The sequence below is a fragment of the Thamnophis elegans genome, chromosome 7 (genome assembly GCF_009769535.1).
Source record: "Thamnophis elegans isolate rThaEle1 chromosome 7, rThaEle1.pri, whole genome shotgun sequence".
In the NCBI taxonomy this organism is placed as follows: domain Eukaryota; kingdom Metazoa; phylum Chordata; class Lepidosauria; order Squamata; family Colubridae; genus Thamnophis; species Thamnophis elegans.
This window is the reverse complement of record NC_045547.1, coordinates 74191127-74479484: the sequence shown is the minus strand read 5'-3', so window position 1 is coordinate 74479484 and position 288358 is coordinate 74191127. Positions and strand designations below refer to the sequence as shown.

The 288358-nt window shown below is 43.8% G+C and overlaps 3 protein-coding genes across 5 annotated transcripts in view; 1 reads left to right on the top strand and 2 right to left on the bottom strand.

The window, feature by feature from the left end:
• LRP6 (LDL receptor related protein 6) overlaps positions 1-69980 on the top strand; it is an 83851-nt gene extending 13871 nt beyond the window's left edge. The window contains exons 3-23 of one of the 2 annotated variants that reach the window (XM_032220791.1): positions 1235-1432; positions 19508-19704; positions 21520-21651; positions 26665-27061; positions 28600-28771; positions 40358-40574; positions 41363-41652; positions 43868-44094; positions 44820-45004; positions 49502-49828; positions 50526-50728; positions 53989-54200; positions 56059-56252; positions 59864-60073; positions 61374-61499; positions 62996-63232; positions 64171-64281; positions 66658-66888; positions 67388-67524; positions 68257-68354; positions 69316-69980. In XM_032220791.1, the coding sequence (XP_032076682.1) occupies positions 1235-1432; positions 19508-19704; positions 21520-21651; positions 26665-27061; positions 28600-28771; positions 40358-40574; positions 41363-41652; positions 43868-44094; positions 44820-45004; positions 49502-49828; positions 50526-50728; positions 53989-54200; positions 56059-56252; positions 59864-60073; positions 61374-61499; positions 62996-63232; positions 64171-64281; positions 66658-66888; positions 67388-67524; positions 68257-68354; positions 69316-69607 (4393 nt within the window). In that variant the 3' untranslated portion in view covers positions 69608-69980. Of the gene's footprint in view, positions 1-1234; positions 1433-19507; positions 19705-21519; positions 21652-26664; positions 27062-28599; positions 28772-40357; positions 40575-41362; positions 41653-43867; positions 44095-44819; positions 45005-49501; positions 49829-50525; positions 50729-53988; positions 54201-56058; positions 56253-59863; positions 60074-61373; positions 61500-62995; positions 63233-64170; positions 64282-66657; positions 66904-67387; positions 67525-68256; positions 68355-69315 lie in introns of both variants that reach the window. The other variant, XM_032220789.1, reaches the window with a different exon arrangement.
• A 12400-nt stretch (positions 69981-82380) lies between these two features.
• BCL2L14 (BCL2 like 14) lies at positions 82381-105634 on the bottom strand. 2 transcript variants are annotated; one of them, XM_032220492.1, is made up of 6 exons: positions 105607-105634; positions 96230-96702; positions 94163-94330; positions 88496-88566; positions 86149-86424; positions 82381-83223 (listed from the first exon to the last, which is right to left on the bottom strand). In XM_032220492.1, the coding sequence occupies exons 2-6, from the start codon at positions 96699-96701 to the stop codon at positions 83182-83184; spliced, it is 1029 nt and encodes a 342-aa protein (XP_032076383.1). In that variant the 5' UTR covers position 96702; positions 105607-105634; the 3' UTR covers positions 82381-83181. The 2 variants fall into 2 exon arrangements, with proteins under 2 accessions (XP_032076383.1, XP_032076382.1); XM_032220491.1 differs by lacking the exon at positions 105607-105634 and adding an exon at positions 103615-103809.
• A 40232-nt stretch (positions 105635-145866) lies between these two features.
• Positions 145867-286585, bottom strand: ETV6 (ETS variant transcription factor 6). Its single transcript, XM_032222084.1, has 8 exons — positions 286010-286585; positions 229475-229604; positions 181280-181444; positions 177230-177367; positions 170718-171260; positions 153523-153665; positions 148622-148722; positions 145867-146685 (listed from the first exon to the last, which is right to left on the bottom strand). The coding sequence occupies exons 1-8, from the start codon at positions 286040-286042 to the stop codon at positions 146580-146582; spliced, it is 1359 nt and encodes a 452-aa protein (XP_032077975.1). The 5' UTR covers positions 286043-286585; the 3' UTR covers positions 145867-146579.
• Positions 286586-288358: the final 1773 nt, after the last annotated feature.

Sequence of the window (288358 nt, the reverse complement as noted above, 5' to 3'; positions counted from 1 at the left end):
CTAGACTAGCCATGCCCAGTTCCTGCATCCGTTCATTGTATGTTTTAGCCTCCAGTCCCCTAATCATCTTGGTTGCTCTTCTCCACACACTTTCTAGAGTCTCAATATCTTTTTTTTATAGTGTGGTGACCAAAACTGGGTGCAGTAGTGGTATTAGTATCTCACTTGATCTTGATTGTATCCCTCTGTTAATGCAATTTAGGATTGCATTGGCTTTTTTGGCTGCTGTTGCACACTGTTGGCTCATATGTAATTGATTTGGTGGTCCACTAAGGCTTCAAGATCCCTCCCATAGTTACTGTTATTACTGTTTCTGTTCCCAAAGTGCTTTTTTTTTTGCATGACAGGTAATTCCAGTCTTTTGCGAAACCAAGTCTAGAATTAGTGCTACATTTAGCAGCCTCTGTGAACAATGCCATCGGCAGGACTTCCAAATCGTTTCTTCACAAGAGAATTTGTCTTTAGAGTTCCTTTTTTTCAAGCATTGCTTCTTTTGACCATGATTGAAGGCTGATCCTTCTGCCTTCCTGGGTATGGGTTTTGTTTGTTGGAAGGGGAACTTCCCCCACCCTTGTTTTTCTGAGGATATCAGAGATAATTAAAACAAAAGCAAAAAACAGCCCTACCCAAGAGAGATATAATCCCAAATGATGTCAGAAATTTACAGGGAATCCTCGGCTTATGGACATAATTGAGATCAGAATTTCCATTGCCAAGCGAGTTGGGGGTTAAGTGGGCTACACCGAATTTTCTTTTTGTTATGGTTGTTAAGAAAACCACTGCTGTTTTTAAGTGAATCATGCAATCGTTAAGCAAGTCTAGCTTCTCCCGTTGATTTTGCTTGTTGGGACAAGTTGGGAAGGTTTGCAAATAGCGATCACATGACCTTGGGACTCTGCAATTCATAAATAACATGCCATTTGCCAAGTATCCAAATTTTGATCATCCAACTGTGGAGATGCTGCAATGGTCATAAGTGCAATGACAGGTCATAAGTCACTTTTTCCAGTGCTGTTGTAATTCTGGATGGTCACTAAACGAATGGTTGTAAGTCTAGGACCTCACAGACTAGCCCCATTATCCAACTCAGATCAAGAACAGAGATAACAAGCAATGTAGTTAATTGATATTTTGCTTCTTTTGGAAGATGCTTATAGTGTATTGGGGGGGGGGGGAGGAAGGAGTGCACTTAACCTATTTCTCCCAATTTATTTTTTTGTTTTTTAATTCTCAGGTTCATGTACTGGACGGACTGGGGAGAAATGCCAAAGATAGAACGGGCTGGGATGGATGGTTCAAGCCGTTCAGTTATCATCAATGCAGATATTTATTGGCCAAATGGATTAACCTTGGATTATGAAGAACAGAAGCTGTACTGGGCAGATGCCAAACTGAACTTCATTCACAGATCAAATCTGGACGGGACACATAGGTATGAATTAAGATGTTAAAGGAAACCTGGGTTTTTAATCTTAGACAAATGGAAAAGGCAGCCCTCGACTTGCATTGTGGTAATTGAGCCTTGAATTATAATCTTAAAGCCGGGATGGGCAACCATAACTTCTTTACTGCCTGTGGACTTCAACTCCCAGCATTCCTGAGCCAGCTGGAATTTGGGAAGACCCAAATGTGGTCTTAGGTTGTGGCCTTTGGAACTTCAGAATCGGGTTCTAAATACCTTTTTGGGGCTCCATCGTAGGTTTGAATAGTTGCTAAGCAACAGATTGTTAGACGAGGACTGTCTGTAATACAAGCCAACCATTGCCCATGATTTCTCTGCTTTTGTTTTATTTTGTTAAATTTCAGATATCTTGATTTAGAAGCATATTGTGTTTTTATCTACAGAAAAGTGAGGAGAGCTAATTTTCTAAGAATTTCCAAAGGAAATTTCTTAAATTTGTTTGATTCAAATAAAATCAAATGAGAATGAAATTATTCTCTCAAGAGTCCTCACTATTAGAATTACTGGCAAGGTGTGTATTCTTATGTTTTTGGAAGGATGGTTTTATTTTGCAAAATGTTTCTGTGCACAGATAAATGAGAAGAGAGATGTCATTTTATGCCCATTGATTGGCTTGGATTTTAGTATTGGGATATTCCTGCTTTTGAGAATGGCTTTTAACAAGAAAAGCTGGCATTTAAAAGAAGAATGACTGATTAATGCTTACTTTTAATTTTGTTTGTTTTTGTTTATTTTGCATGCTGTGTGGATTTCTTTCAACTGGGAGTAAATTATGATAGTGAATATTAAGTGTGGGAAAATTATGCAGCTATTCAAAACTACTTGAAATATTTATGAAGTCATTTGTTTAAAGTGCACTGAAATATAGAAACATTTACAAGTATGGCATATCTTTGAATGGTATAATTTTCAGTCATTTAGTAGTCTGAATCTATAGCAGAAAGGAAAAAGAAACGTTTGGCTTAACAAATGGTCCCTATCAATACAGGTAGTCCTCGATTTACAACAGTTCATTTAATGACCGTTCGGAACTACAATGTTATTGAAGAAAGTGACTTATGACCATTTTTCACACTTATGATCACTGTAACATCCCCACGGTCACAAGAATTACATTTGCATGCTTGACAGCTGACTCATATTTATGACGGTCCTGAGTCATGTGATCCCCTTTTCTGACAAGCAAAGTCAATGGGGAAGCCAGATTCATTTAACAACCATATTACTAATTTAACAACTGCAGTGATTCACTTAACAAATGTGGCAAGAAAAGTCGTAAAGGGGGGCAAAACACACTTAATAAATTTCTCACTTTGGAACATAAATTTTGGGCTCAATTGTGACTGTAACTTTAGGACTACCTGTATTGTCCCTCCCCTTCCCTGAGTAAGGATTACTCACAATATGGTCTTCTAATTGAATCTGACCACATGTAGAATACACAATAAAACTGCACCATTACAAATTGCAGCTAGGGTAGTTTTTTCTCATAGTTATGAAATCCCTGTCTTTGGCTCCTCTGTGGTTTTGTTCAGTTGGTTTCTGTTATCTCAAGCGGTCATAAGAAGGAGCCGGCATGCCGGTTAGCTCTCTGGCTAATTCTTGCTTCCCCCTTAAGAGCGTTCTCCTTTGAGTAGGAGAAGGAGGGGGGAGGGGCGAGAAGACCCTGAGAAGTAGGCTGGCCTCTTAGCAAAAGCTGTTTTTTTTGTGGCTAAGTTCTGAGGGCGGGGCTATGCAATTGCCCTGCAGAGCCATTTGGAAAGAAGGGGGAGGAGGGGCCCCACGTGGCCCAAGCCGGCAGCCTGGAAAACACAGATTGGGGGGGAATAATCAGCCTGGCTGCTAAAGGCTGCAGCTCCTAGGGGGAGACAGAAGAACCTCCAATCAGGTTAGAGATTACCCCCCTCCCCCAAGGCCTTCCAAGGGTGGGGGTGACTAGGCAAAGAGCAAATGCAATGCAATACAATACTATGCAATACAATAGCAGAGGGGGAAGGGACCTTGCAGGTCTTCTAGGCCAACCCCCCTGCCTGGGCAGGAGACCCTATACCTTTTCAGACAAGTAGCTATCCAACAGCTGCTTAAAAAGCTTCCATTGTTGGGGCATTCACAACGTCTGGAGGCAGGTTGTTCCACTGATTAATTGTTCTAACTGTCAGGAAATTCCTCCTCAGTTCTAAGTTGCTTCTCTCCTTGATTAGTTTCCACCCATTGCTTCTAGTTCTGCACTCAGGTGCCTTGGAGGATAATCAGGCTGCCTCTTCCCTGTGGCAACCCCTGAGATATTGGAACACTGCTATCACGTCTCCCCTAGTCCTTCCTTTCAATAAACTAGACCTACCCAATTCCTGCAACCGTTCTTCATAGGCTTTAGCCTCCAGTCCCCTGATATCCTCTGTTGCTCTTCTCTGCACTCTCCCTAGAGCCTCCACATCCCTTCTACATCATGGTGACCAAACTGAATGCAGAATTCCAATTGTGGCCTTTCCAAGGCCTTATAAAGTGGGAGGAACACTTCACGGGAGCTTGATTCTATTCCTCTGTTTATGCAGCCAAAAACTGTGTTGGGTTTTCTGGCAGCTGTTGCACACTGCTGGCTCATATTAAAGGGTTGTCCACTAAGACTCCAAGATCCCCTTCACAGTTACTACTATGGAGCAAGGTATTCTGTACCTGTGCACTTCACCTTCGTTGCCTAAAGGTAGAACCTTACTTCATTGAATCTCATTTTCCTAGGCAGTGCCCAATATTCAAGGGTATCAAGATCCTTCTGTATCTTTAGCCTGTATTCTGAAGTGTTGGCTATTCCTGCCAGCTTGGGGTCATCTGCAAACCTGATGAGTCCACCACCACCACCACCGATCAGCATTTAACAAACAGAGAGCTAACCGGCATACCGGCTCCTTCTTATGACCGCTTGAGATAACAGCAGTTCTTAAAGAAACAGTACTACTATCATGGCATATATTTTGCTAACCCAACTGTTAGCTTACACACCTAACACCCTCATTCAAATCACTGATGAAGATGTTGAAGAGTACTGGGCTCAACACAGAGCCTTGGGGCACTCACTGCATTCTTCCCTCCATGAAGAGGCAGTTCCATTGAGGAGTACAGGTGTGTGTGGTTGGTCAACCAGTTACCAAGCCATCTGGTGGGACTATGTCTAACCCACATTCTTCTACTTTATCTAGTAGTAGGTTATGGTCTACCTTATCAGGACTTGCTGAAGACCAAGTTAACTATATCAATGGCATTCCTATGGTCCACTAGGGTTGTCACCGTATCTAAGAAGGCAATATGGCTAGTCTGGTCTGATCTGTTTTTGACAAACCCATGTTGGCTTTGGGCTCTTGAGCTGTTTTTCTCTCTTTCTGAAAGGGGGGAATCACATCAGCAATTCTATAGTGGTTCTCCGGTACTCCAGGATCTCTGATAGATATAGTTTCAGTTGTTTGGAGATCTCGTCCGCCAGTTCCTTCAGATCCCTGGGGTGTAACCCACCTGGTCCTGGGAATTGGACTTTGCCTAAGATAGACAGGCTACCATTTCTTCCCTATCTCATCTTGGGTCCCTATCTGAATTTGGGGCGCTGTTCTTGATAGGTTGGATTGTTTATCCCTTCGGGTAAAGACAGATGCCAAGCACGAGTTAAATAGTTCTGCTTTACCCCTGCTGCTTGTCAGCTTCGGGCCACTTTCTCCCAGCAAGGGACCAATCGTTTCCTTAATCTTTCTTGGTTTTATCAGGCGGGATTTTATTTTATTTTATTATTATTATTGTTGTGGTGGTTCTTATTATTATTATTATTATTATTTTACCTTTGTGGCAGGCCTTTATTGTGAGCTTAGCTTCCCTCACTTCATCTTTACACGCACTCTAGTGGCCGCCCATTAAACTCCGTCTGTGTTTACATTCAGAATATCTCTGCGCTAATCCTAGCCATAGAATCATAGCACCCTTATGGCCGGGGGAAAAAGGGTCAGACAGGCTGGTCCCCATGCCAGAACCCACCACAAACTCAGAATGGGATGTCCGACTATGAGAGATCGCAGAAGCACCTCAGATAGCCTATGAATTTAGACAACATTCGCTGAGGGCAGAACATATAGCAGGGGTGGGAAACATCTGAGCCGACTGGCTCAGCCGGACCAAGGGGACAATTTGGAGCGGAAGCTGCAGCCAACAATCTTCAAGGAGCTGGCGGAGTGCTTCGTACGCCCGGAGGTCGACTTATTCGCCACGCCCCTCAACACTCAGCTCCCGAGGTTCTTCTCCAGGTACCAGACATGCGGGGGGGGCAGAAGGGGCAGACGACCTACGAAGCCCCTGGCCCAGGGGTTGTCGGTATGCCTTCCTCCCTTACCCCTGATCCCCAGGTTCATATGGGAAACCCTTCGGGAGGGGGCGGAAGGAGTTCTGTTGGCGCCTCACTGGCCCCGGAGGCTGTGGTTGCAGATCTCCAGTCGCTTTCAGTGGAGAGGCCATGGAGAATCCCCCAGGAGGGGATATCCCTTAACCAGGGGTCGCTGGAGCACCCAGGCCTTCAATGGCTCCAGCTGACTGCTTAGCTCTTGAGCGGAGCATCCTGGAGAAAGACCTCTTCCCCCCAGGGTGATGCAGACTATCCAGACTGCCCGCACACCCTCCACAGAGCGTATCTATGGCTCCATGTGGCGGGCCTCTGCCTCATGGTGTAATTCCCTGGAGCACAATCCTAGCCAGGCCTCAGTGCCTCAGATTCTGGACCTCCTCCAGGCAGGCCGGGACAGAGGGTTAGCTTCTAACACAATTAGGAGACAGATTTCAGCCATCTCGCCAGTTCTCCTGCGTGGCAGGGACCAGAGCTTGACTCACCATCCTATGGTTAGGCAATTCCTCAAGGGGGCTTCCAACCCCAAACCGCACACAGCGTTCAGGTACCATTCCTGGGACTTACACAGGGTAGGGGACGCTCCAATAGGTGCTCCATTTGAGCCTTTACGAACAGTTTCCCTTAAGTTCCTGATTCTCACGGTGGCCTTTCTGGTGGCCATCTCTTCCGCCAGGCAGATATACGAACTGCAAGCTCTGTCCACCAGGGAGGATCTCTGCTTCTTCCACCAAGACAGAGTGGGGTTACGTCCTTCATCCCCAGGGTGGGCCCTTGCTTCCACCAAACCCAGGAACTGATTTGCCCAACTTCTGTCCAGACTCTTCCCACCCGTTGGGAAAGAAGTGGCACTCTCTGGGCATAAGGAGGGCTCTGAGGATTACCTCAGGAGAACCAGGCTAAACGAAATCCGAAGCTCTGTTTGTCTCCTTCCAAATAGGGGCCTGGGTATCAAGATGACTTCCACCACAATAGGCAGGTGGTTGCGAACCTGCGTTGTCACTGCATACCAATCCCAGGGCTTACAGACACCAATCATATCACAGCTCACTCCACGCGGAGCGCAGCCACGTCCAGGGCCTGGGAATAGGAATAGGAATAAGTTTATTTATAGGCCGCCCTTTTCCCTGAGGGGACTCAGGGCGGCTAACAACTTATAGGGAGGGGATACAAACAGTGACATATAACATAACACATAATTAAAAAATAAACAACATTCATTCAACATTCGGGTGGGGGCGGATCAAATCTTTACCCCCAGGCCTGGCGGGATAGCCAGCTCTTGAGGGCTATGCGGAAGGTCTGAAGGGTGGTGAGGGTACAAATCTCCACGGGGAGATCGTTCCAGAGGGTCGGAGCTGCCACTGAAAAGGCTCTCCTCCGCGTAGTGGCCAGCCGGCACTGGCTGGCAGATGGCACTCGGAGGAGGCCTAATCTATGAGATCTAATCGGTCTCGAGGAGGTAATCGGCAGGAGGCGGTCTCTCAAGTACCCAGATCCACTACCATGAAGGGCTTTATAGGTGGTAAGAAGCACCTTGAAGCGCACACGGAGATCAACAGGTAGCCAGCGCAGCTCGCGGAGGATAGGTGTTATGTGGGTGAACCGAGGTGCACCCACAATCACTCGCGCGGCCGCGTTCTGGACTAGCTGAAGTCGCCGGATGCTCTTCAAGGGCAGCCCCATGTAGAGCACGTTGCAGTATTCCAGCCTAAAGGTCACGAGGGCGCGAGTGACTGTTGTGAGGGCCTCCCGATTCAGGTAGGGGCGCACCAGGCGAACCTGGGCGAATGCCCCCCTGGTCACAGCCGACAGATGGTGTTCAAAGGTCAGCTGTGGGTCCAGGAGGACTCCCAAGTTGCGAACCCTGTCTGAGGGGTGTAAAATTTGGCCCCCCAGCCTGAGTGGTGGAACGCTAACCAAATTATTGGGAGGGAAACACAACAGCCACTCGGTCTTTTCCGGGTTGAGTACAAGCTTGTTAGCCCGCATCCAGTCTCTAACGGCCTCAAGACCCCGGCTCATCACGTCCGCAGACAGCCCTGGCAGGAATCTGCAGAGCAGCCACGTGGGCTTTCCCCTCTCCCTTTGCTAGGAACTATACTCTTTTGCCTCAGCAGAAGCCTCTTTGGATGCAGGGTGTTGCAGGTGGTTCACAGGGCGGGGCCCACGCCTCAACTGGCATGAGCGGGGGACATGGGGCCTCATGGGTCTCCCTTCCTAGGGACATGCAGGCTTTGGTATGTCCCATTCTGGATACTCCTCCCCCCTCACTATGGAGAAAGAGCGTTGGTACTTACCTGATACGCCTCTTCTCATAGTGGGGGGAGGAGTATCCAGTCCCTCCCTGTCTATGTTTGTACAACTAAGTTTTATGTTCATTGTTTTATGAAGTTATATAAATATTGATGTTGAAGACGATAAAAGCTAAGAACTGAATTAAGAGTCTGGAGTGAATGGTGCAACAAGTCGGATGGAGCTCTTCGTCAAATATGGGAGGTCCTGCTGGCCAGGGGGCGTTGCCCAAAGAGCTTATCTGACTCATCCAATCATGAGAGGACAAGGTCAACCCATTCTGGATACTCCTCCCCCCACTATGAGAAGAGGCGTATCAGGTAAGTACCAACGCCCTTTTGGCTCATCTGTGGTTTTGTTCAGTTGGTTTGTGTCACTGATCTTTTTTTATTTTTAATTGTCTGTTGGAGTCACCCAAATATACTTACTGGATTCACTGTGGTTATTTATGTTTGTTGATTTTTTCCCCCCAAGTGAGCTCCTAAGAACCACTGGATAAATGTGGCCTGGTTTTTCGGAACAACAATTTAAAAAAAAATTCTTTGAGGTCACTCTGGGCAATAGCCCAATGGCTTGAGTATCTAAATTCAGTGCCAGGAAAAGTACTTTTTTCCTCTACAACTAAATATACTATATATTATATAGTTTTCAGTCCTTTTTAGGACCTGACTATATTAAAAACATGTCAAAGACTTAATGTAAAAGACCGTACTTAATGTAAAGACTGAATGTAAAGAATTATATGTGAATTATATTAAGAGGTAATTATTTATTGAAGTGTCTACATGAAGACTTTTGTGCATTTTTACAACTGTGTGAATGAAAAGGTATAATCTGGATGGAAAATATAATTCCGGATCCCTCAAATGGGATTTGCCTTGGAGACTTTTGGTTCCTCTGGTCTAATTTTCAGTCTATCTAGATAAGAAGCCAAGCTCCATAATTTTACACAATAGTTCGCCATCAGATCAGATTATCTTGACCAAGAATTTTTGGGTTTGGATGCTGCAAGACAACTATTATAGAAGTCGTATTGGCAACTTTTTAGCTAATAATGATATCAAAATCCTGGCACTGGGCTACTATTTGGACTGCGATAAAATGTAGATGCATCTTGTCTGGTATTACCATTTCCATTCTTGCATTGGGATTTTGAATGTCTCAGGTTCGTGGTGGCAAAGTTTGCCTCTGCAGATTATGCAGCTGCTTCTGTTCTTACTCTAGAGGAATTGTGTGAAGTTGTGACAAGGTAGTTTTTCCCAGACACCCAAGTACACACATCGGAAATATCATGCGTGTTCTGTTCCAAAATGCTGATGTGATGGCTAGGGCCCTGTTTGTTTTTTTCTGTACAATGGTGGTGAGTTCAGAAGCATGGAATCCATTTCGATCTACCATTGTAATAAGTTAACATTGTTTGCTTTATATTAAGTGCTTCTATATATTAAGTAATGGTTGATTATGTGCCATGAAGTCATTGTCAATGCTTAGCTACCATGTAGATTTTCTCCGTGGTTACCTAAGTGGTCTTTCAACTTTTCCAACTGCATCCCCATCCCCATCCACTGAACTGAACTCTAACTGAATCCTAGCCATCTTCGTGCTGGTTGTCCTCTTCTTCTCAATCATTCCATGTTTCCCAGCTTTAAAGCCTTTTCCAGAGAACATAAAGTTTCCACAATAGGGTGATTTGAACCTATCATTTATGCCTCAGGAGAGAGCTTTGGGCTGATTTGTTCTAGCATTGTTTGTTTCCTTGGCTGTCCGTGATATTCTTGGGATTGTCTTCCAACATCAAAGTTCAGAGTCTTCAATATTCTTCCTCTTCTGCTTCTTTAAAGTCCAATGCTCACTCCTGTAGATTGTGAGAGAGAATATCATGGCTTGCATTGTTCTGGTTTTTGTAGGTAGATACAAGGTAGTCTTCGACTTACGATCACAATTGAGCCCCAAAGTTCTGCTAAGTAATACATTGGTTAAGTGGGTTGTTGCCCCATTACACGACTTTTCTTGGCACAGTTGGTAAGTGAATCATTGCAGTTGATAATTTAGTGATATAGTTGTTAAGTGAACCTGGCTTCCCCATTGATTTTGCTTGTCAGAAGGTAGCCAAAGGGGATCGCATGTTTCCTTGGGACACAGCAACAACGGTCATAAGTATGAACCAAATGCCAAGCATCTGAATGTTGATCACATGACCATGGGGATACTACAAAGGTTGTAAGTGTGAAAAAGGGTCGTTAAGTCACTTTTTTCAGTGCCGTTGTAACCTGGATTGGTCACTAAATGAACTGTTGTAAGTCGAGGTCCACCTGTACACATCTCAGCAATTGAATATTTCTTCCAAAGCCTTCATGGCTGCCCTATGAAGTGCTCAATCTCCAGCATGTTTCTTGACTGCTTTTTCCTTCACTGTTGATGGTTGAGCCTAAAGAGGCTGTCTGCCACTTCAATATCACTATTGCCGATTCTAAGGCTGGTTTATCTAGTTGGATTCTCACATTCTATTGTCTCTCTACCAAACAGTAAAACACTATACGTCTCAAGTTTGGTCGGAAATAAATATTCTAATGCAATCCGTGCTTTTTCTGAATTAATAGCCATATCAAAAGTACAGATTAGTTATAATTAATGATTGTAATTGCCAGGGTTATAAAGAACCAGGATGATTCATTCTATAAATGGATAGTTACATGTTTAATTCAAAGAAGTTCCTGGGAGTTAACGGGAGAATGCGGAAAAACAGTGGAGTAAATTCAGTTAAGTCATAGGAAAAGGAAGAATTCTGATTTTAGAATCTTATTTCATCTTTTTTTTTTCAGCTAAGCCCTTGATCAGTTGGCAGATACCTGGTAAAGAGTGGCTTATGCACTTCAGTAAGATACTCTGGAATTATTTCTTAGATCCCAGTCCAAATCTCTTTCAAATATTGGATTTTTGCCTGGTTAATGTATGAGATTAAGGGCTTTATTACAAGCCTTTCAGACAGTAAAACACTCATACAGGAAATACTGTCTCCAGAAATAGTCATTTTTTTCATTAGTGAAGCAAAACAGTAGTTTAAACTTTCCTGACTAATGGAAGAATCTGTTTAAGACAATCTCTTTCTTAAGTGTAGTGGTGACCTGGATCCAGTCAACCAATGGTTAGTGCATCTTCTGGACATCCCTTCCAAGTTGCATATCTGAACAAATGAAGATGCTTGGAAGAAATACATTTCAGTATAGCCTCAAAATGTAGGAAAAATTAAAAACGCAGTAACGTGACTCTTGAGTTATGTTGCCAAGAAGGGGTTAATCATGCTAAGCCTTATGCAACTTTTATGAATCTGGTGATGGCATTTGACTCAACAGATAGAAATAGGCTGTAGCAAAAGTTCTACCATCCTTGTTTTTCATCCTGATTTTTCTCAACGTCATTTTATGTATAGATATTTCCCCCTTCACTTGACTCTGATTATTTTGTATTCACCAATGGTGCCCCCTTTGTTAGGGACAAAGGAAGAAACGACCTCTTCATCGTTTTAAAACAAAATCATGTTGGCACAAGATGATGGGGTTCCTAAACTGTCCCCAGACACAAACTGTTTAAGCTCTGAAGTTTCACCAAACTTGGAATAATGTCCACAAAGAACATGTTAACCAAAGTCATCCTTGTAATATGATTCTGCCTGTATGCAGTTCCAGCTTCCTTGGTCTTGTATTCTAAGTCAGCTGCGCTTTCCCAAGATTGTTTTTCAGAGTGGTTGCCTCATACATAGCATGTTAATTTGGTTTTAAACAAGTCATGCCTCAATTGGCCAAGTTGGTGGAAAAGTTGGGCCTCATTGGTAAAGAAAAAAAATTGTTACACTAGCTTAATCTGAGCCACCACCTGAGCCTCCAAGTGCAAAGCTGGATCCAAAAGTCCTGTGAACGTTACAATTTTAAAACTTTGATTTTAAATTATTTTTTATAATTTAATGGTAATTTTATACATTTTAATATGATGATTAGAGACAGGAAATGAAAACAAACTTGATTCCAAAGTACTACTACTAATTCATCCAAAAGAGACTGAAATCTGTTTCCAAAGGACACTTGATCTCTGATCAGGATCAGTTCTATCTTACCTGTGCCAAGTCTCAATTTTTGTTGGGAAACACCAACAGGGCGGGGGGGGGGGGAGAGTTCTCAAATGCAGAATTAGCCTTGAGTTCTTCCCCAGCTACAAGAGATCCAGAACTGACCCTCATTAAATTCCACAGAGCCTTATATATCTGTTCCCAAGTTGAAGCTGGCCATCTGGGGACCTTCCTATATAATAGGCAGAATATAATAAAGCGGCAAATTTGAATTCTTCATATGTGGGTCTCATTGCTTGTGCCTGACAATTTTTGAACCTAACCTATTGCTGACCAAACATGAACCAAAGAAAGAAATGCCAACTGCATCTTGATTCCCTATAGGTGAACTTGTCTCATAGACTTTATGTGCACATGAAATAACATGAGATATAAGATCTTGTTCTCACAACGGCATCTCCCCCATTATTGGGCAGTAGAAAAGGACCCCTCCATCAGACCCGTGAGGATCACTAGTTTACAAGAACTGAATACCTGAGATCCTTCTTTGTCATTCCCTGAAACCAACCTTTGAGGAAATAGCCAGAACCATTAGAAAACCATTTCCCATGAACCGGAGGAGGCGTGGTTTCCCATGCTACCTGCATCCCATGAATGGGGCTTTGCTTGTTTGCGCGGCCCGGTTTCTGGCATGCTGTGGACCAATGCTGGTCCATGGACTGGGGGTTGGAGATCCTGGATTAAGGTATTCCTGATTTTCTAAGTCACAGGTCACCAGATAGTTTGGTGCCAAGTTCTTCCAAGAGCAGGGGTGTCAAACTCAATTCCATTGAGGGCCACATCACGGTTGTGTTTGACCTCAGGAGGCTGGAGTGGGCATGGCCAGGGTGGGGGTGGTCAGTTGTGTTGGGGGCGCATATGGTGCCCCAAGTGTTTTGATAGCAAAAATGGACTCCCAAACTCTGTTTTTGGCTGTGATGGCCTCCTGCAACCAATGTTCCCTCTAATTTTTTTTCAGTGTGAGCAGAAAAGTATAGTGTTTGAGCAGCACATTTTTATGCCTGAGCATCTGAATTTTTTCACAGATGTCACCTAAGACAACAACGAAATCAGTATTATTTGAAACTCAAAGTTATGTTTATTCAAGGTACCCGCTTAATTAAAAGTGTTATATAATATCAATATCACTTAACAACGCTCCTGCTTAGCAACCAAAATGTTGGCTCAGAAAGTCTGGCATTTGAAGCACGCAAGTCTTAAAGCTGTTGTTACAAGATCCTTGTACCCCTAATCCTTTTAGAAAAAAAACCCAGGGGTCTTCAAACCTAACAGCTTTAAGACTTTTGGACTTCAACTCCCAGAATTCCTCCTCCAGTCATGTTGCAGCAATGTCATCTGCGTGGATCTGCTCCATCTTTGGTTTTTTCACTGGGGGCATGGCTGTCACTGAAGATGCCGACGAGCCCCTGCCACCATCAGAATAACTGCTGCCGCCTCCTCCTCCTCCTCCAACAGCACCACCACATTTGCTGCCTGGCGTTGTGGCTGAGGTGAAGCCGCCAAAGCTCCCACTGACACCCCTGCCCATGGCAGCAGCAGCGGTGCCTTCCCCTCCCTGTGGAGCACCCTGCTGCCTCCTCCTCCTCCTCCACCATGCTTCTGAGAAGGCATGAGGCCTTTTTTTCCTGCTCCCGCCCCCTCCGCCGCCATCCTACTGGCTCCCGCAGCCTCAAAAGCACAGCGGAGGAGGAGGGGGAGGGATAACACGGGGCCCAGCTCAGGTGCTCCGTGTGGAGGGGGAGGCACCACTGCCACGGGCGGGGGTGCCAGCAGGAGCTTTGGCGGCTTCACCTCAGCCTCAGTGTCGGGTGGCAAATCTGGCAGTGCTGTTGGAGGAGGAGGAGGAGGCGGCAGCAGAGATTTTGGTGGCAGCGGGGGCTTTGGGGGTTCACTTCAGCTGCAGCGCCGGGCGCAAATGGCTAGGATTGGCCGCCCACAAAGGACCTCCCCGGGCTTGCTTTGCTGAACACGGGGCGACTGACACTAGTTTGAGAGGCCGCGGCCGGTGCAAACTACCATCAGTCGCTCCGTGCTCATCAGAACAAATCTAGCCAGTTCTAGCCGCCTGCAAAGGACTTCCCCACGTTTTCTTTGCTGAACACGGGGCGACTGACGGTAATGAGCGGCGCAGCCGGCGCCTAGGAGGACCTAGGAGATTGGCTGTGCTGCGTAAGCTCCTGCCGCCGTCCCCACGCCCGTGTTAATCCTAGATTTTCTGAGGCCCCTCAGCTTCCGGAGCCTGTGACAGAAATCACTGCGCAGCAGTTAGAAACCGCTGTGCGGTGTTTTCTTGCCACGTACACGGCCGCGCAGCCGCAAACCTTAGAGGGAACAGTGCCTGCAACCCTTTGCCAGTGTAAATGGAGCTGAGGGGGGTCACCTACAGCCTTCCCGAGCTCTGTTTTCACCGGCAGAGGCACCGTGGACTGATCCTTCACTGTTTACAGGGCAACCCTGTGGGCCAGATCTAAACACCTTGTGGGTCAGTTCCTGCCCACGGGTCTTGAGTTTGACACCCTTGTCCTAGAGAAATTAATGCAGTTCAGTTAACAATGAATGAATCAGTGTCTTCTTTCAGAATGTTGTTTTTGAGTTCCCAGTCTAGCTAATAATCTTAAAATCCTCAGAGGGATTCTTTCTGGGTAAGGCAGACCAGGAAGTCAACAGCACAGGAGGACTAAAACTATTTCATTTGGCTATAGTGAGAGAATTTTGCAAGTCTCATGCACCTCCTCCAGTTAATTTGGAAGGCATTTCCTGAGCCACTTTTTAATACTATCTTGAGTCTCTGGACTTTAAAAAAAATGCTCTTGCTCCTTTAGGTAACAGTTCCTGCATATTTGTGACAATGTCTCTTCAGGTCTGGATCCAAGTTCTGTGCGATGACTAAGCAGGGTGCTACTTAACTAGGGCCATCTAGATATGGCCACACACTAAGTGTGATATAAACACTGATGCACAAATTGCAGAATTTTAAGGAACAGCTTGAGGAGGAAGGAAAAGAGACTTGAGAGGACCAAGAAACAAAGGAAGAAAAGACTTCTTTGTTCCTGAAACATTATTTGCAAATAAATCCCAGCCCTTTTATTAGCTTTGTAATTCCAGAATGCAGGCTACCATATTTTGCTTTACAACTCAGTTCTTGCATAGGATACAAAAGGTTGGGCAGTTGTGACCGATTTTGTGAGGTCTCCCCTGAAATGCTTGCATTTACGTGTTTCAGCAAAATAGTCTTCTATTTTAATGGTTCTTTTCATTTCCTGGCTTTGTGGAAAATTGTACAATGACTTAAAAGTTCAGGCTGTATGCATGAATGCATGGATTTATTTAACTTAATTTATTCAACCCCCAAGGCCTGGGAGAGCAGCCAGGTCTTTAAAGCTTTCTAGAATGGCAAGAGGGCGGTAACCACATGGGGGAACCTCGTTCCAGAGGGCAGGAAACATGACAGAGAAGACGTGTTTCTAGGCTCCCAAGAGGAGACATTGCTTTACTGAAGGGATCTGGAGTGACCCAATGCTGTTGGATCAAACAGGCTTGGCTGAAGCCTCATGAGATAGAATGGTCTCTCAAGTCACCAGGCCACAGGCAATCTAGAACTCCATAGGTCATTAATAGCATCTTGAATTGCATTGAGAAACATATTAAAAACCAGTTCAACTTAGGAAGCAGAGATAGTTACATGGGCATACCAAGGCGCACCAATTTCTGCCCACACCACTTCATTTCGGACCAGTTGCTCAGTGGTCTTAAAGTGAAACCCCATACAGACCACATTGCAATAGTCAAGTCTTGAAGCAACATAGGGCCTGATGGCTCCTGATCTAGGAAGGAATGCAACTGATACACCAGGCAAAGTTTGCAAAGGTTTTCCTGGCAGCTGCAACCTGCTCATTAGTTGTAAATCCAGCAGTACATCCAAATCAAGCAGCATTCTTGAATGGGGGAACTGTGCCCTGATGGGGTAACTCTTCCCACCGTCTGGCATTCAGTCCTGAGATTGTCTTAGCCCTCTATCCTTCCAAGGTCGGTAAAATGAGGACCCAGATTGTTGGGGGCAATTTGCTGACATTTGTCAACTGCCCAGAGTGTGTTGTTAAATCTTAAGTATTGTTGCTATTGCTATTCCATCCAAGGCTAAAGATGGAACACCCTGGGTTCTGGATGGCTGTAAATCCATAGCTACTACAATAGGATTGAATCAGTGATAGTTCTTCCCCATAGATCCATGATGGCGAACCTATGGCACACGTGCCACAGGTGGCACGCAGAGCCATATTTGCTGATGTGGCAGCCCTCAGCTCCAGCGCGCATGCGTGCCCCGGTCAGCTGATTTTTGGCCTTCTGTAGGGCTGGGGGAGGCCATTTTCGCCCTCTCCAGCTTCAGGAAAGCCTCTGTAGCCTAGGGAGAGCAAAAACTCACCCCATGTTGGGGGGGGGGGCGATCATGCGCACACAATTTTGGCATGCCTTTAGAAAAAGGTTAGCCATCACTTCCATAGATAATTTGTACAATAGCCAGACATTAAAATGGGACCTACTTATTTATTTGCTGCAATGGAGCCATAATTCAACAGAAATGATATGCAGTAATCTAATTTCCCATAAGAAAAGAGAAGTATCAGAATAGTGACTGAAAAAGAAGTCATGAACTTAGGACACGGGATTTGCTTTGTCAAAGTTTTCTTTTTCTCGGGGAGAACAAGTGCATTTTTCAAATAGTTGTTTGACAATACTGAATTCCAGAAGGACTGAAATGCAGGGCTTATGTTTGCCTGCTAAAGAAGAGGAATCAATTAATCCTCATTTCACCTTGCAGGAACAACCCTAATGAATAGTTAACGTATTCCTGGTGGAAATTAAATTCACTTTATAGTCTCTGGAGAAACATTCTTCCTAATGTGATGAGTGTTTTTGCATTCTCTGTACTGTATGTTGGAGGACAGAATAAAATTTTAGGAGCGGCTCACCATTTACTGGCAAACTCTTTCTGAATATTTGCACTCAGTTATTTCTGATTAGAACAAATTAGTGTTTGAGAGGAGAAAAATTAAAACTTATATTTAGAGATACAACAACAGTAGGGATTTATATTTTTTAAAATAACATTTTTTAAAAAGTTCAATAGAATGTAATGCTAAACAAAATTTAAATAAAGAAGTTTTAAAAGTATTCTGTATTCCTAACTCATAGAGCATTTAAGATTAATAACTGGTTATTTCAGTTACGTTTAGCATTAGTCCATGTTTTTCTATTAATATTAAAACTGAAGGCTAAAACATATGAAGAACGGTTGCAGGAACTGGGTATGTCTAGGTTAATGAAAAGAAGGACTCGGGGTGACATGATAGCAGTGTTCCAATTTCTCAGGGGTTGCCACAAAGAAGGCTATTCTCCAAAGCACCAGAGGGCAGGACAAGAAGCAATGGATGGAAACTAATCAATGAGAGAAGCAACTTAGAACTAAGGACAAATTTCCTGACAGTTAGAACAATTAATCACTGAAACAACTTGACTCCAGAAGTTGTGAATGCCTCCAACACTGGAAGTTTTTAAGAAGATGTTGGATAACCATTTGTCTGAAATAGTATAAGGTTTCCGGCCTGAGCAGAAGACCTCAAGGTCCCTTATGTTTATTCCATTCCACTCCATTCCACAGCTGGCTTATAAATACAAGACTGTAGCAAGTTCTTAGCATTAAAATGTGTCTGAAATACCATCATTTCAGGCACATTGTTGCACAGACTTAAATTCAGAACTCAGCAAGGTTTATTTGCAAATAAGCATCCGTACAATTTGTGCAGTTACTAAAATGGAAGGGAAAAAGAGTTTGACTGGGTGAAATCTTAAATATTTCTTGAAATCTAATTCAATGATCTCCATCAGAATCTCATTCCTAAACGCTGATAATCATTTTCCCTTTTAAAACACAGTGTTACACCCAGCATGATTTCTTTCCAGGACAATTGAATATGCCTGTTCTAATGGCCATCATCTTTTCTGTATATCCAAATAGTCCTCGGCTTACAATCATTGGTTTAGCAATTTTTTGAAATTATAGTGGCACTGAAAAAAGTGACTTGTGACTGGTTGTCACTTACAATCATTGCAGCAAAGCCATAGTTATGTGATCAAAATTCGGGCACTTGGCAACTGGGCATGTATTTATGATGGTTGCAGCATCCTGAGGTCACATGATCACAATTTGCAATCTTTGAACACCCTGAATGGGAGAAACTGGACTCGTGTAATGATGGCCTGATTCATTTAACACAACTGCATTTATTCATTTAACAACCAGGGCAAAAAAAAATGATAAAAGTGGGTGCAACTCACTTAACAACCTCCTTTCTTAGTGATGGAAATTCTGGATGTTAAGTTGAGGACAACATTATCTAATGCAAACAGTTTGCTGAACGGAGCTTGCTTTTGAGTGGTCTAGAAGTCTGTTTTTTGAACCCATTCTGGGAAATCCTCCTGTGGCGGACACAGTGTGCTTGTGAGAATTAATTTATATTGTGGTGGGAAAAAAGCTTGTCGTCCTGATTAGGTTCTGCAGTCTCATGACATTGCAAGCCAACAGATGCCCTCTCTGGTCCCGTTAAAGAATTACTGTGTCTACTTGATCTGTACAAATTATATTAAACACATTTTTTAAGACTTAAATGGTGAAATGTTTCATCAGGCTCATGAATTAAATCTTTTAATTAACTCTTTTAATTCTGTGGTGGCGCAGTGGCTAGAATGCAATAGTGCAGGCTACTTCTGCTGCCTGCTGGCTGCCTGCAATTTGGCAGTTCGAATCTCAGCAGGCTCACGGTTGACTTAACCTTCCATCCTTCCGAGGTTGGTAAAATGAGGACCCAGATTGTTGGGAGCAATAAGATGTCTCTGTAAACTGCTTAGAGAGGACTGTAAAAGCACTTTGAAGTGGTATATTCAGTAAGTCTAAGTGCTATTGCTAATATTCTGAAAATAATGTTAAGACTTAAATGGTGAAATGTTCCCTCAGACTCATGAATTAACTCTTTCAGTTCATTCCGGGGCTAATATTCTACTTGAAAATTAATTAAAAGGAAGGCAATCAGGCTTCTCAGCTGTTTCAAGGAGAAAAGATACAGGTTGCAAATTTCACACTTCTATCTTGATTTCAAGAGGGTGGGCAGGGAAGGTTCGAGAAGGATGTAAAATGCTGGCCTTCTCTACATTCAGGGAGATAATTTATGCCGCAATCCATTTTTTATTTTATTTCCAGGCAAGCTGTGATTAAAGGATCCCTGCCACATCCATTTGCTCTGACGTTATTTGGTGACACGCTGTATTGGACAGATTGGACGACTCGCTCCATCCTGGCCTGCAACAAATACACTGGACAGAACCTGCGTGAAATACATTCCAACATCTTTTCTCCCATGGATATCCACGTCTTCAGCCAACAGCGGCAGCCCAGTGGTGAGTTCCTCTTGCTGCTCCCAGAATGCCCAATGTAGAAATTCTCATTTGTTTTGTGGGTTTTTCAGACTGTCATATGTACAGTTTATACAGTGTAGGTACCTAACTGCTGTGCTTACTTTTGGGGGGGGGGGGAGAGGGAATTAGGCAATATTTTTGTGGTTGAAGAAGGTGAATAGTAAACAGAAGAAATTGAAGACTTAAAAAGAACAAAGGAAACAGCTAAATTTAATGTATGTTAAGTGTAGTTAATTTTATTTGTCAGACAGAAAGATCAAATGCCTTGGTCTTTAGTATATTTATTTTTAAATTTTTAAATTTGATCTTTAAATTACAGGAAAAAATGCCCAAATTCAGTCATTTTTGCTATCCTATTTTGACTAGAGTTTGTCACAGCCACAGATTGGTCTATGGATGTCTTTTCCTCTATTATTGGATAAAGATAGGTGTAGAGGAAAAATAAAATTCAGAAATGCTGCATATATCTTCCCAGTCTCTGTTGAACAAGAGCTTAGTTAGAATACTTGCAAAATCTGATGGTCAAGGAATGCAGAAAGATGACTTAGCTATAGTCACTTTTAAAATGATGCATTGAACGGTTTAAATATTGTGTACAGTCAGTACTTGACTTACATTTGGTTTTTTAGTGACCGTTCTAAGTTACAACATAACTGAATAAAGTGACTTGCAGTGGATCCTTGCAGTTATGACTGTTGCAGTATTCTCATAGTCACACAATCAAAATTCAGGCGCTTGGCAACCGGCATGTATTTATGATTGTTGCAGTGTCTCGGGTCACATGATCACCATTTGCCACTTTATTTATTTGTTTGTTTAATTTGTTTGCTGCTCGTCTCCTAGCGAACGACTGGCAGATTATGATAAATCAGTGGGTGAAGCCAGATTTGCTTAATGGTGTTATTCACCCAACAGCTGCAACAATTTACTTAACAATTATAGCAACCACAAAAAAAGAAAAGAAAGAAAGAAAGGTTATAAAATTAGGCACGATTTCCTTAACCACGTTGCTTAGCGAAATAAATTCTTGTCCCAATTTTGATCATTAGGATTATTTGAAAAATGGGTATAGACCAACCACATAAAGAAATATGACCATCTTAAGTTTCTCCCTACTTATTGGAAGATTTGAACATTCCAGAAAAAAAAATTAAAAGTTTACCTGTTCACAAATGCACAAGAGACTCTCTCTTCCCAAGTGGCACTGTTGACTATTGAATCCTTCCTGAAGGAAACTTTTCTGTTCATTTTGAAGGCATCTTCTCTCTTAGTTGGTCTCCAAGAATAGAGGTGGCTGTGGTTCAGCCTATATTTATAGGAAACTAGAGAGAGCAAATTTTTTCATGGACTAAACCAGTTATGGTGAACCTTTTCAGCACCAAGTGCCCAAACTGGAACATGCACACATGCCTGTTTTGGGGGCTTTTTCGGGCCGTTTTCTGACACACTAGCACGTGTGAAGACCAAGTGGCCGGCGCCAGAAGGGTAGCTGGCAACGATGTGCATGCCCACAGAGAAGGCTTTGCAATCCACCACTGGTTCGTTATCACCGGACAACACTGTTCTAGTAGGGCTTTCTGTTCCACTGTACATAAATATCAGCGGCGCATATCCAGATCCACGGTACATAAATGTCCACCCCCTGCAGTTCAGATCCAGCATGTAATGGGGTCTGCCTTGAACCGCTTTGGAGGATATTCAGCACCCATATTCATTTTATCTTTCACCCTTTCCCCTCTTGATAAGGCAGGTTTGCTACTAACAGGGAGACTTCTCTGTGCTTTCTGTATTTGACAGCTACAAACCCCTGCAGGGATAATAACGGTGGCTGTTCCCATCTGTGTTTGATGTCTCCTATCAAGCCCTTTTATCAGTGTGCCTGTCCCACAGGCGTGCAACTCCTTGAGAATAAGAAGACTTGCAAAGATGGTAAGTTGGGCATAAGCACTAAGCAGGGGGTCAAAACAATCAGGGAGATGGTTGCGATCAGGCGATGAAAGCCCCACCCACCTTTTTTACATGCATCACAATACACCTGCCACCAGAGTAGTCCAACTGGAAGATTTAATGTTTATTTAATTTATATCCCGCCTTTATTATTCTTTTGTAAGAAAACTCAAGGTGGCAAACATGTAGGAGCTGCGGTGGCGCTGTGGTTAGAGTGCAGTACTGCAGGCTACTTCTGCTGATCACCGACTGCCAGCAGTTTGCCAGATCAAAACTCACCAGCTCAAGGTTGACTCAGCCTTCCATCCTCCTGAGGTGGGTAAAATGAGGAGCCAGATTGTTGGGGGCAATAGACTGACTTTGTAAACCGCTTAGAGAGAGCTGTAAAAGCATTGTGAAGCTGTATATAAGTCTAAGTGCTATTGCTATACGTAATTGTGCTGAGCCGCTCACTCATACATACACATAACCGTGGTTTAGTGGGTTTATTAATATGCCCCAGCAGTTCCCGTCACCAAAAAACCAGAAATATCCCAATTAAGTCCAGCCACCAGCAGACCAATGCTAGTCCACAGAGCAATGGCCAATGAGTCCACAAGGCACTTGGAAGTTTTCCAATCAAAATAAAACCACCAGGCAAAATTAAATCCACAACACAAGAGGGTTGGTGGGGCACATATCAAGTGGCAGTGTCAATCCAAAGCAAGTCAGGAATCACAACAACTAAAAAACACACAGCTAGGGAATGAACACGTTATTCCCAGCATCGCTCCCCTCTTTCTGCTGTGCTAAATAGCCAGTTTTTGATGCAGCCCATCAAGAAGGGCAAGGCTGCCTCTTCGCAAGTAATGTGGCTGACCTTCTCTGCTTTGACCTTTTCTCTGCCCCTACATGTTCTTGGATTAGTTGCAGAAGGCAGTTCCTCTTCCTCATCCCTCACCGATTGCAGCTGCATGCTTACCCCACCTGGGCTGCCCTGTTGCAGCTGTGTTTCAGCCAAACCACTCTCTGATGGTTACTTAGAGCATTGACCAACTCCCCTCCTAACATGCCAGGAACTGGTTCATCCTCCCTCCCCCCCAGCTGACATCTGAAGAGTTATCTGGGGAAGCATCAGGGGGAGTCATTACACTAATACTCCTTTTCTTCCTATTTTCCCCACAGCAACAACCTTGTGGGGTGGGGTGGGCTTGAGATTGAGTGACTAGCCCAAGGTCACCCAGTTGGCTTTCATGACTAAGGCAGGACTAGAACTCATATCCTTCTGGTTTCTAACCTGATGACTTAAGCCAGTGATAGCGAACCTTTATGGCATGCCAAAATTGCACATGTGCCCGCACCAATTAAATCCTCGCCACCCACCTGCGCATGCCCTTGCGACCCCCCCAGTGCGCATGTGCATGCAACCCCTTCCCCCTTGTGCATGCGCAAGCAACCCCTCCCCAGGCTCCGGGGGCTTTCCGGAAGCTTGGGGAGGGCAAAAACGGCCTCCCCTCCCCCGCAGGTCCTCCGGAAGTGGATCATTTCCGAACTTCTGGTTGGCCCATTGGGGCCATTTTTTGCCCTCCCCATTTTCCTCCACCACTTCAGGAAAGCCTCCGGAGGCTGGGGAGGGCGAAAAACGGCCCAATGGGCCAACTGGAAGTTCAGAAACGATCTGTTTCTGGGGGGCCGGGGGAGGCCGTTTTCACCCTCCCGAGGCTTCAGGGAAGCCTCCGGAACCTGGGAAGGGTAAAAACGGTGTCTCCCGGCCCTCCGGAAGGGCGAAAAATCAGCTGGCCAGCGCATGCATGCTGACAGCTGGCGTGCCAGCAAATATGTCTCTGCGTGCCATCTGTGGCACGCGTGCTAGAGGTTCGCCATCACAGCCTCAAGCATTAAACCAGATTGGCTCCTAATAGTGGTATGAATGCCCATGGTAATTTTCCCTGACTAGCAATGGCCATAGGTGATGAATTGGCCAAAATTAGTAATTTAAAAAAATATCTCTCTTATCTAAGTTTGATGAAGCAGGATTTGAAAAAGGCATTTTCTCTTTAACACAGTAATAATTCAAACCACGCAGGCTCTCTTCTAGTCAAACTTTTCCCCCCCTGCAACTTGTGTAGAATACTGTGTGGAATTTATAACATTTATACTACTTGGCCCTGATGGAGAATCTGTGCAGCAAAGGTGAAATCTGTCTGACCTCACTAGTGTAGTTTCCATGACGACTAATTTTTCAGGGAGGCAGGGAGTCCTCTCAATTTATAGCAGAGAGAAACCTTTTTGTAAGGCTCTCATTTTTAATTCACTCCTTGAAGGCCCAGTTGCCCTTTGCTTCCTGTTTCCAGCAATTCCAAAAATCTTTAGGGAAAACTTTTTTTTAGGAAATTGCATAAAATTAAATCTGTGGCTAAGTGACTTTTATAGCTGATAGCACTGTCTGGCCACTTAAGTTCAGTGGCTGCCTGCTTTAGAAACAACCTCTTAATCGTGAATGTGGACCAAAAACTCTGTTTGCTACTACTTAGTGCCAAAATAATCCTAGAGAGCAAGAGCCAGCCAATGTAGAGAGAGAAGAAAAAAATAGGGCTGCTAGTAAGATGTTCTTATAGTGGCTTACACAGTTATCTTAGAGATGTTTGTGGTGTGTAAAAACACTCCCTGATATTGGTCATGCCGTTCATATGTGGCTGTGGCTCCCCCCCACCCCCACCCTTCTGTATGATACAGTCTCGACTGAAGAATCCGTCGGTTTGGCTTTTGAAAGAACAGCCAGGATATTATGCACATCCTTGGCATCATCTGTTTAATCAGTTTGACCGCCTTGCAGTCCAAGGGACTCGCAGGAGTCTTCTCCAGCACCAGAGTTCAAAGGCCTCCATTCTTTGGCGCTCAGCCTTCCTTATGGTCCAACTTTCACAGCCATCCATTGCAACTGTAGCGTTGACTATACGCACTTTTGTTGGCAGGCAGTGAAAATGAAATCAACTTTTAATTCCTAAAAAGGGAACCGCAGAGGCTTTCCCCCACTCCCCCCACATGGGTGATAGGCTATTGCCTAAAAGTTAGGGATGGTCAACATTTTCAGTTGAAAGCTGATGCAATTGGAAGGTGGGGGGGGCACATCTGTGAATTCCCCCATGTTGCTGTTCATGCAGATTTATTGCCTGCCTCGATCAGGGTTACTGCCCAGCAGAGCACAAACTTTGGTGATGTGTCTGGGAAGAAGCAGAGGGAAAGCTCCCCCCTCCCAAGCGGTTTCAAGTTGCTGATATTCCACCACAGAAAAGCATTTGTTCTGAGCAGGGCTGCAGGATGGGAGAGGGAGAAATTGCTCCCTGTTTCCTTCCTCTTAGGAATGATTGCTGGCACCCCAGTGTCCTTAGTATTGGGACACCAGGCATCTGCTTCTAAAGGCCCATTGATCAGTTTGAGAAATGGCTCAGCTGGAGTATCTACCAGACATCTCTTTCCATTTCTAAGCTGATCAAAATGATGAGTTCAGAAGTCTGTTCTTAATAGCAATAGCAGACTTATATACTGCTTCACAGTGCTTTACAGCCCTCTCTAAGCAGTTTACAGAGTCAGCCTCTTGCCCCCAACAATCTGGATCCTCATTTGACCCACCTTGGAAGGATGGAAGGCTGAGTCAACCTTGAGTTAAGTGAGATTCAAACTGCCAAATTGCAGATAGCCGGCAGTCAGCAGAAGGAGCCTGCAGTACTGCACTCTAACCACTGCGCCACCATGGCTCATAAACTGTTGATGGCAAGGTGGGGGGGGGGAGTCCAGAGTCTAGAGATGGCTAGAAGGAGGAAATAGTGACGATCCAATCTGGGTCAGTCACCGGGACCAGAGGTTTTGTCTTCCGAGTTTTTGGACTCATGCTAGAGCCCATCCTCAGGGAACTTACTGTAACGCACTCTACATGGGGCTGCTCTTGAAGAGTGTTCGAAGACTTCAGTTAGTCCAGAACGCAGCCGCGCGAGCGATTGTGGGTGCACCTAGGTACACCCACGTTACACCTATCCTCCGCGAGCTGCACTGGCTACCCATTGGGCTCTGGACACGCTTCAAGGTGCTAGTCGTTACTTATAAAACCCTTCATGGCATCGGACCTGGGTACCTGAGAGACCACCTCCTGCCAATTACCTCCCAAAGACCGATTCGATCGCACAGACTTGGCCTCCTCTGGATTCCATCTGCCAGCCAATGCCGGCTGGCGAACCCCCGGGGGAGAGCCTTCTCTGTTGCAGCTCCAGCCCTCTGGAACGAGCTCCCCGTGGAAATCCGGACCCTTACTACCCTCCCGGCCTTCCATAAAGCTACCAAGTCCTGGCTGTTCCGGCAGGCTGGTGGCTGTTGAAGTATCCAGCCCCACTTCATCTGTGAATGTTGTCGTATTTTAAATTGTTGTATTGTCTTGTATTGTCTTATTTATCCCCTTTCCCTGTTTTATTGTAAGCTGCCCGGAGTCCTTCGGGAGTGGGCGGCATACAAAACCAATAAATGAAATGAACTTCTCTACACTGGAATGTGTGATTTGGGCTATTCTATGTGTTGTATTTATATGGTTGGGTGTGGCTTCCTATTGATTGATCGATAGGTGTGCAGATGGCTAAGGTTTCCTTGCGCTGCCAGTTCTGGGCTTCTAAGTACCTGATAAATCAGCAGTCCTGTTGACTAACAAGAGGGCCATTTCTCAGGCTTCAATCACTTCCCTGGCTACTTTTGTATCTGCTTGACCAACAATTCAATTTGCCTTCCTTCGTAGGAAAGATTGAGCTCTTTCTCCCACCAAACCCACCTTGCAAAGGTTAATGGCTTCATTCCTTTCTTTGCTAACATTTCCCTGCTGCTGGACTCATTCACTGGTGGTGGGTCAGTCATTGGCTATGCGTGATGTCACTGGGATCTAAATAACCATGACATTCCTGTATGTTTTCAACAAAGAGGCAGGTAACCGCAGAAGTGATTTTAATTTTAAGTCATTGGGTTTTGTCTATACAGGAGCCATGGAGTTGCTACTGCTGGCCCGAAGGACCGATTTGAGACGGATCTCCTTGGACACTCCAGATTTCACGGATATTGTGCTGCAGTTGGAAGACATTCGTCACGCCATTGCCATTGACTATGACCCCGTGGAAGGGTACATTTATTGGACAGATGATGAAGTGAGAGCCATCAGGCGTTCGTTCCTTGACGGCTCGGCTAGCCAGTTTGTTGTACAGGCACAAATTGCACACCCGGATGGCATTGCTGTAGATTGGGTGGCCCGAAATCTTTACTGGACGGATACGGGGACAGACCGCATCGAAATCACACGGCTTAATGGGACTATGAGGAAGATCTTAATCTCAGAAAACCTGGAAGAGCCGAGAGCTATAGTTTTGAATCCTATGACCGGGTAAGGCCCATATTTTTATTATGAAGGTTCTTTAAAAAATTAAGAAATACCATATTCTCCTAAGTCAAAAATACTTGCTTTCCCTGATTTAGGAATATGAATCTCCCTTACTTACTGACCATGAATAATTTCTGGTGGTGGCTCTCAGTTCCAGAGTGCTTAAATTAGGATTATTTGGGACCAATAGGAGCTGTCTAGCTTGTTTTAGAATAGCTATAGTTCCAAAGAACATGTCTGGTTCATCTGCTCTTTTCCTCCAAAATGAGATTTGATTTACAGTGTGAAACTATAATGAGAAATTTAGATTTTAAACTGAAGATTAGCCTGGAATATAAGGCCCCCTTTAAAAGCGGCTGAAATTTCTACAAGGATTTCCTAGGCTACCGACCAGGCTGCAGGAGATTGGTTGAAACCGTAATAAAGTAAAAAAAAAAAAAAAGTGCAGCCCATCTGCTTGATCCTCCGCATTGTCACCCCAGGGATCCCCCACAGTGCATCATTACACATTTTCCGAGTTGCCTGTTATGAGCTATTGTGAACCTGTTTGAATACTGATCTTTCCCCCCCCTTCCTTAAAATAGTGAACTGAGGCAGTTTTACATTGCTTCCCATTTGCGTTAGTCTTTTTTTTTGTAGCCCATGAGTAATAGGGTGTAAAACATTTTAGCTCCCTCACAGATCTGCAACTTGGTGGATCCACCTCTTTAAAACATTAGCTTTTATGATGTCTTTCTAATCACCCTTACACTTTTAGAAAAGGGGGGAAAGAATAATGGTCCTTGGGAATATTTCCCCAGCAAATAGAGAGGCTGACCTAATGTTGGACAAGATCCAGCTTGGTATAGCAATAGCACTTAGACTTATATACCGCTTCACAGTGTTTTTACAGCCCTCTCTAAGCGGTTTACAAAGTCAGCCTATTGTCCCCAACAATCTGGGTCCCCATTTTACCCACCTCGGAAGGATGGAAGGCTGAGCCAACCTTGAGCCAGTGAGATTTGAACTGCCAAACTGCAGCTAGCAGTCAGCTGAAGTAGCCTGTAGTACTGCACTCTAACCACTGTGTCACCTCGGCTCTAGTGGTGGTGTAGTATTGAAGGCACCTGGCTAGGAACCAGGAGACCATACGTTCCAATACCACCTTGGACACGAGACCAGCTGTCTGACCTTGGGCCAGTCATTCTCTCTCAGTCCTAGGAAGGAGGCAATGGAAAACTGCTTCTGAACAACCTTGCCAAGAAAACTGCAGACATGTCCAGGCAGTTTCTGAGAATCGTTCAGGATTGACGAAAGAAAGGGGGGGGGGGGGAGATTGTATATGTTCCATGTCCACGAAGTACTCATTTATGAGAATTATATGGCAGATTGTCACGGGAGTTCAACCAGACAATTTTGCAGATATGTTTTAAGTCAAAATAATTTAAAACTGCAGAAAGTATAGGCCATTGCCAAAGTTTAGCACAGTTTTGTCTCTAATGAATACTACTACATGGTTTTTGCAGTCCCTGTTTTATTCCATCTTACCCTTTTCCTTTTAGCTACATGTACTGGACCGACTGGGGAGAGGTTCCAAAGATTGAGAGGGCTGCTTTAGATGGTTCTGACCGAGTTGTACTGGTGAATACCTCACTTGGTTGGCCCAATGGATTGGCACTGGATTACATTGAAAACATGATATACTGGGGAGATGCCAAAACAGACAAAATTGAGGTTTGTTGTTTCCATTTCTCTTCCTTAGTCCAAAATCTAAAGTACTTCCTTGAGATGTGCTATTTGTGTCAGTGGCTCAGCTTATGTTCCTGATGAGAAACAAATAGATAGCATCGGTTACGAGTAAACAGATGTTAGAATCAGAATCAATGATGGTTGGATTTACATATTCATATAATCTGCTGATGTTCTCCAGTCATGATCTAACTTTCCTGGTGCTGCCCATTGAATCATCTATGAAAGATGAGGAGTCCTAATGGTTTATGAACAATCCTGAGGAAACTGCTGAATAATGCCACCAATGTTGGAAGTCCCTAGTTTTCAGCTGCTACCACAGCTGCACAATTTTTTAATAGCTTAGGTTCCAACTTCTCAGCTTAGCAGCTTTGTATTTGACTTGCAGATCTTTTCAGCAGATTTCGGCAAAGCTTCTCTGAAATAAAATGTACTATACACACAAACATGCTCCTTCAGAAGTCTGAGAAAAGAAAAGAAAAACATTGCTCTGTTGGAAGAAATGTCCTTCTGGGTTCAGTTTCAAGTGGGGAAAAAGATACTGGATTCATGGAAGTTGCTTGGAAAGAAGTGTTATTGATGATGGACAATACAATACAATAGCAGAGGTGGAAGGAACCTTGGAGGTCTTCTAGTCCAACCCCCTGCCTAGGCAGGAAACTCTATACCGCTATCCAACATCTTCTTAAAGACTTCCAGTGTTGGGGCATTCACAACTTCTAGAGGCAAGCTGGACCACATGGTTTGAGTCCATGGTTTGGGATTCTTATTAAGGCTCTGCCTGAAGGAGATAGATCTTTGTTATGTAGAATAGACTGGTTCAGGCCTTAATGACCCATTGACAAAGGTGGGGGTGGAGGGCGGGGCTGGGTTTCTGCCTCCCTTTTAGGGAGAAATATTCTGTCCTTTTAATATTTCCTAAAATATTTCATTTTCTAGGAGGGGGTGGGTTTTAACTTCCTAAAGCTCCTTTTACCATATCAGTGGATAGCTCCGTTAATTCTTCTAGGGTGGGGGGGGGGGTCTCAAACCCTTGACTGGCTGAGGAATTTGGGGAGTTGAAATCCACAAGTCTTAATCTTGCCAAGATTGGCGATTCCTGCTATAGGGCAAAGGAAGAGTGAGAGTAGATCTTTAAGAATCCCTGGAACTTTTATCTTAAGTCGGTCTCTGGAGCAGGGGAATTCTGGATTTTGAGGTCCACATTGCTTAAAGTTGCCAAGGTTGAGAGATTCTGCTTGGGAGACCTCCTCAAGATCTATTTTTTTCCCCAGTAATTTGGACAGCAGCTTCCTAGAGATAATCCTCTAATTGCAACCAGAATTGGGAACCAGAATTTCAGTTGTTAAGAAAGGCAATTGTTAAGCGAATTGTGTCCAATTTTAATCCTTTTTTCCATGATTGTTAAGTGAATCATGAAGTGAATCACTAACCACATCCAGCTCAACCCATTGACTTTGCTTGTCAGCAACTGGCCGGAAAGATCTCAAATTGTGATTAGATCACCCTCTGGGATGTAATTTCATATTGCAGACCATGGGGATGCTGCAACGGTTGTAAGTGTGAAAACCGGTCTCAAGTCGCTTTTTCCCCCCCAGTGCCGTTGTAACTTTGGATGCCCACGAAACAAACTGTTGTAAGTCAAAGAACAAAGACACAAACATTTTGCGGCGCGTAAAATGACATCAGCTCTTACGGCTTCCAATTGAAAACGTGTATGCGTGTATATTTTTTCTTTTTCTCAAGCAGCCTTTCTCAGGTGACAGTTTTGTAGAATAAAGGAAAAGAATCAGGGCTCTTGCAAATGTTGTATCTTAGATCCCCCCCCCCTTGTGTCTTCCACATGCTTATGCGGTTTCCCCCCCCCCCCCCCCAAGGTTGCTGATTCATGTTGCACTGTGGCTGTTCCCCAGATAATAAAGCCTCCACAGGGACTAATGAATATTGGCAGGGGTCTCAGCAGGAACCTTTGTTCCCTATTTATCTTGCAGCCTGCAGCTGAGTGGGGCGGAGAAGAAGGGGGAAGTCTGCGGTTTGGGGCTTCCTTCTTTATCTCAATCAATTTTCTCCACCTATAAAACGTCTGTTGAATCGGTTGGCTGTTTAGGAACGGAGACAATTCCTCACTGGCTTCCTTTCTTTCCCTGTCATGCCACGAGGTTAAAAATGCATGATCTGCTTCGCTCGTTTGGGATTACATGTTTATTTTCTGCCCGGAGATGAAATTGGAGGGGGCGGGGCGGGCATGAAATCACCAACACGGCCAGTCTTAAAATGAGGATTCTATTCAAAACATCCAGCACTGATGGACTCATTGTCTAAACAGTCTGCATCCTTTTAGCTGGGTCTCCGGGAGTTTTAATTTCGATCTTCGTATTTTTTATTCAGTGAAGGTTAAAAAAAAACACCCTAACACACACTGTGTTGAGCTTTGGAGCAGCCTTTTCCCACCTCCAAAACATTAACCATTGTCTGATCCTTTCGGACCTCAGAGACCACTAAATTCATAATTTTAAATCCCACGGACCACTAATATGATCTGCCTAATGACTGGCTAGGTGGTCATATGACTGGGTGAGCGTGGCCAACTTGATGTCACTTCAAGGGGTGCCTCATCGGCCTCTATTCGCCCTTCCCCTCCCAGCCATTCCTCGCCTGCCCACCCGGGCTCCTTAGGGTCCCAACAGGAAGCTGTTGCTGGAACTAAGCAGCCACCATGAGAAAGAGTTGGCAAAACAGCTCAGTTCAAATTGGATCTGACTGAGAAAGAGGCTCAGCAGAAGCACCTCACTGAGGATTACGAGCATAGGCTCTCCAAGCAGCGGGAAGATCTGTAGGAATACGAGGCCAGGTACTGGTGCCTGGAGGCTTAGCAGGCTGAGATGCTCAGCCAGTTCCAGACCATAATGGAGTCCCACTGGAACAAGGCTCTCCAGCTCTTCACCACCAGCGGCACTTCCCTCCAGCCTTCGCCCAAAGCCCCTCACCAGGAGGCGGACGCAGACCCTAAGTTGGAATTTCTGCCCCCCTCCGACCCACACAGAAAGACCCTGAAGGGGGAGACTCTCTGCAGCAACACAAGCGTTCATTGCACATATCTGGCCCAGGGGCCGTAGTTTGAGAACCCCTGATTTAGTGGAATATTAAAAAATGCAAATAATTTTTCTGCAGACCACCAACATTTTCTCACACACCACCAGTTGGTGACCGCTGGTCTGATCCATTTTTATGGTATGGAATAAAATCATCTCCTTTTTCCAACGCTAAGAGTCCAAACCAGGAGAAGGTTCCAGATGTATTTTTTGGAAAGCATGCTTCGTTCCTTTCCTCCACAGGAATTTGGGGGGGGGGAACAAACCCATTATCCTAACCTTTGTGGTTTGTTTCTTTTCTAAAAGGCAGCTTTATCACAGCTTTATCATGCTTTAGACTCGTTGCTCGGTTCCTCCTTCCCTTTGCACCACTTTTCTAAGAGAGAAATGAGGCTTGGAGAAATTGACCAAGTGCCAGGGTATGTGCAATGAGGGAAGAATGCAGACGAAACAGATCTCTCCAACTTGCTGCTTACTGTAATTCTATGCCGGTCAAACCATTCCAACACATCCTAATGAATTTTGATACAGCGTGTGTGCCTGAGGCCCTAATTTCACAGCCCTTTCGCAAAACATTTTAAAGTCTGTTTCCAGGCAGAATATAATGCTAATACTCTAAATGTGCATTTGCTTTACAGTCAGTCTAGTAAGATTTACTAAAAGTAGTAATGCCTACGACAATTGCTAAAGATTAAAATTTTGTATAGGTCTTTAAAATATCTTCTGGGAACAGGGAAAGCAGATGCAAAAAAATAATTCCATCTATTATGGAGAAAAGGCAAACTGAACCTTCACAATATAGATAGCTCTCAACTTACGGCCAAATTTCTGAGGAGCTCTCCTTGAAGCTTTAAAAAAATGCACAGAGGCAGTGTCGAACTTAAAACAATTCCTGCGATCTATTCATGCAAAGATTTCTGGAAGAAGAATCCCGTGAAGGTTTCAAGTAAGGGGGATGGCGATCATGGCTAAACTTTGGTAACGGAGGGAAACCGAGTTTGTGATGGGGTGCGCCTGGGCCAAAATCTCTGCATTTAGATTTCACTTCTAATTATTTGGTCAGGAATTCAGTGTTTCATAATAGCCGATCATTGCTAATTAAAGAGAGAGATTCTCCATGAATTTTCTTTTTATATATATATAAAAAAAGCAGAGTTGGAGGGCTCTGGAAATCTTCAGTAGCTTTTATCACCCGGTTGTTTTTTCTGTGTTGGTTTACCCATAAAGCGAAAATTTTTGAATATTGAAGGAAGAAGGAAGTTTTGTTTCCATTTTGTTTTGTTTCTGTCCTTTGCTGTTCTGGTTTGTGGTGTTTTCTCTTAATAAGTTGGTTGTTGGTTGTAAACTGCCCAAAGTCGGGAGGAGGTAATTAAAATAAGTAAACCAATAAATAAGCAGAAGTATCGATTGCCCTGCAGGGGCATCTATAGAGGTCAAGGTGAGTTTTAAAAAATCATGATGGCAACCACACATGAAAAACGCAGGGGTTTGGTCTTGGCTACCATAGTGACTTTTTTGACCCACTTCGGGGTCGGGTTTCCGGGTAATTGGGATTCATCAATCCATGTTAATGCTTTATGGAGCTGAACCTTGCATGAGAGGCTATGAGGGAAAAAAAATATAATTTCAGTAAAGCCATTCAGAAGCAGCCAAAAAAAAAAAAAAAAAAAGATTGGCATTACTTGAAAATTGATTGGCAGGTTATTTTTTTTAAAAGAGACGTATGACTTCAAGAGCAATTCAGTGTTTTTGTACATCTGTTGCCCTGCAAATCTGAATTGGCATGTTTGCTTGCTAATATCTTCTGAAGCAGGACATCTGTGCGCCTGGAGCTTGGTCACTAGCGTGTGATGTGGGAAGCCACATATGTTTTGTGTTGTTGTGTTTATCCTTGTAGTTAAGAGCCATCTTAGATTATGAAATCCATCTATGCTATGGTTAAATTCAGCTCCAAGGGTTAAAAAGAGTGGCTGAAATTTAGATGAGCTTCTTGTCTACAGACGTTCTGGCTTCTCTTCTTTGAGAAGAAGCCTTACCGTATAAAGCTATTGACAATGTAGGGTTTTTGGCACCGATGTATTGAATTGCATTGAAATGTTCTTCTCTGCCTCGTTTTCTCTTCTTCTCAAATACTCTTGTGAGGAGCCAGGAATTTTCCTACACAGGACCTCTATTTAAGGAATATGAAATACAGTCTCAAGAGTCAGGAAAAGAACAAGCAGCTGTTACTTGCAGCCTGTTCTCACTTTCTGTTCGTAAATCAATATTCCTTACTTGGGAATTTAAACTGTGTTTCCATCTAAAAGCGGGGGTCTTTGTAACTGAAGGACTTACTGTGATAGGATTGAAGGACCAAGTACTGTGTACTTGGTCACCTTGAATGGGTGAAACAGCTTGATCATCACTTCTGTTCTTCTCCAGAATTACTTAGCCGAAGTAGCCTGCAGACATATTACTGACTTGTCAGCCATCTTGAAATATTGGCATTTCCTTCTCATCTTTCCTTGGGATTGATGCTTGCTAGGTGAGAGACAAATCCTTTTATAGTAACTAAAGATGGAAGCTGGCCAACATTGGTTGGCATCCAAGGAACGGGTCTGCTTGTGGTGTCGTTCCTATGGGCCATCTTTTCCTCTGCATAGTAGAATAATAAGACTCTTATCTCCCACACACACCCTTGTATATTTAAATAAGGAATATGGCTTGTTGTTGTTATTAGTTGCAAAGTCAGGTCCGACCCATTGCGACCCCATGGACAATGTTCCTCTGGGCCTTTCTGATCTCTCCCATCCTCTGGAGTCCATTTAAGCTCACCGACTGTTTCAGTGACTCCACCCAGCCACCTGTCCTCCCCTTCTTCTGCCCTCAATCTTTCCCAGCATTAGTCCTTCCTTCTCATTACTTGAGAGACCGCCTTCTGCCAATTACCTCCCTGCGACCAATTAGATCTCATAGATTGGGCCTCCTCCGAATCCCTTCTGCCAGCCAGTGCCGGCTGGCAACCACAAGGAGGAGGGCCTTTTCGGTAGTAGCTCCGACCCTTTGGAACGAACTCCCCGTGGAGATTCGTACCCTTACCACCGTCCAGGCCTTCCGCATAGCCCTTAAGACCTGGCTAGCCCGTCAGGCCTGGGGACAAAGATAATCGCCCCTCCCGAATGATGAATGAATGTTGCTTATTATTTTACTCTATGTTTGTTTACGTCACTGTTTGTATTACCCTCCCCTGATCCTATGTAAGCCGCCCTGAGTCCCCTCAGGGAAAAGGGCGGCCTATAAATGTTAATAAACCCTAAACCCTCATTAGGTGGCCAAAGTATTTGAGTTTCATCTTCAGGATCTGGCAAGAGCAGTCAGGGTTGATCTCCTCTAGGACTGACTGGTTTGATCGCCTTGCAGTCCAAGGGACTCACAGGAGTCTTCTCCAGCATCATAGTTCAAAGGCAAGGCCACAATTCTTTGGCGCTCAGCCTTTCTTACGGTCCAGCTTTCACAGCCATACATTGCAAGTGAGAAAACCATAGTCTTGACTATATGCCCTTTTGTTGGCAGGGTGATGTCTCTGCTTTTTAGTATGCTGTCTAGATTTGCCATAGCCTTCCTCCCCAGGAGCAAGCGTCTTTTAATTTCTTGGCTGTTGTCCCCATCTGCGATGATCTCGGAGCCCACGAAAATAAAGGAATATGGCTATAAATCCAATATATGTCAATTTTAAAAAGTGTATTAAGTTCTGCATATGGTGAGAGAATCCAATAAAAGAGAATATCTGTCCTGGGTTTTTGAAATGCAAACATTGATTTCAGAAAAAAAGACATGCTGATTATTTATTTTTTCATATGTTGCACAAGAATCCTCAAATAATTATAAAAGCAAGTTTTATTCTTGAATACCACTTGTTCAGCTGAGTTTAGCTTGCAGTAGAACTAGTGGCTATTGAGAAAAGCTTAGTAAAACCTGTTAGCAGTTTTAAGGGAATGATTCCAAATTATCCTGTATAAATCCAAATAGGGAAGGGCAGGGTTTGTTTGCTTGTTTTGCATAACACTAACTTATTGTTAAGGAAAATGTGATACGGCTTTGTGCAATGTATTTTTGTAAATGCTTTTTCAAAATATTTGTCTCTGATATCCTTTTCTGCCTCCTAACTGACCATAAGCTATTGAAAAAAGTTTAAGAATTTTAATTTTTGAAAGTGTGTGTAATATTTGGAAATAAAAATAAAGTTTCCTTTCGGATATTTAAAAAAAGAGAATATCTGTAGCTCTGGGTTGAATAGTGGAGTCCTTGGTGCTCTCTGAGCCTGGTTGATTGCTTACAGATGCTTCATTTACCCAACTAGGTTACATCATTCGTGTGAGGAAGTTGGGGTTTGCTCCCTGTTATATACAATTTGTAGCTTATATATAATAAATAATATACAGTAGTTACTATTATAAATGACATAGAAGCTATATATACATGTAATCCTCAACTTACAACCATTGTTCAACAATGGTTTGAAATTAAGGCAGCCTTAGGAAAAGTGGCTTCTCACCCATCCTTGAAGTTATGATTATCTCACCATTCCTGAAATCACATGCTTGCGATTCAGGGGCTTGGCAATCTGCTTGCAGCAATGATGGCTGCAGCATCTTGTGATCAGATGATGGTGACATGAGAGAGTGTTTTAGTTTATTAGAGAAAGAGTCCCTTATCTCTCTGTTTACTCCAACTCTTTAACACTCAAGAAGTGAAAGATGCTAGTTTTTAACCTGGTGTTTTAGCACCAGCCGTGGGCCACTACCAGGCCGTGGCCTATTGACAACCAGGCCACGTAGCTCAACTTGCCTGCCCCTCACCCAAAACCATCCCTCTGCCCCACCCCCACCCCTGGACCGGGTTGCCTGGACCGGAAAGTTTGAGGAAGGTTGTTTTAGCAGACGGCAGTAGAGAAAGGGATTTCCTGCTCCCTTCTCAGCCAGCATCTATTAAACATACCAGGTCTGCACTTTCCTCCAAGAGGAAATCATAGATAATAAATGACTGAACAAGCCACTGAACTGGAGCAGGAACATCTGGTTGGAAGGTGCACCATCTCTGTCACCTCGACTTCCTTGGTTAGATGGCTCTCTGAAGGGAAGGAAGCCCAGCCGTGACCTTCCTCCCTTTCTCTGCAGCAGCCTCCCATCCAATCTCTCTTATTATGTTTGGTTCCACTCACTGTCTCTCTCCTTGACCCATCCCAGAAGTTCGAAAGGAAGCAGCAGTTAAACACAGAAAAAGAAATTTTTCTACCACTGCATGAATTCAAGCATGGCTTTGCGGTTGCCTCTCCAGCAGCTGCTCTCCACACTTAAAGGGCAGTGGCTCTGTTACCTTGTGGAACAGGAAGATGGGCTTGGATGTGCTACCTGGTTTTGAGGAGTTACTCATCCCATAACAAAAAAAGTTTGCTAAGTGGAGAGAATTTCATTCTTTTCCCTAAGTTTGCTAAGTGGAGAGAATTTCATTCTTTTCCTTATAAAAATAAATAGTAAAAATTGAGCAGGAGGGAGTCCTCCTGATTGCCATCTGGAATAAATTGTAGGAATTATAATGTGGGCTGAAATAGAGCTGACCCCCATTTTGGACCCTTTCTCCAAGTGATACTTTTGGCCTGAGTGTTTTTGCAAAAGAAGCAGATGCTTTAAGGGGCCAGCCATAATAAAAGTGACAATTCATCATTTTTATGAGTTCAGTAAAGTTTTAAATCCAGGTTAGTGGTTGATGTCATTTTAGAAAAATAAAATTGAAGTAATAGAATTTGTCAACAAGGCTTCCTCGTTTTGTGATTGGGATATTTTTCTCTAGATATATTGGAGACACATTTTTGCATTTGTCCTGATTCTTTATATACATATATAGCTGTAGTTTTTAGTAAGAATTTTTACTATCACAACAGTAGAAACTAGTGCAAACTAAACTTAGAGAAAGGGAATAGACAAAGAAAGAATAAAAAGTACAAGCAAAAAAAAGGATGAAAAAACTGCTGTATAAAGAAGTGACTTCCAATCTTTCTCACAAGTATAAACAAATGTAATCATTCTTTACTCCCAATATGATTACAAACAGATCCCATCCCTTATTTGTAAGCATATTCCTAAAATGTGAATTTTTCAATCCGTAAGGGGTTGCAGAACTTTTTTTTTTTAAAAAAAAAGTCTTACTTTAACCTCAATCAAATAAAAGAACTTTATAATTCTTCCTTTTACTTCTAACAATCTTCTAAAGATTGAATTTTTAATTCGGTCAAATATTGTCATAGTATTTTATTTTTTTTCCAGTTCTTTATCCCATGGTACAGTTTTTCCTCCAAGGTTTTAATCCTCCTCTTTTGTAGATCCAAGAAGAAAACATTTCCAGGTCATTCGCTTGGATTCTATTTATATTTCCCTTTTAATTTTTAAAACTTCAGAAAAGTTCTTTTGTATATCCAGCAATGTGTCCTTTTCCAAATCATTCTCTTGGCTTTATAGTTCCACTTTCAGTACTTTCTTTTGGACATAGTCTATCAAATAGAAGCAGACATCATTACTAACACTGTTGAAGCTGTAGCTGATAATTTCTGGTCCCATTCTTCCAAAGCCTCTTTTAATAACAATAATAGCAGTCCCATAATTTATAACAGTTTACAGTTTACAATGCCAGCATATTGCCCCCAACAATCTGGGTCCTCATTTTACTGACCTCAGAAGAATGGAAGGCTGAGTCTTTTTGGCACCGAATGCCGAAAAGGGAGCGGGCATGCAAGCACATTTCGCATGCTCCTCTAGGCTGCGACCCGGAAGAGGAGCTGCCCAGGGGACATGTGCATGCTGGAAAATGAACTTCCTAGCTAGCTAGTCTTCTGCTTACTGGTGCACATGTGCAAATCAGCTGGCCGGCATGCATGCTCATGCTGGAAAACGGAAGACCAGCTCTTCTAGTTTCCAGCACTGCCGCATGCACGAAGGCCAGAAACCCAGAAGAGGAACAGGCCACGCTGCATGTGCCAGGCTCAGGTTCGCCATCACAGCTCTAGGCTGTGGGCAGAGTTAGCCTGCGATACTACATTTTAACCACTGTGCCACTAGAGGTTAACCAGTGGGTAAGGTTTCTGTTGTCATTCTATTTTGTGTCATTTTATAAGTCCCAGTTTTAACTGGTATTAAAAACAGGCTTTTTTTTTCTCCTTCTGCTTTTCCTTCACTTTCCTCTCCTCTAGTATCCAGGTTCTGAAATCAGTAAAGTAGTTTATCTTTGTTATGTCTTGCAAGAGTCAGCATAGCCAAAATAAATCTATTTCCCATGAGAAGCTATTTATTTTTTATAGTCAATGCCAAACTCTTATGCTAAAGGAAGGTCATTGTTCCCAATTTATCTGAACCCTTAATATACTTATTTAAATCAAAATCTTATTTAGTTTTTTTCTTTTTTGTTTCAAATTCTTTCAGTTGTTAAACTTTTCTTCTGAAGGTCTCTAATTGCTTTAGGAAAGTTAACAGGCAGTTTCCAAAAGTGATTAGAAAGTGAGGTTTGCTAACTTCATGTCCTTTAAAAGGCTCCTCTGTAGTTGTGAGCAAGTTGGCTGTCTTTGTCTCCCAGCACTTACCAAAGTAGAAAATTGTTGGCCTGCAGCTTCCTTGCCATCCGAAGCACATATGGGCAATCTCCTTTCCTTTCTTTATCCAGAGAGCTTCCAAGGAATCAGTCTATTCACCAGTTAATTGGTTTTTGTCATGGTCGTTAGCTCCACTTTCAGAGAGACATCTTTAGTTCTTCAAACCTCCCCTGGAACTCTATCTCAATTCATTTTTAAGTGGACAGATATAATATGAAAAATAGCTTTGGATTAATTACATGTTTTGGCTCAATTCCCAATTATGGGAAATATGAAACCCAGACAAATAACCCCGAACTTATTTTATTGCCGTAGGTAATTTTGCTTCATTACTAAAGCAACAAGGAAGATGTAGCTGTAGTGGGCAAGACAGTAATCACCACTGCTCTGTGCAGAAAGGAGTTGTGAATAAATATTGAAAAAAAGGCCTCCCATATTCAAGGCTGGAAAAATAGCATGTCAAAGTCCATTGGCTTAAAAGAGTTGGAGAAAAATACCCATGACTGAGATCCTGAGTCAGACTTATATATATAGCAATAGTATTTAGACTTATATACCCCTTCATATAGACTTATATACAGCCTTCTCTAAGTGGTTTACAGACTGCAGAGCTGAGATTTAATAGCATGTCTGATGGGAAGTCTAATAGCTTCCAGTTAGGTGTAATGGAATTTGTAGCAGGAAATGTTATCAAAGGAGATTATTTGGCCAATAAAGTTTGCAGAAATGCACACGTTTATTTTCTGAGTTACAGTTTGAGAATCATTGAACTGCATTGTCTGACAAGAATTGCATTGTGCAAGAAGGCGAGTTTAAGCTTTCAAACCCATCTTGTGTATGTGTGTGTTTGTACTTGTGAAGGTCATGAAAACAGACGGAACCAGCAGAAGAGTCCTTGTGGAAGACAAGCTGCCCCACATCTTTGGTTTCACTCTGCTGGGGGACTATATTTATTGGACAGACTGGCAAAGAAGAAGTATTGAGCGGGTTCATAAGCGGACAGCTGAAAGGGAGATCATAATTGACCAGTTGCCTGATCTCATGGGCCTCAAGGCTACCAACGTCTACAGAACCATGGGTGAGTGTCTTAAACATCTAACTCCTCTCCCGTAAACCAGAGAGATTATTTTGTGAACATTTACCCTAACCACAAGAATAAGGAATTTATGAGGATGTGAAAGTTCTCAATACAGACCCTTTCAATACTGTCTAAAATTGGGAGTTGGGGTGGGGCGGCCTCTGACTGGGCCTGCCCCCATCTATTCTCTGCCTCCCGAGTCCCGGCTGATCGGGAGGGAATGGGGATTTTGCAGGGGAGGGAATGGAGATTTTACAGTATCACATGACCCCAGGACACTGCAATGGTTATAAGTATGAACTAGTTGCCAAGCATCTGAATTTTGATCATATGACCATGGGGATGCTGCAAAGGTCGTAACTGAAAAATGGGACATGTTGCCTTTTTTTCAATGCCATTGTAATTTTCAGCAGTCACTAAATGAACTGTTGTAAGTCGAGGACTGTCGTTATTTGTATTGGAGCAAGTGGAAAGTCAGTGTTACCACATTTTCTAACAGACTGCATTAACTATTATGGTGGGACGTGGTTTGGAGGTGCAGAAGCAAGTGGCTCTTTCCCAGGAAGCTAAGAGACAGCAGAGCTTGGCGGGCAGGAAGAGGACAGGGATAGATCCTTCCCCGGAGCGTACCTATAGTTATTGCAGATAATTGCTTTAGTCGGGCAAGATACTGTCTGTGGGCGAACAGCAATAAACAGTTCAGAAGTAACTTCATTCTTTGGACCTGACAGCTATGGAGCAATGATAAAGATTTAGCAACGTTCAGGATTTTGTTTCTGCTTTCTTAGGTACAAATCCTTGTGCAGAATCCAATGGGGGCTGCAGCCACCTCTGCTTGTACAGGCCCCAAGGATTGCGCTGCGCCTGCCCCATCGGCCTGGAGCTCCTGAGTGACATGAAGACCTGCATTGTCCCAGAGGCCTTCCTGCTGTTTTCCCGCAGAGCAGATATCAGGCGAATCTCTCTCGAGACGAACAACAATAATGTTGCTATTCCACTAACAGGAGTCAAGGAAGCCTCTGCCCTGGATTTTGATGTGACTGACAACCGCATATATTGGACAGACATCTCGTTGAAGGTAATGTGGTCATAGCTTGACCTTGGTTAGCATATCTCTAGTGGGTTACTAAACTTAATTGAAGGACATTTTATCAAGCTGGACTCACCAGACCAAGTCTTTGTTCTTGTAGCAGATAGGTAGAGTCCAGATGTTGGAGATGTTAATAAATCTTCTCTTCTCCCTCCTCTTCTAAACAAAGTACAGGTAGTCCTCGACATACGACTGAGTCCAAATTTTCTTTTGTTAAGTGAAACATCTGTTCAGTGGGCTTTGCCCCATTTTACGACCTTTCTTGCCACAGTTGCTAAGTGAATCACTGCAGTTGTTAAGTGAGTAAGTCGGTTGTTATGTGAATCTGGCTTCCCCCTTGACTTTGTTGGTCAGACGGTCACAAAAGGAGATAATGTGACCTTGGGACACAGCAATGGTCGTAAGTGTGAACCAGTTGCCAAGTGCCTGAATTTTGATCCACAGGATCATGGGTGTGCTAGAAAGGTCATAACTGAAAAAAGGTTCAATGTCACTTTTTTCAGTGCTGTTATAACTTTGAACAGTCACTAAATGAACCGTGGTAAGTCAGCGACTATCTGTAGCTCCTCCTTTACTTTGCTAATGCTTATTAGTGGTCTCATTCCAAAGAAGAGGCAAAAATGTGTGTGTGGTTCATTGCTACAGTACTGTTCTGACCCAGGCTGCTTCCCAAGAGCATGAAGCAAACTCCTTGTCTCGACAAATCCCCCTTTTATTAATTGACTGTGAATTCTGCTCATTCACATCCAGCCAAGTCTTTCGAAGGAGGATTTACAGTCACAGACCTTATCTGGCTCGGAGAGCTGCCAGGCCGATATCTGCAAAATTCGGCAAGGAGTCTCAGAGAGTCATGAACTAATTAAGCAAACTAATTGTCTCCTGCAAACGCCACTCCCCTTTCGCGCCTCTTTTATTTCCTCTGGGAGGGGCCATTCATCACCTCCTTGTACCTTTACTCCCGAGTTGGCCCTTCTTCCTTAACTGTTCCCTTCTCCTGGCAGCTCTGTGCATGCGCACAGTGGGAACAGCTCCCGCTGTTCTCCTGCCCCACTGATATCCTACTCCAAAGCAGCTGATAACTGTTGGACAGCCCTGGCCTCCTCTGCCTCCGACACAGAGCCCTCATCAGAGCCTTCCCCAGACTCCAGGACTGGCCCATGTTCCTCCCCAACCTCCTCACTGTCCGAATCTGCTGCCAGTTCTGCTAGCGGGCCACAACAAACACACAGGGGATCTCAGAAATAGCCATACCCTCATATGGTTTACCAACTTTATGTGTGCTGACCTTTGATGACTTTAACTGACATGACTGGGGAATTCTGGGAGTTGAGGTTCCCGCAGCTTAAAGTTGCCGAGGTTGAAAACCCAGCTCTATTAGGCAAAGCTCCCTCCCTAACAGACTACATCTTCCCTAACATAGCGATCCCCAGACTGTGATCTGATGAAATTGACAGAATTCATAGCCACTACAGAAAACATGCTGTCTGGGAATTCTGGGAATTGTAGTCCTGGGCTATCTGGAAGGAGTCAGCTAAGAGAAGGCTGGACTTGGGCCACGAAGGGCTATGCAGATTGCCAGCCATATGGGAATACCTGCTCATTGTATTCGTTGAAAAGTATTTTTAAATGTGGACTAAAGTGAGCCTCCAATTTTCATCTAGAGCAGGGGTGTCAATTGAGACACCGGGCCAGAGCTGCGGGCCAGATCTGGCCCACAATGTGGTTAAATCTGGCCCCTGGAAACAGCAAAGTACTGGCCCCCAGTGTCTTGGCCCTGGCCCAGGCCGAATGAGCACTGAGCTAAAACTTGTTGGCAGCCATCTGGGCTGGAACATGGTCAGCCTTAGATCTGCAGGGCCACCCTGGAGCCAGTAAGGGTTGTCCCCCCCCCCCATTCTGGAGACAGTGGATCCCCCCACCCAGGCCACCACAGGGATACCCGCCCCCCGACACGAGTGATGGTGAGCTAGCCACGCCCACCCAGTTGCCTGCGAGCACATGGCCATGGCCATGACAGCCAGACCCCCAAGACCAACCCCTGACCTAGAGAATCAGGAAAGGGGGATCCCAAATCTGAGTTATCATATTAGAGATCAAGCTCTATTTGACAAGGAGCTTTGTCTGTTTGGATCCCTTCTCAAATATACTGATAGGTAGCACAGGCACCTCAGTTTTCACGCCTTGCCCTTTCTCTTTCTTGCAGACCATTAGTAGAGCATTCATGAATGGAAGTGCTTTGGAACACGTGGTTGAGTTTGGATTGGATTACCCAGAAGGCATGGCTGTGGATTGGTTAGGGAAGAATCTCTACTGGGCAGATACGGGAACAAATCGTATTGAAGTGTCAAAATTGGATGGACAACATCGCCAAGTTCTAGTCTGGAAGGATCTTGACAGCCCTCGGGCGCTGGCCCTCGATCCCGCCGAAGGGTGAGTCGCTTGTTTAATTCTTGATATTAAGCAATTAAATTGAATTTTTAATCTATTTCGTGAAGTCTGAGAAATCAGCCCTAAAAATTCCATAGGTATTGTAAGATACCCAGCAGTTTAAGATGGTTTATGAAATTGGGCAGAAATACATCTATAAATCACAATAAGGATAAAATACTGTGGATACAATAATGCACTGGATTTTATAATTGGGTAATTCCATTTACGTCTGCTATTTTTCTTAGCTATTTTATTATTTACTTTTGTATAAAGCTCCCCTGAATTGGCCAGCCAGTGCAATTGTGCCAAATTAGTTTAAAATTCAAAGTTTTACACAAATGAGCAGATAACAGTGATAATCTTGTACAAAAGTTCCATTCTGTAAACAAAAATTAAGTCCCTCCCATAGTAAAAAGATGCAACAGCGGAGTTCTTCATGTCATATCTGTGGACATCGTTGACACCTGCCATGTTATCATCATAGCATCACAATGTTATTTTCTAAATAAATATATTTTAAGATATTTTTATCTTCAAAAGAAGTAAAAGAGACCTTTATTTTTATGAAATTTTATTATTATTATTTTAAAAAAAAACTTTAAAACCTGTTTAGAAATCTTACTCAGAATGATAAGTTTAAATTTTATCATTTGGATTTCTTTTCTGTTCCTAATTTGCTTATGTATCTTAATGATGTAAACATGGAATATTTGATGTGTCTTCAGGTTCATGTACTGGACTGAATGGGGTGGGAAACCCAAGATTGACCGAGCAGCCATGGATGGTAGTGAACGCAGCACTTTAGTGCCAAACGTGGGGCGAGCAAATGGCCTAACGATTGATTATGTCAAAAGAAGACTGTATTGGACTGACTTGGATACCAATTTGATCGAATCTTCAAATATGCTGGGTACGTTTTGCTTGGCTGTAGATAGCAACTAACAGTCTATTAGGCCAGGATCATGTAGGTTTGAGGGTGAGTGGTGCAGTGGCCTAGAGGTGGAGCTCTCGCCTCACAATCAGGAGGCTGTGAGTTCGATCCTAGGTAGAGACAGATGTTCTCTCTCTGGGGACTTTGAGATTATATCTGCTGAATATAATTCCGCATTGGTGACAGGAAGGGCATCTGGCCAGTAAACACTCAGTTCCATTCAGTTGCCAAGACTCCACCCCGCAAGGGATTATGGGGTCATTAAAAGACAATGATGTAAGTTTGTAGGTGTGCTGTTTAACAAATGTGGCTCAGGTAGAAAATGTCATCTCCCTAAGTCAGTTGAATGATGGGGAATTTTCTCCTTCAGGTGCCTCTATTGCCAGGAGGATAGTCCCTGTATTGAAAATTCTGTTTGGTTGCCAGTTGTGTGAGGCGTGGGGCACAAGGAATTCTGGGAGGCTATTTTTCCTGTTGCAATTAAGATGCAGGACAGGGTTTTTTGGAGTGGGCTTTCCCACTCTACAAAGTCAAATGCTATCCAACACTTGGGAAGGAGCTGCCTTCTGTATCTCCCTCTCAGAGCCTTCCATTGTTCTTCATACAATTTAATGACTTCTTGTAGTTCACATTTTATTTAATACTAGCCGATTACCCAGCATTGCCCAGGTATTTATTCATAGGGGGGAAATGTCCAGACCAAACGTAATTTCTAATGTTGGATGTTTCCCCCTTACCAGAGGAAGCCCCCTTGGGGAGTACTGTGAAGCCGTTACCAAGCCATTCCACTGCGCTGTACAGTAGAAGCTATTTGAAGGCAGTACAGTGGAAGCCATTTGAAGGCACAACAGGCTGTATCTTAACAGAAGGCACACCCTGAGGGGTGTTAGGGATATCTTACCCCCCACAGTATTTGTTTCCAGAGAGTAAGTCATCTATGTACCAAAAACAGATTCAAATGGAATCCTTGCAAACTGTCTTCTAGAAATGGGAAATGGGACTATATCATCAGAAAAAATGTCACATTTTTCAATTACAATTCCTGAAAGATAATGGAAATGTAGCGTAAATTAATCTTTTTCAGACACTGAACTGTGACAGAGACAGGACAAAAATTATGTTAAATTAGATTTAAAAACAGTTTGGGGCCACAATATTCCTAAGAAGACACTCTCCAGACTCCAATGTCGGAATTCTTCAGAATGAGCAAGGCCTTAAAGGGCCCCCATTTAAGGAATTCCTTCCCCCTGAAGGTACAAAGGTTGTCAGCTTACTCTCTTTTTGGCACTAGCTAAATAAGACATTTTACAGATGATGGCCAAAAGATAAGCAAGATTAGGCCTGGGTAGCACTTGGATGGGAGCCCTTGAGGAACTCTTTAGGGCTTGGAAGTTAGAAAAGTATCTCAGAGGAAGGCAATGCCAAACCATTTCAGTACTATTGCCAAGACGTGTCCTTCATCCTTGAATGAGTTCCTAATTACCTCCTGATGAAAGGGAAGCAGTGTTTTTTAGACACCACCAAGACTGACAAGATGCCGCTTACCTGAGCCAGACAGCCTAAAATTTAGACTTCTTTTACGAAGAAGAGAAGCAGGCCTTTATATTTATGATTCAAAAAATAACATTTTTCCTATAGCTATATTCCAGCAACTGAATATTATACACATAGCAGTAGCACTTAGATTTACATACCGCTTCACAGTGCTTTACAGTCCTCTCTAACAGTGAGTGCAGTACTGCCGGCTACTTCTGCTGACTGCCGGCTGACTGCAATTTGGCAGATCAAATCCCACCAGGCTCAAGGTTTAATCAGCCTTCCATCCCTCCGAGGTGGGTAAAATGAAGACCCAAATTGTTGGGGGAAATATGCTGACTCTAAACCACGGAGAGGGAGCAGAAAAGCACTGTGAAGCAGTATATAAGTCTTAAATGCTATTGCTATTGAGCCGGTCAGGATCGAACTTTTGAAGTGATCAGTGATTTAGCCTGCAGTACTACATTCTAACCACTGTGCCACCATGGTTCTTAATATTATACACATTGTTTGTTGCCTTTGATAAGTACAATAGTTTGGCCATTTTGTATTTTATTGGCAAGTTGCATAATATTCCAAGTAATACAGATACTGCTTTGTACATGGGGGATAAGCAATGTGTGTGAGGCAGAGCATTCATGGCAATGCACCATTAGTCCTTGACTTACCGTATATACTCGAGTATAGGCCGACCCGAATATAAGCCGAGGCACCTAATTTTACCACAAAAAACTGGAAAAGTTATTGACTCGAGTATAAGCCTAGGGTGGGAAATGCAGCAGCTACCGGTAAATTTCAAAAATAAAAATAGATACCAATAATGTTTTTGAATATTTATTTCAAAGAAAAACAGTAAACTAGCGGTGTATTCAATGAAATACTTCACTCACCTCATGATGCTGATGTCCCGCTGTGATGATGATGTCCCGTGCAGCCGCGGGAGCGATGTCCCGCCTCCTATGACACACGGCACAGTGATTCCTATCATTGGATCACTGTACCAGAGGAGGTGGGACATCGCTATGTGGCTGCTTGCCATAACAAGGAGGAGGTGGGACATCGTTGCAGAGCGGCAGGAGGGGGAGGAAGGGGAATCGTAAGACAGCCCTGCATTACATTAGAATGTGAGGAGGGGGGATGGTGCGGTGCGCGCTGCGCGGCAAACTGACACAGAGGGAGGGGAAACTCACAGGGGCACTGGGCCATTCACGAGTGTCACCCAGCGGCATGGCCCCGCCCCTTTTTCTCCTCCATTTCGGGCAAATTTTTCACTGACTCGAGTATAAGCCGAGGCGGCTTTTTTCAGCCCAAAAAGTGGGCTGAAAAACTAGGCTTATACTCGAGTATATACAGTATGAATGTAATAGAGCCTGCCCACTTCAGTTGTAAATCGTGATGCTCATAAAGGAGGTCACCCCACATGACTAACCCAATTTTAAAATTGCATCAGTCCAGCAAACCTATTGTTAATTATGAGGCGTTTTCAGCAAGTTGAGTCATGTGATCATGGAACCCTGCAAACTCATAAATTGGGGCCAATTGCAAGTCCCCAACGTTTGATCACGTGACCCCAGCGGAAACGGGACAACCATTGGAATTTCAGAACCAGGTCGTAAATAATAATCCGGGGAGGGGGTTTATTGTAACTTCAAACAGTTGCTGAACAACCAGTTGTAAGTCAAGGGCAGGTAGTCCTCAACTTATGATCACAATTGAGCCCCAGATTTCTGTTGTGAGACATTTGTTGTGAGTTTTGCCCCGTTTTACAAACATGTTTGCCACCATTGTTAAGTGAATCACTGCAGTTGATAAGTTAGTAACCCAGTTGTTAAGTGAATCTGGACTCCCCATTGACTTTGCTTATCAGACGGTCACAAAAGGGGATCATCACATGATCTTGGGACACAGCAATGGTCATAAGTGTGAACCAGTTGCCAAGCCTTTGGATTTTGACCACATGATCATGGGGAATACTACAAAGGCCATAACTCTGAAAAATGGTCATAGGCCACTTTTTTCATTGCTGTGGTAACTTTGAACCAGGGGTGGGTTCCTGCCAGTTCTAACCTCTTCTATAGAAGAGGATCCACAAATCTACAGTGCCATTTAGAACCTGTTCCAGCTCCCCCCTTCCCCAATCATCAAGATGTATATATGTTTGTATGTTTATTACACTTGTATGCCGCCCTATTCCCGAGAGACTCAGGGCAGCTAACAAACAAGGTGGGAGGGGGGGAATACAACAACAAACAAAGACAAAAAACAAGTCCAAAAAACAGATTAAAACAATGCAACAGTCGCAACAATTCAAGTGGGGCTGGGAACTCATCAGCCCCAGGCCTGCCGGAACAGCCAGGTCTTGATAGCTTTGCGGAAAGCCTGAAGGGTGGTGAGGTCCGAATCTCTTCAAGATGAAGAACGAGAGGAGGAATTCTGGGAGTTGAAGTCCACAAGTCTTAAAGCCATCAAGTTTGAACACCCCTGGGGTTTTTTTTTCTAAAGGGTTAGGGGTGCAAGGGTCTTGTAACTTGACAGCTTTAAGACTTGCACATTTCAATGCCAGAATTTCTGAGACAACATTTTGGTTGCTAAGCAAGAGCGTTGTTAAGTGAGTTTCACCACATTTTACAAGTTGGCCACACCCACCCAGTCACATGGCTGGCAAGCCATTCCCACCCAATCACATGGCTGGCAAGCCACTCCCACCCGGTCACATGGCCTGCAAGCCAGTCCCACAAAGCAGGCCACATCTACAGAAGAGGTTCTAAAAAAATTTAAAACCCACCACTGCTTTGAATGATCACTAAATGAACTGCTGTAAATCAAGGAGTACCTGTAGATCATTTCTTAGAGTGGTAGTGGTGGCCTGCAGAGGTGATAGAAACATCTAGTGACCTTCCACCTTTCTTTCATTCATTTCATTCCCTTCCCCAAATCCAGGCCTTGACCGTGATGTTATAGCCGATGATTTACCGCATCCCTTTGGCCTGACTCAGTACCAGGATTACATCTACTGGACAGACTGGAGCCGGCGTAGCATCGAACGTGCCAACAAGACCAGCGGACAGAATCGCACCATCATTCAAAACCACCTGGATTACGTGATGGACATCCTAGTCTTCCATTCATCCCGGCAAGCTGGCTGGAATGAGTGCGCTTCCAGCAATGGGCACTGCTCCCACCTCTGCCTGGCAGTGCCCGTGGGTGGCTTTGTCTGTGGATGTCCTGCTCATTATTCCTTGAACCCTGACAACAGAACATGTAGTGGTAAGCCGGAAACACGGACAGTGGTGTTAACTTGCATTCCTAAAAGTACACTTGCCATAAACTAGGGCCAGTGTTTCTTATGCTTGTACTCGGAGAAGATTGTTGAATTGAACCAAGGCTATTTTTTATTCCTAACTAGCTGATAACCCGACGTTGCCCGGGTGTTTATTCATAGAGGGAAAATGTCCGGACCAAACGTATTGGATTTCCCCCCTTACCAGAGGGAGCCCTCTTGTGGAGTACTGTGAAGCCGCTACCATGGCAACTCCCCTGGGCTGAACAATAGAAGCCATTTTAAGGCACAACAGGCTGTATCTTAACAGAACACACACCCTAGGGGTGTCTTACCCCCCGTAGTATTTGTTTCCAGAGAATTTTTAACAATATTGCCTGGGAACAATTATTAACTAGATTTGCAAACCAGATTTGGACATTTTAATCCATGTGTCTAAAAGGTATTGTCTATTTTTAAAGATGGAGTTACATTTTCTCTACCCACCCCCTAAATAATTTCCCTTTGAATAGCACCTTCCTTTCTCCAATCTCTCTCTTTAGGCTCAATTTTTTTCCACAAAGGAAGGACTCTCTTTTAATTGCTGCTCTCTTTATTCTGTGGAGCACTTGGGGATATTTTTGGAGTTGTGATCTTAACATCATTAGCCTAACTCACACTTTCCCTTCTGCATTTCTCCCTAAGCCCCTACAAGTTTCTTGCTCTTCAGTCAGAAGAATGCAATCAATCGTATGGTGATCGATGGGTTGAAGAGTCCAGAGATCATCCTTCCGATACACAGCCTCAGAAATGTTCGGGCAATCGACTATGATCCCTTGGAGAAACAGCTTTACTGGATCGATTCTCGCCAAAACATTATCAGAAGGTCCCAAGAGGATGGCAGTCAGGTATCTAAACGAGGGCTGTTCAGTTTTCGAAGAGAGACAAGGGGCAAAACAATTCTTTTCTTACCGGATTTAATGTTTGAAATTCTTTATAAATGCTGTTGCTTGTGCAGTAGAATTTGCTGGTTATTAAACCAATAGATGGAAATCAGCTGAAAATAGGAACATCTTAATTTTGGATAGAGGAGGCAAATTCAGTATTGAGTTTAGATAGAGCTTAATTTTACAGCATGAATGTTTTAAAGATATATGAATAAAGCCAATCGTACCTCACCAAATACAGGTTCAAAATGTGTTTTAAATGTGTCCAACATGTTTATAGTTCTTTAGCTTCTTGAAAAGTAGACACAGGATCAGACCAGTTTCTGAATTTTTAAGCCATGAGCTCTGAATGGACACATTCAATTTTTTTTTGATACTCCAAGGGCCAGAGATAAACTGAGTTAAGAATAAGACATGCTTTTTCCAGACAATTAACAGAATAACAGAGTTGGAAGGGAGCTTCTAGTCCCTTCCTAGTCCCTGGGGGTCTTCTAGTCCAACTCCCTGTTCAAGCAGGAGACTTTATACCATTTCAGACAAATGACTGACCAGTCTCTTCTTTAAAAGCCTCCAATGTTGGAGCACTCAGAAGTTCTATAGGCAAGCCATTCCACTGGTTGATTGTTCTAACTATCGGGAAATTTTTCCATAGTTCTAGGTTGGTTCTGTCCATCATTAGTTTCCATCCATTGTTTCTTGCCTTGCCTTCTGGTGCTTTGGAGAGTAGGTTGACTCCCTCTTTGCGGCAGCTCCTCAAATATTGGAACACTGCTATCATGTCACTCCTAGCAGAGGTGGTATTCTGCCGATTCGCCCCAATTCGGGTGAACCGGTAGCGGCAGCAGTGGGAGGCTCTGTCCACCCACCCAGATGTTATCACGGACGCTCTGCACATGAGCAGAAGCGCCGCATTCGAGTGAAGCGAGTGTATGCATGCGCAGACTGCCTGTTCCGAACCAGTAGGGAAGATAAGAGGAAGCCATTACTGACTCCTAGTCCTTCTTTTCACCAGACTAGCCATAACCAATTCCCACAATTATTCTACTAGGTTTGCACCTGTCATAAATGTAGGGGATTTCAGACCATTTTTCACAAATTACAACAGTAGGCAGAAATACTGATCATGGCTGGAAATATCTTTTGAAGTTAATTTACAAACTCTGTTTTGGGAACAGCATTGAACATTTTTTAAAATTAATTTATTGCTATGTTTAAAATGAAATACAAAGGAAAGTGCATGCACAAAACAAAAGAAATAATATAGATATGTTTATAGATACATCCAACCAATTGTTAAGTTATAACACTAAAACAAACAAAATGAAAATTAACCCCCCCCCTCAAAATCAGGAGAAAAAAACTTTGAAAAAGTAGTACATTGATATATCACCAAACTATATCCCTTATTCATTTAATAACTGCATCAAATCACACATAATCACATATAATAATAATTTATTTCTGTTAAATATTAAGAAATCTATATCAAAATTTCACAATATTTACCAGGAATAAACTATTCATATTTCCATTTTTTGTATTAGTAGAAAAAGTATTTTCCAAAACAGACAAGCTGTACATTTTTAAAATCTAGCCTTTGCTCTCCAGTGTAAAATAGTATTGAATGTTAATTAGTACTGAATATTGATTATTCCTGTGCCCGATATAATCAAAATTTCCCCAAAACCGTCAAATTGAATGATTTTGGAATATAATTCAAAACAACACTGACTTCTTTTAAGTTCAAAACCTTTATCCATACATCTCCTTATGTTGTAGTCGTGGAAAAAAACAAGCCCAAGTTTTTGATGTTATGGTAGAAACATAAAATGAGTGCAACCCTTTAATATCCCTTTTGGCACTGAAGGAAGCTTGGATCTTATAAATGGTACAAATTGACTTTTGGGTAAATTGTCTTGGTAGGTGATTAGGCATATATTAGTGCGCCTACAGTGTTAGAGGTAGTCCTTGACAATAATTGATTTAGTGACCATTTGAAACTACAACAGCACTGAAAAAAGCTACCATTTTTCACACTTAAAACCATAGCAGCATCCCCATGGTCACATGATCAAAACCTGGACAATTGGCAACTGGTATGGATTTGTGATGCTTGCAATGTCCCTGGGTCACATGATCACCTGTTGTGACTTTCTGACAAGCAAAGTCAATGGGGAAGCCAGATTCACTTAACTGCCTTGTTACTAACTTAACAACTGCAGTGTGGCAAGAAAAAGGTTATAAAATGTGGCAAAACTCACTTTACAATTGTCCTGCTTAGCAGCAGAAATTTTGGGATCAGCCATGATCATAAGCCTACCATAGGAATATCTGTATTGTCCTAGTAACTGTCTAAAGGGGATTTAAAAATCTCCTCTTGGTTTAGGAAATACATATTGGGAGCTGAAAAATTAACCCACATAGCTTAGTTTTGATATCAGTATTGTCTCATATTTTGGCCTGAAATTTAAACATGACTTTTAAAACGTATGTTCTTTTGAGTGTGTCCATCTTTAGAGTATTTGGTGTTTTATCAAGGTGATCAAGATTTACAAATCCTCCACTTGTGAAGGGTAGTCAAAAAAAATATATGACACAAACCTAAAAGAAAATCTATAGGTGGGATTAACACATCTACTGTTTCTCAACACTTGAATTGGTGTTTTTATTCTTTTGCAGCCAAAAGAATTTCTAAGAAATTGCTCAACTTTTCTTGAGATTTATTTACGTATCATTTAAAAGATTTATACATATGGCCATCAATCGTACGTTCCATAGCCTTAGGTGGGTTATAAAACAGTGATTAAAAACATCAAAGCAGTCTAGTGTAGTGTTCGCATTTCTAGCAATATTTTTTTTCTTTTTTAATATAAAAAGTATGTATCTCATACAGTATTTTTATACTGTCAATTTTAGAGTTTATCAATATTTGCTTAACAGGGAAAGTTGGATTCCTTTTTCACCATTTATTCTGCTATCACCCTTATTATTTCTTTTCCAATGAAGAAGAACGAATAGTAACAAACTTTATTGTCCTTCACCACCACTGATCATTGTTTAGGCTAGCTGGTCGGACTGTCTAAAATATTTTGGCTGGTACCAGGTTGAGAGAATAGCAGAGTTATATAGTTTGTCCCACACTAAAGTTAGCTCAGTGCCAAGTTCCAGTTTGTTTCTGATGGAGTCCTTGAAGCACCCTGTATCTTTCACCTTCATTCCAGAGTTCTACCATTGTGACGAGTCCCGTCCCCAACCAGAATCTAGATATCCAGCCGTATGATCTGAGTATCGATATTTACAGCCGTTACATTTACTGGACTTGTGAAGCCACGAACGTCATCAATGTCACACGCCTGGATGGACGGTTGATGGGCGTGGTGTTGAAAAACGATCAGGATCGGCCTAGAGCAATTGTTGTGAATCCAGAAAAGGGGTAAGTGGGTTGCAGGTTGGGAAATGTCTAGGCATTCCAGCTCCAGATCCGTTTTACCTCTTGACTTCTGTTGTGCCACGCCAATCATTTTATGTTCAAATGCTGTAAAGAAAATCAATATCATGATATAAATCCTGAGGCGCTAAAACTCACATTCTAAAATGTGCATTATCTAAACCAGGGGTGTCCAAACTTGGGAACTTTAAGACTTGTGGACTTCAACTCCCAGAATTCCCCAGCCAGCCTGATCTAAACAAATGAAATATTGCTGTATGCCTTTCATGGTTATGCACATTTTAGTTTGGATGTGTAAAACATGAGGAAAAACAAGGAACAACTCAAGGAATTGATACTATTTTTTTTGTTACTTCCGCTTTTGATTTCTAGAAACTTCAAATAGCACCAGCGTTTAGGAAGCCATGAGAGAAAGAAGGGAAAATGATGAACAAAATAACATTTTTTATATCCCTTTTCAAATTTGTCAAACTTAAAATAGTGCGAGTTATTTTTTATTACTTTTCTAAGTTGCTTAACGGTTCCATTCTTTCAATATGCTGGCTGAGGAATTTTGGGAGTTGACTTCCACCCATCTTAAAGTTGCTAAGTGTCGAAAAATACTTGATTTAAACTATATTGCACAAAATAAAAAGTCCAAGGAAACATGGAATAAACAAGTTAAAATCAGTGGTGCAGTATTTGTAATAAAGAGTGCATATAAATAGTAATAATAAATCAGTACAGAAATGTGAAATTGTTTTTATAACATCTAAGAATTTTAAAGATGTCTTCATTTATAATTATGGATTAAGGATTATGTAGCACAATTTTGTAAATAGTGTGTGTAATACAGATAAAATAAATGAGTAGGAGAAGCCTCTATAAATTAAGCAGCTTCCTAATCTTTATAAAAGCAGAAGGATGAAATAAAACATTGAGGAACTATTTAGTCTCCCGTTTCTGCAAACCACGGAATATTTTAGAAATTAAAATATTCTTCTTGCTAGAAAGGGAAGAGGAAGAAAATCCAGAACAGTTGGTGGAGTTTTAAGCTCTAGTTAATGAACTGTACTTCATTAATGAGAGCTTAAAATTATGTATGCAGTCATAATTAACAGATTAAGATATTAACTGCTTTTTAACATGCAGCTGCTCTGTTTATTTTTTCAAACACAATACAATTATTTTTTTAAAAAAAATTGACATCAAAGATTATCTGCATTTCAAACTTTGAACCCTAAGTCACTGATACTATCAAAAAAACGTAGTTTTGGAAAATAGGAAGGAAACTTTCTTGAGTTTTTTTTTTAAATTAGGTTTAAATTAAATAAAACATTGAATTCCATGTAACTCCAAGTAGCTCCTTTGGCAATCATATGCAATTGTCTTTTTCCAGAACCTTCATTCAACCTTGAGCTTCAGATTTTCTTATAGCCTCCCACCCAATGTGCACCACATTTAATTATTTCAAAACCAGCTGTTTGCCATAATCTCTTATGTGTGTTTTTAGTTAGTGTTCTCTTCCCTGCATCCACAAGCAGTTCAGCGATATCCAATCTGCTGATTTAGTGGGGGAATAGAATAGCAATAGCACTTAGACTTATATACCGCTTTACAGTGCTTTACAGTTCTCTCCAAGCGGTTTGCAGAGTCAGCCTATGGCCCCCAACAATCCAGGTCCTCATTTTACCGACCTCGGAAGGGTGGAAGGCTGAGTCAACCTTGAGCCTGGTGAGATTCGAACTGCCAAATTGCAGGCAGCCGGCAGTTAGCAGAAGTAGCCTGCAGTACTGCACTCTAAGCACTGCGCCACTGTGGAAAGGCCACGCGTGAAATAACTTGATTGTCCTTCATTTTGCAGGTACATGTATTTCACCAATCTCCAAGAAAGATCTTCCCCTAAGATTGAAAGGGCAGCATTAGACGGAACTGAACGGGAGGTCCTCTTTTCCAGCGGGCTAAGTAAACCTGTCGCCTTGGCCGTTGATAGCCATTTGGGGAAGTTATTCTGGGCGGACTCTGACCTGCGGAGAATCGAGAGCAGCGATCTGTCTGGTAGGATAAAAGTTTCTTTTTCTTCTTTCAGTTAATTCCTAATTAATACCCTTCTTCATACCTCCCTTTTGAAAATCAAACTGTGTTGCAAACTGCTTGTTACAAAAGTTGTGTTCTAACCAACATTCCTTTGATACTTAGGTCTGCAATGCAACGCTTTCCAGATTGAGCCACGGTTTTACTATCCTAATCTAAGAACCCAAATACACAGCACTAGATCTAATCATACATACAGTCCAGCATTGTTCTCGCCTCTATTATGGTGTAATTTCAGCTTTTCATGGATGATATCTAGTTATCTTTGTAAAAAGATAAAGGGAGAGGTTCCCCCGTACATGCATGCTAGTCGTTTCTGCCTCCAGGTGCTCATCTCCGTTTCAAAGCCGAAGAGTCGGCGCTTTCCAAAGAAGTCTCCGTGGTCATGTGGCCGGCATGACTAAATGCCAAAGGCGCACGGAACGCTGTTACCTTCCCATAGGTGGTCCCTATTTTTCTACTTGCATTTTTTCCGTGCTTTTGAACTGCTAGGTTGGCAGAAGCTGGAACAAGTAATGGGAGCTCACTCCATTACACAGCACTAGGGATTCGAACTGTCGACCTGCTGATCGACAAGCGCAGCGTCTAAGCCACTGCGTCCCTTTGTATCTTTGTAACAAGTTGTGTATTCCTCTTGTATTGCCTTGGCTCAAGTTGGTGCACTGCCTATTACAGAGAAAGTAGGGAAATTCGCCGGACTCCTATACAATAACCACGTGTGTTTATGTATTCTCATACTGACGTTAAAACAGTAACCCATGTGTGGTCAAACTGACCAGAATAGTTAATTGGGCTTTCTGATCAAGAGGTTACAGCCTTCCTTTTGCAACTTGGGCAAGCAATAATTTAAAAAAAAAAACTATGGCTTACAAAAGTCCTTTTCTACCTTCTTTTCATTATTAATTATTTCAGGTTTTGATTTTCCTATACAGATAGTTTTCAACTTTGGACCACAATTCAGCCCCAAATTTATGTTGTTAAATAAGATATTTGTTAAGTGAATTTTGCCTCACCTTACAACCTTTCTTGCCACAGTGGTTAAGTGAGTCACTACAATTGATAAGGTGGCAACATGGTTGTTAAGTGGATCTGGCTTCCCCGTGGATTTTGGTTGTCAAAAGGTTGCATGACCTTGGGAAACAGCAACAGTCATAAGTATGGATCATTTGCCAAGCATATGAATTTTGTTCACAGAATCACAGGGATTCTACAAAGCAGTGGTGGGTTCCGGATCCCGTTGCAACTGGTACAATGCAATGGGGCCCAGCGTCCTCCACATGAATGCGTGCAGTGCATGCACACAGTGCGTGCATGCATCCTTACCTCCTGCGACGCCTCCGCAACACTCCAGCTGCTTGGCGGAGTATCGCGCAGGTACTGTATGCTCCGTGCATGTTAGCCCCGAAGAGCTCAAATACCAGTAAGGAATGCGGGCAAGCGGGTGGGCCCTCCGGAGCACCGTACCAGAACAGTACCCGGCGCTCCCGGCAGGCACTGGTACGCCCATACCGGGGGCGTACCGGTCGTAACCCACCACTGCTACAAAGGTTGTAAGTGTGAAAAATGGTCATGTCACTTTTTTCAGTGCCGTTGTAACTTTGAATGGCCACTAACTGAACTGTTGTAAGTCAGGGACTACCTTATTCCCACCTCTACTTTCCTTACAGATAGCGATTTACTGTACGTTAAACCTCAAGAGCATTTTTACTAAGCCTCTTTTTTCCTGTACGATAGACCACATTTGTGAGTCGTAATTGGGGTTTCTGGAAGACTTATTCTGTGGTTAGAAAATTACTTCTTGCGGTTTGGTTGGATGAGATTTAGAGAACGTTATAGCTCTATTGGTGGGAAACCTGGAACCATTGGTTTTCTGTTAAAAAATAAAACCCTCCTCCCACTTTCACCAATCCCTGTCAAGGAAGTTGGGATCTCCTTTTCAATGGGATGAGTCAGAATTACAAACCAACACAAACCTCTTAGTTAGGTGTGACCCCAGTGATTCTTCAAAGGCCCCCAATTCTACACAGAATAGAAGATACTATAGAACAGGGATGTAAAGCTCCAGGCCTAAGGGCTGGATCCGGCCTGCAGAGTGCTTTAATCTGGCCCATGGGGCTGGCCTGGAAATAGCAAAGGACTGGCCCGCGGTGCCTCTCGCAGCCAAAATGGGGCACGGAGGCCTTGCATGAGGCTCTCCCGTGCCCTGTTTTGGCCGGCAGCGTGCTGCAGGAGACTGTCCAGGCTGAAAACGGGGTGCAGGAGGCCTCACACGCCCCCTCCATGCCCCGTTTGGCCGACAGGGTGCTGCAGGAAGCCATCAAGGCCAAAAACAGGGTGTTGGGGGCCTCACACAGTCCCTCTGTGCCTCGTTTTGACTGGCAGGGTGTTGCAGAAGCTGTCCAGGCTGAAAATGGGGTGTGGGGGGCCACAAACAGCCCCTTCCTCCCCCATTTTGGGTGGTAGGGTGCTGTAGGAGGCTGCCCAGGACAAAAAATGGGGTGTAGGGGGCCTCACAGGCCCCCCTCCACGTGCCTCATTTTTGGCTGGCCAGGTGCTGCAGGACGCGTCTGTCCCGTGTGTGCTCCCCAAACCCCTCCCCGGCCAGCCTGTGAAGGATGCTGATCCAGCCCTCAAAGTAATCCAGTTTGACACCCCTGCTATAGAATAAAATAATCCCTGGAATTTGGAGGAGGGTCTTTTGGACTCACTCTGTGGAAGAACAGGTGTTGATAGGAGCAAGAATGCCTTCCTCGGATTAGCAGGTGAGATACCTGGAGAAAGCAGGCCTTTCTTCCTACGTATTCTCGTAATGGCCTGGCTAGGACACTGCAGCATTTCTGCTTTTCTGCAGCATGCAGCCTTTACCTGTTTCAGTTTTTTTAGATCGTAATGTTAAGCTCCGTTGATAACATTGTGATTTGTAATGTTCTGAAACCGTATTTCCTGGAAGTCGGGTTTGTCTCTTCCCATATGAAATTTGGGCTCAGCCTTGCAACATCCACTTTTTTCTCCATCAGACTGATAGGCATTGCTAGAAAGATTACACACACACAAACATGCACGTGGGATGTTATCATATTTCAAAACAGGTGTGGTTCCATTCAGATCAATTTTAGATACATGTTAAATATACTTATCTTTCACTTTCCCTTCAAATGCATACTAATCAACTTAAATCAGGAACTTTTATTGGTTGCTGATATTGATATTGTGGTTGGACTGGATCTGGGTGATCCACTGTTAAAGTGATGGAAGGTATGCATTGCATCTTGTGACTGGATGTCCCATCAATTTAATATCTCTTATGCAAATTATATTGTCTTTATGTTGAAACTTCTGGCAATCAGCTCCAGAGGCGTTGCGTTGTTAGAGGAGGAGGCAATTCTTTTGTAACCTTTTGTTTCCAAACATAAACTTGGAGCGTTTGAAATCTGTTTACAGCTGTTGTGCATTTTATTGAGCTCATTCAGCATTGTGGCTTAGGCATCTCACGTTAAGACACAGTCACAGCATATGTGAAGTTACAAACATTTTGTTGTAGTTCAGTTTTCCCTTTTTTCTCCCCCATTTCAAAGGTGCAAATCGGATAGTCCTAGAAGATTCCAACATACTGCAGCCTATAGGCCTGACCGTATTTGAAAAATGGCTTTACTGGATTGATCGTCATCAACAGATGATTGAGAAAATTGACATGACTCGCCAGGAGGGACGAACAAAGGTTCAGGCTCGAATTGCTCAGCTGAGCGACATCCATGCTGTTAAAGAACTCAACATGCAGGAATACCGTAAGTGTTTCGCCACATCGAAAGAAGAACTTATGTGTTACTTCTCTCAAAACAGATTTCCTATGATTCATTAACTGGAGAATTCTGAGAGTTGAAGTTTACACACCTCGTATTTGCCAAGTTTGAGAAATACTAGTCTAAAAGCTCCAGATGTTTAGTTAGAACAGTGTTTCTCAACCTTGGTAACTTTAAGTCCTGTGGACTTCAACTCCCAGAATCATCAGCTGGCCTGGGAATTCTGGGAGTTGAAGTCCACAGGACTTAAAGTCGCCAAGATTGAGAAACATTGAGTTAGAAGATACCCATTTACAGTAGATCCCATGCAAAATAATATCTTCATCAGATTAGCAGGTGAGATACCTGGAGAAAGCAGACCTTTCTTTACTCCTATTCTCATCATGGTCTGGCTAGGAGACTACAGCGTTTCTGCTTTTTCACAGCATGGAGCAAAGGGTGTCAAATGTGCAGCTTGCAGGCCGGAGGCATCACATGCTGACTATGCCCACCCACCTCCAGTTTAGTGAAGGGGGAAAGTCGCGATACATCACATGATGACAACGTAATGCCATGGGTTTGACACCCCTGGCACAGAGACTTCACAGGTTTCAGCTTTTTTAGATTGTAATTTTAAACTCAATTGATACCATCATGATTTTTAACGTTCTAAAACCATATTTCTTGGTGGCAGGATTTGTCTCTTCCTATATGAAACTTTGGCATCAGCCTTGCAACATCTGCTTTTGGCTGCGTCAGAATGATAGGCATTGCTAGAAAGACACACACACACACACACACACACACACACACACACACACACACAGAGGAAAACATTAGATTTGCAGCTTATTTTCCCTCAGGGATTTTAGATTTGCAGTTTATATTTTTTTTTCTTGTTTTTAACTTTCTTTGGAAGGAAAATGCATCAGTCAGTTTAACAATATGGTCATCTTAGGTCTGTTAGGATACTATGTTGACCTTAGAACCTTCCCAGAAATGTTATCAAGCAGAGATAGCTTCACATTCACATTCCGAGACATTGAAAAGACGTTTTGGTGCTAAACTTTGCCCTGGCGTTTGTCCTTGTTGCTTAAACCATTTTGCACTTTTCCAGAGAATTACTGATGATACTGATGTGAATTATTGATACGGGAGAGGTAGCTGATCTTCGTGGAGATTTTGAGCCACTCTTGGTTTCCTAGGAGGCAGTCTGAAATCTATAGTATATAATTTAAAAAAAAAAACCAAGCAAACAGGTGTTTGAGATATAAAATACCATCTGTGAATTCACTTTGTCTTTCAGGAAAGCACCCCTGTTCCCAAGACAATGGTGGCTGTTCTCACATCTGCATTATAAAAAGTGATGGAACTACACGTTGCTCCTGTCCCATGCATCTAGTCCTGCTTGAAGATGAACTTTCTTGTGGAGGTAAGACTTTTTTTAAAGTCTTGATTTAGGTAGAAAGAGGTGCAGTGGCTCCATGGCTTAATGATGCTCAGCACCGGTGGTTTGAGCCCAAGCACTGTATGGGCAGGATGAGCTCCTGTCACTCGCCTCAGTTTCTGTCCACCTAACAGTTCGAAAACGTCTTCGGTGCAAGTGGATAGATAGGTACCACTCCGGTGGGGAGGTCAGCTGGTGCTCTGTGCGGGCAGGCTAATTCCTGATGGCTCTTAACCTTTCCAGTTGCAAGGCAGCTCAGCGAAGGGTTGGAACCCTTGGGTGATGCTGCAGGAAGAGCCGCTTGTGTCGCCTTCCTGTGGCACACTTTGAGAAGTGCGCAAGCGTGTCCTATAGGAGGACTGGTTCCCTTGCCAAGCCCAACTACTCCTCTGCAACAGCATTGGGGTTTCCTGGCTACTGTAACAATGCCATGTGTTAATAGCAATAGTACTTCGACTTATATACCCCTTCACAGTGACTTGGAGCCTCCTCTAAGCGGTTTACAGAGTCAGCATATTACTTTGACTCAGCCTTCCATTCTTTTGAGGTCGATAAAAAGAGGACAATATGCTGACTGTCAACTGCTGTTCTGACCTAGACTTCCCCAGCAGCACGAAGCCGAGTCCTCGTCCCAGTAACCCCCTTTTATTTTATTTACAGTGAATTCCTCTCCAGCAAAGTCTTTTCTCTCTCCCACAGTCTTTCAAGATAGTTCACAATTACCGACCTTTATCAGGGTTGGAGAGTGGCCAGGCTGATATCTTTCAGACGCCACAATACTTGGCAAGAATGCAGGAATGAACTAATTGTCTCCTGCAAACACCCCTCCACTTTTGCTCCTCCTTTATTCCCTATGGGAGGAGCCATTCATCATCCACCTGTGGCCTTACTCCCAAGTCGACCCCTGTATCTTTAGCTGATCTCTTCATCTGGCAACTCTACACATGTGCACACTGGGAACAGGCTCCAGCTGTTCGTCTGCCTCACTGATGTCTGACTCTGAAGGCAGCTGATAACTGGCATACGGCCCTGGCCCCCTCTCTGCCTCCGACACAGAGCCCCTCCTCAGAGCCTTCCCCAGAGTCCAGGACTGGCCCAGGTTCCTCTCCAACCTAAGTCCTAAGTGTTCCTAAATCACTGTCCGACTCTGCCCTCCAGCTTTGTTGGCCGGTCACAACAACTGCTTAGAGAGGACTGTAAATCACTGTGAAGTAGTATATAAATCTAAGTTCTAGACTTACATACCACTTCAGTAGCTCTATTACTACTATACATTGATGTACAACTATGGTTCCCAGAGTCATTGGTCATGGGGCAGAGAGTTTTCAATCAGTGCATGTTTCAAGCAAATCCCAATTTTCCAGATAGGTAATTCCAACTTGTGCGGAGATATTTTGCTACTGTATATTCAGACAGCTACTTATTCACTTATTCTTTGTGTTGCATCTGAAAATAGAGGCCTTATCTCTCTTCCCCAACAGAGCCTCCAACCTGCTCCCCACAACAGTTCACGTGTGACACGGGAGAGATTGACTGCATCCCTGTGGCTTGGCGTTGTGATGGGTACACGGAGTGCGAGGATGCCAGTGACGAGAAGAACTGCCCCTTGTGCTCCGATTCCCAGTTCCAGTGTGAGAGCGGGCAGTGCATCGATGCCGCCCTGCAGTGCAACGGAGAACCAAATTGCCAGGATAACTCCGACGAAAAGAAATGTGAAGGTATTCCACGTCCCTGAGCAAAATAGGGATTCTTGCAGGTAGTCCTCGACTTACGGCCACAGTTGAGGCCAAAATTCCCAGTGGCTAAGCAAGACAGCCGTTAAGTCAGTTTTGCCCCCATTTTACAACCTTTCTTGCCACAATTGTTAAGTGGATCACGAGTGTGTTAAATGAATAACACAGTGAATCTGGCTTCCCCCATTGTCTCTGCTTGTCAGAAGGTCACAAAAGGGGACAGCACGACCCCGGGACACTGCCACCATCCTAAATGTGAATCGGTTGTCGAGCATCCAAATATAAATCACGTTGACCGTGAGGAATGCTGCGACGGTCATAAATGTGAAACGTGTTCCTAAGTCACTTTTTTTCATTGCTGTTATAACTTGGAATGTGAACTGTTTTAAGTTGAGGACTACCTGTAATTTGCTGGGTTCAGTTACGGTTGTCAAGTCAAGGATTAGTTGTAGTTGGCAGTGTTGTCCACTGAGGGGAGCTGTTGTGCATTTGTGGCCAGCAACTCCCTTTTTTGTTGTTGTTCCTTGGCAATGCAATTGTGGCATTGTTTGTAATGCTGGCATTAGCCTAAGCAGCAGAGGTTACTCTGAGGCCCACTTTCACCCCGAATAAGCCATCCACTCCTTTGAAATCCCTTGTTAATGTATTTTACATGTTTAGTTTCGCCAAATCAGGGCTTTGAAAGGGTACCTTTCATTGTACGCTTCCCTGGGAAAATTTTATCTTAAACAGCAAGCTGCAAAATTTAAAATAAGGTATACAATAATAATGGTGATGCAAGATAAGGCGTGATAGTTTTTGTTCAGTCTAAAATGTTCACTGATGCGATTACTTGTCTTATGTCTTTATGTTGAATATCTAACTTGCAATTTTAAATATATATTTCTCATCCGTTAATTATGGATTTGCTTTCCTCCCTCCAGTGCTTTGTTTAACTGACCAGTTCCGGTGTGCGAGTGGTCAGTGCATTGGGAAAAACAAGAAATGTGATCACAGCCTCGATTGCAATGACAATTCAGACGAACAGGGCTGCTGTAAGTATACCCACATCTGGTTTTTCTTCTTTGTTTTGCTTCATCGTCTTTTCTTTTGTTGTAAGCTACAGGGAGTCAGAATTATTCAGCAGCATGCAAAAATAAGTGCATAATAAAATTTGCTTTGCTGAATGGCATGCTTTAGCCCTTCACGTTCTGACACCTTCTGCTATGTGCAACTAAACATGGTTATGTCCGGTTTGATTTGTACTGTTGATGTTACCTAATTTGGGTAATGACACACCTACAAGAAAATAACCAAAAATAACCAATAGAGAATGACCACACCAAGTGCTTCAGTTTGATTTGTGGAATCTGGGTAATTTTGCTTTAATTTGTATATCATGTGGAAAGCGGCTCATGTGTGAAGATACTCAGCTTTACTAAAATTCAGTTTTTGCGTCAAGTATCCATATAGTGAAATAGGTCCGTTATTTCACGACATGTCCCTCTTTCCATTTATATGATTGGGCAGATATCAGAACACATTAGAATAGAAATTAGAAATAATAGGAATTGGGGTAGGATGGCAGTAGCAATAGCACTTAGACTTATATACCACTTCATAGTGTTTTTACAGCCCTTTCTAAGTGGTTTACAGAGTCAGCCTGTTGCCCCCCAACAATCTGGGTCTTCATTTTACCCACCTCGGAAGGATGGAGGGCTGAGTCAATCTTGAGCTGGTCAGGATCGAACTCCTGGCAGTGACCACTGAGTTAGCCTGCAATACTGCATTCTAATCACTGCATCACCACGATTAGAATAGAACAGAACTGTAGAGTAGAGTATAGAAATAGAATAAGGGAGAGGGTTAGGATAGAATAGAATATAGAATAGAATAGAACCGTGATGGTGTACCTATGGGCACGCATGCCCAAAGTGGCACATGGAGCCACATCACCCGGCACGCACAGCCTTGCCTGTTTGTCTTCCGGATTCTAGCGCACATACGCGCCCGACGGTCAGCTGACCTTCGCATGTGCAGCAGTGCCAAAAACCGTATGCATGCTGGCCAGCTGATCATCTGGCACGCATGAGCACTAGAACCCAGAAGTTTGGTTTTCCCGGAGCATGGCCCTGATGAGAGTGCGCATGTGCGTGCAACATTTCTGCGCAACCATTTCAGCAGTGCCGAAAAGGTTCGCCATCACTGGAATAGAATATAGAAAAGAATGAAATAGAATAGAATGTAATTATACTATACAAATACAAAACTATACTAAACTAATACTATGTTAATACTATACTATGCTGTGTTATACTATACTGTATTTTTTCTCTGGTGCATAAAGTCTCAGTGTACATACAAAACAACAGAGTAATAACAATAATATCAATGATACCTACAGGTGAAACTTGAAAAATTAGAATATCATACAAAAGTTCATTTATTTCAGTAATGCAACTTAAAAGGTGAAACTAATATATGAGATAAGGCTCATTACATGCAAAGCAAGAAAGTTCAAGCCGTGATTTGTCATAATTGTGATGATTATGGCGTACAGCTCATGAAAACCCCAAATCCACAATCTCAGATAATTAGAATATTACATGCAATCAATAAAACAAGGATCGTACATAGAACAATATCGGACCTCTGAAAAGTATAAGCATGCATATGTACTCAGTACTTGGGTTGGGCCCCTTTTGCAGCAATTACTGCCTCAATGCGGCGTGGCATGGAAGCTATCAGCCTGTGGCACTGCTGAGGTGTTATGGAAGGCCAGGATGCTTCAATAGCGGCCTTCAGCTCTTCTGCATTGTTCGGTCTCATGTCTCTCATCTTTCTCTTGGCAATGCCCCATAGATTCTCTATGGGGTTCAGGTCAGGCGAGTTTGCTGGCCAATCAAGCACAGTAATCCCACGGTCATTGAACCAGGTTTTGGTGCTTTTGGCAGTGTGGGCAGCTGGACAATGAAGTCAGCATCCCCATAAAACTCATCTGTAAAAGGAAGCATGAAGTGCTCCAAAATCTCCTGGTAGACATCTGTGTTGACCCTGGTCTTAATGAAGCACAATGGTCCAAAGTCCTGTTGCTCAGTGGTCCAAAGTCCTCTTTTCTGATGAGAGCAACTTTTGCATCTCATTTGGAAACCAAGGACCCAGAGTATGGAGGAAGAATGGAGAGGCCAATCAAGCACAGTAATCACACGGTCATTGAACCAGTTGTTGGTGCTTTTGGCAAAAGTTGCTCTCATCAGAAAAGAGGACTTTGGACCACTGAGCAACAGGACTTTGGACCATTGAGATGAGAAGGATTATAGTAAAACAGCTATACTAATGGGTAAATGTACATAGACATAAGACATTAAGGAACAGAGAAGTTCTACAGAGCTGTCGTCTTTTTTAAAGTGATTTTTTTCCTTCCTTCCTAGACACAACCGAAGAACCAGCCCCACCTGCCACCAATACAATCGGCTCCGTCATCGGTGTGATCCTTACGGTGTTTGTCGTTGGTGCTATGTACTTTGTTTGTCAGAGAGTGCTGTGCCCACGCATGAAAGGAGATGGAGAAACAATGACCAATGACTACGTTGTCCATGGACCGTCTTCTGTGCCTCTGGGTTATGTGCCTCACCCAAGCTCCCTTTCTGGATCTCTTCCAGGTCAGATTTATACAGGTAGTCCTCAATTTACAACAGTTCATTTAATGACCTTTCAGTTGTTAACAATAGCACTGGGGAAAAAAAGTGGCTTATGTCCATTTTTCACACTTATGACCTTTGTCGCATTGAGGAATCCAGCAAACATTTTGCTAGTTAAGAAAAAGTCCAGCGTGGCTTGGAAATCTTGTAAAAAGGCTACCGATTTGTGACTTGCATTTGGGAAGGCAAAAGTGCCACATCAATTGCATCTCTTCCTTAGTGTGTAAAATTAGAGGGGAGGGCAAACAGATTCTTCAGCGACACCTTTATTGTGGTCTCAAGTTCTCTCCTTCCCCAGAATGCCTCCATTGGTCCTGGAAAATCCATCTTCAGAATGGCCTCTGCGTCATTGTGATCATAAAGCACACAGGACTCCTTTTAAATTAGGTTGGGCGTATGATGCTTAAATAAATATATTTTTTTCTAAGACTTTAACTGTATTCCCTGGGGTTTTCTTTAGGAATGTCCCGTGGTAAATCTGTGATCAGTTCACTTAGCATCATGGCAGGAAGCAGCGGCCCACCTTATGACCGAGCTCACGTCACTGGGGCGTCCTCCAGCAGCTCCTCCAGCATCAAAGGAACCTACTTCCCTCCAGTAAGAGACCTTTTTTTGGCATCTAAGTCGGAAAGATTGATTCTCAACACAAACTGAAGCAATTCAGTAAAGTTGATGGAACCATATGAATAACATGGGAGAAAATGTAAGCTTAAATTTGCATGAAAAGTTGGGATTAACCATATTGCCCTATCTTACTTCCCGTTCTTGGCAGCATTTTATGATGAACAGCATAATCTCGTTACTTATATTCTTTCACAAACACATTCTACTGGTGTTTTAATCTCACTTTCCTCCCTCCCTCTCTATTTCCTCCCCCCTCCCTCTCTTCCTCTTTCCTCCCTTCTTCCCAACCCTATTTCCTCCCTCCCTCCCAGCCTATTTCCTTCCTTCTTCCCTTCTTTTTTCTCTCCCTCACTATTTCCTCCCGCTCTCCTTCTCTCCCTATGTCCTTCCTTACTCACTCTGACACACACTTAAAAGGATCCAATTCCATCTGAAAGTAACAGGGACACAGCATACAAATTAATCTGAACATGGTTAGAATCCAAAAGGGAAAAGCTTATAGTTACAGCAAGGGGAAAGAAATCTAGATTTAAATGTAATAAACGAAAAGAAAATACCTCTACAAAAGCAGCGCTGTAATATGTGTAGTAAACTTCCGTTTGGTGTTCAGTACGGGTGGCCTTCCTGGTATGGAGAAAAACGTTTCCTTGGAACAAATACGGTGCTTCTCTTAAAGCTGACACTCCCTCTATTCTCCCTTTAAAGATTTTGAACCCGCCTCCATCACCAGCAACAGAGGACTCCCGCTACACAATGGAATTTGGTTACTCGTCCAATAGTCCTTCTACGCACAGGTCATACAGGTAAGACCATGTCCCCACTCTGAGTTTTGTACTACTTGCCTGATAGGTTCAGGATATTTCCTGGCAGCGATTTGCGTTGCATCTGGACAAAAGAAGACCCAAGTGACCAGGCTTTCTGTTGAAGGCATGAAATTCTGCTGTCTTGATTGCTGGTTCAACAATCAAAGCAGTGTTCCAATATCTCAGGGGCTGCCACAAAGAAGAGGGAGTCAAGCTATTCTCCAAGGCACCTGGGGGCAGGACAAGAAGCAATGGGTGGAAACTAATCAAGGAGAGAAGCAACTTAGAACTGAGGAGGAATTTCCTGACAGTTAGAACAATTAATCAGTGGAACAGCTTGCCTCCAGAAGTTGTGAATGCTCCAACACTGGAAGTTTTTAAAAAGATGTTGGATAATCATCTATTTGAAGTGGGGTAGAGTTTCCTGGGTAAGCAGGCGGTTGGACTAGAAGACCTCCAAGGTCCCTTCCAACTCTGTTATTCTATTCTAACCATGAAAATAGGATGTTTTTGAAAGCCTGCTTGATGGAGGACACACATGGAGCCAGGTTGACCTTCCATCTCATTTAAGAGCCACCCACTCTGTGAGAGGAAGTCAATCCAAAAATCACATCCTCCTTGAATGTATGGAGATTCTCAGTCATCCAGGCCATGGTTGTCCCAAAGGTGCTTTGTTTCAAGAGGCAACTGGACTGTCTGGTTTTTCTTCGAAGACGTTCCACTTCTCATCCAAGAAGCTTCTTCAACTCCCCACCATCCAGTCAGAGCTGAAGAAGCTTCTTGGATGAGAAGCAAAATGCCCTCAAAGAAAAACCAGAAAGTCCAGTTACCTCTTGAAAAGAACACCTTTGGGACATGTCCTTCCTTGGTGGCAACAGATGACAATGCCACATGGCTCAAGAAGACCTCCGATTGACTTCAGGTGTTGATGTTCACACGCCTCTTCATGTTTTCTGCCCAGTTACAGGCCATACAGCTACCGCCATTTTGCACCTCCCACAACCCCGTGCAGCACCGACGTTTGTGACAGTGACTACGCACCCAGCCGTCGGGTGATGACCATGGGGGGCAAAGGCTATGCCAGCGACCTCAACTACGATTCTGAGCCCACGCCACCGCCACCAACCCCACGCAGCCAGTACTTGTCTGCAGAGGAGAACTATGAGAGCTGCCCGCCTTCCCCGTACACAGAGCGGAGCTACACACACCACCTCTACCCGCCGCCCCCCTCTCCTTGCACCGATTCCTCGTGAGGGGAGCCCGCCCCCCCCTCAACTGCGTCCAGCTCAGCTATGTAAATAGTGTCGCTTGCCCTTGTTGAGGACATGGGGGGGCAGGATCTCCTGTGTACAGTTAAAATATTTGTCCTAGGGAAATTGCCTTTTGTAGAATGGGGAGAGGGAGGGAGCAAAGAGGTTATTTATATATTTTTTCCTAAAAAGAGAAATTGCTGCTTTGTGACATAAGAAATTTTTTTTAAAAAAAGTTTGTATACAAAGTTTTTTTTAATTATTATTTTTCCAAATGGAACACAAGAAGATGCCTTAAATCCGTGAAGGGACTGAGCATGTAAGGAAACGGAAGGACCAGGAGATGTTGCTGTTCAATGAGCCAAATATCCAAAAAAGAAGACAAAAGAAGAAGGAAGTGGGGGGGGGTTTAAAAAAAGAAAAGAGGAATAAGAAAACAAGGAAAAGAATGAAAGGACCTGCACCACAAAGCAGCATTTTAAAAAATATCTGCAAAGAGGTGAATCCCTTAATATATATATATTTTACTCTGACAGGGGAGCAATTAAATTAAACTTGAAGAAAACTGTTGAGACAGATCGGTACACCAAGAACCTTGTTTTCTACAAAAATGGAGCTGTTGGCGCGCTCAAAAGAGCCATGCTCACCTCTGAACATTTCCTGGAATTCCCACCACTGAAATTGTCCCAGATGTTCTACGTTACCAGCTCTTTGTCCCTATTTTCAAGTTCCATCATTGTGTGGCAGGTGGTTTGGCCCAAAGCTGTAGAAATGTCTTTGGAGTTGGATCCAAAGCGGACAAAGATGCTTGAGATCTGGAGTGGGGGGCACCTCCGCTACCTGCTAAGCAATTCCTTCAGGAAGCAGCGCCTTTTCTTGGACTTCGGGAGCAGCCCCCGAGTCCCAGGAAAACACACAATTGAGTGAAGGAGCCTTGGCAACAACGTGACCAGAGGTGGGTTGCTGCCGCTTCGCACCAGTTCGGGCGAACCGGTAGTGGAAATTGGGACTGGGTTGCTGAACCAGTAGGGATGACAGGCTGGCCACGCCCCCGAACCAATTCCCCAGTTGCCGCTGCCGGCTTGGTTTTTAATCATTTTTTCATTTTCATTTCAATTTACGCTCAACTGCGCACGTGCACGACGCAAACCAGCAGCAACCCACCCCTGAACGTGACTGCCCCCCTGTTGGCCCCCCTCCTTCCCCTTGACTCAGCCATGTGTTTCCCTGAGCCTGCGGGGACCCCGTGCAAGCCCAGGAAAAGGTGCGACTTCCTACGAAGCAGCCCTCCAGTAAAGAGCAGGTGCTCTTGTTGCTTCTGAAGCAAACTCACCTGTTCAGACCCAAACCTAGGCATGCAGGCACGAGGCGTATATGCCTTTCATATACATTTTTAAAATTAAACAGGAGAGGCTATTTGCCTGGTGCTTGCACCCCTCAAGTCTTGCTTGTCATGAGATGAGAACGGATCCAGCTGAGCTAGGCCATGTGCACCCCCATTCCTGACAACAGGATACAAACCTTTTTGCAAGATTGGAAAAGTCCATTTCAGTGAGGGTGGGGGAATTGGCTTATTCTCTTCTTCTTCTTCTTCTTCCAAAAATTGAGGGATTTTGCTTCGGTTGCCAATACTTTCTTCTGTTGCTAACAGGAGAGGGACCCAGGCATACCCCTGCAGTCTCTGCTTCTTCCTTACTCGCGTAGCAGTCCCAGGGTCTGAGTCCTTGGTGAACAGGCTCTTTGTGAGTATGTGCGTGCGTGTGTGTGTGTGAGAGAGAGAGAGAGAGGGAGAGAAATTATGGGTGTATGCAAGAAATGTTTTTCATTTCTTCCTGCCAGTACAATCGGATTAGTTCTCTTACCACATCAGTGATGTTTTCAGACCCGAGACAAGGGTGATTACCTCTGAAAAACCTTTTCAGTAGACTTCAGTGCCTCCAAAGAGGGGCCCTATTTTTTTTTTAATCACACAAAGAATAAAACATATAGGTGGCATATTTACGAAAGTGAACGTTGGATTCTTAGATTAATGGAAAAGAGAACGTATAACTCTTGCAGTTCGTTCAGTGATTCTACATGCACTGAATCGCCACGTGCAGCTTGTATTTTAAATTGTGCTAATTTTTTTTGTCTTTTATCAAGAAACTTGCAAACACTTTCAGTCTGGCTACATCCTTGATTCTCACCGGGGCAGCGCCAATCCAGCCATAGCCAGACTTTGCAGCGTATGACATCAACATGCCCCTTATCTGGCAAAACTTTCAATTCCGAAGCCCGAACCACTGTGAATGCCCCATTTTTGAACCTCTTCTTTGTCAAAATATTTTCTCAGCTCTTTACATTGTTGATTTTTTTAAAAAAAAATCGTGGTGATACAAAAAGAAAAAGGTTGCTCAGTTGTCTTCATTATGTGTTAGTGAAAAAAAATGTGAGAAACACTCCAATGCTTCCGATTTTCAGCTTTTTTTTTTTTTTTTGGTAAAGCAGACAGGGAGAAACTCAAACTTTTTATTAAGGATGCTCTGAATTGCAAACTTTGGGACTGATTCGGAGATTTTAAACAGTCCCTGGGAGATGAGATTGACCTCGCTTTGTGCTGATTGATAACCGTTATCGGATTTTGGGACACAAGTTTTTAAAAGCTTCTGAATTCATTAATATAAAGTGCTATAACTAGATATGCTGTTTGCTGTATTGGTTAGAGGTGTGTGTTTGTGTGTGTGTGTATCCCTAACCAATACAGCAAATAGCATACACACACACACACACACACACACACACACAAGCTGGATACCTGTACTTTGCTATAATACTATGTGATCGGGCTTGATAAATCGACACAGCTTGAAAATTAATGAGTAGTTACAATTGGCCTATCCTCTCCCCTTTTCTCCCTCAGGCTGGCTCCGTGTAAATGTAATGAAACAATATCTTCCTTATAGGCTTGGTTTGTCTGTAAATAGGCAAATCAATAGGTTTCCTCCCATTCTCCATAATTTTCTTGTTTCTCACCATAACCATTTCATCCCAGCAGGGAAATGTAAGCTGCAGAGCCCAATAACGGATCCATTCCAATACTAGAGATATAAATAGCTCAGACCTGAATTATTGGGTTCTCGATGTTCTCATCATGCGCTCGGCCCAGTGGTGGGTTTCAAAAAAAATTGGAACCTCTTCTGTAGGTGTGGCCTGCTTTCCGCGTCCACTGGTGGAACCTCTTCTAACCGGTTTGATAGATTTGATGAACCGGTTCTACCGAATAGGTGCGAACTGGTAAGAACCCACCTTACCAAGGTGGCGCAGTGGTTAAATGCAGCACTGCAGGCTACTGCTAGATCAGCAGGTCAGCGGTTCAAATCTCACCGGCTCAGGGTTGACTCAGCCTTCCATCCTTCCGAGGTGGGTAAAATGAGGACCCAGATTGTTGTTGGGGGCAATATGCTGACTCTCTGTAAACCGCTTAGAGAGGCCTGAAAGGCCTATGAAGCGGTATATAAGTCTACTGCTATTGCTATTGCTATTGCTCTGGCTCGGCCATACCCTCAGTGGGCAGCCAAGCTCTGAACAATGGCAGATTCATCCTCCGACTTTTAAGAAAGGCAGGCATCGAGATGCTTTAAGAACCCTTTGCGACAATCGTAATGAATTTGATTAGTCTGATCATGTCAAAAGCTATAAAACTAGTATACTTTTACAACTACCTTTGCAGGTAATGTGTTTCCACCCCTCCTTCAAAATCTTCAATAGGCCACAATTTTAATTGCGCGTCAGATGTGGGATAGCTGCATGTCCATAGACAAGCAAAGCTGTCGTACCATTTTTCAACATTGTGCACCTCCTCATATTCTCTTCTCGCATTCTAAAAAGTGATTTGTTTATTTTGGTGAAGACATAACGCTTAGGACAACTACTGTAGTTTTAGTAAGTTTTGTGGCTGGTTTTAAAGCAATCTTTCTTAAAATAAACCTCTCCCCTCCGGGACACATTTTCTGCAAAAAAAAAAACCCCAACCCAATATTTAATTAAAAAAAAAAACACTTTTAAGAATTATTATTTTTAATTGCTTTAAATAAAAATGACCTGTAAAAATCCATGGAAGCATGCTTAACCTCATTGCTAGTTTTTACTTAAGGGGGCCTAAATTGTGGAATACTTTTAAAATATGAAAGGAGTCATGAAAACAGCTCGACCAGAAGTTAAATCTTTATAAAGGATTGGATTATTATTGTAAATGGAAAATGAACTGTTTCAGCACATGTTCCAAATATAGGCAGGTTAGAAAGTTCAATTCCCAGTCAAATCTATTAAGAAATACCTCATAGGAATGGTAAAGTGTGTTCTTATTCGTCCAGTTTTGTATTGAATGAGGCTACAAAAGAGGGTTTGTATTTTACATTAATGCATTAGTTAACTAAAGGTGCTGGTTAATTTGATCCCAGGGGTGTCACTTTTATACTGCAAATATTTTCAAACAAGGTTTGTCCATGGAAAGTGCTGAGAAAGAAATCCTTTTTTAACACCAAAATTAAACAAACCAGGAAAAGAAGATTGACAGTAGCAGAGAATGTCAAAAGAAAATAAAAGTGAAAAGCTTATCATACCAGACTCCTCCGTCCCCAAACCCAAATGAAAACGAAGCTCTGGTTTCCCTGTTCAATTGTGCCATATTTTTTTATTTTTTTAAAAAGCCAATTTGGGGGAAAACGGTGAAGAAAAACTCTGAGCAAAGAGACTGCTAGGAGCTGAAGCAAAACGTGTCTCTTAAGTTAGGGTTGTGCAACTCTGCCCCTTAACCCCCCCTATCCCAGACAACTTGTGGACTTCAACTCCCAGAATTCCACAGCCAGCCATGCTGGGTCAGGAATTCTGGGAGTTGAAGTCCATAGGTCTTCAAAGGGGCTATAGCAAGTTGCCCACCTCTGCTCTATGTGAAGGATCCTGTGCTGCTTTTTAACCTTTGAATGTTCTTGCTTTGTTTTTTGTAACTTTTAAACTTCGTCACTGTCTTTTTTTTTTTTTTTTTAATAAACCCAAATAATAACGTTCATAAATGTCTGTATGACGGTGCTTTGCAAGGATATATGATGACGGCCAACATTTGGTCAGCCCAGTTCACTCGAATCGCTCAATGTTTGTACTGTAAAATAAAAGAATGTTTTACTTGCAAGCTGTACATAATTCTTGTACAAAATTCCTCGTCCTTTTTTTTTTCCATTTATTATGACTATAAGTGGAGTTGTAATAAATAAATTGATTTTTTTAATAATAAATTTTGGTCCGGAAATCTATTCAGTGCATTGATGGCCTTAGATCCAAGCTAATAAATGGGGAAAGTAAGGTACGGCAATTAAATTAGGTCGCTGTGTAATGCATTAAGGCAGTCCTCCAGTTATGACTGAAATTGAGTGGCAATTGTGCTAATAAGTGGTGATAGCTGTAAAGCAGGTCACTATGTGAACAAACTTAATTTTACAGTCTTTTATGTGTTAGTCATTAAGCGTCGTTAATGGGGTTGCCAAGAACTCAAAACACCCTCACATAAGTGTGATGACACAATGTTTGAACTTTGGACGTTAAGCTTTTTGTGAGCCCCCCATAAAATTCAATGGTTGCTAAGCGACCGCTCATAACAATAGCACTTATATGCCGCTTTACAGTGCTTTACAACCCTCTCTAAGCGATTTACAGAGTCAGCATCTTGCCCCCAACAATCTGGGTCCTCATTTTAACCAAGGATGGAAGGCTGAGTCAACTTTGAGCCAGTGAGATTTGAACTGCTGGCAGTCAGCAGAAGTAGCCTGCAGTACTCCACTCTAACCACTGCGCCACCAAAGCTCATGAGTCAAGGCCAACCTAACTCTCAGCAGAAACTATGCAGTGTATGTACAAAAATTACAAGCCCCTATCTGATATGATCACTTCCTTTTTAAAAAATATAAGAACTATTTCCCCAAATAAAGCTCTTAAGGGCACCCCAAACCCTCCTGCTTAAGCACATGTCCCAATACTACAATTGCAATAGTGAGGAAATCACAAGAATGAATTACTTAAAAAATAATAATCCATAAAACATTAAAAACAACATAAAAAAACCAACATACATTTTCAGCTGTTCTGTTTATTCTATTTCTATTTATTTCTTATTCTACTCTATTCTATATTATCTGATCTAGGGATGTGGGGTTACCTTTTAGGCTCACAAACCTTTTGCTAAGTAGCATCAGTGCAGGAGACAAAAAACGCAAGTTTGTGTGTCACAAGCAGAGGTGGGTTCCTACCAGTTCGCACCAGTTCGGTAGAACCGGTTCGTCAAATCTACTGAACCGGTTAGAAGAGGTTCCACCAGTGGACCCGGAAAGCAGGCCACACCTACAGAAGAGGTTCCAAAAATTTTTGAAACCCACCACTGACACACACACACACTCACTCACACAGAGAGAGAAAGAGAAAAAGGAAGAAAGAAAGAAATAAAAAAGGAAGAAAAAGTGAGAGAGAGATGAAAGAAAAAAAGGAACAGAGAAACAAAAGGAAGGAGAGAGAGAGAGAGAGAAAAGGAAAAAGGAACAGAGAAACAAAAGGAAGGAGAGAGAGAGAAAAAAAAGGAAAAAGGAACAGAGAAAAAAAAAGGAGAGAGAGAGAGAACACATGGCCGGCAAGCCACTCCCACCAGGTCACATGGCTGGCAAGCCACTCCCACAAAGGAGGCCACACCCACAGAGTAGATTCGGAAACTTTTTGAAACCCACCATTGGTCACAAGGGTTAAATGTATCTACCCTATCAGTTACACACAACAGGAAGGACTCTGGATTGCAGTTTTAGTTACATGTGAATAATAATAATAACAATTAAATTGTTATTACATTTTGTAGTCTCAAATACAAATGGGGAAAAAAATAGTAGGGAAATGAGGAAGGGAAAAAGTGTAGAGTAGGAGGGGAAAGAAGGAAAAAAGCACTGACTTCCAACTTTACAATAGAATAAAAATGACAACGTACAGTTTTACAGTAGGTGGCAGCACCAAAGGTGCCTTCGACTGATTGCCAGAATTTTAAACCAGGCTAATCCTTGCATGCACCTAGGGATCTGGAGAGCCTAGCCTGGAAAAAAAAAAAAAAACGAAAGAGAAAGCTATTTCCATTGTGCTGCCAAGAAAAGGGTGTGGATGCGATCACCAGGGGCCCAGCTCAGCTGAACAGCATTTGTCTCTTTATTCAGAAATGAATAAGCTGACTTGGGGGTTATTTTAAGGAAGTAACAGCGTGTATTAAAAGGAGACAATTGAGTCCCAAGGCTTAAAAACAGGAAGCAGCACGTGCTCGGAGAATACCAACTGTGCAGAAAAAAGGACGGAGTCAGATACACCGAAAGCCCATGGTGGGATTTTTTTTAAAAGGAAGGATGGAAAAGGAGGAGAGGCTCCCACATTCTCTTCATCCTCAGGAGAAAAGAGAGACAAAGAAAAGGGGAGGGGGTATCAAACTATTTTCCAAAGCAGGGGAGGGCAAGACAAGAAACAATAGGTGGAAACTAATCAAGGGGACGCAGTGGCTAAGACGCTGAGCTTGTCAATCAGAAAGGTCGGCAGTTCAGCGGTTCGAATCCCTAGCGCCGCGTAATGGAAGCGAGCTCCCATTCTTTGTCCCAGCTTCTGCCAACCTAGCAGTTCGAAAGCACGTAAAAATGCAAGTAGAAAAATAGGAACCCCCTTTGGTGGGAAGGTCATGCCGGCCACATGACCACGGAGATGTCTTCGGACAGCACTGGCTCTTCGGCTTTGAAATGGAGATGGTTACCATCCCCTAGAGTCAGGAACGACTAGCACATATGTGCGAGGGGAATCTTTACGGTTACTTTAATCAAGGACACAAGGCAATACTGTAAACCACTTTGAGAGGACTGTAAAGCACTATTTATGAGCCAGCAATGTGCAACAGCTGCCAAAAAAGCTAATACAATCCTGGGGTTGTATAAACAGAGGAATAGAATCAGTAGTGGGTTTCAAAAATTTTTGGAACCTACTCTGTGGGTGTGGCCTCCTTTGTGGGAGTGGCTTGCCAGCCATGTGACCTGGTGGGAGTGGCTTGCTGGCCATGTGTTCTCTCTCTCTCTCCCTCTCTCTCTCTTTCTCTTTCTCTCTCTCTTTCCTTCCTTTTGTCTCTCTGTCCCTTTTCTCTTTTTTTCTTTCATCTCTCACTCTCTTTCTTTTTTCTTTCTTTATTTATTTATTTCTTCCTTTCTTTCTCTTTCTCTCTCTCTCTCTGTCAGTCTGTCTCTGTGTGTGTGTGTGTGTGTGTCGCAGTGGTGGGTTTCAAAAATTTTTGGAACCTCTTCTGTAGGTGTGGCCTGCTTTCCGGGTCCACTGGTGAAATCTCTTCTAACTGGTTCGGTAGATTTGACAAACCGGTTCTACTGAATAGGTGCGAACTGGTAGGAACCCACCTCTACATAGAATCAAGATCACATGAAGGACTGGTGCCGCTTTACAAAACCCTAGTAAGGCACACACCTGCAACCAATTTTGGTCACCACACTACAAAAAAGACGTTGAGACTTTGGAAAAAGTTCAGAGAAGAGCAACTAAGAGGTTCAAAGGCCTGGAGACTAAACCCTACGAAGAACGGCTACAGGTTTTGGGTCTGGCTAGTCTAAAGAAAAGAAGAATTGAGGGTGACATGATAGTGGTATTTCAGTATTTGAGAATCTGGCACAAAGAAGAGAGGGGTCAAATTATTCTCCAAAGCACCAGAGGGGGGGCAGGAAAAGAAATAATGGTTGGAAACTAATCAAAGAGAGAAGCGACCTGGAATTAAAGAGAAGCTTTCTAATGGTGAGGACAATCAACTTGCCTTCAGAAGTTGTGGGTGCCCCATCACTGGAAGCATTTAAGAAGGGACTGGAGAGCCATCTGTCGGGAATGGTATAGGGTCTCCTGCTTGAACAGGGGGTTGGACTAGAAGACCTCCAAGGTCCCATCCAACTCTTGTTCTGTTAAGAATTCCCTGCTGCATCCTTTCCTTCCTTCTCCAAATGTACACAGCATTCAGCCCGTTAGATGATCTCCATAACAACAGACTCCCTTCGTGTGTACTTTCACATGATATGGGAATGAGATGAAGCATGGAGGTTTGAAGTGACAATGCCATCTAGAGAAGGGGTTGGAAAACTTAAACACTCAAAGAGCCATTTGGAGCTGTTTCCCACAGAAAAGAAGACACCGGGAGCCACAAAGGTCCTAACCGGAAGCCCTCCATTCAATTCTGGAGCTGACCCCCACCATAGAGTCAGTTCAGTTCCGCACCATAGAGTCTCCTCCTAGCGTGGCATACTTTTTCCTCTACCTGTCACAATCAAAAGCCCTATCAATTGTGGAGACAACTGGAAAATCCTCTCCTTGCCATAGAGTCTTCTTCTGGCACGCTGTGCTTCTCTCCCCCCACCCTACTGGAAGCTCCTCTCAAAATTGTGGCGTCAACCGGAGACGGAGCCGCAACAGAGGGAGGAAAGAGCCACATGCAGCTCCAGAGCCTCAGTTTGCTGTCCCCTGATCTAGGGAAAGGCTGGGGTTTTTTGGGGGGGAGGGGAGAGAACAGAATGTGGGTGGTTAAAGGAGGGGTTGGGATGGAAGTCATACCAGCCCTCGATTGTGAGTCACAGCAATCCATGAATGCAAGGTTAGCAAAAGGAACGCAGAGATGAGAAAGGCAGGAACGCAGGATCTGTTTCCAAAACAACCTGAGAACTTTTAATTGGACATTCTGCCTTGCTCTCATGTGTAACCGCTTTCTTCTCAGTAAAATATACTCTTGAAAAAAGAAATGAACCAAAGGGGGGGGGCTCTGGAGCCGCATGTGGCTCTTTCCTCCCTCTGCTGCGGCTCCGTCTCCTGTCTTTGCTAATTAAACTAAGTCAGGGGTCTCCAACCTTAGCGACTTTAAGACTTGTGGACTTCAACTCCCAGAATTCTTCAGCTAGCTTTGCTGGGAGTTGAAGTCCACAAGTCTTAAAGTCGCCAAAGTTGGAGACCCCTGAACTAAGTGGGATGGATGACTCTTGCTCTTCAGCCAGGGGTGGGTTGCTGCCGGCATTACTGGCAGTTCGGCACACAAAAAGATTTGCTCCGTGTACGTGCGCATTTGCATCTAAAAAGATCTGCACATGCGCACAATGTTAGAAAAGGGGGAAAATACATTTCTGCTATGAAGATTGTTTTGCATATGCACAGAACCAAAAATCAAGATGGTGCCGCCGCCGATAGCGGTTCGTGCGGGCGTGGCAGACCAAGTTACTACCTACTCCACCGAACTGGTCTGAACTGATAGGAACCCACCTCTGTCTTCAGCAATATTTTCCCTGAAGCTTTTTAAAAAAATGTGATTATTGGCAAAAATTGTATGATCTCCTCTAGGATAAAGCTGAGCTGAGCAATACCTAAAAGCATTGTAATATTTTAAGGTTTAAGGTTTTAATGGATTTGTATGCCGCCCAATCCTGAAGGACTCCGGGTGGCTTACATAAAAACAATTTAAAAAATATTAAAGAAATTTAAAATACAAGACAAAGCGAATTAAAAAGGGCACAACATGCACTCAATCTTAGTGGGGCTGAAGTTCAGTCAAGATCAGCAGCCCCAGGCCTGCCGGAACAGCCAGGTCTTAATAGACTTTCGGAAGGCCAAGAGAGTGGGGAGGGTCCGGATCTCAGGGGGTAGATCGTTCCATAGGGCCGGGGCAGCTACAGAGAAGGCTCTCCCCCGAGGAGCTGCCAGACGACATTGTGTAGTCGACGGCACCCGGAGAAGGCCCACCCTGTGAGATCTTATTTTCAACTACTCTTCTCTTACTTTCTTAATACCACACCATTGAATTACTCATTTTTTCCCCTTGCACACTGAATCAGCCTTTGCAGGACATTTCCATAATTTCATAACTGCAAGATTTACCACCTGATGAAATCCCTATTTTATGATCTTGAGGAAAAAAAAAATCACTTCCACCCATTCTGAGAAAAGATCTCAGTCCTCAGGCAAATTAAACTGGAGCTAAGGATACGGTCTCTCCAATGCTGTTGAATTTTCTGCTTTATTTATTTATTTATTTATTTGGTGATTTCTGATGAAATACCTGTGATGGCTGGGCGCTATCACAAGGGATTCCGTAAGTGTGTGGTTTTGTGTCTTGCATCTCTGAGTTACAAGCAGGGGTGGGCTTCAAAAATTTTAGCAAGGGGTTCTCTGCGTGGCTGTGGCTATGGTGGGCGTGGCCTATTCGACCTCCTGCAGCATGGCGGGTTGGGGGTGTTTTTGCCCTCCCCAGGCTCCAGAGGTTTCTCTCAAGCCTCTGGGAGGGCGAAAACAGCCTCCCTAGGCTCCCTAGGCCCTCCGGAGGCTGAAAACGGGCCTGTTTCCCGAACTTCCAGTAGACCTGTTTTTTGCCCTCCCCGAACCTGTGCGCGCACCCTACACTTACCTGCATCCAAAACTTCTCTGCTGAACTACCACGTTGTTAAAACCTGCTTTTGGTATTGTATATGTACTTAATGTGTTATATTATATATAAAGAGAAGTTATTGAATCCTGCTGAATCAGTTACTTGTGTGTGCTTTCTGGATGTGATTACTGTTGCAAATTCTGACACGTTCTTGCAGAAAATAGCAAACGGCCAGTCAGCTTCAGCACATTATTGCAGCCTGATTCAGCATGAGCAGCTGATTGGCAGGTGGATTGGCCTCCCGGAATACCCCCAACCAGCTGTTCCAGGCTTCAGGGATTGCCACAGACCATCGCCTCCTCGTGCCTCGAGTATTTGGCTACATTTGGTGTATAAGACGCACCCAAAGTTTCACCCTCTTTTAGGGGGCGGGAAGTGTGTCTTATACTCCAAAAAATACGGTAATGTGTGATTCTTTGAAAACCTAATTACTAAGACAACAGTTTTAATTCAAAGCTAAGAAAGCCATCTCTTGAGAGACTTTGAAAAGATGATCACCATGATCAGCCTTCCATCCTTCCAAGGTGGGTAAAATGAGGACCCAGATTGTTGGGGGCAATAAGCTTAGAGAGGGTTGTAAAAGCACTGTGAAGTGGTATATAAGTCTAAGTGCTATTGCTATTCCTTCCTTCCGTCATCCCTTCCTTCCTCCCTCCCTCCCTCCCTCCCTCCATCATTCCCTTTCTCATTCTCCTTTCTCGTGGCACAACGGTCAGAATGCAGTACTGCAGGCTAATTCTGCCCAATGCCAGCAGTTCGATTCTAACTGGCTCAAGGTTGACTCAGCTGTCCATCCTTCCGAGGTGGGTAAAATGAGGACCCAGATTGTTGGGGGCAATAGGCTGACTCTGTAAACAGCTTAGAGAGGGTTGTAAAAGCACTGTGAAGTGGTATATAAGTCTAAGTGCTATTGCTATTCCTTCCTTCAATCATCCCTTCCTTCCTCCCTCCATCCATCATTCCCTTTCTCATTCTCCTTTCTCGTGGCGCAGTGGTCAGAATGCAGTACTGCAGGCTAATTCTGCCCACTGCCAGCAGTTCAATTCTAACTGGCTCAAGGTTGACTCAGCCGTCCATCCTTCCGAGGTGCGTAAAGTGAGGACCCAGATTGTTGGGGGTAATAGGCTGTAAACCGCTTGGAGAGGGCTGTAAAAGCACTGTGAAGCGGTATATAACTGTAAGTACTATTGCTATTGTTATTCCAGACTTGTTTGCTAGATTTTAAGATGCCAAGGAAGGAAGGAAGGAACAGAGCTCATTTCCCAGAGCAACTAAACAAGGCGGAGAAGAAGGGAAATCACTTGTTTTATTATTCTCTTGATTATGTGCATCGAAATCAATTGTTGTGACTTAAGCTAATTTTATCTCTTTAGGATTTAATCCCTTTCAAAATCAGGTCCATCATCCCTACTACACCTTCTTTGTCTAAACCCATTGTGCCATTTTCTATTTACACTTGGACCAAACCTCCCGAGGAAAGGGGGCGAGAGATCTGTTCAATTAAAAAGAAAAAAGCATCTCAAGACTGTGACACCAAAGAGCTAGAAAGCAGTTGATGAGCCATTCTGACAACGTCCTGGGGAGGGGGGGCTCACAAAAAATCAAGATGGCATAGCCATCTTGCCTTTTCGGAACCCCACCCTTGAGACACCTCTGCAGGAAAAGGAGATTGTGGCAACCCAATGTTTGCCTTCACATTCCTGGCTCAAGGCAGCCATCCTTCAAGGCAGCCTTCAGTTCTCATCCAGGCTGAAGAAGCAAGGATGGGTTGCGTGCTTAACTTAGATCCAGAAGCCAAATTTGCAAAATAAGTAGCTTGATTCCACCAGAAGGCTTCGGGTCCCTGCGATAATAAGAGCTGCGTGGCTCTTTCATCTCTTGCTCATGTTGAGCAGGATTAAAACAGATATTGCGGATCCTGTCCTTGTCCCATGGCATCTGGTGCTGCAGTTGCTGGTCTTCAAAAAGATTCCATGAACCATCATCTCCCCGTATTGGAGGCAATCATGAGAGTGACTAAGTTTTTCCTCTCACGTCCCAATCACTTTTCTCCGTATTAAGCAACACTCGTGAAGATGAGCTCCTTTCCTCATTCAACTTCTTCCTGGTCTGGTAATCCTAAGGCTATTAGCTGGGGAGGGAAAAGGAGAAAAGGGGTCAGTGGGATTTATAAGTGTCTATGGCAGTGTTTTTCAACCTTTTTTGTGCAAAGGCACACTTTTTTCATGAAAAAAATCACGAGGCACACCACCATTAGAAAATGTTAAAAAAATTTAACTCTGTGCCTATATTGACTATATATAAAGTAATTCTCCCACGGCACACCTTACACTATGTCACGGCACACTAGTGTGCCGCGGCACAGTGGTTGAAAAACACTGGTCTATGGAGATTCTCGGCAAATCTAGACAGCCTACTAAAAAGCAAAACATCAAAAGTGTGTAAAGTCAAGGCTATGGTTTTCCCAGTTGCAATGGATGGCTGTGAAAGTTGGATCATAAGGAAGGCTGAGCACCAAAGAATGGAGGCCTTTGAACTCTGGTGCTGGAGAAGACTCCTGCGAGGCCCTTGCACTGCAAGGCAATCCAACCGGTCAATCCTAGAGGAGATCAACCCTGGCTGCTCTTTAGGAGGTCAGATCCTGAAGAGGAAACTCCAATCCTTTGGCCACTTAATGAGAAGGATGGACTCACTGGAGAAGAGCCTCATGCTGGGAAAGATTGAGGGCAAAGGAAGAAGGGAACAACAGAGAATGAGGTGGCTGGATGGAGTCACTGAAGCAGTGGGTATGAGCTTCAATGGACTCCAGAGGATGGTAGAGGAAGGAAGAAGGAACATTGTCCATGGGGTCGTGATGGGTTGGACATGACTTTGCAACTAACAACAACAAGAATGGAGATTCTCAGTCATCCATGTCATGGTTGCATCACAGGTGCTTTTTTTTTCAAGAGGCAACTGGGCTTTCTGATTTTTTTCCCTTTGAAGACATTTTGCTTTTCATCCAAGAAACTTCTTCAGCTCTGCCTGGATGGTCCTTCCATTCCCCACCATCCAGTCGGAGCTCAAGAATGAAGCTCCTGAGTGAAAACCGAAAAGGGAACTTCAAGGAAAAATCAGAAAGTCCAGTTGCCTCTTGAAAAAAGAACCTGTGAGATTTAGAAGTGTTTCCAGATTTCAAGATAATAGCAAGTTCTGAATCTGAAGCTTGAATACATGCCAATCAACACTTCTCAACCAAGGAACAGGTTATCACAGACGGTCGGTAAGAACTTTCCTCTTTCTTATGCCTGCCTTTGGGGCATGAAAGGACTTGCCAACTTCCAACCGACATTGTCGGTGGTTTGTAGGCTACCTGGTCAGCCACATGTGGGCAGAGAACTTAAGAGTTTGCTGAATATGAGGATGACCTTCCTAAAGGACATAGAATGTACATGCTTGTTCCTACAGTTCAGTGGGCAGGTCTAATACAAAAATCAAATGGTCCAAGCATTGAAATGAGGGTGAAAAATACCCCAAATTCTCAAATCCCACAAAAGGCAATCAATTGAAATGTTGCCGTTCTTATGCAAAATCTTATGCAAAAAAATCTGAACTCTCATATGTAACTGCCTAGAGTCACTTGATAAGACAGATGGATGGCGTACAAATTTAATAAATACCGTATTTATCGGCGTATAACACGCACCGGCGTATAACACGCACCCCCCATTTTAACACAAAAATTTGAGTAAAAATTTTTTTCATTAAAAATAAATGACTTGGAAGCTCGGAACTTAATGTTGGATTAAAATTTATAACATTAGAACATGAATTATAACATTAACTCCTCTTAAAAGGCAAATATGAAATGAAAAAACACCTCTTTGAGCAAAAAAACTTAATCAGAATCACTGCTTTTTGGAAAACCAAAAACCTCTTCCTCATCTTCACTCTCTCCCTCTTTTTTCCCTTCCTTCCCCCTTCCTCTTGCCTATCAACTTCATCCTCTTTGTCTTTCTGCTCTTTCCCTCTCTTCCCCTTTTCTTCCTACCTCCTTCCTTCTCCCTCCCTTCTTCTTTTTCTTCCTTTCTTCTTCCATCTTCCTCCTTCTCCTTCCATTCTTTCTCCTTCCATCCATCTTTTCTCCTTCCATCTTCTCCCCCCCTCCCTTCTTCTTTTCCTCCCCCCTCCCTCCTTCCTTCCTCTCCTTCCCTTTCTCACACACAGGAAGGGGAGGGGGGCTATCTAGTCGCTTTCACAGCATAATTTCTTTATCTAACTTTTAAAAAACAGTGTGCAAATCAAACGAGATTTTCGTAACCTGCGAAGCACCAAGTTATATTATGTTGTTACAAATTCGCAGCTACTCCATTCTTTCTGATAGGGAACTACATTTCCCAAGATGCCTCAGGTCCTCAAAGCGCTGAACGCAGCTTTGCAATTGACTCCAGCGAGGCCTGGCAGCCGCCGGCTGGGGTGGTTGTCAGGGCGATGCGGAGCGGACGCGCCGTTTGTTACTGCTTCCAGCAATCAAGACGGAGAAGGGAAGCGACTGAAACGGACGCTGGCCTCGCTCTCCTGCTGCGGCTTCTGTTTCAGTAGGGAAGAAAACTTCCTTTCGCTTCCCGAATTTGACTGGGTCCCGGGGCTTCTGCCGGGCGGCAGAAGCCCGGGAAGCGAAAGGAAGTTTTCTTCCCTATTGAAACAGAAGCCGCAGCAGGAGAGCAGGGCTGCTGCCGGCCGTTTCACCTTGCGCAGCGAATTTGACTGGGTCCCGGGCTTCTGCCACCCGGAGTATCGGCGTATAACACGCAGGCAGGGTTTAAGCTTGCAATTTTAGTTTTAAAACTGCGTGTTATACGCCGATAAATACGGTAAATATTCTTGCCACAGATCTGCTGTTTTTAAAAAATGTCCCTATTCAGAAGAAAATTAATTAGGAGGGCTCAGAGACCTGGTGGACTTCAACTCCCAAAATCCCCCAGAATGGCAGGTTGGCTGGGGAGTTCTTGGAGTTGAAGTCCATCCATCTGAAAGCTGCCACGGCTGAGAAAAACAGATTTAGACTATCTCTTACCCATCCCCCTTGGCTTTGGATCCAAGGGCTGAAGTTTTCCTGCAGGTATTTTGTTCCAAAGCCCAGCACAAGATTCATGGGATGATTGTCCACTGCAGTGAGTCTGGTGGTGGCTTCCATAATCAATGCAACTTTCATGCTCTTAACTTCATCCTCTGAATTCACTGTGGAGTCTATGGGCATCTCCTCAAGGAACTGGTCTGTCACTCTCCTGAAGAAGGCATAGGAGGTCATCATATTCCAGATACTCTGACAGAAGGTCTTATCCTTCCTCATCTGGAAGAGGAAAGAGAAGGATTTTATTTATTTTATTATTTTATTTTATTTTATTTCATTTATTATTTTATTTATCATTTTATCATTTTATCATTTTATCATCATTTTATCAATCATTTTATCATTTTATCATTATTTTATCATCATTTTATCATCATTTTATCATCATTTTATCATTTTATCATTTTATCATTTTATCATCATTTTATCATTTTATCATTTTATCATTTTATCATTTTATCATTTTATCATTTTATCATTATTTTTTATTTTTTATTTTTTATTTTTATTTTATTATTTTTATTTTATTATTTTTATTTTATTATTTTTTATTTTATTATTTTATTATTTTATTATTTTTATTTTATTATTTTTTATTTTATTAGTTGTTTATTAATTAGTTTATTAGTTTGTTTGTTAGTTTGTTAGTTTATTCATTTATTCGTTTATTCATTTATTTGTTTATTCATTTATTCGTTTATTCGTTTATTCATTTATTAGTTTATTAGTTTATTTTTTATTGTTTATTTTTTATTTTATTATTTTTTATTTTTTTATTTTATTTTTTAATTTAATTTTTTAATTCTTTAATTTTTTAATTTTTTAATTTTTTAATTTTTTATTTAATTTTATTATTTTATTTTATTTCATTTTATTTTATTATTTTATTTTATTATTTTATTTCATTTCATTTCATTTTATTATTTTATTTATTTTATTTTATTTTATACTAGCTGATAAGCCAGCGTTGTCCGGGTATTTATGTATAGGGAGAAAATGTCCAGACCAAACATAATTTCTAATGTTGGATTTTTCCCCATTACCAGCAGGAGCCCCCCTTGTGGAGTACTGTGAAGCCGTTACCATGGCAACTCCACTGCACTGCACAGTAAAAGCCATTTCACAGCAGTACAGTAGAAGCCATTTGAAGGCACAACAGACTGTATCTTAACAGAGCACACACACCAAGGGGTGTTACGGGTGTTGCCCCCACAGTGTTTGTTTCCAGAGAGTACATCATCTGTGTACCAAGTTTTGTTGAAATTGTTCAAGGCATTCTAGAGTCATGCTGAAACATACATACAACCATTTGTGTGTTTGGGTATGTATATGTATATATGTATGTATATATTATTTTATTTTATATTTTTTAATTTAATATTTGTTTGTTTGTTATTTGTTTGTTTAGCCAAGTTCTTCAACAAATTCTCTAGGTCAGGTTGGTTTTTCTCCCAAATTGTGTTATATGAAGATCAGCAAGAATTCCTCCAGAAATTGGTGGAATGGATCAATGGATGGAAACTTATCAAGGAGAAATCCAACCTAGAACTAATTAATCAGTGGAATGGCTTGCCTCTAGAAGTTGTGGGTGATCCACCAAAGGGAGTTTTTAAAGAAGAGATTGGCAGCCATTTCTCCAGAGAGGAGTAGCATCTCCTACCTGAGCAGGGACAGCCCTAGAAGACCTCCAATGTCCCTTCCAGCTCTGTTATTCTGTATTCTATTCTGTATTTTGATGAGATTATATGAGAAATTAAGGACCAAAAACAAAATGCCCAAGCACTCAAATGATAATGTTTTCGAACCTTTGGTCTAGATGATTTTATGCTTGAGGACCTCAGGTGGTATTTTACCATTTGGAGTTGTTGAGAAGCACAGCACTGAAATCCACGCGCGAAATTGTAAATGAAGAAAAACAAGGGAGTGATGCAGTGGTGGGTTCCGGATCCTGTCCGGTACACTGTGACGGGGCTGGGCATCCACCTCGGGCATGTGCACTGCACACACATGTGCAGGCCACTGCCCTGCGATGCCCTAGCTCCTCGGCGGAGGTCACGCAAGTGTTTTGCGCCCGTGCACAATGGTCCATTTCCCTCAAAAAGCAGTAAGGAACTCAGGCAGGCGGGTGGGCCCAATGATCCACCCTTCCGGTACGTGGCCGCTGCTCCCAGCAGCCACCGGGGACGCCCGTACCGGGCTGTACTACCCAGAACCCACCACTGGAATGACGTGAAAGTTTCTTCAGTTAATTTTCACACAGAGCTTCAGAGTCCATGCCACCTTAAATTACCTCTTCCTCCAGCTCATCTCCTGACTTCCGTAACAAGGCAACAATTGCATCAATAACATTTTCTTCATTGTCTGGTAAAAAAGAAAGAAAAATAACCTGATTTTCTTAACACAGCAATTAAAATAACAAAGCTCTTGGACTCGTTGTTTTTGTAGGACGCTACTAGAAATGATAGATTGCTTAGATGCCATCAAGTTGTTTTCGACTCCTTCTTTGACGACATAGAGATCTTCTCCACACACAAAAAATGATTACTGGATAAACAGTCAATAAGGCACTTAAATGCCTTGGGCTTTCTCTTACTTTCAAAATCCTTGTTTGTTTCAACCACAAGCTTAACCCGTATGGAAAATAAAAGTACTGGTGGGATTCAAAAAAAAATTACTACTAGAATACATGTTAAAATTAAGTATGTATATTGAAAAGGAATTATAAATACCATCAACATAAAATGGAGCTTGTTCAGAAGCTGAAATACACCAAGTAAATGAGATGAAGAGTGGGAAGTAGAGGAGAAAGGGAAGAAGAGAAGAATAGGAGAGAGGGCAGGGAGGGAGAGGAGGAGAGAAAGGAGATGTGGAAAGGGGAGAGAGGAGAGAGGAAGGGGGGAGAGAAGGGTGACAGAAGGAAGAAAGGAGGTAGGGAGGGAGAGGAGAGAGGGAGAAGAAAGTGATGGATAAGGTACAAATATGGTGTATGGAGAGCAGAAGAGCCAATAATTGTTTTTCGGAGTTGTTAGTAAGATGAATTGATGCAAACATTTAATAATACAATATGATGTTGGCTATGTAATAGTATACATGTGATCCAGGGGTGGGTTCCTGCCAGTTCTAACCTCTTCTATAGAAGAGGTTCCACAAATCTACCATGCTGTTTAGAGCCGGTTCCAGCTTCCTCCCCACACCCGTTCATACCATGCTTGCCCCGCCCACCGCTCACTGATTGGCTGGCTCACCAATCACCCCGCCCACCTCTAAGAGTCCTATCTAAACCGTAAAGTCTTAAAGCTGTTAAGTTTGAACATCCTTGGGGTTTTTTTCTAAAGGGTTAGGGGTGCAAGGGTCTTGTAACTTAACAGCTTTAAGACTTGCACACTTCAATGCAAGAGTTCCTGAACCAACATGACTGGAGGAGGAATTCTGGGAGTTGAAGTCCACAAGTCTTAAAGCTGTCAAGTTTCAACACCCCTGGGGTTTTTTCCCCCCAAAGGGTTAGGGGTGCAAGGGTCTTGTAACTTGAAAGCTTTAAGTCTTGTGTGCTTCAAATGCCAGAGTTTCACCACATTTTATGAGTTGGCCACACCCACCCAGTCAAATGAATGCCAAGCCACTCCCACCCAGTCACATGCTGGCAAGCCACTCCCACCCAGTCACATGGCCGGCAAGCCACTCCCACTAAGCAGGCCACACCTACAGAAGAGGTTCTAAAAAATTTTGAAACCCACCACTGATGTGATCATATGTTATGAAAATGAAAAAATAAAAAACTTTGTAATAAAATATTTTTTACTACTGGTTCTGAGGGCATGGCAGGGCTTGGTGGGCATGGCAGGGCAAGGATACGATAAAATATCCATTTCCACCCTACCCACTAACCTGGTTTACAGCTCCGTTCTCCTGTGCAGGGCAACAGAAGAAGACCCAGCCAATCAGATGGGAGGCAGATAATAGTTGAGGGCGGAGCCAACGAGGGATGGTATTTGCCGGTTCTCCAAACTACTCAAAATTCCCGCTACTGGTTTGCTAGAACCGGTCAGAATTGGCTGAATACCACCTCTGGTACAGGTAGCTTATAGAAGCATTAGATTGTTTTCCGTTATGCTAAGGATTGTGTCCCCCGCAACCAAGGATGGTGTTGTCCAGTTTTGGACCACTTCTGCTATCAAATGAAAAATCTGGAAAGAGGTCAGATGAGGTCAGAGATCTGTCGGGATCCTTTCATGAGCCACACTTGGTTCAGAGAGGCTCTATGGGGTAGGTTGACTGCAGGGCCAAAAGGAGGGAGAGCTTGGGTTGGCTGCTAAGGGGACCAAAATGGCTGGAAGAGCTGTGATGCTTATAGCAGCTCTCCTTGGCCAGCATGAGGCATTGAACTGGCCCGTTCCTAATATAGCTGGCTAAGATTCCTACTTTTGGGGACAGTTCTGCCTCTTGCAACATATGATTTACTAAGCAGTTCCAGGCTATGGTATCTCTAATCTTGTCATATATACCCGATGTCCTCAACTTTGGCCACTTGAAGAGGTGTGGATTTCAACTCCCAGAATTCCCAGGCAGTATTGTTGAAGTGCACATACCTTCAAGTGTTTTCTTGTGTGAAAACTTGTTGGAGTATATTTTTATTCAACAACTACAGTAGTATTCAACCAGTAGGTGGCAGTGTTTACAAGTTTGGATTTATTGGTATAATACTCTATGCTCTGTCGTTCTAAGTAGAGTTTCCTGTTTCCTATTAGGTGAAATAGATGAGCAGTAAAGCACATGGTGACTGTAACCTTTGTTTGCTCTGTGGTGCTATCAGTGCTGGGTTCCTACTGGTTCGGACCAGTTCAGCCGAATCAGTAGTGGTTTGGTGCCCTGGGTTGCTGGAACCGTGCAGGCCTACCACACCCCCAAACAGGTTCATTGGATGGCGCCATAGGTGGAACCATATTGTTTTTCACTTCTCTGTATGTGCAGAACAATTTTTATTGCATCGTGCATGCGTGTACTGCGCGCATCAAGTGTGCATGCTCAATGCACTCTCAAGAGAACAGCAGTAGTGCCTGCTGGAACCCATCCCTGGGTAATCATCCAGACGCCACAAGCTCTATGGCCTCCCCAAGATACACAAAGAAGGAACACCACTCAGACCCATAGTCAGCTCCATAGGCTCACGACCTCTACAGAATCTTGCCAAATTTCTTGCCAAACAACTTTAGCCTTACACAGAATCCATCACCTCACACGTACAAAACCCACTCCACTTCATAGAAACAATAAAGAAACAAAACCTACAACCCAGCGACCTTCTCGTGAGCTTCGATGTCATATCCCTCTTCACCCAAGTGCCTATAAAAGAAGCCTTGACAGCTATCCAGAACAAACACAACCCCCCTAAACACATCCTGGACCTGACCAACCACTGCCTAACCAACACATACTTCATCCATAATGGACAAAGATACAAACAGAGAGAAGGAGCACCTGTGGGATCACCCCTCTCACCCGTCATCGCAAACCTATACATGGAACATTTTGAAACCAACACCTTAGATAAATCTGAACAGAAACCCAAACTCTGGCTTAGATAAGTAGATGACACTTTTGTAATTTGGCCACACGGGAAGGAAAAACTGGACACCTTCCTCACAGATCTCAACAGCCTACACCCCAAAATACAATTTACTATGGAAATAGAAGCTAACAACCAACTTCCCTTTCTGGACGTCCTAATCTACAAAAAACACAGTGGCTCCCTAGGACACACCATCTACCAAAAAAAACCACACACCAACCTCTACTTAAACGCACAATCCCATTACCACCCTGCAAAGATCAACTCCGTAGCCAAGACCCTCATCTCCAGAACCAAATGGCTAGCCGACAAAGACCACCTGAAAACTGAATTACACACTCTCACAAATGTATTAATTTCCAACAGATTCCAAAGAAACACAATTACCAACCTAATTCAAAAGGAGACACCCCCAAGAACTGAGACACAGAACAGGACAACGGCATCGCCCTCCTCCCTTACATCAAAGGCACCACAGAAAAAATCAGCAAAATTCTCCACAAATACAATATCAAGACAGCCTTTGGCACTGACCAAAAAATAGCCAACATCTTAAGAAACCTCAAAATCAAGATCCAGCTAGAAAACCAAGGAGTCTATGAAATATCATGCAAAATCTGCCCAGCCGCATACATTGGACAAACTAATAGGAGAATAAATGCACGCATTGCAGAACACAAGAACACAGTCAGAAAAGAAGAAAAAACTTCCTCCCTCTTCTAGCACCTTATAGCAACAGGACATGAAATTGATTTTGAAAGAACCAAATTAATCTCCAAAACTGAACACTTCAACAAGAGAATAATTATGGAAGCTATCGAAATAGAGAAACACCCCCACAACATGAATAAACGTGACGATACCTCCCGCCAACCAGACATCTGGAAACCAGCCCTACTCAACAAACGAGTCCCAGCCACGAAAATCGACATCGGACACAGAACAACACAGGACGCAACCACCAATCACCTTCACCAGACTCAAACCCAAACCCATCCCATAGACCAAATCCAACCACCATTCAGAAGCCAAACCACGGCGGCATCACCAACTGTTGCACCCCCCCCTCTGACTCCCACACAAAGCAAACTGACAGACGCCATGAACACATGGCCAGACCGCAAACTCGGAGCCAGACCAAAGCCCAGGATGTTACACCACAGCCATCTGCTCAGGACATTACATCACAGATTTCAGGAAGTTACAACACAAAGGCTCAGGATATTACAACGCAGCCAATCCCCCAGGAGGGTTCAAAATTGCATCTGGTTTGACATGGACTGCAAGAGAGATAGCAACAACTTGTTTCATTTAAAAACTTTCCTAAGTGTTTGGGGATCTTATTTAATATATAGAATAGAAACAGAAATAGAATAAAATAGAATATAATAGGAAAGAGTAGAGTAGAGTAGAATAGAATAGAATAGAATAGAATAGGAAAGAGTAGAATAGAGTAGAATTGAATGGAATAGAATAGGAAAGTTTAGAGTAGAATAGAATAGGAAAGAGTAGAGTAGAGTAGAGTAGAATAGAACAGAAGATAATAGAGTAGAGTAGAGTAGAATAGAATAGGAAAGAGTAGAGTAGAGTTGAATAGAACAGAAGATAATAGAGTAGAGTAGAATGGAATAGAATAGAATAGTAACAACTTGTTTCATTTAAAAACTTTCCTAAGTGTTTCGGGGTCTTATTTAATATATAGAATAGAAACAGAAATAGAATAAAATAGAATATAATAGGAAAGAGTAGAATAGAATAGAATAGAATAGAGTAGAGTGGAATAGAATAGAATAGAATAGAATTCAGAGTTGGAAGGGACTTCCAGCCCGCAAGGCCATTAAACAATGATGATGATGTTTATATATATATAAGCAAAATTTCTAACAAAACCACTTCTTCCTCTTAAATAATACAGATTACTTCTTTGTACTAGAGGAGTTGGGTGTGTGTGTGTTCAGCTGGTTCTCTTAGCTACCCCGATGACAATGGATGTATATTCTTGCCCTCCCCTCCTTTCCAAATCCTTTAATTGAGCTGCTTTGATAATCTGAGCAATAGGACCCCTCCATGACAGTGCTGCTGAGTAGCCATGGTTTGGAAACAAGGATCTAGAAATCCCTCAATTACCAGTTGAACAACAGCCTGGGAAATCATTTGCCCTGTGCATGCCCTGTGAATACGTTCAAGACACCTCAGTAAAATATTGTGGAGGATAGTTGTGTTGAAATGGGTGGAACTGCTACGAGGCATACAGAAAGCAAGTTAGGGTCTCCTCTAGAACTTGTGTCAAAATGGAAACCTCCTGCAGTGCCATGTGGACAAGTGACTACGAATGTCCATGAACAGAAAATCAGTAGCAAGAAATGTCCCCATGAAGAAAGAATACTTTACCCAGTCCATCAAGCCCAGCTGGTGGGACTGGCTTGCTGGCTAAGCCACCATCTTCTTCTAGACTCAATGCACGTTCCAGTACTGGGGTGCCCTTCTTCCCACCGGGACATCTGGAATGATCCACTATCTCAACGAGTCTCTCTGCCACACGAGAGATATCCAGGTCATCTAGGAAAGCAAAACAAAACAAGAGTAGAATATTATTCCATTCAACCCTCTCCCTTCACCTCGTGCATTATTCGGGAACATAAAATCCGCTGCAATCACCCAAAGGTGCATTTAGTCATTACGGCAGAAAAATGGACAGCAGCCATTTTGGAATCCAGTTTGGCTCCGTCACCAGAGTGTTTTGCAAGGAAAGGAGAACGACCCATTAAGATTATAGGTCGTCCTTGATTTATGACCGCAACTGGGAGCAAAAGTACCTTTCCTAAGCAGTTAAATGAGTCATGCCCAACTTGATGGCCTTGTTGAGTAGCACAAACGATGAGGACCAGACAAATTTTCCTCATGAGGAATAATGTAGTGAGTCACACGGCAGCTGACATGGAAACCTCCTAGCTTGTGCGTTGAGTCGCACACACGATGAGGATCAGGACAAAATTTTCATATCAAAATGCATCGAGTACCAAATTGGATGTGTTTCAAAGTAGTTGAGTAGCAAGCAGGGGTGGGTTTCAGGCAGTTCGCGGCGGTCCCCGCGAACCGGTTGGTCAGCGAACCCGGAAGTAAGTAACTTCCGGGAACGCCGAAGGATCCACCCGCCCGCCCGCGTTTCTTACCCGGTTTTGACGAGTTCTGCGCTTCCACGCATGTGCAGAACTCATACAGCGCCTGCGCGATCCTCCAGGAGCAGCTGGAGCATCGCACAGGCGCTAGTATGCATGCGTGCACTGCGCGCGTGCACGAGGACGCTGCCGGCCCCGTTCCAACCGAACCGGTTGGAACGGGGCGAGAAACCCACCCCTGGTACTGAGGTACCACTGACAAAACTTCAGACACACATTCCAGTTGCCACCTTGATGTCGTTCACCTTGTCTGGTGGTCAACTGTTATTAGAAATTGTGGGAAGGTCACCTTGAAGAAAAGCTGCTAGGCGATCAAAATTCATCCCCCTTATCCAGGGATCGGTTGCTGCCAGCATTACTGCTGGTTCAGCGTGCAAAAAAAATTTTCCACTGTGCACGTGCGCATTTGCAACTAAAAAGGTCTGCGCATGCGCAAAACGTTAGAAAAGGGGGAAAAGTAACATTTCTGCAGTGAAAATTGTTCTGTGTATGCGCAGAACCGAAAACCAAGATGGCACCACTGTAGGAGAACCGGTTTGGGGGCATTGCCGGTTCCAGCAACCCAGTAGTAACCAAGTTACTACCGGTTCAACCAAACTGTTCCAAACCGGTAGGAACCCACCTCTGCCCTTATCAGAGGTGGTAATCAGCAGGTTCTAACCAGTTCTGGACAACCGGTAGTGGAAATTTTGAGTAGTTCGGAGAATTACCACCTCTGGCTGGCCCCGCCCCCATCTATTCTCCGCCTCCCGAGTCCCATCTGATTGGGAGGAAATGGGGATTTTGCAGTATCCTTCCCCTGGAGTGGTGAGGGAATGGAGATTTTGCAGAATCGTTCCCCTGGAGTGAGGTGGGAATGGAGATTTTGCAGTATCCTTCCCCTGGAGTGGTGAGGGAATGGAGATTTTGCAGAATCCTTCCCCTGGAGTGTGGTGAGAATGTGGATTTTGCATTATCCTTCCCCTGGAGTGGGGAGGAAATGGGGTTTTTACAGTATCCTTCCCCTGGAATGAGATGGGAGATTTTGCAGTATCCTTCCCCTGGAGTGGGGAGGGAATGCGGATTTTGCAGTATCCTTCCCCTGGAGTGGGGAGGAAATGGGGATTTTACAGGATCCTTTCCCTGGAGTGGAGAGAGAATGGAGATTTTGCAGTATCCTAAGTCATGCCACGCCCACCAAGCCATGACCTCAGAACTGGTAGTAAAAAAAAACTTTGAATCCCACCACTGCCCCTTATTGTATACAACCCAAGTGCTAGGAAACCCATGGTATGCCCACCTGATAAACCCTCAATCCTGGGGATCAGCTTCATGGCATGGCCATTGACAGAGTCCTGCTTTAAGGATACTTGAAGGTTCCTGGCTGCCCTTGTTTGTGGCCTTAGGCAAGAAGGAACACAAAAGTATTTCCAGTTGGTTCTTGTCTTCGTCTTTGCTTTCTTCTTCTTCTTTGCCTTCTGGTCCTTTGGCTTTGGTGGTTTATGATCTTCTGGAGAAATTTCTGGGAGGGTCACTTCTTCCTTGGCCAGAGTGTCAGCTGGCACAACCTCTCTCCTTTCCTCCTGGACTCCGGATTCTCTTTCCAATAATTGCCCATATTTGCTCGCAGACAGTCGACGCTGTGCGTAGGCCATCAGAACTCTGAATTCTACGCTGGTTCCGTCTGCATCCTCCAGATTGATTTCTTCCATGTTGGCCAAGCTGTTCCTATATTCGTTGTTCATCGTGCAGGTTCTATCGGGTCCTTCCATTCTGAAGCAAAAGAAGAAAACCTACGTCACTTCTAAGTTTTTAACATTTTCCCTTCTTTTCTACCGTTTTATTTTAATTCTCAACTGAGGAATAATCATCATCATTGTTTAATGGTCTTGCGGGCTGGAGATCCCTTCCAACTCTGATTCTGTTCTGTTCTGTTCTGTTCTGTTCTGTTCTGTTCTGTTCTATTCTATTCTATTCTATTCTACTCTACTCTACTCCTCTTTCCTATTCTATTCTATTCTACTCTACTCTTTCCTATTCTATTCTATTCTACTCTACTCTTTCCTATTCTATTCTATTCTACTCTACTCTTTCCTATTCTATTCTATTCTATTCTATTCTACTCTTTCCTATTCTATTCTATTCTACTCTACTCTACTCTTTCCTATTCTATTCTACTCTACTCTACTCTACTCTTTCCTATTCTACTCTACTCTTTCCTATTCTACTCTACTCTACTCTTTCCTATTCTATTCTACTCTACTCTTTCCTATTCTACTCTACTCAACTCTACTCTTTCCTATTCTACTCTACTCTACTCTTTCTTATTCTATTCTATTCTATTCTATTCTACTCTATTCTACTCTTTCCTATTCTATTCTACTCTACTCTACTCTTTCCTATCTATTCTATTCTACTCTACTCTACTCTTTCCTATTCTATTCTACTCTAGTCTACTCTACTCTTTCTTATTCTATTCTATTCTATTCTACTCTTTCTAATTCTATTCTATTCTACTCATTCCTATTCTATTCTATTCTATTCTACTCTACTCTTTCCTATACTATTCTATTTTATTCTATTTCTGTTTCTATTCTATGTATTAAATAAGACCCCCAAACACTTAGGAAAGTTTTTAAATGAAACAAGTTGCTATGTCTCTTGCAGTCCATCTCAAACCAGATTCAATTTTGAACCTGCAGGCATCTCTAAAGATTTGATCAGTTTGTAACTTCTGAAGTTACCATTATCTTTTAAAATATATTGCTCGGCAACAGAAAACACACTCTTGACAAATGATGATAAATTATCTCCCCTTGCACAGCGTGGTGTTATTCAAATTCTGATTCCGGTTTGAGCTATGCTTCCAAAACACATATGTGGTCCTCTTAAGGAAAAAAAATTGCTGGGAAAAATATAAACAACCTCAGATGATACCACCCTAATGGCAGAAAGTGAAGAGGAACTAAAGAGCCTCTTGATGTGGGTGAAGAAGGAGAGTACAAAATTTGGCTTGAAACTCAACATTAAGAAAACTAAGATCATGGCATCTGGCCCTCTCAATTCCTGGCAAATAAACGGGGAAGAAATGGAGGTAATGACATATTTTATTTTCTTGGGCTCCAAGATCACCAAAGATTACTCCAGCTAAGAAATAAAAGAGGCTTGCTCCTGGGGAGGAAAGCTATGGCAAATCTAGACAGCATACTAAAAAGCAGAGATATTACCCTGCCAACAAAAGTGCATGTAGTCAAGACTATGGTTTTCCAGTTGCAATAGATGGCTGTGAAAGTTAGACCATAAGAAAGGCTGAGCGCCAAAGAATGGAGGCCTTTGAACTATGATGCTGGAGAAGACTTCTGAGAGTCCCTTGGACTGCAAGGCGATCAAACTAGCCAGTCCTAGAGGAGATCAACCCTGACTGCTCTTGCCAGATCCTGAAGATGAAACTCAAATACTTTGGCCACCTAATGAGAAGGAAGGACTCACTGGAGAAGAGCCTAATCCTGGGAACGATTGAGGGCAAAAGAAGAAGGGGACGACAGAGAATGAGGTGGCTGGATGGAGTCACCATAGCAGTGGGTGTGAGCTTAAATGGACTCCAGAGGATGGTAGAGGACAGGAAGGCCTTGAGGAATGTTGTCCATGGGGTCGTGATGGGTCGGACAGGACTTTGCTACGAACAACAACAAAGGAAAAAATGGTTCTTCTATAGGTGATGCGAAAGCATTCAACCACTCACATTTATTTCAAGAAAAAAATCAATGGCTCTTATATTTTCTTCTTAGTCACCTGATCCCATTAGATTCAGGATGGGAAACTCTAATTTTCTTCTCTTTGAAAACAGCTTTCTTTCTTCTTTTGTCTAATATAATGATGTCCCGATTAAAAACGAGAAATAGAGGTAGAAATAAGAATATGCATCTTTAAAAAGCCAACACAGTTCTAGGCTGCAGAAACAGAGGGACAACATCAAGATCACGGGAAGTGTTAATACCACTTTATAATGCCTTGGTAAGGCCACACTTGGAATACTGCATTCAGTTCTGGTCGCCACGATGTAAAAAAAATGTTGAGACTCTAGAAAGAGTGGAGAGAAGAGCAACAAAGATAATTAGGGGAAATTGGAGGCTAAAACATATAAAAACGGTTGCAGGAACTGGGTGTGTCTAGTTTTGTGAAAAGAAGGACCAGGGGAGACATGATAGCAGTGTTCCAATATCTCAGGGGCTGCCACAAAGAAGGGGAAGTCAAACTATTCTCCAAAGCACCTGGGGGTAGCACAAGAAGCAATGGGTGGAAACTAATCAAAGAGACATTTCCTGACAGTTAGAAGTGGAACAATTTGCCTCCAGAATTTTGAATGCTCCAATACTGGAAGTTTTTAAGATGTTGGATAACCATTTGTCTGAAGTGGTGTAGGGTTTCCTGCCTAGGCAGGGGGTTGGACTAGAAAACCTCCAAGGTCCCTTTTAACTCTGTTATGCTATAAATTCTATAAATTCTATAAGGGCAATGTCTTAATTAAATATGTGTATTAATATTAGGATTAGTAAGAGTGACCTGATCAGAAGTCAGAATAGAGGTAGAAGTAAGAATTGGGGGGAATGTAAGCAGTTATAATAGCTATATAAATTGAATATAAGTAATAACTAGCTGGAAAGATAAGAGATTGAAAGACGCTATTACTATGCATGTTTAAGAAGATTATTGATATTAGAATGGAAAATGGAAACATTGAATAACTAAAGTAATCAAGTATGTTAATATTAGGATTATACAAGTTTGATTAATATAATAATTGACTGTTGTTATTTGTATTAATATGAGTTGTACTCAGAGGCCACACTGTTCATGTATTGATGTTGTTTTATGTTTAAAAATAAAAATCCCATAAAACATGAAAAAGAAAATAAAAGAAAACAGCAACAATAAGAGTCACCAGCAATCAAATGTTCAACTTCTCTAAAATTTAGCACAGGGTTTCCTCACCAGCAGGGATGACTAAATGCTACAAATTTCAACACTTTCTGTGCCCAGCTAATTCATGGCAGTTGAATAAAACCAACAAGTTAATCTTTTTTTGTGCGATTTTTACATGGGAATAAGGGTCTGCTTTTCCAAACAGCCCAGCTTATTTCGGTGCCCAGTCCTAAATGCCTCCAAATCCTGACAGTGTTATAAAAAATAAGTCCATCTGGTATATTAATTCACTGATGTAAAGGTAAAGGTTCCCCTTGCACATATGTGCTAGTCGTTCCCGACTCTAGAGGGCAATGCTCTTTTCCATTTCAAAGCCGAAGAGCCAGCACTGTCCGAAGACGTCTCCGTGGTCATGTGGCCGGCATGACTCAACGCCAAAGGTGCACGGAACGCTGTTACCTTCCCACCAAAGTTGGTTCCTATTTTCCTACTTGCATTTTTTTATATGCTTTCGAACTGCTAGGTTGGCAGAAGCTGGGACAAGTAACGGGAACTCACTCTGTTACGCGCCACTAGGGATTTGAACCGCTGAACTGCTGACCTTTCTGATCGACAAGCTCAGCATCTTAGCCACTGAGCCGCCGTGTCCTGTGTAGCCAGGTCTAATAGCTTCATACATTCCAAATGACGACCTGGGCACCAAGTTTAAAAAAAAAATCTGCTTTGTTTTGGATGCTCATGGGTGAATCATGTGGCACACCTGGAAAGCCTAGGAAATTCCAGGTCCAAAGGTATGCCCCATTCTCTATTTCCTTGCTTCCTTCAATTTACAGAAGCTAAAATGAAATTGCTAGCAAATTATTTCTAAAGCAGCTGATTTATTTTAGGCGTATCAGCCTTTGTAAACTAGCTTGGATGTGGTCTAGAGAATGTTCAAAGTACAACAACAAGTTTGTGCCAGTTTACAAAACTGTTGTGATTGCCTTTCTTCACTTCTTGTTTCTGAGAAATTGAAACATTTCTTCTGCATAGAATGGCCCACTACTTTTCCGGCAAGGCTCCGTTGGCTTCAAGAAATTCTTTTCGAAGAGGGGAAGGGTAAAGGGGAGGAAGGGGAAGGAGAGAAGGGAAAGGAGAGGAGGAAGGAAGGAGAGAAGAAAGAGAAGAAAGGGGGGTAGGAAGGAGGGAGGGAAGGAGGGAGGGAAGCAAGGAGGGATGGAAGGAGGGAAGGAAGGAGAGAAGGAGAGAAGAAAGGAGGGAAGGAAGGAGGGAAGGAAGGAGAGAAGGAGAGAAGAAAGGAGGGAAGGAAGGAGGGAATGTAGGAGAGAAGGAAGGGGGGAAGGAAGGAGGAAAGGAAGGGGGAAAGGATGGAGAGAAGGAGAAAAGAAAGGAGGGAAGGAAGGAAGGAGGGAAGGAAGGAGGGAAAGAGAGAAGGAGGGAAGGGGAAGGAGGGAGGGAGGGAAGGGGAGTAGGAGAGAAGAAACGAGGGAAGGAAAGAGGGAGGGAGGGAAGAAGAAGTAGGACCATTGTAAGATAAGATGGATCTATGGGATGTTAAAAAAGCAATTTTCAAGTATATTGTCAACAACAGGAAAAATTGTCATATAATTGTGAATGTATATATGAAATTGATAAAATAAAATAAAATTTAAAAAAAAATTCTTTTCAACAAATAAGCTTATATCTTTTTAAAAACCACCAAGGAGGTTACTTATTCCTTTCTATGCAAGCGTAAACTAGAATTATAATTCTTAATTGGTCAAGTGTGATTGGACAGACAAGGAATTTGTCTTCAGTACATAAGCTCTCAGTGTACATAGAAGATAAGGTAAAAGTAAAGGTAAAGTTTCCCCTCGCACATATGTGCTAGTCGTTCCCGACTCTAGGGGGCGGTGCTCATCTCCATTTCAAAGCCGAAGAGCCAGCGCTGTCTGAAGATGCCTCTGTGGTCATGTGGCCGGCATGACTAAACACCGAAGGCACATGGAATGCTGTTACCTTCCCACCAAAGGTGGTTCCTATTTTTCTACTTGCATTTTTACCTGCTTTCGAACTGCTAGGTTGGCAAAAGTTGGGACAAGTAACGGGAGCTCACTCTGTTACGCGGCGCTAGGGATTCGAACCGCCGAAATGCCAATCTTTCTGATCGACAAGCTTAGAGTCTTAGCCACTGAGCCACTGCGTCCCTTACATAGAAGATATACGTGGTAAATCATGATCATAGTCATCATAAAAATACATTCATCATGAATCCCATAAGATACAACACTGAGTGATAGTCGTAGGATACTAAATAAGCAATCAACATAAACCGTTCAACCAAAATGATAAACCGATGGAGAATCAACTCAGAAACGCAGCCTCCACTGAAGGCAAGAAGAACATTTTGAAGGGATGATGAAGAAGCTTGCAGGAGTGCCAGAACTTGACAAGGGGCCTTCATGTCATCTCTTTCTTTTGGCTTCCCAGAGAAAATTGCAATGGGTAGATACTTCATCCCTTTCCATTGCCAGGAACATCGACCCCGAGAACCTCCTGCTTGGCCGGGGGGGTGGGGGTGTTGGACTAGATCAGGGGTCACCAACCTTTCGGACCTCAGGGACATTCATAATTTTAAATCCTGCAGACAACTAATATGATCTGCCTAATGACCGGCTGGGTGGTCATGTGATGATGGGCGTGGCCAACTCAATATCACTCACATCAAGGGGCGCCTTGCCAGCCTCAATTCGCCACTCCTCGCCCGGGCTCCTTAGGGCCCCAACAGGAAGCAGTTGCTGGAGCTAAGCAGCCACCATGAGAAAGAGTTGGCAAAACAGCTCAGTTCAAATTGGAGCTGACCGAGGAGGAAGTTCAGCAGACGCACCTCACTGAGGACTACGAGCATAGGCAGACCTGCGGGAGTGCAAGGCCAGGCGCCGGCGCCTGGAGGCTCAGCGGGCTGAGATGGTCAGCCAGTTCCAGACCTTTGCCGCCAACAGCCCTTCCCTCCAGCCTTCGCCCAAAGCCCTACCCCAGGAGGCTGAAGCAGACCCCAAGTCGGAATTTCTGCCTCCCTCCGACCCATATAAAAAGACCCCAAAGGGGGAGACTCTCTGCAGCAACACAAGCGTTCATTGCATGTATCCATCCCAGGGGCCGTAGTTTGAGGACCCCTATAGCAATAGCAGTTAGACTTATATACCGCTTCATAGGGCTTTCAGCCCTCTCTAAGCGGTTTACAGAGTCAGCATATCGCCCCCACAGTCTGGGTCCTCATTTTACCCACCTCGGAAGGATGGAAGGATGAGTCAACCCTGAGCCGGTGAGATTTGAACAGCCGAACTGCAGAACTGCAGTCAGCTGAAGTAGCCTGCAGTGCTGCATTTAACCACTGCGCCACCTCGGCTCTGTAGGACCCCTGATTTAGTGCAATATAAAAAAATGCAAATAATTTTTCTGCGGACCACCAGTTGGTGACCGCTGGACTAGATGACCTCCAAGGTCCCTTCTAACTCTGTTCATAAATCTGTTAAACCTTTCATCCCTATTTTAACCCATTTGCCACCTCCTTTGCCCAAGGAAAAGTGAGGACTAGAACATTCAGCAAATAAATGTCTGTGACCAATATGTGCCGCAGGATCATTTTGAAACGCTGTCAAGATTTTCCCCCCCTTCCTCAGCAGAGCTACAAAACTCCCAGGAGGATATCTACCATCCAGTTTTAAACAAACCCAACATTTAAATTTAGCTCATTGTTATGAATCATTTGAAGCTCAATACCTTTGAGTTTTAGTGCCCAAACCGTCCTGAAGAACTCTCCTCCTGATCTTCCTTACCGGTCTGCTAAACAAAATTCCTAAATGGCCGTGAAGGTCGATACAATGGAATGTTCCCCATTTCAGCCCTGAGTCCAACAGCAAAACGTGGGGAATTCAAATGAAAGAATAAGAAGAGCTTTCACTTCCTCATCAGTTAGTCAAAGGTTAAAGGGTGGAGTTACCCAAACGAGCTCAAAGAGAAATTAACATTCACCCAAGATGAAGTCACTCTGACTTAGTTTGAAATCCAAGGGCCTCCTGACCGAGGTACAGAAACAGCTGGAAAAGATATGGGTGAGGGACATCTAAGCCAGTGGTCTCCAACTTTGGCAACTTTAAGACTTGTGGACTTCAACTCCCAGAGTTCCTCAGCCAGCAAAGCAGGAACTCTGGGAGTTGAAGTCCAACAGGTCTTAAAGTTGCCAAGGTTGGAGACCACTGATCTAAACAACTTGTTGAAGCAGTGACAAGGAACACCTTGGGCAGTCTTCTGTCTCTTACCACAGCCTTCATTGTTTTGGAGGCAAAGAAATTCGCTTGGGAGATGTTCCTCAGGCGTAGACATCTAGACCAGGAGAACATAAATCAAATAAAAACAACGGAACAAAACAAATTCCAGCAAAGCTGAACATGCTTTTTTGTTCCTGTCGCAAACTCCAAACTCTTGGTATTTTCTAGATAAATAATATCTATGGTTTTTTTTCTCCTTGAGGTTGCTCCTTGGTTGAACACCTGAAATCTTGAACAGATTAACAAAGTTGGAAGGGACCTTATAGGTCATGCCCAAGCAGGAGACCCTACACCATTTCCGAAAAAAGGGCAGTCCAATCTCTTCTTGAAAGTCTCAAGTGACGAAGCTCCCACAACTTCCAAAGGCAACTTCTGTTTCATGGGTTGACTGTTCTCACTGTCAGAAAGTTCCTCCTTATTTCTAGGTTGAATCTCTCCTTGATCAGTTTCCATCCATTGTTCCTTGTCTGGCCTTCAGGTGCTTTGGAAAATAGCTTGACCCCGTCCTCTCTGTGGCAGCCCCTCAAATATTAGAAGACTGCTAACATGTCTCCCCTGGTCCTTCTCTTCACTAGACTAGACATACCCCGTTCCTGCAAACATTCATCGTATGTTTTAGTCTCCAGTCCCCTAATCATCCTGGTTGCTCTTCTCTGCACTTTTTCTAGAGTCTCAACATCTTTTTTATAGTGTGGTGACCAAAACTGGATGCAGTACTCTAGGTGTGGTCTTACTAAGGCTTTATAGAGTGGCATTAATACCTCACTTGATCTTGATTGTATCCCTCTATAGGGGGGTGGGTTCCAGCTTCTGCTACTGCTGGTTCGCTCCAGGGGCTTGGGGGTTTGATCTGTAAATGTGTTTTTATTTTCCATTTTCATTTTCGTACAGTCACATATATACTGTGCATAACCTGGGTCATATAACATTAAATAATAAACACAGCCATTCCTCTTATCAACAACCCCCCCAAAATAAAGACCCAATGTACCTCTTTGACCCTCCATACACCCTTTCTTTCGCTCCCCTCCAACTTTCCATCTTCCCTCCATCCTTCCCCTCTATCCTACTTCCCCTCCCCCTCTACGACTCTCCTCTCCCGGTACACTCCCTCCCTTCCTTCTCACCCTCCCTCCAGTCCTCTCTCCTACCCTCTCTACCCCTCTTTCTTCTATCCCTCTACTCCTCCCTTCGGTGTATTTCTACTATCTATTAATATATTCAGCTTATCCTATTTTTACAGTGGAATTATAGAGCAACAGTATACAAGTGCAGTCATGTTACTTTAAAATCTAACACATACTATATATCCCCCCCTCCCCCCTAATACCCCATGGGCTTGGGGGTTTGAGGTTGTAACAACAGAGTTGGGTAGAGCATTCCAAGCGTTGACCACTCTGTTGCTGAAGTCGTATTTTCTGCAATCGAGTTTGGAATGTTTTACCTTGAGTTTGTATTGATTGTTTCCCCGTGTATTATTGTGGTTGAAGCCGAAGTAGTCATTGACAGGTAGGACATTGTAGCAGACAATTTTGTGTACTATGCTTAGATCGGATTGCAGGTGGCACAGTTCCAGATTGTCCAAGTCCAAAATTTCAAGCCTGGTGGCATAAGGGATTCTATTGTGAGCAGAGGAGTGGAGGACTTTGACTTCTTTCTGTTTCTAAAATGTGTTGGTTCAGTGGCGCAGCCCTGACTTCTAGTGGACAAAAAATATACATTAAACATAGTTTTGCAGAAAGCACTCAGTCCATTTTAAGAACTGGGAGTTCTGGATATAACCGATCACGTTTGTGCCTATCTAAGAGGACTCCAGTCTGATTTGATCCCCAGATCTGGATGAAGTTCAGAGAAAGAGATTTTCTAGCATGAGAAATCAGAAATGGTTCTAACTTTATTGTTCTTCATCAGATTAGGGGACCTTCACAGGAATGCTAGACCAAGAAATCTACCAAATGTTTACCATTCCTTCTCCCCGCCCCATGTTATATTTGTTTTATTTATATTACTTTCCATTTCCATCAAACAGTGTGTGATCTAGGTACAGTTATTTAAACAGTCATACGCACATATTTGATATTGTACTTGTCACAATAATGTTAATAATATAATTATAGGTAAAGGTAAAGTTCCCCTCGCACATATGGGCTAGTCGTTCCCGACTCTAGGGGATGGTGCTCATCTCCGTTTCAAAGACGAAGAGCCAGCGCTGTCCGAAGACGTCTCCGTGGTCACGTGGCTGGCATGACTAACCACCGAAGGCGCACGGAATGCTGTTACCTTCCCACCAAAGGTGGTCCCTATTTTTCTACTTGCATTTTTTTACGTGATTTTATACTGCCAGGTTGGCAGAAGCTGTGGTAGGATTCAAATAATATAATAACTGGTTCTCCGCCCTGATGATTATTTTTTTGTTTTTGTTTCAAAAGTTTTATTTCTTTTAAGGCAAACATTTCATCATTCCTCCATCAGTAAGACATCGAAGTACAATTTTTTGTATGTCAAAATAATTCTAGTTTACCACCAAATTCTTGTCTAGCCTAATATATACCCCTCCCTCCCTCCCTCCACCCTCTCCCCCAGCCCCCCTCCTCCCCCCCCCCCCCGACTTCCCAGAACCCGTACACAGTATGGATTTCTAACAAGCACAATCTAAAATCTGTTGGGGGAAAAAAAGAAATAAAGAAATTAATGACATTCTACATTGACCTTAGCTTCTTCTTGCTGAACCAACTTTAAACAATTTAAATCATTTCTGATCTTAAGCATAGGCTAACTGGAGTTTCTTGGTCCCGTATTTATTTTGTATATAGTCAATCCATTTTTTCCAGTCTCGTTTATATCTCTCATTTGAATGATCTTTAAGATATGCCCTGATGATTTTTTCCCAACAACTGGTTCACCAAACTGCTCAGAAACTTAACAGCCGGTTCTCCCGAAGTGGTGCGAACTGGCTGAATCCCACCACTGTAGACTGTGGTGCAGAAACGTCTGGACTCCTCATCAGCCAGAGAGATGGGAAAAAAATCCAAAGCCATCAGGGAGTTGGAGAGCTTCTTCAGGAAAAGTTGGAGCCTTGTCTGTAATTAATATGCTTCTAAAATTAGTCTCACTGGGCAATGAGCTTCGGTACAGACATAAGAACCCTGGTGCAAGAGGTTGACAACTCCCTGAGCAGTGATCTCCCCGATACCTTGATCTTTAATGCAGAGGAAGTCAAGTCCTAATGTTCTGGGTACCTGCTGAGAAGCTATTGTTGGAAGAAATGTCCTTCTGGGTTCAGTTCCAAGTGGGGGAAAAGACACTGGAAACATGGAGGCTGCTTGGAAAGATGGTTTTAATGGTAGACAAGGTCACATGGCTTGAATTCCTGAACATAAAAGGGGGATCACGTCCTTCCAGATGTTGTGTGAAGAAGAAAAAAGGGGGAGAGATGCCGAAGGTCCCTGGTTTTATGCCCTCTCGGGGCTTTGAACCCAAGCTTGTATTCCGATTGGTTATCAGACTCCCATGGGGCCATGCAGGGGCAACTCTATAGGCTGTGTTTTGAGTCCACGTTTGGTTGAGCATTGCCTCTTCCCAGGTGCCCTGTGGTGAGATGGGTAAAGGGCTAACACTATCATGCCTTGATCCCATCACCCTGGAGCTGAAGGGGGAGATCTTTGTTATGTAGAATAGAGCGGCTCAGGCCTTTAAATGGCCCATTGACAAAGGTGGGGGATATTAAGAGTGAGTCTGTTTCCTGCCTAAAACATGTTTCTCCATTTCTTATCCAGGGAAATATAATATTCTGCCTTTTCAATATTTCCCAGGATATTTCAGGGTTTTAGAAGAGGGGTGGGGTTTAGCTTCCTACACTACTGTGGAGAGAGCAAACTTCCAGGACCCTTATCTCCTTTTCCCTCCATTTAGTCATTTTTAAAATATAATTTATACCCCGAATCCCAGCCTGCAACTGAGAACTAAAGAGGCTGTGTTCTTCTTTAAACTTCGGAGAGACTTCCTGCCACCAGGTGGCAATCCTTTTCAACATCTCCTTTCTCTGATCCTATTCAGGCTGTGCTTAAATCAAACTTTCAAATAATAGAATAACAGAGTTGGAAGGGACTTTGGAGGTCTTCTTGTCCAGCCCCCTCTGCTCAAGCAGCAGACCCCGTACCATTCCAGAAAATTCGCTGTCGAATCTTTTCTTTAAAGCCTCCAGTGATGGAGCATCCACAACCTCCGGAGGCTAGCCGTTTCACTGTGTTGGAAGAAATGTCCTTCTGGGTTCAGTTCCAAGTGGGGAAAAAGACACTGGAAACATGGAGGCTGCTTGGAAAGATGGTTTAATGGTGGAAAAGGAAAAAGAATGCCGTGCTAGGAGGAGACTCTATGGTGGGGTGAACCAGACTTCCATTCAGTAAAAAGAAAAAGGATGCCGCATTAGGAGACTCTATGGTGGGTGAACCAGACTTCCAGTCGGTAAAAGGAAAAAGGACGCCGTGCTAGGAAGAGACTCTATGGGGGGGGGAACCAGACTTCCAGTCGGTAAAAGGAAAAAGGACGCTGTGCTAGGAAGAGACTCTATGGTGGGGTGAACCAGACTTCCAGTCGGTAAAAGGAAAAAGGACGCCACACTAGGAGGAGACTCTATGGTGGGTGAACCAGACTTCCGGTCGGCTCCAAAATTGAATGGGGGGCTTCCGGTTAGTATCTTTGTGGCTCTTTGAGCGTTTAAGGTTTCCAACCCCTGGCCTAGAGTAACATCCCTAAACTGTTCTTTCCCCCAAACCTAAGTAGGAACTAAGGCCTGTTACAGTGAATCAGATGTTGGGATTTCCCCAAATGTTGTCCGAACTCGTGACTCCTTTCAAAGAAGCTGGATTGTTTCCTACTCAATGTGTTTTGCACATGTAAAAAGAGGCAAGGCCTTGTTCTCACAGCCCCGGCTATTCCGTTGACTCTTTTCACCACCATTCCTCGGCAGATATCCGATAAAGAGGCACCTGTCTTTGGTTAAAGTTAGAAGAGAAGAAAAAGAGGGACAAAAGAATTTTAGCTCATGGCCTTGGGAAGACTTCCCTAAACTAGTCCCTTGAGAGACCCCCCTCCCACCCAGAGGTGGGTTCCTACCAGTTTGCATCAGTTCGGTAGAACTGGTTCGTCAAATCTACCGAACCGGTTAGAAGAGGTTCCACCAGTGGACCCGGAAAGCAGGCCACACCTACAGAAGGGGTTCCCAAAAATTTTTGAAACCCACCACTGGTCCTTGGATATGATTATTCTACACTATCATGCTCATATTTATAAATCTCAGTGCCTCTGTGAAAGGTAAGGATGACTACTGCGTTTGTGGTGCAATCAGAACATTGCGTGTGTTGAAGTTGTTTTAACGCAAACCAAAGATGCCTTTTAAAAAATAAATTTACATCATAATCTTATGCATGCCAGTGCTGTGTGTGAGGTAATTTAAGGTGGTTCTGACAAGTGTCGTCGGCATCTTCATATCCGGTCACATGGGTGGCAAGCCACTCCCATCTGGTCACATGGGCAGCAAGCCACTCCCACAAAGGTGGCCACACCCACAGAGTAGGTTCAAACAATTTTTGAAACCCACCACTGCTCCCACCTCTCATAATCCATTTTAGGATTTCTTCCCTCATTTTTGATGTTTGTCATTTTCCTATAATTTTGAAAAAAAATTAAAACCCTAATTTAATTTTTAACTTCTAATGTTAATTTTTATGTTACTGTATATGTTATCAATGATACAATAAAGTTCAAGTTCAAGTTGATTTAGATAATCACTTGGCTAGATGTGCCATTGGAATAAATATAAAACAAGGAGTCGAGGACTTTTCCACAGTTTTAGCGGCTTCGCGGCTTATTGCCCTCTCGTTCGTCCTAGGCACCGATTACTGGAATCGCCACGATCCCATCCTCGTCGCCAGTTTTGAGGATCGACGGAAGGACGACACTGGAGCCAGGACTGTCAGAACAAGCGGTCTATTCAAGGTAACTATTTACAGGCGATTCAGCACCTTCCCTGCTTGACAGTTATTTAAACGGAGCTGTCAAGCAGGGATAGCCAATGAGCGCGCCCCTAGCGGCTAGCAACTCTAGCCAATCAGGGCGCTGCCTAGCTTGTTGCTAGCTGCCAGGTCGTAAGTAGAAGACTTTTCCGAGTCCTCAACACAAGGTTCTCCACAAAGTCGCCTCTTTGGGCATCTCCCCAAAGGAAGCCTTTTTAGAAAAGGAATGGTGGACATATGGTAAAAGAATATCTTTCAACTCCGGTGACTCTACATCAGGGGTCGGCAACCTTAAACACTCAAAGGTCCTAATCGGAAGCCCCCCATTCAATGCTGGAGCCAACCGGAAGTCTAATTCCCCCATCATAGAATCTCCTCCTAGTGCGGCATCCTTTTCCTCTGCCGACCGGAAGTCTGGTCCCCCACTCACCATAGAGTCTCCTCCTAGTGCGGCATCCTTTTTCCTCTGCCAATCGGAAGTCCAGTTCCCCCACCATAGAGTCTCCTCCTAGTGCGGCATCCTTTTTCCTCAGCCAACTGGAAGTCTGGTCCCCCACTCACCATAGAGTCTCCTCCTAGTGTGGCATCCTTTTTCTTCTGCCAACCGGAAGTCCAGTTCCCCCACCATAGAATCTCCTCCTAGTGTGGCACCCTCTTTCCTCTGCCGACCGGAAGTCTGGTTCCCCCACCATAGAATCTCCTCCTAGTGTGGCATCCTTTTTCTTCTGCCAACCAGAAGTCCAGTTCCCCCCCCCCCAATAGAGTCTCCTCCTAGTGCGGCATCCTTTCCTCTGCCGACCGGAAGTCTGGTTCCCCCACCATAGAATCTCCTCCTAGTGCGGCGTCCTTTTTTGTTTTTACTGACCGGCGACAGGAAGCCATAGCAGAGGGATGAAAGAGCCACATGCAGCTCCAGAGCCGCAGGTTGCTGCCTTCTACTCTACACTAAAGTTAAGGTAAGAGCTTGAATTAGAAGGCTATATTTGCCATTGGTTTACATATCAACAATTGAAAGATTTTAAACTAGATAAAAAATGTTATGGGTTTGATTTTTGTTAAAAATGAATTGGAAATCTTACCGTGTGGTAGTGATGAACATATTATTGCTAAGATTTATAAAATGTTATTGAAATTGAATTTGGAAGGTGAACATGTAAAATATGGTATGATTCAGTGGGCAAGGAACTTTGGATGTAATGTGATGTTTGAACAATTGGAAAATATGTGGGCAAAAAGTTTAAAATTCACACTAAACTACAATTTAGCAGAAAATTTATGTAAGGTGATGTGTCGCTGGAATTTAACACCGGATAAGTTATCCAGAATGTATAAAGTTATTTCAAATGAATGTTGGAAATATAAAAGCAAAGAAGGGGCTTTTTATCCTTTATGGTAGACATGTGATAAAGCAAGATTCATATTTTAATACAGAAAATTCTTAAAACGAAGATAAAGATGAAACCAGAAACTTTTCTTTTGGGTTTAATGGAAAAAAGACTTGGGGGGAAAATTGCGACTTTGATCTTTTGAATTCCTCAGCCATGCTCGTTTTCAACCTGCCTTCCCATGTTGCCTGAGGAATTCTGGGAGTTGAAGTCCACAAGTCTCAAAGTTGCCAAGTTTTGAGACCCCCCCCCCACCCGCTTCTAAGAAAACATACGGTACCAATATGCTTCTTAGCAGCTTCTTGAGTCTCAGTTCAACCAATTTCACAGTCAATGCTGTAGTTTATGATACTTCAATGATTTCTGTAAATGTTTAGGGAGGAAAGCTGAATTTTAGCCTGGTCTTATTCTTGGAAACAAAGTTTTCTCCACCAACATCCGGTTTTGAAGGAAGCTCGGATAAATCAGTCCTTCATGGGACAGCTGCAGTTTAAAGACTGCCATTTGGATTTGATACGGATTTTTACACTCATCGCCAGGGAGATGAGGTGCCCTCAAATAGCTGGCAAGAGGCAGATGGGGGTGGCAGCAGGAAGATTTTGGGACGGGGAGGTTGAGTACAGCTGCTGTGAATGTCATTTCACACCTCTGTTGTGTGGGTCGGTGAGAAGAAAGAGGGAAGGAAAACTAGAATGGTTGTGCCCTTTGGGACAGAACATTAAGCAGCCCCCACCTCTTTTCCGTCCATATTTGAAGCTTGTGGAATTGTCCACATCAACAATAATGTATTAATCCAAACTTTATTCACCAGTAGGTGGCAACACATACACTGAAACTGGCCTTAGCAGATCTCAAAAAAACCCCAAAAAACCCCTAAGTAGGACTTGGTTAATGCTTGGATGGAATTCCACCACGGTTAGAGGATAGACTAGGGATCAGCTACCTGTGGCTCTGAAGCCGCATGTGGCTCTTTTATCCCTCTGCTGCGGCTCCCTGTCGCTGGTCGGCTCCACAATTGATAGGGCTTTTGGTTAGGACAGATAGAGGAAAAAGGATGCGGCGCTAGGAGGAGACTCTATGGTGGGAGAACCGGACTTCCAGTCAGCTCCAGAATTGAACGGGGGGCTTCTTTGGACAGTGCTGGCTCTTTGGATTTGAAACGGAGATGAGCACAGCCCCTTAGAGTTGGGAACGACTAGCACATATGTCATTTCTGACTTTACCGTATTCTCAGAAGTCTTCTCCAACACCAATTTTCAGACAAGTCAATATTCTTCCTTTCCTGCTTCTTCAAAGTCTGACTTTTCGCTCCAGGCAATTCCATTGCTTGCAGTATTCTCATCCTCACAGGTAGAGACACATCACAGCCTCTGAGTATCTTTCCCAAGACCTACCAAGTGCTAGTTGTAGTGTATTTCTCAACTGCTGGTTTCGCATAGCTCTAACATTTTCAGCTGAAACCAACTTTTGAATACGTCCCTCTTCTACTGCAGCTGAGCCAGAAGTGAATTGCAAGCCCAGCTCTCCTCCGACTATGGTGGAAGAAATCACAGTTGTATCCTAGGTGGTCTGATATCATCTTGGAACTGAGGCAAAATTAAATCATTTCCACAAAGCTGTTGCGACATATCTGGTGTTGTTGGCTCTCCTGCACAGATTCCTGGGAATCTCTTGGACTTTAGAATGGGTTTTTGTCTCGTGAGTTTTGTTCGTGTAGATAATCCTGTTTCCCCCAAAATAAGACCTCCCCAGATAATAAGCCCAATCGGGCTTTTGAGTGTGCTAATAAGCCCTCCCTGAATATAAGCCCTCCCCGAAAATATTGCAACACAGCAGCAGCCATGAGGTGACCACTCTCGATGCCTCCTGACCTCAAAAATAATAAGACCGTTATATATTATAAAGATATCCTGTTGTTGATAAATAATTTTAATAAGGAAGTAATCAAAAATTTATATATATATATATATATATATATATATATATATATATATATATATATATATATATATATATATATGAAGTGAGTATTAGAATACCTTGTTGAAAAATGAAGGAATAACATTTTTGTTTGAATGTATGATGTACAAGGACAATAATGAACATAAGCATACTCGATAGATGATTGGTGGGATTATACATAATTGAAAACAGTGATATACAATATATAAATTGTTGGTAAAAAAAATTATACTGTAAAAATATTCAGAATGGGATAAGTGATTATATAAAGGTATATTGTTATTAAACAGACAATCAAGAATGTAAGGGAATTAGGTTTATTGAAAAGAAATAAATATTAATCGTAATTGAATATATGTTGTACAATGAAAGTGAGGTATTTAGTTATATTAGACGGAAAATCTGTGATTGTATATGTAATGGAGAATATGGATGCAAAAACACTTGTAACCAAATGACATGCTGTATGTAATAGATGAGAATCTTTTTATGTCGTTTTTTATGTTTCAAAATAAAAAAATGCAAAAAATAAATAAATAATAAGACCTCCCCTAAAATAAGGCCAAGCGCTTATTTCGGGGGTCAATTTGTCTTATTTTCCGGGAAACACGGTATGTATTTTTGAGGCATTGTTTGAATGGGGAATGATGTGAAACCTTGGAAAGGAAAAATTGGGAGAGGAGAAATCAAATAACATCATGGACCTCCTCCAAAGTTTCCCCAGATGCTTCTGCTGCCATCTCAAAGTTGCATTTAGAAGTTCCCGTCAAATGCTAAGAGGCCGGCAGTGTTGCAACAAGGAACTTTGCCAACAATTCTGACCACTGGGAATGGCCTTCCAGGAAGAGGAGTTCCAGGAACTGGATGTGAACTCTGTACAAGAGGTGTGGTTGGGAAAGGAGTAGGAATACATGACTTTAGGAAACAGGTCGGGGGAGGCCTGGCAGGAAGATGATGAAAAAGTCAAGATGGTAGCCGTAGCCTTGCCATTAGAGCCCCTCCCCCTTTGTGTGTGTGTGTGTGTGTGTGTGTGTGTGTGTGTGTGTGTGTGTGTGATGAGGGCTTCCATTGCATGTTTATGGCCACTATTTTGTCCTTTTGTGGACATTCCTGAAACGGGAAGAAATGTGAGGCCATGGTAAAATGGAGAGACCGCAAGATCTGCAGGGAATGGTGGTTCCAAGACAAATGCCGGATTTATTTGTTTATTTGTTTGTCAACAAGAACAAGGAAACAAGTATGAAAGCACATGAAAAAATGGCAACAATAAATGGATATAAATAAGCAAAACATAGCCATAAGAACATAAAAAGAGTACATATAAATGGGACAGTAGGACAGGTGTTCTGCCCTTCCCCCTCCGTCCGGTAATGAACGCAGACACAGGTTTAGCTGTTTGCCACTCTTTATTCACAGCAATTATAATCCTGTTGGCTGAAAGCCCAGAAACGACTCACTGGCAAGACGTTGGCAGCAACCCAGATTCCAACAGACACGGGTACACAAGGCAGACCGCCTGCTGCCGATCACCTCCAATAGACCGATTAGATCCCACAGATTAGGCCTCCTCCGTATTCCATCCGCTGGCCAATGCCATCTGGCAACCACCCGGAGGAGGGCCTTCTCTGTGGCTGCTCCGGCCCTTTGGAACGAGCTCCCCGTGGAGATTCGAACCCTCACCACCCTCTTGGCCTTCCGCAAAGCCCTTAAGACCTGGCTATTCCGACAGGCCTGGGGCTAATGAGTCTTGAGTAATGAATGGTATGGTTGTTGTGTCCTTTTAAACTATGGTATTGTTTTGTCCGTCTTTTTATTTCTTATTTGTACCCTTCCCCCTTGACTTGCGTTGTGAGCCACCCTGAGTCCCCTTCGGGGAAAAGGGCGGCATAGAAATTTAATAAATCCAATCCAATCCAATCCAGACCAGACAAGGAGTTCTCCAGATTAGTACGAATGGTTGTGTCCTGCAAAAGGACTCCTCCCAAAGTCTCTTCTTATATACTCTCTTGGGAGGGGCAAGCCACAACCACCTGGGCTTGATTATCTCTTATGAGTCTGTCTCCGTAACTGCTGCCTCCATTTCTCCGCCCTCCGTTGCCTGGCATCAGGGACAAACTCCCTTTGATCTTCCCCACTGCTCCATGCTTCAGGCGCCTCCTGGTGGCCAACCAGCCTCTCTGGTCCCTGCTCTGAGTATGAACCCTGCCCAGGATCCTCCACATCTTCCATAGCAGACTCATAGGGTTCCTCGCTATCGGAATCCATCAGCAGTTCCAACGGCTCCTGCCGGGCCACAACAGACAGGGATGGTAGGCATGCTGTGCCTTTATGCACACCCCCTTTACAGACCTCTTAAGAAATGTGTAAGGTCCACGGTAGACAGCTTGGAAGTGCTTTGAGACACATCAAGTCCAAGCAGGGATGTGGAAATTTCTCTTATTAGTTGCTCTTTCAGGGAGATACTGGCACAATTTGCTAATATGGGCCATGTCATCTTTGGGAATTCATGAAATGGAGGTGGTTACACATTATTCAAATGAATGTTAAATTTAATGCTGTTCTGATCTAGGCTTCTCGAGATCATGAAGCAGACTCCTTGTTCTGGTAAAACCTTTTTTTATTTAGGTTAAAGGGAACTCCTCTGCAGTCTTGCATGAGATTTCACAACTACAGACCTTTATCAGGTTTGGAGAATTGCCAGGCCAATATCTTCCAAACACCACACCGTAGCAGCAATTGCTTGGTGAGAAGTCAGGAACAGATCTTCACCCTAATGAATTAAACTAATTTTCTCTTGCAAACTTCCCTCCCCTTTCACTCCTCTTTATTTCCTCTGGGAGGGGCCATTCACCTTCCACCTGTGCCTTTACTCTCAAGTCGGCCCCTGTTCTTTAGCTGTTCCCTTCATGTGGCAACTCTGCACATGCACACACTGGGAACAGGCTCCAGCTGTTTGCCTGCTTCACTGATGTCTGACTCTGAAGGCAGCTGATCACTAGCATACGGGTCTGGCCCCCTCTCTGCCTCCGACACAGAGCCCTCATCAGAGCCTTCTCCAGACTCCAGGACTGGCCCAGGTTCCTCCCCAACCTCCTCACTGTCCGAATCTGCTGCCAGCTCCACTGGTCAGCCACAGCAAATCCTAGTTTAATGCAGAAATATAACCAGATGAAAGGTTAAGTTGCATAAGTGTTGCATAATTTTATTTTGTGGCACGATGACCATCCATTATCCTTGACCCCCTACTTCAGCCCAAACTATTTCTCATTGTTTTGTCCTGTAGTTAACTTCTCAGAGACGGGTTCCAAGGGAGACTCACCTTCTTATTGTAGATCTGTTCCGAAGGTCATCATCTCTCCACGGCGTCTCCACCTTCCCTCCAGGGAGTTCTTCTGTATATTCTGACATCAGACATCATTACATGAGATCATCACAGTTCCTGTTTACACTAATTGCTCATCCAGCACTGGGATGTCATCCCTAAGACAATTATGCCAACCCTTTTAAATATCAGAAACAGCTGAGTTGCAATCTGCAAAAGATAATGGAAGCGTTTGAGGGGCGTCTACTTCATTTTCCAACTAGTTTATCTACCAGTTGGCTGAAGAATTGCATGAATGTTTAGAATTCCAGCTTTCTACCACCCTCACTACCACCTGCATTTGATTTATTCACTGTTTTGTTTTACTCTCTTTCTGGTACAAATATGAGCAAAACATGTTGTTGTTAGTTGCAAAGTCATGTTCGGCACATCGCGACCTCATGGACAACATTCCTCAAGGCCTTCCTGTCCTCTATCATCCTCTGGAGTCCATTTAAGCTCACGCCGACTGTTTCGGTCTGGACTCCATCCAGCCACCTCATTCTCTGTCGTCCCCTTCTTCTTTTGCCCTCAATCTTTCCCAGCATGAGGCTCTTCTCCAGTGAGTCCTTTCTTCTCATGAGGTGGCCAAAGTATTTGAGTTTCATCTTCAGGATCTGGCCTTTTAAAGAGCAGTCAGGGTTGATCTCCTATAGGACTGACCGGTTGGATCACCTGACTGACCAAGGGACTTGCAGGAGTCTTCTCCAGCACCAGAGTTCAAAGGCCTCCATTCTTTGGTGCTCAGCCTTCCTTATGGTCCAACTTCCACAGCCATCCATTGCAACTGGGAAAACCATAACCTTGACTATACGCACTTTTGTTGGCAGGGTGATGTCTCTGCTTTTTGGTATGCTGTGTAGATTTGCCATAGCTTTCCTCCCCAGGAACAAGTGTCTTTTAATTTCTCGGCTGCAGTCCCCATCTGCGGTGATCTTGAACCCCAGGAAAAACATAGGTGTATCAATTCATATTTCTTTAAGAAATGAAATAGAAGAGCCGAGGTGGCGCAGTGGTTAGAGTGCAGTACTGCAGGTTACTTCAGCTGACTGCTAGTTCGGCAGTTCGGCTGTTCAAATCTCACCGGCTCAGGGTTGACTCAGCCTTCCATCCTTCCGAGGTGGGTAAAATGAGGACCCGGATTGTTGTTGGGGGCAATATGCTGACTCTGTAAAACCGCTTAGAAAGGGCTGAAAGCCCTATGAAGCGGTATATAAGTCTAACTGCTATTGCTATTGCTATGTGGGTTGGCTATCACTGTTTTCTTTTGATGGCTCTATCTCGGGCGATTCTATTCATTATATTGTACTGTGACTATTTGAATGTTTAGAATTTGCCATTTTCATTCATTCTATTATGTTGGAGGTGGAGACCCTTTGAGCGCTGTATGCAACAAAATTTCTTTTTAATGTGTGCCGATTAGTATACGTTCGAAGGGGCAATAAAGTTATTCTAAGTCACTCTATCTTTTCCAACTGTGTCCTTAAAACAGCTGTATTGTATGGAGAAAAGTAAGAGAAGACAACTAGCTTAAAGTCAACCAATAGTCAAGAGGCTCATGGAAATCATTGTACCTTCAAGTGATTCCAGGTGGAGACTGCAGTTATTGTCAAAACAAGTCAAGAAGGTTGACTTGATTTTTAAATGTGTTGACGAGGATTGTTATAAGAGATTCTCCATCAGGAATTACCCTCAAAGGGATCCAGTTGTCAACTTCCAGGAGACATAAATCAACTCTATCGTGTTGCCCTTGTAGTGTTTTCACATCTTCATACATGGTTGCTATGAGATGTTTTATACATTTAGGCCCAGTGTCAACAGCCTGATACTTTGGCATTTGTCAGTAGGAGGCTGAGGACTGGCATTCTAATTGCACCCTACCCACCCCAAATTTAGAAGATAGAAATATTTGAGGAGGATATTTATACTTGCTGTAGGGATGCTATTTAGAGTTCATTGGTCTCTCAGTTCCCCCTCCTCTTCCCCTTGCCTTTGTCTTACTCTTTCAGGCATTCTGGACTAGATCAAGATGAACAGAAAATACGGTTCAGCATACTCAAATGAGACCTTCAACTAACGCAGCTCGTGATCAAGATATCATTTAGTCCTCCAATTTCCGAAAAGGAATGTAATATAAAGAATGGATTAAACTTTCACTTTGTATTGGCTATTTTCTCCCATCAGTTGATTGATGAAATGTCTCCCTTACACTAGAATAGTGTTGGCAAATCTTTTGGGCACCGAGTGCCAAAATGGGAGCGCGCGCACACATGGGAGAGCACCAGAAACTGGGACAGCAGTTCCCGGGCATGCATGCACGTGCCAGGAAGCTGAGATTCCAGTTTCTGGTGTGCACATATTCGCTGGGCCCCTGGTCTTCCGGTTTCTGGTGTGCATGCGTGCATGAAGACCAGCTGGCCGGTGCACCAGAAACCGGAAACTCAGCTTCCCAGCGCAAACATGCATGACAGGGAGCTGCTCTTCCTGTTTCTGATGCTCCCGTGTGCACAAAGACGAACTGGTCAGCGTGCCAGAAAGCCAGAAGAGTAACGGGCGACGGCTGGCGTGCCCGGAGAAATGGCTCTGTGTGCCATTTCTGGCATGCATCCCATAGGTTCGCCATCACGGCTCTAGAAGTTGACTATCTTCCAATTATGGACCTTGAGCATTGTAGGAAGACCGATTTGCAGAGGAATAAGTTCTTTGAAGAATGGCTGTCCTCATTGGCATGAACTAGAAGGTCTTTTGGAGTCACTAAAATCACATAAATAGATCCTTCTTGGTTGTGAACCTCTGGAACTGAAGATGGACTCTGAATCTTTGGACAATTCTGTGTGATTCTGAGATACTCATATGGGAGCCATTGTGTGATTCTGAGATACTTACATGGGAGCCATGATGAGTTTTTGGTTTCTACTACCGTTACCAAATGAAATACAACTGATGGCTATTTCATGTTTATCCCATCGTTGAGGTGGAGGGGGGGGAAGAAAGTGCTAGAAAAATATAATGAGGGTAGCAGACCTCCAAAAAAGATGGCTGTGACATCTGGAATTCCAGTATCCTTTTGTGGATGAAGCTGGGGAGTTTTGAACATTGAAAACCTCTTGTGAAAACTCATTGGAAATGTTCCACTGAACTGGGATTGTAGGTGTGAGGTGCTGGTTAACGGAGAAGAATGCTTTGTATAGAAAGAATCCTATTGAGGGGGGAATTTGAGCTGATTTCCTGTTTAAGAAATCATGGATGAGATATAGGAGAGGAGGACCCTGCATATCCATCTATATATCCCATTCATGCACAGATCTGCTTCTAGTCAGTTGACTTCCCATAATAGCAATCATTCCCTTAAACCTCATGAATGATGATCGTGAGCTGCAGGACAAGACTTAAATTATGTTGGCAACTAAAAGAAGGAAGGAAAGAAGTGATCTACCAGACCGTATGTTCTTCGCTTCTTATTTTATGACCTTAGGAACCAGATGTTCGTTTGGATGGCTTCCATGGGCCTATCAGCCTGTAGCTGATAGATTGACTTGTTCCTAGTCTAATTTCTCTCCAAATTGGTTCTCTCCCCCCGCCCCTCACTCCTTCCTTCAAACACTGGTCCAGATGATAGTGGAAAGAGAACACTAGGCCTGTTAATAACCTTATCAGTCATGAAGGTGGATGATTTGCAGCTTCCTGGTTAGGTACATTTAACATTGGGCCATGTGAAAAAGTAATCAGGACGCAGAACAGAATGGTTTCCCCAGGCTCGACTGTAAAAACGAATCCTGCCATATTAACTGGGTGTCTGTTTGGACCTCGGCTTCCAGGAGGGCCCAGAAGAGGTCAGAGAGGTCAAGATGGGAGCAGGGTTGGAGTTTTGGTTAGGGTTAGGGTTAGAGTTAGGGTTTGATCGTTTCTCCCGCTTAAGAATTAAGCGAGATCTTAAAAGAGTTTGGCTAAATAACTCCCATTTTCATCTGGAACAGGGATGTCGAACTCGATTTCATTGAGGGCTGCATCGGGGTTGTGTTTGACCTCGGTGTGTGTATGGGTGTGGCCAGAGTGGGTGTGGCCAGCTTGATGTCACTCATGTCGGGTGGTGCTTGTGGTGCTGTGGTGGGTTCTGACTCCCGTTGCAACCGATATGGTGCAATGGGGCCGGGCGTCCACCACATGAACATGCTCAGTGCGTGCATGCGTACTTACACACAATGCTTCAGCTGCTTGGTGGAGTTTCATGCAGGCACCGTACGCTCCGTGTCCGTGCGTGGAAGCCCTGACAACCTCAAATACTGGTAAGGAGCACGGGTGGGCGGGTGGGCTCTCCGGAGCACCATACCGGAATGGTAGCTGGTGCTCCCGGCAGGCACCAGTACGCCCATACCAGGGCGTACTAGTCATAACCCACCACTGCTGTGGTGGCCCGAGTGCTCTGCAAGCAAAAACAGGCTCACAAGCTCCATTTTCGGCTGTGACCAGAGGTGGTATTCTGCTGGTTCAGACTGGTTTGCCTGAACCGATAGCGGAAATTGTGCGCCCACCCTGGCTCTATTTCGTCCTATTTAGGGATGTTTTTTGAGCAAAGCTCATGCACGGAAGGCTGGGCAGGTGCGCACATTTGAGAACTGGTAGGGAAGGTAAGTGAAAACCACCCCTTGCTGTGACGGCCTCCTGCAACCCTCTGCCAGTGAAAATGGAGTTCAGGAGAGCCACTTGCGGCCCTCCTGAGTTCTATTTTTGCTGGCAGAGGCACCGCAGGCCGGTCCTTCGCTGTTTCCAGCGAGGGCCCACGGGGCATATCTAAGCAGCCCATGGACCAGATCCAGCCCCTGGGCCTTGAGTTTGACACCCCTGGCCTAGAAACTCTTTGCATACCAAAACTGATTCTAGAGAAGATCCCTTTCCTAAAGGATCCTAGTTTTTAGTCTTGTTAAAGACTTCTGAAAATATTGGATGGAGCATCACAAGAGGAGTTTATTGGCATATTCAGCTGTAGAGTTGTCCATTCAGAAATTCCAAGCTTGGGTGAGACACACTGCCTTTATTGCAATGTTTCCTTTCCCCCTGTTGCGGCCTACCAGCTGCAAGCGAGCTGGTGGAAGACTCACAGTGGGCATGGATTGCACACATTTTTATGTCACTTTAAGGGTGATAGACCTGCAGGGAAGCAGTGACTCAATGGCTAAGACACTGAGCTTGTCGATCAGAACGGTTGGCAGTTCAGCGGTTCGAATCCCTAGTGTCGCATAACGGAGTGAGCTCCTATTACTTGCCCCAGCTTCTGACAATCTAGCACTTCGAAAGCATGTAAAAATGCAAGTAGAAAAATAGGAACCACCTTTGGTGGGAAGGTAACAGCATTCTGTGTGTTTTTGATGTTTAGTCATGTCAATCACATGACCATGGAGACGTCTTCAGACAGCGCTGGCTCTTCAGCTTTGAAACGCAGATGAGCACCATCCATAAAGGTGGAAATGACTAGCACATATGTGCGAGGGGAAGCTTTACCTTTAAGGGTGATAGAACTGCAGAATTGGAGAATCTCTGTTTTAGGGAATTCGTTGAACAGTCACACTGAGTTGATCATGTACAGGTTAATTCTTCCACAACGATCTTTCCACATTAATTCATTTGGGACTTCAGTTAAATCAAAGTCAGTCATTCTCTCCAAGGTAAGCAGGAAGTACTTGAACCCCCTTGGATTTTGCCACAATCGCTGGCAACCAGCCTGGAGATACTTCTGTTGGCTTTGGCATGAGGTTGGCAGAGAAGTATGTGATGGGAGAACCTTTGCTCTGACAGTTGAAGCTACAGGCTAGATGGACCAACAGGCTCGGTATCCCATTAGAACTTCCCAAGCCCCCTTCCCTCACTGAAGGCCCATCCCTTGACATTTTTAATTTGGAGATACTTAATATGACTATAAGGTAATCAAGAGTTTCATAAAACACCTTGTGATACAATATGTTGTGGCCCGCCAGCAGAGCCAGCAGCAGAGTCAGACAGTGAGGAGATTGGGGAGGAACATGGGCCAGTCCTGGAGTCTGGGGAAGGCTTTGATGAGTTCTCTGTGTCGGAGGCAGAGATGGGGCCAGGGCCATCTGACAGTGATCAGCTGCTTTTGGAGTCGGAGATCAGTGGGGCAGTAGAAAAGCTGGAGCCCAAGGGTCGACTCAGGAGAAAAGGCACAGGTGGATGGTGAATGGCCCCTCCCATAGGTAATAAAGAGCAGTGAAAGGGGAGGGAGGTTTGCAAGAGAAAATTAGTTCAGTTCATGAGGGTGAAGATCTGTTCCTGACTCCTTGCCAAGTAACTGCTGCTACAGCATGGTGTTTGGAAGATATCGGCCTGGCAGCTCTCCAAGCCTGATTAAGGTCTGTAGTTGTGAAATCTGATGAAAGACCGCAGAGGAGTTCCCTTTAACCTCAATAAAAGAAGTTTTATCCGGACGAGGAGACTGCTTCATGCTCTTGGGAAGACTAGGTCAGAACACAATGTTAGAAACGTTGAACTAGGATTCAGGAAGGCCATGTTCAAACCCACCCTCTGTTATGGAAACTCCCTAGGTGACTTTGCCCTCCCCTCTCTGCCTTACCCAATTTACATCACAGGCAGTGGTTATTGGGGGAAGGGAGAAGTGTTACGGTGTGATAAACTCAATTTAACCCATACATTAAAAATATTAGAAATAGAAACTTGAAACTGACGATGACTTTTATTAGATGGCTCGTAGGAATTTAGTTTGTATGGTTTCTAACAAGTCTCTCTTTGCAAGGATTCCTGTTTGTGCCCCATAAAGAATTTGTGCCAATGTTTTGGCCTCAAAAAGTTTTAATAGCAATAGCAGTTAGACTTATATACCGCTTCATAGGGCTTTCAGCCCTCTCTAAGCGGTTTACAGAGTCAGCATATTGCCCCCAACAACAATCCGGGTCCTCATTTTACCCACCTCGGAAGGATGGAAGGCTGAGCCAACCTTGAGCCGGTGAGATTTGAACCGCTGAACTGCAGATATCAGTCAGCTGAAGTGGCCTGCAGTACTGCAGTTTACCCACTGCGCCACCTCGGCTCCTAAGGCAGCAGGTACTAATTGACCTCCATCTGTATAAAAGAAATGTTTGACTGCATTTGAGGACCTAATGGCTACTTGCAATGTGTGATCCAGGTGTGCCTTCCATGTCCCTAGCGAGTGGAAAACCACACCAAGGTATCTAAATGTTCTAACCTGTTCCAAACTATATCCTTCCAATTTCCATGAGTATTGGCTTGGTCTTTTAGCAAAAACTAAAAATTTTGATTTATCGAAGTTAAGGACCAGCTTGTTTTGCCTGCAATAGCCGAGTGTTGCCCTAATTGCTCTCTTCAGTCCTATGGGAGTTTGTGAAATGATAGCGACATCATCAGCATATAAGAGAATTGGCACTTTGCGTTGTGCTAGGTTAGGAGGATGGAAATCGGGTTCTGCAAAAGATCAACCAGGGGATTAATATAGAAGTTGAAGAGGGAGGGGGACAGGATGACATTTATTAGGGATGAAGATGACCTGTGGCCATCCAATCACATTCCTTCATAGCGGGTAGAAAACTTTTGGATATCTTGAGAACTTGCAAAGTTCTGATGGGTCATAATAGTACATTTTACTCTTCAATCAAGTTATCCTTCTTTTGCACATGGGTGGGGACAATGAAAGTAGTTCTGTTTACGTCAGCTGTTGAAAATCTTGGGTTTCAGCCAACAGTGTTGAAAAAATAATGTCTCCCTAAAACCTTGAACATGGGAGAATTAATGTGGCCCTCTTCCAATCTCAATCACATTTACAAAAATCTGGTGTTACATGATCTCAAACAAGGGTCCTTAGAGAGAATGATTAGATATTTATCTATCTCGCTTTGTAGGATCTGCTATGGGCTTACTAAGAGTTTGTAGATTCATTCTACATTTGGGGCTGTCTTTGCCAATTTGTCTGATTAAGAGCTGAGCACCTTGGGGGTGAAGATGAAGTCCCCCATGATTTAATGTCATCAGAACGTAACAAAGCAACGTCTATAATAAATGTTTGTCTAAAACAGGAGAAGTTCTTTCTCCATGCTAGCTATTTTATCCCAGAAACTAGTCACTATTGAGGATTTGTTTTTATATCTTCCTGACGTTTAGGTAGTCCTGTTTATGCTTTGAGAAAACTGGATGCAATGAAGTGCACAGTGGATTCAAGATTATATTGCAATTCTTGAAATCTTAATGGGGGCAAACAGAAAAGGAGGAACCCAGCTGGATGTATACCTAGATGAATAGGTGGATGGAGAGGCAGATGAGTTTAGCATCTAAAGGAAAGTTGTGTCGTGCCCATCACCTAGAATAGAATATAATAACAGAGTTGGAAGGGACCTTGGAGGTCTTTTAGTCCAACCCCCTGCCTAGGCAGGAAATCCTATACCATTTCAGACAAACGGTTACCCAGCATCTTCTTAAAAAAACGTCCAGTGTTGGAGCATTCACAACTTCTGGAGGCAAATTGTTCCCCTGATTAATTATTCTAACTGTCAGGAAATCTCTCCTCAGTTCTAAGTTGCTTCTCTCCTTGATTAGTTTCCATCCATTGCTTCTTAGTCTATCCTCCGGTACTTTGGAGAATAGCTTGATTCCCTCTTCTTTATGGCAGCCCCTCAGATATAGGAAGACTGCTATCGTGTCTCCCCTAGTCCTTCTCTTCACTAGACCAGCCATGCCCAGTTCCTGCAACCGTTCTTCATATGTTTCAGTCTCCAGTCCCCTAATCATCTTTGTTGCTGTTTTCTGCACTCTTTCTAGAGTCTCAACATCTTTTTTTACATCGTGGCGACCAAAACTGAATGCCGTATTCCAAGTGTGGCCTCACCAAGGCATTATAAAGTGGTATTAACCCTTGACGTGACCTAGGTCAGCAATCCTCAAACTACGGCCCATGAGTCAGATACGGCCTGCCAATGCAATGTATTTGGCCCGTGGAATGGTGTGATTCAGCCCCGCCCCTCACCATTGGCCTTATCTTCCAGTGAGCATCCATTCCAGCTGCGCTTCTGGTTAGTTATTTCACCGGTTGAGCTGCATTTCTGATCACACCCCTGCAGCCGAAGGGAAGGCCGAAGGGTGCTAGGGAGGACCAGCTGGCTGTGGGGTGATCTCGCCAGTGCAGCCATGCGATCCAGGGCCGGTGGGTGAGTAGGGGAGAGGCTGCTGCTGGCTTGAAAAGCAGCTTTGCTCTTGCAAAGTAGTGCTTTAAAAGTCTTTAAAAACACTTTTAAAATGCTTTAAAAACAGGATGTCTTTCATAGCCATGTGATCCAGGGATGGGTGAGTAGGGGATGGGCAAATGCAGCAAGGACAGAGGCAAAATGGACTGCTAATTTGGTCACGCCCACCCAGTCACATGGCCACCTAGCCACACCCACCCAGTCACATGACCACTTAGCCATGCCTACTCAGCCAATCCGCCGTGCCCCAACAGTGAATTGGCCCCCTGTTTAAAAATTTTGAGGACCCCCTGAGCTAGGTATCCCTCAAGACATCAGTCAGGACTGGATCTAGACGTGGTCAGGTCTTAAGTACAGGTAGTCCTTGACTTACAACAGTTCATTTAATGACCATTCAAAATTGCAATGTCCCTGAAAAAAGTGACTTATGCCCATTTTTCACAGTTATGACCTTTGCAGCGTCCCACTTTCGGCTCCTTTGGTTTGGTTTGGTTTTTGCTAGTGTATATTACGGATGATATTATTATTATTTTTATTACTGGGTTTGTTGCACTGTGTAAGTATGAGCCGCGTAGAAGCTGTGATTAGAGCAGTGTTGCCCTGTTAACTAGTGAACCACACCATCCGTTCCACCGAGTCATTCTTTTTTCTAGTTTTTAACAGGTGGAGTAGTTTCTAAAATGATGATCGAGAAGACAACGAGCAGTAAGAGGGCACAGGCTCTGGGGCTGCCACCCGGTTCCACCACAAATGCGCGAACGACAAAAGCGCGCCTCACTAAACCGCGGTGACAAAACCACGCCGACAAAACCGCGCGACGAAGGAGCGACGAATGAGCCCTGAAGCGCGCCGACAACAGCGCGCCGACAGAAGCGCGCTGTAACCTAACCCAAAACCTAACCCTAAACCTAACCCTAACCCTAAACCTAACCCTAAACCTAAACCTAACCCTAACCCTAACCCTAACCCTAAACCTAACCCTAAACCTTACCTTAAGTTAAATCGCGCTTCTGTCGGCGCGCTGTTGTCGGCGCGCTGTTGTCGACACACTGTTGTCGACACGCTTTTGACATCACGGTTTTAGCACCGCAGTTTTGTCGGCACGCTTATGACGTTCGCGCTTTTGTCGGGTCACTCTGCCACCCCTCCTTTTCCTGCCCCTTGGCTCATTGTGTTGAGATCCCTTTGGAACGAGCTCCCCGTGGAGATTCGTACCCTCTCCACCGTCCAGGCCTTCCGCATAGCCTTGAAGAACTGGCTCGCCCGTCAGGCCTGGGGATAAGAATTGCTACCCCGCCCGAATGATGAATGAATGTTGCTTACTATTTTTATTATATGTTGTTGTCTTAATATTGTATTCCCCTCTCCCTGGTTTTCTGTGAGCCGCCCTGAGTCCCCTCAGGGAAAAGGGCGGCCTACAAATGCTAATAAACCACTAAACCACTAAACCACTAAATCCGTCTCTTTTCCCAGCCCCGAGAGAAAAATCCGGGTCTAAGCATCCTTCCACTCACAGGAAGGAAGTGAGTGGCTTTGAATTTACCCTAACAACCGGAAGGAAAAGAAAGGGGCAAGGAAGTCCTCTCCCATCACTCTGTTTAGATGGATATTCAAAAACGCCTTAGATAGAAAATGCTTTTTTTCCCCACTGGCTGGAGCTTCAGTCTTCTATTCCATCAACAAGAACTCATCTTTTCCTCTGTTTAAAGGAGCATTTGGTAGCTTTACTTGGGACTATATATTCATAAAATAAAATAAAAAGAATTAACAACAATTAAAACGTTCTGCTCCAGATTGCAAAAATCCTGTTTTTGGTACGACTAGGATAAGATACGTTTTGGACATACTTCCAATCCAGAAGGAACTGTGAAGTTAAGAGAGAACTCCAATCAGAGCAATCAACCCATGGAACAGAAGTTGCCTTCAGAAGTTGTGGGAGCTTCATCACTGGAGGCTTTCAAGAAGAGATTGGACTGTCATTTGTCTGAAATGGTAGACAGTCTTCTGCTTGAGCGGTGTGTGTGTGTGTTGGACTAGAAGACCTCCAAGGCCCCTTCCAACACTATTATTCTATGTTCTATTATTCTATGTTGTATATATAGTAGTGGCCACAATTGTGCAAACCTTTTGGGGAAAAAAGTGTATTTTTGAGGTTTGATGGCTAATAACACCACTTTTTTTGGAGTAGTACCATAAAAGCATATATCAATGAAAGATAATTTAATCAAGAATGTAATGCAATAACTTTTATGGAGGATTTGCTATTAGAATAGCAGTTATAAAGAAGAAAAGTGAAACACATAGAAAAAGTGAGATATACAAAAATTATCACCCTAGAAAAAATGAGCTATACAAAAATTATGACATTATCAAAATTATCAAATTATCATATCAGCTAACATTTGGTTGGGTAACCTTTAGCATGAATTATGGCTTTACAACGTCTTCCCAAGGAGTGAACCAAGTCTTTTAGTTCTGCAGCTACAATAATGTGAAACCAAGATTGAATGATTGCTTCTATTAACTGGGTTTTATTGCTGGGTCGCTTCTGACCTATAACTTTTTATAGAATACAGATAATTGAACAAACTTCATCGCATTACATTCTTGATTACATTATCTTTCCATTGATATATAATTTTATGGTACTACTAAAAAAAAAGTGGTGTTATTAGCCATCAAAACACAAAAATACACTTTTCCCCCTCCCCAAAAGGTTTTCACAATTTTGGTCACTACTATACTTCCTTTTTAAAAAAAAAGGTTTTATATATTTTTTTATTCTCTTACATACAATTATAGGTATAAATTCACATAGTTGTTCTTCTTCTTTACATTTGTCATTCTTGTACTTTTGTTATTTCATTTAAAAGGTTATAATATACTGTTTGGGTTGCTTTATTTACCATCCCATCCGCCTGTTTTAACACCACCTTATTTTCCCTTTCTTTTCTCCCTCCCTCCCTTCTCTACTTCCTTCCTTCCTTCTCTCATTCCCCTTCCTTCTTCTCTTACCTCTCCCCTACTCCTCTCTTCCTCTTTCCCTTCCTATCAGGGGTGGGTTTCAACCGGTTCGTGGTGGTCCGTGCGAACCGGTTGGTCGGCGAACCCGGAAGTAAGTAACTTCCGGGAACGGCGAAGGGCCCACCCGCCCGCCCGTGCTCCTTACCGGTCTTTGAAGGCTTCTGCGCTTCCATGCAGGCGCATGGCACATACAGCGCCTGTGCGATTCTCCGCGAGCAGCTGGATGGCACATACAGCACCTGCACGATTCTCCATGAGCAGCTGGAGCATCGCGCAGAGGCTAAGACGCATGCGTGAACTGCGCGCATGCACGAGGACGCCGCCGGCCCCGTTCCAACTGAACCGGTTGGAACAGGATTAGCAACCCACCACTGCTTCCTATCCTCTCTCCTCTTTCTCTCCCTTCCACCCTCCTCTCCTTACCTCTTCCTTCCTTCCCTACTGTACTTCCTGCAGGTATGGAGGCTACAGGTTTTGATAAAGCTTCAAGCCAGTTGCAGGAATCTGACTGCATGTTTTCAGGACACTAAATTTTATTACCAAAGAAAAGCTATGGTGAGATTAGGTTCTCATCATTGTTGGTTCTCCCTACAAGGGAGAGTTAGATCTATGTAGGATAGATACATAGGGATGAAGCAATGAAGGAAAAGGAAGGAGGAGATGCGGTGGTTTTATGGATGAAGCTTTCTGCGGATGTAATTACAAGTCCCTTCTCAGTGAATGTGTAAAAAATCCAGTTGGGTTTCTTTTGGGCAAACCTATTTATTTGTTCATTATATTTACAGGGCTACCTACCCCACAGATTCTAAGCAGGACACGACATAATCATAACATCAAAATATAAAGCCAGTACAATTAGAAACAATATTATTAATGGCAACACTAGAGGAGATTGATGTTAAAAGCAATGCAATCATCTCATTAGAGCTCTATTTCCGTGAGATTCCTAAACTTGATGACACAACCGTGTTGTGGCTTTCTGAAGGATATCAAGAGTAGAATCAATCTCATCCCTGGTGGGGTGGTCTTCTACAGGGTGGGTGCCCCCAGCACAAAAGCCCTGCCTCCTTGGTCCCACCAGACCTCAGCATACCTCTTCTACCAGTTGGGTGAACCCTCATTTGATCACATGGAAATGATCCTTCAAATAGCCGAGTGCCATACTGTTCTGACCTAGGCTTCCCAAAATCATGAAGCCAACTCCTCTTCCAGATAAAACCTTTTTTATTTAGGTTAAAAGGAATTCCCCTCCAGCAAAGCCCCAGCAAACAGTCTTTCAAGAGATTTCACAACCACAGGCCTTTATCAAGCTTGGAGAGCTGCCAGGCTGATATCTTCCAAACGCCACTCGGTAGCAGACAATACTTGGCAAGAAGTCAGGAACAGATCTTCACCCTCATGAATTGAACTAATTGTCTCCTGCAAACTCCATTCCCCTTTTGCTCCTCTTTATTCCCTATGGGAGAGGCCATTCACCGTCCACCTGCGGCTTTACTCCTGAGTCAGCCCTTAGGTGTTCTCTTCTCCTGGCAGCTCTGCGCATGCGCACATTGGGAACAGGCTCCAGCTGTTCTTCCCCATTGATCTCCGACTCTGAAGGCAGCTGGTAACTGTTGGACGGCCCTGGCCCCATCTCTGCCTCCGACGCAGAGCCCTCACCAGAGCCTTCCCCAGACTCCAGGACTGGCCCACGTTCTTCCCCAACTTCCTCACTTTCTGAGTCTGCCACTAGCTACTCTGGCTGCTAGCAGGCCACAACACGTACCATGAAGGACTTTAAAGGTCAAAATCAGCCCCGTGATTCGGACTGGCAAGCAATTCAGCTCACGGAGCAGAGTATAACATGTCCCATTCTAGGAACAAATAGAACAACACATACTCCTGCATTTTGCCCCAACTAAACTTCTGGATACTCTTCAAGGTCAGCCCCATGTAAGAGGACATTACAGTGGTCCAGGTGGAAGCTAACCAGAGCATGAGTGACCATGGGCAGAGCCCCCTGGTTTTGTATTACCTGTGCATTGTTAACATTGAAAATAAGAGGTTTTCAACAAATACAGCTGCATAGTGGAGAAATTCAGCGAGAACTTTAGCTATCTATCTATTTATCTATCTGTCTGTCTGTCTGTCTATCTATCTATCATCTATTTATCTATCTATCTATCTATCTATCTATCTATCTATCTATCCATCCATCCATCCATCCATCCATCCATCCATCCATCCATCTATCTATTATCTATCTATCTATCTATCTATCTATCTATCTATCTATCTATCTATCTATCTATCTATCTATCTATCTATAAATGGCTCTGTATGTGTGTCTGTGTTTGTGTGTGTGTGTGTGTTCCACCACAACTCTGGAACGCCTCGAGCAATTTCAACCAAACTTGGTACACAGATGACTTACTCTCTGGAAACAAATACTGTGGGGGTAAGACACCCCTAACACCCCTCGAGGGGGGTGTTCTATTAAGATGCAGCCTATTGTGCCTTCAAAGGCTTCTACTGTACTGGTGTAAAATGATTTCTACTGTACAGCGCGGTGGAGTTGCCATGGTGACAGCTTCACGGTACTCCACAAGGGGGCTCCCTCTTAAGGGGGAAAATCCAACATTAGAAATTATGTTTGGTCCGGACATTTCCCCCCCCCAAAAAAATAAATACCCAGGCAATGCTAGGTTATCGACTAGTCCTGAATAAGATCTTGACTAAAATCTTTCAGGCTGGGTTGAAGATCATTGCGTGGGTGTAAATGGACACTTATTGAAAAACCTGCTTAAATCTCAAAGCAACACTGAAGCTCTAAAACAATGATTCTCAAACCCATTCCTTCATTCCTTCCTTCATTACCCCCAAACCCCTTATCAGAAAGTCGTTTTCGTTTCATTTTGTTTTCGTTTTATTGAGCTTGTATGCCGCCCACTCCCGAAGGACTCCGGGCGGCTTACAATAAAACAAGGGAAGGGGATAATACACAAGACAACATATTAAAATATACAACAGTCACAATTTCTGAGGGGCTGGATATTTCGAAAGCCCCCCGGCCTGCTGGAGCAGCCAGGACTTAACGGCTTTGTGGAAGGCCGGGAGGGTAGTGAGGGTCCGGATCTCCACGGGGAGATCGTTCCAGAGGGCTGGAGCTGCAACAGAGAAGGCTCTCCCCCGGGGAGTCACCAGCCAACACTGGCTGGCAGATGGGATCCAGAGAAGGCCTAACCTGTGTGATCTAATCGGTCTATGGGAGGTAATTGGCAGGAGGTGGTCTCTCAGGTACAGAGAGTCCTCATGTAGATGTCCGTGATGTGATTGGATAATTAATGGGTTTGGGTCCTTTTGGGTAAAGTGAAAAACAACCCAAGTTTTCTCCAGTTTTGGATAATTTACCCAGGTTTGGGAAGTACTATTCCAAAGGATATACCTGGGACATCCTATCCCTAAGGGAAGTCAGTATTTCGCACAGTCCTTTCTTTGTTAGAAGGACCTGTCTGTCAACTTCTTCCAAGATAGAACAACAGAACAATTAGGAAACTTTATGCTATGAACAGATTTGGCTACCGATCAATGACTTCAGGCTAACTTCTTAGCCTTGTAACCTTTTGGGGAGTCACCTTAACACCTGTCTTCCTGTTCATGGAAAGTACCCTCATTCCAGCATTGTGAAACACAGCGAGACCTTCGTAAGCACCAATAGTTTTTGTTCCCCCACTGCATTGTTTCCAAGTGATGGTATTGTTGGGAATCAAAGGGTGTCATTGTGCTTTATTTTTACTTTGTAAAAGAAAAGAAGAATTGTTTCAGGTTTTTTTTTTTTTTGTAGTGAGAAGGGCAGGTGTAGCGCCAGTCATTTAGCAATTATCTGTATTTTTTTTAAAGAAAAGCTTTTTTTAAAATTCTCTTATATATAATTACAGGTATACATTCACACAGTTACTGTTCTTATTTATCTTTATCACTTTTACATATTTGTTTTTCCATATAAAAAACTTAAAATATACTTCCTGGGTGGCTTTTCTTGCCATCCCATACACCTATTTTGTATTATCACCACCCTATTTTTATTTTTATTTTCACCCTCCCTCCCTTCTCTACTTCCTTCCTTCCTCCTCTCCATTCCCTTTCCTTCTTCCCTTACCTCTCCCCTACTCCTCTCTTCCTCTTCCCCGTCCTACCCTCTCTCCTTCTCTTTCTATCCCTCCCTCCCTTTCCTCTTTCCTCCTTCTCTCCCCTTTCCTCTCTTCTCCTTTCCTGATCTCTTCTTTTCCTTTTCTTTTATTGTGGTTATCTCTTTTCAACTCTGAACTGGTGTATTTTCAGGATCGTATTCCCGCAAACCAGTGGTGGGTTTCAAAAATTGTTCGAACCTACTCTGTGGGTGGGGCCTCCTTTGTGGGAGTGGCTTGCCGCCCATGTGACCGGATGGGAGTGGCTTGCCGCCCATGTGACCGGATATGAAGATGCCGACGACACTTGTCAGAACCACCTTAAATTACCTCACACACAGCACTGGCATGCATAAGAATATGATGTAAACTTGTTTTTTAAAAGGCATCTTTGGTTTGCGTTAAAACAACTTCAACACACGCAATGTTCTGATTGCACCACAAACGCAGTAGTCATCCTTGCCTTTCACAGAGGCACTGAGTTTTATAAATATGAGCATGATAGTGTAGAATAATCATATCCAAGGACCAGTGGTGGGTTTCAAAAAATGTTGGAACCTCTTCTGTAGGTGTGGCCTGCTTTCCGGGTCCACTGGTGGAACCTCTTCTAACCGGTTCGGTAGATTTTTTTTTAAAAATTTTTTTTAAAAAAGGATTTTATTGGTAAAAAGAAAATACAACATCCATAACTTGTAAAAAACAATACAACTACATTTCGAGATATTCCCATACTATCAAATCATTATAAACATCAAAGGTTAGGTATCTTATTCCTTCCCTCCCTCTTCTCTTCCCTCATTTCTTCTTTTCCATACCCTTTTCTTCCCTCCCCCCCTTACTTCCTTCTCCCCTGCCTTCCCTCCTTTCTTTTCTCCTTTCCTCCTTTCCTTCCCCCTCCTTTCCCTCCCTCGGTCCCCCCCTCCTTCTCACATACCTTTCCTCCTTCCCTGCCTCTTTCCCTCCTCCTTCCTTTTCTCTTAATCTCCCTCCTTTCCTCCCTCCTTCCTTCCTTCCTTTCAACTCTCCTTCTCTCTTTCTTTCCCTCCCTCTTTCCCTCTTTCCCTCTTTACTACCCTCTTCTCGGTTCGGTAGATTTGACGAACTGGTTCTACCGAATAGGTGCGAACTGGTAGGAACCCACCTCCGCCGCAAACCCTGTTATAATTTTATGCTTATCCTTTCCTATTCCCTTTTCTTTATTATCATGTCCTAACTATTTTTCCCCCCTCTGTATCTCATTCTTGAACATATACTTATACATTAATACTTTCTTTTCTATTTTCCCCCTCTTCTCCCTCTTTTCCATGTAATAGTGTCTTGACTGGGTTCTAGATCTCTCTCTTGCTGTCTTTTCTAGATTCCTTTCTCTAATCCAGGCGCTGGCAATCTTAAACACTCAAAGAGCCATTTGGACCTGTTTCCCACTGAAAAGAAAACACCGGGAGCCACAAAACCCTTCCCGTGCCTGACCTATTTCCTGAGTGGCCATAAAACTAGTATATGTTAGTTGAATTATTAGCAGATTTTTAAAATTATTTTTTCCCTTCTACAACACCTTACAGTAATTACATCAACATTCTTATGTCATCATACCTGTGCATGTATATAATATTTCGCTTCTATATTTACACACCTTTATACACAGTTCTATATATATGTTTATATATTGTTTTTTGGCTTAATTAATTTTATTCTTGTTTTGCAGCCATTTGTACCAATTGTTCCAAATTTCACAATATGCCGACTCTTCTTTATCTTTATATTTCAGTGTTAATTTGTCCATCTCTGCACAATCCAAAGTTTTTTTTAATCACTAATTCATCCGAGGGGGTATTATTTTGTTTCCGGCATTGAGCAAATGCTATTCTAGCTGTAGTTAGCAGATGTGTTAATATGTACTTAATTTTCTTTGTATATTTCCCTTTGATTATTCCCAGTAGAAAGATTTCGGGTTTGTATTTTATCTGTTCTCCTGTAATTTCTTGCACCCATTTCCAAACTTTTGTCCAATATTTTTGTGTTTCCGGGCAGGTCCACCATACGTGATAATAAGTCCCTTGTACTTTTTTACACTTCCAGCAGGTCGGCTTCATGTTTGGGTACATTTTAGCCAATCTTGTTGGTGATAAATGCCAATGATAAAACATTTTGTATATATTTTCTTTAAATGTTGCTGATCGTGTTAGTTTATAATTTGTGTTCCAAATTGTAGTTGAATGAAAGGTTCTGTTTTCTTGTGAAACTTTTCTTTTCTTGGATTTCACCATGTTTGGCCTACCGGGGGTTGAAAAGCTGAAGAAATCACATTCCGGCAGGTGTCGCACATTGGAGGGTGTAACGAATATTTTGAGCAACAAGGAGCCACAGCAGAGGGATAAAAGAGCCACATGCGGCTCCAGAGAGCCGTAGATTGCTGATCCCTGCTCTAACCAATCATAAAATCTTCCCCATGTCTTGAAATACACCAATTCCTCTTTATCCTTTATTCTCTCCCCCCCCCCAAAAAAAAAAGCAATTATCTGTATTCTGTGCCTAAGTTCTCCTGGACCATTTTTACAGTGATTCCAAGAGGAATTTATTCTGAAGATGGAGAATAAAGAAGAGTCGGAAGAGTTTATTCTTCTCTGCTGGTATTTCGCACAAGTTGTTGCAAAGCAGCATTTAGGAGCAGAAGGGACCCATAAAATGTGCCAATGGGGCTTCACTCTTCTCAAGGTTGGTCCGAGGATCCATACTACTACCCAGTGTTATCTCTTGGCTTCTGCCATCGCTAGTTAAGCACACATTTGGAAGTTCCACAGGAGGTGTTGAAATCTATGTATCTAAGTTGCCAAGGTTGGGAAACATTGCTCTGCAAACTCCTTGCACACACCTGGTTATTTGCATCCTTTTAGCGAGTCATTAAAAGGCCACCTGGAGGTTTATCTGTGTCCTCAGGATCACCTGAGTGGTGCAAATGGGTGTGGACTCTTTCTTAGAAATGCTGAAAGGGCTGGGTTGGAGATTGGAGATAGATGATGTTATAGTCCCTCCCCTTCTGTTGAGAAAGGGCTGCTCAATTTTGACATACATGGCCTTTTTGACCCCTCTTTCAAACCAGTGGTCCTCTCTGTCCAAAATGTGGACTTTGCTGTCTTCAAAAGAGTGGGGTCAGACCTGCAAGGGTTTTTTCTCGAACCCTGACAAGTGGCCTTTGTCTCGTTGGAAGAAATGTCCATCCGGGTTCAGTTCCAAGTGGGGAAAAAGACACTGGAAACATGGAGACTGTTTGGAAAGATGGTTTTAATGGTGGACAGGATCACATGCTTCAAGTTTTTGAGTGAAGGAAAAAAGGGAACAGATCAGAGGAGGTATTCAGCAGGTTCTGACCAGTTCTGGAGAACTGGTAGCGGAAATTTTGAATAGTTCGGAGAACCGGTAAATACCACCTCTGGCTGGCCATGCCCTCTTCTATTCTCTGCCTCCCGAGTCCCAGCTGATCAGGAGGGAATGGGGATTTTGCAGTAACTTTCCCCTGGAGTGGAAAGGGAATGGAGATTTTACAGTATCCTTCCACTGCCACGCCCACCAAGCCACGCAGACCAAGCCACATCACACCCACCAAGCCATCCCACAGAACCGATAGTAAAAAAAAATGAATCCCACCACTGGAACAGATACTGAGGTTCCTGACTTTTATACCCTCTGTGGGCTTTTGAATTTGAGCTTGTATTCTGATTGGTTGTCACATTCCCATGGGGCCATGCAGGGGCAACTCTGTAGGCTGCCCTGAGTCCCAAGATTGGTTGACTCTTGCTGGGTGATGATGTAATGAAAAGGCGTTGGGATTCCTATTATGGCTCTGCCTGAAGGAGATAGATCTTTGTTATGTAGAATAGACTGGCTCAGACCTTAATGGCCCATTGACAAAGGTGGGGGTGATGAGTTTCTGCCTCTCTTTTAGAAGAAATATTCTGTCCTTTTAATAATTCCTAAAATATCTCATTTTTCCTAGGTGCTAACAGGATGGGGGAGAATGATTCCTTTTTTTCCAGCGCTCCTTGACGTTTTATTCATGTCAGTGTGAATATTTTTTAAAAAAGTTAAATACCAAAATACTAAATGTTTCAGTGATTAACCTGGCCTGGAAATTGCCAGGAAAAGTGGGCTGGTTGGCTTTAACTCCTGCAGCATCTTGCTGTCAGCGTTCCAAGTATCATATAGAATTAAATCAGAATCCAAGGCAAAACGATCCTTAAAGTTCCAATTTAATAAAGCAGACATCTTAGCACATCTGTGTTAGTCCCAATTCTGGAAATGACATCAGAATCCCACCCAGTTAAAAGTTCATGATCTTGTCCCCACACCCACAATCCATCACATGGTCCAATCTTCTTCCACGCTGGCGTCTCCACCCAGCTGCTTCCGGTCAGGTGTAAAAGTCCGGAGACAAAAGATGACCTTGGCTTCTAGAAAAGAATGAAAACAATACATTCCACAATCCTACTCCTGTCTATTCCCCCCTCCCATCAACTATACTAAAGAAACAGCATAATGAAATAAGAGAAAGTGTGGCAGGCCAAAATTCTAAAAGGAATATAATTGCAGGCCTGACACTTGCAACAGAAGAAAACAACATATAGGTAATCCTTGACTGACAACCGTTGGTTTAGTAGCCATTCAAAGTCCCACCTGCACTGAAAAAGTGATGAACAACTGGTCCTAACCCTTACAACATCCCCATGGTCATGTAATCAAAATTTGTATTTAGCACAGTTGCAGAATTCCAGTGTCATCTAAAAATCCCGTATAACCTTCCCACCCAGTTTCTGGCAAAACAAAGACGACGGGAGAAGCCGGATTCACTTAATGAGTGCATGATTCACTTAACAACTGTGGTGATTCACTTAATTGTTGCAACAAAGGTGATAACATGGGTGTGACTCGGTTAAGGGCTGCCTTGCTTAGTAATGGAAATTCTACTCCCAGTTGTGATCTTAAGTCAAGGATTAGCTGTACTGCGGAGTTGGAGTGTTGTTGATTTCTCTAAGCTTGGATGTTTCTGTAGGCAGAGCAATAGAATAACAGAGTTGAAAGGGATCTTAGAGGTCTTCTAGTCCAACCCCCTGCTCAAGCAGGAAACCCTACACCATTCCAGACAAATGGCTGTCAAGTCTTTTCTTAAAAGGTTCCTGTGATGGAGAACCCACAACTTCTGGAGGCAAGTCGTTCCACTGATTGTTCTAAGTGCCAAGAAATTTCTTCTTAGTTCTAGGTTGGTTCTCTCATGGTTAGGTTCTATCCACTGCTTCTTGTTCTGCCTTCAGGTACTTTGGAAAACAGCTTGACCCCCCTCCTCTCTGTGGCAGCCCCTCAAATATTGGAGCACTCCTATCATGTCTCCCCTGGTCCTTCTGTTCACTAGACTAGCCATGCCCAGTTCCTGTAACCGTTCTCCATGTTTTAGCCTCTAGTCCAGGGGTGGGTTCCTGCCAGTTCTAACCTCTTCTATAGAAGAGCTTCCACAAATCTACAGTGCCGTTTAGAACCGGTTCCAGCTCCCTCCCTCCGCCCGTCTGCACATCATCAAGATGAAGAGCGAGAGGAGGAATTCTGGGAGTTGAAGTCCACAAGTCTTAAAGCTGTCAAGTTTAAACACCCCTGGGTTTTTTTTTTCTAAAGGGTTAAGTAGTGCAAGGGTCTTGTAACTTGACAGCTTTAAGACTTGCATTCTTCAATGCCAGAGTTCCTGAGCCAACATGACTGGAGGAGGAATTCTGGGAGTTGAAGTCCACAAGTCTTCAAGCTATCAAGTTTGAACACCCCTGGGGTTTTTTTTCCTAAAGGGTTAGGGGTGCAAGGGTCTTGTAACTTGAAAGCTTTAAGACTTGCGTGCTTCAAATGCCAGAGTTTCTGAGCCAACATTTTGGTTGCTAAGCAAGAGCTTTGTTAAGTGAGTTTCACCACATTTTACAAGTTGGCCATGCCCACCCAGTCACATGACCAGCAAGTCACTCCCACAAAACAGGCCACACCTACAGAAGAGGTTCTAAAAAATTTGGAAACCCACCAGTGCTCTAGTCCCCTAATCATCTTTGTTGCTCTTCTCTGCACTCTTTCTAGGATCTCAACATCTTGTTTTGGATCATGGTGACCAAAACTGGATGCAATATTTCAGGTGAGGGTCCTACCAAGGCTTTGTAGAGCAGTATTAGTACTTCATGTGATCTCGATTTTATCTCTCTGTTGATGCAGCCTAGGACTGTGGCGGTTATGAAGCTCGGCAAATGAGGGGTGGTGTTCAGAGCGATCCCACCCCTCAACCGTTAACGCTGCTCACACGAGCAGTTCTTCCAGGATTGGGACAGTACAAATGGCAGTGATGAGCCCACATTCACTGCTTCTTGTTTCTTGATAGACAAACGCAGTGAAGCTAAAACAAATGTTGCTCTTCAAAGTTTCAAATCTATCCAGGAAACTTTTTTAGAGGGACTATTTCCCAAGGTAACATTCCTGGACCGTTTCTTCTTTTGCCAAGATTTTTTTTTTTAAAAAAAGATTAGTCATATTTTAAAATCCTAGCTTCCATAAGAGAATAAAATCCAGTTCATTTGAGACGAAGATAAAATGAACCGCAGATGAAAAATGGCAGTGGAATGTTGTTTGCGAATGTTTTGACTTTTGCCTACTCTAAGACTGATGTCTTACGAAGTAGATAGTCCTCCATTTATTTATTTATTATTTGTTTGTTTGTTTGTTTGTCTTGTATGCCGCCCACTCCCGGAGAACTCCGGGTGGCTCACAAAAGACAAGGGAAAGGGGGAAAACGAGACAAAGACAACATATTAAAAACAAAACCAACATTCACAATTTCCGTGGAGGTAAATGCTTCTCAGCCCCCCCCCCCCCCCAGCCTGCTGGAACAGCCAGGACTTGGTGGCTTTGCGGAAGGCCGGGAGGGTAGTAAGGATCCGGATCTCAACAGGGAGCTCGTTCCAGAGGGCCGGAGCTGCAACAGAGAAGGCTCTCCCCCGGGGAGTCGCCAGCCAACATTGGCTGGCAGATGGAATCCGGAGGAGACCTAACCTGTGCGATCTAATTGGTCTGAGAGAGGTAATCGGCAGGAGGCGGTCTCTCAGGTACCCAGGTCCGATGCCATGTAGGGCTTTATAGGTAGCGACCAGCACCTTGAAGCGGATTCGGAGACTAATAGGTAGCCAGTGCAGCTCGCGGAGGATAGGTGTAACGTGGGTGTACCTTGGTGCACCCACAATCACTCGCGCGGCTGCATTCTGGACTAATTGGAGTCTTCGAACACTCTTCAAGGGCAGCCCCATGTAGAGCGCATTACAATAATCCAGTCTTATTTATGACTTACGAAGAGGTTTAGCGACTCTTCAAAATTAGGATTCCATTCTGAGGTTCCAAAGGCTGCCTCTCCTCGTTGGCAACACATTCATTACATTCACCGTTGTTTGCGGCCTCCCATTGGTCACATAACTGCATTTTACAATGTTTTTATTTGCCCCCCCAAAACCACCATTTTTACCCATAGCGAACCATTGATTCAATTAAAGCTGCCGCATTCGCTTAACCAACATCCCCCCAAAAGGTTTTAAAAGTGGGTTAGCCCTGTCAACCATCACAACTTACAACCCTGATGGGTAGGCTCCATTAGAATTAGAATTGAGGTCTTCTAGTCCAGCCCCCTGGACAAGCAGGAGACCCTATACCAGTGTCGGCGAAACTTTTCGGAACCGAGTGCCAAAACATGTACACTATATTGCCAAAAAGTATTCGCTCACAAGAGAGTCTGATTATGTGGATGGGTGAGCGAATACTTTTGGCAATATAGTGTATCTCGGAAACCAGACAAGTAGCACCATATGTGATATATGATCTTCCCTTTTCCAGGAAAGCGTGCATCATCCAGCTGGTCTTTGCGTGCATATGCACCAGAAATCGGAAACTAATTTGGCTGGTGGGTATGCACACGCAGGAAACCGGAAGATCATTTTCCCACAACACGCATGCGCACCAGGGAGGCCTGCTCTTCTGGTTTCCAGCGCTCCCACACGCATGAAGACCAGCTGGCCAGTGTGTCAGAACCTGGAAAAGCAACGGGCGATGGCTCATGTGCCCGGAGAGATGGCTCTGCATGCCACTTCCGGCACGCGTGGCATAGGTTTGCCATCATGGCCCTATACCATCTCAGACAAGGGACTGTCCGGACTCTTCTTAAAGACCTCTAGTGGATGGAGGACACACAATTTCCAAAGTTAAGCCGTTCCACTGGTTACTTGTTTTGGAATGAAGAGCCGTGGTGGTGCAGTGGGTAGGATGCAGTACTGCAGGCTACTTCTGCTGATCAACGGCTGCACAGCAGTTCAAATCCCACTGGCTCAAGGTTGACTCAGCCTTCCATCCTTCCGAGTTCAGTAAAAAGGAGGACCCAGATTGTTGGGGGGGGGGGGCAATAGGCTGACTCTGCAAACCGCTTAGAGAGGACTGGAAAGCACTGTGAAGCGGTATATAAGTCTAAGTGCTATTGCTTCTCTCCTGGATTAGTTTCCACCCATCGTTTCGTGTCCTGCCCTCTGGTGCTTTGGAAGATAAATTGACCCCCTCTTCTTTGTGGCAGCCTCTCAAATTTAGAAAACTGCTATCGTGACACCCCCCCCCCCAGTCCTTAGCACCATCGTCGTCTTAAGTAAATAGCAATAGCAGTTAGACTTATATACCCCTTCATAGGGCTTTCAGCAGTTTTATAGAGTCAGCATATTGCCCCCAACAACAATCCGGGTCCTCATTTTACCCACCTCGGAAGGATGGAAGGCTGAGTCAACCCTGAGCCAGTGAGATTTGAACAGCCGAACTGCAGTCAGCTGAAGTAGCCTGCAGTGCTGCATTTAACCACTGCGCCACCTCGGCTCTAAAAAACTACTTGTAATCCTATGTAAGGTTGACCAGTTAAAAATTAAATCAATGCAGCGGTATCAATTCAGCCATAAAACCCATTGCCTGGAAAGACTCTAATCCAGGGATCAGCAACCTTAAACACTCAAAGAGCCATTTGGAACCGTTTCCCACATAAAAGAAAACACCAGGAGCCACAAAACCCTTGCCTATGCCTGCCTATTTCCTGAACGGCCACAGAATTAGCATATGTCGTTGAATTAAACATTCTGTATTCTTCTGAAACTTTTCTTGGATTTATCCATAGTTGGCCTACCGTGTGTGTGTGTGTGTGTGTGTGTGTGTGTGTGTTTGTTTGAAAAGCTCAATAAATCACGTGCCAGTGGGTATCACACATTGGCGGTTGTGAGCGACAGGGAGCCGCAGCAGAGGGATGAAAGAGCCACATGCAGCTCCAGAGCTGTGGGTTGCTGACCCCTGCTCTAACCTTTGCTTCTGGGATGCCCCCCCCCCCCCGACTCCCCAAAAATCAGGGTTGTGGCTTTGAGCATGCAACTGACGTCCTACTCTGTTTTACAGATGTTACAGATGGGACATAGGTTTTAAAAAAGGTGAGGCTGGATCTGCCGCCTTGACTTTCAAACCTTTCCTAGACCCCCCCCCTCTCCAGGCGGCTCTATAAAAGCAGCACGACTGGTGTCCCCTTAATTTGTGCCTTTCACACAGCCCCAGTATAATGCCCTTTTTTCAACCGTCGTATTTTATTCTGTATTTGCACATCAATCTTTGTCTCCAGGGAGTCTCGCCTTGCATAAAATCTTCCTTGTTGGTGGAGTCGAACGACGCTTTGGGTTAAAGAGGTCGGTTAGAAAAAGACAGAAGAGGAGAATGGGAAAACAACCCCCCATCAACAACCCCAAATAAACGCTGCCTTTCCACCGGAGGCATATTGAAAGACAAACGCCGTCTCGGCTTTTTTTTTTTTATATTAAAAATTTTTATTGAGATGATGTAATTACAAGCTTTTAAAAATTATTTGCAACTCACTGGCCCTGAGTAAAGGCATTCTTGTTTCGACTTTGTTACATTCATTCAGTTCACTCCCTTAACCCCACACCTCGAAGACAATAGGAAGCGCCATCTTCAACAGATTATAATTTACTTAAGAAAATAATAAAAAAAGAGATTTCTTTTTTCCTTTAAAAAAAACAACAACAACGCGACAGCACGATTTCCTTTCGACTTTGCATATGGCTGCAGCTAATTCAACAGAAAACAGCATTCTTACTTCTCCTTCGAACTCTAGAGCTGCCAGCAATTCTCGGTACACAGGGGGAATTTTTGAGTGAATTCTTACAAGGGACTCTTTTCCAAAGTGTTTTTTGATTTTAGCAGACTTTCTGTTCCTTTAACCACTGGCTAAGAGCAAGGAAATGCCAAACGTTACAACAGGAGGAATTTTTTTTCTTACCAAACAGACCCACCGGTTGCCCTTCTGAAGGGCAGCCATGCATCCATTTGCAATGTGTACTTTGGCTTCAAAGAAACAAACATTGTGATTCAGTTACCGAACATGGAAAACACACTGTTCCAGTTTCAATTTCTCTCTCTTTAATATCTATTGTAAGCCATACTCTTTTTTTTTTCCCCTACGCCCCTTCCCAGATGCCATATTTTCATAAATTGCTTTTGGCCAGACGCCTGTAGTTTGGATGATGATGTGGATGAAGAACAAACAACGCCATAAACGCGCATTCCCCCATCGTCATCATTGAACCCCCAAAATACCAGACACGATCCTGTTCTCGGATTTCTGGCCATCTCAAACTTGTAGGTTTTCTTTTTTTTTTTGGCAGCAATGGCTTCGTCGGGACTGCGTTTAGACTTGACTGCTTCCTATTCTTTTGGCTAACGGATGGTGGCTTAACGTCGTTGGCAAGACGGATGAAGCTTTGGCGGAAAAAGTGAAGCAGCAGCTGTCGAAAAGGGTCAACACCCTTTCCCCCCCTGTTCTGTGTGTGCGTTTGTCTTATGATTTTCATTTGCTACCTTTTTAATGGAAGGTATACGTTTCTATCAAGGGCGAATTCCATTTCGCTTCGGAAAGACATGAAAAGCAAAGGATTTTGCTTGGCCTCCATAGGGCCAAGATGACCACAGTAAAGGCGAGTTGAAGCCCCCCCCCATCCTCTTCTTACCTGCAAGCTTTGGCCACGCAATTTGTCCACACAATCTGACCACTTTTGAAAACACCCCCTTCTTGGAAGCCTCTAGTTCTTTTTAAGCAGTACTCCTGCAAAACGTGGTTAAGAAGCCGGCTAGCCTATATCTTGGATGGTGCGTCCTCACCATCTCGAGAACCTCCAATGCAGCACTCCTTTTTTAAAAAAAGTTAAGCTTCTAGCCCTTATGCAATTCAGAAAACAGGCTTCAAAAAGCCGCGGTGAAATTTCCAAAACAAGAAGCAGGTTTCCGGGGATGGGAAGTGAAAATGAAATCCAAGACAAGTCCTTGTGCTCCTCAAGTCAGAGAAGCAGGCAGTATTACACAAAGTAAAGAGAAAAAAAACATATGCAAATATACTTCATTTGCCCCAAAGAACCTAGCGATACAGTTCGTTACTTTTTTCTGACGCTGTTTAAATTACTGTGGAAAAAGAATTTTGACTTCTTTCATGTATGATTTACAGGAGCTTGCTATAAAAAATAATAATAAACACTCTTAGACAGCCAGCATTTTGTCATGACAAATGAACCCCTGAACTTGAGGGAATATAACTTCATTTGTGGTGTATAGAAAGAGAGATAACTTCAACTTAGACGGAGTTTTTACAGGACAAAATCTTCCTACCAACCAAAGGCACGTACAAATCTCTCCTTAAGGCTACGAAGCTTCATCTGTCGTTGCAAGAATCCAGAACACTGAAACGTAATTAAAAATAGTAGTCTTCAGTATTCACATCCACCTAAGAAATGAGGAGGAGGAGGACTAGAAAACTTCGGTGTGTGGGTGCTCACGCGCGTGGATAGAGCAGAAGCAAAGGGAACGGAGACGGAGGTCAGTCCCAGAGATTCATTTTCACCTCTCGGAGCTGTTGAAGGCCACTTCCTGGGAAAATTATAGCCACCATTTTGGAAATCCTAAACCCTTCCTTCTCTTTGGAGGACCAACTGCTTTCCTCACAGACCAGAGGCAGCTGGCTTGCCCCAACCCAAAGAGGGAGGGAGAGAGAGACACCGAAAAACTCTCTCACTGCCCACACATTCTTCAGCCTCGCAGTTGAAATACCTTTAGCAACTAGCCAGCAACAAATTCCACCTCCATCAGTGTGGTTTCCGCTTAGCCCTTTCTCGAAGCTGGACCATCCTGCAAAACTCTCTTGCCTTTTACTGGTTTCTGGAATAGCACCTCCGACTCATTCCAACAGTGCTCAGGTGCCTCGATTCGGTTCAGGTGCTTTGAGGAGCCGACGTTGGCCAACAACGCTCCCCGAACGACGGCAACTCCAAAACGACAGCAACAGGGGTGAAATTCAGTAGGTTCGGACAGGTTCCGGAGAACCGGTAGCGGAAAGTTTGAGTAGTTCAGAGAACTGGCAAATACCACCTCTGGCTGGCCCCAGAGTGTGGTGGGAATGGAGATTTTACAATATCCTTCCCCTGGAGTGCGTGTGTGTGGGGGGGAATGGAGACTTTGCAGTATCCTTCCCCTGCCACGCCCACTGAAAAAAAAATGAATTTCACCACTGAAATTTCCCCTTGACAACCAAGAAGGTGGTTTTTTTTGGTATTTCTCATGCTCTGAACCATGGATTGCAGTCCACATCCTTTGATCTATCTTTGTGCCAGTGGATGCCGACTGCAAGCAGTTTTGGCCTCTGTCGTTTCTCTCTGATGCCTCTTGTCCTCCGACCCTTGATTTTTTAAAAAAAAAAAATATTATTTTTTCTACAGAGGCTCTCGTGAGAATCTGCGCTGACCCACCGTTGTGCTAATTTCCATAGGAAAGCATTCAGAATACGCAGCTCCCTGACGTTCTGCTCTACAAAAGTAATTATTTTAAAAAGCCCAAATATTACTTGGACGGGTTAATTAGGAAAAAAAAATAATAATATATCCCAAACTGACCAATCGAAAACAAAACGAAACAAAAAAAATTCAAGCCCAAGGCGAGACAGTTCCTAAAAGCCAGGCGAGAAGGGCTATGCACTCCTCTCTCAACCAAATGTTGTTGCCACGCCACCTTTGCCAATCTGTTTCTTCGCTAAGGTGCTTGGAGGTTCTGCCAGTCCAAGATAAATGCCAAGTCCTGGAGCCCTGTTTTCCCAGCCCAATAGATCTCCAGAGAAGGGTTCTCCATAGATCACGGTGAAGGAAGTGGATCAAATCCTCAGCACTCGTCTTCCTGGTAGATCTGCTCATCCATTTCCTGAGATTCCAGATGTTCTAAGCGGTCAGTGCGGCCGCTCATAATTTCATCTGGCGTCTTCATGAACCTGCAGAAACGAAGAGAAATGACTAACTCAGTATCTGTGAATGTCGGCCATTCATATAAGTGGTTTTTGTTAGGAATGTAATCTAACGGTTGGGTTGGCAATATATAAATCATGTCACAATGCTATACCTGTTTCTTTAAATCATGGTGTAAAATGTGATTGGTTGCTATTTTCCTCAATCGGCCATAAGAGGGAGCCAGAATGACTGTTAGCTCTCTGTTCGTTAGATACTGGGCTGATCTGATCTGAGTGTTTTGGAAGCTGGCTGTTAGAAAGTGCTGTGAGCTATTGTAAGTTTTGCAACTGCTAGCAAACTTTGTGTACCGGACTGATTGTATGATTATGGACTATGTTATTTGGATTATCCCTTAACTGAAAGACATTGATGACTGACTGTCTTATCCGTGTATGACTTGGACTGTTTGATGGACTCTGATACCTCTATTTCCACGAAAGTAAAAGCCTATTTAAACTGCAGTGTCTCTGTATGCTGGTTGTGTGTTCTCCAACACAACTCTCACAACGCTTCTCTGAAAGTACTCGCTCTCCCAACGGGGAGCTTACCTTACAGTTTTCTTTTTCACAACAGTAACAACTTTCAGCGAGTGTTTATTAGAGCCATGTAGAATGTTTTGTAAGGGATGGACTAATAATTGTTTGTGTTGGCATTGCAATAAGTCTGAGAGCTCTTTTACTCCTATGATATGGTCAAGTACTTTTGGAGTAATATTAGAATTATGGGAAAAACTTTGATTTTTAAGGACATGTGTATTGTATTACATTATATTCATATCATTTCAAACTTAACTTGTTCTAAGCAAAGAAAGTTTTTTTTTGTGCTCTAGGAATACCAAAAAGAATAATTCTGAAGAGGTGGAAAAATTCTTCACATATAAAGGATTGGATTTTAGGACTCAATGATCAAGCAATTTTTTAGGAAATTATATATTGTGTCAGAAAAAAAGGTGCTTTTTTCAGGAGGCAACTGGGCTTCCTTGTTTTTTCTTTTGACAATGCTTTGCTTCTCATCCAAGAAGCTTCTTCAGCTCTGACAGGATAGCGTATGCACCTTTGGGACATCCAGCCAGAGTTGAAGAAGCTTCTTGGATGAGAAGCGAAAAGTCTTCAAAAGTCCAGCTGCCTCCTGAAAAAAGCACCTTTGGGACAACCATGACCTGGATGACTGAGAATCTCTACAGACTTTTATATATTCTGTCAATCATAAAATGTTAAATTTCCCTCTGGAAAAATATTTTTTTTTATATACTAAAAACTTAATTCCCTTTTTTGATGATTTGTACAATCAAATGAACTTGGACATTTCTTTCTTTGTCTATGTTTTTATTTGTTGATGTTTTCGTTTTTCGTTGAGGGGTGACATATAACGTATTTTTCCGAGTATAAGATGTACCTTTTTCCCTCAAAAAAGAAGCTGAAAATCTGGGTGCATCTTATACATTGAACACAGCATTTTTGCCTCCTGAAACCCCGCCCCCTTTGCAAAAATGGCAGTGCATAGCTTGTAGGAGGCTTCCGGAGTGCTCCGGGGGGCTGGGGAGGGCACAAATGAGCAAAAAATGGGCCAATATTTGCTCAATTTTGCCCCCCCCCCCAACCTCTAGGAGCACTCTACAAGCCTCCTAAAGGCTATTCATGCCCTTTTTTTTGACAAAAATTGAGCCTGTTTTCGTGAAAAATGGGCTGTTTTGGGAGGTCTGCAGAGTGCAAAAGTTTTAAAAATAATTGCCTCTTCAAAATCTTGGTGCGTCTTAGACGCCACAAAATACGGTACATATACATACATACATACATACATACATACATATGTCTTCAATAACACAACTAAGTAAATACAAAAATTCTGTGATCAAAAGAACCAAGACGCTTTCACAAAATTTGGAATGCACAAAAGCACAAAAAGAAAAATCACAATTACCTGAACAAAAGTCTTTGTCCTGGCTCCTTTCTGATAATATTTAATTTGTAGTAGTGGCGAAGGGCACGGGACATTTTCTCATAAGTCATGTTTGTTCGGTTCTGCTCCAATTAAAGACAAAGAAAAGCAAGAATTAGGACAAGATACCAAAACGATCAAGACAGAAGAGGTTGGCTTAAACCAGAGGTGGGTTCTACCAGTTTGCACTTATTCAGTAGAACCGGTTCGTCAAATATACCGAACCGGTTAGAAGAGGTTCCACCAGTGGACCCGGAAAGCAGGCCACACCTACAGAAGAGGTTCCAAACTTTTTTGAAACCCACCACTGGTCCTTGGATATGATTATTCTACACTATCATGCTCATATTTATAAAACTCAGTGCCTCTGTGAAAGGTAAGGATGACGACTGCGTTTGTGGTGCAATCAGAACATTGCGTGTGTTGAAGTTGTTTTAACGCAAACCAAAGATGCCTTTTAAAAAACAAGTTTACATCATATTCTTATGCATGTCAGTGCTGTGTGTGAGGTAATTTAAGGTGGTTCTGACAAGTGTCGTCGGCATCTTCATATCCGGTCACATGGGCGGCAAGCCACTCCCATCTGGTCACATGGGCGGCAAGCCACTCCCACAAAAGAGGCCACACCCACAAAGTAGGTTCGAACAATTTTTGAAACCCACCACTGGCTTAAACCTTGGCTCCCATTCCCTGTTCCTCGACTTCGGTTGTCTTCTCTTATGTCACGCTAGATAACATTGGGCCAATGAAATTGCAGAGTCTACACAGCGGGTGGAAATTAATAAATCAAGATATGAGGTTGGGTAGGCTTGATTCTAGATTGGGTCTTTTTAGAAGTTTCTTCCTCTGACCAATTAAGCGACTGGGACGCTCCTGCTTCTCTTGCCTGCTTTTTTCCAAGTTAACATCTCTTGATCCATCCACACATTCCATTACACCAGCTTTCTGCCCCATCCGGTAAGCACAGGCACAAGTTATGATGCTTTGAGGCCCTTCAGATGTACAAGAAATCAATTGAGACCCCAGAAGGCATGCCTTCTTCTCTGCCGTCCTCTGGAATAGCGTCTCCCCACAGATCTGTCTAGCTCAGAAGAGGGTTCCTACTGGTTTGGACCGGTTCGGCCGAATAGGTAGTAACGTGGTTGGCCACGCCCCTGAACCAGTTCTATCGATGGCAGTGTATGCACCGTCATCTTGCTTTTTGCAATGTGCAGAAGCAAGTTTTCTTACTACTGTGCATGTGCTCATAAAGCACGCACACATCCGAAGCCGAACCGGCAGTAACAGAAGTTGGAACCCACCTCTGGTTTAGCTCTCACCTTGACAATGTCTTTTTTTTTGTTTCAAACCAAAAGAAAAAACAAAAACCCACCCACCATGACTCAACTTCTAGATTTTAAGGACTTGGCTGTTCAACCAGACCTTGTGTGTGTGTGTGTGTGTGTGTGTGTGTGTGTTAGCGTGTTTGTGTGTGTGTGTTAGTGTGTTTGTGGAGCTTTGTTGGTTGTGTTTTCTATCTGAGGGAGTGTACTTGTCCGGTTGTACGGGATTTTATTTCTAGTGTTGTTGTTTTTTAATTGTTTCCTATTTTTAGTGTAAGCTGCCCAGAGACACTTTGGAGTCAGGAAACCTCTGAATCTTGTAAACAAATGAACAAACAAACAAACAAGTTGCTCTTCTGCAGAAGGGCTCAGCCGTATAGGGCTGGAGGACTGTCTAGACAGGGCCATCTACCAGTGAGAGGAGGAAGGCCAACAAAAGAGTCAAGATGGAGGTGGTACCTGCATGATGGAAACCCCACCCTTTTAAAAATGCATTGCACATACGATGGAGTTGGGAGAGCAAAATCTGTCTCCAAAATTGCCTCACTTCTGGGCATCCTTCGTTCTACTACCACTATTGCTACTACTAAGTTTGTATGCTGCGAATCCTTCCAGCAAAAGAGCTGGAATAAAGTGTCCCAATTCAATAATAAAGTGTCCCAATTCTCACCTGCAAACAGCATAACATTCATAGATTTTTTTAAAAAAAAATCAATAAATAGCAATGACATTTCACAGCAAAAAAGGAAGGAAGGAAGGAAGGAGAAAGAAATAAAAAAGGAAGGAAGGAAGGAGGTAGAAAGAGAAAGAAAAAGGAAAGGAGAGAGAAAGAAAGGAAGGAAAAAAAAGAGGAGAGAAAGAAGGAAGGGAGGGAGGGAGGGAAAGGAAGGAAGGAAGGAAAGAGGAAGAAAGAAAGAAAGGGGAGGGAAACAAGGAAAGAAAGAAAGGAAGAACGAAAGAAAGAGGAAAGAAGGAAGGAGAGAGAGAAAGAAAGAGGAAGGAAGGAATGTGAGGGAAAGGAAAAGAAAGGAAGGAAGGAAGAGAAAGAAAGGGAAGGGAAAGAAGGAAGGGATGGAGGGAGAGCTAGGAAGGAGGGAAGGAGAAAGAAAAGAAGGAAGGGGAGGGAGGGAAGGAAGAGAAATAAATGGGAGGGAAAGAAGGAAGGAAGGACAAAGGAAGGAAGGAGAGGAAAGGAAGGAAGATAGGGAGTTTTGATCATATATGATCCTTCCATTGGTTTTCACCAACTTCCAGACAGCTGTGATCTCTCCCCCCCCCTCCCCTCAGGATACAGGGCAGCCTGGGATCCTTTTCCTGTGGATTGACACAATGAAAGAGGAGTTGTGCTATTAAAGTCAATTGCCTACTATCAAAATTAGCAGCAGATGCCATCTGCCTGTGTCTTTTTTTCAGCCCTCTCCATCACCATAAGGCTGGGCAGAGCCTACATGGAAGAGCCGACATAAGCAGACTTCACTGGAAAGGAATGAAAGCATGGACTAGAATTCCTAACCACCCACTCATCAGCTTTGGTCCTTGCGCTACACGGGACCCCGGCTAGTGTAGACTTCTTCCTGCCAGAAATTTGAGAAGCAAAGTCCTCACACCACCAATGGTCCAAAGTATCCAATGACCCCGCACCCCGTCTTCTTTGAATATTTGCAACAAGCACACCCCAAATAAGGACATGTCAGATTGTCCCCTCCTGCAAGATTCCCAGAATGCACTAGTGATGGGAGAACTGTGCCCCAAAATGGAGGACGTTTTCTGGAAGTAAATATTCCCGAATGAAACATGGTTCCCACAGGATCCTGGTGGGAAAGGGATTCATGGGGAACTCTGGGACGGTGGGTTTTGCAAAGCCCTAGAGAGCCACCCTGGATATTTTTTTTTCTGGTCTAAGAAATTCCCACATGTTCAGTTAGTAATGCAGAAGAAATGAAATAGGGGAGAGATACCTCTTCTACTCTAAAGCAGTATTTTTATCCTTATTTTATTTTATTATCTATCTATCTGATCCCTGCCCCCCTCTCTATCTATCTGAACATACCTATCTGATTCTATCTATCTATCTATCTATCTATCTATCTATCTATCTATCTATCTATCTATCTATCTATCTATCTATCTATCATCTGATCATATCTATCTGTCTGTCTATCTGTCTGTCTGTCTATCTATCATCTATCTATCTATCTATCTATCTATCTATCTATCTATCTATCTATCATCTATCATCCATCTATCTATCATCTGATCATATCTATCTGATTCTATCTATCTATCTGTCTATCCTGATCATATCTATCTATCTATCTATCTGTCTGTCTGTCTGTCTGTCTCTCTGTCTGTCTATCTATTCATATCTATTTATATCTATTTATATCTATCTATCTATCTATCTATCTCTATCTATCTATCTATCTCTATCTATCTATCTATCCATATCTATCTATCTATCCATATTTATCTATCTATCTATCTATCTATCTATCTATCTATCTATCTATCTATCTATCTATCTATCTATCCATCTCTCTCTCTCTCTCTATTCATATCTATCCATCCAGATCTATCCATCCAGATCTATCCATCCAGATCTATCTATCTATCTATCTATCTATCTATCTATCTATCTATCTATCTATCTATCTATCTATCTATCTATCTATCTATCTATCTATCTATCTCCCAGTGTCTGTCTGTCTGTCTATCTATCTATCTATCTATCTATATCTATCTATCTATCTATCTATCTATCTATCTATCTATCTATCTATCTATCTATCTATCTATCTATCTATCTATCTCTATCTCTATCTATCTCTGTCTGTCTGTCTGTCTGTCTGTCTGTCTGTCTGTCTATCTATCTATCTATCTATCTATCTATCTATCTATCTATCTATCTATCTCCCAGTGTCTGTCTGTCTGTCTGTCTGTCTGTCTGTCTGTCTATCTATCTATCTATCTATCTATCTATCTATCTATCTATCTATCTATCTATCTATCTAATCTCTATCATCTGATCATATCATATCTGATCATATGTATCTATCTGTCTATCCATCCATCCATCTATCCATCCGCCCGCCTTACCCATCCCAGCAGAGAAGGCCTACTGTGGGCCGTGTTGGCCAGGGTGTTCTGGTTGGCAGGGCCCAGGAGAGCGGCCTTCTCTACTGTTGTGCCAGCTCTTTGGAACATCTGCCACCCCCTTCATCACATTAGGAGTGATGGGTAGATGAACAACAAATCCCACCTCTTACTCAACCCGCTCCTGCCCTCCCCTACTTTAAACCAGGCCACAGAATTTGGATCTTCATAGCGTTTTATTTATGTCTTACCTGTGGTAAGGTGGGCAGCCAATACCTTTTTTTTTTTTTACAAACAAACAAATATCATGAGGATTTATAGAAGATTACATAATTTCTCTTCTGGCCTACATCTAACTCCTTTCTGTTTCTTTTAGCAGAGTCGTTTTTATTCTTTCTCCACTCCTCCCCAATCAATTAATTCACAATCTATGCAAGATAACCAACCATCGTGCTGGGTTCTTCCTACCTTATGGTTTCCCCATAGCCGGGCCAGCCCATTTGGGTCCACTATCCGAAATATTTTGGAATCTCTGTCCTCCCATCGGATGAAATTTTCGTACCGGCTGTCGGAGAGCAACTGATAGACGTAATCCCAAAGGAGTCTGCAGTCTGGAAAGAGAACAACAGAAATGTCTTCCAAAGGTTCCTGCCGGAAATGAATTGGTTAATTGGCCACCACTGACTCACCTCCAGGAAAGTTGCCAGAAATTGTCACACGCGACTCTGATTTCTCTGCGCAAAGTATTGAGATACTATTGCTCCTTGCAAAGAATCCCAAAGCAATTGACACTAATTATAAAGCGACATTTCAGAATAAAATTGATCCATTAAAAAGACCAGGTTCCAGGAGGTGTTAATAGCCGAGATGTGCCAAGAGAAAAAGAAGCCATGGTGGCACAGTGGTTAGAATGCAGTATTGCAGGCTAAATCTGCCGACTGCCAGCAGTTCGATCCTGACTGGCTCAAGGTTGACTCATCCTTCCAAGGATGGTAAAAAATATGTTTACATACATAAAACCATGCGTGACCCGTCAAAACCGCGCTCAACTAAACCGCGCCCGATTAAACTCCGTCGCTGACATCATCAACAGGGCGACAACAGCCAGCGCGGAGAAAGAAGGGCGCTTTAAATAGCGCTTTGAAAGCAAGCCGATTCAACTTAAGGTAAGGGTTAGGTTTAGGGTTAGGTTTAGGGTTAGGTTAAGGGTTAGGTTAAGGGTTAGGGTTAGGTTTAGGATTAGGTTTAGGTTTAGGGTTAGGATTAGGTTTAGGGTTAGGTTAAGGGTTAAGTTTAGGATTAGGTTTAGGGGGGTTAGGTTTAGGGGTTAATTTTAGGTTTAGGGTTTACAGCGTGCTTCTGTCTCTGCGCTGTTGTTGCCCTTTTGATGATGTAGGGCAGTGGTGAAATTCAATTTTTTTAACTACTGGTTCTGTGGGCGTGGCTTGGTGGGCATGGTGTGGCTTGGTGGGCGTGACAGAGGAAGGATACTGCGAAATCTCCATTCCCACCCCACTCCAGGGGAAGGATACTGCAAAATGTCCATTCTCTCTCCACTCCAGGGGAAGGATATTGCAAAATCTCCATTCCCACCCCACTCTCGGGCCAGCCAGAGGTGGCATTTGCGTTCTCTGAACTACTCAAAATTTCTGCTACCGGTTCTCCATAACCTGTCAGAACCTTTCGATGCCGTTGTAACTTTGAACAGTCACTAAATGAGCTATTGTAAGTGGAGGACAACCTGTATAGATTAGCAGAACCATGCACCATAAACCTAACATGGATTTAGCAATATTTCACTTGCCTCTATCTAACACAGCTTTTCCATAAAAAACATTAAAAGCAGAGCAATTATTCCGTAGGTATTACAGTTACATCCCTTGACTGTTGGACTGAATTTTTCTTCTAATATATACAGTATATTCCAAAAAGGCCACTGAATTATCGCCGGCTGCCTGCAATTTGGCAGTTCGAATCTCACCAGGCTCAAAGTTGACTGAGCCTTCCATCCTTCCGAAGTGGGTAAAATGAGGACCCAGATTGTTGGTGGCAATTGGCTGACTCTGTACACCGCTTAAATAGGGCTGTAAAAGCACTGTGAAGCGGTATATAAGTGTAAGTGCTATTGCTATCTAGGCCAGATTAGTAGACTGGCTGAGGAATTCTGAGAACTGAAGGCTACACATCGTAAAAGTTGCCAGATTTGTGAAACACTGTCCTAAAATATGCAGCAATTCTGGATGAATAACTTTTATTTTTATTTTTCTGCACCTCTATAACTGTCTGGTTTGGTTCTGCAACCCAACAAGACAGACACAGACTTCAGAGGATGATTAGAACTGCAGAAAAAACACAATGGCTACCAACCTGCCTTCCATTGAGGACCTGTTCACTGCATGAGTAAAAAAGAGGGCTATGAAAATATCTACAGAGCCCTTACATCCTGGACATAAATTGTTTCAACCGCACACCAGAACAACTAGACACAAGGAGAGTTTTTCCCCTGAATGCCATCACTCTGCTTAACAACTAATTCCCACAACACTGTCAAACTATTAACTAAGTCTGCATTACTATTGCTATTCTCATTGTTCCTATCACCCATCTCCTCCCACTTATGACTGCATGACTGTAATTTTGTTGCTTGCATCCCTATGATTTATATTTATTCGTTTCCTAGTATGATCTTATTGCTTATTTGTACCCCATGACTATCATTAAGTGTTGCACTGTATGATTCTTGACGAATGTATCTTTTATTTTATGTACACTGAGAGCATAGGCACCAAAGACAAATTCCTTGTGTGTCCAATCACACTTGGCCAATAAAGAATTCTATTCCATTCCTAAATCTTCTTTCCCAAGTTATTTTTTTATATGTTTCCTTCCTTGTGAAAAGAAATGGCAGTTTGAATGTGTGGGTTATATGTTTAAAAATAATAATAATCCCAGAACAAAAACCAGATGGAGTCAAGAATTGTATTTCCTTCCCTTTCCTCATTGCCAATTCCGGTTCAGTTCCACCCTATCCTGCTTATGGTTAGGATCAACGGAAAACAGAACATCTCCCCACAAACCTCTCAAGAGGGTTTTTACAAAGGATTGCATTACAAACAGAATAAATGATGATAAATAATTTGAGTTCTGTTCTTCTGATGTTCTATTAGGCCAAAAGAATATTTCCTTCTCCTGTGGTAGGACGTGAAGCAATCTTCTATTTAGCAATCTCCAACCTTGGGATGCGGTGGCTCAGTGGCTAAGGCGCTGAGCTTGTCGATCAGAAGGTCAGCAGCTCAGTGGTTCGAATCCCTAGCGCTGTGTAATGGAGTGAGCTCCTGTTACTTGTCCCAGTTTCTGCCAATCTAGCAGCTCAAAAGCACGTAAAAATGCAAGTAGGAAAATAGGAACCACCTTTGGTGGGAAGGTAACAGAGTTCCGTGCACCTTTGGCATTGAGTCATGCCGGCCACATGACCACGGAGACATCTTCGGACAGCGCTGGCTCTTCGGCTTCGAAACGAAGATGAGCACCGCCCCCTAGAGCCGGGAACGACTAGGACATATGTACGAGGGGAACCTTTACCTGGGGAATTCTGGGAGTTGAAGATTGCAAGTCTTAAGAAGAAAAATTGTGAGCACAAAAAAGTGTGTTATGTTGGCCAGCCATTTAACAAGACGAAGAAAACAAGCAGACCCCAGAAGGTGTCTCTCCATGGAGATTACAGGTAATCCTCGGCTTATGACGACAACTGAGCACAAAATTTCTGTTGCTAAGTGAGGCAGTTGTGAAATGAACTGAATCATGCGATTCCATTCAATTCAGTTCGGTGAATCAGTGGAACGACTTGCCTCCAGAGGTTGTGGATGCTCCAACACCCGAAGTTTTAAAAAAGAGGCTGGACAACCATGTATCTGAAATGCTATGGGGTTTCCTGACTGAGCAGGGGGTCAGACTGGAAGACCTCCAAGGTCCCTTCCAACTCTGTTATTCTATTCTAATTGGCCTTCCCCCATTGACTTTGCTTGTTGGAAACTGGCTGGAAAGGTTACAGATGGTGATGACATAACTCCGGGACAGCACAGCTGTCATAAACACTATATGTTAATTGTCAAATGCCTGAATTCTGATCACGATTCTGATGGCACAATGGTCATAAGTGTGAAAAATGGTCATAAGTCACTTTTTAAAATACTTTGTAACTTCAAATGGTCACGAAACAAATGGTTGTAAATCAAGGACTACCTATATGGGTTTACTTACACACACACACACACACACACACAAATTTGTGTACCGGTAGTCCTCCATGTATGACTGCAATGGAGTCCAAAATTATTTCACTAAGTGAGATGGTTGTGAAATGGATTTGGCCCCATTTTACGACCTCCCTTGCCACAGTTGTGAATCACTGCAGTTGTTCAGTTAGTCTCACAGCTGTTCAGTGAATCCGGCTTCCCCTTTGATTTAGCTTGTCAGGAGGGTCGCAAAACAGGATCAACTTGACCCCGGGACACGACAACCGTCATAAATATGAGTCAATTGCCAAGTGCCTGACTTTTGATTACGTGACCCTGGAGATGCTGTAATGATGATTAAGGGTGAAGAATGGTCGTAAGTCACTTTTTTCAATGCTGTTGTAACTTTTGAACAGTCACTAAATGAACTGCTGTAAGTTGAGGACTACCTTCCCGTCGCCGACTATCCCCTCTGTGCAACTAAAGAATCTCTCGTTGACGAATGGTTTGTATAGCGCTGTTCCAGCCAACTTTAGGAAATTAAACAAAATGAAGTTTGGGGCCACTATTCCACCACCCCCGAGTGTCCCCTTGCATCAGAGGTGGGCTCCTACTGGTTCAGACTGGTTTGGCTGAGTAGGTAGTAATTCGGCTGGTCACGCGCCTGAACCGGTTCTATGTTCGGCGGCGCCATCTTGATTTTCTGTTCCCGCACAACTGCAGAACAATCTTCATTGGAAAAATGTAATTCCCCCCCCTTTTCTAATGTGCGCATGTGCAGACCTTTTAAGGTGCACGTGCACTTTTTGCGCACCTTTTGTGTGCCACCAGATGGCAGCAAACAGTAGGGGCTTTCTCTATCTCCATCTAGTGGTTGCTTATTTTTTTGCAGCCTGACACAAACTTTTTTGCGTGACGAACCGGGAGTAATGCCGACGGGAAGCCACCCCTGCCTTGCATCTCTCATACGGAACTAGCGGACTTCCCGATTTCAAATTCTGAACTCAACTCACACAAGACACACCTTTATCAGAAGGAGAAGAGCTATTTTGAATATTAGAGAACTCTGCCAACAGTTAATTCTGCCACCTGCTTTTGCACTTATCGGCTCTAAATAAGAGAGACAATTTGTCATTCTGAACGCAAAGGTCACTCAGGATAATGCAAAATCCCCCCCCAGTGTCCGGGGTTTTGTGATTGTATGACTGCTTTACTGTGCATGCCACAAATGCTAGAGGCTCAAGAATGCCGTAATCCTTTCGGATAAATGAGGCCTGGAAACAAGAGTTAACAGTTTGATTTTTGGGGAGAGAGGGGGAGTCAAAACGTCTTCAAACAATATGATCATTGTATGCAAAATATTCAGAAGGGGATAAGTGATTGTATAAAGGTATGTTGTTACTAAACAGACGATCAAGAATGTAAGGGAATTAGGTTTATTGAAAAGAAAGAAATATTAATCGTAATTGAATATATGTTGTACAATGAAAGTGAGGTATCTAGTTACATTAGACGGAAAATCTGTGATTGTATATGTAATTGAGAATATGGATGCAAAAACACTTGTAACCAAACAACATGCTCTATGTAATGGATGAGAATTTTTTTTTATGTTGATTTAAAAATAAAAATAAATGTATTCAAACGGTGCTTTTAGATTTGGTTGTTTCTGCAGTCTTTCAGGGGAAAACAGCACCTTGCTGGTGGTGGAATCTTGGGTTTGAAGGCCTCTAGATCACAAAAGGACCAAATAAGAAATCCTAGATTTCTTCAGTATCTAAATCACTTTTCCCAGCCGTTCGGGGAGAAGGGCGGCATATAAATGTAATAATAAATCCAAATCCAATTGCTGGCTATTCTCTACTGGTTTGCTATGAAAATAGAGCTGCTGTATCTGGGCTGCACAAATTTGGGTGGCCACCAGATGGCAGCAAAGAGTAGGGGCTTTATCTCCATCTAGTGGTTGCTTATTTTTTTTGCAGCCTGATGCAAAAAACGCCAAGGAATCTATCAACAGGCTGCTACTCCAACAGATACTGCTACCATGCAAACTACAACAGGTGCTTCTATGGGTCTCTCCATTTTGCTCACCTGGCTCCTTTGCACCTCTGACATCTTTGAAACCATCCAGCAGTTGTCAATGGTCCTACCCGGAAGTGAAATTCAGCTGCTTCGGACCAGTTTGCCCAAACTGGTAGCGGAAATCACGGGTGAGCCTGCCTACCCGCCCCAGCTCTATGCCATCCTATTTAGACACAGTTTTGAGGCCGAGCACATGCGCCAAAGGGGCGCGGGCGAGCAAAGTGACATGTGCAGAAGGTCGGGCGCAAGCATGGAAGTTAGCAGGCATGCATGGGGTGAACCGGTGGCAACAAAATATGGAACCCGCCACTGGTCCAAACAGCCATAATAAATGTATCTGAAACTTTATTGAGGATTGGGCCTAAATCCAAACACAATGGATAGCAACTTTGGTCAAGTGGTTAAGACACCAGGTCTGAATGCAGGAGACGGTGAGTTCAAGTCCCATCTTAAGGATGAAATCTAGCTGGGTGACTTTCAGGTGACCTCTCTCTCACAACCTGACACACCTCATACGGTTGTTGTTGTGTGAAATATAGGAAGAGGAAGGTGTGTTGGATACATCTGCTGCCTTGAGTTATTTGTAAAACGAATACAGGTACTGTATTTTTGGGAGTATAAGATGCACCTTTTTCCCTCAAAAAAGAGGCTGAAAATCTGGGTGCGTCTTATCCACTGAATACAGCATTTTTTGCCTCCCGAAACCCTGTGCCTTCACCAAAATGGCCATGCATAGCTTTTAGAAGGCTTTCAGAGAGCTCCTGGGAGCTGGGGAGGGCAGAAATTAGCAAAAAATGCTCCGTTTTTTGCCCCCCCCAGCCCCCAGCAGCACTCTATAAGCTTCCTAAAGGCTATCCATGCTCTTTTTTTGACAGAAAACAGGCCTATTTTTGTGAAATATGGGCCGTTTTTGCTCACTTTTGGCCCCCCACTCCTCCAGGAGCACTCTAGAAGCCTCCTAAGGGCTATTCATGATCTTTTTTTGGGGGGGAAGGGGGGCGTTTTTGTGAAAAACAGGCCAGTTTGGGAGGTTTGCAGAGTGCAAAAACTTTTTTTAAAAAAATTTCTTCTTCAAAACCTTGTGTCTTATACTCTGGTGCGTCTTATACTCCGAAAAATACTGTCGTTCTCAACTTACCACAGTTCATTTAACGACTGTTCAAAGTTACAAACGGCTCTGAAAAAAGTGACTTATTTCCATTTTTCACACTTATGACCATTACAGTCTCCTCATGGACACGTGACCATTCAGATGCTGGGCAACTGACTCATATTTATGATGGTTGCAATAGCAATAGCAGTAGACTTATATACCGCTTCATAGGGCTTTCAGCCCTCTCTAAGCGGTTTACAGAGAGTCAGCATATTGCCCCCAACAATCTGGGTCCTCATTTTACCAACCTCGGAAGGATGGAAGGCTGAGTCAACCCTGAGCCGGTGAGATTTGAACCGCTGAACTGCTGATCTAGCAGTAGCCTGCAGTGCTGCATTTAACCACTGCGCCACCTTGGCTCTTGCAATGTCTTGGAGTTGTGTGATCCCCTTTTGCCACCATCTGACCAGCAAAGTCAATGGGGAAGCCGGATTCCCTTAACAATTGTCTTCCTAACCTAAGAACTTCAGCGATTCACTTAACAAGTGTGGCAGAAAAGGTTGTAAAATGAAGCAAAATTCACTTAACAAATGTTTCACTTAGTAGCAGAAATTTTGTGGTCATAAATTGAGGACTGCCTGTAAAGGCGGTATACAAATAAATCAATAAGAGTGATGAGTGGAAGGCAATTATCACATCTGCCCAGCTGCGCCCTCCCTCCCTCTCTTTCTCTTTCCCTCCCTCTCTCTCTTTCCCTTCCTCCCCCTCCCCCTCCCTCTCTTTCTCTTTCCTTCTCCCCTCTCCCTCTCTTTGCCTCTCTCTCCCCTCCCTTTCTCTCTCTCTCTCTCTCTTCCCCTCCCACCTCTTTCCCTTCCCCCTCTTTGCCTCTCTCCCCCTCCCTTTCTCTCTCTCTCTTTCCCTTTCTCCCTTTCCCTTTCTCTCCCTCTCTCTCTCCCCCTCTTTGCCTCTCTCTCCCCCTCCCTCTCTCTCACACACACACTCTTCTGCATCAGATATGAGTCTTCTGATCTTCAGCAGTGCCTTATGGATCCTATGTAAGGCTGAAGGGCCAATGCAGATGTATATCTCCTGATGTGAGTTTAGCAATCAAACCAACTTCTAAACTTGCCTATCCTGGAACCAGAGATGCAATTTACTGGGGAGGACATCCAATATATACAATGAATTCCTGCCTATCAGGTTCATTGGGATAGGTACCCTCTGATTAATGGTGCAGGAAGTTCTCAATTGCAAGGTCTAATTTTAATCAAAGGTGATGAAAGTTAAGAGTTGACTTGTTTATTTTTCTAAGGCTAATTTAATTCATTCGTTAGGCAAACTGGGAGGTATAAATGACATGAAAAAGGCTTCCCCTTGCAAGGGGTAGCAAGCTTGATTAAACTGAAAAATAGGCCACACTTGTTTCACTCATTCAATTAAAGAAACCCTCTAATTCAGGGTTCCCCAACCGTGGCAACTTTAAGGCCCGTGGACTTCAACTCCCAGCATTCCCCAGTCAAGATGGCGGGTTGTGGAATGGCATACTTTGCTCTAATTCATTTCAATACAAAGCTTCCATCTTCCCTTGTTCTTTTTTGAACATCATCATTCTGGAACAAGGTTAATAAAATAATAATAATAGGGAAAGTAAAGATGGTGGCCTTATTTCCAGGGGTGCCTCTGGGGGAGGAGGGCGTGTCAAAAAAGACAAGATGGCAGCCATGCTCAAATGACCTTTTCCTTTTCTTTAACGTGTTACATGTACAACATGGTGAAAACTGTGCAGGTATGGCCCACTTACTTGACTTTTTTGACCCTCCGTGAGCCTGATCTCTTTAACAGATTAACAGTGTTGGAAGGGACCTTATAGGTCATCTAGTCCAACCCCCTGCCCAAGCAGGAGACCCTACACCATTTCCGAAAAAGGTCAGTCCAATCTCTTCTTGAAAGTCTCAAGCGATGAAGCTCCCACAACTTCCGAAGGGAACTTCTGTTCCATCGGTTGATTGTTCTCACTGTCAGAAAGTTCCTCCTTATTTCTAGGTTGAATCTCTCCCTGTTTAATTTCCATCCATTATTCCTTGTCTGGCCTTCAGGTGCTTTGGGAAATAGCTTGACCCCTCTCCTCTCTGTGGTAGCCACTCAATTATTGGAAGACTGCTATCATGTCTCCCCTGGTCCTTCTCTTCACTAGACTAGACATACCCCGTTCCTGCAAACATTCATCGTATGTTTTAGTCTCCAGTCCCCTAATCATCCTGGTTGCTCTTCTCTGCACTTTTTCTAGAGTCTCAACATCTTTTTTATAGTGTGGTGACCAAAACCGGATGCAGTACTCTAGGTGTGGTCTTACTAAGGCTTTATAGAGTGGCATTAATACCTCACTTGATCTTGATTGTATCCCTCTATAGGGGGGTGGGTTCCAGCTTCTGCTACTGCTGGTTCGCTCCAGGGGCTTGGGGGTTTGATCTGTAAATGTGTTTTTATTTTCCATTTTCATTTTCGTACAGTCACATATATACTGTGCATAACCTGGGTCATATAACATTAAATAATAAACACAGCCATTCCTCTTATCAACAACCCCCCCAAAATAAAGACCCAATGTAGCCATGCCCAGTTCCTGCAACCGTTCATCGTATGTTTTAGCCTCCAGTCCCCTAATCATCTTGGTTGCTCTTCTCTGCATTTTTTCTTAAAGTCTCAACATATTTTTTTTATAGTGTGGTGACCAAAACTGGATGCAGTACTCTAGGTGTGGTCTTACTAAGGCTTTATAAAGTGGTATTAGTACCTCACTTGATCTTGGTTGTATATTAACGCAATTTAGGATTGCATTGGCGTTTTTGGCTGTCACTGTACACCGCTGGCCTCAATTGATTCTGCTTCTCAGAAGCTCTCTGGGATGGGTGCAGATGTGCAATCATGTGAGCCCAACATTCTGTAACCATCAGCCATGCACGCTGCTTGCCAAGTATCTAAGTTTTGATCGCAAGACCCTGGAAGCACTGCAAGGACAGGGTATACACTGACTTTTTTTCAGCATCCCTGGAGAAAGCCTCATGCTCTGTGTATTTCCCGCGCGCATCCTTTCTACAGGCAGAAAATTCTCCACTTCCGCTGAAGCTAGGAGGCCACGCAACGCAATGCCCCCAACTGCTTTTCACTCCCTACATTCCACATACTGCACAGAGAGGATGTGACATTTAACGTGAAACTGGTCTAACTGGAGGAACAAGCACATCTCCAGGAACCAAAACCAAGTCTCTTTTTCAATACTCCCACCCTCTTTTGACGCTGAGAGCCTTCTTCTCATCAGGAAGTCAGCCCTGCATGGAATCTGTCCTGGGACTGATTTATATCTCAAAGTTTAGCGTTTTGATGTTTTTTTTTACCGTTGACTGAGTAGTCTCCAAATGGATTACAGGCTAATTTGCTGTGTCGAATTCACCTAATAAATCAATTGAGGATAGAGTTGAGACAAGAACTATTTCTATTAGGGCTCACAAAAGAAAAATATAGCAAAGGTGAATTATATTTGATGCTGCATATTTTAACGGCAGCAAGACTGGTCTTTGTACAAAACTGGAAAAGTAAAGAGATCCTCTCCCCACCCACCCCGAACAAGAAATAATAAAGAAGATCCTGACGTGCGCAGGAATGGACAGGGTAACTTTAGAGCTCAAAGACAAGGGTGAGACAATACCACGAACTCTGGGACAAATGGTACTGATGGTTAGAAACGAGGGAAAAAGGATGGGACAGAAAAAACACGGATCAGTTAAGAACTGGAGAATATGGTATGAATATTGTACGATAGGTAGGAATTGGATATGTATATGTACTGATAGTAACTACTGTATTTTTCAGAGTATAAGACGCACCAGAGTATAAGACGCACCAAGGTTTTGAAGAGGCAAATTAAAAAAAAAGTTTTTGCACTCTGCAGACCTCCCAAAAACGGCCCATTTTTCATGAAAACGGGCCCGTTTTTTTTTTCTTCAAAAAAGGGCTGAATAGCTTTTAGGAGGCTTGAAGAGTGCTCCTGGGGACTTGGGAGGGGGGCAAAATTGAGCAAAAAAAGACCAGTTTTTCACTCATTTCTGCCTTCCCCAGCCCCCAGGAACACTCTGCAAGGCTCCTAAAGGCTCTGCAGGGCCATTTTGGTGAAGGGGGCATTGCTTCGGGAGGCAAAAAATGCTGTATTCAGTATATAAGACGCACCCAGATTTTCAGCCTGTTTTTGGAGGGGAAAAAGGCACATCTTATATTCTGAAAAATATGGTATACAATGAAAGGAATTAATGGGTAGGTAATTTGACTGGACTGCACATGCCTATGTAAAGGATATAAACTGTTATTGCTGTAAAAAATCTCTATGGAAATGATTATGCCAGAAATGTCACACTTTGTCCAATGTTTTTAATATTTATCTAATAAAAAACATTTTATTAAAAATAATCAATTGAGGAGAACACATATTTTTACAGTGACTCCATGGGGTTTGTGTTTTTGCACCGAGCCAAATTGCTTTGCTTCAAAAATCTCCTTAATATTTCTTTGGATCCTAGGAGTGGTAACAAGAAGTCATTACCGAACTGGTCTCGAAGGCTTAGATGTTGAGTTGTCAGTGGGGACAAGTCACATTAAGTCAAGATGGAGGTTGCAAGCACATGACTTTGTATGTTTTAGATAAGAAACAGTGGCTGGAACTGGGTAGCAATAGCAGTTAAGACTTATATACCGCTTCATTGCCCTCTCTAAGCGGTTTACAGAATCAGCCTATGGCCCCCACAATCTGGGTCCTCATTTTACTGTCTTCGGAAGGATGGAAGGCTGAGTCAACCTTGAGCCTGGTGAGATTCGAACTGCCAAATTGCAGGCAACTGGCAGACAGCAGAAGTAGCCTGCAGTACTGCATTCTAACCACTGCGACACACAGTGGGTGGTCTGGTTTAATGAAAAGAAGGACTAGAGAAGACATGATAGCAGTGTTCCAATATCTCAGGGGCTGCCACAAAGAAGAGGGAGTCAAGCTATTCTCCAAAGCACCTGAGGGCAGGACAAGAAGCAATGGATGGAGACTAACCTAGGAGAGAAGGAACTTAGAACTAAGGAGAAATTTCCTGACAGTTGGAACAACTGGTGGGAAGGTAACAGCATTCCGTGCTTTCGACATTTAGTCATGCCGGCCACATGATCACGGAGACGTCTTCGGGCAGCGCTGGCTCTTCGGCTTTGAAACGGAGATGAGCACACCCCCCCCCCCCAGAGTTGGGAACAACTAGCACATATGTACGAGGGGAATCTTTACCTGGGGAATTCTGGGAGTTGAAGTCCGCAAGTCTCAAAGTGCTCAAGGTTGGATACCCATGTTCTAGTTTCCTTCTTAGCTGATAAATGAAATCGCCCCACTTTGCAGTAAATGTTGGAATACTTTCAAATTGAAACAAAGACTTAAGAAGAAAAATTATGAACACAAAAAAACTGTGTTTTATTGGCCAGCCATTTAACAAGATGAAGAAAACAAGCAGAAAATCAGAAGGAGATCTCTCCATGGAGATTACAGGTACTCCTCGAGTTATAACCTTTGGAAGGCTTGTGCCCTTTTGTCTCCTGCTTGTCCAGCAGATTTCTTTTTTGAGTGATGCTTGTCTCACTCAGAGAGGCCTGGGCAGCGTGCTGCCCTGGGGGGGGGGGGGACCTTTGGCCATTCTTTCGCAGCTCAGGGAGCTGTCCAGCTCGCATGCGGCTGCTGTGGTAGGGAGAAAATGGATTTTTTTTTTCGCTTTCTTTAAAATTATTCAAGATTATTGGAGACCCAGGATGGCAAACCATCCAGTTGAGGGACTGAGTCGATAACTGGGCGGTACCTGGTGGATCAGGGGCGTGTCCAAAAAACCTATCTGACTCAGTCCAATCAACGAGAGTATAAAGTCAACCCATCCTGGATACTCCTCCCCTCACTATGGAGAACATGCGATTTGATTCAATTCAATTCAGTTCGGTGAATCAGTGGAATGACTTGCTTCCAGAAGTTGTAAATGCTTCAACACTGGAAGTTTTTAAGAAGAGACTGGACAACCGTTTGTCTGAAATGGTACAGGATTTCCTGACTAAGCAGGGGGTTGGACTAGAAGGCCTCCAAGGTCCCTTCCAACTCTCTTATTCTATTCTATTCTGTGATAGAAGCCCTGAGCCATCTTCTCTTTTTTGTCCAGCTCTGGGGAGATCGGAGATGTTTCTTGCAAAGTCTGACACTCAACATTTCCATAAAGCGAAGGAACGATCAACCTGAACTCCAGTTCTGATCATTTTGGGTCCCAGATGAGCACAGGCCGTAGGTCAGAAAACAGAGTTGTGGTTGATGGAAGGGGGACCCTGCCCAGGTCTTGAGACCAACAGGTTGATCCCTGTTCTCGGTTCTTCCTTGTGGCAGGGAGTTCGCAAGAAAACAGGCAAAGCTAATTCAAACCATCCTGGGTTAAATCCATCACTCCCTAATGAGCTGTTTCTCAACCTAAGCAACTTTTAAGACATGTGGATTTGAACTCCCAGAATTCCCCAGCCAACACTGCCCCAACATCTTTCTCTACACAACAACTTTCCTTTTTATTGGGCATTGAGCTTTCGTCATTATCTGGATTGTGAGGAGGGGTGAAATCCAGCAGATTCTGATAACTTCTGGAGAACCGGTGGTGGAAATTTTGAGTAGTTCGGAGAACCGGCAAATGCCACCTGTGGCTGGCCCCAGAATGGGCAGGGAATGGAGATTTTGCAGTATCCTTCCCCTGCCACGCCCACCAAACCACACCACGCCCACCAAACCACGCCCACAGAATCGTTAGTTAAAAAAAAAAAATTGAATTTCACCGCTGACTGTGAGCCACCTCTGCCCCTGCTTCTCTGCTCCCTGAACGGTTTACATTCTGGATGACTGTAATAAAAACAATCACGAAACTGTATGAATGTCTCGAGATTGCTGGCTTGTTTATCATTTCCATTCCAGGCACGTCACATCTATTACAAATGTGGCGTGGACTACGTTCCTTCTAATCTGCATACAGAACTTTGGAGACTGTGCTGGTTTTAGAAAAAAAGGAGTTACCAAAGCAATAATTGAAATGCTGTAGATAAATGAAAGAACCTTTTCTGCTTTAGCAAGAACAGGGCAATTTAGAAGCTACATGAAATTGGATGGAAGGCATTGAAATCCATCTTAAAATTCTTCTATTCACTGAGAATGACAACCCTTAATTTTTCTAGGCTGGTCTATTTCCCTTACTCCTTTCCCTAGCCACAATAGGAGATTTATTCCTCTTAAACCACAGCATTTTTATCAGTCACAAAATAAACATCTTTTTTTTTGAGAAACGTTATGAGTGGGAAAAAAATCAAGAAAGATTAACGAGAAAGCGAAGACTATTTATTCTGTCCAAAAAATTGTCCCCAGTTTTATTAACATAAGTTTCCTAAAACTACAGCTGGCCAAAATAAATAAACTATTTTTCCTTCTTAAAAGAAGCGTAAATATATTTTTATTCTGAGAGCAATCAGAACTGGAAAAGATCTCGGGAAGAGTCAAAGCCAGATTCGCCTAACAACATGTGATTCACTTAAAGACCGCAGTGATAGGCTAAACCAGAGTTCCCCAAACTTCCCAGCTTTACGGACCGGTGGGGGGAACAGGGGCAGAGAGGGGGTGGGTCCGTGCGAGCATTGGGCAAGCGTACATGCAGCTTCTTTTGCGTGAGCAGCAGGCACACACACCTGCCACAATCCCCATGGGCAAATGGAGCATGGACACATGTGCTTATCCATTACTCACACAAATGGAGATGAGCGAGCACGCTCGCCCACCACTTCCTCAGCCCAGTTCCAAAAGGCTCAAAACCAGGGGTGAAATCCAGCAGGTTCTGGAGAACTGGTAGCGGAAACTTTGAGTAGTTTGGAGAATTGGCAAATGCCACCTCTGGCTGGCCCCAAAGTGGGTGGGAATGGAGCTTTTGCAGTATCCTTCCCCTGAAGTGGGCAGGGAATGGAGATTATACAGTATCCTTCCCCTGGAGTGGGAATGGAGATTTTGCAGTAACCTTCCCCTGGAGTGGGAATAGAGATTTTGCAGTATCCTTCCCCTAGAGTGGGGTGGGAATGGAGATTTTGCAGTATCCTTCCCCTGGAGTGGAGATTTTGCAGTATTCTTCACCTAGAGTGGGGAGGGAATGGAGATTTTGTAGTAACCTTCCCCTGGAGTGGGGTGGGAATGGAGATTTTGCAGTATCCTTCCCCTGGAGTGGGGAGGGAATGGAGATTTTGCAGCATCCTTCCCCTGCCACATCTACCAAGCTACACCCTGCCCACCAAGCTACGCCCACAGAACCAGTAGTAAAAATATTTGAATTTCACCATTGCTCAAGACCCAGTATTGGTCCTCAGGCTGGGGTTGGGGACCCCTGTGCTAAACAACCATGAAAAAATGGCGATAAAATCGGGTGAGAGTCCCTTAACAACCACTTTGGTTAGCAATGGAAATTTGAGTCCAAATTGTGTCTGTTAGTTGAGGAGTGTGTAGTGCATCCCTGCCTTCCCTATTCCCTTGCATAATCCTGGTTCAGCTTGTGGCCCATTCTGCATTTTTAGGAGAAATCTGGGACATGGATCTAGCTAAGGCACAGAAGTGTGCAGATGCATCCCTGTTAGTGAAAGCTGTGGGTTTTATTCTAAAGCAGAGGTGGGGAAGTATGGGCCCTTTAAGACTTGTGGACTTCAACTCCCAGAATTCCTGGCTGGCTCAGGAATTCTGGGAGTTGAAGTCCACAAAAGGGCCATAGCCCACTCCTGTTCTAAAGAGACAACCATGATAGGCATGGTTACACCTGGTGGGACCCAGAAGAAGGGCCTTCTCTGTGGTGGCCCCTTTCTGGAACATCCCCCCCACCCAAGAGATTAGAATGGTCCCCATTCTAGCACTTTTCCAGAAGGCGCTGAAGATCTGGTCCTGCAAGCAGGCTTGGGGAACCCAGAGCGGGGTGGAGCCCATTAAATGACTCGTGTGATCTGGGGCGAGTGGTAATTTTAGTATATTAATTTATTATATAACTCTTATTATTTGTTTTTTTAAGTTTTATTTATTTTATTTGTATTACATTCAATCCAAATTTCATTAAATAGTGTGTGGTCTGGGTGCAATCACATTTAAGCAGTCATCATATTAATCTTTGCTTTAGTATTCATATAATAATAATAATAATAACAACAACAACAACAACAACAATGCTTTGGAAGAGCACCCAGTGTGCCAATTAGCAGTGGTAATTCCAGTGGTAATTGGCACACTGAGTGCTATTCCAAAAGCACTGGAATTACATTTAAAACAGTTAAAAATTGACAAAATCACCATCAGTCAAATGCAAAAAGCCGCACTGCTTGGATCTGCATGCATATTACGAAAATACGTTACAACGTCCTAGGCCTCTGGGTGGGGCCCGACTAGTAACCAATGCCAAATCCGGCGAAACAACTGGCCACTGTGATACAATTGTATAATAATAATAATAATGATGATGATGTAATAGCATATAATGATATAATAACAGTAATACTTAACATCGTCATCTTTAGCAACTCTCCTCTTTGATACTTTGTCTTTTAATATCTCTTCCCTTCTAACTTCTGTCTCTCCTATCTAGCTATCAATGCATAAAAAATTAAGCATGTCCCATGTCCAAAGAAGAAAAATAAAGTAAGAAAAAATAAAGAAAGAGAGGGGAGGTAAGGAAGAATAACTCCAGGTAACAGCAAAAAAAATATCCCTTCATCATCTCATTGCCAGCTTCAGTTAAAGTTGCTATGCCTTATAGAAAAGAAACGAAAAGGCAAGTCCAAACCACAATAGGAAAAAAAAAATTATTTAACCATTGTCTATTTGCCCGCCTCGATGTTTTAGTTGCTATGCTTTTTTTGACCTGCCTCCCTTATTTCTCCCTTTCACCTCTAATTCTATCTATATCCTTGGATTTTTGGCCTAAATATTCCTCCCATCTCTACCCTCTTCTACTGCCTAACTTCTGGGCTTTCTATTCCAGCCCCCGCCTTCCTTTCAATCATATCGTCCGACCTTCTTGATATATTTTCGTTTTATTGCTTTTGTATGAGGTTTCATATTCTGTAAGCCGCCTCGAGTCTCCACGCACGAACAGGCAGCAATATAAACCCCCTAAATAAATCAAAACAGATAAATACATGGTACTGACCTGCGATTCTCCCAATTGGCATTGCGTGCTCTTCAGGGGGCGAGACGGACACCATGATGTGGTTCATGAACGCCAACTCTTCGCGGTGGGACAAGTTGATGGGCTTCACCTCTCTGTGCAGCCCATCTTCAGACAACCTCGAAGCTTTGAAGTCAACTGAGTGTCGGGGGTTCAGTATCAAGGGGTGCATTATCGGACTAGGCATCAACTGGATGACCCTGGTATTTTCCTGGCGAGGGCTGGAAGGCTTCTGAGCAACTTCCGACGGTGTCGGACAATGGTTGCTTTCAGCCGGAGATACCGAGAGAGGATAAGACTCCTGATGGTTGTTCTCTTGGTGTCGCGTGCCCAAGAGCCGCTCAGCTGGCGAGAGGCGACGAATAGTGTTCTCCAGGGGGGACTTCAAGGTCCGCTGTTCAGACTCTGGGGAAGGCCTGTGATTGGCGGTGAGGGGGGATCTGGAGCGGTGTAAGAGTTCAATGGTAGGTGGATTATGATGCATCGAGTCCGTTGACTGTCTCGTAGCTCTTGAGATAAAGTTGTCTGTGAAACAAAGAAAAAAAAAGATAAGAAATAAGAAATAAAAAAAAATCAGGTGCCATTAAATGGGCCAATAAAACTATATGTACTCTTACAACCTGTAGATGAAATAATTTTTTAAAAAATTATTTAGTTTATTGCCATTGCACATCGTACAACGAAATTAAATGCCATCTTCAGGGTACATTATAACTATAGAAATAAAAACATAAACACACATCCTTCACATGCTATATAATTGAATGAAAACCCAATATTTCATTAATATTATACCATACGCACTGTTCCATAGAATTCAGTATAGTTACTGCCCTGGGATAGAAGCTGTTTTTCAGCCTATTTGTCCTTGTTTTTATTAATCCTGTACCGTCTGCCAGATGGTAATAGTTAAAAAAAAAAGGGGGTGGCCAGGATGAGATGGATCTTTAAGAATGTTTTGAACTTTCTTAAGGCAGCGGGAGCTATAAAGCTCTCCCAAAGAGGGGAGAGGGTAACTAATGATCCTCTGGGCAATGACGTTGACCCTCTGGAGCGCTCTCTTATCTGCCACTGTGCAATTGGCAAACCATACACAAGTGCAATAAGTTCAAATAATCTCTATGATGCAGCGGTAGAAGGTCACCAGCAGTTTTTCATCCAGTTGCTGTTTCCGGAGAAGTCTCAGGTCGTATAATCTCTGCTGGGCCCTTTTGACCAGGGCTGCAATGTGAGCGCCCCAGGACAGGTCCTCTTTTATGATAACACCCAGAAACTTAAAACTGACCACTTGCTCCACTTGGTCCCCTTGATAACCAAGGGCTGGATGTCTGATCTATTCCTTCTATAGTCCCCTATAAGCTCCTTGGTCTTATTGGTGTTAAGGACCAAGTTCTTAAGTTATAAAGAAATTGTAACTTAAGTAACAGCTACCCCATATTTTTGGAAAAGTCTGGGAAGAATCACACTTCTTGCCATCTTGAGCATAAAAAGTCTGAATGAAGCCTCCATGATATATAACACCTATGCATGCACACGCACACACACGGACGCAAATACCAGGAAACACTGTCAAAATTAGGGGAAAATAGTCACCTAACTGCATATTGTGTAAAAATGATTAGGGTATAGGGTTTGTGCATCCACAAACACCTACCAGGTCTCAAAAGATATGGCGAGCCCTCCTTCATCTCGCAACATATGGAAAGACCAAGCCACAGTTTCATCTGGGAAACTATTAGCGTCTTACATCAAGCCAAGTCCAAAAATGTTAGGCAATTCCCAGAAGCTGGTCTTTCAGACAAATCAGCCTTCAACAAACCCCTAGAGATAAACTATATTTACATACCAGTCAAAAGAGACAATAAACAAAAACCTAGGGAGGAAACAAAAAGACTAGAACATATCCATCTAAGTAGCCCACTCTCAGACAAGCAGGGATTAATACCAGACAAAAAATCAGGCAGAAAGTAACACTCTAATCAAGGAACCACCAAGGAAGTCAAGATACCCTCACCAAATCTGGCATGGCAAGCTACTGCATATAAGCAGGCAGGAAACCACCAGACTCACTCAGGATGGATACTATTACCAAGTTGGGTAATGAAACAGCTGCAAAGAACCAACTTAACACCAAGTTCACAATTCTACCCTGAGATATAGATACACTTTTTTTCAACTTGGAAAGTCCTGACTGTTAAGTCAACAAGACTCACGGGAAGTCTTGAGAACTGTTGTCTAAATACAGATAGGGAAACAGGTTGAAGAAGGTGTAAAGTTATATTAGCATGAGAGCTGATCACATTTTCAGCCACTGCTTTTCAGAAAACCCTTTCCTAAATGCTTATGGTCCCTACCATTCCCAATGAAATAATATGCACAGAAATTTAAAGACTCTGAAATACTCACAATGGAGGAATGGTTGGTGAAGATGATAGAATGTGCAAAATTGACTTGTTTAATTAGAGAAAAGACAATAACTACATTTGTTAGTAACTGGAAATCCTTTGTGGACTTCCTTTTTTTTACTGATAATAGAAAAAATATAATTGTGATCTATGGGTTTGCCGATTACCAAGGTTAGATGGAAAGGAGAGAAGTCATTATGTAATCTTAGAGAGAGAGAGAGAGAGAGAGAGAGAGAGAGAGAGAGAGAGAGAGAGAGAGAGAATAAAATTGAAATGCATTTATTGCTGCAATGAAGATTGGAAGTAATTTCTTTATATTTTGCTTTTCTTTTCTCCTTTTTCCTTTCCCTTCTTCTCACCACTCTCCTTTTCCTTTATTTCCTTTTTCCTTTGCGTGATTTTATTCTGTAACGATGTCTTCAGTAAGAATCCATTGGGAAAAAAAAATATCATGCTGTGTTTTATTGCTGTGCCAAACATCAGGTCTCCTGCCTTTTCAGATTCAAGAAGACCTACACAAGAATACCGCAACATCCCCCCAGTGTGAGATGTGGAAAAACTGGGAAAAGACACAACGTGTTGCTATTGCAAGGGGGGAACAGTTTGCACTCTTTTGGAAAGCCAAGACAGGGACTTTATAAAAAGGTAAAGGTTCCCCCTCGCACATATGTGCTGGTCGTTCCCGACTCTAGGGGGCAGTGCTCATCTCTGTTTCAAAGCCAAAGAGCCAGCGCTGTCCAAAGATGCCTCTGTGGTCAAGTGGCCGCTGTGACTAAATGCCGAAGGTGCACCGAAGGCTGTTACCTTCCCACCAAAGGTGATTCCTATTTTTCTACTCACATTTTAACCTGCTTTCGAACTGCTAGGTTGGCAGAAACTGGGACAAGTAACGGGAGCTCACTCCGCTATGTGGCGTTAGGGATTCGAACTGCCGATCTTCCTGATCGACAAGCTCAGTGTCTTAGTCACTGGAAGGGGTTCTATACCCCCATGGAAATCTTCAAATTTAGTGGAACTGTAATTAATTCCAGCCCATTTGTGTGACTCCCTAACCCTACCTACCCCTTTTCAGCAGGGAGCATTTCTGCTTTTCCATAGCGCAGGGACTGTTTGAAAGATTTACAAAGTCCCAAGTAACGTTTTAGATCCCCCCCCCTTGCAATCCCAAGAGGTCCTTTGCTGAAGACACCCCCCCCCAGGGGTCACATCCGGCTGGGATTCTTCCAGTGCCTCGCAGTGACCTCCGCCTGACTCCAGCCCCCTCAGACGCTCCTCATGTCCAAAGACAGCACCCACCCGTTTCCTGGCTGGAGCTGGAAAGGAAACGGGCTTGGTGTGGATTTTATGATTCACACAGCCAAAGTCATAAACAAGAAAGGTCTCTCTTTGTTTCGCTATTTAGGTCAATCTTGCCCGAATGGGCACAAGAAAAGTGAGAACCCGGGTGCCAAGCCAGGCCCCTGTCTGCGGTGACTGAATAATGTTTGCAAAGGGGAGAGAGAGAACAAACGACAAATTTTAGGCCCTTGTGTGGCCTCGGGGTGAGGCTCTTTCTGGGGAGCAGAGCAAATCAAGGATGCAGAAGGAAAAACAGGCTTCTGGATTCTGACGCTGCATGAGCATCTAAATCAGATGGAAACCCTGGTAACAATCAGACCTGTGGACTTTAACTCCCAGAAACCCCCAGCATACTGGTGTTGTGGCCTGCCAGCAGAGCTGGCAGCAGATTCGGACAGTGAGGAGGTTGGGGAGGAACCTGGGCCAGTCCTGGAGTCTGGGGAAGGCTCTGATGAGAGCTCTGTGTCAGAGGCAGAGATGGGGCCAAGGCCATCTGACAGTTATCAGCTGCCTTCAGAGTCGGACAACGGTGAGGCAGAGGAACAGCTGGAGCCTGTTCCCGGTGTGCGCATGCGCAGAGTTGCCAGATGAAGGGAACGGCTAAAGAACAGGGGTCGACCTGGGAGTAAGGCAGAGGTGGTATTCAGCAGGTTCTGACCAGTTCTGGAGAACCGGTAGGGGAAAGTTTGAGTAGTTTGGAGAACCGGTAAATACCACCTCTGACTGGCCCCACCCCCATCTATTCTCCGCCTCCCGAGTCCCAGCTCATTGGGAGGAAATGGGGATTTTGCAGTATCCTTCCCCTGCCACGCCCACTAAGCCACACAGAAGGGTCTGATGAGGGCTCTGTGTCGGAGGCAGAGAGGGGGCCAGAGCCATATGCCAGTTGTCAGCTGCCTTCAGAGTCGGGCATCAGTGAGGCAGACGAACAGTTGGAGCCTGTTCCCAGTGTGCACATGCGCAGAGTTGCCAGAGGAAGGGAATAGCTAAAGAACAGTGATTGACTTGGGAATAAGGCCAGAGGTGGACGGTGAATGGCCCTTCCCAGAGGGAATAAAAGAGGAGCGATAGGGGAGTGGAGTTTGCAGGAGACAATTAGTTCGCTTAATTGATTCGTGACTTTCCGAGACTCCTTGCCAAGTTTTGCAGATATCGGCCTGGCAGCTCTCCAAGCCAGATGTGGTCTGTGACTGTAAAATCCTCCCTTGAAAGACTTTGCTGGATGTGAATGAGCAGAATTCGCAGTGAATTAATAAAAGAGTTTTTTGTCAGGACAAGGAGTTTGCTTTGTGCTCTTGGGAAGCCTCAGTCAGAACAGTACCTGGGGGAGATGGGATTATCCACCTGTGAACTTTCGGTAGAAAGGGTTTCTCTCTCAGTCCAATATCAGAACAAACACGGTGACATTTTCTCCAACTCATATTAAAGGGCATACGATTGTGTGAGAAGCGGCTTTCTTCATCAGATACACGGTACTAAATTGATGCGGGATGAAGGAAGCTGCAACCGACAGAAGCTTTTTGCCTTTTTAGTAATGTGTGAGTTGGAGAAAAAAAAATGCTAACAGTCACCTCCCAAATTTGGGCTACCATAGAACAGACTCAGCTTTCCTTCTACAATCCTTCTCCCCGGCTAGAAGAATCTGCAGCTGCAATTAAATCAGTAATTCCAACGAAACACCCCCTTCCTCAGCTTTTCACTTCTACCAGAAATGCAAACGTACAGCTTTAATTATAGAAGCCGGAAATGAAAGAAAACGATCAAAGAGATTTTGGAGCTTTGGAGAAGGCGGTCGCTGATGAAGTCTGGCCAAGTATAGGGCATGATGTCTTCAGATGATTGTGGTGGAGGGGTGGGTGAAAAACAGCTCGGAAACAGTGTTTCTGACCCACTAACTTAATCAGAGTCTGTTAATCTTTCAAAGGCAGTTGGCCTGCAGAGACATCCATGGTTGGAGGCAACAACCTTATTTTTCAGACTATAAGACACACTGGAGTATAAGACGCACCATGATTTTGAAGAGGTACATTAAAAAAAAAGGTTTTGCAGTCTGCAGGCCTCCCAAACTCTCTGCACACTTCATTTTTTTGCCAAATGAAGGGCATGCAGAGCTTTGGGAGGCTTGTACAGTGCTCCTGGGGGCTGGGGGGGAGGCAAAAACGGTCCGCTTTTTGCTCATTTTTGCCCTCCCGAGCCCCCAGGAGCACTTTGCAAGCCTCCCAAAGCCTCTGCACATCCATTTTTGAAAAGAGAGTGGGGTTTCAGGAGGCCACAAATGCTGTATTCAGTGTATAAGACGCACCCAGATTTTCACCCTCTTTTTTGGGGGGGGGGGAAAGGTGCGTCTTATACTCCGAAAAATATGGTAAGGCACTGGGGAATTCTGGGACTTGAAGTCTGCACATCTTAAAGTTGTCAGGTTTGGGAAATATGGTTCTAACTTTTCAAGCCTACTCAGGATTCATAAATCACAGTTATTAGAAGTGATCTAAATAGGATGCCACACACATTCCATGTGTCACACTGATGATGTTACCTAGCTGTGTAACGAAACATCTGCAAGAAAACAACCAATCCCAGAGAGCACCAAGGGGACTCTTCATTTCAACCCTGATTTGCAAACATAAACATTCTTTTTTATCAGTATGCTTCCCCCCACCCCACATCAATTGTCTTCTTTCATTCCACAACATCACCTGACCTGTTCGTGTCATTTTGCTCCTCGTAAAACAAAGAGACCTTTGCAGTTACCTTCATCGTGATTCTGGTGCAGCATGGCATCTGGCGGAGGAGCGTGAACAGAATTCCCAGGGTGGAAGAAGGGAGAAAACAACATATGAGAATTTCTTTGCTTCAAGATGTGCTGAAGGAGCTCATATAAAACATCACCTGGAAGAAGAGGAGGAAGAAGAAAAACGCCAACTCAGGAAAATGAATTTTTAAAGAGTTTGATACTGCAAGGATACTGCAATATCCCCATACTCTCCCCACTCCAGGGGAAGGATACTGTAAAATCTCCATTCCCTCCCCACTCCAGGGGAAGGATACTGTAAAATCTCCATTCCCTCCCCACTCCAGGGGAAGGATACTGTAAAATCTCCATTCCCTCCCCACTCCAGGGGAAGGATACTGTAAAATCTCCATTCCCACCCCACTCCAGGGGAAGGATACTGTAAAATCTCCATTCCCTCCCCACTCCAGGGGAAGGATACTGTAAAATCTCCATTCCCTCCCCACTCCAGGGGAAGGATACTGTAAAATCTCCATTCCCACCCCACTCCAGGGGAAGGATACTGTAAAATCTCCATTCCCTCCCCACTCCAGGGGAAGGATACCTTAAAATCTCCATTCCCTCCCCACTCCAGGGGAAGGATACTGCAAAATCTCCATTCCCTCCCCACTCCAGGGAAAGGATACTGTAAAATCTCCATTCCCTCCCCACTCCAGGGGAAGGATACTGTAAAATCTCCATTCCCTCCCCACTCCAGGGGAAGGATACTGTAAAATCTCCATTCCCTCCCCACTCCAGGGGAAGGATACTGCAAAATCTCCATTCCCTCCCCACTCCAGGGGAAGGATACTGCAAAATCTCCATTCCCTCCCCACTCCAGGGGAAGGATACTGCAAAATCTCCATTCCCTCCCCACTCCAGGGAAAGGATACTGTAAAATCTCCATTCCCTCCCCACTCCAGGGGAAGGATACTGTAAAATCTCCATTCCCTCCCCACTCCAGGAGAAGGATACTGTAAAATCTCCACTCCCCCCCCACTCCAGGGGAAGGATACTGTAAAATCTCCACTCCCCCCCCACTCCAGGGGAAGGATACTGTAAAATCTCCATTCCCTCCCCACTCCAGGGGAAGGATACTGTAAAATCTCCATTCCCTCCCCACTCCAGGGGAAGGATACTGTAAAATCTCCATTCCCTCCCCACTCCAGGGGAAGGATACTGTAAAATCTCCATTCCCTGCACACTCCAGGGGAAGGATACTGTAAAATCTTCATTCCCTCCCCACTCCAGGGGAAGGATACCGTAAATTCTTCATTCCCTCCCCACTCCAGGGGAAGGATACTGTAAAATCTCCATTTCCTGCACACTCCAGGGGAAGGATACTGTAAAATCTTCATTCCCTCCCCACTCCAGGGGAAGGATACTGTAAAATTTCCACTCCCCCCCCCACTCCAGGGGAAGGATAATGTAAAATCTCCACTCCCCCCCCCACTCCAGGGGAAGGATACTGTAAAATCTCCATTCCCTCCCCACTCCAGGGGAAGGATACTGTAAAATCTTCATTCTCTCCCCACTCCAGGGGAAGGATACTGTAAAATCTTCATTCCCTCCCCACTCCAGGGGAAGGATACTGCAAAATCCTCATTCCTTCCCGATCAGCTGGGACTCAGGAGGCAGAGAATAGATGGGGGCGGGGCCAGTCAGAGGTGGTATTTACCAGTTCTCCAAACTACTCAAAATTTCCACTACTGGTACTCCAGAACTGGTCAGAATCTGCTGAATACCACCTCTGGTTATCAGTCACTTTTTCCACTGCTGTTGTAACTTTCGCTAAACAATCTTTCGCTCAACGAAAGATTGTACATCAAGGACTACCTCACATTTGACGGAAGGTGAGATCCATCAAATCAGTTCTTTTAAGGAATGATGGAGGGAATGGGGCTCTGAGGACTGGTTTTTTAAATCCATCATGGGCAGCCAAAAGGCAGGAGAAGGTCCAGAATTTTCTTTTCTCATTTCAGAACAAAAAACTGAAGTCACATGGAGGTAGATTCTGATTTAATTTTGGCAATGTAGCAAACTAGAATACCAGATGACTTCTCTTAAGTGATCCTACCCATCTACTCTGCATTCACTCAGTATCCCAGCATTTAGAAAACAGCCTTATCTATTGGACTGAGCAAATCTAGACAGCATCCTAAAAAGCAGAGACACCACCCTGCCAACAAAAGTGTGTATAGTCAAGGCTATGGTTTTCCCAGTTGCAATGTATGGCTGTGAAAGTTGGACCATAAGGAAGGCTGAGCACCAAAGAATGGAGGCCTTTGAACTCTGGTGCTGGAGAAGACTCCTGCGAGTCCCTTGGTCTGCAAGGCAATCCAACCGGTCAGTCCCAGAGGAGATCAGTCCTGGCTGCTCTTTAGAAGGCCAAATCCTGAAGAGGAAACTCAAGTACTTTGGCCACCTAATGAGAAGGAAGGACTCACTGGAAAAGAGCCTGATGCTGGGAAAGATTGAGGGCAAAAGAAAAACGGGACAACAGAGAATGAGGTGGCTGGATGGAGTCACTGAAGCAGTCGGCGTGAGCTTAAATGGACTCCAGAGGATGGTAGAGGACAGGAAGGCCTGGAGGAACGTTGTCCGTGGGGTCGCGATGGGTCGGACACAACTTCACAACTAACAACAAATGCTAGATTGACAGATTGACTTTCAGAGTTTCACATACCAAGCTAAAGCACTTTTGTGTAGCTGGAGTTATAATTTGGTCAGCTTTCTAAAGTTGTGTTGCAGTTATTTTTAATGCTACAACTTGCCCACTATTACTCTTTAATACATTCTTCACCTCTGCTATATACTCTTTCCAGTAACATTATATGCTGCTCTGAATATCTTGCATGAAGTAAGTTATGAATATTTCCAACACATGCATTTTTCACATCATACCAGCAATTATTCTTGCAAAAATATGACAATTACCAGAAGTCAAAAGAATTAGTCAAGAATTAATACTTCAGACTAGCCTTATCTCATTTTTTTTTTAAATTGGCTAATTTTCTAATTGTACAAATGCTCTAATCATAATACATCCTACCACTGACAAAATATTCTGTGACATCCCAATTTGCTATCTAGTTAACTGGACAATAAAATGGACACATGGTCGGCTGCAAAATTGTATGCAAAAACTAATCTTCAGTTACTCCTTTTCACACCTGTGGCATGCTACGATATTCATTTTGTACCCTCTCTCCCACAATATTTTGTATTACTGACTTGGAGGAGGAAAATGCTTATCAGATTTGCAGATGACAAAAATGAATAAAACAGCCAATACTCTGGAAAATGGAAATAAAATTTGTATGATGAGAATGAATCAAATTTCCATTTTCCCCATCCCACTTATCCCTCTCCCCTAAAAAAGAGTTTGGAATTGTTTTATTTCTCCCTTCACTAAGTTCTTGTATTATTTAAAATAATGATCAAAATGGAATCAATGTTAAATGGAATTTGTTTGCTGTTAGGGTCCATCCCATCTAAACTAAATGGGGTGGCCATTTCTGCAACAAGTAAAAATGTGTAATAATCAAAAGTAAAGGTAAAAGTTCCCCTCGCATATATGTGCTAGTCGTTCCCGACTCTAGGGGGCAGTGCTCAGCCGAAGAGCCAGCAGTGCCCGAAGATGTCTCCATGGTCATGTGGCCACATGACTAAACACCGAAGGCGCACGGAACGCTGTTACCTTCTCACCAAAGGTGATTCCTATTTTTCTACTTGCATTTTTTACATGCTTTCAAACTGCTAGGTTGGCAGAAGCTGGGACAAGGAAAGGGAGCTCACTCCATTACGCGGTGCTAGGGATTCGAACCGCCAAACTTTTTGATTGACAACCCAGTGTCTTAGCCATTGATCCACCACGTCCCTTATAAAAATAATGCGAACGCAATAAAGTTTAATTAAAAATATTGCAGATGAAGATTCTCAACCACATCTGATCTCTGACAGGTTTTGCATTGTTGGCTAGTAATGCAGTAAGAGATCTCCTTCTTTAATTAGTTCTTAAAATTACTCACCAGAATGTGGAGATCTGTATCGGAAGTCCTCTTTGGTTAGTAGCAAAAGAGCTTTGCCATTCATCTCAAAGGTATTGCTGTCAATGGTTCTAAGGGAGAACTCCTTCTCCGCCCACTTTAGCCATTGACCCACATCGTCTCTGCTCCAGTAGATGGGTTGCAAACCTGTAGAGAAATCAACAGAAGGATGTCAAGAAGATGCTTACAATCCCTTGGTGGAGGCCAGCAGGATGTAGAAGTGTGGAGAAGTGTGGGTAATGGAATTAGCATTTCGAAAGCACAAGTGTGCAGGTATGTGCATTAAGTTAGAGAAGCTAGAACTCATGGATCGGAGATATCCCGGTCTTCTTATACTAACCGCAACACAGACACTGTAGATCAGGGGTCGCCAATCCCCGATCCACGGCATGCCAGCAACTGCCCCTCGCAAACAAGCAAAGCCCCATCCGCGGGATGCAGGCAGCATGCAAAACCACGCGCCCGCCGATCCTTGGAAAAACCTTTCTCTATGGAATCGGTCCCGGGTGCCCAAACGTTTGGGGGCCCCTGCTGTAGACATTCATCTCCTCCATGTGGCTGCTCAATCTCAATCCCTCTCTCTCTCTTTTTTTGGAGCACGTGTAACTCCTTATTTCTGCAAATGCTACCTTCCACCTGATTAGACAAAGAACACAGATCAGGGGTGTCAAACTCCATTTCACTGACATCAGGGTTGTGTTTGCCCTGGGGAGGGTGTGTGTGTGGCCAGCTCAATGTAACCCGTGTGATCAAATGCCACTTTTGCTAGTAGTTCCTTTTGCTAGCACTCTGCCAGCAAAAAGGGAGCTCGTGAAGGCCGCGTGCGGCTCTCCCAGTCTCTGTTTTCGCTGGCAGAGGGCTGCTGGAGGCTGTCGCAGCCGAAAACGGAGACCTGGAGGGTTGCACGTGGCCCTCGCGAGCTCTGTTTTTGCTGGCAGAGGCACCCTGGGCCGGTCCTTCTCCGTTTCCAGGGCGGCCCCACTGGCCAGATCTAAACACTCTGCAGGCCGGATCTAGCCTGAAGGCCTGGAGTTTAACACCCCTGAGCAAAATCAAGGAACACGTCCCATACCCTCATAATCTGTCAGGAGAAAATGAACTCTGACTATAGATTTAGTCTATGCACTCTGCCCTTAGATGTAAGACTTAATCTTGGAACCACAAGAAACCCTCAGAGGATCAAGGGGAGGAGTCCCTTGCTTTCACCTGCGGGAAAGGAGACACAACCTTTCAGATTTGGGTTAATGTCAGGGTTCCAAATAGTATCCAAATGTAAATCAGAATCCAAGGCAAAATATTCCTCAAAATTCCAATTTATTAAGAGAGCCATGTTGGCACATCTGGGAAAACCCGAATCTGAAAGCTTCCCAGTTTTCCCCACCAAGTTGAAAGTTCAGGATCTTGCCCCCACACCCACAAGTCCAACACATGGTCCAATTTTCCACTGCCATGCTGGCAGTTCCACCCATCCAGTTCCGGTCTGGTGCAGAGGTGCAGAGACAAAGGATGACCTTGGCTTTCTAGAAAGAATGTTGTTATGGCTGCATAGCATCTAAGTCCGTACAACCCCCCCTCCCATTTTCCCACCGTAGAAAATGCATAGTAGAATAATAAAAAGTGTGGCAGGCCAAAGATCCAAAAGAAAAGATGGCTGCAGGCCTGACACTGCCGTTGGGAGAAATGGAGAAGCTCCATCCGCCATCTTCCAGGAAATACCGCTGCTGTATAGATCAACATGCCACCATGGACTCCTTTCCAGTAAAGGATAAATTCAAAACATAATCTTACTGTACATAACAACAGAAAATTACGATGTACAACGATAAGAGCAAAGCCACTGTCTTCCTATACTTTCTGTTTCTTTCTTCGATAGTCCCATATCTGTAAGGCTACAATACTGAACTTTGCCATTGTGGTATGATTTTAGTGTCTTTACCCGCCAGCCAACAGATGAGTCTGCAGCTTCCTGATTCTATCATTTCAGGAGATGCACAGCTAATTGTATTTGTGTTTAGATATATCACATTTTTGGGATCAGGTAGAAAGAATAAATATCAACACACAGAACTTGCACAAACTGCTGCATTTGGAGAACTTCTACGAATTGCTATATTCAATATGGGAGATGGGCAAAAGAAGACTATCTAATAAATCTGTACATAGGTTGAATTAGATGGATATGCGTTTTGATAAAGTTGATTTTCTATGTACTCAATTATCTGTACATAAATTCAACAACAGGAGTCCACAAACACAGCCAACAGGGACATCCATAAATTTAAGTTGGATATATGGAGAAACTCTCCAATATCACTGAAAATTGCCAAGACAAAGGGCAACATTTGGCCCTCCCTGAAATGACAGTAGGCACTGGAAGACGGATTGCTAAAAATACTGAAGATTGCACTTTGCTCTTTCCCTGCAAAACCTTTCTGTTACGAGGCAGGTAGAAAATTTTCATTTCCTTTTTCTTCTTTGAGGTAAAATAAATCAAAAGGTTGAACTTTGCTCGCTACAAATTGGTTTAAAAATAGGGTATGTTTCAAGTTGGAGAGATGCAACCCACTGAACAACTGGCCGGTTCGGATTAGGGTTCGGGTTTGGAGGAACTGGGCGGCCATCCTGCCCCTCCCCTCCTAGGAGTCTCCACGTGGCCTGTTTTGGACGTGAGGTAAATGCAGGGTCCGCCCGGAGGCTCGGGGAGGGGGGAAAACAGGCCTCCCGGAAACTCCAGAAGGCCTCCGGAGTCTGAGGGAAGCAATTTTTGCCCTCCCAACGGCCCGAGGAAAACCTCCGGAGACTGGGGAAGACAAAAACACACACACCTCCTGCCGTGGTGCAGGAGGCCAACTAGGCCATGCCCACCATGACCACACCCACCTAGCGACCAGGCAGAGAACCCATTGGTGAAATTTTTGAAACCCACCCCTGGCTGAGGTCCTTCAAATTAGCGCATGGCTACCACCGGATCAACCTTGACTCAAATCAACCATGCTTATTCTTTGGAACATCAGATATTGATGCTGAAGTTCAAATACTTTGGCCAACAAATGAGAAGACAAGATCCTGATGTTGAGGAAGATGGAAGGCAGAAAAAAGAAGGGGACAGCAAATGAGGAGATGGCCTAGATAATGTCATTGATGCAATGAAGATGAATATAGGCAAACTTTGAGAAACAAGAGAGGGCGGAGGGGCCTGGCATGCTATGCTAACCCTAATCCTAACCCTAACCCCCCATGCATGTGTGCGACCCCCCACTCCCCCATGCATGCACGTGCAACCCTACACCCACCGCGCATGAATGCGCTTCTCCCACCAGAGACCCAAACATCAGCTGGCCAGTGGGAAGCGTGCGCACATGCGCCATGGAGCTGACCTGGGCAACAGCTCGCGTGCCCGCAGACATGGCTCTCCATGCCATCTGTGCCACGTGTGCTATAGGTTTGCCATCACGGCTATACATAGCTCATGGGCCACAATTAAAAGGGGGAATGGTTGGGTTTCAACAGTATTTATTCGTCCTCAATTTCTCCTCCTTCCTTTCCCCTGGGATACATCATAAAACTAGCACCGAAGGGAGAAAGAAGAGAAGGAAGGAAAATTAAGCTGCGATGTTTCAGAACATTTCAACAAGTGGGTGGCAGAAAGCAGACATTGGGTGGGAAAGTAAACACACACACACACACAAATATCAAATGTGTGTGGGGGCAAATCCTGCATAGCACAAGCAAAGGCAGGGGGAGCATTCTGATGCTAATTATAACCTACAAACTCTTGTTGAGCCACACAATCTTGGCAAAAACACGCCAGCTTTTTGAAACCAAGCTAGGAAGGATAGCTATGGGGGCATTTCGGAACCGAAGGCTGGAATAAAGGAAAGTCATCTATTTTGGCAGCCTGGTATTTCAACACTATGAATCAACTCTCAACCACTTTTCAAAGCCATAGACTGCTAACAGAAATAGAGGTGTGGCTATTGGCGCTTTGCTGTTCGGATCTACAATGCTAGGCTTATATTTTATTCAACACCAACATTGCATTCCAATATTTTAGATAAGGGTGGTTTTTTGGTTTTTTTTGATGCTCAGAATTCCTTTTCTCAAATGAAGTTTTTTTTAAAAAAAATATAGGTAATCCTTGACTTACAGAGTTCATTTAGCAACCGTTCAAAGTTACAACAGCCATGAAAAAAGTGACTTAATACCGAAGGCGCACGGAACGCTGTTCCCTTCCCACCAAAGGAGGTTCCTATTTTTCTCCTTGCATTTTTTTACATGCTTTCAAACTGCTAGGTTGGCAGAAGCTGGGACAAGTAACGGGAGCTCACTCCGTTACGCGGCTCTAGGGATTCGAACCGCCAAACTGCCGACCTTTCTGATCAACAAGCTCAGCATCTTCTTAGCCACTGAGCCACCGCATCCCGCGTTCTTCCTGTAAAGATGCACGAAATGATGTCATACTAACGTGATCAACAAGAAGCGAGTAGCGTTTTTCTCTCTCTTTCTTTTTCGGAAAGGACCTCATTTCAAAGGCCTGAGAAAAAACTATCGATTAAAAAAAGAAAAAAAGCCTCAGAGCCCTTTGAGATGAGCAAATAAATCTTCTTAACTTCTGGACAGAGCTTCCTGGAAGGAGTCTTGGCCCCTCTTCTGGAACGAAGCTGGGAATCCAGCTCCATCAACCTCCCAGCTGCTGACATCATAACCCAGGGAAGCTGCTGGAAATTTTCCAATTTTCTTCCTGAAACAATGAAAATGAATTGGACCTGTTTGGGGGCTTTATTGCCTCCTCCATTAAACAGTCAAATAAAGGGTAGCAATGAACTCTGTTCCTTGCAATAAGTAAGATTGCCTTAAACGAGTCAGGATTGTTCTGAGTGAGGCTTCCCAAGAGCATGAAACAAACTTCTGGTCCCGACAAAAACCCCTTTTATTAATTGACTGAATTCTGCTCATTCACATCCAGCAAAGTCTTTCAAGGGAGGATTTACAGTCACAGACCTTATCTGGCTTGGAGAGCTGCCAAACCGATATCTGCAAAACTTGGCAAGGAGTCTCGGAGAGTCACGAACCAATCAAGCAAACTAATTTTCTCCTGCAAACTCCACTCCCCTTTTGCTCCTCTTTTATTTCCTCTGGGAGGGGCCATTCATCATCTACCTGTGGCCTTATTCCCAAGTCAACCCCTGTTCTTTAGCTGTTCCCTTCCTGTGGCAACTCTGTGCATGCACATACTGGGAACAGGCTCCAGCTGTTCCTCTGCCTCACTGATGCTGACTCCGAAAGCAGCTGATAACTGTCAGACGGCCCTGGTTCCATCTCTGCCTCCAACACAGAGCCCTCATCAGAGCCTTCCCCAGACTCCAGGACTGGCCCATCTTCCTCCCCAACCTCCTCACTGTCCGAATCTGCTGCTGCTGGCGGGCCATAACAAGGATTTCCAAACGAGCACAATACATGCAGTCCCGGGTCTGCAGTAGGAACACTCCTGCTTCAGATGCATTTTACATGTAGTAACATTGAACCCAAATTTCCTGTTTGACAGCTATTGGGCTTTGCCCCATTTTACGACCTTTCTTGCCACAGATGTTAAGCAAATCACTGCAGTTGTTAAGTTAGTAACATGGTTGTTAAGCGACTCTGGCTTCCCCATTGACTTGGCTTGTCAGAAGGTCGCGAAAGGAGAATCATATGATCCTGGGGTAGTGCAAACCTACATGCCAGTTGCCGAGCATCTGAATTTTGATCACATGACCATGGAGAAGGCTGCAATGATTATTATTTTCTCCAGGCTGAACACCCCATGTCCCTTCAGCCTGTGTCAAGTGCCCCTGCGTGATTTCTGTCCATCTTCCCCTGGCCTTGTTTCTAATTTGTCAGCCTCACTCTGGAGCTGTGATGTTCAGAAATGTCCAGAATAGAATAAGCATCTACTATTGGTTCTAGAACAAGGGTGTCAAACTCACGACCTGTGGGCTGAATGCGTCACGGACTGGCCACCCTGTTAGGAATATAATCTAACAGTTGGGTTGGCAATATATAAATCATGTAACAATGTTGTACCTGTTTCTTTAAAGCATACTGTAAAATGTGATTGGTTGCTGTTTCCTCAATCGGCCATAAGAGGGAGCCAGAACGACTGTTAGCTCTCTGTTCGTTAGATGCTGGGCTGATCTGATCTGAGTGTTTTTGCAAGCTGGAAGTGCCATGAGCTATTGTAAGTTTTGCAACTGTTAGCAAAATGTGAGTATCGAACTGTTTATATGACGCTGGACTGTGTTATTTGGATTATCCCTTAACTGAAAGACATTGATGACTGACTGTCTTATCCGTGTATGACTTGGACTGTTTGATGGACTCTGATACCTCTATTTCCACGAAAGTAAAAGCCTATTTAAACTGCAGTGTCTCTGTATGCTGGTTTGTGTGTTCTCCAACACAACTCTCACAACGCTTCTCTGAACGCACTCGCTCTCCCAACGGGGAGCTTACCTAACACACCCCCATCTCTATTTTAGCGAAGGGGGGAAGTTGCGATATGTCACATGATGACAATTTGACAATACAAGTTTGACACCCCTTCTCTAGACGGTAGCAGTTGTTACATATTGGCCTGCCCAGATAGATGTAAGCAAATCCAAACTTGGTTAATTCTTGAAAAGGTAAGTAAAGGTCAGATGAGCCAGGTATATAGACTGGAAATGACCAGGAAATACCGAAATTTTAGTCTAGATGGAGAAGTCAACAGACATTCTACACTAGAGGAAAATAAATTTCAAAACACTTCCTTAACGGTTGCTAAGCAAAACTGACTGGCAAAGTCCACGACAAAGTCATCATCATTCAAGTTGGAGGATTTATTTTTAAAATCAATTAGGAAGTTGGCCACTGGGATGGAAGCCCTTTTTAGCTTTTCTTCCTCAAGGATGAAAATATTTAAAATTTCACGTATCTGGGAAGACTCTGGACTCGAGTCCTTTCAACAATCATTCTTTCTCCCGGTCTCTGTTATAAAAATCAAATGAGTTGGGTAGGGCAGAATTGAATAGAATAACAAAACAGAACAGAACAGAATACAATAACAAAACAGAATAGAATAGAATAACAGAACAGAATAGAATAACAGAACAATGTAGAGTAGAATAGAATAGCATAATAGAACATAACAGAATAGAACTGGAACTGAACAGAATAGAATAACAAAACAGAATAGAATAACAGAATAGAATAACAGAACAGAATAACAGAACAATGTAGAGTAGAATAGAATAGCATAATAGAACATAACAGAATAGAACTGGAACTGAACAGAATAGAATAACAAAACAGAATAGAATAACAGAACAGAATAGAATAACAGAACAACGTAGAGTAGCATAGAATAGCATAATAGAACATAACAGAATAGAACTGGAACTGAACAGAATAGAATAACAAAACAGAATAGAATAACAGAACAGAATAGAATAACAGAACAACGTAGAGTAGCATAGAATAGCATAATAGAACATAACAGAATAGAACTGGAACTGAACAGAATAGAATAACAAAACAGAATAGAATTACAGAACAGAATAGAATAACAGAACAATGTAGAGTAGAGTAGAATAGCATAATAGAACATAACAGAATAGAACTGGAACTGAATAGAATAGAATAACAAAACAGAATAGAATAACAGAACAGAATAGAATAACAGAATAGAATAACAGAACAGAATAGAATAACAGAACAATGTAGAGTAGAATAGAATAGCATAATAGAACATAACAGAATAGAACTGGAACTGAACAGAAGAGAATAACAAAACAGAAGAGAATAACAGAACAGAATAGAATAGAATAACAGAATAGAATAGAATAACAGAACAATGTAGAGTAGAATAGAATAGCATAATAGAACATAACAGAATAGAACTGGAACTGAACAGAAGAGAATAACAAAACAGAAGAGAATAACAGAACAGAATAGAATAGAATAACAGAACAGAATAGAATAACAGAACAATGTAGAGTAGAATAGAATAGCATAATAGAACATAACAGAATAGAACTGGAACTGAACAGAAAAGAATAGCAAAACAGAATAGAATAAGAACAGAACATAATAGATTTAACTTTAACAATCATGGTGTTTTTTTAATGACCGCCACAGAAAAAGTTGTAAGATGGCAGGATCGCTACAGTCTTACATCATGGATTTCTTGTCATCAATGAAGCCCAACAGCATTTGGAGGAAGGTACTTAATGCTCATCTGAATTTCTGAAGCCTAGATATCGTAGTGATCTTCACTATCAGGATTTCCATAAATTGCTTTTGCACCTGGTAACAAATGCAAAACCCAAAGGTTGGAGTAACTCCCCCCCCCCCCAAAAAATACCAATTCTGAATCTTAAAATAATATGTTCAAACTGGCGGCAAATAGTTCACTTAATATTCCTGTTTTTCCAACTTCCCCTTTTCAGTAAATGAGATGGAGAAGAATGTGGACATTGCGATTTTAAGCAATATAGGCTAAATCTAGATCTAAAGGACTTTGGATGAAAAGCGGGGTGTGTGTGTGCTTGCCTTAACCCATTTAGGTGCTAACCTTGCCCCCATTAAGTAGGCCAGTCCCACTCAGACCGAGAAAGCGGTTGCTTCCTTGCTTTTGAAAAGATGACATTTAGACCCGGGACTTCCCGCTCTTGCCCTTAGCCAGAAAAAGAAAGAAAGAAAGAACAGTGGAATGGGGAAATGAAAACGGTAACAAAAATAAGGAAGAAGGAAATATGATGCATTCGCTGCAAGGGGGAAAATGGAGAAAAACTTAAGTTAGCAACATCAAAGCCAAGTCTGAAGTCAGGAAGGAAGTTTGTTAGGTGGAGCATGCCCAATGCAGAAATACAGGAAGTCCTCAACTTACAACAGTTCGCTTATGGACCGTTTGAAGCTACACCGCTGAAAAAAATAACTTACAACCATTTTTCTCATTTTTCTCAAGGTTTTCTCATTTTAGTCCAGGGGTGTCAAACTCAAGGCCCAGGGGCCAGATCCAGTCCGGTGTGTGTGTGTGTGTGTGTTTGTGTGTGTGTGCGCTTAGATCTAGCCCACAGGGCCGCCCTGGAAACAACGAAGGACCAGCCTGTGGTACTTCTGCCCATGAAAACGAAGGTTGAGACGGCTGCATGCAGCCTGTCCCCTACCCCCAGCTCCATTTTCACTGGCAGAGGGCTGCAGGAGGACTTCCAAACTGGAAACAGCTCGCTCGGGCCACGCGTGCTCCCCCAACTCTGTTTTCGCTGGCAAAGAGTTGCAGGAGACCATCGCAGCCAAAAATGGAACTTGGGAGCCCATTTTCTCTGGCATAGTGCTCAGGCCACCACAGGTACCCCCGACACGAGTGACATTGAGCTGGCCACGCCCAACCCAGTTCCCCAGGGTCAAACACAATCCCGAGGGGTCCCCCAATGAAATCAAGTTTGACGCCTGTTATAGTCAATCTCAATCGAAGTACTTTCAGCTTTCCTTTGGAGTTGATTTCCTACTCTGGTGAATCTGCTAGGAATCAGGCTAAAACATGCAGTGGCTCCGTTCCCAACCACAGTGACGCCATCACAACGTCGTTCCCTGGCAAACTTTCAATATTCATTCCACCCTTTCGTCTCTCGGATGTCCCAGTGCTCCTTTCATCGTTTGTTCCTTGGGACAGACTGAACAATTTCAGAGGGAAAGCTGAAACCACTGTGGGAAGACGAACTGGGAAACGGCCTGTGAACCCAGCAGAAGGAAGGAGCAAAGAACCAGTTTGAAGGCGCCGTTGGCCAGGATCAACCATGGTTAGGGTACCCACTGAAGCCAGTGGCTTTGGAGAGTCGCGTTCCTTTCATCCCAACGGTCCTGTCTACACAGAGCTTGGATGCAACTTCTTGCACACTTCTCAGACAATGGTGGGGGGGGGGGACCGCTCAGAGATGGCCCCTGGCTATAGAAAAATCTAAATTAAGCTGTGTAGAAAATATAGGATCCCATACTTTCTTTAGCTATGTGTTTTGTAGGGTTTTTTTGGCGGGGAGGAGGCGCGCATGCAAGGGATTTAAACTGCGCGTTCCTCCTCACCCCCAGTCCGTTGTGGGGTGTTTTGTCCTCCACAAAACCAGTCCCTGGTGCCAAAAAGATTGGGAACCACTGCTGTATATGACATAGAATCTCAATTATTCTTTTTTCCAAATCCTAACAAACAATAACTACCATATTTTTCAAACTATAAGACGCACCGGAGTATAAGATGCACCATGATTTTGAAGAGGTAAATTTAAAAAAATGTTTTTGAACTCTGCAGGCTTCCCAAACCCTCTGCACGCCTCATTTTTTGCAAAAAAAAAAAAAAAAAAAACCGGGGGGGGGGCCGGGGCGGGGGGGAATATGCAGAGCTTTGGAAGGCTGGTAGAGTGCTCCTGGGGGTTGCCAAAAACGAGCAAAAAATGGCCCATTTCTACCCAAATCCAAGACTTCTCTAGAGGTTAGGGCTAAGCCTTAGAGGAGCAGTTCCCAAACTTTGTGGTTTGAGAGCCCAGCCAGGTGGGGAGGAAAACCGGGCCGCACAAATGGCAGGCCGGGGCGCACATGCATGTGCGCGCAGGTCAACTTGCACAGGTTGCGTTTCATGTGCACATGTGCGTCAGGCCACCACTTGTGCGGCCCGGTTCTGAATGAGCCACAGCCTGGTAGCAGGCCATGGCACAGGGGTTGGAGACCCCTGCCTAAGAGTAGGACATTTATCCCATCTTGACTTTTTTGACTTTCCCCTGCATATGTCCTTAAAGAGCCATAGTGGCGCAGTGGTTAGAGACAGTACTGCAGCAGAAGTGGGTTCCTAGTGGTCTGGACCGGTTTGGCTGAGTAGGTAATAAGAGTCAAGGTGGCGCAGTGGTTAGAGTGCAGTACTGCAGCCCACTTCAGCTGACTGCTATCTGCAGTTCGGCGGTTCAAATCTCACCGGCTCAAGGTTGACTCAGCCTTCCATCCTTCCGAGGTGGGTGAAATGAGGACCCAGACTGTGGGAGCGATATGCTGACTCTGTAAACCGCTTAGAGAGGGCTGAAAGCCCTATGAAGCGGTATATAAGTCTAACTGCTATTGCTACTGCTATTGCTATAATAACTCAGCCTGCCACGTGCCTGAACCGGTTCTATCTTTGGGCCGCCATCTTGATTTTTCGATTCTGCACATACGCAGAACAATCTTCATTGTAGAATTGTAATCTTTTCCCCCTTTTTTAACGTTGGGTGCATGTGCAGACCAATTGCGGAGAGTGTGAATTTGCCGTGCATGTGAGCAAAGCAAACGCACAAAAAAAATTGTGCGCCAAACCAGCAGTAACCCCTGTACTGCAGGCTACTTCTGCTGGATTGCCAGCAGTTCGGCATTTCAAGTCCCACCAGCTCAATGTTGATTCAGCCTTCCAGCCTTCCGAGGTCAATAAAATGAGGACCCAGATTGTTGGGGGCAATAGGCTGACTCTGTAAATGGCTTAGAGAGGGCTGTAAAAGCACTGTAAAGCGATATAGAAGTCTAAGTGCTATTGCTGCCATGGAAGCCTGGTTCAAAAGAGAGAAGTCCGATCTTCAGGAAGAATCACCATGCCAGCTTTTCCATGCTCCTTCTAACAGACTCTTCAAGTTTCATGGCTGACAGGCTGTGAGGAAGTCGGCCAGCCCTTTGCAGCTGCTGCAACCTGAGATTTGAACCACTGCTATTATCTGGCCTTTTCAGCATCTGGCTTTTGACAGGAAGCTTCCCCTGCCTTTTCCGTCACAGGAAATTTCCTGTGGAGGAAACACTTATCAGGCAAACAAAGAGCTTTGGGGTATAACGAAAACAGTCAGTGGCAAGCTGAAATAGCATTTAGGTCATTCTGGTAAGGCGGCTGGATTTATTATTCAGTTCCAGGAACAGAACAAGGAAGTCAAGTTGGAGGTGATCCGTCTTGATAGAAGAGGAAGCATGCAGCTGAATTCCTGGCCCTGGACTATATCTCGTTCCAACTTAGTATATTTGCATCCATACGATTCAGGCGATCTGACAGCTATTTGTTAATTTTTAATTCTCCAGAAAAAGCAGAAGAACCATTGGTCACTCCTAACGTTCAGAAGAATCATTTCCAAAATAGACCAATATATACCCCCCCCCCAAATAACAACCCTCTTCTTAACTGCTGTGACACGCTTCAAGGAGACTTCTATGCAGTCAATCCTAAAGCAAGAATTAATTAATTCAACTGCCTTCCTCTTTATAATGAGAAGAGAAATTCCACTAAGAAATTCCGCCTGCAAGAATTGAGGGATAAGGTGGCATTATGAATCTATTCCCAGCTAAAGTAAGAATAAAATATTCTACAGTTAAAAGTCAGCAAAAATACAGAATGTTGGACATGGACGAGGCAGCTTCTATTCAAAAGACGTCAGCCTTATGTATCATTGGTTGATGGGTTTAAAATATTTATTAGCTCTTTTTTTATGTTAAAATGCTTCCAGGTTAGCTTCCAAAGAACACATCTAACCAGAGGTGGTATTCAGCCGGTCCGGACCGGTTCAACCAAACCGTAGCGCCGAATTGACCTGCTCACTTGCACTGGCTCCAAAACATCCTATTTAGCCTTGGTTTCGATGCTGCACACATGCATGCACCCCATGTGTGCAAGCAAAGCACATGCGCGGAAGGCCGCAAGCACATGTGGAAGGCACAGTTGCTAACTGGTGGTAAACCTAAGTGAATCTCACGGCTGCATCTAACATCAAGGAAAAAAAGAAAACGCAATGAAGCTCAATATTAACAACAGCAATTTATACGCTACTAAAAACTCTTTTTGTTGTGGTCTTTAACTGGTGAGACAGTGCATCAGAGGGCAACAACTGTTGAACCGAAGTATCTCAAATGGGTTAACTTACAGAATGTGTCCAATTTCTGGAAGTTGAGGTCCATACATCTTAAAGATACTGAGGTTGAGAAATATACAGACCATGATTGTTTCTACCTGTGGCCTTACTCCCAAGTCGACCCCTGTTCCTTTCGTCTGACAACTCTGCGCATGCGCACAATGGGAACAGGCTCCAGCTGTTCATCTGCCTCACTGATGTCTGACTCTGAAGGCAGCTGATAACTGGCATACGGCTCTGGCCCCCTCTCTGCCTCCGACGCAGAGCCCTTATCAGAGCCTTCCCCAGACTCCAGGACTGGCCCATGTTCCTCCCCAACCTCCTCACTGTCCGAATCGGCTACCAGCTCCACTGGCAGGCCACAACAGAGGACTAAGTCACAGGGCAAAGAGTGAAACAGGATTATTCCTTGATGAATTCAATCCCCTACGTATGTTTCTCAACCTTGGCAGCTAGACGATGTGTGGACTTCAACTCCCACAATTCTCTAGGTCTGCTGGATGGGGAATTCTGGAAATCGAAGTCCACAAAGCTTTAAGTTGCCAAGGTGAACCGGCAGCTTCAACGATTAGCTGGGCCCACCCACCTGCCCTTGAGTTTTACTGACCCGGATCCTCTCAGCTGAGTTGCAGGCAGAGTAGATTACTGTCTCTCAGGTGTTTTCCTCTCCAGCAGTAATGAGGAAAGTACCATATTTTTCAGAGTATAAGACGCACCTTCCCCCCCTAAAAGAGCGTGGAAATGTTGGTGCATCTTATTCACTGAATACAGTCATTTTTGGCCTCCCGAAACCCCGCCCACGGACCCAATTTTTGCAAAACTTTTTTGAAGAGATAAGTAAGAAAAAAAGTTTTGTCCTCCCTGACCCCCAGGAGCACTCTGCAGGCTTCAGCGGGGCTGGGGGAAGGCAAAAATGCCTCAGTTTTTGCGAAAAATGGCCCTTTCCCGCCCATTTTCACAAAAACGAGGGCGTTTTTGCCTTCCCCCAGCCCCGCTGAAGCCTGCAGAGTGCTCCTGGGGATCGGGGAGGACAAAAACTTTTTTTTCTTACTTACCTCTTCAAAATCTTGGTGTGTCTTATACACCGGTATGTCTTATAGTCTGAAAAATATGGTAAGCTTTCTCAAAAGCGTGCAATCACCTAACAGGTTGTTAAACTCGTGACCCGTCAAAACCGCGCTCAACTAAGCCGCGCCCGATTAAACCGCCAGCGCGGAGAAAGAAGGGCACTTTAAATAGCACTTTGAAAGCAAGCCGATTCAACTTAAGGTATGGGTTAGGTTTAGGGTTACGGTTAGGTTAAGAGTTAGGTTAAGGGTTAGGGTTAGGTTAAGGGTTAGGATTAGGTTAAGGGTTAGGTTTAGGGTTAGGTTAAGGGTTAGGTTTAGGATTAGGTTTAGGATTAGGTTTAGGGGGGTTAGGTTTAGGTGTTAATTTTAGGTTTAGGGTTTACAGACCCTAAGAGCCAAGGTGGCGCAGTGGTTAAATGCAGCACTGCAGGCTACTGCTAGATCAGCAGGTCAGCGGTTCAAATCTCACCGGCTCAGGGTTGACTCAGCCTTCCATCCTTCCGAGGTGGGTAAAATGAGGACCCAGATTGTTGGGGGCAATATGCTGACTCTCTGTAAACCGCTTAGAGAGGCCTGAAAGGCCTATGAAGCGGTATATAAGTCTACTGCTATTACAGCGTGCTTCTGTCTCTGCGCTGTTGTCGCCCTGTTGATGACGTCAGCGACGCGGTTTAGTCGGGCGCGGTTTTGTGGTGGAACCTGTTAAACTAGTAGGATCCCACCACTGCCAGGATCCAGACTGAGCCTTCCCCTGCAACCTAGTCAGGTTGCAGGGGAAGCCAGATTGAGGCTGACCGGCCCACAACTTTAACGCACCAAATATCTGGAATGCAACGAATTCTTCTGCCAGGAAGAAGCTCATTCCGGGGGCGGGGGGGTGTGTGTAGGAAGAATGTAGCCACAGTTTTCCTGGCTTCCTGGCCGTCAGCAACATCTACTACAAATCCACAACTCTGATTGAAAGATTGTCCATGCAAAACATATATTTTGGAGGGGGGGGGGGGAGAAAGCTGCATTTCGAACTCTATTTCTGAACTGTCCCTGGACAGGCTTCTGATAATGCCCATCTGTCCCTGGTGTGCTCCAACTTCCCTTCACCCATCCAACTGCAGCTGCGGTCGAGAGCATCCTGCCAAGAAGCCCACTGTGCCTTCCCCTTCCCCAGGAAGTTCCAAAGATCTCTTCCTGTGCAGGAAATTTCCTGTGGTCCAACAGACATTCCTGTTTGCTTTTTATCACCCCCGTGCATTTGTTTTGGCACAGGGCAGGTCTTCGGCACAAAGGGAGCCAAGAATAAAAATCACCCATAACTGGCAGAGAAGCATTGTTGTTGTTGTTTTGCAGACCTCTCTCTTCTCTCCCCACAGAGAGAGGTTTTGACACAAGGGTCACTCCCCTGTGGTATTTTTAGTCGTCGGGGTTGTGAATTAGGTCTGCTTGAGCAACTAGGAGCTTACATATGGAAAAGGGGGAGGAAGACTCAAAAATGGCTGAGGAAGGCTAATAAACTGACCGGACCCCCATCGGGGGCACCATAATTCTGCTGAATGAAGAACTGGAGTCAAATGGCTGAATGAATATTTTTATTTATTTCTATTTATTGTTAATTTTTTTATCCCAGCATCATTGCTTTATAAATAACTCAAAGGAGTGAACATACTTAATATTCCTTCCTCCCAGTGGTGAAATTCAAATATTTTTACTACTGGTTCTGTGGGGCGTGGCTTGGTGGGCATGGCTTGGTGGGCGTGGCTTGGTGGGCGTAGTAGGGGAATGATCCGTCAGCTGAAGTAGCCTGCAGTGCTGCACTCTAAGCACTGTGCCACCTCAGCTCTAATGTCTAATAATGCCTATAATGCCTATAATACCCCTGCCCCCTCCTATTTTCCCCACAAACCACAACCCTGTGAGGTGAGATTGAGGAGGGAGGGAGGGAGGGAGGGAAGGAGAGAGAGGGAGGGAGCGAGGGAGAGAGAGGGAGAGAGAGGGAAGAAGAGAGAGAGAGGGAGGGAGAGAGAGAGGGAAGGAGAGAGAGGGAGAGGTAGTGAGGGAGAGGGAGGGAGAGGTAGCGAGGGAGAGAGAGAGAGGGTGGGAGGGAGAGAGAGGGAGGGAGAGAGAGAGGGAGGGAAGGAGAGAGAGGGAGGGAAGGAGAGAGAGGGAGCGAGCGAGGGAGCGAGAGAGGGAGAGAGAGGGAGGGAGAGAGAGAGGGAGGGAGGGAGAGAGAGAGAGGGAGGGAAGGAGAGAGAGAGAGGGAGAGGTAGCGAGAGAGAGGGAGGGAAGGAGAGAGAGAGAGGGAGGGAGGGAAGGAGAGAGAGAGGGAGAGGGAGGGAGAGAGAGAGGGAGGGAAGGAGAGAGAGGGAGGGAGAGGAAGGGAGGGAAGGAGAGAGAGGGAGGGAGAGAGAGAGAGAGAGATTGGCCCAAAATCATCCAGCTGGCGTTTCCTGCCTAAGGCAGGACTAATTATTACTTTCCTTATTCAGTTTGAATACAGAAGACCAGCAGGCTTAGAAAGCCATGCCCTAATTTATTTAGAGGGAAGTTGGAGCTGGTTCTGCCTTTGCTTCTGAAATCTTTTACGGCTATTTAATTTTCCGACAGGACTCCCCCTCCTTCCTCCCCCTCTCCTTTCCCGTTCCTTAGGATTATTTTTTTTGTCGGCAGTTATTTCCTTGTTTGTCAATTCTCTCCAATCTTCCTCTTATATTCTCTACGTCAAACACAGTGAAATATTTCCCATGTCAACAACCGGCAGACACACATATGCAGCGCTGTCTGACAGAAAGGGGGTCAAAGAAGTTAAGAAGGAGGTTGGAACATACAAACATATGTGGCGGGACTGTGATAGTGCACAAAAAATATGGGCGTGGTGTTTAGAGAAGTTAGAGCATTCCTGAATGTAAATTTAGACACCGAGAATTGCAGTACTGTTGGCTGGTGGGAAAAAAACGAGACATAAATGAAACCAAAAAGGAGTTGATTGTAAATTTGATAATGGCAGCTAGGTTAGTGACAGCTAAATATTGGGGACAAAATTGGGATATCCAAAGAAATGAGTGATATAATGAAATTTGGAGTATGGTAACAAATGACAAATTAACAATGGGAATTAAAATTAAAAAGGGGATGATCAAAGCAAACAATTATAATTAAATATGGGGGGAGGATTTTATAAAATAAGTGTTGATGAAAGTTCCAAAGGGAATAAACCTACTCAAGAATATATGTTCTTTTGGAAGGGATAAGGGCACAATTGGAATATATTGTATATTTTTTAGTTGTTACAGATGAAGAAATATAAGGGGGGGGAAACGGGGCCTCTGGGGGCTGGAGGTGAATAGTTTTTTTTTTCCTTTTGCTTTTCTTCTTTCATTTTTTGTATTTAGATGTATATGTACTATGTTTGTATTATTTCGATTTAAAAAAATAAAAAGCTATTATTTAAAAAAGAAGTCAAGATGGCGACAAAATCCCTTCTAGTCAACATTTTGACTTCCTTTTAATTTTTTTTTTTAACATTGCTTCCCATGGAAAGATGGAAATCTTTCACTTTCTGGACAATCATTTCTGCTAAAGTATAACCTGAGAGAGACGAAGGCACTGGAAAGGCAAATAAATAATAAATAAATAAAAATCCTGGCTTGTTCAATCAGTGTGTTTGTGTGTGTATTTGTCTGTCTCTATGTATGGAGCAGGGGTGGGTTCCTGCCAGTTCTAACCTCTTCTATAGAAGAGGTTCCACAAATCTACAGTGCTATTTAGAACCGGTTCCAGCTCCCTCCCCTCCTGTCCGCACATCATCAAGATGAAGAGCGAGAGGAGGAATTCTGGGAGTTGAAGTCCACACGTCTTAAAGCTCTCAAGTTTGAACACCCCTGGGTTTTTTTTTCTAAAGGGTTAGGGGTGCAAGGTATGGTAACTTGACAGCTTTAAGACTTGCACGCGTCAATGCCAGATTTCCTGAGCCAATGTAACTGGAGGAGGAATTCTGGGAGTTGAAGTCCACAAGTCTTAAAGCTGTCAAGTTTGAACAATCCTGGGGGTTTTTTTCTAAAGGGTTAGGGGTGCAAGGGTCTTGTAGCTTGACAGCTTTAAGACTTGCGTGCTTCAAATGCCAGTTTCTGAGCCAACATTTGGTTGCTAAGCGAGAGCGTTGTTAAGTGAGTTTCACCACATTTTACAAGTTGGCCACGCCCATTCAGTCAAATGGCTGGCAAGACACTCCCACCTGGTCACATGGCCGGCAAGCCACTCCCACAAAGCAGGCCACACCTACAGAAGAGCTTCTAAAAAATTTTGAAACCCACCACTGGTATGGAGGTAGAGGTGAAGAGGAACGGCCCAATTTTAATAAGTGAAGGTGTTTACTTTGGGATGTAAACATCTGGTTTTCACTGTGTGAGAAATCTAATTCTAGACCAGTGTTTCCCAATCTTGGCAACATTAAGATGTGTGGACTTCAACTCTCAGAATTCTCCAGCCAGCAAGCTGGGCTACCAGCATTCACCACTTCAGGATACCTAGAGGATAGAAGGTCAGATCCTGAAGAGGAAAGTCAAATACTTTGGCCACGTCATGGGAAGGAAAGACTCACTGGAGAAGAACCTAATAGTGGGAACAATTGAGGGCAAAAGAAGAAAGGGACAGCAGAGAATGAGGTGGCTGGATGGAGTCACCAAAGCAGTCAGCATAAGCTTAAATGGACTCTGGAGGATGGTAGAGGACAGGAAGGCCTGGAGGAACGTTGTCCATGGGGTCGCAATGGATTGGATACACTCCGCAACTAACAACAGGATGGCATGAGTTCATGGCATCATTCCTTGAACTAGAAATAAATATCGCAGCTAGCAATGACAGAGGGTGAAATATTTCTTTTACTTATTCTAAGAAAGTATCGATGCTGCCCTAATCATTTCTTTCTGGTTCACAGCGGTTAGAAACAGCAGAATAAAAGCAATACAGCCATCTGTCACAATAATAAAAATAGAACAAAATAATACACAAACATAGCTGATGACACAACTTAGTAAGTATCTCTAGAAAACCCAGTTACTCTACGATGTATTAGGCTGTTGAATTAGCCCTGAAACAGAAAATTCTAATACGTTGCATGCACATTGTTAATAAACACATTTACTATTTTGAACATTTCTTTTAAGGCTGTTCACTTCTAGGAGGCAGTAAGAATTACTTGTATCATTCTCCCCTTTTCCAAGTTTTCAGCTGGTGTTGTCTGTATATCGCACAGGTTCTTTGACTTAATTTAATCTTTGACTTATAACCATTTGTTTAGTGGCAGTTCAAAGTTTCAGAGGCATTGAAAAAAGTGGCTTGCACTTATGACCATTGTTAGCATAGCAACAGCACTTAAACTTATATACCGCTTCACGGTGCTTTTACAGCCCTCTCTAAGCGGTTTACAGAGTCAGCCTACTGCCCCCAACAATCTGAGTCCTCATTTTACGCACCTCGGAAGGATGGAAGGTTGAGTCAACCTTGAGCCTGGTGGGATTTGAACTGCTGAACTGCAGCTAGCAGTCAATTGAAGGAGCCTGCAGGACAGCACTCTAACCACTGTGCCACCTCGGTTCTCCTTGGCACCCCCACAGCACATGATCAAAATTAAGATGCTTTGCAACCAGCATGTTCTTTACAATGGCTGTATCATCCTGCAGTCATGTGATTGCCAGAGGAGAAAGAGGACATGGAGTGGGGCAGGGGAAGGGGGGGGAGGAGGAGGAAGGAGAGGGGAGCAGGGGAGAGGAAAGGGAAGGGAATGGGGGGAGGAGGAGGAGGAGGATGGAAGGAAGGAAGGCAGAAAGACAGAAAGAAATAAAAAAGGAAGGAAAGAAAGAAAGAGAAAGAAAGAAGGAAGGAAGGAAGGAAGGAAGGAGATTGCTTCTGATCATGGGTCTGTACTTTCTTGGGAAACACATTCATGTCAGCTACATTACTTGTTTCCCAGAACTGGCCATAAGAAACTTTTACAGGACATTTGTCATATCAAGATTCAGCTCAGTTTATTGATGAGGTTCCTCCTTGCTTGCAGGAACTCACCTAAAACCAGTTCAACCTCTTCTGAGACAGATACCACTTTCTGCGACCTTTAACATTTGACTAAGTGCCCAATAAAACAAGGACTATTTCCATGTTGTCTAGAGGAAGAGAGCCTTCCCAGGTAAACCAGACGGGGAAATAAGACCAGAGGAACAAATTCTACTTTCTTGTAACGCTACATTAACACAATCTTGCAAGTACATATCTCCTACCATCTCTTTTACAGCCTGAGAAAGGAAGTTCCTTTCCCAGCCCTTTAGGCAGCTGAGGGGGGGGGGTGTGTGTCTCCAGTCCCTTATCCAATTGTTCCTAGGCAGCATCTTCCCCCACCATCTCGGGGTCTTTCCCATATACTCGTGATGGCAAAACTATGTCATGTGTGCCACAGGTAACACACAAAGCCCTCTCTGTGGGCACGTGAGCTGTCGCTCCAGATCAGCTTCCCTGCGCATGTGTGCGTGCCTCCCACCGGCCCATTTTTGGTCCCAGGATGCATAAGCAGTGCACATGTAGGAGACGTGCATGCATGCACAGGGAGTGTTTGTGTGGGGGGGGGGAGTTGGATGCAGGTAAGTGCAGAGTGTGTATGGAGACTCGGGGGGGGGGGGGTTCGCCCTCCCCGAGGCTGGGAGAAAGTCTTCGGAACCCGGGGAGGGCAAGAAAGCCCCCCCCTCCTGTGGTGCAGGAGGCCAACTAGGCCACGCCCACCCAGCAACCGGGCAGATAACCCCTTGCTAACATTTTGAAGCCCACCCTTGGACAAATTCTTGTGGACTTCAACTCCCAGAATTCCTCAGTAGGGATTGGGTGTAGGGGTTGAACTGCCCAGGAGAAAACCTGGGTAATAATAGGTCCAGTTTATGCAGGAACTAGCTAGCGTTCCAATTTCTGCCACACTATTGATCGATGAGGCTTTTTCAACTTTTGTTCCTGCAAAAGCGAAGAACTGTCAGTCGCTTCTATGGATACAATTCAAACATTTGCAGGAAGGCGAGATAGTGAGATAGTGACTCACTGGCTGAGTATCACAATGGCAAGACGCTGATTTGAAAGCACCTTGATATCTGCACACCACCTTTTGCTACGAACAAATGCAATTACAAAAGCGTGCACCTTGTAATGAAAGGCCTCTGATTTTGGACTACAACAGACAACGTGGCTTTCCAAAGACAAATGTTACAGTCTTTTGTACTGTATTGTTGTCTTGTGCTTGTATTGTTGTATTGACTTACAACTTACAGATTGACCCAATGTTCATATGGCGGGATTGGGATAGTGCGCCAAAAATATGGGATATGGAGGTTAGAGAAATTAGAGCACTTTTGAATGTAAATTTAGGCATGTCACTGAGAATTAATTGCAGTGCTGGTGGAAAAATGGGATCTAAGAGCTGTTTGGAAGAGCTCTGGGCTGTATGCCTTTAATAAATAAATAATAAAAGTCAATTAATAAAAGTCAATTAATTAAAGGGTTTTTTGTCGGGACCAGGTGTTTGCTTCATGCTCTTGGGAAGCCTCAGTCAGAACAAGTTCTTTCAAAAAAAGCTTTTGTTCTTGGAGCAAAGAAAGATGAGAAGAGCTGTAGGAAGCGGCCTGTGGTTTCTTATTTGGCTACTGCTAACCATCCCTACAATATTAAATTTCAGTTTCTGTCAAGGTTTTGGCTGCTTTAGGATCAAGATAGGGAACCAATTGAAGTCGGCAATGAGTGATCACCAGATTTGGATCAGATCAAGGCCGTGACTGCTCTCCAAAACGGTTGCTGTGGATCAGAGGTCGCCAACCTTGGCAACTTTAAGACTTGTGGACTTCAACTCCCAGAGTTCCTGAGTCAGCAAAGCTGTTGAAGGAGTTGAAGTCCACAAGTTTTAAAGTTGCCCTGCTCTGGATATCTAATCCTAACCTCCCAATGCAACAGGAAGCAAGTAGCTCTCTAGTGCAGGGGTGTTAAACTCAAGGCCCGGAGGCCGGATCTGTCCCGTGGGGTGCTTAGATCTGGTCCATGGGGGCCAACCTGTAAACCACAAAGAACCGGCCCACAGTGCCTGCCAGCAAAAACGGAGCTCAGGAGGGCTGCGTGCGCCCCACCTGAGCTCCGTTTTCGCCGGCAGAGGGTTGCAGGAGGCCATTGCAACCGAAAACGGAACTCGGGAGACCTTTTTTGCGGGCAGAGTGCTCAGGCCACCACAGGCACCCGTGTGACGTCGAACTGGCCACGCCCACTCCAGCCCCCCAAGGTCACACACAATCCTCAGTGAAATTAAGTTTGACACCCCCTGGTCTAGTGGGTCACACAGACATGGGGGAAGGCAAGACAAAGCAGAGGCCTCTTTTGCTTTCTCTACTGTGGCCTGGAGATTGCAGCAGAGGTGGTATTCAGCAGGTTCTCACCAGTTCTGGAGAACCGGTAGCGGAAATTTTGAGTAGTTCAGAGAACTGTAAATACCACCTCTGGCTGGCCCCGCCCACATCTATTCTCTGCCTTCTGAGTCCCAGCTGATCAGGAGGGAATGGAGATTTTGCAATAACCTTCCCCTGGAATGGGGAGGGAATGGAGATTTTACAGTATCCTTCCCTGGCCACGCCCACCAAGCCAGGCCATGCCCACCAAGCCACACCCACAGAACCGGTAGTAAAAAGTATTGAATCCCACCACTGGATTGCAGGGTCCGTAATGGTAACTCTACTCTTCCAGCATGTCATGGCTTGTATCCATCACAATAATTTTGTGGATAATGAAACCATCACAATTCCAGGAAAAAAAGGAAACGTATCCTTTCCCTGTTTAAAACCCCCCAGGGGGAAGAGAAATATCTGCTGGAGTTTGTCAACACCTGCAGAAATATGCTGCGATTCAACAAAGAGTATCAAAATATTTTATCCTTCCTCCGTCGGCTCATCTACGCAGCCTTGCGTAACCACCTCCGTGGAAAAATCCCCCCCCCCCCGTGCACAATTTATCTCTGTCTTGTAGTCAAGGCAGAAAACATGCATTTTCCGCTGCTTTTCCCATAAGATCTCAAATGCCAAGTTCTCAGAGAAACTAATAAAGTCAGCATTAAATGCTCCAGCCAAGGATCATCTCTTCCTTGTTCATATATTTATGAACATAGCTATTTGGTGCTGGTAGTTCTTGACTTACAGACGTATGTTGAGCACACCGATTTAACAACCGGTTTGGTGAGCACGCGCTTTGCACGCGCACGTGCCTAAAAGCGCTTGTGTTCAGCGCTGAAAATGGAGCATTGAGAAGCTCAGCTGCTTACCTTCAAAGTCAGCAAGAGTAGGTAGAACAGCGAGAGAGGGGGGAGGAATTTGGCGTGCCACACGATTGAGATGAGCTAGAAAGCAGGAAAGGATAAGATAGGGCGAGGGCGGGCGGGCGTGGCCAACTGATTGTAGGTGCAACCAGTTCGCCTGAACTGGCTGAATACCAACTTTGATTGAGCGCCCATTTGAAGTTACAATGGCACTGAAAAAGGGACTTTCAAGTGGTCCTCACACTTACAACCCTCGCAGTATCCCCACAGTCATGTGATCAAAAAGTTGGGTGCTTGGCACCCAACGTGTGATTACAGTGGTTGCTGCATCTCGAGATCACGGGGCCGCCATTTGTGATCTTCCCAGCTGGCTTTCAACAAGCAAAGTCAACAGGGAATCCAGATTCACTTAACCACTGCATGAGTCACTTAACAACTGTGATAAGTAAGGTAATAAAATCATGTGCGATTCACTTTACAACTGCCTTGCTTAGCAACAGAAATTCTGTGGTGAGAAATTGAGGATTACCTGTATCTGTCTGTCATCTTTGAACGCCACCTGGAGAAATGGTTTATCTCCTTTGGTAACATGGCAACCAGTCTTCTAAAATAAGCCACCTGAGAAACTTTTCTCCTCTAACGTCTAACTACAGTTAGAAGTCCTCGAGTTATGACCACAGTGCAGCCTAAAAGTTACGTGGCTAAAGGAAACATTGGTGAAGTGAATTTACTCCATTTTATGACTTTCCTTGCTAGGGTTGTTAAGTGAATCACTGCAGCTGTTAAGGCAGCAACCAGGTTGTTAAGTGAACCTGGCTTCCTCCTTGACTTTGCTTGTCAGATGGTCGCAAAAGGGGATCATGCTACCTTGGCACACAACAACCGTCATAAATACGAACCAGTTGCCAACCATCTGGATTTGGATGACATGATCATCGAGATGCTGGAAAGGTCGTAACTGTGAAAAACGGTCATAAGTCCCTTTTTCCAGTGCTGTTATAACTGAACAGTGAAGGACTACTTGTAAATCCTGCTTACATTTTATAATGAAAAAGTGCTAAGCTACCGTATTTCCCCGAAAATATGACATGTCCTGAAAATAAGGCATGCCAGATTTTTGAGATGGGCAAAAATATACGCCTTCCCCCGAAAATATGCCCCTTGGATAAACCCTCCCTCTGGCCAGACAGAGCGCCACTCACTGACCTAGCGGTATCCCGAAGGCACCAAGCCGCGGGAGCTGGGAGGACAGGCGCTCACATGGCTTGGCGCCTTCGGAATACCACTAGGTCAGTGAGTGGCGCTCTGCCCGGCTGGAGAGGGGGGTTGCCGGGCAGCTGCGCATGAGTGTGATCACCTCATGGCTGTTTGCCCCTGAGGCTATGCCCGCGTCCTCCCGTCCCCACGCCAGCATGCTCACAAGAGAGCAGCGGCCCAGCAACCCCAAAACAATAATCCACCTCCCCCCGATAATAAGGCCGATGCCATATTTTGGGGGGGGGGGTCAAAGGAAAATAAGACCCTGTCTTATTTTTGGGGCAACACGGTATATATTTTTATCATTTCTACTGTCTTAGAAAGCTGGGGAGACCCAGCAGTAATCTTTGAACTAAAGACAAGTTTCATCCTCTGTTTTGCCGCATGCCAATTTTCTATTTTTAAATAAAAGGGGTTTTTGATGTACAAAGAATCAGAGAACGTCCTTAGGACTATTTAACTTTATTTTCTCTCTCTCTCTCACGAATTCTTTGGCCAATATTATAGGGGAATTCCACATATCAATTTCATACAAGTGATCATTGTTTTGTACGGTGTATTTGGACAGAAGCCAAGGACCTTCCCTATGCATATTGTGACTAAAACCACAATTAACTGTACAGTTCACAGAAAGCAACTAGGTTTACCAAACAAACTACAAATGGCCAGCTAAGGGATCTTCTCAAATTGGTAGCCATCACTGGGGATGTTTTTTTTGATTTCATAGCTGTTTGTAAGAAAGAGTTGATTCATAAGGCAGCCTCATAAAGTGATCTCTGTTTGCCTAAACCTAGCCAATGAATGGATTTCTTCTTTTTTATGTGTCCCAAATTTAGTACAGTAAGGCAGCATTTGGCTTTCCTGTAAAACTCAAGGGACCTGAAGAATAAAAAATACAGTGCCTAGACAAACTCCCATCTGCTTCTCCAAACAGTGCACAACTATGATTATAAGTCATTAATTTTAATTAGTGTAGATACAGGAAAAAGGAAAAAGTACACAAGCTAGTTTAATCTCCAAATCAAAGCTAGGAGTTTGAAAACATCTGTCTCTTGAAGTCCCTTTAAGGAAGGGTTGTCCAATCTTGGCCATTTAAAGACTTGTAGACTTCAACTCCCAGAATTCTCCAGCCACACATGCTGGCTGGGGAATTCTGGGAGTTGAAGTCCACAAGTCTTCCCATTGCCAAGGTTGAACATCTGAGCTTTAGGTCTATCAATGGGAATTCTTTTCTTGTGTTCTCTGGATCTCTTTTTCCATCCATCCCATTTGATTGTTCCCGCTGCAGATGAAGTTCCCGTGATGTTTTAAAGCTGGATAAGAAAATGATTTTCTTAATCTCCCTAATAATCTGGATTCACTAGGATAAACATTTGAGGAAGTGCTAATTATAAAATGCAAATTCTTTCCAGACAGAAAATTTATTTAGATCCTGAACAGCAAGGGTCTAGATATCACTGCAATTGCCATCTGGAGCCTCCATGGTGCCTGTGACAAGCTCACAGGAAGACAGATTTACATTTGAAAGGCACATTAGCAGGGGGTGCAGATTCAAAAGTTTCGTCTAATTCTCAGATTTGGGACAAATAACATTTCCGATTAAACAATTAACTCTTGAATGCTCTCTGGTTTACACCCCTCTTTCTTCCCTGAGGTTTCACACTCTGATATAGTAATAATTTCCTTAATTATTGGGGTTTGGCTGGGTTTCTGGGACTGAACATAACCATCATGGTGCTGGAGAAGGACTCCTGCGAGTCCCTTGGACTGCAAGGTGAGCCAACCGGTCAGTCCTAGAGGAGATCAACCCTGACTGCTCTTTAGAAGCCCAGATCCTGAAGAGGAAACTCAAATACTTTGGCTACCTGATGAGAAGGAAGGACTCACTGGAGAAGAGCCTAATGCTGGGAAAGATTGAGGGCAAAAGAAGAAGGGGATGACAGAGAATGAGGTGGCTAGATGGAGTCACCGTAGGCACGAGCTTAAATGGACTCCAGAGGATGGTAGAGGACAGGAAGGCCTGGAGGAACATTGTCCATGGGGATGCGATGAGCCGGACATGACTTTGCAACTAACAACAACAACAATTATGGGTTTGTAAAACATGCTACATGCACAAGCTGGGATTCTAACCTAGGTGGCTTAACCAACAAGTTATGATTAGAAGAAAACCAAAGCTTTGCATGATATATAAAGCCAGCCTTGGAGTTCATCCAGACATCTGTCTTCCTGTGAGTTTTATCAATACCCCAAGGTATGTCTCTTGAAAGAACATGCCACCATTCCAAGCATTAAACGGGGACTTCTCTAACCATCGCAAGCCAGACAAGGACATTATTAAATGCATGATGAGTAAAAAGGTTGTTTATTAATGGTGCGAGGAGAGGGATGTCGCTGACCTTGCCAAAGGCTGAACGTGGCTGGTTCCCACAGGCAATCTATCATAGGAGGTCTGGTGCTCGAAACTGTAGTTAGCCTCATTTCCGATACAGCATGTTGTTTGAAACTGAGCTTGTGTTTCTATGACTAAGTAAAGGTGATTTGCCATGGCAAGTGTTTACCAAGAAATGATACGCGTCTCTTAAGATTTTCCCCAATCGCGCACACTATCTGCAAAAGTGACTTTGCAAACGAACCAAAACAGCCTGCACTCAAGGTTTCTCGTATTTATTTGGAAGTTAATCATGTTTTTCCCCCCTTTTTTCCCTTTGGAAGTTAGTCATGTTTCTCCTTATTTATTTGGAAGGTGATCATGCTGACCTTGACCTGATTCCTGTTTGAAAGTACGTAATAATTGCAAAGGATTCTCACGGCAAACATTGTGAAAATGTCATAAGCCTTTTTGGGATAATGGCACTCCTAAATGATCAGGATGAGCATTCACAACTTCTGGAGGCAAGTCTTTCCACTGATGAGTTGTTCCAACTGTCAGGAAATTTCTCCTTAGTTCTAGGTTGCTTCTCTTCTTGATTAGTTTCCACCCATTGCTTCTTGTTCTACCCTCAGGTGCTTTGGAGAATAGTTTGACTCCCTCTTCTTTGTGGCAACCCCTGAGATATTGGAACACTGCTATCATGTCTCCCCTAGTTCTTCTTTTCATTAAACTAGGCATACCCAATTCCAGCACCGTTCTAGCCTCCAATCCCCCTAATTAAACTTTGATGCTCAGCTTGAACCCAAGGATGAATTTTCAAGATGCTACAACATGGTTAAAGGGCAGTCATTTGGAAGGTCCATCGAGCTACAATATCTCATATTTGCCGAGTAAGCTTGAACGCAATTAACACAAATAGGTTGGGTTAAGACCCTATTGCATAGGTGTCAATCTCATGGTCCAGGGACTGGATTCGGCCCATGAGGTCCTTAGTTCTGGTCCACGGGGCTGTCCTGGAAACAGCAAAGGACCGGCCTGTGGTGCAGTGGTGGGTTCCGAGTGGTACGGCCTGGTACGGGCATACCGGTGGCTGCTGGGAGCAGCAGCCATCGTACTGGAACGGTGTTTTGTTGGGCCCGCCCGCGTTCCTTGCCTCTTTTTGAGGGAAACGGGGCAATTGCGCATGCACGCACAGCGTATGACACCTGCGCGACTGCCGCCAAGCAGCTGGGGCGTCGCAGGCCAGTGGCACGCGCATCCGTGAGCAGCGTGCTTACCCAAGGTGGATGCCCAGTCCCGTCACAGCATACTGGTTGCGACAGGATCCGGAATCCACCACTGCCGTGGTGGCTCTGCCTGTGAAAACGGACCTCAGGAGGGCTGCATGGCGGCCCTCCCGAACTCCATTTTCATTGGCAGAGGGTTGTAGGAGACCGTCGCAGCCGAAAACGGACCTCGGGAGCCCGTTTTCTCTGGCAGAGTGCTTGGGTCACCACAGGCACTGACAAGAATGATGGCGAGGTGGCTACGCCCCCCCGGCCACTCCCATTCCGTCTGCCCCCCCCCTCCCCGGAGGTCGAACCCAACTCTGATGTGGCCCTCAATGAAATCGAGTTTGACACCCCTGCTCTATGGTATTTTGAAGAGAGAATGGCATTTTTGCATTTTTTTTGCATGGGAAGCCCGTAGCCTGCTCTGCAGTCAACGTGCTCACCACCCGTTTTTGGATGGAGATGACAGAAAGGGGCTTCCTTCCGAGAGCCAAACTCAGCATTAGTCAATAATATGTCAACAGCTGTTTCTTCCAGGAAATGTGCAATCAAGACACTCCCTCTGCCCACATTCAGGTCTCCTTTCACATTTCTGCATGACTAATTTCCTCAGAAAGGAAATTTCCCTGAAGCCAAATACCCGTTGCGCCTCTAATTGTTCGTCTGCTTTTAGCAAGGCAAGAAAGATGCCCAGATCCCATTACAAAACGTGGCTTCTGCAGGAACACATGTAGCAAACCCGAATCCAGTCACCAAAGCCACGCAAGCCTACAGATGTTTACAGCTGCCTTAGCAGCAGCCGAAGGAAATACCAATTCCTAGGCTTCTAGAAGACTTGTAGATGCTTCACAGATCACTTTTATAGATCCCACTCTTGAGTGTTCACCCGAGACATTGTACATCGCATTTTTTTCCCCAACTGGGCAAGTTTAAGCTAGGTGAGCTTCAACATGGCAGGCTGAGGAATTCTGGGAATTTAAGCAAATCTGTTGGGGGGGGGGGGTTGCCAGAAAGTGGAAATAAATACTGGTTTCTGGCAAATTTACATGACCAGCGGGTGCTGCAGAAGGCTGTAAATGCAGGTGGGGGCAGAGCCCCAAAATCTGATCATGTGACCATGGTGTGTGTGTCTGTCCGTGTGTGTGTGTGTGTGTGACGTCAGAACTTCAAATCCGTGTGTTGGATGTGCAAGGCCGCCCTGGGTTATCTGTAAAATGAATACAAGGTGGGATACAAATAAAATGCTTATATGAAACAGAAAAAATGTTTTTTTTTTAAAGTTATGGTATTTATGCAGTTGCTTACCAAGCACAACTGAAGTATATTAAAAGGAACCGAAATATCTTTACAGTCCCCAAGGCAATTCCCAGACTTTTGAGCACCTCTAACGTTTGGAAATAGAAAGCTTGAGAATTTTGACATGCCCTGATGCGTAAGTCCCTTCTTAGGGAGGTGTCCTAACTTTGAATGGTCAATAAGTGAGAGGTCATAAGTTGAGGACTACCTGGATTAGACCCTCTGGATTTTTTTGTTTTTGTGGGACTATCCCTCTTAGGGAAGAGCTTTTCTTAAGGGAAACTGATTCGTCTTCTGGAAGAGAATGCAAAGCGAGAGAAATTGCCTTTTCCATCATTGCAGAGAGAAGGGAGTGTTGTGGCTAGTGGAGCTGGCAGCAGATTTGGACAATGAGGAGGTTGGGGAGGAACATGGGCCAGTCCTGGAGTCTGGGGAAGGCTCTGATGAAGGCTCTGTGTCGGAGGCAGAGAAGGGGCCAGAACCATATGCCAGTTATCAGCTGCCTTCAGAGTCAGACATCAGTGAGGCAGACAAACAGCTGGAACCTATTCCTGGTGTGCGCAAGTGCAGTTACTAGACGAAGGGAACAGCTAAAGAACAGGGGTTGACTTGGGAGTAAGGGCACAGGTGGATGATGAATGCCCCCCTCCCAGAGGAAATAAAAGAGGAGCGAAAGGGGAGTGGAGTTTGCAGGAGACAATTAGTTTGCTTGATTGGTTCGTGACACTCTGAGACTCCTTGCCAAGTTCTGCAGATATTGGCCTGGCAGCTCTCCAAACCAGATAAGGTCTGTGACTGTAAATCCTCCCTTGAAAGACTTTGCTGGATGTGAATGAGCAGAATTCACAGTCAATTAATAAAAGAGGGTTTTGTCGGGACCAGGAGTTTGCTTCATGCTCTTGGGAAGCCTGGGTCAGAACCGGGAGCTTAAGAAAAGGCAGAGCAATTCTGACCTTTGCACCAACCTATTTAAGGAGAAAAACAAGCCGGCAAGAGCTAAAAAGTGAGAAAGCAAAGCCCAGTTGAGAAGCGAGGTCTTCTGTTCCCCCGCAAGGGAAGAGGTTATTCTCATCCCCCAGTGAAAGGGGCCACTCAAACTCCCCTGTCTGGGCTGTATGTCTTTAATTTGTCATTCCGTTATGAATTCTCTTCCCATCCAAGAAGCCTTCAGCTCAGGAAGCTGCGTCTGCCCACACAGGAAATTCTTTCACAGTAGCTTCCCCAAAAAGGAAATTTCCCTCTGATGTTTGGCCTCGGAGCGGAGGCTGTTTGAAGACGAGAGGTTTTTTTTCCCCCCTTTCTTTCTTTTTGGCAACCTCCTCCTTCGCCTCTGCAGGCAGAATTTGGGGCATGGAGGGGGCTGCAGGCAGGGCAAACATCCTCCCTCCTACTGGCCTCCTCCATGTCCCAGTGATAACCACAGGTTTTAAGCCGAACCCTCTTGCTCCTGAAACCGAAAAAGTTTCTCTGCGTGAATTTTGCCTAGGGAAAGAAGTGCAGCTAGGAGGCTGGGAAAAATAATCTATTTGGAAATCAAGAATAAGCCAGAATTGAATCATCCCACCCCTTACATCTGGGCAGATGTGCTTAGGATGAAGGGGAGCTTTTTTCATGACACCCCGCTGGAACCGGATTTCCCCCATGTCTCCCAAGTGCTGCCTATTGCAATCTTTATCTATTGTTATAAAAGTGGCTCTGTGTGTGTGCGTGCGTGTGTGTGTGTGTGTGTGTGTGTGTGTGTGTGTGTTCCAGCATAACTCTGGAACACCTCAAGCAATTTCAACCAGACTTGATACACGGATGACTTACTCTCTGGAAACAAATACTGTGGGGCTAAGACACCCCTATCACCCGTGCGTTCTGTTAAGATACAGCCTGTTGTGCCTTCAAATGGATTCTACTGTACTGCCATAAAATGGCTTCTCCTGTACAGCACAGTGGAGTCGCCATGGTACGCCACAAGGGGGCTCCCTCTGGTAAGGGGGAAAATCCAACATTAGAAATTACATTTGGTCCGGACATTTACAACAAGGCTTTGAGGACAAATGATCATGAATCAGCTAGCAAAATAACAAGGTGGTATCATTTTTCTTGACGCTTCTGAGGGCACAGGGAAAACAATTTTAACTAATTTAATTGTCGCCGAAATCAGGGCTCAGGGAGAAATTGCTCTTGCCATCGGCTCTTCAGGAATTCCGGCGACATTAGTGGAAGGAGGGAGGACGGCCCATTCCACAATTACGTTGCCACTTAACATTGCCATTCCTGTCTAATAGAGGATTTGGATAAATAAATACCTGGGCAACACCAGGTTATCAGCTAGTTTTAAATAAACTTTCTCACAAATGAAGCTTGTTTGGGGTTTTTTCCCCCCACAAAAAGAAGGGCCCGCAAGAGGAGCCAGGGCAGAGGGGCAAACCTACAAAATATAATCTTGATTCCCAGACCGTGAAAGATTGGTTGAAAAACAGAAATTTCTCAAGCCTCTTGGAAAAGGGAAGATTCAAATCCACTCCTGGATTTGCAACCGATTGGCAATCATCTCATCTCAGATCACAAGCTGTGTGTGTGTGTGTGTGTGTGTGTGTGTGTGTGTGTTTGTGTGTGTGTGTGTGTGTCTCCCCACGCTTGCATGGGGTACAAAAATAAAGGAAATTATCTGTGATTCTGTACAGATGTTGTTTGTTTCCTAAATGGGATGGCAAGTCCTGATTGCAAATCCTCCTCATGATTATAAAGTTAGCTCTTGGGCCGTTTGAGCCCTAAAGGAAGTCAATCTGACAGAACATGATACTTGTGTAAATATAGCAGACTCTTTTAAAGTAAATATAGAAGCCTCTAACAATTGGACTCTCACTACTCTTTACTCCATGATTAAAGAGCTAAGAAAGTATGAAATATTCACTAGTTTGCCAACTAATGTTAGTGTTTTACACCCGACTCTATTCATGGAGATTCCAATTTCCATGCTGTTATTCACAAATTCCTCTATTTTCACAATCTCCTTAAATGCCCATTTGCTCTGGGGGAAGTGTGGCTTCCCTTGACCAATAACAGGTAGTCCTCGATTTACGACCATAATTGAGCCCAGAATTTACGCCGCTACGTAAGTAAAACTTACGTTTTACTTAAGTGAGTTTTGCCCCGTTTTGCGACTTTTCTTGCCACCTGTGTTAAGTGAATCACTGCAGTTGTTAAATGAGTAAGACGGTTATTAAGTGAATTTGGCTTTCCCTATTGACTCTGCTTGTCAGAAGGTTGCAAAAGGCGATCACATGACCTCAGGAGACTACAACCGTCATAAATATGAATCGGTTTCCAAGTGTCTGAATTTTTGATTTCGTGACTATGGCAACGGTCATAAGGGTGGAAAATGGTCATAAATAATGTTTTTCAGTGCCATTGTAACGTCAGTCACTAAACAAACTGTTGTAATTCGAGGACTAAGGGAACGGTTCCCCTTGCACATATGTGCTAGTCGTTCCCTACTCTAGGGGGCGGTGCTTATCTGTTTCAAAGCCGAAGAGCCAGCGCTGTCCGAAGACCTCTCCGCGGTCATGTGGCTGACATAACTAAACACCGAAGGCGCACAGAACGCTATTACCTTCCCACCAAAGGTGGTTCCTATTTTTCTACTTGCATTTTTACCTGCTTTCAAACTGTTAAGTTGGCAGAAGCTGGGACAAGTAACTGGAGCTCACTCCATTACGTGGCACTAGGGATTCGAACCGTCGAACTGCCGACCTCTCTGATTGACAAGCTCAGCATCTTAGCCACTGAGCCACCATGTCCCTAAAGTTGAGGACTACTTGTACATCAGATTCTACCACCCTCCAAGTTTTTTACACAGCAGGGTTTTATGGTTTTTCTTAAAAAAAAATTATACACACATCTATGCAGGCAGACACATTCTATTTATCATCCTCTTCTCATCCTACCAATTAAGGAAAGGTTTACAGAAGAGAGCCAAACTTGAAATAAGGAGGAATTTCCTGGCTAGGAGAGTTATTAAGCAGCCGGGTGAGGGGTGGGGGGAATGGGTTCAAAGAAAGGCTAGATACTAGAATCCCGGCATTGGACAAAGGGATTAAACTACAAGATCTCCCAAGGTCCCTTCCAAGATTAGGAATCAGTGGTGGGTTCCAGATGCTGTTCTAACCGGTACAGTTGGAAAGGGCCCGGCGGCATCCACATACATGCACGCAGCGGGCGCATGTGTCTTAGCGCCTCCATGACTTTCCAGCTGTTCAGCGGAGCATCACACAGGTGCTGTACGTGCCATGAGCATGCACGGAAGTGCCGAAGACTTAAAAGACCAGTAAGGAGCTCAGGCGGGCCCTCCGGGGAACCGTACCGGAATGGTATCCAATGCTCCGGGCAGGCTCCGGTACGCCCGCAACCCACCACTGCTATGAATCTAGGATCAACTAGGAACAGGGGTCTTTTTCCAAACACACAAACTTCTCAGCCCGACAATTAATACTATGTTCCCCCAAAAACAAGGCAGGGTCTTATTTTCTTTTGACCCCCGAAATAAGCAGTTAGCCTTATTTTCGGGTAGGTCTTGTTATTTTTTGAGATGCAGGGGGCAGTGAGCATGGCCACCTCATGGCTGCTGCTGTGTTGCAATATTTTCAAGGAGGACTTATTTTCAGGGGAGGGCTTATTTTAGTGCATGTGCTCAAAAGCTGGATTGGGCTTATTATCCAGGGAGGTCTTATTCTCGGAGAAACTGGGTGAACTGCTCGGAATCAATCTGAAAAGAGTGCAGAGAAGAGCAACGGAGATGATAAGGAGTCTGGAGTCTAAAATATAGAATGAATGATGAAAGGAACTAGGCACTAGGAACTTGAGCAGAAGGTTGGACTAGAACAGGGGTCTCCAACCTTGGCAACTTTAAGACCTGTGGACTTCAACTCCCAGAGTTCCCAGCTTTGCTGGCTGAGGAACTCTGGGAATTGAAGTCCACAAGTCTTAAAGTTCCCAAGTTTGGAGATTCCTGGCTAAAAGACCTCCAGTCCAACTCTATGGTTCTAATTCATTTTCCCTGAAAGATACCTTAGAGATAAGGGCTACAAATTTGTTTTTCTACTTAAGAGGTCTTTGGGTCACTGAATTCTGCTTCCCTTGGTAGGACCCTGCTTGTTTAGAATTAAGGCTCCGAAGAGGTCTTCCTCCTTCAATAGAAGTATTATTCCTCTTCCATTGTGGTAATTGGGAAATAAAATCCGAAGCATGATCACAGTTGGCAAGGAAGGGGGAGGCATTTGAAACAGAGCCTGTTGTTCTAAGGGGGGGGGGGGAGACGGAACAAAAAGTAATGGCATGAGAGGGGATTTTGAAAAGATGTATCTGCTGAGTCACAAGGAAGGAAGTGAAATTCAGAAAACCTGAATAAATAAATACATGGTGAAAGGGGGAGTTGGTTTCCAGGAAAAGAGAAGAGAGGGGGAGGGGGGGAGGAGGAGAAGGAGAAGAAGGAGAATAAAGAAAAGGAGAAGAGCAGGATACCTCTATGAACCCAGAAAGGTATTTACAGTCACCAAAACAAGACACTAACTTTGTACCATGTTTCCCCAAAAATAAGACAGGGTCTTATTTTCTTTTTACCCACAAAATATGGCTTGGGCCTTATTATGAGGGGAGGGTTTATTGTTTTGGGGTTGCCGGGCAACTGCTCTCTTGTGAGCAGGCTCCCAAAGAGCCGAGCACAGCCTCATGGACTAATGGCTGTGTTGCGCTGTTGCAGCAGCGCAACACAGCAGCCATGAAGCGACCACGCTCACGAGCAGCCACCCGGCAAACCCCCTTTCCAGCTAGGCACAGCGCCATTCACTGACCTAGGGGTCACACACACACACACAAACCCAAACACTTCTATTTGAGACTCTAGAAAAAGTGCAGAGAAGAGCAACCAAGATGATTAGGCGACTGGAGAATAAAACATACGAAGAACAGTTGCAGGAACTGGGTGTGTCTAGTTTGATGAAAAGAAGGACCAGGGGAGGCATGATAGCAGTCTTCCAATATTTGAGGGGCTGCCACAGAGAAGAGAGGGGATCAAGCTACTTTCCGAAACACCCGAAGGCCAGACAAGGAACAATGGATGGAAACTAAACAAGGAGAGATTCAACCTAGAAATAAGGAGGAACTTTTGAACAGTGAGAACAATCAACCCATGGAACAGAAGTTGCCTTCAGAAGTTGTGGGAGCTTCATCACTGGAGGCATTCAAGAAGAGACTGGACTGGCATCTGTCAGAAATGTAGGGCCACCTGCTTGGGCGGTGGGTTGGACTAGATGACCTACAAGATCCCTTCCATCTCTGTTAATCTAATCTAATCTAATCTAAAAAAAAAGTCAATGGTGAAGCCAGATTCACTTAATAACCGTGTTACTATCTTAACAAAAGCAGTGATTCACTTAACAACTCTGAAGTTGCAAGAAAGGTCGTAAAATGGGGGAAAACTCACTTAACAAATACCTCACTTAGCATCAGAAATTTTGGCCTCATTTTTGGTCATAAATAGCAATAGCAATTAGACTTATATACCGCTTCATAGGGCTTTCAGTCCTCTCTAAGCGGTTTACAGAGTCAGCATATTGCCCCCACAGTCTGGCTCCTCATTTTACCCACCTCGGAAGGATGGAAGGCTGAGTCAACCCTGAGCCGGTGAGATTTGAACAGCCGAACTGCTGAACTAGCAGTCAGCTGAAGTGGCTGCAGTACTGCACTCTAACCACTGCGCCACCTCGACTCTATCAAGGGCTACCTATAGATCTGCAACTCGGAAATTTCAGAGATTTTTCCTATACACTTGAGATCTTAGGAAAACATTTTAAGTTCTTGCTGTCATTCAGCTATTCTCAGGACAGAGAAGATGCTGCCTTAATTCTCCAGACCTAAATGCAAGATATAGAATTAATATTTAGTCAAAATAATAATTCCCGGTAATTAAAACATGGAGAGCTTTTGCACAATTCCCAGCTTCAGTGAGAAATTATATCCATATTTATATTTATATCCATATATTCCCCGTAAGAAATCAACACACTTTTGTGCTGATCTGTAGCACTTCCTGGGCTGTCCATGGGACTAGCCACCATCATTGGAATGTGTGGGCATTCCAGGAAGGACTTTCTGAAATGCAGGTCTGAATGAAGAGTGTCACCTCTGTTGTGACCCAGACGCAACACAACCTTGGCAACCTTGTACGTGTTCAGCCACAAGAAGGGCAGGTGACATTATCAGACGCACAACATGAATGATGCCATCTGCACAAGGAACTCGTGGCTTGTGTGATGCCGTTGTGGCTTCTATGGAAGCCATGAAGTAATGTACAAGCACTCCTGGAATTATAACCACAATTGAGCCCAAAATCGTTTTACTAAGGGAGAAGTTTGTTAAGTGAATTTTGCCGCATTTTACAACCTTTCTTGTCACTTGTTGTTACTAACTTAAGTGAATCAAGCCTCTAATCTAGATTCAAAGCTAGATTCTAGCTTCGCTTGTCAGAAGGACACTGTAATTGACAGAAATGTGAAACAGGTTTTCCCAGTTGCAATGGATGGCTGTAGAAGTTGGACCATAAGGAAGGTTGAGTGCCAAAGAATGGAGGCCTTTGAACTCTGGTGCTGGAGAAGACTCCTGCGAGTCCCTCGGACTGCAAGGCCATCCAACCGGTCAGTCCTAGAAGAGATCAACAGTTGTAAGTGTGAAAAGCAGTCATAAGTCACTTTTTTCACCCCTGTTGTAACCGAACGGTTACTAAAGGAACTGTTGTTAAGTTTATGACTACCTGTGTATGTAATCACATGTTCCATACCGGGGGGGGGACCCCAATCAGTGGAACAACTTGCCTCCAGAAGTTGTCAATGTTCCAACCCTGGAAGTTTTAAAGAAAAGATAGGACAACTATTTGTCTGAAAAATGGTATAGGGCAGTGTTTCTCAACCTTGGCAACTTGAAGATGTCCGGGCTTCAACTCCCAGAATTCCCCAGCCAGCTGGCTGGGGAATTCTGGGAGTTGAAGCCCGGACATCTTCAAGTTGCCAAGGTTGAGAAACACTGGTATAGGGTTTCCAGCCTGAGCAGGAGGTTGGACTAGAAGGCCTCCGAGTTCCCTTCCAACTCTGTTATTCTATTCTATTCTATTCTATTCTGTTCTGTTCTGTTCTAATCTAATCTAATCTAATCTAATCTAATCTAATCTATTTTATTCTATTAAAACCCTTCAAGATAATTCCACCTGCCACAAAGAGGCAGCAAAATGCACTTTGCAGAGGCACATTCTTCAGAATTGCTGCGCAGGATTCAGCGCAGCATCGGATGGAAGCATATCTGAGCAGAAGAGACAAAAAAAAAAAGAAATCTTGACGGTGGGAAATCTAGATGACCATGGAAACCTTGGTCAGAACAAGCCACGAGGAGAAAACGTGCCTCTGAGCTGCAGAGTGTGTGAAGAACTCATCTTGTGGTTCTGTGGTTTTTTCTAGTCATTCAGTATTTGCCATAACTAGTGAAAAATGGGGTGGGGAGAGATTTTCAGTTCTAAAAAGAGAAAATTCATAGTAGAAAGTTCATACTTGACCATAAGTGAATTGATAAACTGCCAAGATAATATATATTCTGAAGAAAATCAGAAACAAGTCTATATCCGTAAACATACAGCAGTAATTTTATTCGTTCGGAGTCCTTTTGGTTTCAGTTCCCACTGCTGAAGCTACTAATGTTTCATGAATTTGTTCTTTGAATCTGTGCCAGCTGTTTTCTGATGCATGTCACTGGCTAAATAAGAGGAGTTATTCCAGTCTCTTGGATTCACACTTTTAATAGCTAGACAGACCTGACTGGAGATAAAAAAAATATAACTGGGCTGTGCTTATTTCTTATGATATAATGCACTTCTTGGCTTGTCAGGGGTATTAGACCTGGGTACTGGTATTGGACCTGGGTACTTGAGAGACCGCCTGCTGCCAATTACCTCCACTAGACCAATTAGATCCCACAGATTAGGCCTCCTCCGAATTCCATCCGCCGGCCAGTGCCGACTGGCGACTACTCGGAGGAGAGCCTTCTCTGTGGCTGCTCCGACCCTCTGGAACGAACTCCCCGTGGAGATTCGAACCCTCACCACCCTCCAGGCCTTCCGCAAAGCCCTTAAAACCTGGCTGTTCCGACAGGCCTGGGGCTAAAGAGCTGTTGCCCCCGTCTCGAATTGGTATGACTGTTGTGTTTTAATCATGCATTGTTTTTTATGTCGTTTTAAATTCTTGTTTCTATCCCCCTTCCCTGGTTGAGTTGTGAGCCGCCCTGAGTCCCCTTCGGGGGGAAAAGGGCGGCATATAAATAAAATCAACATTCAACATTACTCTGAAATCTTTAACAGATTAATGAAGTTGGAAGGGACCCTATAGGTCATCTAGTCCAACCTCCTGCCCAAGCAGGACACCCTACACCAGTCGTACCCCCCCATCTGCACATGTGCACATGAACCCCCCATGCATGTGGGGGGGGGCCTGTGCAGGGGGGGTTTGCCCTCCCCAGGCTCTGGATGCTTTCCTGAAGCCTGGGGAGGGTGAAAACAGTTTTGGCCTTCCGTAAGGCCAAAAATTAGCTGGCTGGTGCGCGCATGAACGCCGGAGAAGAGGGGGGCCATGCTGGCAATATGGATGCCCATGGCATGCGTGCCATGTGTTCGCCATCACGGACCTACACCATTTCTGAAAAAACAATCTAATCCCTTCTTGAAAGTCTCAAGTGATGAAGCTCCCACAACTTCCGAAGCAGCTTCTGTTTCATGGGTTGATTGTTCTCGCGGACAGAAAGTTCCTCCTTATTTCTAGGTTGAATCTCTCCTTGATCGGTTTCCATCCATTGTTCCTTGTCTGGCCTTCCGATGCTTTGGAAAACAACTTGAACCCTTCCTCTCTGTGGCAGCTCCTTAAATATTGGAAGACTGCTATCATGCCTCCCCTGGTCCTTCTCTTCACTAGACTAGCCGTGCCCAGTTCCTGCATCCGTTCATTGTATGTTTTAATTTCTCCTTATTTCCAGGTTGAATATCTTTGCTTTGCTTGTCCGAAGGTCGCAAAAGGTGATCAGATGACCCCATGTACATTTGAACTGTCATAAATATGAGAGTTGCCAAACATCTGGATTTTGATCATGTGACCATGGGGATGCTTCAAAGATCGTGCAAAAGACAGTCATAAGTCACTTTTTTCAGCACCGTTGGAACTTTGACCGGTCACTAAATAATCTATTGCACACCGAGAGCTATTTGTGTAAAGGCTTTCCTCTTTAAGGGAGGGTGTTCAAGTAGGAAAATATATTCAGCCTGCTTGTTAATTGGCCTACCAGCCTAAATTGCAATGCAAAACAGAGAAACTGTTTCTAAAAGTTTTCTGAAGTTGTTGTTTTTTCCCTCCACTAAAATGTGTAAGACAGGTTTTTGCACAGAATGGATACAATAAAGAGAAAGGCCTTTACCACGAGATTAGGTAGACAGCAAATCTGCATATCCGATTCCCCCCACCAAAAAAGACCTCCCAGGATAATAAGCCCAATCGGGCTTTTGAGTGCATGTGCTAAAAGAAGCCTCCCCAGAAAATAAACCCTCCCCATAAATATTTAAGTGCAAGGGAAGCTGGTCCCCGCTGGAGAGGGGGAAGGGGGGAATGCCTAACGCACCCCACATGTGCGGAGGCTGCTTCTGCAAACCATAGCTGCCACGCCCCTTCTTTTAGTGGCGGCCGGCGCACGACGCTAGGGCTGGCAAGAGTGTGCCAGAAACAGAACATCTGGCCCTCTCTGGATCGGTTCCACCACAAAACCGCGCTCGACTAAACCGCGTCGCTGACATCATCAACAGGGCGACAACAGCGCAGAGACAGAAGCACGCTGTAAACCCTAAACCTAAAATTAACCCCTAACCCTAAACCTAACCCCCTAAACCTAACCCTAAACCTAACCCTAAACCTAACCCTAACCTAACCCTAACCCTAACCCTTAACCTAACCCTAAACCTAACCCTAACCCTTAACCTAACCCTAAACCTAACCCTTAACCCTAACCCTAAACCTAACCCTAAAGCTAACCCTTACCTTAAGTTGAATCGGCTTGCTTTTAAAGCGCTATTTAAAGCACCCTTCTTTCTCCGCGCTGGCTGTTGTCGCCCTGTTGATGACATCAGCGACGCAGTTTAATCGGGCGCGGTTTAGTCGAGCGCGGTTTTGACGGGTCACGCTCAGGATCAGCTGATCCTTGGGCCAAGGTTAAGGGGCCAACTGCACTTCAAAAATAATAAGACCTCCCCGAAAATAAGGCCAAATGCTTATTTCCGGGTGGGAAGGTTGTCAAAAGAAAATAAGACCCGGTCTTGTTTTGGCGGCAAACATGGCAGGCACTTTGAATAGTGACACAGGGGAGGTATAAATTTAATAATAAATAAACGAGATAAAAGTCATCCTCTCTTTAGGCAAATGAAGTAAACTCTCATTTTTCTAAACAATGCTATTTATAGTTGTCTTCCCCAGACCTACTTCCTTATTGGGAAGCGTGTAGCTAGGAGCAAGGCTCTGCCATCTCTGAATATTTTTTTCCCAAAGACCCAAAAAAGGAACATTTTGCATCAACAAAACTGTGGCGCTGTCTTTCAAAAAGAAGAGATGGAAGAGAGCAGGCGTTATGAACAGAGAAACCCTTCCCCTTTTCACTGAGAGCTGAAGTCCAGCCTTCTTCAAGCTGCCAGGAGAGAAATACAGGTAGTCCTCAGCTTACAATCATTAATTTAATGACCATTCAAAGTTACAATGGCATTGAAAAAAAAAAAAGACTTGCAATCGGTTCTTGCATTTACAACTGCTGCAACATTCCCCATGTTTCCGCGATCAAAATTTGGGTGCTTGGCAATCAGCATGTTGTTAGGAATATAATCCTAATGGTTGGGTTGGCAATATATAAATCATATAGCAATGTTATACCTGTTTCTTTAAATCATACTGTAAAATGTGATTGGTTGCTGTTTTCGCCAATCGGCCATAAGAGGGAGCCAGAAGGACTGTTAGCTCTCTCTCTGTTTGTTAGATGCTGGGCTGATCTGATCTGAGTGTTTTGGAAGCTGGCTGTTAGAAAGTGCCGTGAGCTATTGTAAGTTTTGCAACTGCTAGCAAACTTTGCGTACTGAACTGATTGTATGATTATGGACTATGTTATTTGGATTATCCCTTAACTGAAAGACATTGATGACTGACTGTCTTATCCATGTATGACTTGGGCTGTTTGATGGACTCTGATACTCTGTATGCTGGTTTGTGTGTTCTCCAACACAACTCTCACAATGCTTCGCTGAACGTATTCGCTCTCCCAATGGGGAGCTTACCTAACACATGTATTTAATATGCTTGCAGCATCCCAGGGTCACGTGACCGTGTGATTTGGAGGACTTTCTAAGATGGCTTCCAACAAGCAAAGGGAATTAACTGTAACACTGAAATGTAATATGTGTGTATGATATAGAAAGGATTTTAAGCAAAAAAAGAATTAAAGGTAAATTAACTAAGGTGAATAAAGATAGTAGGCCAGCTGATATGTATCAATAATGGAAGGTGAAATGATTATGCCAGGTTACAAATAAGAAAAATACTAGTTGGGAAAGTTATCAGAAGGGGGGGGGGAATGGAGGGAAAATGCAGAAATACATCTAATAATGTACAGGTGAAACTTAAAAAATTAGAATATTGTGCCAAAGTTCATTTATTTCAGTAATGTATCTTAAGAGGTGAAACTAATATATGAGATAGACTCATTACATGCAAAGCAAGATAGTTCAAGCCCTGATTTGTCATAATTGTGATGATTATGACTTACAGCTCATGAAAACCCCATTTTTGCTTGTATTGCTTGTATTTTGCTTGTTTTGGCCCCACCCCACCCCCCAGGAGCACTCTGCAAGCTCCCCCCCCCCCCCCGGCTATTCATGCCTTTTTAATGAAAAAAACAGGCCTGTTTTCACAAAAAACAGGCGATTTTTGGGAGGTTTGCAGAGTGCAAAAACTTTTCTTTTCCCTTTTGGAAAGCTCTTTAACTGATTGATGAGAATTAGATTGATCAAGTGCTGTGGCAGCAGAAACAAAGTCTTAGGTGCTGCAGATTGTCAGTGATTTCCTTCTCCAGTACATGGATAAATATACCTGGAAACATCTTCCTACCTACTCTCTCTCTATCCCTACCTATCTATTGTATTTCTCTCTATCTCTTTCTATTTCTCTCTCTCTCTATCCCTCTACCTACATACCTAACTAACTACTCTCTCTCTCCCTATCTACCTACTGTATTTCTCTCTCTTTTTCTCCCTCTCTATCCCTCTATCTACCTACCTACATTTTTAAAAAATTACCTCTTCAAAACCTTGGTGCGTCTTATACTCCAGTGCATCTTATACTCCGAAAAATACAGTAAATAGCAACAGCAATAGCACTTAGACTTATAGACCGCTTCCCGGTGTTTTATAGCCCTCTTTAAGCCGTTTACAGAGTCAGCCTATTGCCCCCTCAACAATTTGGGTCCTCATTTTACCCACCCTGGAAGGATGGAAGACTGAGTCAACCTTGAGCCTGGTGATCTGCAGAAGCAGCCTGCAGTACTGCACTCTAACCACTGCGCCACGGTGCCTCTTTAGGATATAACTTGGGGATCCTGGAATCACTTGATGGGCTCTATGGAGGAGGTGCTATGGCTTGTGGAAAAAGACGCCTCTTGCCCTTTTGCTAAATATAGAATTGTGTTTCTGGAAAAGTAGGTTTGTAGTCATAGCTGGCCTGGATTTGGAGCTCCCAAGGGTTTTTTCCAAACCTCAGGAGTGATCCTTGGCCAGGAAGAGTTTCTTCATTCCTCTAATGGATTCAAGAGCTGGCCCCCCGCAACGCATCTTCATTTCCCCCATTCCATCACTGGAGATGTTTTGGTTCTTTAAAAAAAACAAGCATCAAATGGTGTTTTAATCCAGAATGAAAACATTTGTATAGTTTAAGGAGGTTGCTTTTCTTTGCTTCTCCCTTTCTGGTGTTTCTGAATTTTTGGGGGAAACCAGAAACCTCTTAATGGCCTCTGACATGACTTAAACAAACATCTTCCGATCCCGTCATCTCTGCATGTCACATTCCTTAGGCCTACAGAAGGGCCCAACATCAGAATTCCATTGGTTCCATTGGTTGATTGTTCTCACTGTCAGAAAAGTTCTCCTTATTTCCAGGGTGACTCTCTCCTTGGTCAACTTCTATCCATTATTCCTTGTCTGGCCTTCGGGTGCTGTGACATCCCCTCAAATATTGGAACACTGCTATATCATGTCTCCCCTGGACCTTCTTTTCATTAAACTAGACATAACCAGTTCCTGCAACCGTTTTTCATATGTTTTAGTCTCCAGTCCCCTAATCATCTTTGTTGCTCTTCTCCGCACTCTTTCTAATGTCTCAACATCTTTTTTACATTGTGATGACCAAAACTGAATGCAGTATTTTAGGTGTGGTCTTACTAAGGCTTTATAGAGTGGTATTAGTACCTCACTTGATCTTGATTGTATCCCTCTATTAATGCAACTTAGGATTGCATTGGGGTTTTTGGCTGCCACCGCATATAGCAAGCCTTAATTGATTCCAGCTTCTCCCATTGTCTCTGCTTCTCAGAAGCTCTCTGGGATGGGTGCAAATGCGCAATCATGTGAGCCCAGAATGCTGCAACCATCAGCCATGCACGCTGCTTGCCAAGTATCTACATTTGGATCGCCAAACCCGTGGAAGCCCTGCGACTGCAAGGACCAGGCATAACTGGCTTTATTCAGCATCCTTGTAACTTTGAACGGTTGTGTTAGGAATATAATCTAACAGTTGGGTTGGCAATATATAAATCATGTAACAATGCTATATCTATTTCTTTAAATCATACTGTAAAATGTGATTGGTTGCTGTTTTCCTCAATCAGCCATAAGAGGGAGCCAGAACGACTGTTAGCTTTCTCTGTTTGTTAAATGCTGGGCTGATCTGATCTGAGTGTTTTGGAAGCTGGCTGTTAGAAAGTACCATGAGCTATTGTAAGTTTTGCAACTGCTAGCAAACTTTGAGTACCAGACTGTTTGTATGATTATGGACTATGTTATTTGGATTATCCCTTAACTGAAAGACATTGATGACTGACTGTCTTATCCGTGTATGACTTGGACTGTTTGATGGACTCTGATACCTCTATTTCCACGAAAGTAAAAGCCTATTTAAACTGCAATGTCTCTGTATGCTGGTTTGTGTGTTCTCCAACACAACTCTCTCTGTACGGACTCATTCTGCCAATGGGGAGCTTACCTAACAGGTTGTTCAACGAATAGTTGTTTGTTGAGGACCATCTATACGGAAGCACAAGAGAAGGACGAGCAACAATATTAACTATGTCCTGATTTGGGATCGAAGGACAAAACTGGATTCTTATCTATCTTCTCTTTCATTTTCTTTTAAACACCAGCAAGGCAAACCCCAGTCATTTTCAATTTGGTACAGTACTCTTCTAAGGGAGGGGTTTGGGGATTTTTTTTGGCAAAACCTAGTGTGCTTTTGGGAGTTTCTAAGAAATGTACATCCAGGAAGCCCTTAATGCAAGGAAGGCCTTTATCTTGGGCCAGGGGTCGGCAACCTTAAATACTCAGAGCCACAAAAGTCCTAACCAGAAGCCCCCTGTTCAATTCTTGAGCCGACTGGAGGTCTGGTTCCCCCACCACAGAGCCTCCTCCTAGCATGACTTCCTTTCCCCCCTACCTGTGCTAATTGAAAGCCCTATCAATTGTGGAGCCGACCGGCGACAGGGAGCTGCAGCAGAGGGATGAAAGAGCCACATGCGGCTCCAGAGCCGCACGTTGCTGCCCCATGTCTTAGGCAATGCCTTCAAGAATTGAAACTTGGCCTTTGGGCTGAGAGAAGGACTAGGGCAGGTAGAATAAACTTCTGAATTAGACCAACTGAGCATTGATTTTTTTTAAAAAAAAATCTTGAGATAATATAAAAGAGAAACAAGAGGAAGTAATACAATCAAAAGTACTTTATTAAAGAAGGTGATAAAATCTGTTAAAAGTTGACTGGTACAGACCGTTCCCTGCCCTAATTTTCTTTCCCTATGTTCTCATGAAGGATCAATGGTTAGTCCTGCCAAACCCTCTAATTTCACACACTACTTTCCTTACTTGGCAATTGCTTCTAAACCAAGCAAAGCAAGTGTTTCAACCCATCATATTCTCCTATTACCTATTAACAGAAATATAAACAACCTTAACAGTTTTTGTATGTTCTGACCGAGGCTTCCCAAGAGCATGAAGCAAACTCCTTGTCCCGACAAAAAACCCTTTTATTAATTTCCTGTGAATTCTGCTCCTTCACATCCAGCAAAGTCTTTCAAGGGAGGATTTATGGTCACCGACCTTATCTGGCTTGGAGAGCTGCCAGGCCGATATCTACAAAACTTGGCAAGGAGTCTTGGAGAGTCACAAACCAATTTAAGTGAAATAATTGTCTCCTGCAAACTCCACTCCCCTTTCGCTCCTCTTTTATTCCCTATGGGAGGGGCCATTCATCATCCACCTGTGGCCTTACTCCCAAGTCGACCCCTGTTCTTTAGCTGTTCCCTTCGTCTGGCAACTCTGTGCATGCGCGCACTGGGAACAGGCTCCAGCTGTTCGTCTGCCTCACTGATGTCTGACTCTGAAGACAGCTGATAACTGTCAGAGGGCCCTGGCCTCCTCTCTGTCTCTGACACAGAGCCCTAATCAGAGCCTTCCCCAGACTCCAGGACTGGCCCATGTTCCTCCCCAACCTCCTCACTGTCCGAATCTGCTGCCAGCTCCTCTACAACATTGTAGGACACCAAAGGCCAAGCAACGTGCTATAACCCCATATCCCTGAATTAAACGAATAGACACTAAGACCAAAGGACAGTCCAATAGTAACCCAAAGTACAAGTTTTCAAGACATTAACGGAGAATTCAGTACAGGTAGTCCTCGTTTTATGCCACAATTCAAACCAAAAATTCTGTCATTAAGTGAGACATTTGTTGAGTGAGTTTTGCCCCATGTTATGACTTTTTTACCACGTTCGTTAAGTGAATCACTACAGTTGTTAAGTTAGGAACACGGTTGTTAAGTGAATCTGGCTTCCCCGTTGACTTTGCTCGTTAGACGGTCACAAAATATGAACCAGTTTCCAAGGGTCTGATTTTTGATCACATGATCATCGGAATGCTGCAGAGGTCGTAACTGTGAAAAAACAGTTATAACTCACTTTTTTTTCAGTGCCGTTGTAACTTTGAACAGTCACTGAATGAACTGTTGTAAGTCAAGGACTACCGTATTTTTTGGAGTATAAGACACACCGGAATATAAGATGCACCAAGAATTTGAAGAGGCAAATTAAAAAAAAAGTTTCTGCACTTTGCAGACCTCCCAAAAATGGCCTTCTTGTCAAAAAAAAAGGCATGCATACCCTTTAGGAGACTTACAGAGTTCTCCTGGGGATTGGGGGGGCAAAACCGAGCAAAAAACAGCCTGTTTTCACTCATTTTTGCCCTCCCCAGCCCCCAGGAACACTCTGGAAGCCTCCAAAAGGCTCTGCACGGACATTTTGGTGAAGGGGGCGGGGTTTCAGGAGGCCAAAAATGCTGTATTCAATGTATAAGACGCACCCAGATTTTCACCCTCTTTTTTGAGGAAAAAGGGTGCGTCTTATATTCCGAAAAATACGGTACCTGTACTGCAGTATTAGGAATATTAATAAGTTATTCAGAGAGGCATCTTTAAAAAACACACAGAAAATCTAATTATTGTCCTCGTGGCCCAGAAAGAATGTTTGGGCTGCACCCTCATAGTATCTCTAGAAGTTTCTACTAGAACAGTAGTTTCTGTTCTAGTAGAACAAGGTTGGAGTAGGTTTCTACTCCAACCTTGGCAAGTTTAAGACTTGTGGACTTCAACTCCCAGAATTCCTCAGCCAAACGTATATCACGGTGGATCTGATCTAAATCAAGTCACTTTAAATCACGATTTAAATTACTATTAAAAAAGGCTTGATTTAAACCAATTCAATTTAAATCATAATTTTTAAAGTGCAGCTGTCATCTCTGTCCCGCAGCGGCTCCTCCTCTGACCCGCTGTTGACTCACCGACAGTCCCGATATTGCAGAATATACAGCCTCTCATGATACATAACTAAGCTCCATTTCATGCTGAATAAACTACATTATTAATGGTTCGTAAAATAGAAAACTATCATTAGATAGATTTTTTTTTAATCCAAAAGCATTTTATTAAAATAAATTGGATAAAAACTTTAAAAATCCAATTTAAAATTTTAAAAATCCATTTTTTAAAAAAATAATAATTTTAAAAAATCATTGTTTTTTTATCCACCCTGATCCTGATACATCTTCCAAACCATGCATATCTGCTGGGGATCTGCAACACACATTTCCACAGAGATTTCGGTGGCCTGGGCAAGGAGCAGCATTTTAAAAATTAGGATCTGGAACCACTCCTGTCCTTTCCGCCCGGAGTCCTTCGGGATTGGGCGGCCTATAAATTCATTAAATCTAATCTAATCTAATCTTTCCCCCACATCTTCTCCAAAAGCCACACTTTGAAACACTCACGCAAATGGGCTGGAAGCCTGAGGGTCTCGTCCTCCATCCTGATGGTTCGATGCAGTGGGACATGGAGAGGTGACGAGGAAGGATAATCGTCTACTGGGCTCACAGGCGGGGTATACGAAATCCTTTCCTGCTGTAAAAGGGAAGAGAAAACAACGTGAATTTGGGGCAGCAAACTAAGAGAATGAAACGAATCCTATTTGAAAGAAGTAGAAATCTGCATCATATCTGTAGCAGCTTCCAGAAAGAAGTAGTGAGTCTTTGGGCAGGACATGGTAGAATCAGCCTTTTCTGACTGAGGCTTCCCAAGAGCATGACGCAAACTCCTTGTCCCGACAAAAAACCCTTTTATTAATTGACTGTGAATTCTGCTCATTCACATCCAGCAAAGTCTTTCAAGGGAGGATTTACAGTCACAGACCTTATCTGGCTTGGAGAGCTGCCATGCCGATATCTGCAAAACTTGGCAAGGAGTCCCGGAGAGTTATGAACCAATTAAGTGAACTAACAGTCTCCTGCAAACTCCACTCCCCTTTCGCTCCTCTTTTATTTCCTCTGGGAGGGGCCATTCATCGTCCACTGTGGCCTTACTCCCAAGTTGACCCCTGTTCTTTAGCTGTTTCCTTCATCTGGCAACTCTGCGCATGCGCACATTGGGAACAGGCTCCAGCTGTTTGTCTGCCTCATTGATGTCTGACTCTGAAGGCAGCTGATAACTGGCATATGGCTCTGGCCCCCTCTCTGCCTCCGACACAGAGACCTCATCAGAGCCTTCCAGAGACTCCAGGACTGGCCCATGTTCCTCCCCAACCTTCTCACTGTCCAAATCTGTTGCCAGCTCTGCAGATCACAACACAGCCTTCAAAACATTCCCTTTCTCTCTTTCTGACTATGCCTCCTAAGTTCTATTTTTTTCTTGGTTCCTAAAGGGCTCCACACCTTAAGTTACATCTGATTTGAGTTATGCTGTAGGAAGCCGAGCATCGGTTTTCGGATAGCATTCCAATCGGCTACAAATAGGTTCTGCTTGCCATTGGTGATCAGATATGGCAATTTACAAGCCTGCTGTTAGGTTCTGATAGAAAGATGCACGTAAAAGAGACAAGCAGATTCTTATCAGTGGGAAAGCAGGAAGGAAGGCAAACAGAAAGGCAGGAAGACAGGAAAACAGACAGGAAGATAGGAAGGCAGGAAGGAAGGGAGGAAAACAGGAAGGCAGGAAGGAAGGGAGGGAAACAGAAGGGCAGGAAAACAGGAAAGCAGGAAGGAAGCCAGGGAGGGAGGCTGACCTATGTGTTTATGGAAGGGAACAGAGAGATATTCCTTCCTGAAATGACAATTTAAATTGATCTACATTTTATAACCAATCCAAGATTAAAACTTAACCAGAATAACATAACTCATTATTTCAGAACTCATCAGACTAAATTATTGTTTCATGCAGAGGTACGGAACTTGTAGCCCTTGAGGATTTCCAAAAATACTTCTCAAAATGTACTACTTAAAGGAATAGAAGAAAAATATTAAATAAAGCTGGAGGACCGTATTATTCACGTTTATTTTTGATCCATTCTATTATAAATGAGATGGAATTAAATGGAGGTTTCTTCTGATTCCACCAAATATTTCAGAGATCATCCCATGCTCCCCCCAACAACCATATGTCCCCCCCCTCCCAAAATCTGGAAAAGGCCTGGTTTTAGGGACAGTTTAAGTAATCTTTTTTTGTCGAGAAACTGTCTTGTAGAGCAAATTAGGTGCTTGCTTCTTTAACCACAATTGGCCAGGTTCACACATTACACTAGGATCAAACTATACAGAAATTATGGCTGACACAATAGGGTAACCCAGTTGCAACATCATCTATAAACTTTCAAGTGGGAAAACTAGCAGCTCTAAATGAAAAATACCTGACAGAAAAATTCAACCACCCCAAAAGGAAGGTGGTTAATTTATAGAGATAACTGGAGTACAATACATTTTTTAAAAAAGCAGAATTATTTCTCTATTTGTAAAATGTTGGCATATTTTCCTGAAACTTTGTTAAGTATTTTGTGAGATTGCCGCCATTAAACAAAATTGTTTAAATTAATTTGGTCTCCATCTGCATGTTGAAAGTGCCCCAATCACAACCCCCTGCATAACTAACCTCTGGGAGATCGATAGCAGTTCAATAATCCGTATTTTAATCTCATTTTCCCCCCCTTGAAACACCTGAAGAACATATTGAAGATACACTTTGATAAGATACACTGATGAAAATCTGCAACACTGCGCAAACATACTAAAATAAAATACACAATAAAGACGAAAGAAATGAGGAAATTGCCAGTTTATTGCATTTCTAACTTGGGAGCAACTCTGGATATTAAAGCCATTTTAAATTGTGGTTTAAGACTTTAGCTTATATTGCAACTGATAATGGTAATATCCTAAATTTCGAGAAAATGGAAAAATTCTACATATTTGACATTTAAGCTGGAGGGCATGATGAAGGAATGAAAAAGAGCAGAGCGTCTCTTGAATTATGAAAGTGAACCAAATTGTCTAGCTGCCGCTACCACAACCTACCGTATATTTCGGAGTATAAGATGCAGCTTTTTTTCCTCAAAAAAAGGCTGAAAATCTGGGTGCATCTTATATACCAAATACAGCATTTTTTTGCCTCCTGAAGGCTCTATAAGCCTCCATTAGGTTTTGACAAAAAATGGGTGCGTTTTTGTGAAAAACGGGCCACTTTTTGCTTGTTTTTGCCCTCTCCCCAGGAGCACTCGGGTGCATCTTATACTCCGAAAAATATACAAATATAGAAAAATACAAAGTTTTCTGTTTCTGATGAAAAGGCCACTGAGAAGAGCTGGAAGCATCTAAGAAGCTGGATGGAGCAGTTGTTAACCTGCCATATTTAGACAAGCAGAGAAAAGTTTGCTACAACAACAGCCTCTAAGCCCGTGATGGCAAACCTATGGCACGCGTGCCACAGTTGGCACGCAGAGACTTCTCTGTGGGCGAGCCATTGCCCCAGCTAAGCCCTACCGCACATGCACGTGTGCCTCCCACTAGCCATCTGATTTTCTGGTCTCTGCTGCGCATGCGCCAGAGGTGGCGCACATGCGGGAGATACATCTCTGCACAGCCCATTTTTGGTCCTAGGAGGTCTACTAAGCCAAAAATGGGGCACAGGGGTGTCACACACACACGTGCATGCGCAGGGTGCAAGGGGGTGTCACATGCACCTTGCAGTATGGGTGTGGGGTGCACGCACATGCTTTCGGCATGCAATGACAAAAAGGTTAGCCATCACTGCACTAAACTATGGTCCTAAGCTTTCTGTATGAACTTTTCTTAGAAGACTAGCAGTTGGTCCATAGCTGGACACAAACAAATTTATACAGCAAGAAGTAAATCCAGTAAAGTCCTTTCCTCTGTATTGGGGACCTGCTGTTAAAGACACCATCAAGCCAGAATCACAAGAGCACTCAAAAGTCATTCCGATCCATTCAAGACTAAGTTTATCTAGATTACCTAGATTGAACAGCCAAGAAGTAGATGGAGACAGAGACGAAGATCCAACAGAGGAATTATGGGAGGCAAGTCAAAAAAGCATAGCAATTAAAGTACTGTATATACTCGAGTATAAGCCTAGTTTTCAGCCCACTTTTTGGGCTGAAAAAAGCCGCCTTGGCTTATACTCGAGTCAGTGAAAAATTTGCCCGAAATGGAGGAGAAAAGGGGGCGGGGCCATGCTGCTGGGTGACACTCGTGAATGGCCCAGTGCCCCTGTGAGTTTCCCCTCCCTCTGTGTCAGTTTGCCGCGCAGCGCGCACCGCACCACCCCACCCTCCTCACGTTCTAATGTAATGCAGGGCTGTCTACGATTCCCCTTCCTCCCCCTCCTGCCGCTCTGCAACGATGTCCCACCTCCTCCTTGTTATGGCAAGCAGCCACATAGCGATGTCCCACCTCCTCTGGTACAGTGATCCAATGATAGGAATCACTGTGCCGTGTGTCATAGGAGGCGGGACATCGCTCCCGCGGCTGCACGGGACATCATCATCACAGCGGGACATCAGCATCATGAGGTGAGTGAAGTATTTCATTGAATACACCGCTAGTTTACTGTTTTTTCTTTGAAATAAATATTCAAAACATTATTGGTATCTATTTTTATTTTTGAAATTTACCGGTAGCTGCTGCATTTCCCACCCTAGGCTTATACTCGAGTCAATAACTTTTCCAGTTTTTTTTGTGGTAAAATTAGGTGCCTCGGCTTATATTCGGGTCGGCCTATACTCGAGTATATACGGTATTGAAGCAGGCAAGAGACGATGGATAGATGATTTCGCTTTATTGTTGTTGTTCTGATTTGCTTTACTTTTTCTCTTTCCTTTCTTTTTTTTTAGGTAGGTGACATGACTAGAAGTTAGGTAGGATAGAAGGAAAATGTCTTTTAATAAAGGGTGACATAGTTAAAAGTTATAATAAGAGATAGAAATAAGAGAAGGGGGGATATTGTATATACTTTTATATAATAAGATAAGAGCAATAACAAGAGAAAACATGGAATAATTGAATAATGACTACAGCAACTTCATATAAATATGTATTACTATTAGAAATATATAAGTTGGTTGAATGTCCTAAACTATGATTAATTTTACTAGTTTTATTTGTACTAAAGTATATACCACCCAGTCGTAACACTGTTCACGCAATGATATGTTTGTGAAAAAACTTAAAAAAAAAAAAGACTACCGTATTTTTCGGAGTATAAGACACACCTTTTCCCCCCAAAAGAGAGGGTGAAAATCTGGGTGCGTCTTATACACTGAATACAGCATTTTTGGCCTCCCAAAACCCCTCTACAAGCTTCCTAAAGGCTATGCACGCCCTTTTTTGGCAAAAACGGGCCTGTTTTTGCTTGTTTTTGCCCCCCTCCCAGCCCCCCCCCCCCCCAAAAGCACTTTGCAGCCTCTCAAATTCTCTGTATGTCCTGTTTTTCACAAAAAATGAGGCCTGCAGAGGATTTGGGAGGTCTGCAGAGTGCAAAAACTTTTTTTTTTAAATGTAACTCTTCAAACTTTTGGTGCGTCTTATACTCCGAAAAACACGATAAGTTTCTCTTGTACCACTGAGATCAATATTTGCACCAGAGATGGTTTCATCAGACACAGGCAAATGGGAAACAGCCCTTTCAGTTAAATGCAACCCTCCACTTTCACACTTTGGCCTCCCAGACCCTAAAATGTTGGCGAGCAAGACCACTGAAGTAAAAGATCTGCATGAAGTTAAGAACAACACTGACCCTTTCCCAAAATTCAATTTCTCTTTTGCCACTGGCATGGGCCCTTAGGAATGCTACGTGAAAGCTTTCTTGCAGATTCAGTTTCGAGCACTGGTCACTTCATCTGAAACAGCTAAATCTCATTGTCGCTTAAATAAAATCAATCCATCAGAGAATGGAAGAGCTGGTTCTATCACTGTATTTGGAGGAAGAGGACTTTGGTATATGCGGAACCTCCTAGGTCAATGTTGGCGAACCTTTTCGGCACCAAGTGCCGGAACAGGAGTGTGCACATGCTCTCTGCTCCTCTGGTTACATGCAGCTGCTCTTCCAGTTTCTGGTACACCGGCCACTTGATCTTTTGGTTTCCAGCACACGCATGTGCACCAGCCAGCTGGTATTCACATGTGTATGCATGCCAGAAATCGGAAGACCAGGCGGGCGGTGTGCATGTGCACGCCGGAAAGTGGAAGAGCAGCTGACCTAGTGCGCATGTGCTCTTCCGGTTTCCAGCACTCCCATAGGCATGAAGACCAGCTGGCCAGCACGCCAGAACCTGGAAGAACCATGGGCAATGGCTTGCATGCCCAGAGAAATGGCTTTGCATGCCACTTCCGGCACACATGCCATAGGTTCCCCATGACAGTCCTAGGTGCTTAAACAAAGTTTAAATCAACCTACTTGTAGATCCTACAAGAGGCTAGTTTGCTAAAAGGAAGTAGGCTACAGAAATAAAGGTTGAGCTTTTCTCCCCTGCAATTTTCCTCAATGCTGTTCATGTCACAGATCTATTATAGATCCAATGAGCATATTTGTTAGGAATATAATCTAACGGTTGGGTTGGCAATATATAAATCATATAGTAATGCTGTACCTGTTTCTTTAAATCATACTGTAAAATGTGATTGGTTGCTGTTTTCCTCAATCGGCCATAAGATTTAGATTGTTATTGTATGCCGCCCTTTTCCCTGGGGGGACTCAGGGCGGCTCACAATCCAGGGAGCAGAGAGGGAGCCAGAATGACTGTTAGCTCTCTGTTTGTTAGATGCTGGGTGATCTGATCTGAGTGTTTTGGAAGCTGGCTGTTAGAAAGTGCCGTGAGCTATTGTAAGTTTTGCAACTGCTAGCAACCAGACTGTTTGTATGATATGGACTACGTTATTTGGATTATCCCTTAACTGAAAGACATTGATGACTGACTGTCTTATCCGTGTATGACTTGGGACTGTTTGATGGACTCTGATACCTCTATTTCCAGGAAAGTAAAAGCCTGCTTAATTACAGTGTCTCTGTATGCTGGTTTGTGTGTTCTCCAACAACACTCTCACAACGCTTCTCTGAACGTACTCGCTTCCCAACGGGGAGCTTACCTAATACAGTAAATAAAAGCATTATAACAGCAACAAGGATAGATCTATGTAAAGCAGTGTTTAGAAAAGCTTAGCATCTCATCTCCACAGGAAGCCAAGGTTCTTGATTGACTTCTGAATCTAATTTACTCCCATACCACTTTTCAGACCAAATCTAAAGGTTCAATCCTTCCTGCTAATTTCTCCCAGCTTGTTTTCTACTAAGTAAAAATCCTGCCAGCAAGGAATAGATCTGTGTAAACTCACCAGCTCATTATAACTAACAATTGTACCATACAATTATACCCCATCCGCCCTTTTAAAATTCTGTTAAAATTCTAGCAAGAGTTGTATTGACTTGATAGGGCTGAAACATTTGGTTCATCAACACATGATTAATTAAACCAAAATAAATTTGACAGAAAACCTGCATTTGGACCTCCACTAGACGTGTCTGTCATTGCAACTACTACCACATATTGGCTTCCTGCTATGCGACAGAAAGGAAAAAATAATTAATGCATGTTTCATGCATACATGTTTGCTTCAATTAATTAAATTTTAATTAAAACTCTATTTGACCAGACCCTACTTTATTTTTGAAATGCAGCTCGTCATGCCACCAAAATCACTTAAAAGTCTTCTCTGCATCCTTGGGTGACAGAAGGCAGGGTGGAGGGGGAGAAGTGTTGAGTACACTAGTGGCTAAAATGCTAAAATGTTGTCAGCGTTTTTGCAGCATCAAACTGAAAAAACTGGAGGTGCCAAAGGACTGACATCCAATCCTCGGCTGCTTAGATTTCCACTGGAAATTTCTGTAGGATTCTGTTCTCCCAGGATGACGGATCACCAGCCTGTCGAGATCTTCCACTACATTTTTAGACACAGTTTAGAAAATTGGGAAGGACAGGAAGGAAAAAGGCTGGGTCCAGCGGTGGAGTTCACTGGTTTACTGCCAGTTCGCCACTGTGAGCGCACATGCTTGTGTCACATGCACACCTTCTGCGCATGCGTGCGGCCTTCCGTGCATGTGCTTTCCTCACGCACACAGCGTGTATGCATGGGTGCGGCAGCGAAAATGAGGCTACATAGGACATTTTGTAGCCTGGGCGGGTGGACGGGCCCACCCAGAGTTTGCCACTACCGGTTCAGGCAAACCGAACTCCTCCTTGGTCAGATCCAATTTGGACTGAGCTGTTTTGCCAACTCTTTCTCAAGGTGGCTCCAACTACTGCTTCCTATTGGGGCCCTAAGGAGTCCTGGTGGGGAGCAGAGGAGTGTCTGGGAGGGGAGGGACGAGTAGAGGTTCCCCTTGCCCACCCTGTGACATGACCACCTAACCACGCCCACGCAGCCGATCATTAAGCAGATCATATTAGTGGCCCGCGGGATTTAAAATTATGAATTTAGTGGTCCCTGAGGTCCAAAGGTTTGGTGACCCCTGTTATAGAATGTATGCATTGGGGAAATTTCTACAAGCTGGGAAACTGGAATTGTGAGATGCTGGTTTAAATCAGGATGTGTTGCTTAGGCCACAAGGATTACCATCACTTCCCGAAACGTTTTCTGCGTAGCTCACCACAAGACTCCTCCATAAAGGAGTTTCAGTGAAGAAATTTGTAAGCCCAATCTTTAAAATGCCACCTCTGCTCTTTTGAAAGCCAGCCCATAATTTAGGGGAAAAGCACATACCCCAAATAGCAGATTCTCACGTAAACCACAGAGATTCCAGTAAAAGAATTTCCAGTAGTAGGACTGGGAAATTTTTTTTTGCCCCAGATTCTAGAAAACCACTATCCACCTGCTTCCTCTGGATGATTCTGTTTTTAAACAAACAAACAAAAAAGCTATGCTAAGAATTTAGATCACTTGATTACCTCTTAATTGCCACCTTCTGCGAGAGTTAGATAAAATTCTTGTTTGTTGGCTATTTCCAGGGAACCCCCGTCTTATAGGCCCTATAGGGTCATCTGTGCTAGAACTAGAAAAATGTCACTGGTCTTAAATCGATGATTTCTTCTTCCGTTAGCACTAATGGGGGTGTAAAATATGGATTTGTTTTGCCAGCATTAGCGGAATACTCTGGAAGGCCACTGGAGTGAAATTTCCACTGCAGGAGGCAATAAAGGTGAGATAAAATGCCTACTAAATGTTTGGTAACAGCTACGACACTGTGTAGGTCAGGGCCTGTGATGTGGTTGGATTGGGCCTGCGGGACCTTCCTGGGAAACGTAAGGGGCGGGTTGTTTCAGTTCGCGACCTACCCAAGGCGAAGGGGAAACATTGGGCCAGCGTGTCTCTCTCCCGGTCTACCCAGTGCAAAGAGGAAAAAAATGCAAGCAGTTTGGGGAGTTGTGTCAAACTGGCCATGTCCCCCCCCAGTTGGCCATGCCCCCTCAGGTCAGCCACAACCCTGACGCAGCCCTCAATGAAATTGAGTTTGACACCCCTGGTGTAGGAGAAGTCCTGGCTAAGACTGCAAATTGCACCAAAACTACAACCCGCTGTGCGTTTGTGTGGGTGTGTAAAACTCCCATAGGTTTAATTTTGATTTTGTCTGTATCTTTTCAATATTATTTCCTCCCCGTTTTATTGTTTTTACTCAGTTTTCCGTTAGAAAGAGAGAGAAAAAAGATTACCCTTTCAGTTTTTTTGCTACTGATTTCCAACCTGTAGCATTTCCTGTTTTCTGTGACCTGTTTCGTTGGGTTGTTAATTTGGGCCGGTGACAACAAAAAAAAGTCATGACAACAATAGTTGTTCACATATTTAGCAAAGCCTTAGGCACCCTTGTATCTTTTCCAAAAAGCTTCTTCGTAGTCACACACACACACACACAATAAGAAATAAATACAGGAATGAAAGCAGCTCAGTGTTAATTGTCAAGGAAGTGAGGTAGCATCCTAGAATAACCACTTCTAGTCTGTCTTCCAGGGCAGCCGTTGGTGGCCCAGCGCGAGGAGGAAGAGTGTGCAACTGAGAGGCACACACACAGAGCTCCATTTAAAGAGTCGAGGTAGCGCAGTGGTTAAATGCAGCACTGCAGGCTACTTCAGCTGACTGCAGTTCTGCAGTTCGGCTGTTCAAATCTCACCGGCTCAGGGTTGACTCAGCCTTCCATCTTTCCGAGGACCCAGATTGTTGTTGGGGGCAATATGCTGACTCTGTAAACCGCTTAGAGAGGGCTGAAAGCCCTATGAAGCGGTATATAAGTCTAACTGCTATTGCTATTTGTGTGAGCAGCAAGCTAGCTCACCCTCCACTCACATGAATGGAGCTTCGCGCACGAGGGTAGAGTGCTTGTGCTGGCATGCAAAACTCAACTTGTGCAATGGGAGGGTGCTCGCATGCGAAGTTCCATTCGCGTGAATGAAACTTTGCATGCAAGTACAAGCACCCTCCACTCGCACAAGTGGAGCGTCATGTGTGCATGCTTGCCCATTTCTCCCATCGCCTGGTTTTGAATAGTCTGCAGACCGTTAGTAGGCCGTGGCCCAAGGGTTGGGATCCCTGTCCTAGGGAACTACATGGATGCCTCTTTTATTATCTAACGAAGGACGCACTGTCTTTGGTAAAGACAGGGTATCCTTCATGAGATAGTAAGAGAGAGTAAAAGCAGAACAACTTTCTTCAAGGTCCCCTTGCCCACCAATGATTGATCTCTCACTCCAAATACATGGAGTGTAAAATTCTAGGGTTTATTCTCTAAGCCAGCAGTGTCCAACCTTGGTAACTTTAAGACTTGTAGACTTCAAAACTCCCATGTCTGGCTTGGGAATTCCAGGTGTCGAAGTCTTAAAGTTGCCAAGATTAGACACCCCTGCTCTAGCCCCAAAGAGTGAGCTCGGTAGGGTCTGCAGATAATTAATACACCTATAAATCTTATCCAGAATACTCTACTAAGCCCTGGTGATTCCTTCAGAGCAAAGCCAAGGAGTGTTAAAGAACCAGAGGAACAAATCAGAAAACGAAGAATTCATACAGTGTTTTGTCTCCAATTTTTATTCTGAGAAGAACTCTGTTTCTCTGTAGAGGTCAACTTTGATTTATGCCCAGATCAGAGGTGGTATTCAGACGGTTCGGGCCGGTTCACTCAAACCGGTAGTAGCAAACTGTGGTTGGGCTCGGCCACCCGCCCCAGTTCCAAAATGTCCTGTGTAGCCTCGTTTTCGATGCATTCCATGTGTGTCCACAGTGGTGAGCCAGTGGTAAACCTAAGTGAATCCCACCACTGGCCCAGATGGTATAATGCTGGCCTGTCCCAGAGTGGGTGGGTTAGGGTGCTAATAATGCTATCACTATGTTTCATCTCTTCTACTCTTCAACACTACTCAAAGAGGAGTTTCACATCGTGAAACAACAATATCCAGAACCGTTCAAAAGATAGCCATGTTCATTCTAGGATTTAGGGGACAATCTTCAATGCACATGGAAAAGAATGCAGACTTAATAGAACTCCCATCTTTCCTTATAACTGTTTCAACTTTGCATAAGGAAAAATTCCAGTTCCACGAAAAATTGACCCCAGTCATAATCTGTCACTCCCTGATAGCAGAATATTTATTCACCAAGAAAACAGATTAATTCAAGGCAGCTGTTTTTTCTATGTAAGTGGCTGGGCTAGGATGATATATAAATGCCACTTTTTTTTTCCTTGCAATTTCCAAGGAGTTCCGTAACCCTGTCAAAAAACGCATCCATCCCTGGAAAAGTTGGGTGTTAATCATTAGTTTCCTTTTGACTGATGATGGTGGGAGTCAATGAAATACACCCAACTTGGAAGGGGACTAGTTTCCATGAATAGGTCAAGGATACAATGGATTCTCCAGTCCACTAATTCTTACTCTGCCTGCAGCCAAACCTCATTTTAATGCCTTTTCTTTATATCTTAATTTGTTTGGGAGCGAGTGAAAACCTTGAAACACATTATGGGACTTTAAATTCTACAGGAATATTTGTAGCTTGGGGGTTGAAATGAGAGGTCCTTGATGCTCTCTGAGCTTGGTTCAGTGGTGAAATTCATGTTTTTACTACCGGTTCTGTGGGCGTGGCTTGGTGGGCGTGGCAGGGGAAGGATACTGTAAAATCTCCATTCCCTCCCCACTCCAGGGGAAGGTTACTGCAAAATCTCCATTCCCACCCCACTCCAGGGGAAGGATACTGTAAAATCTTCATTCCCTCCCCACTCCAGGGGAAGGATACTGTAAAATCTCCATTCCCTCCCCACTCCAGGGGAAGGATACTGTAAAATCTCCATTCCCACTCCACTCCTGGGGGAAGGATACTGTAAAATCTCCATTCCCTCCCCACTCCAGGGGAAGGATACTATAAAATCTCCATTCCCACTCCACTCCAGGGGAAGGATACTATAAAATCTGCATTCCCACTCCACTCCAGGGGAAGGATACTGCAAAATCCCCATTCCCTCCCTACTCCAGGGAAAGGATACTATAAAATCTCCATTCCCTCCCCACTCCAGGGGAAGGATACTATAAAATCTCCATTCCCACTCCACTCCAGGGGAAGGATACTGCAAAATCCCCATTCCCTCCCTACTCCAGGGGAAGGATACTATAAAATCTCCATTTCCTCCCCACTCCAGGGGAAGGATACTATAAAATCACCATTACCTCTCCACTCCAGGGGAAGGATACTGCAAAATCCCCATTCTCTGCCCACTCTGGGGCCAGCCAGAGGTGGTATTTGCCGGTTCTCCGAACTACTCAAAATTTCCGCTGCTGGCTCTCCAGAACCTGTCAGAAGCTGCTGAATTTCACCCCTGGCTTGGTTGTTTCCTTGCAGACCTTTCATTAGCCAAACTAGGCAACATCGTCAGTGTACCCATGTTTCCTTGTTTGGGTAATAAAACGCCTGCAAGAAAACAAGCAAGTTCAGAGAGCACTAAGGATCCTTGGAGGCACAGTGTGCCTAAAAACAAAAGCAAGGAAGTGATGGTACACGGAATTCACTTCCTTGCGCCAAGGAAGATCTTTTTCTGCTAAGGGGAAGACCAGAAAGCCATCTGTGAGCGAAATAAAAAAAACTGTAGAGTTAGCTGCTGAAGGCATAGAAAAAAGCATAGAAAGAAACCTGCATCAGAGACAAATTCCTTGTGTGTCTAATCCAGCGGTGTCAAACTCAATCGCATTAAAGGCCACATGTGTTGGACTTCGGAGGATCAGGGTGGGTATGGCCAGCATGATGTCACTTGTGTTTGGGGGCACTTGTGGTGGCCCGAGAGCTCTGCCAGTGAAAACTGACTCCCGAGCTCCGTTTTCGGCTGCGACAACCTCCTGCAACCCTCTGCGAGCAAAAATGGAGCTTGCGGGGGCCGCATATGGCCCTCCCTAGCTCAGTTTTCACTGGCAGAGGCACTGCGGGCTGGTTCCTTCGCTGTTTCCAGGGTGGCCCCATGGGCCAGATCTAAGCACCCCAAGGGTCAGATCCGGCCCCGGGCCTTGAGTTTGACACTTGGCCAATAAAGCATTCATTCAATTCATTTCAACCTAGGAACATCAACCTAATCACAGACACCTCTTGTGGTCCGCTGGCAGCCTGCGGAGCTGGCAGCAGAGTCAAACAATGAGGAGGTCGGGGAGGAACATAGGTTGGACAGAACACCACCAACCAACCAAGTCACATCTTGGGAAACCACAATGTCGCATGCAAATGGCCCTATTGGGGAGAGAAAGGCACACCCAGCTAATGCTCTCCCTTCTGAAGAAGGCATAGAGAAGCATCCAGACATCCCAATGGACAGGTCAAGAGCCCTCCCCAAGTCCTGGGAGAGGAAGTGGAAGAAGTGGCATCAACTGAAAGTGGAGTGTTAGCAATGCTGTCCTTCTTTGAATGTATTGCATTACCCTTAGTTACGTGTTGCATAACTCCTAGCCTCAAAACAACGCTGTAGAGCATTGCACCCCAGAACAACAAGACACAAGAACAGTTTTTCCCCTAACACCATCACTCTGCTAAACAAATAATTCCCTTGCCACTGTCAAACTATTTACTAAATCTGCGCTACTATTACCGTTAGTCTTCTCATCGTTCCTATCACCCATTTCCTCCCACTTATGACTGCAAGATTGTAACTTCGTTGCTTGTATCCTTAAGATTTTTACTGATTGTTTCCTGATTGCTTATTTTTACCCTATGACTATCATTAAGTGCTGTACTTTATAATTCGTGACCAATATATCTTTTCTTTTATGTACAGAGAACATAGGCACCAAACACAAATTCCTTGTGTGTCCACACTTGGCCAATAAAGAATTCTGTTCTGTTCTTATTCTTATTCAGGGACCTTTGTTTCAATTGAATCCAAACATAAAAGTGAAGATGTATTTTTAGTGGGTCTTTTTCTTCCACCTGAGCTACAAAAATTGCCCAAAGATGAGTTTCTTTAGAGACTTGGAGACATTGATCAATAGCATCATTTCAAACTTTAGCTTTCAACTAGTTTTGCTACAAAATCAGCACCCAACCGAATTTCTATAGGATTCCACTACGTTCCTTCTTCCCTGAATAACGTGGAGCCAAATATCCTCTTTCACTCAGCCTACTGGAGAAGAGAACACGATGTACACCACTTTGTGTTCCTGAATGAAAAGCAGAATATAAACGTAATAAATAAATGCAACTGTACTATAATCTAGAGACCAGAATAACTGGATCTAGGCAATCTCTTGTAACATCTTGCCGTTGCATTAACCCACCGCACAAACAGTCCTAAGTAAACAAAGTAGCTCACACAGCATCCCAGGGTGTGTGTTTGTGTGTGTGTTTGTGTTTGTGTTATTAAGAATCAAAGCTGCAAGGATTCAGAGGTCTTTGCCAGCTTGAATCCACTCAAGGTTCACTCATCCTGTGAATCTTTGTGGCGTTCAATTGGCTTGTGCAATACCAACAGAACCTGTTGAATTGCTTTTCACCAGCTCTCTCAGTACGTAAGACTCATCTACTACGAGAGCAACCAAGAGCAAGTAAGTCTCGGTGTTCTTAATGCCAATAGGAAATTACTGTCTAAATGTAATTCAGTATCAACCGATCAATTGGTTGGGAGATAAAACTTGGGATTCCTATCTGTTCTGCCTACTCAACGGTGGCCAACTTCGTCGTTCAAAGGAAGTTTCCGGATGGAAACAAGCTAAGACTTGCTCTCTTTTATTAACAAATGGAGAACATGGAAACCCTCGTCCATTCAAAAGGAGTATTTGAAGTCTGATGGGCGTTTCTGGAGGTATTGCAAATCAAAACTCAAAAAAAAAAACATTTTTATTGTTACATTGCAAATGAGATTTTCACTTCAATGTGTGAGGGCTTTAGACCTGTAGTCTTTCCTAAACGTTCCTCAAAGAACAAATATGTCAGGTATTGAATGTTTTGATTTAATCATTGACAATCTCACACTTTCGATATATCATTTGGGGGGGAAACCCAGCCATGGATTTTGTAGGATCAGGAAATGAGGGTATCACTTAAAAAAAAAAAATTCTATTTTCAATTTTGCAAGCTGTTGGGTTGATGTTCCCGTTTTGTAACTTCATCATCATGACCAATCAAGCTATCTTTTACAATGTACCTACTGTCATATTCTAATCAGCACCTATAAAGAAGATGCGTATGAGTGCTGTTATGAATCTGTGTGAAGTGCACACAGAGCCATCTCTCCGGGCATGCCACCCATCGCCCCTAGCTCTTCCGGTTTCCGGCGCGCATGTGATCTTGCGTGCGCATGCATGCTGAAAACCGGAAGCTCAGCTTTCCGGCTTGTGCATGAGCGCCGGGAACTGCTCTTCCGGTTTCCAGCACGTGCACACCGGAGAGCTTCTCTTCCGGTTTCTGGAAGATTCATACGTAGCACTCGTCAGTGTGCACACTGGTTTCCGGTGCTCCCCCGCGTGCGCACATGTTCGCTCCCATTTCGCCACTCAGTGATGAAAAAGTTCGCCAACACTGGTATAGAACTAAGATACAAGACTATGAAATTAAAAGCTTTATGTAGAAATACTGAATATACAACACTACCATCAATAATCATCTAGGGGAGAGAAAATCACTGTCCAACAGGGAAATTAGAAACTATCACACATTAAGTATCGAAGGAAGGAAAACACCACAGCAATAGCAATTTGACAGTGCTTTTGCAATGGATGTTTAACTTTGCCATAACACACTTCTAAACAAGTTAAAACATACTGGGATTCCAGGAAGCAAGAGACTTTGACTCTGATGGGGAAATCTTCTTTGATTCAATGATGACGGGTTCCACCTCAATTTGCCAAGAAATATTAAGTAGGTTGTCAGGGATCGATAACAGAAGTCTCTAAAGGAAAGTTGGGTCACTCATGGAACTAAAAAGCTAAATGGGGAAGGTGAGATTTGGAGAAGTCACTGCTTCCTGGCACACTGCCTTTTGGAAACCATCAATAAAAGTTTGGATTCCATGCAGTATTCCCCTGCCCCCAAATCTTTTAATTCTCTTAATTCTAACCTCTTAAGATTTTAGCCTCAAAGTATAACATTTTTAAATCATTCCCTATAATCCAAATATTTTATTTCCTTTAACTAAACCTTGCCATTCATTTAGTAATGTTTAGTAACTCAAGAGAGGTACTTTTAACCCTTAACCACAGGCGTACTATTTGGGCTACACTATTACAGACATGAGGACATAATAACCCCTTCATACAATTTTCTTAATCTATGAAACTAATAGGTGGGATAGGTTGTTAAATTTTCTTTGTATAGTTACAATTTTCATTTATTGATCAAATTAACAAATTTTATCAATTCAATCCGCAGCGGAACAGTCAATTTCTAAAAAATAGGGGTTTTCCGAACACTTTGAAAACTGTTGCAGTCACTATGACATCAGGTCTGTGGTTAAGAGTTAAACTCATAGTCTTTAAGTTAAGAAATGCATTCTGCAGTTTTTTTGCTCTTAGTGACTGTGTTATTTTGCTACCTTGTAATTGAGTGTCTTCCGTGCATCTGATTGTGGGTTGCAGATCACAAACCCTTGTTGCCTTTTTCATCAAATGGGTTGTTTGAAAAGGTGCTACACCAAGCTCCTTCTGCACTTTCTTTAAAGAAATCCCTCCAGGTTACTTGGGCAACAGTTTATTAGGCAAAGAGGTCATTTAAAAAAAAAAAACTTCAATTAGGACCTTTTTTCTCCAGAGAATTTTTTGAATATGTATGCACACAACACGCTATTTTATTTGGAGATAAGCAACATTATGCAAAGTAAAAAGAGTGAGAAGCGGAGCAAGCAAAGGAAATGAAAAGGAAAAAGTAACAAAAAAAGGAAGAAATCTAATTAAATATAGTTTACACCAGCAACTTTTTCACTGCACCGCACTGTCAAACTGTCAGTGCTTAAAAAACATCTTTGTTGTTGTTTGCCATTTATGGGAATTATCTCATATTTTTATAATGTCCTTTGTATTTTTTTATGCTTTTTTTTTTTGCAAGCTGCCTGCCAGCTGCAAGCCCAGAAAATGCAAGTTACGCTTTTGTTTGCAGATAGGAGAGAATATTGGCTGCTGGTAATGAAAGCTTCTTTTAATAAAATGTGTTACTCAGAAAAGTTGTTACCAGAAACCTTTATTTATTTATTTGCAAACATTAGACTAACAAGGCCCTCCTCCTACTATGATGGATATTACCATATTTCCCAGAGTATAAGACGCACCTTCCCCCCCCCCCCCCAAAAAAAGAGGGTGAAAATCTGGGTGCGTCTTATACACTGAATATAGCATTTTTGGTCTCCTGAATCTCCACCCACTTCACAAAAATGGACATGCAGGGGGTTTGGGAGGTCCTCCTGAGAGCTGTGGAGGTCAAAAATGAGCAAAAACGGCTCATTTTTGGCTCATTTTTGCCCCCCCCCAGCCCCAGGAGCACTTTGCAGGCCTCTCAAACTCTCTGCATGCCCCATTTTTCACGAAAAAATGAGCCGTGCAGATGGTTTGGGAGGTTTGCAGAGTACAAAAACTTTTTTAAAAAAATTCACCTCTTCAAAATCTTGGTGCGTCTTATACTCCAGTGCGTCTTATACTTTGAAAAATGCGGTAATAATCTAACTTGCCTGCTTGATAAAGGAAGAATTGAAGCTTCAGAGAGGCCATTCAAAAGTTTCGAAAGAGAGAGGCTTTCAAAATCAGGTGTGCAAAGAATATTAAGACACCACTGATCTCAATACATTTCAAAAACGGTTGACTGGGACACATACCAACAAAACACAGCACAACCATCTTGTTTATTAGACATGTGTATTTTCCCTGCCTTTAAGTAAGAGCTGCTTCACAGCTGTCTGGCCGAACGCCATTATCTGAACCGCTAAAATGAAAAGACATGTGGCATTAAATATAGGATAATGTTCCATTAATTTTAAAACAGTCAACCCACAGTTCAATTTCTCATAGTGAAATGCTCCCTTGCCACGCTAAGTGTACATCTTAATTCTTCTGGCACCTGCCAAGTAAAGTTTGAGGGATTCACAATCCTTTTGGCCATCAGCCATGTTTCATAAATTGCATAACCCTTGTGGGACTCTTTTTAAGACACCTAAATAATTACTGGGAATAAGGAATACGCTGTATCTGAAAAGGAACATCTGAAGCACTGAATGCAGGTATGAGCATTCAACACCACTGCTTTATCCAAAGCAAGGCAGCCTTTTGGCAAGACTTAAAGAGTCTCTGGGGTTTTAAGAATTAAAAATGTCTAATACCCTGTTTTCCCCAAAATAAGACCTCCCCGGATAATAAGCCCAATCGGGCTTTTGAGCGCATGCGCTAAAATAAGCCCTCCCTGAAAATATTGCAACACAGCAGCAGCCATGAGGTGACCACACTCGCCGCTTCTTGCACCTCAAAAATAATAGGACCTCTCTGAAAATAAGGCCAAGCACTTATTTCAGGGGGGGGGGGTGTCAAAAGAAAATAAGACCCTCTTTTATTTTCGGGGAAACACGGTAATTACTTATGCAACACTGCTATCAGTTCCAGCTGTATAATCCAAACAAAGATTATGAACGTTGTCAGTGCGCTTAATAGCACAAGTCATTCATTTCACAAGATCCCCTCGTTGAATGAATTATGGCAACCAGTACCTGCAGGATTAGACAATATTAGACAATAAAACCACCATTTTGAGTTTTCTTTTTATTGCGCTGTTGGAAAATATTCTCCTTTTTTGTTTGTTTAGGCTCCATTTCTGTAAACCGCTTAGAGGGCTGAAAGCCCTATGAAGCGGTATATAAGTCTAACTGCTATTGCTATTAATTTAATTCCAGATTCTTCTAAGAACAATAGTAAAGAGAATTAGACTTCTCTTTTGCTATTTACTAAACCTCATTTTTTTCTTCTCAATGCTTCCGGAAATTTCCTTTTTTAAAAAACTAACAGCTTCCACAAGCTGAAATGTCTGAACATTCTGATCTAGCCATGAATGTTTGGGAAATGCAATCCTTGAGTTATGACCACAAATTTATAGCTCAAATTTATATTGCTAAGCGAGACATTTGTTGTGCGTTTTGCCCAATTGTGCAACCTTTTTTTTCGCCACAGTTGTTATGTAAATTTGGCTTCCCTACTGACTCTGCTTGTCGGAAGGTCGCCAAAGTTGACCACGTGGTCTCAGGACATGGCAACCGTCATAAATATGAGCCAGTTGCCAAGCGTCTTAATTCTGATCAGGCGACCATGGGGATGCTGCAATGGCCATAAGTCATGTCATAAAAATGGTCATAAGTTACTTTTTTCGGTAACTTTGAATGATAACTAAACAAACTGTTGTGAGATGAGAACTCCCTATTTTTGATGCACAGTTGAGTGGGAGGTGGGTGGTTTGCACCACAAGCATGTCAGATGTTTGAGTCCTTTTGTTTTGATTCCGGTTACAGATCGAAAGATGGGTATTTCCACAACAGGAGAGGAAAGGTTGAACGTTTCTTGGATGATGATATGGGTAAAGGCTGAGAGGGAGAAGGGAAATAAGGTTGACGATGGGATATGTAGTGCTGGAGCATCATTGGAACATCATCGATGAAAATGGCTGAGGAAAAGAAAATGGGAGGGAAGAAAGCATGGGAAAGAGACCTTAGCAAGAAGGGTAGAAGAGTAGCTGAGGCAGAGAGAAGCTCATGTGGATCACTTTTGCACAATCTGCCTGTCAGGCACAATCAATCAGATGCACACATGAAAAATTCAATTAGTTAATTTATTGCACATGCCTACAACATAGGAATCTTCTCTGGACTGGCAGTGTGTGCCTGGACCAGACTAGATAAGGTTCAACAGCATTGGGGGAAAGGAGGGTCATGGCTTTGCCCATTTGTGCCGTTATAAACATTCCAGACCAATTCCCTGCTTGACTCCTCCCGCCAGTCGCTTTGCAGGCATCATCTTATAAAACAACTCCAAGAACTCCAAGGATTTAGTTGCAGCCCAAGCCTGTAACAACCAAAATGTTCCGGGCTTTCTTTGCGCTGAACCGTCTCTAATTAAAATCTGGCAAATCCTTTTGTAGGACGCTTTGGCTTCGGGTTCCAAGCAAAATGCAACTTCCATTTTCTGCACGTGTTTTGTTAGATATCCATTAACCATTCTGATTTTGACATGCAAAGCTTCGTTTCACTTGCTGAGTATAAAATTCGCTGAGTCGGTTTCACCTGTCTTTTAGGAGGTTTTTCATAGACCAAAAGAAAGAATGAAATGAAATGGCCTTCAGTTCACACATCAGCATCATACTCTGAACACCAAATGGACATTCTCTACTTAGCAGGTAAGGCATCACATACACAGAGAGCCCTCTCTGATGGCACGTCAGCCGTTGCCCCAATATAGTTTCGATGCGCATGATAGCTGGCCTTCGGGTGTCTGCTGTGCATTCACGGGGAGGGGGGGGGCTGCACCAGAGGTGAGTTTCTGCCGGTTTGGCCTGGATCGGCCCGGATTGCGTAGGAGCGAACCAGTAGTACAAAATGGAAACCCACCACTGCCGTGTGTTCTGTCCCCCCTTCTCCGCTCGTTAAACAGACGACAGGCAAACAACTTAAAAGGAACTCTCTTTATCAGTTCTCGGCTCAGACTGGCAGCGAGCCCAAAAATAACATAAATAAAGTCTCTGACTAGATAACAGAATACCAAACAAAAACTCTTACAAGCAATGCACTTCTCCAAGTGTCTTCTTGAATCAGGGTTACAGAAACGAAGCACTTTTCCAAGTGTATCTTACATAAACCACGACTGATGATCAATCAATGTTGAACGAACCAAGGAATGTTGACTCCTGCAACTAGGGCGTGGCACCATCCGTCCTTTTATCCCCAGAATATGCCCCTAACGAGCCTCAGCTGCATAATTAATCTTGAATCCCCAAAAGACTCACAGAAGACTGCTGCTGAGTCACAACAGCCGTGCATGCATGCATGGGAACAGGCCATGTGGTGTAGGGGTTGTGTGTGGGTGAGGGTCATGCATGCATGTGTGGGGGAGGGGCATGTGTGTGGGTCGGACACATGTGCGGGAACTGCACACGCATGCATGGGGCACATGCAGGGAGTCACGCATGCATGCGTGAGGAGGCACATTGCATTTTGGGGGTTCGGGCGCACACGCTTTGGCCACTCACTCCAGAAAAGGTTAGTCATCACTGACATAGCCTCAAGGCCAGAAAATATCTCCACTTCAAAACAGCCTGTTCTAAAATCATGCTGGATGCTTCTTGATTCTCATCAGAAGCATTCTGGACTCCCAGATATATGACCTCAAGGCATAAGGCAACATTAGAACATTTCTGGCAAGTAGAAAAGATCCATTTCTGAATGCAAAGTGTCCGTTTTTCGAGCTTGAAATGGGGCATTTGAAGCTAAAATTGTGCTTTAAAAGATGCATACCCTGGGTAACTGGTTATTCATTTATTTGTTCGACTTTTATTACAGATTCCAATGTAAAACCAGCATTAAACCCAGCAATACAAAAATTGAAATTACAGTCAAGGTTTCAGTCGTCAACAATGAAAAATCTATTTTAAGCCAATTCATCTCTTAATTTCCTGGCGTCAACGAAACCAATAAAAAAGAAGAGAGCTTGCCAAAATCTTTAGTTCAATTGATCTGCTGGGTCCAAATTGTTACTGGGGGAAGAGGAAAGCATGTCCCGTTTCAGAGGCTGAGCGATGTCTGCATAATGCTTTCTCCTCATTTTTCTCAGAAAATTAGCACTTATGTCATCAGTATGAAAAAGAGGATGGTAGTGCCAAATTCCATCAGAGAGACTTATTATTCTGAGTGCAAGCTATTGTGCTGAAATCTGGATGAACAAAATATCGTACAAAAGAAGAAAAGTCTTAATATACCTAACAATTAAAAATTAATGAAATTGGCCCAGACAGAATTTTACTCTTTAGTCAATAAACACACACATTCTCTCTCTCTCTCTCTCCCCCTCTCCCTCTCTCATACACATACACAAATATTTCATACTTTGTCTTCATATTTTGTTCAAACATTCTTGTCTAAATAATAATAATTTTTTTAAACTGATGCCACCTGGTTCTCAATGACACTGGGCAATTCACAGCAAAGAAACTAAGTTAATAAAATACAATTAATTAAATTAAGTGAATTCAATTATTCAAGTTATTAAATTAATAAAATCAGGATAAAATTAATTCACAGAATAATTACATTATTTCTGCAATAATTACAACAATTAGATACAATAAGTATCAAAGCCAAGAAAACACATTAGCATTTCTATTTCTGTACACTTGATTTTTATGAGGTCAAAATAGTTGGACATATTCTATTATATGGTTGTTATTATTATGGGAATTTGCTATCAACTTAAACATTGATTTAAGAAAACTATTGATTGTGGAATCGGCAAAATCTCAAATTACGTCAGGTGGCCATTTTCATCATCTACACCATGATATAAGGGGGTATAAATGCCACGACATGCATAATTTGTCTAATAATTTCATGATGAAAATCTTGTAAATTGTTGCAAATGGCATAAAATTACTGTAAGAGTTAATTGCCCTGTCCAGAGTCCTTTGGATGCAACAGCCTTCTCTGTTGGGGCATGTCTTGAGAGGAATTTGGTATTTGCATCCCAAGACTGCTGAACTGGAAATCTGCTCTCTCCAGGCCTTCCGAAAAGCCGTTAAAACCTGGCTGTGTCGGCAGGCCTGGGGTCGATGAGTTCCCTTCCCCTCTCGAATCGTGTGGCTGTTGGTTGTTTTTAAATACCTTGTACTTTTTGTTGTAGTTTTTGTGTTTCCCTTCCCCTCCTTTGGGTTTGTGCGCCGCCCTGAGTCCCGCCGGGAATAGGGCGGCATATAAATAAAATGAACCTTGAACCTTGCTAATGTGAGATTTCACCAGAAGTATATTTTAGCAAATGATCCTGCCTCCCCAAATTAATTATTTTTGCTATTTGCAGATAGGCATCTTCTACACCAAGGGTGTCAAACTCAATTTCATTGAGGGCCGCATCCGGATTGTGTTTGACCTCAGGGGGGACAGGGGACTGAGGTGGGCGTGGCCAGCTCAACATCACTTGTGTCAGAGGTGGTGGCGCCTGTTTCCTGAGTGGCCCCGTGGGTCAGATCTAAGCATGAATTTGACACCCCTGTTCGGCGACAATGGTTTTCGTGCTTTGAGAATGTAAAAACTTCAACTCCCAGAACTCCTCAGTCAAAATGGCTGACCAGGGAATTCTGGGAATTGAAGTCCACACATCTTCAAGCCGCCAAGTTGTAGAATACTGACCAACACACTACAAAATTTGGCGGAACAGCTTATGGGACAAAATAAGAAATTAGGAGTTATCATTAAGAGTTATCATCCAGCTCGCTCTCTCTTTCAGTCATTTCCCACTCTCATTTCCTACTTCATTAAATTAAAAATCAGAAAGAGTCTGGTTGCATTTTTTCCAACGAACAAGTTTTATTAAAAGGCAGAAGTGTTGGTGAGCTACATGAAAGTTTTTGCCTTTTAATAAAATGCATTAGTCAGAAAAGAAGTAACCAGACTACTCCGATTTCTAGCTCTCCTACACTAAGTCTGTTCTCTTCCTTCAGTTTCATTAAGTTAATAACTGTTTTAGAATTTTTGTTTATGGGGTGGACTTTTTAATGTTTGTGGGCTATTTTAAGTGGTTGGCCTTTTGCCCTAATAAAGAATTACTTCATTCATTCATTCATTAGGTTAGCTTCCATTCTTGCATAATTATAGCTGCTTCCTCCAATATTTAGCCAAGAGGCATTCAAATCTAGTTCAAATGTAATATAATTAAATTATTATTTACAAGCCTTTTGTAGGGTTCTCTCACTGCATTACGCCAAAATCAGCTAAGTTAGTAAAAGTTAAATCATCCCCATGTGGGCTCCACTATCTTCTTCCAATGATACAGACAGTTGGAAAGTGACATTTTTCATTTAGTAAATGTAAAAGTTCCCCTTGTACATATGCGCTAGTCATTCCCGACTCTAGGGGGTGGTGTTCATCTCTGTTTCAAAGCTAAACAGCCAGCACTGTCTCCATGGTCATGTGGCCGGCATGACTAAACACCGAAGGCGCACGGAACGCTGTTACCTTCCCACCAAGGTGGTCCCTATTTTTCTACTTGCATTTTGTACTTGCTTTCAAACTACTAGGTTGGCAGAAGCTGGGACAAGTAACAGACGCTCACTCCGCTACGCGGCGTTAGGGATTCGAACCGCCGAACTGCCGACCTTCCTGATCAACAAGCTCAGCATCTTAGCCACTGGAAAGGGCTTCATAGCCCCATGTAAATCTTCAAATTGTGGAACTGTAATTAATTCCAGCCCATTTGTGTGACTCCCTAACCCGTCTTAGCTACTGAGCCACCGTGTCCCTGTAGTGTAAATTTTTCATTCACACTTACAATAAAACTACACAACGTCCAGACTCTGAGAACAATGAACTATAGATAATCCTTGACTTATAACCATTCATTAAGTGATCGTTCAAAGTTACAATGGCATTGAGAAAAGGAACTTTAGGACCAGTTATCACACTTGCAGCATCTCCACAGTTATGGATCAAAATTCGGGCACTTGTCAACTTGCTCATATTTATGACAGCTGCAGTAGTCCTGGGGTCAAGCTATCATCACTGGTAACCTTCCCAGCCCGCTTCTGACAAGCTCCGAGCTTGGTTGTTTTCATTGATCAACTAGTGGTGTCAAAGTTTGTCATCGTCACATGACGTATCGCGACTCCCCCCCCTTCACTAAACCGGGGGGTGGGTGGGCATGGCCAGCGCATGATGCATCGGGCCCATGAGCTGCAGGTTTGACACCCCTGAACTAGGTAATGTCATCAGTGCTAATGAGTGTGGCTTGCTCCCTGTTTATATACAGTAGCTCTGAGGTTATGCAAAATAAAGAATAACAGAGTTGGAAGGGACTTGGAGGCCTTCCCAACCCCGCGCCTGAGCAGGGGACCCTATACCAGTGATGGCGAACATTTTTGGCATCGAGTGCCGAATAGGGAGTGTGCGGGTATGCTCGTCTGAGGCACAACCCGGAAGAGAAGCTGCCCAGGGGGTATGCGCGTGCTGGAAAATGAACTTTTGGTTTTCGGCATGCGCACTGGCCAGCTAATCTCCCGGTTACTAGTGTGCATGAGCACGCGATGATCAGCTGGCCGGCGTGAGCATGACCAGCTTGGTTTGGTTTATTAGATTTATATGCCGCCCTTCTCCCAAGGACTCAGGGCGGCATACAACATTAAAAGAAACACATAATGCAAAGGTTAAAAAAAGAATTAAATAGAATATCCCAAACAAACCCAATTAGAATTGACAATAACATTTTTTTTAAAAAAAATCGAATTAAAATTAACAATGATCAATAATTTGTTTTGTTTTGTTCAGGCCAGGCTGGCCTCCTGGAAAAGCCAACTTTTTAGGGCGCGTCGGAAGGACCAGAGGTCGGGGATTATACGAAGCTCCGGGGGCAGCTCATTCCAGAGGGAAGGCGCTCCCACAGAGAAGGCTCTCCCCCTGGGGGTCGCCAGCCGACACTGTCTGGCCGACGGCACCCTGAGGAGGCCAACTCTGTGGGATCGCACTGGACGGTGGGAGGCTACTGCTGGCAGTAGGTGATCTCGCAGGTACCCTGGGCATAAGCCATGGAGCGCTTTAAAGGTCATCATTAGTATCTTAAATCGCACCCGGAAGACAACCGGCAACCAGTGCAGGCCGCCTAAAAGGGGTGTAACATGGGAGCACCTAGGTGCCCCCATGATAACCAGCTCTTCTGGTTTCCAGCACTGCTGCACGCACAAAGGCCAGGTGATCGTCGCACGTTCCTGTGCTTGTGTGCCAGAAACCCGGAAGAGGAACGAGCAATGCCGCCCATGCCAGGCAACATGGCTCCACATGCCACTTCAGGCATGCGAGCCATAGGTTCGCCATCATAGTCCTATACCATTTCAGACAAATATCCTGTCCAGTTTCTTGTTAGAAACCTCCAGTAATGGAGCATTCACAACTTCTGGAAGCAAGTGGTGCCACTGGTTAATTGATCTCATTGTCTTGTAAATTTCTTCTTGGTTCTAGGTTGGTTCTCTCCTTGACTAGTTTCCACCCATTGCAGGGGTGTCAAACTGCCGTCCCATGGACCAGGTGCATCACGCACTGGCTGCGTCCATCCCTGTTTTAGTGAAGGGGGAAAAGGCATGATACGAGTTTGACATCCCTGATCTATTGCTTTCCATCCATCCGTCCATCCATCGTCCTCATTGCAAAGTCAATGGGGAAGCCAGATTTACTTACTAATGGCATGATTCACTTAATAGTTGCAATGATTCACTTAACAACTATGGCAAAAAGGGCTGTAAAATGTGGTGCAACTTACTAAACAACTGTTTCGCTTAACAACAGAAATGTTGGTATTAATTGGGTTGTACGTTGAGGACCATCTGTATAACTAGAATAAAATGAATCAGGATTTGGTCCACTCTCTTCCCACATAGACACTATACAGCTTTCATAAGTCTTACCTAGATTTCTTTTTTTTTTATAAAGTTGTTAGGTGACGTGAGCCCTCTGGAGTTACTTTGGCAAAACCCTAGACTCAAAATGAGAGTAGCAGTATCTTGGAAATTTCCAAATCGCTGGATATTTTCTCCAGAAGAAAATAAAAATTCTTTGACAAAATGAAACACACCCATATGTCTGTTTGTATAGCGCCCATCATTGATCTGAATTCCATCTGCAACTTTAAGAAGATTAAATGCTTCAGTTTATCTAAGTCAGGGGTGTCAAACTCGATTTCATTGAGGGCCGCAACAGAGTTGGGTTTGACCTCAGGGGGGCAGGGTGGGCATGGCCAGCTTGTCATGCCTGTCGGGTGTGCCTGTGGTGGCCCAAGCTCTCTGCCAGAAAAAAATGGCAGAGGGATGCTGGATGCAGTCACAGCAGGAGGCTGTCGCAGCCAAAAACAGAACTCCATTTTCGCTGACAGAGGTACCGCGGGCTGGTTCTTTGCCGTTTCCAGGCCCGCGGGCCTCGAGTTTGACACCCTTGATCTAAATCATCAGGTCTGATGTGAAAGGGCAATTTACTTGAAAAGTAATTACATTAGGTTTGACGAGGGGTGTTAGATTTTAATGTAATATGATTGCACATGTATACTGTCTTCTCTTATTTTTTCTTTAAAACTAGGATATGTTAAGTATATTGATACGGAAGCATAAATACCATCAACATAGATTGGAGTTTGCTCAGAAGCGGAAATACACCAAGGAGAGGAAGAGTGGGAAATAGAAGAGAGAAGAAAGATGGGACGAGAGGGATAGGAGAGAGGGTAAGTGGGGAAGATGAGGAGGATAAGGAGGAGTGGAATGTAGAGAGAGGAGAAGGAGAAAGGAAGGGGAAGTAGAGTAGAAAAGGATGATGGAGGGAAGAAAGGAGGTAGGAGAGAGGTAGAAGAAAGAGGTGTATGGAGAGCAGAAGAGCTAATAATGGGTTTTTATCTTTCTGGGCATTGATGACAAGAGGAACTGATGTAATTACCACTTAATACAATAGGATATTGGCTATGTAATAGTATACATGTGATTGTATGTTATGAAAATGGAAAATAAAAAAAGTATATTTGAAAAAAAAAGAAAGAAAAGTAATTACATTTGGCTAACTGAATTTACTTTAAAAGAGCTTTTAATTCTTACTGCAGATGGAACTGTAGGTTGTAGATTCCAGGACACCAAAAAACGTTCACGTTTTGTTCATTTCATTAGAGAACAAAATAAAAGTGGACCAAAAAAGGAGAAAAAAAACATTAATATCATAAAAACCAGAGTGATGACTTACGGTTTAAAGACTCTTCCATATGTTCACGCTTTTAGAGGGGGGAAAGCAAGGGAGACAGTACAAAAACAACAAGGAGATTCATTGCATAAATGTTTTTCCTCCCAAGATTGTTTGCTTGGCCTCAATTTCCTAAATTATCATTACTCAACAATTTTTGCCTTTTTCCCAAGAATGAGATTGAATCCTGGAGATTCCTCATTTTGAAAATTAAATATTTGCTCAGCTTAAGACAAACCTCTCTCTAGTCTCTTAAATGTTAGCCCTTGGGCACAAGGAATAACATTTTCGTATTAAAAAGCTATTGTTATTTTATATTAAAACTATTACACAGTTTTACACATGGAAAGAATAAAAGACGCCAATTTTTTTTAAAAAAATTAAATTGTTGGGGTTTTGTTTCAGGGTGGGGACACTCATATATCACCCAGTAAAGAAAACATCTGCAGTCTTTGGGGCGTGTTAGAGAGTAAAATAGGTGCCTTCGCTCAGCTGAAAAACTTACTATACAGCTTTTCTTTACAACATGCTAGTGCCTGTTTGTTCTGATAATGCCTGGGTAGCTTCCTGGAAATAAATCTTCTAAAAAGAGGAAATGTAGATGCTGAAGTTGGCACACTTGCTACCTTAAACTTTGCAGAAGTTTAAAAGTCCACATTTTATCCCTTCCATTGGAATTATCCCAATAATGCTATTCAGAGATGGGATTCACGTAAGTTTACCACAGGTTTGCCCCATCTGCACGCACACTTACTTTGTCAGCATGTGCACTGTCTGCACATGTGCGCAGCCTCGTCACGCATGCGCTTTGCTCGCATGTGCAGTTTTCACGCACGTGCGCAGCTTAGAAAACGTGGCTAAATAGGACAGCATAGAACTGGGGCTTCTGATGTTATTCTTCCCACCCATTTTTAGGAGACGGTTATTGAGTTGGTAGACCAAAACTTACAATGGCCTTTCGAGCAAGGGAGGCTCCCCAAATTCAACAATATTGACTTTTGTATTAAAAAAAAATCACTGTTTTGAAAAATAGAAGTTGAGCGCTGTCTCTCTAACAGGACTCACTGTTCTGGGATCGCTGATTCAGCACTGGGTGCACCCAATTTAGTCACCTAAAGAGAATATGGAGCATGGATTTGATCCACATTCTAAAGGCCAGAATAGTTTATTTTGTTTTATTACTTTATTATATTTATATACTGCCTTTTTAATTTTTGCAAACAATTCAAAATAGCGAATATATCTAATGCTCCTTCCACCTATTTTCCGCAGAGCAACAACCAACCTGTGAGGTGGCCGGGGCTGAGAGAAAGGGACAAAGTTACCTAGTAGGATTTCATAGCTAAGGCAGGACTTGAACTCACAGTCCCCAGCCTGGTGCCTTAACCACCAGACCATATTGGCTCTGGAATTGTCATTTTAGTTCTAATTCAGCAAAGAAATTTTCTTATAAAATATTAGAAGTCTAGTAAACTTGCAATAAAAGTTCGAAAGTGGATCATTCCCAAATCTTCTTTCAGTGATTTCCAAATCTGTAAATCTCAAGTAATGACTACATGATCGGAAACAGATCCAAGTACTCTACCTTCATTTAAAAAGGCTTCACACTATAATACAAGTAGACCAGGGATCTCCAAAGTTGGCAGCTTTAAGACTTGTGGACTTCAACTCCCAGAATTCCTCAGTCAGCCTGGCTTGACAAACATCTGAATTTTGATCACATAACCCACAAGTATCCTGTAATGCTTGTGTCAGGGGCGGGTTTCTACGCGAACTGGTACCAGTTCGCTTCGCATGCGACCCAGGTTAAATTACCACTACCGGTTTGGCTGAACTGGGAGCAATCCACCTTTGGCTTGAAAATGATCCGAACTCACTGTAACTTTGGTTACTAAATGAATTGTTGTAAATAAGGACTATGTATATCTACAACATATTCCAGGCATTTTTAAGGTTAAAATTGTCAATATTTCATTCATTCCTTTTACCAACTCAATCTATTACAGCATTTTAAAAGCGACAGGTTGTTACTAAAATCCTGACGGTAAATAACCATGATGGCGAAATTATGTCACGCGTGCCACAGGTGGCAGGCGGGCTATATTAACTGGCACACCAGCAGTCAGCTCCGGCGTGCATGCACCCGCCAGCCAGCTGATTTTCGGCCTTCTGGAGGGCCAGGGGAGACCATTTTCACCCTCCTCAGGTTTCAGGAAATCCTCCGCAGGCTGGGGAGGGCGAAAAACAGGCCCAATGCGCCAACCGGAAGTTCGGCCTCCCCAGGCTTCAGGAAAACCTCCAAAAAACGGCTCCAATTGGCCAACAAGAAGTTCGGAAACGATCCGTTTTCGGCTTCAGGAAAGCCTCCGGAGCCTGGGGAGGAGTCATACACACATGGCGGGGGGGGTGTCGCACACACATGCGCACCTGGGCGAGAGGATTGAATTGGTGTGAGGATTAAATTGCGCATGATAGCGCAAGCGCGCATCATTATGGCATGCCTTAAGAAAAAGCTTCGCCATCACTGGTATATGAATATTACCATCAGATCGAATTCCATTCAAAGATCTATTCTGATTTAACAATTATTTCACAACTTGAGGATTACATTCTTATATTAAGACAAACTGATATTTTGGATGTGGTACTGGCTTGTATTTGGAATTATATCCAAAAATGCTTTCCAAGCCAAGTTAAATTCTGGATCCAATTAAGTACATTTTGGACTGAGAGGTCCAAAACTTTTTTAACTTAATAAGCTGCTCTCCTACAGACAGAATTGTACATACTTTCCAGTAGAAAGCATGGGATATCCTTGGAAGAGTTAATGCTAGCATAGTATACTTTGTGGGAATACAGGACTTACTAATATTTAACTTAAAAACCACATTTTGGAAAACAAACACAACTTTTAGAATTTCTTTTACGCTAGTATAAATCACTTTCCGAAACTGTTGAGTTCTGAAACATCACTACCAAATATGAAAAAAAAAATGTTCCAGACCTATTCAGGAAATAGTGCTTAATTCATAGTGTTCAACATTTGTTATTAAGTTTTAGGAGATTACCAATGTACCAGGGGTGAAATCCTCCCGGTTCCGCCCGGTTTGGTTTGGCCGAACTGGTAGGGACAATTGTCCTTGGTTCTGCGAACTGGTAGTAAAAATCGAATGACTCAGCTGTGAGCCGTACAATCGTCGGAAGCTTTGTCCCCGCTTTTTAAAGCATTTCTTTTCTGCCGGTTAAGGTGAATAGGCAGGGAAAAAATGCTTTGTTGGGGGGGGAGGTGGTGCTGCGAGAGAGAGGGAGGGAGGAAAAAAGAAGAGGGAGGAAGGACCACAAACCTGGCATTTGACGCAGCTTCAGAGGATACCTTGAAAGAGCACAGCAATCCAGGGCTGGAAGGGACCTAGAGGTCATCTAATCCAACCCCCTGCTCCAGCAGAACATTGTTAAAGTGAGTTTCTGTCTTTTGAAGAAAAAAAAATACCCAGTCACATGACTACATGCCACACCCACCCAATCACATGACCTCCAACAAGCCACGCCCGCAGAACCAGTAGGGAAAAAAATTATTCACCACTGCAATGCACCCCTGCATTAACATTACAGCCAGAATTCACTTTAAACTAGATTCCCTCTCCAAAAGAGACTGCCAAAGGAACCGAAATCTAAATCCAGTTCCCAAACTGGTTTTAAGATATCCTAAACAACACCAGGAAGAGTTTTCATCAGATCACAGAGTCCAGGTTTGCTGAGATCGCCAATTAGCCATTGGCTGGGTCATTTAAAGAATGAGCCATCTAGGCATTCAAGATGAACAAGAGGAAAAGGAGGAAGTGAATAATCTTGCCACGCGAGCTGCCGCCTCCTTATTGGGTTCACATTCTGCATGCTTTTATCTCCCTCGGGGGAGCTACCATAAAAACCTACCCAACAGAGGTAAACAGGTAAAACCGAGCTTTCCAACTTCGTATACCACCTACGTTTAAACACACACCTCCATGGGGCAAACAATGTTGTGTTGGCAGCATCGAATAACCTGTTGGGTTCCAAAACAGCAAAGCTGTGTGCCTTAAATGAGATAATGAAACATGTTCCTTGATATGATGTTACCAGCCTGTGAGTGGTTATCTTGCCCAAAGATAAAAGTTTCCTTTCAAGTAAGGAGAGGCCTTCTTCTAAACAAACAATTGACATTCGACTACTTTTTAAAAGAGATCTATTTAGATTTACAGAGTGAGCAACAACTGCGGTGATTCCCTTAACAACTGCGGCAAGGAAGGTGGTAAAATTGGGGGGAAACTCCATTCACAATTGTCTTGCTTAGCAACAGAAATTTTGGGCTCAATTGTGACCTTAAGTCGTGGACTATCCATAGCTTTGGGATGAGATGCCAGATCAAAACCCAAGAGGCTAGCACCATGGTGGCGAACCTATGGAGCACAGGTGGCCCGCAGAGCCCTCTCTGCAGAGACATGAGCCGTTGCCCCAGCTCAGTTCCCGCCGCGCATGCACACGCACCTGCCAGCCAGCTGATATTCGGCTCTCTGCCGCATATGCATGGGGAGGTTTGGCACACATGTGGGAGATGTGCGTGCATGCACATGGTTGCACACACATGCATGGGGCAGGTCATGCCTGGGGGTCACGCATACATGCGCATGGGTTGGGGCAAACACATGGTATGGGGCGTGCATGCATGAGGACAGGACGCATGCACATGCACAAGAGGTGAAGCACTGGTACATTCATTGCATTAGGGGGGGCACGCACATGCGCCAAAAAGGTTATCCATCACTGGCCTAGCACAATTCAAGGCTCAATGAGTTTCCCTTCCTCAGGGTCAAGATACTCCACCTTTACTAGGTCAACACAGTTCTGTTTCTACACGCCGTGGTGTCCCAGTGGTTAGAATGCAGTATTGCAGGCTAATTCTGCTGGCTGCCAGGGCTTCAATTCTCAAGGTTGATTCAGTCTTCCGCCCTTCCAAGTCCGATAAAATCAGGAGCCCAGGTTATTGGGGGGGGCTATACGCCGACTCTGTAAACTGCTTAGAAAGAGCTACAAAGCCCTGTGAAACGGTATATAAGTCCAAGGGCTATTATCCATCCGGGTCCATAAATGACCTCAGGCCCAGAACATTGTAGTATCCACATAGTAGCAGATTCCACGGAACATATCCAGTCCTGTTCTTATCTAGCAAGTCCCCCATTTTGGGCCTAGTAGGCCTCTCTGCAGCCTCCTGGGACCAAAAATGGGCCGCAGGGGGACGAGGGCGCCGCACACACCGCACTCCCCTCACATGCCCGTGTGCCCCCCTATCCCCCGAGCGTGCCCGTGCATCTCTCATGTGTCCCACCCCCTGCACATGCGTGGCAGAGACCCAAAAATCAGTTAGCCAGCGGGGAGGTGCACGCGCAATGGAGCTGAGCTGGGACGACAGCTCATGTGCCCGCAGAGAGGGCTCTGTGTGACACTTGTGGCATGCGCACCATAGGTTCGCCATCATGGTTATATGGGAATCTAAAATAATACAATGACCCAAACCTTGGCCGGATCACAGATCAGGAAACTGCAGCTACCTGCTTTCCTGCCTTTTTGACTCATTATAAGGAAGCGATCAAATGTTTGTTTTAATTAATTCTATTTTCCTATTTTGTACAATCCTACGCAAACTGTGGTTAGGAACTTTGATTACTGGAACAAGCAAACCACGGTGAACTAGACTGACTTGTTGCAAGTAAATCCCAACTAGCCCCAATCATAATTCCTAATTTGAATGCAATAGCCTGGCCATAAATTATAATGTGGATGATTTAGTTCTGGCTTGACATTGATGAACACAACTGGCCCGTTCACCAGTTATGGGTTATGGGATTTTATGCAAGAACTTGGCTATGGTCACTGGACAAGGGAAACAAAAGCTATGGACTATCTCAAAACCTTGGAGTCCTAGTGGACAACCATTTAAATATGAGCCAGCCGTGTGCAGCAGCTGCCAAAAAAGCCAACACAGTTCTAGGCTGCATGAACAGAGGGATTGAATCAAGATCCCGTGAAGTGTTAATACCACTTTATAATGCCCTAGTAAGGCCACACTTGGAAACTGCATTCAGTTTTGGTTGTCATGATGTAAAAAATATGTTGAGATGCTGGAAAGATTGCAGAGAAGAGCAACAAAGATGATTAGGGGACTGGAGAATGGTTGCAGGAACTGGGTATGTCTAGTTTAATGAAAAGAAGGACTAGGGACATGATAGCAGTGTTCCAATATCTCAGGGGCTGCCACAAAGAAGAGGGAGTCAAACTATTCTCCAAAGCACCTGAGAACAGGACAAGAAGCAATGGGTGGGAATTAATCAAGGAGAGAAACAACTTAGAACAAAGGAGGAATTTCCTGACAGTTAGAACAATTAATCAGTGGAACAATGCATCCAGAAGTTGAGAATGCTCCAACATTGGAAGTTTTTAAGAAGATGTTGGATAACCATTTGTCTGAAGTGGTGTAGTGTTTCCTGCCTAAGCAGGGGGTTGGACTAGAAGACCTTCAAGGTCCCTTCCAACTGTGTTATTCTATTCTATTCATATTGGAGCAGAAGAACAAGAAGCGTTCATGCTTAAGTTTTTCTAAACTTGATTTCAGCTACAGGTTTGCTCTCAAAAGGGAAAGCACTACAAACTCAAGTTTGTCACCTGCCTAGATCTACCGACAACACAGAATTCATCAGACACTATCTTGGATTGCATGCAAATGATCCAATTCCCCACACATTTCCTTGGAGCTGGTCCTGTCTTTGAGTGACTTCACAGACACATTATCTCTTTTTGATTATATATTCTTTTGAGTTCTCCAGCTAATTTTAGCCACTCTTTTTTTTTAAAAAAGGAAACTCATCTAAAAGAGGAAGGGGAAGTGGGCACATCCTCCAAACAATGTTTTGGAGGTTCACCAAAACGCATCTTTTCTTCTATCTATTGGACAAAGCATCTTCCAAGGACTGGTGAACAGCCGGAGACTGTTCTTTCTTGAGACTGTATTTTTCAGACTTTCTTGAGACTGTATTTTTCAGAGTATAAGATGCACCTTTCCCCCCCCAAAAAACAAGAGTGAAAATCTGGGTGCGTCTTATACACTGAATAAGCATTTTTGGCATACCGAAACCTGTCCCCTTTGCAAAATTGGACATGCACAGGCTTTCGGAGGCCTGCAAAGTGCTCCTGGGGGCTGGGGAAGGCAAAAATGAGAAAGAATGGGCCATTTTTGCTCATTTTTTCCCCTCCCCAGCCCCCAGGAGCACTCTACAAGCCTCCCAAAGCCTCTGCATGCCCTTTTCTTTTTCTTTTCTTTTTGTGTGCAAAAAACGAGGCGTGCAGAAGGTTTGGGAGGCATGCAGAGTGCAAAACCTTTTTAAAAAATTTACCTCTTCAAAATCATGGTGCGTCTTATACTCCGCTGCATCTTATAGTTCAAAAAACACGGTACTTCCAACTGCAAGCTGCAGCTTCCATCTTGCAATGTTGATCGTCTTTCAAGGCATAGAGAAAAAGCCAAATTGAAGCCTGTCCCTTACCCAATGAAAAGCATTTGCGTGTTACACATTCAAACATCTGGGATTATATTGTTAAATTATAGAAGAAACATAATGAAGCTGTGAGTCATTTAAAGAAAAACACATCAAGCAGTAAACATTATAAGTCAACTGCACCACCAAAAGGGGAGGAAATAAGACAACGCTTCCGTTTTCCTGAGGATAAAATTACATTCTTTTGAGTTTAAAATCAGTAAAATCACCCAGTTTGAGTTTAACCTCAGCATCTTTTGATACAATCTGCAAATTGTGGCCTTGATAAGCTACAAAAGTGTCTGGGAAAATGTCGCGTCCAGGGACCTGTATATATTTGATCTGATAAAATAAAAAAACTTTGCGGAAATAAAAATATTTGAGAGAGTGTGAGGGGGGAAAAACATCCTCTGATTGAAATGCTTGGCTATAATCCATATTTTAGTGTTACCAGGACAGCCTGATTCAACTGATGATTTATCAACTGTTCAAGCATGAGCTAGATGTACCGTATTTTTCAGAGTATAAGACGCACCTTTTTCCCTCAAAAAAAAAAAAAAGCTGAAAATCTGGGTGCCTCTTATACACTGAATACAGCATTTTTTGCCTCCCGAAACCCCATCCACTTCACCAAAATGGAGCCTTTAGGAGACTTTCAGAGTGCTCCTGCGGGCTGGGGAGGGCAGAAATGAGCAAAAAACGGCCTCAATTCCCCCCCCCCCCATCCCCAGGATCACTCTATAAGCCTCCTAAAGGCTATTCATGCCCTTTTAAAAAGGGGGGGGCGTTTTTGCAAAAAAACCGGGCCGTTTTTGGGGGGTCTGCAGAATGCAAAAACTTTCTTTTTTTAATTTGCCTCTTCAAAATCTTGGTGCGTCTTATATTCCGGTGCGTCTTATACGCTGAAAAATATGGTAGTTATTTTATTTTGAAAAAGTCAAAATAGCTCAGATTGCAAGTCTTTCCAAGTACAAGAAAACAGTGTAAGAGAAGCTGAATCACAAAGAAAGAAGCTGCGCAATTTTTCACGGAAAGTTATGAGTGGTTTCGCCACCATTTTAATCTGAATTTAAACAAGAAAATTATTCTGTGGAAATCCTGTTTGGAATCATTCTTATGTGAAAGTGCCAGCTGGGGTTAATCATAGTTTCGCTTACTTCTTTTCATTTAACCATTCTGGAATGGGAGGAAGCAATTAAAGCACCTTTTCCTAATTTACAATTCCCCCCATATGTCAAGATTACAAGTCCCAGAATTCCCTTTATTAAGCTGGCACAGAACTCTGGGATTTGCCATTCCAACATATATGAAGGACATCAAGTTTGAAAAAAAGAGGAAGTTTTCTCTCCACCTCTAAGACAACCAACTTCCAATCAATATTTGGATTCAACACAATATTTTGAGTTACAATGTGGTTTGCCTGGTTTTAGCTTGTCAGACATTAAGAATCAGGATAACATGTTAAATTCCAGTGAAGCTGATTTATTGTTCATGCCTATACATAAGAATCTAGTTGACTAATGGCCAGCACTAAATTGGCATTAGATAAGAGTCAACAGAATTCAAGAGGAATTAGACCCTTTGCAGGAACTTAACACTTTTAGGCTGATTACTTTCTTGACTCCACCTCCTGGCTCTGCCTGGCCTTCTGCTACACCACTTCAATGAATGAGCAATATATGAATTGTAATCTTTGATGTATAGCTTAATGCAATATATAAATCATCCTTTAAAAGGTAAAGGTTTCCCTCGCACATATGTGCTAGTCGTTTCCAACTCTAGGGGGCGGAGCTTATCTCTGTTTCTAAGCCGAAGAGCTGTCCGAAGATGTCTCCGTGGTCATGTGGCCATCATGACTAAACGCTGAAGGCACACGGAACGCTGTTACCTTTCCAGCAAAGGTGGTTCCTATTTTTCTACTTGCATTTTTACGTCCTTTCAAACTACTAGGTTGGCAGAAGCTGGGACAAGTAACGGGAGCTCACTCCATTACGCGGCGCTAGGATTCGAAGCGTTGAACTGCCGACCTTTCTGATCGACAAGCTCAGTGTCTTAGCCACTGCGCCACCGCGTCTCTATAAATCATCCTTTACGGACTGCTTAGCCACCCATAATTAATTCTGGGCTAACCTACTCAACATCTCAGAAGGATATGAATTTGGACTATGAATTGCTTTGGATTCTTGAAAATAATGAAAACTTCCAATGTTTGCTCCTGCCCAAAATTAGACAAAGGAAACAACTTCAAACAATTTCCGTTAAGATTCTGCAATCTTAACTCTGCAGATCAGATCAAAAGTGCTTCAGATAGACGGAGTAGCTCAAGCCAATTTTTTTTCCAGAGGAGCAGCAAATTCAGAGCAGCCTTGTTTCCTTTTCGAAAAAGTAAACATTGGTTCCAGCATACAACCATAATAGGAAGTGGAAAAAAGAAAATATTCAACAGCACGGTTCAGGCTGCCATTCTAAATGTACAGTACATTCCTCAATTTGATCCCATTCAGATGGGTTCAATTAGCACTTTCATGGTGAGCTTCACCAACCAGGAAAAGCTGGATTTTTGCAGTGGTTGTGAACCTGGAGAAGATTACACTGTCACAAGGCAAACTGGAGGACACACGACAATTACAAGGCAATGGTTATCAACAGTCTAGTGGTGGGTTCCGGATCCCGTTGCAACCAGTACGGTGAAACAGGGCCAGGCGTCCGCCACATGAACGTGCGCAGAGCGCATGCATGCATACTTACTGCCCGGCGGAGCGTTGCGCATGCACCGTACACGCTATGCGCGGAACCACCCAAAACTTCAAATATTGGTAAGGAGCGCAGGCGGACGGGTGGACTCCCCGGAGCACCGTACCGGAACGGTACCTGGTGCTCCCGGCAGGCACCGGTACGCCCATTCCGGGGTGTACCGGTCATAACCCACCACTCCAACAGTCCCAACTTATGTGCACAAAAGGAAAGTCAATGTTTAAGATAATTTTGGAGGGGGAAAAGGGTCTACTTTTTAAATTTAGAAAGTGCTAGGTAAGTTACAAGGGATGTGGTGGCGTGGTGGCACAGTGGCTAAGATGCTGAGCTTGCTGATCAGAAAGATCAGCAGTTTGGTGGTTCAAATCCCGAGCACCACATAATGGAGTGAGCTCCCATTACTTGTCCCAGCTTCTGCCAACCTACCAGTTCAAAAGCACGTAAAAATGCAAGTAGAAAAATAGGGATCACCTTTGGTGGGAAGGTAACAGCGTTCCGTGCGCCTTTAGTGTTTAGTCATGCTGGCCACATGACTATGGAGACATCTTTGGACAGTGCGGGCTCTTCGGTTTTGAAACAGAGATGAGCACCGCCCCCTAGACTCAGGAACAACTAGCACAGTGTTTCTCAACCTTAGCAAGTTGAAGATGTCCGGACTTCAACTCCCAGAATTCCCCAGCCAGCGAATGCTGGCTGGGGAATTCTGGGAGTTGAAGTCCGGACATCTTCAAGTTGCCAAGGTTGAGAAACACTGAACTAGCACATATGTGCGAGGGGAACCTTTCCCTTTCCCTTTTAGGTGACCTACGCATTTAATATTTACATTGGACTTTAGCTAGCAATGCTAAATGTTAATTTATAGATGGAAAATATGATGCAAATGCTTTTTTCAATGGTATTTACATCCTTCCCAGCAAGAACTTTGCGTAATTTCACTGAGCATTTTCACACTGAGGAATTCAGGCTACACCCCCTTCCCGAAATAGCCTTTTTTTTGTGTGTCTTCAGGCACAACACAACAGCATGATCATAACTTGACAGGAGTTTTTATATACCGGTATTTACAGCGATGGGAATTCCGAAAACTAACATTTGCATTTGGGATGGATGGTGGATTGAGAAACTTGGCTTTCTTCCTTGCCACTTATCCCTTCTCTCTTTCAAACTTAAGGAGGCCGCAACTGGGGACAGAATAAGCCATCCAATCCTACCTGAACTCACTTTTGCCCAGAAAAGAAAATCTCTCCCCTCCATCTAACTCACACAAACACATCATTTGAACTGACATCTTCCCACTATGCAATCTATATATCCATTCTGTAACTGGGAACACCATTTGAACTGACTAGTTCCCAATATGCAAGACAACAACTCCAATGTAAAATGCAGACGATAGTGTAGACCAAGGCTGTCAAACTCGATTTCACTGAGGGCCACATCAGGATTGTGTCAGACCATGTGGGGCCTGGGTGGGCGTGGCCAGCTCGACGTCACTCGTCTCGGCGATGCCTGTGGTGGTTCCAGCGCTCTGCCAACGAGAACAGGCTCCCAAACTCTGTTTACATGATCGGAAAACAAATGACTATATACGGAAACTGTGCCTGAACCAACCAACCATCGAAACACTTGTAAGGCGCAATCGAATGCGATGGGCAGGCCACGTTTGGAGAATGAACAGCAACTCCTGGCCCAAAATAACCATTGAAGCACCCGTGCCCAAAACCTGGAAGGTGCATAAGAACGCCCCACGGAAAACATGGATGAAGCTGATTGAAGAAGACCTCTCGCGAATCCATTTTACCATACGAGATGGCCAAACTGCCGCTCAAAATCGCAAACAATGGGTGGCGATGGTTCGGGATGCATGCGACTCTACAGCGAAGGGATTGGCGATGCCGTACCGACGCTAAAGACTCAAGTCAAGTCAAGACGGCCTCCTGAAATCCTCTGCCAGCGAAAACGGAAGTCGGGAGGGCCACCCACAGCCCTCCTGAGCTCCGTTTTCACTGGCAGAGGCACTGTGGGACGGTCCTCCGCTGTTTCCAGGGTGGCCCCCGTGGGGCAAATCTAAGCACCCCATGGGCTAAATCCGGCCCCCGGGCCTTGAGTTTGACACCCCTGGTGCAGACATTTAAAGACCCATTAGATCACACAGGGCAGGCCTCCTCCGGGTCCCGTCTACCAGCCAATGTCATCTGGCTACTACCCGAGGGGGGGCCTTCTCTGTGGCAGCTCCGGCCCTTTGGAACGAAGTCCCCGCAGAGATTCAGACCCTCACCTCTCTCCAGGCCTTCCGAAAAGCTGTTAAAACCTGGCTGTGTCAGCAGGCCTGGGGTTGATGAGTTCCCTTCCCCTCTCGAATCGTGTAGCTGTTGGTTGTTTTTAAATGCCTTGTATTTGTAGTCTTTGTGTTTCCCTTTCCCTCCTTGGGTTTGTGCGCCGCCCTGAGTCCCGCAGGGAATAGGGCAGCATATAAATAAAACAAAACCTAAACCTAAAGGGTCCTATAATTAAATGAAATCAGGAAATCTCTGAAGACAATGCTAAGACAGGTAATTAATCAATTACAGGTAGTCCTCAACATACAGACACAATTCAGCCCAATTCAGCTCACTTGTTCCTAAGTGAGACATTTGTTAAGTGAGTTTTGCCCCATTTCATGACCTTTCTTGACATGGATGTTAAGTGAATCACTGCAGGTGTTAAGTAATAAAGTCATTAATCTGGCTTTCCATTGATTTTGCTTGCCAAAAAAGTTACAAAAGGTGATCGCATGGCCATGGGACAGGACACTGCCACCGTCATAAATATGAGTCAGTTGCTAAGTGTCCAAATGTTGATCATGTGACCATGGGGATGCCGCCACAATGATTAAGTATGAAAAAAGTCACGAGTAATTTTTTCACTTTTTACGTTGTAACTTTGAGCAGTTATTAAATGAACTGTTGTAAGTCGAGGACTACCTGTAATCATTTGAAGCGGGGAATAATATTTGGCAGATTAGCAAGGAGTGTACATTCAACTATCAGTCCATCAGCATATCTGCCTGAACCTTCGTAAATCGATTCATTGTGGCTTTCCCAAAATCTCTTCATTTTTGGGTCATCAGTTTTCCACTAAATGGTGCCAGATGGAGCTTCTGGAAAGCTTACAAGCAATGTAAAAAAAATACGATTATTTATCACCAATATGCCATGCTGAGGTCTTCTAGATTCTCACATTTTTAATTTAACAACTAGTTGATAACCCGGAGCTGCCTGGGTATTTATTTATCCCAACCTTCCTTCCATGAACCTTGCTGCAATTTCTAATGTTGGATTTTCCCCCCTTACCGGAGGAAGCCCCCTTGTGGAGTACTGTGAAGCCGTTACCATGGCAACTCCACAGCACTGTACAGTAGAGGCCATTTTAAGGCAGTACTGTAGAAACTGTTTTAAGGCACAACAGGCTATGTCTTAACGGAACACACACCCTGAGGGGTGTTAGGGGTGTCTTACCCTCACAGTATTTGTTTCCAGAGGCTAAATAATCTGTGTACCAAGTTTGGTTGAAATTGCTCCAGGCGTTCCAGAGTTAGGCTGGAACATACACAGACATTTAGATAACACAAATGGTCATGGACAGCATTTGTGTATTGTTTTTAAAAAAAAAAAAAAAAAACAAGCAACCACAGAACTGAGTGACAGTAAATTACAGACATAATGTAGTAACAGCCTGTGTGATATATGTCCCTTCTGTCTACCTAAAACCTCCTACAAGCCATTTAATTAAGAGATCTTGACAACTGTTATTGTAATATAGGTTTTTCCCCCCTCTCTCCTTTTCCTTCTTTCTCCCTACTACAGGTCCTCGCATTTCAAAGGTTTCCTCTGTAGAAAGTTTCCTGGAAAATCCCCAACTTTCTCTGGATCAGGAAGGATATACTTGCAAATGAAATCAAGATCACCGATACCAAGAAGGGAAAAAAAAACCAAGATACTTCTTTCCTAATAACTAGGTGTGTGTGTGTGCGTTTGTGCGTGTGTGCGTGCATGTATGCATGAAATAAGCCCATCAAGGAACTTAGAAAATCTTTGTGAGCTTTTTTTTAATTCATTCTCTCATACAAATTGTTTACTGGTAAAATTAACTGTCCTTTCCCAGTTTTAAAAGAGGCAAAATCCTAGAGAGTCTCGGTGAAAACAGAGTCCGTTTTAGGGAGCCATGTGAAAAAAAGAGGTGCAGCTTTAATTGTACAGTCACAGCCGCTATCCCACAAGCCCCTGGATGAGAAATTGAGAAATATGTTCTTGGAAATGGAAAGCAGCCCCCACCTTTCTTAATAGCTCTCAGCAGATGTCAGCACTTAAGAGATAGATAACTCTATTCATAAGCAAATTCCCTGCAGCAAGATCTGAGCAAAGGTAGATTTGGCCCTCAGCCACAATAGGAATTGCCCAACACCCCTTCATTTACATCAGCCCAAACTTCAACCAAAGTTAGCTCAGAAAAACTCCTAGGATTTGTATATGGCTCCATGGGAGTCTGGCAACAGCCAATAGAAAACATCTTCTTGCACAAGTGCAAAGCCAAACAGAAAGTATAAATACCCCCCAATCTCGGTCAGCTGCACCGGAGCCCATGTGCTTCTGTTTATCATTAAACCATCTTCCCAATCAGCCTCCATGTTTCCAGTGTCTTTCTCCTGGCTTGGAACTGAACCAGATGGATATTGCTTCCAACAACTGGAAAACTAGTTAGTACACATCTCATTAACCTAATCAGCTGCGTTGTGCCAATAGGATTGTTTTGAAATGTTCCTCCTTGCTCTTAGAAGTAAAGCAGCTTTCAATTCCGCTTATTCCTAAAAAGCCTGCGGTTCAAAGCTATGGCGCGAAATTCAGTACGTGCTAATAAACGATCTTATTACCATTAAAAAAAATCAAGAGTGACGTCTGTTCATCAAGAGGAGCTGTAGGAGAAGGAAGAGAAGTACTGCGATTCTCTTAGGTGTGTGTTTCTATGCCGTCACGTGACAGATGGAGTTTGAGACCAGGAGGCTGCTACAAAATTAAATAAATAAATAAATAAATAAGCAAGGATTAAAATAGTCCAAACATGCATTTTATCCAAGGACCAAAATAAGAGTTATGATGGCTCCGTCACATTAGAATGTTTGTTGATACAGATATGCAAGTAATGTTGCCTTATTGAGTTATACAGGGCGGGGCATAACCTTTTCCTAGGGGGTCACAGCAACACTTGTAATAACAACACAAATAATTCATACACCATTGGAAAGCCCATCAAAAACTGAGTTTATTGACACGATTTAATAGTCAGTATGACCACCATTAGCCCTTCGAACAGCATTCAAACGAGGTGGATAAGAACACAACAAATCTTCAAACAGTTCCGTTCGATTTTCCAGATTTTTCAACACAGTTTCCAAATTCATTCTCAAAGTTTCAACCGAATATCGATTTTGACCTTGCTTCTGAATCATCAGAGCTTCCACTTCATCCTTAATTATGGCCCCAATGTTCTCTGCCGGATTGAGATCTGGCGAATTTCCCGGCCAGACGTCATTGCCCCAAAATTCGACATTGTTTTCCTTTAACAATTGCTGAGTCGCATTTGCACGCATGCAAGGAGCTTTCTCATGAAGATAGACAGCCTCACCAACCACCAAGACATTGTCTGGATCACTGAGAAATGGAATGACATTCTCCAATAAAATTTTCTCACGGAAATAACTGCCATCCCAGGATTCCCCTTTATCCTTCAAAACCCAATGCAGTTTCTTGGCTGTGAAAATGACGAAAATCCCGATGCAAGTCGGATTGCGAACGATTTGTCGATATCGTTCATGTTTGGCGATGTCGTCGACGTCTTTAGCCCAAATTCGATCGTTCTGGAAATTCGGTTTTCGAATGGCATAAACGAAGAATTCGTCAGATGGCGCCAAATGAAGAAAATCTTCCTCGGTCCATTCAGACAACCAATCGCACAACCAAAGCCGATCTTGAACGTGTGTTTGAGTTTTCAATGGTTTGCAAATGACGTGGAATGGCTTCAAACCTTCTCGTTCTCGATATCGGCCGATTGTCCTTTGATCAACTCGTTTTCCACGAATTTGAAGGATTTCTTGGGCCACTTTTCGGTTTCCTTTTCGTTGTTTGCGACTGCCAGTTGCAATGATGGCTTTGCTTTCTTGGGACAGTTGCAGAGGACGCCCTTCTCCAAATTTTGTGAAACATTCTTGGGCTGTTTTGTTCCAATTATCAGTAACCCAATCCGGATGACGTTTCAATTTGTTTGCAATCCATTTTCGATTGATAAACGTCGCTCCAGCATCGCGAGCCTCTCGAAAGGCAATGCATTTTATTCTGTCAATGATCCTTTGTTCTTCCGAATCGAATTTTCCAGCCATTCTTAAAGCAAATTTAACATTTAATAGCTCATTCAATTCAGTTTTTTATGGGCTTTAAAATGAGGTGTCGCGGAAGTTGTAAACTGCTGTCGATCTTGCTGTGACCCCCTAGGAAAAGGTTATGCCCCGCCCTGTATACAGTAGCTGCCCAACTCTTTATTACAATCATGCGTGGCACAACAAAACCGCACTCGTCAAAATCGCGGTGATAAAATCGTGGCGCTAAAGCCGCGACGTCATCACCGCGCGTCATCACCGCCGCGACAACAGCGCGGCAACAGAAGGGCGCTTTAAAACGGCGCCGCGGCAGAAAGCCGACTTCAATTAAGGTAAGGGTTAGGATTAGGTTTAGGGGTTTGTTTTAGGGTTAGGTTTAGGGTTAGGTTTAGCGTTAGGTTTAGCGTTAAGTTTAGGGTTAGGTTTAGGTTTAGGTTTAGGGTTAGGTTTAGGTTTAGGGTTAGGTTTAGGGTACTGAGTGCTTGGGAATGCGCGAATTTGCCCTCCGCGATTATGTCATCGCGGTAGGGTCGCGTTTTTCCTTAGCGCTTAGAACAGCGCGAATTAGTCTTCGCGCTTATGTCTCCGTGGATAAGGGCTTCGCGGATTTGTGGTGGAACCCAATCATAGACTATCTCAAACCCTAAGACATTGGACGGCTTTCAGTTTTATTTATTTATAGCTCACCTTTATTATTTTTTAATAAACTAGGTGGTGAACGTATCTTCTTCCTGTGTTCCCCAACATCGAGATAAACACAAATGCATTAAAACAAGGGTGTCAAACTCAAGGCCCAGTGGCCGGATCCGGACCGTGGGATACTGAGATCTGGCCTGCAGGGCCACCCTGGAAACAGCAAAGGACCGGCCCGTGTGCTTCTGCCAGTGTGGCCCTCCCGAGCTCTGTTTCGCTGGCAGAGGGTTGCAGGAGGCCGTGGTAGCTGAAAACAGAGCTCGGGAGCCCGTTTTCACTGGCACAGTACTCAGGCCACCACAGGCGCCAATGGCATGAATGACATTGAGCTGGGCACGCCCGCCCTGACCACACCCACCCTTGGCCCCGGAGGTCAAACACAACCCTAATCTGGCCCTTAATGAAATCGAGTTTGACATCGTTGCATTAAAATAAAACCAAAGCTTATGGCTGTTCTTCTAGAGATGGAAAAGGCTAACCATTGATGCTTGGTGAGGATGAAAGGAAGAGAGGTGGCCATTGACCAAAATGTTGAATGTCCAAGAACGTTCTCAACGTCCTTCTACCAGACAAAAGCCATGCAGAAAACAACAGCCAGTTCACCTCTGACTGCTTCCTGGTGGGGTTTTCTGGAGGAAGCAAGGAATTCCAGTAATTTCAGAGGTTCTGGAGAAATCCAGAGATTACGACTTGATAAAGATTGTTCCCGTACTTCCAGGACCATCACAGGGACTTGGACACCAAAACTGGTTTATATGGTCATTTCAGGAGGAACGGTCTGTACACCAATGTTCAGAAATCTTAAAGCTGAGCTACACCAGTGTTTCTCAAGCTTGACCGTTTCAAGATATGTGGGACTTCATCTCCCAGAATTCCCCAGCCAGCCTGAGCTAGACCCAAACACAATACGGGTCAACTCAATCTGGATCTACCTTCCAGGGCAATGACCATGTCTAACCATAATGCAATGTGCACGTGACACACCTCATGGCCCACGCCCTGCACACGGCCACACGACACCTCTGTATGCGTGCAACACCCCAACGCCCCATTTTTTCGCCTAGCAAGCCTCCCTGCAGCCTCCTGGGACCAAAAACGGGCCACACACAAACCCATGCTCCCCCCGCCCCCAATGCTTGCACACGTGATCTCCCACCCCCACACATGCACTCCTGTCTCCAGCATGCGCCCCCGCCCCGCATATTCGGCAGAGACTCGAAAATCACCTGGCCAGTAAAAGGAGCCCGCGCATGCGGGGTGCAGCTGAACTGGGACAAGAGCTCACATCCCCGCAGAGAGGGCTCTGCGTTCCACTTATGGCACACATGCCAGAGATCTGCCATCGTGGTTCTAAGGTTTTAACAATGGAAGTTTTTAAATGGGGAGACAGTAAAAGACATGAAACTAGGAATTGCATAATAGGGTTCTCCCTTATCCTACACCAAGGATTTCCAAACTTGGCAACTTTAAGACTTGCAGACTTCAACTCTCAGAATTCTTCAACCAACCATGTCCTATATGGGTGAAACACTTAAAATGGATAAATGGCATTTAATACACTGAAGCAAAACACGCTTTACTGGGGAAACTGCGGCAGAAGAAAAACTATTCTAATCCATGAAAATTTCCATTTAATAGAAATATACTGGATTTCTACTGCCGGTAGATTAAATTCTTTCCCAGAAAGCTATTAAGTAAAAAAAAATCCAATAAACCAATTCACTTCAGCCAAAGAGAAAGAGTTCATCTGCTTTATGACAAAATGCAGAATATAGCTTATTCTTAGACTTTTAGACTTTTTTATATTAGCTTCTTGCATCTGAAGGAAACTTCCTGGGTTTTAAATGAAGCTTTCTAACTTTAAAACACTTTTAATTAAAATTGCTATTTCATTCTATCATTTATTCTAATCTTTTAGCGTTATCCTTAAGCCTAATGTTTCATAATTGCTTTGAGAAGAAAAATAGGGTTGATTTGATTAGGCAAAAAATAGAAAAATACAAATACACACATGGGGGAAGGGATGCTACTGTATGTTGTCACTGCACAAATGGATGTACCGTATTTTTTGGAGTATAAGACGCTACGAAGTATAAAACTCACCTAGTTTTTGGCGAGGAAAACAAGAAAAAAAATCTACCTCTGCCTCCCAGCAATTTGCCCGCTTGTTGCAAACAGCCTGTTTCAGTCTCAATTTAGTCTGATTAGCACAAGGGGGAAAATATCTGCCTCTCCCTCCCAGCAATTTGCCTCTTTGCAGCAAATAGCATGTTTCAGTCTCAATTTCAGCACAGCCCGATTAGCACAAGCACTTGATTGTCGGTTGGATCGGCCTGCAGGAATTGCCATAGCCTATTGCTGCCTCTGCGCGTCCCATTTTCAGCCTCCGCACGGCCCGTTTTTGGCCTCTGCGCACCCCATTTTTTGCCTGTTACGGGGGGCTCGCGGAGGCCGAAAATAGGGCCCGTGGAGGAGGCAATAGGCAATGGCAATCCCTGCAGACTGAAACGGCTGATGGTCAGGAGGCCGATCCAACCTACAATCAGCTGTTCGTGCTAATCAGGCTGTGTTGAAGCTGAAGCATGCTGTTTGCTGTTTCTGCAAGGAGGCAAATTGCTGGGAGGCAGAAGCCAAAGGGGTGGGGACCAGCAGGTGGGTGGGACTACATTCAGTGTATAAGACGCATCCAAATTTTCACCCACTTTGGGGGAGGGAGTGCATCTTATACTCCGAAAAATACAGTAAATTATGAAACTAGTCTGTGTTGACATCATGTTGCATTGAGAGCATCAAGGTTGCTGCAGCTCTGAATGCAATTCATAAGACTATAAATGGTGTTGGATGAGTTCACACAATGTTACTGAGTAGGCCTCAACATGGGTTTGGTTTTGGCTAAGCTATTGTGAGTGTAACTCATTGTGGTTTATTCAATCAAACATGTTTAATCACACCATTGTTTTCAATATTGTGGCAGCCACCCTTAAGAATCAGATTTCAAATTAATAAATAAGAAGTATGGCATATGCATTTTGATCATCACACCTCAGTAACTGGAATTAGTCAGATTTTTAAAAATCTGATTAGAGGAAAGAAAAAACAGCACATGGGTAATTATCATAAAATTTATAATCTATAAGCTAATGTCCATAAAAAAATACCTACTGATGATGCCTCTTTCTGGGAAATTTTTAGGAGTTTAATGGAGTCTGAATGCCAAATCCCATGTTTGTAAGCTAAACTGGGAGGGGGGAAAAGGGAAAAAACTTTATGCAGACAAGAGCAAAACCACTTCAATACTGCTGCTAAGGAAGGTGAATTCAACTCAAAGGCAACCATGCCTTTTTCAAAGTCAGTGGAAATCCTCTGGTGGCCTTCTCAAACAGGTTAAATACCGTATTTTTCAGAGTATAAGATGCACCTGAATATACGATGCACCAAGATTTTGAACAGGCAAATTTTTTAAAAAAGTTTTTGCACTCTGCAGACCTTCCCAAAACGGCCCGTTTTTTGTCAAAAAAAGGGCATGCGTAGCCCTTTTAGATGGCTTGTAGAGTGCTCCTGGGCGTGGGGGGGGGCAAAAACAAGCAAAAAACAGCCCATTTTTCATTCATTTTTGCCCTCCCCAGCCCCCAGGAGCACTCTGAAAGCCTCCTAAAGGCTATGCACGGCCATTTTTGCAAAGGGGAAAGGGTTTCAGGAGGCAAAAAAATGCTGTATTTGGTGTATAAGACGCACCCAGATTTTCACCCGCTTTTTTGAAGGAAAAAGGTGCGTCTTATACTCCAAAAAATACAGTAAATCAGATCAAGATATAACCCAGATGAGAGACATTAATGTATCTTAATCTTGGCAACTTTAAGACATGGGGACTTCGATCCCCAGAATTCTCCAGCCAGAATACCTGGCTGAGGAATTCTGGGAACTGAAGTCCCCCCATATCTTAAAGTTGCCAAGGTTGAGATAGATTGCACTTGGGTGTCCCTTGAATAAAGACAAAACAGGAAATTTGAGGCTTCGCCTTTTCTCTCCTCCCTTTTCCTTAGAGGCAGGGAAGTGTGGATGTGGTAGCAAAAATACAAAATAAGATCCTTTAGCATAACCCCACGGAATTACAGGAATTGGCAGATCAGATTAAGGCCACTGGTTTAGGATAATCCAGGAGTCTGGCCCAGGCAGGGCAACTCCTATTTGCTTTTCAACAGGGTGAATCAACCAGACCTGGGACCAGAAATGTCAGGAACGTTAAAAGCATCTCACTCGCCACCTTGGCCCGCCTCTGCCCCATCCTTCAGGGCTATTATGAAGGACCCATCTTCCCTGCCCGAGAACAGGGGTCGCCAGTATTTCAGATCTCAGGGACCCCTGAATTTGTAATTTTAAACCCGTGGATCACTAGTAGTATGATCTGCCTAATGACCGGCTGGGTGGGCGTGGCAAGGTGGTCATATGACTGGGTGGGTGTGGCCAACTCGGTGTCACTCACGTCGAGGGGCGTCTTGCCAGCCTCTACTCACCACTCCTCGCCCGGACTCCTTAGGGCCCCAACAGGAAGCAGTTGTTAGAGCTAAGCAGCCACCATGAGAAAGAGTTGGCAAAACAGTTCAGTTCAAATTGGATCTGACCGAGGAGGAAGCTCAGCAGGCGCACCTCACTGAGGACTACGAGCATAGGCAGAGGGAAGATCTGTGGGAGTGCAAGGCCAGGTACCGCGCCTGGAGGCTCACTGGGCTGAGATGGTCAGCCAGTTCTAGGCCATGATGCAGTCCCACTGGAACGAGGCCCTCCAGCTCTTTGCCACCAGTGGTGCTTCTCTCCAGCCTTTGCCCAAAGCCCCATACCAGTAGGCTGAAGCAGACCCCAAGTCGGAATTTCTGCCCCCCCGACCTGCATAAAAAGACCCCAAGGGGGAGACTCTCTGCAGCAACACAAACGTTTGTTGCACATATCCAGCTCAGGGGGCATAGTTTGAGGACCCCTGATTCAGTGCGTGACCCAACAAATGCGCGCACGACAAAACCGCGGTGCTAAACCCTCACCCCTCTCCAGGCCTTCCGGAAAGCCGTCAAAACCTGGCTGTGCCGGCAGGCCTGGGGTTGATGAGTTCCCCTCCCCTCTCGACTTGTATGGCTGTATGACTCTTGTGTATTTTAATTATATGTATTGTGTTTGTATCCCCTTTTCCCTTTTGAGTTGTTCGCCGCCCTGAGTCCCTCCCGGAGAAGGGCGGCATACAAATAAATTAAATCTGAATCTGAATCTGACATCATCAACGAGGCGACAACAGCACGGCGATAGAAGCGCAATTTAAGTTAAGGTAAGGGTTTGGTTTAGGGTTAGGTTTAGGTTTACAGTGCGCTTCTGTCGCTGCGCTTCAGCGCTCATTCATCGGCACGCTTTAGAACTCGCGGTTTTGTCACCGCGGTTTAGTCAGGCGCGCTTTTGTCGTTCGCCCTTTTGTCGGTGAACCGATTCAGTGCAATATAAAAAATGCAAATAATTTTTCTGTGGACCACCAAAATTTTCTCGCAGACCACCAGTAGTTCACGGACCACCAGTTGGTGACCGCTGCCCTAGAACACGTATTTCACTTATCTCAGAAAAGACCATCCTAATATTGGGGGTGAATAGAAGCCGGGATTCCACCAGGAAATAAACTTTGTTCATTTCCTCCTTTGTCTGCTTGATAAGCTCCTTTGAGGAACAGTCCGTTTCATTCACTTCTCTTTCCTGCGTGATTTCAATTTAATAAAAGAACTGAGTTCCTAGCTGGGAGTGGCTGGGTAGGGAGAGTGCAGGACCAAGTTATAGATGAGCCCGAAATTTCCTTTGCTAAACAAAAGGGTTGTTAAGTGAGTTTTAACCCATTTTACGACCCTTCTTGACACAGTTGTGAATCACTGCAAATTGCTAAATTAGTAACAAGGTTAAGTGAACCTGGTTCCCTCATTGATTTAGCTTGTCAGAAGGTTGCAACAGACACAATCACATGACCCTGGAACTGTCATAAATATGAGTCAGATGCCAAGTGTCTGAATTTTGATACTGCAATGGTCGTTAAGTGTGAAAAATGGTCATGAATCGCTTTTTCAATGCCATTAGAAATTCGAAGTTTTAGGTATACGTTCACATAGTTATTCTTTTTCTTCGCCATTCTTATATTATTATTATTCCATTTAAAAGGTTATAAGGTATAATTTGGAATGTATAATTTGGAATGTATACCTTATAACCTTTTAAATGGAATAATAATAATATAAGAATGGCAAAGAAAAAGAATAACTATGTGAGCGTATACCTATAACTGTATGTAAGAGAATAAATGACAGTAAAAATATAAAGCACAATATAGGTAAATAATACTTGATCATAAGTAGCTAAGTATAAATAAATAAAGAAATGTATATAAAAATGGATAATGAATAACGAGATTATGAACGCAAGATAGAAATGTACAGAAGGGAAAACACTAACTGCAAAGAAACCGATTCGGAACTGCTGTATGATATACGATGGAACTCATCGTTCCTATGTTGTTTTTAAGTTATGTGGTTATTTTTGTTAATGTGTTTATGTGTTCTGTTGATGTGCTTATGTGTACAAAATAAAAATTCTTAAAAAATAAAAAAAAATAAAAAGAAATTCGAATGGCACTAAACAAATGATTCTGAGTCAAGAACTACCTGTAGATGAAATTAAATACCGTGTTTCAGGGTCTTATTTTCTTTTGACCCCCGAAATAAGCGCTTGGCCTTATTTTCGGGGAGGTCTTATTATTTTTGAGGTGCAGGAGGCAGCGAGCGTGGTCACTTCATGGCTGCTGATGTGTTGCAATATTTTGGGGGAGGGGTTATTTTTTGCAGGGGAGGGCTTATTTTAGCACATGCGCTCAAAGGCCCAATTGGGCTTATTATCCGTGAAGGTCTTATTTTCAGGGAAAGTGGGTATAACTCAACACCCAATTTTTAAGGTACCAAATTATACTTGAAATCCCATTTAAAGGCTCACCTTGTTTTTAAAAAAAGCTTCCCACACGCAGGCTTTCGTTTCTTCCCTAGACTTTTCAAAAAAATGTTGTGATACTGTTCTAAATACTAAAAAAAAAACCCTTAGAGTTTAGAGTTTTATTTCATTTGTATGCCGCCCTTTTCCCTGAAGGGACTCAGGGTGGCTCACAACTCAAGCAAAGGAAGGGGGATACAGACCGTTGACAACAACACAAAACAATACATAATTAAAAAGCGCAACAATCATACCATTCGAGATAGGGGCAACGGTTCTTTAGCCCCAGGCCTGTCGGAACAGCCAGGTTTTAAGGGCTTTGCGGAAGGCCTGAAGGGTGGTGAGGGTGCGAATCTCCACAGGGAGTTCGTTCCAGAGGGTCGGAGCAGCCACAGAGAAGGCTCTCCTCCGGGTAGTTGCCAGTCGACACTGGCCGGCGGATGGAATTCGGAGGAGGCCTAGTCTGTGCGATCTAATCGGTCTGGTGGAAGTAATTGGCAGCAGGCGGTACTCTCAAGAACCTTATAGAGGTTCCTGTGTAAAACCCAGGAGAAATTATGAAAGAAAGCTATAAATAAGACTCTGCTTCTCTACTGCAAGAGAAGAGATTGCTAAAAGCAAAGGCTACCCACCCCCTCCCCCCTTTGTGGAAACTTGGTGAACAGCGAAACTCAAGCTGAATCGTGCAAGGAATATCGCTTGATTAAATGCTGCCAGGATATAATATGCAACTTTATACATTCATACTTTTTTAAAATTTCTGAACAAAGAAGAGCATGCAGCGTGGATTTTTTTAACATGGGTTTTATTTTTGCCTTGGAACTCTTCCCACCAAACATGAGTGATGACATCATTTCCAAAAAGGAAAAAAAAAAAAAAGAGAAGGATTTTGGTAAAGCATCTTAGCCTGTGAAAAACAGATTGAGCCAAAGCATGCTGGAATGGGAGTAGAGAAGGCACCCTATTATTCTGCCAGCTAATGAGGACGCACAGCCTTCTAACTACAGAGGAAGGGCCTTTCCAGGTAGAACTACAAAAACAACACTGCTCCAATTTTGGGTAGCAAAAACATGAGAAGCCTCTACTACAGTGTTCAGAAAAAAGAGCCGTCAACTCTCACGACTAGAAAAATCCTGCTTTGATAAGGATTTCCTTTCCTTGCAACGTAGAAAGAAACCCAAACTAAACAAAACAATGTTTTTTATGTCCCTGAAACTGAACTGAACCATTCACTTCTCACTCTTTAGCTGACTACATATGGGCAGCCCACGGATTTATTGAAAGTAAGGGGAGGGGGGAACTCCCCAGTCACTACAGATGTTACGCAATCATAACTGTATAAAGAAAGTATTTAATGTGATCATTCATAATATGCAGAGCATTTCTGGTAAACCCTGTGCTGCATTGCCCAGAACCACACAGGAAAAAGAAAGTAGTTGGAAACAACTTAAAAGTGGAGCCTTCGAACTACACTTAAGATTGGGGGGAAAAAAATATTGAATTAAAATTCAATTACGGAATTGAAAAATAGCCAGTTTGGTTTAGCAGTGAAGGCACAATCAGGCTAAAAAAGCAGGAACCAGGGAGTTCTAGTCCTGCCTTCGGAGGTGAAAAACCAGCTAGGTGACTTAGGGCCAGTCGCTCCCTCTCAACCCAGCCCAGCCTACCTCACAGGGTTATTGTTCTGAGGAAAATAAGAGGAAGGGGGTACTAGGTATGCTTGCTTTCTATTTATAAAAATAATAAAGGTAAATAAATAAATACATTTTAGCAATCCCATTAACAGAGCCTTTTTTTTCTCCCACGAACGACAAATACCAAAATTTGCTGATAACCACCTCTTAAAAACCAACATCTTTTTAAGGATGGGAATCTCACAGTAAATGTGAGTATATTTCAGCGAAACAAATTATGGGCATGTTGAAATCAAGTTCTTTGGGCGTGAAAGAACACAATCTATCCTCCAGGGAAATGCAAATTAAAGCATAAATCATAAGAATTTTCTTTTTAAAAAAAAATAATGTTCACTGCTTGTAGATGGGCCTTAATGATTAGAGAAGACTACAACGTTAAAACACAAGTAAAAGAAGATTTCCAGATGCAGACGGTTGCCAGTTTAAAAGATCCAGAAACGCCTTTTTAGCAATCCTTGGTTTGCTTTCCACCACAATCCTAATCCAGTTTAATTCACTGTTGTAATATAGTTCGTGTCCTGTCTTTTCTCAACATTGGCCTCATGGTCGACCCACGGGAACTTCACAATTCACACACAATTTAGATTAATTTTAGTCAAAGGTAATTTTGAAACAACCATCATAAGCCCAGGTTAGGGCAGTGATTGAATAGCATGAATGTCTGTCAATCCTATCAACTTTGGATAGATTTTATGATTACCTCCATAGCAACAGACTTCAGTCATTTAGAATAGAACAAAATATCAGAGTTGGAAGGGACCTTGGAGGTCTTCTAGTCCAACCCCCTGCTTAAGCAGGAAGCCCTATACCATTTCAGACAAATGGTTGTCCAACCATGCCTTAAAAACTTCCAGTGCTTTGGTGAATGTGTATCATGTATAGGTTACTTTTAGGGAGGGGGGGGGGATTTGCACTTTGTGTAAGTTTTTTTTCCTCTGTGCATCTTGGATTTGTCTTAATGTGGTCAGTTGATAATGGTTGTTAACCACGTTTCAGGGTGGAAACGGCCACATATACCGCATTTACCCTATGACTATTAAGTGTTGTACCTTATGATTCTTGACCAATGTATCTTTTCTTTTATGCACAGAGAGCTTATGCACCAAAGACAAATTCCTTGTGTGCCCAATCACCCTTGGCCAATAAAGAATTCTATTCCATTCTATTCTATTCATCCCATACATCCACATCGGGAGAGCATGCAGCAAAGTCATCAAATACAAGATTAATCAGTGGAACAACTTGCCTCCAGAAGTTGCCAATGCTCCAACACTGGCAGTCTTTAAGAAGATGTTGGATAGCCATTTGTCTGAAGTTAGTGTAGGGTTTCCCGCCTAGGCAGAGGGTTGGACTAGAAGGCCTCCAAGGCCCCTTTTCCAACTCTGTTATTCTGTGTAGTTCTAAGATTTCCAATTGGGTTGCATTTCCGTTTTCCTTACAACAGGCGAAGGGCTAGGGAAGAGGCCGTCAGCTGGGGTGAAGAGGGGAAACTCCGCGCAGATCCAGAACAATTGTGTGTGGGGAAGGGGAGATCCCTCCAAGAACTACCCCACCCCAACAAAACTCCCTTCCTGGTTTGAAGGAAAGGCACCTCCGCGTATTTCCTTAAAGCTCGTCACGAGTTCGCGTCTGAGGGGCTCCACTTCCTGGCAGCCAACAACCTGTTTCATGTCTTTCTTCCCAACTGCCCAGAAACTCGGACTTACAAAGGGAGGAGGGGGGAGAGCACCATGAGGGTCGCTGGTCCCTCGCTCTCCAAATCACGCCCCTTCGAGCCAAAGGATCGACGGCCTCGAGGGACCCTAACTGCCGACCCCCGCCGCGCCCCCTTTTTCCAAGGGAAAAAGCAGCTTGCGCGTAAAAACCCCGCCGGGCAAAGCGCTTCAGCGCGCCCGTGCCAAACTCCTCACGCGGGGGTCGCCTTTCCCGCCCCGGGGGGCCCTCGCCATGCCGGCGGATCGGGGGGCTGCGGGGGGAAGGGGGCTGAGCAGAGGGATCCCACCGGAGCAAGTTCAGAAACTTCTCCAAAGAGGCTTTCCTTCCCCCCCACCTTCCAGTCTGGGGAAGGTGGGGAAGGTTTTTTTCCCCCACCCCTCCTGGCGCTTCTTCTCAATGTCTGGAGCGCCCCCTCCTCACGCTTCCCACCCTCCTCGCCTCCAGATCCTGGGGAGGATTGGGGGGGGGGAGAGAAAAGGGAGGGGAAGGGTCCGTCGACCCCGCGCCCGCCAAAGCGAAAATCCGGGCCAAAAAGCGCCTTTCCGCCCAATGCAAAGCAAGCCTCCCCGTGCGCGCGCGCCCGGGCCCACCTCTCCCGATTGCAAGGCGAGGAAGAGAGGGGGGGGGGGGAAGGCTTGGAAGAAAGAGGAGCTGAAAGCCCCCTACCCCACCCACCCGCCTTCCGCACCGCCCGAGGGCAGCCGGCCGCTTGCTTTGTACCTTGATGCAGACCAGATCGGGACCTTCCGACATGTCTCCACCGAGAGAGAAAGGCGAGAGAGAAACCCCAAACGCAGGAAGTTGGCCGCGCACGGCCCGCCTGGCTTTCTTTTCTTCTTTGCTTTTCTTTCCCTCCCTTCTTTTCCCGACTACTGTGGCTGCGTCTTTCCGCCCGCTGCTTCGGCTGCCTGGCTTGGCTTCCTTTCCCCGCAAAGCAGCGCCTCGGCCGGCCGGGCGAAGGCGCTCTCTCGCTCTCTTTGGATATGTGTGTCTCACGGCGCGGCGCCTCCGATCACCGGCGAGCCGCCCGCGCGCGCCCCAGCCAGCCCGGAGGGGGCCCTCGCATGGCTCGGAGCGCGGGGCAGGGGGGGGGCTTCCTCCGCCAGCCTTCCCCGCTCGGCCCGGGCCCGCCGCGCAACGATGCCCAGGCGGGAGAGGGAAAGAGAGAGAGCTCGAGGCGGCGGCGGCTCCTCCGCTCACCGACCTGGAGAGTTTCCTAGGCTGAAAAAGTGACGCGAGTTCCCGGCATCGGCTCTGCCCTCTTAAAGGAGCCGGCCCGGCAGGAAATGGGAAAGCAGCGAGAGCTCCGGTTGCCGGAAAAGAAACCAGAGCGGGGAGGGGGGCGGGGGGAGATTGGGGAAGGGGGGGGGGGTTGCCACGGGGAGGGACGGAAGGAAGGAAGCGGGAAGGGGCGCGGAGGGGCTTTTGCAAGCTGTTGTTATTAGTATTGTTATTATTAATGACAATAATAATTTCTTTTATTCATTAAACATGAAACTCAGCCAGCTGAACATTCAAAAATGCATCGCAAATACCATTGACTGGTACTGATGGTTGATATGGGTTGCTGCCAGCATCCTAGGTATCAACTAAGTACCACCTTCTTCTTCCATCTCCTCATCTTCCTCCTTCTCCTTCTCTTCTTCCTCCTCCTTCTTCTCATTATTATTATTGTTATTGTTGTTATTATTATTATTGCAACAACAGAATTGTATCACAGCGGCCAGTTGTTTCACCGGATTTGGCATTGATTACTAGTCGGACCCCACTCAGAGGCCTAGGACATCATAATGTATTTTTGTAATATGCATATTATTATTATTATTATTATTATTATTATTATTATTATTATTATACAATTGTATCACAGCGGCCAGTTGTTTCGTCGGATTTGGCATTGATTACTAGTCGGGCCCCACCCAGGGGCCTAGGACATCATAATGTATTTTTGTAATATGCTTATTATTATTATTATTGTACAATTGTATCACAGCGGCCAGTTGTTTCGCCGGATTTGGCATTGGTTACTAGTCGGGCCCCACCCAGGGGCCTAGGACATCGTAACGTATTTTCGTAATATGCGTGCAGATCCAAGCAGTGCGGCTTTTTGCATTTGACTGATGGTGATTTTGTCAATTTTTAACTGTTTTAAATGTAATTCCAGTGCTTTTGGAATAGCACCCAGTGTGCCAATTACCACTGGAATTACCACTGCTGGTTTGTGCCATAGTCGTTGAATTTCGATTTTTAAGTCCTGGTATCTTGCGATTTTTTCATGTTCCTTCTCGGCGACCCTGCTATCACCTGGTATTGCGATGTCTATGATTGTGACCTTATTTTTCTCAACCAATGTGATGTCTGGTGTATTATGCGCCAGTATTTTGTCTGTTTGTATGCGAAAATCCCACAAGATCTTGACCATCTGATTTTCGGTGACTTTTTCAGGCTGATGTTCCCACCAGTTTGTTGCTGTTTTAATATTAAAATTTTTGCACAAATTTCAATGGATCATTTGTGCTACTGAATAGTGCCGCAATTTATAATCAGTCTGTGCGATTTTTTTACAGCAGCTGAGTATGTGATCAACAGTTTCATCAGCTTCTTTGCAAAGTCTGCATTTGGCATCATCAGAGGATTTTTCGATTTTGGCCTTAATGGCATTTGTGCAGATAGCTTGTTCTTGCGCAGCCAGGATTAGTGACTCTGTTTCTTTCTTTAATGTACCTGTTGTTAACCATAACCAAGTTTGTTCACTGTCCACTTTATCTTTTATTTTTTCCAGAAATTGGCCATGCAGTGCTTTGTTCTGCCAACTCTCCATTCTTGATTTTATCACATCTTTTCTGTATTCTTGTTTCGTCTGTTGGGCCTTCAGTAGATTTTTGTTCTTTACTTCGATTAATAGATGTTCTTGACTTTCTTTTAAATAATCAGCCAGTGCATGTTTTTCTTCTTCAACTGTTTGCTTCACTTGTAATAATCCTCTGCCACCTGATTTTCGGGGCAGATATAATCTATCAGTATCACCACGTGGATGTAAACTGTAGTGCATTGTCATTAGTTTCCTGG

Excerpts from the sequence above, each read along its gene's own strand:
- BCL2L14 (XM_032220492.1), bottom strand. The coding sequence starts at position 96,701 with ATGGAAGGACCCGATAGAACCTGCACGATGAACAACGAATATAGGAAC. Across the intron at positions 88,567-94,162 it reads AGCTGGGCTTGATGGACTGG|ACAATGAAGAAAATGTTATT; the intron begins GTAAAGTATTCT and ends CTTTTTTACCAG. Across the intron at positions 83,224-86,148 it reads TCCAAAGCCAAGGGGGATGG|CTAATAGCCTTAGGATTACC; the intron begins GTAAGAGATAGT and ends TTCCCTCCCCAG.
- ETV6 (XM_032222084.1), bottom strand. The coding sequence starts at position 286,042 with ATGTCGGAAGGTCCCGATCTGGTCTGCATCAAG. Across the intron at positions 177,368-181,279 it reads ATACAGATCTCCACATTCTG|GTGATGTTTTATATGAGCTC; the intron begins GTGAGTAATTTT and ends CTCTTCTTCCAG. Across the intron at positions 146,686-148,621 it reads GGACAAAGACTTTTGTTCAG|GTTCATGAAGACGCCAGATG; the intron begins GTAATTGTGATT and ends TCGTTTCTGCAG.